The sequence below is a fragment of the Gouania willdenowi genome, chromosome 14, assembly GCF_900634775.1.
Source record: "Gouania willdenowi chromosome 14, fGouWil2.1, whole genome shotgun sequence".
In the NCBI taxonomy this organism is placed as follows: Eukaryota; Metazoa; Chordata; class Actinopteri; order Blenniiformes; family Gobiesocidae; genus Gouania; species Gouania willdenowi.
The window spans coordinates 13,834,466-14,122,823 of record NC_041057.1 but is presented as its reverse complement, the minus strand read 5'-3'; the positions used below and the strand labels follow the sequence as shown (position 1 = coordinate 14,122,823).

Sequence of the window (288,358 nt, the reverse complement as noted above, 5' to 3'; positions counted from 1 at the left end):
TTTTGGGAATCCAAGGACGTGCTTGAGAGACGAGGTGGCAGCAGACATGGTTAGTGTGTGGTGATGATGAGGATCAGGGGTCAAAGGGCAGATGGCCTCCAGCGTCCTTTTGCCTGGGCCCGAGTAGCGTCCACTCATGCTGGAACCACACGTTCCTGTTCCTGAAAGACAAAACCATTGATGATGGATCAAAAAGATGAGTTTGGATGACACTTCAGTGGACTTAATGTACATTTTGACATAGTATGTGGTGTTGTTGAAATATGCTTTACCTTCATAAAAGGTGTTTACGATCTACCTTCATACTATTTGTATACATTTAAGTGTGAGTGAGTTTTTTAGGCTCATGGTGCAATATGGAAATGTTGGGTTTTTAATGCAAATATGACAATTTAAATGTAATATAATGGTGACAATGGATTACTCTGATAGAACTGGTGCTGTATAAATAACAATGAATTAAAAAAAAACTAAAAACAACAACAGTAGACTGAAAAATCTAAATATAATTTGGCCTCTTTCCTCTCCGTCCTGTCAAAATAAGACGTAAATATTCACACTAACCGGTCACCCTGCGTGACATGTTTGCTAACAAAAAAAAACGATTGTTATCGCGATATGATGAAAATGACATCAAGCACGCTAAGGTCAGTCTGTAGAGCCTACAGACTCTAGTGCGCGAGGTCCATAAATCCTAACCAATCATCGCTCTTTAATGAGGAATCAAACGTGCACGTTTGACGCTGCAATAAAATGGACCCGCTTGTGCCTAAATGTGCGTATTCGTGTGCGTGTAGGTGTGTCAAGCTGCTTGTGTGTGTGTGTGTGTGTGTGTGTGAGTGTGTGTGATAAAAGGTATGCACAAGGGTAAGGCAGAAACGCAAAACATCACCTTAACACGCCAAAGCCACAAGTTCACATAAACACACACGGTGACACATACACACACAGTGACACACACAAGGGCTACCTTTCCCACAGATGCAGTCTAGTGTGCATCAAATCATCAAATCACGGAGAAAAACACCGAGTGACACGGGATTTATCGCGATAATCTTACCATTCCGGTGTGGGCCACCGCTAACCCGAGCCTCCAGGCGCACATTGTGACCTCCAAATGCGATAATTTGCAGTTTTTTGAAAGCGGATGAGGAGAGTCACTACTAGGCCTGGATCCTTTGCTCTCTCTGCCCCCCCCATCCCCCTCCTCTTCCTCCCTCCTTCCTCTCTCACTCTCTCTCTCCGTGCGCTAAAACCGTGCTCGTGCGGCCCCTGGAATAAAAATGCCCTCGTGTCGCGCTTCTACAGACACGCCACCTCTGTCACCCACTACTTTATAATTATAACCCCACCCTGTCTGTAGATGCTGTGTCTGTCCCTCTGCCCCCCCTGTGACAGTCTGATGTGTCTCTGCTGTGCGTCACCACCGCCTCCCTCCACAGAGGGGGCCGCAAATCCCACTTTACTCGAAATCCTTGGTTCCCAAAGTGAGGTACGGGTACCCCCAGGGGTACGCCAATAAATAGTAAAAACCACGTGACAACATTGGAAACTAGAATATAAATCGACCAGCAGTCAGGAGCCTCCATGCATTGCCACTAAGTAACTCTAGGGCGACATTTTTTATGACATTACGATTATTATGTGTGTAAAGTGTGCAGTATAGGGGTATACGGCTTCAGCTTAAATGCCACCCCCCCCCCCAAAAAAATAAAAATAAAAATAAAAAACTAAAATAAAATTTAAAAAAAATCCTACAATCATTTATCAGATAATGCTATTATTATTATTATTGGTTTCATTCAGGGTTGGGCTCAATTCCATTTTTCAATTACAAAAACGTCTTCAATTACCCATGTTCAATTACGACTCAATTCTGATTACGGTGACCTGTATTTCTCTCAATTACAACTAAAATTACAATTATTATTTTCCCCCTAAAAGTCAATTACAATTACGTTTTGAATTGCTATAGTTCAATTACAATTAATCACAATTACCAAGTCTAAAATAAGCAAACTCATGAAACGTATCCTTCCTCTTGTGTTCGCTTTCTGTTAGCATGTCTAATGGTAACGGGTTGACTCATGTCTTCAGTCAGCCTTGTTAGGCTTCCTTATCCATGAAAATATTGGTAATGATATATTTTTTTTTGGGGGGGGGGGGGGGGGGGGGGGGGGGGGGGGGGGGGGGGGGGGAGAGAGGAATTTACTCTTGATTTAAATTTATGTAAAAATGATTAAAAAAAAATTATCTTCAAGATAAGTGACGGGTAGTGGGAAAAGTTGATATGACCATTTTTACATAATTTCCATGCCAATTACTATTACAAAGTCAATTATGATTACAACAGCAACATAATAATTGTTATTAATGATCAATTGTGTGATTATAATTAGAATTTACCCCACCTTTGGTGTCATTACAGCAGCCACAAATAATAAGAATTAAGAAGAGCAAAAGCATTAGAAACAAAGGCTACAAAACAAGATACATTTACATAGTGTTCTTTAATAATGGCCATTTAAGTTTAACAGGATCTCACATTACATTTTTATTCCAGTTTCATAAAGGTTACATGTGACGACAAACACAAGAAATCCTCATTGTGTCATTGGATCTGCAGACAGTGAAATGTCACATACTTGTAGCATCTCCGGGGCGCGCACACGCACACACACGCGCACAGAGGCTCAAAGTCGTGGTAGAAATAAGAGAGACGCACTCATACGTATGGTAAAGGCAGGGGATGGTTCAGCTGTGAACCCGGAAGGAAAGAGGTCTTTTCCCTCCTCTCCGTAGTCACTCAATGGCTTCATACACACTCGCGTTCCTTCAAAATGGAGTCCTCCTCCAGTCCTTCACCAGGAGGGAGACGCAGAGCAAACACAGGCCACAAAGTGTTAATGCGCGGTCCAAGTCAAGTTCACACACACACACACACACACACACACAAAATACACACACGGAGACACAAGAGAACAGCTCACATGGAAAATGTCTCCTCAAGTCATCAAGTGTCAGTGTAAAAACGTCTGGCTGCTTTAAACTGTATTCTCTCTCTCTCTCTGTGTGTGTGTGTGTGTGTGTGTGTGTGTGTGTGTGTGTGTGTGTGTGAGAGAGGAAACATTTGCAGTCTGATGATGTATCTACATTTTTCATTACGGTGTTACATACGCATCCAGTGGCCACGTGGACGACACACCACACCATGACCCCTTAACGACACTCAGTCAAAAGATAGGATTTATTAGAAAGTAGAACGCTACATTGCACGTGAACTCAGGAGTGTTTTTGAACCTGTAGAAGAAAAGGGGAAAAAACGGAGCGTCAGCAGCGTTTCTTCGGCCGCGCGCGCACGCACACGCACACACACACACACACACACACACACAGACAGAACCAGTTGCTGCAGTGTGGGAGCGCATTTTAGATTTAAAGCAATGATGTCGCATTAGGGTTATTAGACATCAGACAGACAGACACGGGTGCTGAGAGGGACGGACAGAACGGACAAACTGGGCCTATCGTGGGATTCGTGTATCAGAGAAACAGCGCCACTGACGGACGTCAAGGCGCATTACAGGTTCAACCTATTATTATTATTATTATTTTTTTTTTTTATACACCCAGGTTGCCAAGTTTAACTTCCTTTTGTCAGACCAAAACCATTCAAGTACTCATCCTTCATAATAGTACACCTAGTACAACATTAGGAGGAAATTATATGATAATGCACATGTGTCAAACTCATGGCCCGGAAAACAAATCTAGCCCTTTGGAGCATAAAAAAAATTAAAAAAAAAATCATTGAATCATTGTGTAAATAAAACTCAACACTCCTGGTGCTTATATCGCATGATTGCAGTTATTTTTTAATGTTAACCTGTTGAAAAACTCCAAATTCTTAAAAAATCCTTAAATACATTTAAAGGACATTGAAAGATTGAAGATCCTGTTGGGACTGATATCTGTCACTTGTTGCTTGGATATTGTTGGTTTCTTATATATTTTGTATTTAATGTGTATGTAGAAGTGCAAAGTTTAACTAGGGTCTAATAATGTTGAAATTACTCGTTTTCCCACTTAAAATCAGTGGCCCATTTGGCCCCTGAACTAAAATGTTTGACACCCCTGTGATAATGATTCTAAACGCAAAAAAAAAGGCATTTGACTTGTTTAATATCCCTACAAAGTTTTGAATGAATTTGATTTTAACAATGAAATAATAAACAAGTTAAAGGCTGTTAATGGCACCCCCTTCCTGTTTGTGTTAGTTCTTGAACCCCTCGCCAAATATCAGAATAACAAAATAAAAGAAATCGAAATGAATAGGACTGAGCTAGAATAGCGTGTTATGATATTCATATACAAATGATTGTACCTGATCAAAACCTTCAAAAGTTTATTGAAAAAAAAAAATTGAGAATCCCGCAGAGCAAAATTGGGTCTAAAAGTATCAAAATCTACTTGAAGCAAATAAGAATTGAAAGAGGTTGTTAAAAATCTGAGCTAGTGTTCATCCATCTCTATAGCTTTCAATGGGCATTATGCGGGGGTGCACCCTGGGCAGGGCACCAGTCCATCGCAGGGCAACACAGACAGATAACCACTCATAGTCACATTTACTCCTATGGGCAATTGAGAGACTTCAATCTATTTAACAGTCATGTTTTTGGATTGTAGGAGGAAAACAGAGTACCCGGAGAAAAACCATGCAGCACAGGGATTTAATACAGGACCTTCTTGCTGTGAGGTGAACATGCTAACCACTAAGCCACTGTGAGTCCAATAGTGAAACCTCTGAAATTCAGAGGTGTTTTAAGAGTACTAATATAGTCTACTCAAGAAGAGATACTGTTACTTGATTGAAATTGTACTCAAGTACAAGTCATTTTTATTTAATATGTTTTTATTCATCTTTTTAGATGGTAGGAGAAAACCAGAGTCCCTAGAGAAAACCCATACAAGCAGGGGAGAACATGTAAACTCCACATAGAAAATACCTAAATGTCTGCTTCAAACCTTTTCCATATTGTTATTAAACAGGATTGTGTTCCTATCCCAGCCCTCTTCACACATGATTTGTACTACTCCTATCAGGAAAGCGGTACAGGACACTAAAAACCAGCACAAGGCTCAGGGACAGCTTGGCCCCCCCTGTTGTGACACCTGTAAAGTATTCCAATGTCCACACAAAGCTTCGTGGTAAGAGAAAGGCTTTTTACTTCTGCTCCGAACTACCACATGGAAAAACGTGGCAGAATTAAACAGGAACTACCCAGAATGCCCTGCTCGTAACCAAGACCATTGTTATTTACAGCACGTGAGACTACTGTCGTAAAGTCCAGTATACCTTATATGACAACACCAACAACCCATCTACCTCTAAAACACTCATTCATGCGCCCCATTTAATTCTTCACATATGCCACTTTATTTTTGTTGTTATTTTGTGTAAATAGTAGCTACTGGATAGCTCATGACACAGTAGCATGATTCACGCTTTACTATGAAAATGCGTTTACACCGAACGTAACTTTAGCGACTGTAGCATACCTGTCAAGTATCCCCGTATTTTACCCCTCTTTCCCGCCATCGTCCCGTATTTTCCCGTATTTTAATGTAATAATAATTAAAAGATGCCTTACTAAACTGAACACAGTCACTAGCCTCGCGAGAACTGCGACCTGAAATGGCCTGAGTGGCAGTTCTCGTGAGATTAGTGCCAACAGTGGCAACAAACTCGGAAACAACTCAGAAGAGAGATGGGTAAATGAAGACGTTCTGGCAAGAAAAAAAATATATAACTCATGGAAATACTTTGGAAAATGGGACAGAGAGTTTACCTCCCTAAAGAGCAGCAGGATGGGACACAGTTAAAAGTCCTGTCATAAAAATGAGCCAATCACAAATATACAGTCCTTTCAAAAAGTGTTAAAAGATGTAAAGTCTGCAACAAATGTGTCTAATAAGTCATTAGTGAGTACCAGAGAACCACATGAGTGAGCATAAGAAATTATCAGAAAATATGTAATGAAAATAAAATGGCAAACTCGACGTAAACAAATGGAGCAAGTCGGGCGGAGTAATACCAACCACAGAAACAAACTAGTGCGGGCATTTAGGAACCAAAAAAATTAATCGAAATACAAAATTTTTGTAACAGTTCCGGAACCGGACTTTGGGAACTGGTTCCTGTTTTGGAACCAGATCTCGGTGCCCAACCTTACTGCTCAATCTGGTACACCACCTTATATAATGCTAACAGTGCTCGCTGGTTAACGGAAGTAGCATTCACAAAGCGGGATGATTGTCGGCAATATTCGGTACGTTTTCGTTGAAAAACTCAAGCGGCTTATCAGCATGATTGGGGTGTATTGTCTTTAAGTAACACCTTTTCTTATTTGGCTTCATGCTGTCCACTGCCAACATTTTTAGACAGTAAACACACCAGTCTTTCCTCGTCTCCTACTGTAGTCACAGTGAAGCCAAGTGCTACATAAGCGTTTGTCATATTTCCCCGTCTTAACTTTTGAGTGACTTTCATTTGTCTCATTATCTCTGTCTCTCTATGCCTTTCTTTTCATCCCTGTTGAATAATTTTCCATGGTGTATCTTGAGGGTTTGTCCACTGCACCTCATGTCTCCTGCTCTGTGCTGTGTGCGCATGCTCAGTGCAAAAACCATAGAGCTAATACTCTATGGTCTCTAATAGAGCGCACACTCACACACATGTCGCCTACTGTAGTGGCTGTGCAATTGTACTTTACTCTTATACAGCCAAAAAAAAACATGTTTGTATGGCATTGTTCCCCTGGGGGGGGGGGCGCTGCCCACTATTTGAGAAGGGCTATCTAGAGGTAGGTTCAGATTACCAGTAACCTCTGATAAATGTTGAACTCATAGGCAGCAGATTGCTTGATCCTGCTGATTGTTCCTTGAGTTGCTTCTGAAGAGCAGCTACCAGTTCCTGAGCCTTCTTGAGCTCAGCCTGCTGCTTTGTGGATTTGATCCTCCCATCTTCAAGAGCAGATTTCTGCAGGGAAAACTTGTCCTCGATGTCCCAGATTTGCCTTCGGAAAGCGTCTGCCTCTGCTCTTTTCTCCCTCCGGAGTTGGGTGCAGCAGTCTTGAGATTTTTGAAAAGCCACTGTCAGTTTTTGATATCGGTCGTTGGCATTCTTGTTCCTGGTTGAAGATATTTCCAGTTCACATCGGAGATTCCAATTGGTCTCTTTTTCCTTTTCCAGAGTTTGTGTTACTCTGTTAAGTTCCTCCAGTTGCTCAGACTCTCTGAAAGTATTATTTTTTAGCATGGTAACTGTTTGCTGGAGCTGTGCAATAGTCTTTTCTTTTCGAGAGATGATCTCCTGATTTGTTGAATCCAATTTGTCATAACGCTCTAATAAATATGTGAACTTTGATTGGCCTTCTATCAGGTTTTCAGTCAGTGTTTCAATCATTTCCTTAAAATCTGAGTTCTGTTTCCTCAGAGTCTGCAGCTTCAGAATCAGATTCTCACTGCATCGCTTTTCCTCCTGAAGATGAAAGTTCAAGGCTCTTTCAGTGGCAAAGCTTTTTTCCAGAGCCTGTGACTTCTCATGGACTTCAACTTCAATGTCACTGATTTGCCTGAATGCTCTTGAGGACTTAGCTTTTTCCAACTCAATGGCCTCCTCGAGTCGAATTCGAGCCTCCCGTTCTTCAGTCTGCTGCCTTTGAGCCAGCTGCAAATGAAGTTTGAAAGACTTAAGCTTATCTTCTTGGGCATGATTGTCCTCACTGAGAAGTTCGTTGCTCTGGAGAAGGCTTTCTATGAAGTCTTTTAATTCCTGGTTCTCCTTTTGCCATACTGCACACTGATCCGTCAGAGTCTCATTTTCAGCTAAAGTGACTTCAGAATGTGCAACCATTTCACCAGGGCGGCCTGTCTTTGCATTTTCATCGGCCATGCTATTTTCAAGAACATCAGTGTTCTTGAAGAGCATATTTTCTAGTGTTTGTATGATTTTTTTCAACTCATGGTTGTGTTTTTGCACCACAAAGAGCTCTTCTGTCAATCTCTTTACTTTGTTTTGAAGCAATGACTCAGCACTGGTCTTAGCTATAATCGGACTCTGTAAAAGATCATCGGACAAATCTTTGTCCTCAAGCATTTCCGGAAGTTTTATGATTTCATCCTTGTCTTGAACAATTTCAGCTGAAAGTGTTTTGATGTTACCATCATCCTTATTTGCTGACTTTTTGAGGTTCTCCTGTTCATACTTCAGAAATTCCACTTGCGCACGAAGCTCCTCTTTTTCTTGTTGCTCAGTTTTTAGAGCCTCTTCCAGTTTGACATTCTGTATCTTCAACTCTATATAGGCTTTTTCACAAGCGTCATTTACACAAGTGTCTGTTACATTAGATGCAAAGTTGTCCTCTGCACAATTTCCTTCATTCTGAGTAACACCCTTAAAACCAACATTCAAATTATCATGCTCCTTATCATTATCTTCCTCTTCCTCAGGATCACAAATCTCATCCTCAATTTCTGGCTTTACTTCTTCAACAGCGTCAACCAAAATCCTGTCATAAGACACAGGATCCATGTCCTTAATGGAATTATCAAAGGATAAAGAGCTAACATCCTCAGCGGTGCCACAGCCACTTGAAAAATTGTCATCCTCCATATTGTTAAAACTTATTGTTCCTTTAAGTTGGCTATAGATTCTAAATCTTTTTTCTGTGAAGACAAAAACTTCTGGATGAGAAACCTTTAATTTCTTTCTTTCTAATTTTAGCTTTAGATGTCAGTATGACTCTGACTTTTGAATTGTTCTATTTTTCTGGATAAATACAACCCAGTGACATCATCATAGCAAAGTGACATCATCATGGTTCTTTTGGAATGCAAATATTATTTAGGTTTCTTCTCTATACTACCAACCAGTTCTTATCTCTCAAGGTCTGTTTTATTTTAGCTACATGTCAGCATAAAAACTCAGAAATTACAGAAATTACAGGCCTGCGATGTGACTGGCATCCATCCAGAAAATGTTTTCACCAACTAACCAAACTATTGTTTGAGGCACACTCAGCCTAAGAAGATAAAATTAACACATCCATTGTGGCCTTCTGTTTTGTAAGAAAGAAAAAACAAAAACATCGAGCAAACAAACAAAAACCCAGCACATTTTGATGACAAACAATATAGCAAAGACATGCATCTGCATCATCCTATCATTCAAATCAACACTATAACAAAGCTGCTCGTACGGTCCTCATTACTACATAAAATGTGCTTCCTTTTACAGCAAAGTCAATGTTTAATGTTTCATCAACAACAAAAACTGTTCCCAGACTTTTCCGAAAAGACTCTTTGTAAATATGCAATCAGTCACTGTACACTGTTCTGGTCTGGCGTTCCCAGTATATTTAAGTCTTAAATCAGCTGATACTAAACTTGCCATGGCCAGGGTCCATTTTACTTGATTAAAATGTGCATTTTTTATTAATAAGTTGGTAACAAATAAAGAGGCACTACTCACATTTCATATTTGAATATCCCTTTGAATATCATATGCATGGCTTTACAGCATTATTAAAATTATTCATTGTCCTTACCCACTTTATTATTATTTCTATAATAATAATAATAATAATAATAATAATAATAATATATTGTTAAACTTCGTATTTAAGAACATAACTGTTGTACAAATCTGGTTTCACCAATAGGGGGTAGCATCACTGCACAAAGTGTTAGGTCACTGCTGATTGAGTATAAAAGCAACTAGTAAAGAGTTTCCAAAATTGTCACTTTATACATTGGGTTCCACAATATTAATATATGTTTGTACACCATAAATTATTATAATAATAATAATAATAATAATAATAATAATAATAATAATAATAATAATAATAATAATAATAATAATAATAATAATAATAATAATAATAATAATAAATGTGTCTTAATTTTTTTCCCGGGTATTTATTAATTGTATTTGTAATTTGAAATATCATAGTTGATGTGATTGTCTGTTCTGTATTTGTATTCTGTTGTTGTATCTGTGGACCCCGGGGAGACTAGCTGGTTACTATGGTACCAGCTAATGCGCATCCTTAATAAAAACATAGAAAAACAGTGTATTTTCAAAATGTAGGATATTTGTTCAGATATGTTACCCTAACAATAAAATATTTTCCAAATCTCTTTTGTGGATCTCTTTGTGTCTTTCTCTCTTTCATGTTTATTGACACCAAACTATTGCACATACTGTATATTGGCCACAGTAGGACTGCAGAGGACTGTAAGTGTCAAAGACACTGAATTCACTGTTTGCCAAAACAGAATGCTAAAACAACAACATACCTTGCTGTTATACAAGAGAAAATCCAGCTTTTGTTGGTTTTAAACATGTGAACATAATGTTTCTGTGCATACACGTTCAGTATCTTTCTAAGGGGTTTCAGCTCTTACTACAAAAATGTGTAATCTAAAAGCATGTTTGATAGGTCCAATGGGCCCCTAAAATGAGGGCTGTGTTCGTAAATAGACTGGGATTGGATCCTGTAGCCTTAAATTATGATCGACAGGAACAGATTTTTTCCATTCATTTTTATTGTAGGTTTTTATTTAATTTAATATTGCAAAAAAAAAAACAGTGAAAACTTGTTCAAAAGATGTCAGGGTTGGGGAAGAGTAAGGTGTGTCTAGAACTCAGGTGCAGGTGTTAGGGTTGACCCGATGAGAGCACTGAACTAGCTTTACTTTACACTTTAAGAGTCCGTCAACTGTCTGTCACCAGAGACAAACAGAAATCTGGAGGCCCACACTCTTCTTCCGGAAATGTGTGTGTGCTTGTGTGTGTGTGTGTCTGTCTTCCTGTTATTTCAGATTCCTCTTCACTCCCCCACGGCTGTTTGTGCTCGACCTCTGACCCCTGCTGAACTCAGCTGTCAGCTGTCTTGGCCTTTGTTGGACATTTGTCTTCATCTCATGGATCCAGTGAGGTACTGCAGAAGAAAAGGAAACTGCCGGTATATGTCTGTGTCAAATCAGTGTTTCCACAGAAGGAACAAATCCTGCAACTTTCACATCAGAAAGTCTCAAAATGTGGTTCGGGGACCCAAAAGTGATAGAACTGGGTTTTTTGGGTCATCTGCATTTGCCTTAAAAAATATGTTTTTCAAAATTTCATTTTGAATTTAATTTTTTATTATTATCAGTGAGATAAAACAAGTCACCTACGTTGTGTTTCATTGATGCAAGGTTTTAAATCAAGAGATTGCTGAAAAGTCCCATTTCATGCTATTTTTTACCCATCTCTATTTGTTCTAAGAACCCCAAAACATAGTATTTGAGGTTTATTTTCCCAAACTTACCTGTTTTCCAGAGTAGTAGCCCTCTGAAAAGTCACTGCCTGAGCAACTCTACACAAACAGGCTGATGTGGCCTACTTATGCATATTCATGAGTGGGCGTGTCTATATACACAACACTTGACTTCCTCCTCCCTGCACGGTGAAATAGGGCCAGAGGATGGCCCGCCCTCCTCCCACCCACTCCGGAGCCGAGCTCATGCTGCTTTATAAACATGAGCCGGAGCGTGGGGGCGGGGCATTCGCCGTTACATACATAGACTGTAGAAAATACATACATGGCACTGGGTCGAAGGACGCTGAAATGCTCACCTACGTGGGAGTGTCTGTTTACATGTCAATCACTGCAGAGAGCTTCCTGGAGGACGCGTTGGGCCACATCCTCAAAAGGACTGCACTGCGTTTGCAACCCTAAAATGGCACAAACGAGAGAAAAAAATGACAGTGTGCGATTCACAAAGTATTCACAAACCATGATAGGGACGCAAATTGCGCCCACACCATCAGTAGCATCGGTCTCATTTGGATGCATGAGAACAAGGGAATACCCATTACTGCTGCGCAATTTTGCCACCCTCGTATGGAATTAAGCTTCAGAGCAAATAGCACCTGAAATACCAGCGCTATTTGCCACTTGCAGTTAGAGCAGCGTAGCTACCGCCGGTGAGACCTGTGTATCTCTCACTCGCTCACTCTCTCCCTTACATAAATGCAGTACTTTAAGTGGGTCAGTATGAAACAGTATGCAGTACCAGCACTTTAAAATTTCATCCCACTGCGTACCGTGAGTTTTTCCAGCATATGCTGCTTTCCGGAACTTTTTCTTGCTCACCTAACGTCCTAATTGCTGTCAATGACGTTATTTCTAATAAGAAATACTAACACATTCATCGATGATGCAAGACCGTCAGTGATGGGAATGTTTAGTCCTACTTCTAGACCATGATGTCTCCGAACATTTAATACCTATAGGAAATATCTTCATAGTTTGGAAGTGATTTAGACCAACTAATACATAAAAGTAGAAGTCTGATTTATATACTGTCACAAAATTTGATGCAAAAGTTTGTCAAAGACAGGCGCTGTGCACCATTCATTAACTAAGAATAATCATTTCCCTCGAAAATTCTGGCTGAGAAGGTGAAGATGAATCAGAAGAAGTCATGAGTTAATGCAAGTGTTTTGAAATCGTAAAACTAAATATCCTCTTAATGGCCATCAAAACTCATTACCTCTCCACATATACATAATCCTCATGAATCCTTTTTGGTCACATGGACGTGTGAAAAAAACACTTTGGGATGAGAGTCCCCATCTCTTCAGATTCGGTGCCTTCTCACAAAAATATCTCAGGAGACCATTAAAAATACCCAATTCAATTATGCCTTTCTCTCTTTTGGGACACCATACACATGCACACCCCAAAACTCCGTCTCTCACACACACACCCTCGTGTACAAAGTGAAAGAAAGGAAGAGGAAGTCCTGAGGGCTTTGAAAGGGGTGAATTTTGAGAAAGCTCTTGTACTGTGCAGAATGGAAAAGGTGAACAACAAGCTCTGATAGCCGGCAGGCTGCACAAAGTGGAGTGGAGGGCTCCATTCTCGCTGCCAGAGAGGGAGACCCCTCACAGGGGGCGAGTGGGGACCCAAAGGGCCCTCTGCAGACCGGGACCTGCGCTTAATGAGAAATTCCTGGGGATTTAGTGGGGCGCAGAGGTCTTCGTTTTCTCACTGCACCCACAGGCCCCTGGTAGCAGGGTGGTGCGGGTTTGTCTTTCAGCCCTCAAACATCTCCAGAGGAAGGGCAAATCCCCCTTTATTCAACAAGAGCCGGGATCGGCCTGCCTGCTGGATTATGTATATGAGACGAGGGTTGCAGGATCACAACCTGCCACTTTCTGCACGCTGTCTAAAAATGTCGGCAGCACATTTGAAGCTGCACCTGCTCTCTTCACCACACTAATTAAGACTGCACATTTGGAAAAACAAGAAATGAACACCAGAACATGAAAAACATCCACAGAAACCAGACTACAGACAGAAATCCTAGTTCACAGTTACGAATGGAACCAGTGTAGAACAGTGCAACCTTTAAATTGTGTAAATTTGGAGAAACTTTTGTGGGACACGAAGGTTTAACTGTGATTGTAACTCAGACAGGAGAAAGATCAATAAGTATTTTAAGGAAAACAGTACATCAAGGGTCACAATTACAGGTTTGAAATAAAAACAGATTTTTCTTTCTTTTTCAGGGGCTTTTCATTTGAAGATTAGGTTTAGTTGGCAGACTAGGTTGTCCTAGTTAATGCTAGCCTAGGTCTTGCAACACAGCTATGTTGCCATCGGAGTAACACTGTGTGTGTGTGTGCATGGTGAGTAGATCATTTTGATGAATGAGCACGAGGCAGTTAAAACCTCTAATCCTAATCCTGTGTTTAAAGTGTGCTAAACACGTTCCTGCTCTGACACTGTTGGTAACACTATAGGTATGTAATGCAATACTAAACATACATTTAAAAAACGTGTGACATTTGTTCCAGTTTTCATTCTACCTCACCTGTAATACTAAACAATAAAACAGAGTATTAACCAAGCCTTTCTCTATGCGTGTGGCTTTTGAAGCTCACTGATGGGCGTCTTTTTTTAGGATACTTTCATCCATTCAAAAAGACTTAAAGCATTCTACTTATCTAAATTAAGCAAAAAATCTTTTGATGAATGATATTATGAAGTTTAAATAAATTGAAGAGTTAATCAAGGGCTGTATTTGTGACCTGATTTGGCCTTAGCAAGAGTCTGGAAGTGTCCCATCAGCAGGATAGGGGGTGTTGGGGGACCACTGTGATGCAGCTGAATCTGTCAGAGCTTCCCAGCATCAGGCCTTTGGACCTGTGCTGGCCTCCAGGCCCCCGGCTGAGTCGCTTTCACAGTCGGCCCTCTCAGTGTGAGGTATCTGAAGCAGGAGGGCCGGGGCGCTGGACATTGTGTTGAGAAAACTCTCGCTGAGGTGTGTGACAAACAAACCCTAATCGGCTGCTTGACAGCTTTACAGGTACAAGAAGGGCGTCCTCTCTCTGAGCCCCTCAGGGAGCGATGGCTCTTCATATGGTAGCAGCATTAGAATCTTTGACATCTTTGGCATCACCGACACACACACACACGGTTGCTAGATGGACTTGATAGCCTTGCAGTTTGTGAACAGCCTAGCAAAGGGTTAAAATTTGAAAAACAAGGATTTGGGTAAATATAAGAACAGCAGAAGCATTAAAAATATCTAACTAAAAAGGTTCAAAGCATCTCCAGAAGTCCTGCACATCTGTGGGACAAGATCTCTAAAAGTTGTCCAAGAACTAGAAGCAGTAAACCAATAACAAATATAAGGTGCTTCCCAGTTTGCTGCATGTAAAGCTGCGTAGTCACAAACTAATATGCATCATTGCATGCTGCAAAAGTTGACTTCTGGCTCGTCTGCAGTGTAGAAAGGTTTAAAATGAACATCCTGATGCAGCTTCTTTTTTTTCTTTTCTTTTTTTTAGCTTTACAAGGCATCTGTTTTTTTTCTTAGTTTCTGGCTTCTTGTGTTGTGTATCTGGTTTGTTTGTGTCTAAGTTCTGACAGATTTTGTAGCTTTCACTATTGTCTCCACACAGTTGAAGCTCATCTCTTTGATTACCTTCCCTCACTAACTAAAGAGCGCTTGTACTGTGAGTATTGGCTTTAGGATCTTCTTTGAAGTCTTGCACATTCCATGTCCTCATTGCCATTTTAAGTTTAATTCTTCTCGTTTTAATTGTACTTTTGTTCCTGGACTCTGTTAGTTTTGAGACTTTGAGATTTTGAGTATAAGGCAACATAAAACAATAGTAAAGATTGAGAAATCAATAATCTATTAAGGATAGACAGTTGTATGTTTATTTTCTTAAAGCTTTACACACCTGATACCACAACACACCTTCAGAGGACAAAGGAGTCTTTGAATTTACAGATCAGGTGTGTTTTTGATGTAACGAGCATACCAAAATGTTATCAGGCAGTAGTTGTAATGTAATGTAATTGCTGAGAGTGTACAAACACCCTGCTTGGCTTTGAGCTTGATTGTGTTGGTCACCATCAGCTTTGGATCCAAAGCACAACCAGAGGCTTTGACAGTTAAATATGATCCCATTCTGCCTCACAGCATGAGCTGGAGCTTCCTGTGGACAGATTTATTTCTTTGTGCTTCTACTGGGACTAAAAACACTCCCAAATTCCGTTTTATCAAATCATCTCAAGTATTACACTGAAACTCATGTGTTCCTGGTAAAGGAAGAGAATTACAGTGTGATGACAAAGTGTCTTTTTTCCTTTTTCGGGGAAATCCACATTTTTTGGTGATCTTTTTTGAATGCAATAAACTTTAAAAGGATGAAATTAGACATCCTGTACGCTGCTTTTTCATCGTCTAGCTGGAGCTTACAGAGTCGTCCATGCAGAAGAGATGTACTGCTAATTGGTTTGTTAAGGAGGAGTGTGAGTGGAGAGATTTCCTCTTTCTTTATTTGTAGACAGGTTAAATGTGCAGTTGGGCCTGGACAATGGAGCCATCCTTTCACATGCAAAGTGGAGGTGCATGAAGCAAGCTGCTTTTAGCTGCTGCTGTTTAGGATTTAATGGAGAAGCACAAAAGCGTAACATTATTCCCCTCCCACTTTCTGTTCTTTTTCCTTTCCCTTTTTTTTTTGCGTGCTTCACCTTAAATGCATCCCTCCATCCTTAGTGTCTAAAACCTCCATTGAGCACATATTTGAATTGCACAGAACGGTGTAGATGTAGACGCGATTAAAATGAGGTAAAACAAACACGTGCAAACAACCTTCTTTCTCTAACCTTAAATAGAGGTGACAGATGTCAACGCAGAAATAAAAACATTTTGAGGGGTCCCTAAAGTCAACATCACTTAAGGCATACACATTGCTGCCACTAGATGGCAGCATTATGCTCGTTCTTTCCTTTTTAGTAGAAGAAATTGGAGACTATCTCATTTTAACATCATATTTAACTCTGATGACAAAGAGGTAGATGTAAAAACTTTAAACTGCGAGGAAAATGTAATCTAATATATGTGAAATGGTAGGAATGTGATGAACTTATTGCCTTAAACACACAGCAATTCAAATTTCTATTAAACTTAGTAATGACACCGATCTCTTAGAAGGAATAAAGTGTTATTATTGTAATCATACGTTTTCTTTGATCAGTGTAGTTTGGCTTTTATGATCTTCCAGGTTTTAGGACAAACACCTTGTGTAACACATTTTATTACACTGACTGGAAAAACACCATTAGTTTGTCACAAGTACTAGCTGATAGTTGCTCTGGATAGTTCCACATCAAAGGATCTACACGGTATATATTATAATGCTGTATTGCTGATCATTTAGTTACTACAAAGACAGAGACAACCGTCTGTAACCATCGTCTCAGGTTGTATTGAATAAATCAAGTCATTATTGCAACTAAGAAAGCATATCTCATTTGTCCTCTGTGTGACTCTTATTTAAGATACGCCTTAAAAATTCGTGTAACAAAGGCAAATTACTTGAGGCTTGTGGATTTTAATGGGATATTAGGCACCAATTAATCACCACTATTATTTAAGGATCATTTCAAAAATAGTAAAACATGATAATCTATTAGATAAAAACTCTAATCAGTTGCTGCCATTGGAATTAAATGATTTGTTAAACTGTGTAACATTATCGATTTAATATGGGGTGCACATAAGCGGTACGCAGGTGTGCATGGATTACCCAAAATCACAATGCACACAAAATCAAATGTTGTAACGCGCGTTTGTGTGCCTATTTGGGGATAGATAGGTTGTTTTGTGCAGAGTATGAGACCTTGTTTTGAGAGCTATGCCTATAAAATCAGAAAAGCTCCATCAAGCAGTGCTTTGCATAGAAACCTGGGACTGAGTCTCAACCACAACTGGACAGAAGGAGATCAGCTGACTTAAAAACAACGTTGCTCCTGTGAGGTGGTTATAGAAAACATTGATTTAAAAAAATAAATAAATACCATCAACAAACCATAGGTGCCCCCTTGAGCACCAGACTAAAAAAGTTATGTCGTCCCCTGACTATAGAAAAAATATACCGGAACTAGAAAGCTATGAAATAATATAACTTTCTTAAAGTAAGAATAGAAAAATGAAAGGCTGTAGAGCTTAAAGAACTCAGTGGAAATAAGCATTACTAATGTATTTTTCCTAATATTTACCAATAGATTTAAGCTGTTACATTGTCTTAAAATGTTTAATAATTCTGAATGCATGAGTTTCTACGTTAAATCCACGTAGTGAGAAGGCAATGAGCTTTTTGGACAAAAGGGAAAGGAAAAAAGGGGGAAAGAAAGAAGGAGGGTGGGGTTGTTGGCGGAGGGTATATTGGGTGGTGTTGGGCGATTCTCACACAAAGGCCAAAGCCGTGAAATGGTGCTTGTAAAAGCCCGACGTTGGTCGCCTCATTGAGTTGTCAATCTGCCTGGCAGGTCTCTTCTATGATGAGAGCTGTCAGAGGGAGAGCAGGAGGGGTGCAGATGACCTAATGCTACATCAGCCTCCTTCCTTTTCTCTGTTAGAGCTTTGAGTGACGCCCCCACCATCTCATAATGCCACCCCCTGTGGAGCCAAGGCAGCAGACAGACTGGTATAGGAATAAGTGGACAGTGGAACGTCGGCCTGTGGAGACGACTAAACACTAAAGACAGTAAAAAAGAAGAAGAAGAAGAAGAAGTAAAAAAACACTCATAAATGACCAAAACTAGATTCCACTAGCTTATTATCAAAAGAGAAAGGTGCCCTCTGTTTGGTTTTGGAAGGCGAAAAAAAAACGCTGAAAAAGACATAATTAAGTGACCAATTAGTGTCGAAACAGATTACAAATAAGAACAAATTATTTTTGTTACAAAACAATAGACTCCACAATGTATTTGAAGCTCTAAAACATAGATTTAATGTATCCAGAAAATTAAAATGAGACTTCTTTTTTATTTTGCTGAAAATAAATGATTAATAAATGAAGAAATGAAATAAAAATATCTCATCAACACATCCATTTGCATTTGCAAAAACATCACTTCAATCTATTTTTAAGTCTTTGAGAAGATACCTTTTTCAGACTGCAGTTCTCTGTTCGAGAGGAGTAGTAACTGTAGTGATTCAGTGGAGGAAGAGATAGCTCCAGAGATCCAAAACTAATGATTTTGTGTCAATACCCTTGAAGAAGGTGGCGTCTACTGTGCTGTCATGACAAGGAGGTATATTCTTTAGGACAGATATAAATACAAATACACATTTCAAAACCAATTTTTATAGATATTGAAGTACTTGTGGAAAAGGCCTTGGGAATGAGGCTGATGCGCCAAAATAGGTGGTCTTAACAAATCACAACAATTATCTATTTTGTAACCTTTTATACACCTTTTGAAATGGGAATGTAAAATGGATAATGGATTAAACAGTTCAGTATTGGGAGCAAAAAAAAAAATTTCAACAATATATTTCAATGTGTTTTTGAAGACTCTTAATATATTGTCATATAGCCTATAGATATATAACATAAACATATCCCGAACATTGAAACTTTTTTCATTTGGTTAGATGTGACGTATTTTATTGATAACTTGAAATAAGACATTAAGAAACAACAATATAATTTCCATCCTAAAATATGTCTGTTAAATCTTTGAAGTGTAGCAGTTTAAACTTCATCATCAGCAAAAAGCAGAAATCTCCAGGTTTGGTCTGTGTTGGTGTGTTTCTCAAGCTCGAGCCAAAGACAAAGTAGCTTCATCCTTGACTGAGTTACTAAGTGAAGCTTTGCTCACTTCATTTGCAGACTTTCAGACAGCACGGGGGCAGGTGGAGAAATAGAGCTTTACCCTTTGGCCTTTGGCTCCCCGTCACCTCCTTTCCACCTATCACACCATCCCTTTGTCCACCTCTTGGAGCTCAGCCTTGGACCAGACGCATGGTACGTCCCACCCTTATTTGATGACTTGACATCTCTTTCCATCACAGAGACAAACAAAGTCTCTCACACGCACGTATAAACGCACGCAGTGGTCACATGTTGGACTGGTGACAGGTTTGTCTTTCATTCTTTACGTGTCAATCTGATGTGACAGCCTTGATAAAGACTTTTAAACACGACAAACTCAATACGGCTTTGGGTGAAAGGTTGACTCAAGCTTTGATTGTTTGTTTTTTAACCCAATGACGATGTTCTACAAAATATGTGTTGAATATGTCCGATTTATACTGTTTTATTTTCGTTTTGAGCACTTCCAATGGTGTGATACATGGCAGGAGCTATCCAATTCAATTTGCTTTTGTTGCAATTTGAAGAACAAATGAACACAACAGGTGATGATAAAGTCCCTTATTGTGTGTTGGTGTCAAATTTACTAAAAAGCAAATAAAATGCGAGACATATGACCCCTAATGACAAAGAGCTAAACAGATGACATTGGTCTTCAAACCCTTCCCTCAGCTTGAACCTGTTTGCATGTAAATACCAAAATTTGTTTAAAATGTAAAAATCAACCATCAGGATCAACATTTGGGATTCAAAGCTGGCCACAGAGTGAGGTGACATAGACAGGAAGAGAAATTTACATGAAGGCAGGATGCAGGTTACACTGTGAAATGTAAATACAACCAAAATCAGAGTAATTGTGAGTATTAAATAGCCTTATATTAAATATCCATATATTAAATAGCGTCATATCAAATATCCTTATTTTGAATAGTTTAAAGCTGGACTGGGTGTCACTTCAACTCTTACTGTATTTTCCTCTTATTTAAGGGACAAGGATGAGAAGTTACAAAACATCTGATTTTGACCAAATCTAGTCGACAACAAAGAACGTAAGCAACAAGACAAGTCAGATACTATGTCAAATATAAGGCAAAACCAGGGCTTTCAGATGCTCATGAAGGCCAGAGAACAAGACCAAAATTCAAACTCTCAGGAATCCAAATTTGAGCTAAAAGGATAAATGTGAAAAAATCTTCTACTTTCGTTCCAATAGCTTAATGTAAATTGACCCTGCAAAATGATGTAATGATTATATAAAACAGTTTATGGTATGACAGTATTAGAGCTGTGTTTTACTCCAGAGGTTTTTGTGTCAAAGACATGTGTTTAGGTTCCATGGAGATGCATCACTGTGCTAATCGTTGCATGCGGTACATTTTACCAACACACAATCCCCGCTGACAGCTTGTTGACGTATGAACGTATAAAACTAAAACAACAGCAGACACCAAGCACAAGAAACCGCTTTGTTTTCAAGTGAAAATGCTTCTCGTAACTGGAATTAAAAATGGACAGTTTATATTTTTGGAGCGACAGAGGTGGGTGGTGTGTCCCAGCTTTGCTTGGCTTGGTTTAGCTTGGCTTACCATGGCTCAATGAAGCCCTCTGAGGCTTGGCTTGTTTGTTTGGACTGCTGGCAGTAATGTGGTGAGCAGCAGCCCGGGAGACTGATGAGGAATTTGACTGAAGGTCTCATCTGGCCTCATCAAAAGATGACCACGAGCATCTCTGCTGTCTTTTCTGTTAAAAATGCAATCATCAGAGAAATGAAGAGAAAACTTCTGGATCTCTCAGGCCTCCCACACCACATGAGATAGTCCACTTATAGAGGAAACTGCTGCAATCCTTAGTAATACTTTTTGTTGTATTTTTATTTTTTATGTTCATTTGTGCTTTGTTTCTGGTTCAGGGATGTTTGTGCTTCGTGCCTGTTTGGGGTTTGTTTGTGCTTTGAGGTTTGTTTGTGCATTGTTTCTGTTTTGGGGTTCATTTGTGCTTCGGGAGTGGTTTTGTGCTTCGTTTGTGCTTCGGGGTTTGTATATGCATCGTTTCTGTTTCGGGGTTCATTTGTACTTCGGGGTGCGTTTGTGCTTTGTTTCTGGTTCAGGGTTCGTTTGTGCTTGTTTTCTGCTTTGGGGTTTGTTTGTGCTTCATGTTTTGTTTGTGATTCGGGGTTCATTTGTGCTTCATGTTTTATTTATGCTTGGGCTTGCTATGGGTTTGTTTATACTTTGTTTGTGCTTTGGCCTTTGTTTGTGCTTTTTGATTCATTTCTCCTTGTGCTTCATGTTTACTTCGGGGTTCGTTAGTGCTTCATTCTTTGTTTGTGCTTCATTCTTTGTTTGTGCTTCAAGGTTCGTTTGTGCTTCGAGGTTTGTTTATGCTTAATTTGTACTTTGTGCTTCTGACAAAAGCACATCATCCCAGCCCTACCTTTCACGACAGCTTACATAGAAAGGTGAATAAAGGAAACATTTCACTTTTCCTAATATTGGGGTACAAACTAGAAAATTAATTTTAAAGGTTCAGTATTATGAAAAAATCACTTTATAATGGTTTTGCTATAGTGATATACTCTCCTTTAGCCTCATTCAGAGGGTCAAAGTTGAAAAAGAGCTGTTTCCTCCCTCCCTTGTCATTCCACATTTTGTAAAAAGTCTGCTCCAAAAGGGCAAGTTGGATTTTTCTCGCTACTTGATGTCACCTAGCAGAAACTCCTCCTCCTGCCAATCCTGGCTCCTCCTACCCTATAAGAATGTGAGCTCCTCCCTCTCAAACTACCTCACAGCTAAAGCAAACACTGTGGTTTATATATAATATATATTACACTTTATTGCCATATATGTAAAGCTACATACACAAAATATGTTCTCTGCATTAAACCCCTCCCTGAGGAGCACTGGGCAGCAACGGTGTCGCACCAGGAGCAGTACCATTTTTAGTACCCGTTATATCGCCTCGTATCTCCCTTGACATGATCTGACGTGTTTGTGACCAAATGCGATGCAGTGGTTGGTCAAAACAGTGGACTATCATCTTGAATGGACTATTCCTGTAATAAGTAGTGGATAGGATGACAAGAAAGCAACGTAGCAGCTCCGGTGGGTGCAGCTGACCCAGCTGATGGACTCCACTGCTGCTCCCGCACACACACCCTGAAATTGTGTTTGTCTGACTCACAATCACAATAGCCGCTTAAATAGCCATGTGTTTTATTGTAATGTGCAGTTTTTTGGCTGAAAACAATAACAAGAGGGTTGTTGCATAGCAAAAGAACATCGCTAGTGATCAGCTGTTGTGTGAAGTCAGCATCTTCAGACATGCCTCCACATGAATATGCACAAATAGACCCCAAAGCAGCCTGTCTTAAGAACTGCTCAGAAAGTCACTATTCAGAGGGCTAAAACTCTAGAAAACAGGCGAGTTTGGGAAAATAAATCTCAAATACTATGTTGTTGGGGTTCTTAGAACAAATGGAGATGGGTGAAAAATAGCATATGACTGGACCTTTAAGGTGAAATCATTCAAGAGATTTTTGAAATGAAGGGTTAGAAATCACCTAGGACACACAAAAACAATAAGGGGATTTAACTTAAGCTCAGGGACAAGAGAGAAAGTTAGCTTACTTTCTTTCCTCACATTCACCCTTTGTTGTCAATAGGGCCCATGGAGTTTCATGGGTAAAGAAGCATTGATTTGAACCTCTAATGTCAATAGGAGTTACATTTAGTTGCTCAAAGTTCAGACTAAATTTAACGTTTTAAGAAATCAAACCAACCTAGTAAGTACAGTAACCCCAGTGTTTTAGGGGAGCCCAAGCAGTTCTCCACTCGGCTCCTGACTTCCTGTTCTTCCTGTCCTCTCACCTTTTAATTGGTCGGAGTGGTCGTCCGCCTGTCGGGACGTTGTGTGTGACGCCTGTGTTTCCTCCGTTACAGCTCACACAGAAAGGCCTCTGTCTGCTGCACTTTCCATCCTGGGCGATGGGGAGCAGGACTCTACCTGTTCTCCTCATTACTATTGTGAGTTATGAGTTTACAACTGTGGTTCATGGCCAGAAATGTATAAATTTAGCTACAGTGTGAAGGAGTTTACCTGTATGCAAGGTATTCCCAAATTAACAAATGTGTTTTTTATGTTAGCTAACTAGGATATGTTTGTTCCTAAAAGGCACGTTTTTTTTTCCAGTAAGTGTATGTGGTGCTGCTTTTTTCCCTACTAAGTCTTTGTTTGGTTTTTTTGGTAAGCAGCAAAAACACATCATTTTGAAGCATTTTTTTGTATTCATAGGGAATTGAATGTGTTATATTCCAGGAACAACAGATGAACTGATGGTGTTTCCTGGGAATAAATTCACTTTTTTAATGCAGAAGTTGCTGTAATGTTTTTTCTTTCGACCCCGTTCCTTTGTCCCTGCGTCATTAACGTCAGGCGCAGACCTCGGTTGTCCTCATGTCCCAGTCTGTCTGTGTGTAGACTGACCCATAGCTGTGTAGTCAGACATGGTTCCAGTGTGAGCCTCACGGTCATCGGGGCTCTCGCCAGACTGTCTCCCACCCCATGGCGCTCGCCACAGCTTGGAGACAGACGGGGTCCTGCAGCTTTGAGACTCATGTTTGGTGAAACTGAAGATAAAATCCCTTTGTTTTGCGTCGTGTTCATGATTTTCTAGGTGCTCCAGTAATTGCATAGCGGGTACACAGAGTCTCCTTGTTTGGGGGCACATTTGCAAACCTTTGTCCCAAGTCTGAACTGTTGAAGTTTTGTTGGAATTAGGAGGAAGATACCATCTGTTGTTCTTCTACAATAAGAGGAATTCAATAGAATATTCCAACCATTTAAAAATCAATTAACCATGCGAGATTATAAAACTCAGATCAGAACTCAGACTAACTAGTGACAGTGCACGCAAAGGGCAGCATTGTTAGATACAGCTGACATATTCCAGTAAATAACACAAACTTTCCCAGAAAAAAAAGGTATCACGTGTGAAACTCAACAGATGTCCTCAAATTCTCTTATATGTCCAGAGTTTAATTGGAAGAATTTAACACATTTTTTTATTACGCCAAATTTGAAAAGCAAGCAATTATTTAAAGAACAAATAAATGCAAACTGTACAGATATCTTCAGGTGTTGCCCCAAAATAGAACCTTTTTGGGACAAGGTGAGCCTTGTGATTAATGAGGTACTTGGATATAACATGACCAAGACATTCTCCATCTTCTATCTGGGGAATATTGGCAAAGTTGTGCAAAAGGAAGATAACTATCTGGTTAAGGTTCTTCTTATGGCTGGCAGGAAGGCCATAACAGCAAATTGGCTTGCTTTACACCTACCGAGACATAAACAATGGTTAGATATAGTAAGTACAGCCTTTTGTTTATTTGGAAAAAAATCACCTAGTGTTTAAGACTTAAAAAGGAGGATTTTAATTTCTACAAAGACACCAGCATTTAAAGCATAATGTAAACTTTTCTTTTTTTTTCTTTTTCTTTTCATGTATAATTAAGAAAATTAATGTAAATTGAAAACTGTAAACCTTTTTGCACGCTAAGACTTGATGCCATGCTTGGTGTTTGTTGTTCTATGAGCATCTACTGTATATATACCTATATGTCGAAAATATGATAAAAAAACTAAAGTGGAAAAAAAACCCCACAAACTTTCCGAGTTAACTGCATTGACTTTTACGTGCCTAAATAACTAACTTCTGCCCCGCCGCTAGCCCTTAACAAAAGTAGTGAAACTCAAGCTACTATTGTGCCCTGAAGATTGAAATGTGGATTTATTTAAAAAAACAAAAACAAATGCAATCTAAATTCCATCCAACCTACTGGCTGACCTCTGAGTGAGACCCCGAGGTCACTTTTTTCACCCTTCCCGCTCTGGTCAGTACAGCTGCTCCTTGTCTTTCTCTGGAGGTTTGTTTCCTCAAAGCTAAACAAACAGTGGGAGGAGCTCCAATTTGTCATGACTGGTACAAACATGCCAATCACTGACATACATACCAAACACATGTACCACGCTTTTGATTAAGGTCACTTTCTCTGCATGTGTGACTTCTTTCTTAAACATATCAGATGCTTTATAATGAACTTCATAAACCCATCAAACCAGGACACATACAAGTCAGCATAATAGTATATCATTAAATAAGTTAAAACATCACTTAATTTGTGGAATTACTTTAAGTGATGCACAACCTGTGACACTACACTCCTCAAAGAACACATCACACTTTGATAAATACAGTCTGGAACTCTAACATCATTACAGGGCAATAGAAGGGACCTGTTTTTTGGAGAGAGAATCAGGCTCATTGTCCAAGATTTATTACCCATTTCGGCACACTTATCCAAAACTTAACCTGTCTCGGACCAGGTGTGCGGTTCAACATAAGTGACATGGTGATTTACCCTGGTAAGAAGTTACCCAGCTTCATAGAACAAAAAACCCTGAGTCAACCATGAAGTTGCGTTGTCCTTAGGTCTGTTATTCTAACCTTACAGTTAGTGGCCTATAATTCTGTCGTCTTGTTCAAATATATCCTTCCTATACTCCAAATCCTGTTTTTAAGTTATATGAGCCATGATACAATTAAACGTAAACTATTTTCAAAATACCTCATTATTGCTGCCTACTGCCACCTACTGGCGTAGAGGAGGATTCAATTCTGCAAAACTAAAGATCAACATTACAGACTTTCTGGCTTAAAATAGTCCAAAACTGGAAAAGCCCAGAACATTGTGGGTCAATAAAGGGAAGCTGAACAGGTTTACACAACACGTGACTCGTTGTTGTGCAGCATAGCCAGGTGGTTAAAAAAAAAAAAAATCACTATTCTAATAGGTTTTTCTTATACTTTCTACAAAACTCTGAGAAAACTGTACTTGGAAACAAAATCATCAAAAAAGCAGTAAAGTGAATGAGTAAAGGTCTAGTAAGTCAGTGACTGCTTTATGTACGTTTGTGCATTCCCTGGACCGGTAAAGCCAAAGCTGTCTTTTGTTTTTCAAATTTTTACATTCTTTCATGTGCAGGTTTCCTGCAAGTCAATTGTGTTGCAGTGTCATCTGTCAGTCAGCTCTATGTCAGCTGTGAAACGAGTCAAGTTTGCCTGGTGCTGCTAAGTGCGTCAAAGACACGGCATTGCTTGAGTATAATGCCGTGTTGTGTGGCCAAATGTTTGGACATATTGGTTGCGTTACCACCTTTGGAGCAGAGATCCCTCTTGCAGGAATTACAGGCGACGATCCCCAGGTGTCGTTCCTTCTTTATGAATTGCAGCCAGACTTGAGATCGTTATTGCCAGGATGACAATTTTCCACAGAAGCTCAACTCACCTCTGCTCTGCAGCAGCTTGTGTGTGTAATGTGACGTCATCGCAAATTTGTGAGTGGGGTACGTTTGTTTACAGTGGCGGCGTAGCCCGGGAACAATCGAGTGCAGAATCGTAAAGGGTTTTTGTTAGTGATTCCAAAGAATCGTTTGACTAAGAACCGGTTCCCAAACAAAACAGGTTAACAATGCGCATCCCTAGTCCCTTTACTAAGCATGGATGAAGGGTTGATGGGGCAGAGCACTCAACACTCATACTAATGTGATGAATGAACCCCCCCTTCCTTTTCCCCTCACCTATCCTTCTGTTGTTTTTCCCATTTTTCTGTCCCACATCCATGGTGACTCACAGTTTCTTCCGTTTTTGTCGTCCCATGTTATATGTGATTGTCTTTCCATGTTTCATTGGACGGGATATAACTGAAATGTTTGTACGGCACTTTGTGGTTTTTACCTGTGAAAAGTGCTTTATAAATAAACCTTACTTACTATGAACAGCTTCAATACTTTCTTTTCTCTTTTTTCTCTCCTTCCACTATTTATTTTTTTTCCTTTTTTGGTTCATTCCTGGGGTCCTCGGGGTGGGGTGGGAGGGCATGGGTTGGATGGAGTATATTTTACTTAACTTTTCTTTAATGCATACTTAGGTTGTAATGACTGAACACAGGGACAGACTTATCTTAATCTTACATGTTTTTCTTAAATTTTACCTGTCACCTATTTTTTCAATATTACTGTATGTATTAGCAAGTAATCTTCCCTCTCTGTATACTACCTTCTAACAACACACAACACTATGTACTGTTCTAAAAATAATAATAATATTAATAATAATAAAATTGATCAAAAAACCCCCCCTTCACGAAGACAGACAAAACCACCGCTTAAACAAACAAACCAAAAATAATAATTACAAAAACAAAAAATAACAACACATTACAGAATAGCTCCAAAGACAAACAAACTGTAAACAAAATTACAGGAAAATACAGAAATCAACAACAAAAAGGCAGAAAATGACAGAAAAAGACCCAGAATTACAACAAGAAAACCCTTTTTCAACAATGTATTAATGCTCAGAACAGTCATTATTCTAATGCTGACCTGAATGTTGATAATACAATTAATATGTTTTGGCACCCGCTGTAATAGAGTTGACAGTCCCTTGTTTAAAAGATGCATGTTTCTATACAATGGTGCGAGCGTAACCTTATTAGTGGCAGCAGTCTGGGTTTTGATGGAGAGACTTGGAGACTCCAGTTGTTTCACCTCCATCTGTGTGTTCGCCAGCGCAGTCGGTTTGTTTTAATTAACCTCATGCTGGGATCCTCCCAGGTCTCCATTGTTGGAACTATTGCTGCACATTGTTACTCAGGAGGAGAGGACATGGAAAACATGCATACGACACAATGTCTGATGATGATTTGACCATTTCTTTTTTGTCATGTTAGAGCATCAAACACTAAAAGGCGCACATTTTTTACCCCTATGGTTTAAATAAACACTCAATGACCCCGATGCTGCCCAGCAGGAGTCAGGAGTCTCGGGATAATCCTTATCTCCTGGATCCTGGAGCACTGGTGACTGTGTTGCCGCATGTTTGACTTGCTGAGGGCATGTAAACAAGTCTTTTTTTTCCATTTAACAATGATGCCTGTTGGCTTTGTTTATTTGCCTGTTTGCCAAACAAAGTTTTCATAGACCACCAGGCAGGTAGGCAACCTTGGGGAACCCGGGAAAACAAGGAATAGGCTTTAAACTGGAGTCAAAGCAATTCCCATCCTATGCCACAAACACTGCATCAAAACTCAGAACCAATAGAATTCATGGATTTTGTTACAGTGAAATAAAAGTCTGCCTGGTTTGATATTTGGTGGTAAAACATGAGTTGTTCCAAGTCACACACACATAAATGTGTCTTCATCTGTTTCTGCAATTACAGTGATGAAAAAGGCCATTTTTGTTTTCAAAGTGAACCTAATTAATGTAGGAGACAGAGGGAGGATGTGGTCGTGGCTGTGAGAATTATATAGACGCTGTTTGATTAGTGCTATTGTTTGGCTGTCTAGCAAAAAGAAGACAATAAATCCGATCATACATTCATTCGCGTCAGTGTATTAATTACTGACATAACGGGGTGTCACGCAGCTACACATGTGGTTACAAAAAAGAACAAAACAATACATCAAAAAAGACAGATGGCGATTAGTTAGTGGCTGGTCTTTGTTAAGTCAATAAAACACGTTGTATGCAGTCTGTGTTCTAATGTTATGTTTCAACCGTCAATAGAAGTGGGTTGTCTTTGAACAAGAGTGATAACCCACAAACAAACAAAACCACAAAGCTTTTATTCACCAGTTCGTCAGAGTTTGAGTTGATTGAAGGAGATTTGCCTGAACCATGTCAACATATTCTACCAGTGAATACACAAAGTTACACATTTAATCTGATTCCTAACAATTAACAACCCTTTGTGAGGTGTAGAAAGCAATACAACAGTTTTATTTGGCTTTAATGTCACATTGTCACCATCTTTGGCATAAAATCATGCCACGGTTCAGTAAACATCTCATGTATAAAATTGAAAAAGGAATAGACCAAATCTTGCACAATTGGAACTTAATTTATTTTCCACAAAAAACATCTGTATAAAATGAAAGGTTTGTCAAAATGTACAATTATTTTTTAAAATAAATAATACCAATAACAATGAATTTAATTCAAAATAAAATATAATTCCCAGGCTCTAAGTATGGCTACATTTAATAACTCTAAAACTAAGAAAATAACCAACATTCAATGCTGTTTTGGTGCCGTGCATTACATTTAATCTGGTTGGTCGGCTATGATGTGATGCATTTGATTGTTGTCTGGTTATTTCATTTTTTGATAATTTTAAAACAGGTAATAATAATTTACTCAGTAATGATTGGGTCTAGAAATGTATCAAAATATTTTACTTCTTTTAAATCGTACTTAAGTAAGTAAAATTACTGATTTAGAAATATACTCAAAAAAGTACAAGTACCCATAAAAGCAACTCAATCAGAGTAATGTGAGTACTGTTACTTTCACCTCTGGTTAATATATTCAGGCTTCTCCCAGTTTCTGTGTTTGTGTGGGTCGTATACCCTTCTTGTTTATGGCACCCCCTGTCTTGTTAGTGTGTAAGTGCAGAGAACACGTTCATGTTCATAGGTGGTGCAATAATGATGAAATTGTTCTTTCTTTCTTAAAAAATAATCAGTATTTTTCCAGTTTTGGCCCACTTATTTTCTAACTGGGTGGTTATGGCCGCCGTACCAAAGTGAGTTTGACACCCATGGACAACTTGAAGTAGTGTGTCATTGCGTGCGCATCACCTATATACTTCTAGTAAAACATCTTGGTATATTTCAGACCACGGAGCCTTGAGCTCTGTTTTATGATGCTGCGTGTGTGTATTTAGGCTATACAGTAGGAAGCATTTAAAGCTTAAGAGGCCTAAATTGCACCCAGGATTTTGAGGGTCATTAGTTGCTTCTGAGGACAAAGTGGAGGTTTTAAGGAGAAACAGGGTGAGTGTAACATGCAGGCCTCACAGCTGTTGACGTACATTCAACTTAATGATATCCATTCAATCACATCCTTAAGGCTCTTTACATGAACGATTACAGGCCTGCTGATGGTAATAGTCCACATAAGTAATGACTGAAAAGCCTGGATGACCTGTTGCTTTATGAAATGAAACTGAAAAACAAATTAGCCATTTCTTCCTCACACTATACATACATACATACTCGTGTTGTTCCGATGCCCTTTTTTGACCCCGATACTCAATTGTCTAGTATCGGCCGATACGTGCCGATTCCGCAGTGTTTAAAAAAAATATGTGACCTGTTTTTCTTCCAATTCTCAAGAGCTGCATACTCACTTGGATGTAAAAATAATTGCTATGGCTTGGTCTGGCACTGGTTAAACCTTTTTGAAACAGGAAAAAAATACCAACACAGAGTAATTGCAGGCTAACATTTTTCCATTGTCTACCTGGTATGGGTGACAAATGAATAAACTTTTCTGAAGCCTGAATTTTGGCTCTCAATTGCCAACCCGTAACCATATGTGTTTCTGTGGTCAGGGTAGGGTTGGACATTGTTTGAATTTGAACCATTCCCGATTCTTTTAAGAGACATGGTCAAATTAGCTGAGCTAACCATGAACCTCTCCATGAATTTTAACCCTATGAACGTTTTACTTTTTATGAACTTTACTAGGAATTTCTCAAAGAGCTGTTTTGAACGAGTATATGAATTTGAATATAAACATTATACATTTTCTGTGTGTGATGCTGCAGCTACTTAAACATGTTACTGTGCTCTGAGTGATATGTTCACATCACAGTGAAATTATTTCCTCTGCATTTCACCTATTTGTAGCAGTAGTCTGACAACATTGCGGGTCCGCCTTGGCCCTCGGGGCCGGCCGAGTCGCTTGACGGGGGAGGCCGGCTGCCCGAGGGGAGCAGAGCAGCCCCGCAGAGGGGACCGTAGCCATCTGAAGGGTGGTGTAGTGAGACCTGTAATGCTCCGGAGGGAGCAGGGTGGACATAGACCCCTTGGTATGGAGGTGGGGACCACCAAGTTATGAGGTAAAGGTGGATTCTTCTTTGTTGGTGTTCGGCGGCTTCTTATTTCGTTCAGCAGACTGGGTGTTGAAAGTTGTTTGAAGAAGAGTTTGATGCTGTAAATCAGTGGTATCGAAGTGTTGATAGTTAATACTTGCCGATACTGATCCAGCCTTTTAATGCTGTATCGAGACTCCTCCCGATACTAGTATCGGCATCGGCACAACATTAATACATAGATACATACATACATACTGTACATACATAATAAAAATATAAATTAAATTCGACATAGAGGGGAGTATAGTTACTCAAAAAAGTATTGACAAACAAATTGTGTAATTATTCCAATTTTATTCAATTTTACCCAACCATTATTTAAGCAGAAAAACCATTAAACCATTAAAAGACTCATTTTCAAGAGAGTCCTGGCTATAGGTAGGAGCAAAATACAAAGCACACATAGCATTAGTTTAAACACCAAAAATGGGCAAAACACATAGTTAACCATTAACAACAAACAAATAAATAGTAAGTTACTCATAGCAACAAATTATCTGCATCTTTGTTCACCAAATGCAGTATAAGTAATTACCGTATTTTTCAGACTATAAGGCGCACCGGATTATAAGGCACACTATCAATGAATGGGTCTGACCGGGTCTATTTTCATACATAAGGCGCACCGGACTATAAGGCACACCGGTTTGTTATTATTATTATTATTATCATTGTTATTATTAAGGCTCATTAAGCGAAACAAAATAGTCAGATAAGTCAAACTTTATTCAACTCATTAACAATAACTCTCAACATTGTTCAGGTTTAACACATAAAATATAGAACATTACACTCACTTTTTCAGTTCAGTATGTTGAAGCACAGTACTGGTACATATCACTCCATGAGACATCTGACTATGGTAGCCCTGAAGCGCCAAAAATCCATCAAGTGGTGCAGCTTCATAGTTTACCAAAGTTGTAGTAAAACATTTTGACATATTAATTTCATACATAAGGCACACCTGATTATAAGGCTCACTGTCGATTTTTGAGAACATTAAAGGATTTTAAGTGCGCCTTATAGTCCGAAAAATACGGTAATCCTTACAGTTGCTGTAGCGAGATATTTCTGCATAGCACAAAGTAATTCCACGAATGAACTGAACTACAAATACTACAGCTCAAATCACCCTTTACTATGGTAGTACCCAAACATAATTGCCTACATAGATACATAGAAAACATACTTGGTCATCAAGATACTCTGGACATCGGACAGTGATTGTTCCGTGCTCCGTCTAATGAGAAAAACTTGTCTATGTTCTGTCTGTGTCTGCTTGCAGTGGCCTTGGTTACATAGACATGTGGTTTCCCAGTAAGAAGTGTTTCTGTCATTGTTGAAAGAGGGTGTGAGAGCTGCATTAGAACAGTGATTTATGAGACCTCTTGGTTCCTTTTTGTCTTTATGATGTTGGTTTTCTCTTGTCTGAGCGTCAGACACCACGCTCTTAAATGTCCACATCCTTCCTGTTTTGTCCTTAAAAGTCGAGGACTCAGTCCTGCTGACCCAAGACTAGGTGGTGAGGAGACGGACTTTGAAGTACTACTGCATCCACAGACAACCAATCAATGTGCACCGAGTCACAGAGGAGTTTCCTCTGTATAAGAATACAAGCTGAAGATATTTTAGCAAACTCTGGCCCTGTGTTTCTTCATGGAGCAACACGTCCTCTGCAGTGGACCGAGTGTTTTTACTGGATCCAGTGAAAAGCATGTAAACTACTGAGTGTTTTTATTGGTTCCCCATGGAGAGCTCAGTGTCTGAAATGAGTTATCACCAAAGCAGAGCCACATAAATCTACTCTGACATGACCATTTTGCCAGCCAACCAGGAAACCAGCCGGCCAGGCCATCGTGATGCAGGACATTGGCTGGTCAGTCAGTTCCTAAAGAAAGACTATGTTCATAAAGAAAGAATGTCACAATCAGAGGGCTTTAGTAATCAGGATAGTACGAAAGGTAAACCTTTAACTACAGTTGTTTGAAACCCATTCAGTCAGAAAAAAGTCCTGTGAACAAAATGTATCTTCCGACCCACTTATCCTCGTCCAGGGTTTGTGCCTATCTCCAGGTCTTAATGGGACACCCTAGACAGGGCACTAGTCCATCTCTGTGCAAGCTCAAACTAACAGAAAACCACTCATGCTCCCATTCACTCCTACCACCAATTTAAAGACAAGTAACCTAACATGCATGTTCTTGTGGGGAAAAACTGGAGTACCTGGGGAAAACCAACTCCAGCACAGAGAGAACATGCAAGCACCACACGGATTGACCCCAAGTGTTCACCCCAGGCTGGAACCCAGAACCTTCTGGCTTCTTGTTGTGAACAGAAATCACCAACCTGATCACTTTGCTGATCTAACCTATAATCTATTTAGTCTATTTAAAGTCAGTGTATTTGGCCTACAATGCGCACTGCTGATTCAATCAAGACATCTTTTCATTATCATTTATCATATACATTATTGACAGTCCACTAATTAATTTTCCATCCAAGGTGGTGGGGATTAAAAGCCCAGAGCTGAGTTGGGATTTGCCTTGTTGTTGAATATCCATAATCTCTAAGCTAACACTGCAAGAAAATCAGTTTTTACTTGATTTTGTTGGAATGTACCAAAAAGGGGTAAAAACTATACTATTTCAAAACACATCCACAAATCACTGAATAAGCGAGTGTCACACTGAGTAACCGTCTGGCCAAGGGGCCGGTCAGGTGATTACAAGGACGCCATTTGAGTTAACAGATGAATAACATGGCCACTGTTCGCTCTCTTTCCTTTCTCTCCCCCCATGAGAATATAGAAGGAACCAGCAAGGGAGTGATTAGGATTTTTGGGAGAGGCCTTGCTGGTTCAGGGGTTAGAGGCTAAAGAGTGGGGATTTATTAAAGCCATAAATTAGACCCAGACGTATTACCTTCAACTCTACTTTCCTCCATGTCCAACTTCTTTCCTACCTGAAAATAGGAATATTAGATCCTAGACACTAGATAGATAAAACATCGGTACAAGTTTTGAGATAGATAGATAGATAGATAGATAGATAGATAGATAGATAGATAGATAGATATATAGATAGATATATAGATGTGAAGGCCACACAGACAGCGGTGTGTTAAGGTCTGACCTGTGATGTTTGTGAACATGTCAGCTTCAAAAAGGCTAAACTGTACTCAGTACACACTCTGTGACACCGCTAGTTCACAGAGTTCCCTCAATGCACAGATTCTCCTTAGCTGAATAGAAGCTGTGTCAACAGCAAAACTGGTGCTTAGTAATGGTGATATTTTACACATTCAAAACAATAAATGCTAAACCTTTATTAAAAATAAACTTTATGCCTGTTTGCATTTACTTAAATTTCACTTGTGCTTTAGTTTTCACTCTACTGTTTTCCATGAGAATGAATATGTTTCCCTTATTTGTTTTCTTTAAAGCTTAAGCAACATTTTACAATGTAGATTTGTTTAAAAACTGAACATTACATGTTTTTCTTTTCATGACACTGACGATTTGCTGTTTTTGTTTGGTTTCAGTGTGGAAAAATAAAGTTACCATAATTTCATCATTAGATAGCCCAGGATTTAATCTTTAAAGACCAACAGAAATGAGAGCTGTAGTCAAACCAAGGTTCTCAGTAGGATGTTAAAAATGTAGCAGTAACTCTTTGCTGTTCTTTAATGACCTAATAATACTCATCATTTACACTTCAAGTCACTATTTCACTGTGTGTAGATGTTCTTGGACAGTATGTGAAAACCGGAGAAAGCACAGCAACCCCAATTATTTCACGGATACGCTAGCTCCACATAAGAACTCATCTACTGTTCTTCGAACAGAACGGCTCACTTCCTAAAGCACTGAGCAGTGAATACTTTACCTAGCCCGACATCTCCCAAAAAACCATATTCGATCACCTCAGGTGAAATTATTTCAACATGTCATTCTCCGTCTTGTCGAAGCCGTACGTGGGACCTCTTGCAGTCAAATAGCACACATCAAAAAGCCAGTGTTAGTTTTTTGGTCTGGGACCATGTGGTGACACATGTTACAAAATAAAACCCTCTTAAACAGCTTGTAAATTCTCTATTGCTCATTTGACTTCAGCTGTTTTATATTTTTGTCCTTGCAAATTCAGACTTCAGAGACTTGTGTTTTTAATTGAAAGCCTTTTTATTCTTCAGCAACACTTGCTTTTTGCAGTAAAAAAAAAGAAAAAAGAATCTCAACGCTGAGATGTTCATTTTTCAGTCTTCAGAAAGTTAATGTGACACTGCTGCTTTTATCAGAGATATCCTTAGTCGTTCTACCTTGTGTTTACAGACAGTGCATACTCCAGTTTCCCCCTCTCTCGTTGTGAGTGGTTCATTGATGCACCGAGGGCCTCTTTCGACACGTCTTCAGGTCTGTGGCGCACTCAGCGTCTCCGGCGAGTGTAACCTGACAGAGGACGTTTTCAAACCAGCCCTGACATTGATGAAATGCCTCCGGTAGAGTAGTTAAACACACAGTAGTGAGAGTGTTGACTGGGAGCAGGAGTCTCTTTCTCTGTGTGTGTGTGCGTGTGTGTGTGTTATGGACGAAGGCGTTTTCCACAGTTTGATTCATGGGGCTTTGACTGAGCTCCAACAGTTGGAAAAAATGCACTTCCTGTAAAAGTTTGATATTTAGTGTTCAGGGAGCATTTAGCAACATTGTTAGAAAGGCTCTAGATGTTTTATTTACATTTAAAGGTATAGAGGACAATTTTCACGGAGTTTAGAAAAGAAATGCCCTCTGCACATGTACAACACTCTACCTGCTCAGGAGGGAACGCCAACATGCACAAAGCCAAAACAGCTGTGATGTTTCATACGGAACACAGTGGACTTCCTCATTCGCTGTCAATCAATGCTCACTGAGGGCTGCGATTGGAGGAAACTCTCCTCCATCCTCTCAACTTTTATAGGAGGGGCAGGGCCAATAGTGAGGGGAATCCAGAAGAATCCATTTTAGCCAATAGCAAAGTTCACTTGCAATAGCTGGCGTTCAACCCTTAGTGGCCAGTATATCGGACAATTTACAACTAAATACGCAAAATTAAAATACTTTTACTAAAATGTGAAGATTAGGACTATGATCAATCAACAGCACTACTTAATACCCAAATACACATGTATTCAGCAGAAAAAAGTTAGTTTGGGGTTCAGTTACAAGAGATGACCCTCCAGCATTGTTTGAGTGGCAGGTTTTACCATTCGGCACCACCTGCAGCCCATGCTGGGCCACGTTTGCTTTACAGCGCCATGTAGTCAACCATAGCCAACCAGGAGACAACGCGATGTTCTCCATCGAGAGGTGTGTGTAGACAATCTCTTGCAGAGCCTGAAGATGCCAGACAGCTGGTCAACAGACTTCGCAAGCTCCTAGCATCCGGTGGTTTTGACTGGGTAGAAGAACTACAGTTTTTGCCACAGGTCACTCTGCCACGACCGTATTTGCCTGCTGAAGTAGGTCAATTCAGTCTCACCCATGATGTTCATAAGTTCACTGACACATCGGAACAAGCTTATCGCTTGGTGGCATACTTGAAAATGGTCAAGTTCACCTGTCTTTCCTCCTGGCCAGGTCCAGAGTTGCACCCAAGCGACTTCTCTCCATGCCCTGACTAGAACTGTGTGATGAGGTCACAGGAGCCCAACTGGCTAAGCTCCTAGAGATATAGTTAACACTGAAGATAAATCAGACTATCATGTGGACAGACTCCACAATGGTATTGACGTGGCTACAGTCACAGTCTTGCTGCTTCGAGATCTTCGTCGGCACCAGAGTAGCAGAAATCCAGGAACTGACCAACCCATATTCCTGGCATTACGTGGACTCAGCAAGGAACCCCTTTGATGACATCACCAGGGGAAAGCCCCTGCAAGACCTTGTGAAGCCCAACAGGTGGAGTCAAGGGCCTCCATTCCTCCTTCAACCCCCAGAGGAATGGCCTGTCAAGCCCAACATCAAACCAGCTGATGATGTCTTTGAGGACCGGAAGTCTACCTTCCCTGGAGTCACTTCCACCATATCTAGCACAGTAGACGTGGCGGTGATGCAGTTTGTCACCTGAAAGGAGCTGCTAGAATCTACAGCACAGGAGATCCATGGGGCGGCAGAGCAGACAGCCAGTTGTACTGCTGAAAATTATTGCAAAGTGGATGTCTTCATAATTCAACAAGCCCAATACAAGAGTTTCCCTGACAAGCTGCGGCTCCTGAAAGCAGGCAAACCTGTCACACCCAGTAGCAGGTAGCTCACCTTGTCACCTGAGATGGATGAGAGAGTGGGTCTCATTTATGTTGGCGGCAGACTTGATCGTGCTGTAGAGCTCGAGCAGACAGCAGTGCACCCAATTGCACCATCCTCGACCAAAAAGGGTGTTCGTGGATATCCAGTGCTTGTTCTGGATTTTGAGGGGCTGCAAAGCAGTACGCTGCTTCCAATACAACTGTGCTCATCGTCTGCAATGAAAAGCCAGACCTTCATTTCCCAAAATGGCAGACCTGCCCCCTGCCCGCCTGTGTCTCTTCAAGCCAGCCTTCTACTTGACGGGGATGGACTTTTTCGAGCTATTCCTTGTCAAAGTGAGGAGACGCACAGAGAAGAGATGGGGAATTATATTTAAGTGCCTCACCAATAGAGGTGTCCACTTAGACTGGCCCTCAAGCGATTCATTGCCCGCCGAGCTATACTCCGACTAGGGAACAAATTTCCGTGGTGGAGAACGGGAGATACGAGAGACGTTTGCTGCACTGTCCCTAGAACCGCAACAGCGACTCGCCAAACAAAAAATCAGTTTCCGCTTTTCACTTTGGAGGAGTCTGGGAATGGGAGATCCACTCCGTGAAGACAGCCCTGTACACTACTGTGGAGTCCCAGCCAGTCCCAGGGGAAGTGCTACGAACTGCGCTACTTGAAGTGGAAGGGATACTCAATTCCAAGCCTTTGGGGTACGTCTCGTCTAATCTCGCCAACCTTGACCCTGTGGAGCCCAATGTTTTGTTGATGTATCCAGAGACCAAGCTTCTGAGCTGCCGTTGCTGGAGGCACTTTTAAGATTTGGCAGATCGCTTCTGGTCCAGCTTCCTGCGGAACTATCTGGCCAACCTACAGAGTCGCCAGAAGTGGCAGTCTTCACCAGCCAACCTTGTGGAGAGCTCCATCGTGATGCTGGTAGACCCCCAGCTTCCACAGTGAACGTACACTGTAGTGTAAGCACTATTTGTTAATGCGGAGGTGTACTCCGCTCCTGTGGTTTGGCTCATTGGCGAACCTGTTATAACGCCTAGTATCGCTAATCTAACATGTTTGTGACACCTGTGAGACCCTAAGCGCTGAGACGGACTCACTTACAATGTTTTTCTGTAATGTGCAGTTTCTTGACTGAAAACAATGACAACAGCGTGTGGATAGCAAAAATAAAATTGCTTTGGTGAAGTGAGTGAGCGTCTATAGACATGACCACTCATGAATATGCAAAAGTAGGCCCCAAAACAACTTTATTTCAGAACTGCTCAACAAGTGACTTTTCAAAGGGCTAGAACTCTGGAAAACTGGCGAGTTTGAAAAAATAAACCTCAAATACTATGTTTTTAGGGTTCTTAGAACAAATGGAGATGGGTGAAAAATTGCATAATATGTCCTTTTCAAGTCTGCTGTCTGTTTGGACATGCCCAACACACGTGTTTGTTAGCACTGCCATTTTGTTGTGTTGTTTGACAGGTGCATCGCGGCCTGCCTGAAATACCTATTTAAGCTATCTTGATGCCATTTAAGGCTGTAGAGACCTCTATTTTTGTTATGGGTTTATTGTTTACATTATTTGTAATGCTACAGTAAATTGTGTGTCAAAGTTATTGTCTTATTTGAGATTGATGTTTATTTAGATTAAATGCTATGATAACACGTGTATTATAATTATACAGTATTGCTGTTATGTGATATTGTGTATATTTTATTGTGGTATAATTCTCTTTATTATTTCTTGTCTGTATTGTCCAGAACCACACACAGACACACAAAGTGATATCTAACTCTTTCTATAATTATTTGGATCCAAATTGTTCTTTTCCTTGCGGCCATGATGAATTCATGTTGGGTGTGGGATACATATGTATGTGTATATACGTATATATGCATATGTGTGTATCCATAAAATGAAGAGTCCGTCCTTAATACTGCTCTACTGTAAAGTGTCTTGAGATACCATTGGTTATGATTTGGCGCTATACAAATAAAAGATTGATTGATTGATTGATTGATTGATAAACTCTTATTGCAATGACTAAATAAGAGTGAAATACAGTTAATAAAAAAATGAATAAACAACTGCCTCACTTAGAGGATGGACTGAAAGTCGGCAAGTTTGTGCTTTACAGCAAGAGCTCAGGAAGAAGAATGGGAACAGGAAGTCCATTACTCTGTGTCCTGCTCTGCCTTTTACAGCTCTGTTAGCTCTGTGCTGTCTCACGGTGTGTGTCTGTAAGAGACACTCTAAGTGTGATTTTAAAATGTGCCCATACATTAGCTGCATTTTCATTACCCTTGGAAATGTGCAAAATCTAAAAAGCGCATTAAAAACGTTATGGAAACATGAGAAAACATGGCTCGGTGCGTGTAATGCGTGTAAACAGAAGAGGAGCCGGGACATTTCTTAGCATTATATTTCAAAATAATTTCTGCCACATTAGACATGAAAAAACAAAGGAATGAGAAGTGTTATAAGGAGATTTGGAGAGTGTTATAAGGAGATTTGGAGCATCCATCTTAGTGCAGCAAAGTCTCACGGGTTGAGATTTCACGGTAGTTATGAGGCTCCTGTCCAAAACAATATTCAATGGAAACACGTTCAAAGCGCAATTATACCTTATTGACATTTATAAACGTCACTTTTATTTTGCAAAAATCTGTCATGGAAACCCAGCTAGTCATTGTCGGCACATCAACATGCTTTTGCTGTCATTTTGTGTACTTTTTTAAAATTTTGTTTGCTTATTGTTTTGGAATCATTTAGTGTGTTTTTTACTCATTGTGTTTGTTTTGTGAGAAATTTTGTGCATTTTTGTTGTCATGTTGTGTTTTTGGAGTAATTTATGTTGTCGTTTGTATAGTTTTCAATCATTGTGTGTATGTGCCAACATATGTCAATGTGTGTTTTGTGTATTTTTGCTTTTGTTTCGTGTATTTTTTGTTATTTTGTGTCTTCTGGAGTCATTTTCTGTGTTTACCTTGGGGGCCGCACAAAGTTAGACAGAGGGCCGCATGTGGCCCCTGGCCCTCTGTTTTAGATTGTTTCTATAAGAAAAAAGGCGTGCACATTGGGACCATGGTACTCTAATTGTATGTGATTCATCAAAGCAACAATAATGGTCTCCTAGTCTATCACAACTGAGAGCCCAAACCCAAAGCTTTGGTAAATATGACCTTCAAAAAAAAGCTGTGTCCCTCAGTTTCTGTTGTGGCTTGTGGACGCGTGTGTGTAAAGTGGCTGCAGAGCGACACTTTCCTGGTTGTGGAAGTGAATGTGACTATTACTGGGGGCTTTAATGCCCCCTGATCGCAAGCCCTGTTCCTACTCCTGCATCCGCAAGCACTCCTCCATCCACAACCGTGAAATTAAGACCATGTGTTACAGCTGCACCACTCCCCCTGTGTCCTTCTCCTCCGCCTTCTTTTACACGTCGACCCTGCACCTGTGAAATTACAAGATTTAAACACTTGGAGTTGATCTTCACTATTCAACAGCACCAGCAACAATATGAAATATACGCAGTTCTAGTGTTGATATGGACCAGTTTATATGCACAGCTTTTCCCTGCGTTTTGATTACTATTTTAGGATCTTTTTGTAGTCGAAACGATAAATCTACCAGTTAAAACAGATGAGTTCACATCAAAGGAGACTTTAACATTTCTGTGAACTACGCAGAATGTAGAAAGGATTGCCGTCTTCAGATTGGAGCAGTGGATTAATTTGACAAAAAGAGAAAGGGCGGTGGAGGAATCACTGTCGTGTTTGGTGCTATGAGTGTGTGTGTGATTGGGGGCGGTGGAGGCGGAGAGGTCACATCTCGCCAGGATGCAGGGGTCAAGTTTATTTTTCCTGCCAGGGGAGATGGCGACGGAGAGGAAAGAAAGAAGTGATGAATGGACAGAAGGCTCAGAGTCGTTCTCTAGTGCAGTGGTTCTCAACTGGTCTCACCCTGCGACCCAATTTTGCCACTGTCATTAAATCGCGACCCACTTTTTTTTTTTCTGAATTCAACCAACCAAATTTAATCCTATTAATCCATATAATCTATTTTTAAAAACATAAATCTATATATTTACCCATGCAACAAGCATTTCACAACAGGCCTGTCAAAAGAAAAGTTTCTTTCAAAATAAAAGACAAGTCCAACCCAACATGAGAGACATTAAGTATTTATTTATTTTTGACCAGCTGTTCGTGACCCACCCAGTACAGGTCCGCGACCCACTTTTGGGTCCCGACCCACCAGTTGAGAATCCCTGCTCTGGTGTGTTCGCACACTGTGATTATTTGTGTATTAGTTTAACTTATTCTGATCGATTATGATATTAATTATCTTTAAAATGCTATGCCTTATTTTTTTAAATTAGCAACAATAACTGTTTGTTTTCAGAGCACCTGCTTTACATAAACCATCCTCACTAATGACAAAATCCCAATGGACAAAATCCCAATTTTCATCTTTTCTGTTTAGCAAATACAACTTTAACTGTAATGTGTTAGAAAATATATATATATATATATATATATATATATATATATATATATATATATATATCACTATTATACATTATATTTTTTGTCTTGTGACCAAGATACATCTATTGCAGGGGTACCCAAGTCTGGTCCTAGAGATGCCCTGTCCTGCATGTTTTAGATGCTAAATGGTTCATTTAAGGTTTTCTGTAGAGCTGCATGATGACACCATCATTAGATTCAGATGATGTTGGAGCAGAGAAACATCTGAAACATGCAGGACTGAGGCTCTCCAGGACCTATAGCCTCAGCTGCACTGCATGGAAATGTACGGTGACCAATTGTCCAATGTGACTCGACGTGCAAAACTGTTATTACCACCTTCCGTAGACATTAGTCGTAATACATGGAGCATCGTACATTGGGAAAAGTTTTGCTTGTAAAGCTTGGGTCCAACAATCTGTGTAGAAACAAACCCAAATTCATGAGCACTTCAACTTGTGTTGAACTAGAAAAACATTTGTAAATAGGACATTCTGGATTCCGTGCCCTATTTTCAGCCTAATTTAGTCATAATAATGATTAAATTAGGCTGAGAAAAGGAGGTTGCTTTCACATCGGTATCATTTCGGACTCGCTCATGTTATCACTTTGATTTGGCTCAGTTTGTGTTCACAATGCTCATTGGAATCACTTCAAATTGACAAAAAACAACAACAAAAACACCTGTCAGTAACTGACCTGCTTGTTTTTGAGGCTGTAACCATGAGATTTGCTCGTGATATTTTTTTTTTTGTGTGTGTGTGTGTGTGTGAGCGCGTACATGCTTGCGTGAGTGTTTGTGTGTGTTTGACTCGTGTGACAAAAACAACATCCCTGAAGCTGTTCCTGTAATCTCTTTCCCTTCCATTTAATCACCTCTTTTTTTTTTTTCAATCTCTGTCTTCCCTGCATGAGTCACATCAAAGACTGAAGTGCTATCAACTGTGTGTGTGTGTGTGTGTGTGTGTGTGTGTGTGTGGGGGGGGGAGGTTCTGAACATACCACAGTTTATCTATGTGGCGAGCAGACCACTTGCTTTCCTGCTTTATCTCTTAGGCTGAAGTTTATCACACAGCTGAAAATAACCAAACTTTGTTCGAATCTGTGATTGTTCTCAACGTCATTATCGTCTTCCTGTGGTGTGTTTACATTCAGAGAGCGGACCAGTTATTTTGCAACAGCTTCAGACTTTAAAATGATCATTAACAGCATTGAGAACAACAGAATGTGTCTAGATAATAATAATAAAAATAATAATAATAATAATAATAATAATAATAATAATAATAATAATAATAATACAAAAAGAAATTAATAAGTTAAAGCTACAGAGTTGAAACTGGAGTACAGGTAAATCTTAGGTCAACAAGCTGCCCATTTAGGGCAGAACAGTTTTGGTTTTTAGGCTCTCAGTGAACATTTATAAATAAAAATGCACCATTTTTATTTCCTAATCATGTCCTGTTTACTACCTATACCTAATGAATGATCTAATTTGACTGTTTCAGGTAAAATCATCTCCACTAGCCTAACTTTTCCTTTGGTGATTGTTTTTACATTTTGAAGACTTGTTTGTGGAGGTGTTTTTTGCAGGATGCATTTGCTTACAATTCAGAGATGTTACGCACAAAAGTCTGGAGTCTCGAAGCGAATTAAGAAGCTAAAAATCTTCCCACAGGCCCCATCCTCTGCTTGATAACCCTAATCACCCAGAGGGCATCTTTGCTGATGAATGGGTGGGGGGTGGGTTCAGTTCTCGTCCCCTGATAGCGGCCTGAAGGGCCACATCACAGGAACACGAGACTCTCTTTGATAAGTGAGCCTGTTCAAGCCATTCAGCAGATCTCTGACCACCACAGGCAGGACTAATAGCTGATAACATGCAGATAGAAACAACATAAGACAGCAGGAGACATCCCAAACATTGGAATTGTCCATCTTTTAAGCAAGAACCTGGACAAGCCCCCAGTGCGTGCCTGTAATTGTCCACGTCTGGGATAGACTAGAAAGGGCCAATAAAGTAAATAATAATAAAATACAACATATTATCAGGTGTTTGGGACTTGAACCTCCAACCTGTCACCTACTTTTAAAGGTTCAAAATGCCAATAGATGCTTTCATGCACCATGAAAGTAAGATTTTTGGACTTTTCAGCAGAGAATGAGGCACATTTGCTCCACGGTTTTTATCTGTCTGCAACAGTTTTTCTCCTCTCCTCATAAGTACCAGTCGACAGACATCGTTCATCAGGGTTTAAGACATTTAAGTCTTCACACTTTCTCTGTGCAAACATATCAATTCCTCATACTGCCTTCCTGCAGCTTCCTCCAAGGCAGACAAATGGAGGACGGTTGAGTGAACAACCCTCCTCCAATGCCACACAGACACATACAGTACATGCTGAACATGAAATCTAGAGTTGAGACAGAAGAAAGATGTACACAACAAACCTAGGCGGTGGTCACTTATGCTCATAGCAAAATCCTTATTTTTTCAACAAAATCCGCACCAACATGGCAGAAAATTCATGGTTTAATCTTATTATTGCTAATACATATATGGATGGATTAAATGCTATAGGAAGTATGTAATTAACTGTGATTAGGCTGTGTTCAGACTAGCAGGCAAATGTGACCCAAGTCTGATTTTTTTTGCAAATATGTGACCTGTATCTGATCGGTTAAAAATAGTTTGAACAGGACAAATCAGATTTTTTCAAATCCGACTCAGGCCACTTTGATATGTAATCCTAAATCTGATACGTATCAATATTTGCAGTGTGACAGCTGTATGAACAAGCAGGTCACATTTATCTGACCTTCACATCATCAAAATGGAATTAACATGTAAGGAGAGTAAGGGCTTAGAATTAAGAACATTTTATATACTATTCTACATATATGTATTTTTTAAATCTGTAATTTATGTGTTCCTAAGGTCATTTTGTTTTCTTGTGTATTCTCGTTGACTTTTTTGTGTTTTTGGAATTACGTGGAAACTTTGATTTATTTCTGTGGCCATTTTGTGTATGTTGTTGTTGTTTTTATGTATTTCTGGAGTCTTGGGAGTTTGTTTTGGGCTGCCACAAGTTGCCTTTGTCTTTTTGCTGCTCCGCCTCCTGAGCTACTGCAGTATCAGGACTAATAGAATCTCCATTTCCTGCTGAATGAATAATGTGATGTCACACTTTAGTTTTAACTTTCTTCCTATGGGAAACATCCCGTTTAGATAAAACGGTGAGAGGAGATCCATCTCTTTTACTAACGCTCAGCTTGTATGACATGCAAAGGTACAAACATAAAAGAGTGTATCAAAGTTGAACAATTAGAGAGGAAACCGTCGTATAATACAGACGTCTTCATCCCTCAGACAGCAGTCGGAGGACAGGGGAAATGAGTGTGAAACATGTAAAGAGAGGATGCAGATGCCTTCAGTGAAGCGTAACTAATGTCTTCGTCCTGTTGTGGTGAGAGAAAGTGGTGAGAGGCTGAGGGAGGAGATAAACACAGAGGTGAATGAAACAGAGGGACAGAAACTCCTGAAGGCGGGAACAAAAAGCACATTGATCAGACACGTCAGTCAGCGGAGGAGAAAGAAAGACGCGGGAGGAGGAAGGAGGGAGAGCGGCGTCTGGACGGCAGGGAGGGAAGCAGCGAGAGGAAGTGGGATTCAATCAAACTCTGTCAAGGTCAGTTTGCAGTGATTGGGCCCCTCCACCTGGCTGCTCATTCACTGAGAGGAGGTATGCTGGTGGGGCCTCACTGCACTGCATGCTGGGAGATATCTGTCCCCTCTGAAGATGGCCACAAAGACAAAAAGCGTTGTCCTTAAAGATCCAATGGAGACGTAGCACAAATCCTCCACTTGTCTGTGAAAAAGAAAAAAAATCTTTTGGAAGTTCTTTGAGATCCATTTTTCCTTTTGGAATCTATGGACGATCCAATCTTCTATACTTTAGTTTTTCAACTATAGTCAAAAATAAGTGTAATAAGTACCATTAAATATGTAAAGATCAGTCTTCGTAATCATTGATTTAAACAATCCCATGGTCAAAATTCATATGAGTTCTGAATATAATGGTGAGCTGTTTAATGTAGTTTATTCCATTCTTTACATTATTTAGCATTCATCCATTTTAAATGTTTAAACATTTCCATTGTATTTATTTTTATTATAAGACACCTGGTGTAAAATAGGTTATTTGTGCTAAATATCAGCTTTTAGAACAATCGGAATATTAATACAGCACCAGGCATTTGTCTCTTTCTTTTGTGTATTTTTGTCATTTTGTTTGTTTTTGGTGTTACGTCGTGTTTTTCGGGGTCATTTTGTGTGTTTATAAAATTATTTTTCTTCTTGTAATTTTGTGTATTTTTCTGTCATTTCAAGTATTTTTAAGCAATTTTGTGTGGTTTTCTTGTTGCTCTGTGTGTATAAATGTAGCAACGGCAATCACCGGAACCATGACCGGCCTCACTGCACAACAGGTTGATGTGTGACCTTAGTGCAAACCAGATTAATGTTATTTCATTTCTGTTTTTATGTCATGTGCAAAATGTACTGCTTAAATAACAATTTTTGGCGCATTTATTTTGAAGGTGGCTTTAAGAATTGCTTTGTGTAAGAAAACCACAAACGTATTTTTGTTGCACTCCTAATTTGAGCCAAGTCGTCCGAATTATCCTGTGTGAAAGCACGTGTCTGTTGTGGATAGAGGGTCCTCACACACCATTTTTTCCTTTTGTGTTTTTACCAGAAGCAATTAGACTACACATGTAGACCTCTATTGTTGTCATCTTACAGCAGCACTGGATTATTACTATAATACTGAGGAACTTTTGTTCTTAAGAAGACATGCTGGCCACGGACCTGCATGCACGACTACAGTACGTACCGTACTATGTATCCTTTGCCGTGTTGCTTTTACATTTTAGTGGCAGTGGCTCAATGCCAACCTGCTGGCAGCCCAAATGCTGAGGCCTGCGTCTGCTTGAGAGTCATTTCACAGGTATTTAAAGGAAAAAATGGCTGCAATTTCAGGAGAAAACAAAGAAGTTGTGGGTTTGCTGCTCTGAAAGCACAAACATTGTGATTCGTGCTCAAAAGCAATTAAGCAGCAGCAAGGAGGAGATGCGTATCCTGTAATAATTTCCTCATTGAATGGTCGTGTTCCATGAAAAATGATGAAATTCTATTTATTTTTTTTTAACCTTTAATCAAATAAAAAAATCTTATCTGATCAGGCGTAAGTGTTGGTACAAACCAATCCTTCTACTTTTACCAATTTTACGAGGACACACATATACACACTCATTCATCTGCAGGATTTTCGTTGGTTGGATGTGCGTCACAGCACCACCTCACACGCCTGGTATTACTTATGTCGCCACACAACCATAAACCGACACAGGAAAGACGCGTGGCCCCACGAAACTATATGGTTCACCACTCAGATCCCAAAGTGCTTCCATACTGAAGTGTGCTCACGTGCGCGTGTGTGTGTGTGTGTTTGTCAGGTGTCAGATCATTTATCTTGTGGCTGTGCACGAGTGCGTAGTACCAGCATTTTAATTTTAATAATTTGGTTTTTTACTACGGTATTGTTGCAAGTACAAAGTGGTTTCTTCACATCCAAACAAGGATTTTGATGCCTGTGTGTGTGTGTGTGTTTAGGAACAGATAGTCACTATATTGTTCTCCCTGAGGACCAACTGGACACCCTGCAGCTGTGTCTCTGCACACACTGATGATAGCGGTTCACTGACACACTCACACGAACACACACACACACACACAAACAAACCTGCTGACATCTACCTACTCGCTAGGACAAGATTGAATACGTGTGGACGTGCACATGTGCAAACAAGTGCATGCTGACCTCTGACCTTTTGGACCAGGAGTCGTCTCAGGAGAGTTCAGCTGGACGGCCTGACCACCTGCCAACCATCTCTACTCCATCAACACACACACTGACAAAGTTCAACTAAACTCTCGTACTTTACTGTCCAATTCCTCTATATAACGTATCTAATGGTGAAACAGACTAAACCCTCGCTTACAGATTAGGGTATAACATCATGCATTTCTGTGCGTTTTTCCCCATAAAACAAATGAATGTCTAGCGAGTGTAGCAAATAGATTGACATGTAAAGGATGCAAAATCTAGCACTGCGTAATCTTGTGTGATTTCCACATTCGCTTATCCGAAGCAGAGAAATTAATTTAATAGCAATAACAATACTGATTATTCAAAATAAAAGTGATGTTTCTAAATGTCGACAACGTATAATTGCGGTTTGAACGTGTTTCCATTGAAGTTTGTTTTGGGCAGGAGCCTTGTAACTCGCGTGAAATCTCATAATGCGAGACTTTGCTGCAAGAAGATGAACGCTCAGAACCTCCTTATAATACTCTCCTTTGTGGCAGTAAGGATTTTTAAGTATAACGCTAATAAACTTCCCAATCTCCTCTTCTATCTACACGTACCGCGCCATATATTCTCGGAGCGAAGTGATCATGTGACCAGGTACATCACGCTTTGTGACGTGTATTTGTGGAAAAAAGTGTTTCCATAGCGCTTTTGCGATAAATTTCCATATCGAAACGTTTGTTAAGTTTCTTGCGATATTTGTTTTTCTTCCAAATTCAGGTGTTTCCATGACCAGTTTTTATTGCACCATTTAGAGTTTGTGGATTTCCAAGGGTGAAAACACAGCTATTTACGGAAACATGTTGAATTGAGGATGCAAAAGAATTGTGTAAACTGAAATGGAAAATTTAAACACACACACACACAGGTACTGGTCATTTTAAGCATTGGGTGACAGTCGAGTGCGGTGTCGCCCGGGGCCTGAGGAGCTGCAGGTTTAGGCGCGCAAGAGAACTTTGACTAGTTTTGGAGGTCAGAAAATGAGATTTACTCCTCGAGGATCTGCATTTTTAACATACCTGAATTCAACAAGCTGATTTATGAGGTGATTATGAACTCATCTACTTTTGTTCATTAAGTTTAGTTTTTTTCTTACAGTTTAGTTTTTTACACATTTTACAGATATGACACGAGTCCACCATGTCAACCCGTAGAGACTGAGTTAAGCATCCCAAGATTTCTTACCTTTAATCTTTCAAAATGTCAACCAAATTGTGAATTTTTTGCACCTGCTTTGCGGTTTTCTCAAGGTTTGAGGTTTATTCAATAACACAGCGCAGTGTGATGATAGTTGTTCAGAGGCTCTGTTAAAAAAATATTTCTTAATCAATACCGAGGAAACCTTACGCTCTGAGTCTGATATTTCAGATTGTAAAAATCTGTTTGAAGAAGGAAGGGAGAAACTTGTTACATTACATCTTTGAGTAAATAATGTATTCTGTATATTTTTCACCTTCTGTTGTTTCTTTTTTCTCTCACTGTTAGAGGAAGGTAGTACTTGCACCTCCCTATAGGAGGCAGTGTTATACACATACGTTTGTTTTTTCTGCTTTTTTAATAATCAGAAACTGTGTAATAGGTTAATATGTTTTAAATTGTGTATTGTGAAATTTGAAGATAATAGATAAGAAATCATTGCAAATGAAAAAAGTTTTTTTTTATTTTATTTGTTTCTATTTCAAAATAAAAGCTTTTTTAATGGCTGACTTAACTATTTTTTCCTCAGACGTGACACATTTCTGACAACCACACCTTTATTATAGATATTTCACTAAAGGGCGGTTACTCCAGTTAGATTCACACTGACATTCATGAAATTACACTTTAACCTTCCAGAAATCACAAAACCATCCCAGAACAAACTATTTTGCAGACTTGATATCGTTGATGCTTTTGAACATCAACCTACTCCCCTCTGCTGATTGGGCGGCTAACTCACCTCTCGCAATAAACCCAGCGACCAAATAGCAGCTCCTAATTGTTGAGTTTAACGCCTGGTGATTACAGTGGCTCATAAAACTTGTTCTGACGGAGGAAAACCCTCCCTCGCCACCCCTCGCTCTTCCTTGGGCCACACAGGGCGCTAGTACCAATCACCAAGTCTCTCCTTTTAACACCGTTTTTTTTTTTTACACTTTACAGCCTGAAATGGGAGGAGAAGTCTGCCCTCATTTCACTAACGGGGACCAGTAAACACTGAGAAATTTAGATTAATTGACTATTTACAATGACAGACAGAGGCAGGTCGGCCTGCTCATAGAAATGGGATGGGTTGGCTTTGAGCTTTGAGCAACAGAAGAATATCTTCCAGTAATTAACAAATGTGGTCATTTTTGTAAACTGATTTTAAAGCAACTAAGTGTAAACTTTAGATAATGAAATTGTTAATTGGTTTTCCCCTTTAGTCTTTCTACAGCTATTATACCTCAAAGGAGGACTAGAGAAGTGTCAGCCTTCTTGGGATCATAAATATGTACCTCACACATCGTCCTACCCTTTGGGACAGCACAAATTAATGAAGACCACAGAAGACCACATGAGAACTGTGTTCTCTTTTATTTTTATTGTAGACAACACACGGTTTCACTTCGCTACGTGGAGTAGAAGAGAGATAGAGCAGCGGAGAAGCAAGATAGAAGTCCGTACTTAAGTCAATCAAAGCCAGCAGTTAATGCTACAGCTGTTCTACCTCCACAATACAGGACGTTGAGTGAAAAAATAACTTAATAATGATCCGCGCATCATTAGTGAAATTCTGGTGTGTAAATTAAGTCTATGTGTCCTTGTGTGTGTGTAATAAGTCTGTGTGAATGTACCGGAATTAACTTGAAGCGGAATTAAGTGTTCATAAGAAAGAGGAATTAATTTGGATTTAAGTTTAATTCAGAATTACATTTGCATTTGGAATTAGGTGTTTACAAGATCAGTTTAAAGAGGAAGTTACTTTTTTTCTGAATTAAAGAGGAATTAAAGCTCCCTTGTAAACGTGGCCATTCACTTTGTGCAAAATAGTACCACAGACCGCTTTGGATTCTCTGACAGGCAGGATTTTGCCCATGGGCCTCAAATTTGACACCCTTGCTTTACACCCACAGACAACGGGGACGCATTTATTAGTTACCGAAATACACATTGTAACTTTTGACATGTTTTGTCATTTGTTTCTATGAGCAATCTTTACATTTTCTCTGAAAATATTGTTCAGTGGGCGGGGGATTCTCTGACGGGCCAAATTTGGTCCCCGCACCTAGGGTTTGACATATTTGGGAGGTGCACCAAAGATCTTATTAAAGGTGACCCTGTACATGGTATTGGGTATTGAATAAGGCAGACAGTGTGTGTACTCTTACGCACGCACGCACACACACACACACACACGCACACAGAGATCCATTGTGGTGTAAGACGCTGAGACAGGCTGAGCAGAAACTCCAGGAATTTAAATACACACACACTATGAGTTTATTTGTGAGTCTCTGCTGTGTAATTTTACTTCACATAAAAGGCCTTCTCATTGGATCCAAACAAAAGGCCACACAGATGGGAAAGTTTTCGAGTGATTTGAAGGAAATTGTGCTTCACAGTGTAAATGAAAAGGTCACTGTAGAGCCAGGTTGCCAGGTCTACCCATTCATTTTAGCTGAGGTAGAACTTTTCTGTTTTGATGCCACGTCAGCTCTTGTATAATTTTCCATTTTTATTGCTTATTGTTTATTCCAACTAGAGACTTTCATAAAGATTCACAACCTTGGTTGCCATTCTGACCTGAGTTGCTAAGGAGATAAACCTAGTGTAGTTGCTGCATGGCATCTTTGTTACAGGGTTCCTCTGTCCCAGGCTGAAGATGCCTTCTCATTAAGTCTGGGGTGCCGCGGCCTATTGTTGTGCTAATCAGGCACAGATGTGGACACAGCGACTCCGGAAAATCACCCGAGCAGTTCTGACAGCGAACGCCTCTAAGGAGGGAGGAGGGTGGCTCAGTCCTGAAGGGAAAACTATTATTGTCTTTGACAGGCCTCCAGTCCAAATATGTACATGCGTGAAAATGAATCAAGCTTGAGCTGTCAACCTCTGAACTGAGATATTTATGAACTGTGGCATTGAGTGGAGAGACAGATTTCTTTTGTGGTCGATATGAAATAATGGAGCGTTTTAAAGTTGCCTCAGACAAACTTAGGGGAAAAAGAGATATTGGACTATCCTTTTTCCCAATAAGTACAAATAACAGGCCTTTAGGCATGTCACCTCCTAAATTTAGATAACATTGGTACCAGGGGTGGACAGGTTATCTGGCATAACAGGCATCGTCTTAGTGGGCCATCAACCTGAAGTGGGCTGGTCCAGTCTGCTACGTTTTTTTTAATTTTGAATTTTAAGAAGAAGAAGAAAAAAAAAAAAAAAAAGAAAGGACAAAATTTGGATGAAAGTGTTAAAAAAAAATGGGATATTTAATGGCAAAGGGTATAGTTTAAGTCTAAAAAAAATGTCAGAACTTTTTGGGAAGGGGCGGAAAAGAGACGACGAAGTTGCAAAATGTAAATACAGTAGGTAAAAAGGGGTTAAAAATTGTCCTCCTTTTAAAGGTTTTCTGGGGGAATAATAATTAAAATGAAGACATAAAAAGCCACATGTTGAGCATCACTGACTTAATAACGGCTACTACGTGGTGTCCTCTGATAATGCAGTGGGCTGGTCTGGATAGAAAATGCCAGGGCTGAATTTGTGTCCCAGTTCACCCTCGATTGGTACCAAGGCAATGCTCAGCCACTGTTTGGTTTTGAATATTTGTTTTTAAAAAACCTCTTTTATTTATACATCACTGCTTTTGAGCCTCAATGGCATGAATTTTAGAGGATGCAAAAAATACGACGAGTCCACCTTTCTTTGTTTGAGCTCCTCCCAGGTGATGTCGTCAGTGGTGCCTAACTGACATCTTTAGAAGCCCCACTTCACGTTCATCACTCAAGCTGTTTGTGTTCTGGGTGTACACACACACACACACACACACACACACACACACACACACGGATGGGCTTCCTCCTCCATCACCACTCGCTCACTTTGTCAGTCATGTATGTAAATCTGTCCGTAATCTACCTGTGCGGGCATCACATGGGTCAGTTTAAGCTGCTTTTAACTTCAGCTGTGGCAAGATGATGTGTTAGTAGTTTTCCTATAGCAACAGATAAAGATCACGTATCACTAGAGCTGGGTGATATATTGAGATTTCAGAAATATCGAGTTACAAAGAAAGTTACAACATTGCCTATATCAGTATATATATATATATTTATAGATTATTTTGTTTTAAATTACTTGTTTTAGGAGTTGCTGCTTTCTCCAATTCTCAGAACAGCATGAAAAGCACAGTTAGATGAATTTCTGAGTGCGTCCTAACCCAGACCTTCCCCTAAACATCCACATTACAGAACTCACTCGCACGTGCTGGTTCAGAACGCTGCAGCTCGGGTCTGAACCAGAACAAAGTGGCCAGAACACATTACTCCAGTTTTAAAGTCCTTACACTGGCTCCCAGTCAGCCTCAGAATAGACTTTAAAGTTCTGCTGCTGGTGTATAAATCTGTGAATGGGTTTGGTCCAGAATACATCAGTGAGATGTTAGTCAGGTATGAACCCAGCAGGTCTCTCAGATCTATGGACACAGATCAGATAGTGGAGCCCAGAGCTCACAGTAAACATGGTGATGCTGCTTTTAGTTGTTATGCTGCAAAGAAGTGGAACAAACTGTCAGCAGAGCTGAAGTCAGCATCCAATGTGAACATCTTTAAATCAAAGTTAAAGGCACTTCTCTACTGCGTATGATTGAGAGAGAGATTTTTGGTCCTGTTGTTGTTGATGTAATGTGTTTGTTGATGATTTTAATTGATTTTACTGATGATTTTAAATGTTCTTATTGATTTTAAACAGTTGAATGTTTTATCATGTGAAGCACATTGAGTTGCCTTGTGTATGAAATGCGCTATACAAATACATTTGCCTTGCCTTGCTGCTTATAATAGCCTCGTCTGTTAGGGTAAGGACTGTGCAAATTTGTCTTAAAGCATGAAATTTGGCATACTTGCTGTTTTTGATCTCCTGAATTCAAATCTGGGTCGCCATATTGGACAATTCAAAAAGGCGGCCACCCAGAAACCAAAAGTCACATAATTAAAATTAAAAACACATTTAAAAGGTTGTGGACCTTAGGGATTATAAATATGATGCCTATTTGACTGGCATTTGTGAATATTTAACATTGAACATTTACGACCAAAAATGTCTCTATTTTCAACATAGAAGCCCAACAACCCAGTTCTAGGTATCCTAAATTGATCATCCAACTCAATGATTTGTTAATAAATGTGTCTGTGTTGCATTTAGCATCAGTAAATGTAACCCTGAATTGTCTTTCTATCGTATTTTGGCATTTTGAGAAAATATATTGAGATATGAGTTTTGGTTCATATCCCCCACTAATCACATATAATTTGATTAGTGAATGCTGTCAGATACCTGATCCGTCAGCTACCCAAAAATATCAACTGTCAAAGATTCGATTCAATGGTAATAGAGGTAGAATCAATCATGCACAAACCATAACCCGATGTTTTTTTGATTGATTCCTACACATTTCACATTTAATGGCTCAAATCGTTTTTGGCAACTCCAATCAGTGTTTCTGATCAACACGACCATTCCAAGCTCACATTCTACCCTAATCAGCTTTAATTAACCCTTTTGGTGAAGGGTTATGTGAGGGTATGGTGAAGTAGGCTCTGAAGTGATTGGAGAGGCTGTGGGATTAAGAATATCCCCCCTAGAGGACGGTGGGACATGTCCGGATCGGAGTCATCCTCCTAAGCTTAACACCTCTGTTTGATTTTCCCACATGGCCTCTCAATCCCAATGGAATGCCGCATCATGTGTCTGCTCAAACTAACGTCTTTCTTTTCACTCCAGGCTAATCTGAATATGAAGCCTGTCCCGTGAATGGGATCCCAGCTTTGCCTTTGTCAAAAGGAGGCTGTTGTTGACTGGTGGAGACCCACAGCAGAGCGTCTCAACACTGGGAGATTTTTGTTGACTGTATGGGTCGGATTGTAACGTTAAGATGTTAAATGTGTATTTCACAATATACCAACTTAACTAACAAAACATGGAGAAGAAGGACTGGGGATCATTTAGACTGTCATAAGCCTACTGATTGTCTTGTTGAACTACAGTACAATATTATTTCCTGTTGATTTTCCTTACTGTACATCAATAAACTCAATAATTCAGTTCCAAAAAAAACCAAACAAAAATAACCAAACAGAATTACAGTCCATGCAAATTGTTTTAGCAGAATCGCGCTTTCATAACCTAATGCGCATTTATACTGAATCAAATACTTGTGTAAATTTTCAATAGTCATTTGGTCATTGATATTGGTGCTATATAAATGTGTCCACTAAAATGGTGGTCAACTAAGGGCCACGGGATGGTATAGTCCAAGGACCATTTGGTACTGGACCGAAAAAAGGGATAAAGCTTTCAAAAAGGAATATTTGTTTTATTTCTGGGATTTATTTATTTTTTTTTTAATGATATCACATTTGCAGTTGATCCTAAAGACACAAAAGTCAATGCAGTGCTAGCAGCACTACGCAGTACACAACTACCACATGCATACACACATTCGCACAGAGAGACTTACACACACTTGAGTACTGTCCTGATTGCAGTGAGTGCATGTTTGTCTTTTTGTGTGTGTGTGTCAGGTGTGCGGCGCTACTCATGACCCCCAAACCCACCAGTCTGTAGAAACATTTAATGTTCCACCTGCTTTTTTATTTTTTGGATCATTTGAGCCACACTGCCCCCAGAGGTTACTGGTGGTACTAATCCATTTTACCGCATTAGCTTTCCAAAAACGTGTATTTATCAATGAGCCTGAATGCATTTCACCTTCTATTGATGGTTTTAATTTTCTGCTTTAACTCAATCATCAGTCTTCATCATCTGCTTTTTTCTTATTTACATCTAATATGATCAGACCTAATATTGAGACGTTATTCTGAGTTTCTGTCACAGCAGCTGCCTTCGCATCTGATTATGAACTGGGACATTGACAAGTGTAAGGCCACAGGCTCTAAAAGTTTGAGCTTAAAGTTTAAATCCCTCATCGTCTAACATCCCATTGTCCTGCAAATCCAGGCTACCTTTAACAGAGGCCTTTCCTGAGCCCTGCAACAATGTGACCCATAAGACCCCTGTCCCTCGACAAAAAGAAAAAAAGATCCTCTCTCTTTCTTACCCTCAGCTCCTTCTCCATCACCCTGAGTAAAAGCCTGATCCAGTGTGAGAAGCTCTTAATCAGGGGCCAAACAATGAGGCCCCCGATCCCCACTTTTGACAGAGGGCCTGATCTAATAAGCAGTTCAGGACTGCGATAGGATAGGGGGGTGGGGGGGGTTGCACTGATCCACAGGATTACTGAGAGGGATCTACACTGAAGAGAGGGGGAGCGGTGGGTGGGTGGGGGGTCCGCATGTGTGAGGGGGTGGCTCAAAAGAAAGACGAAGGTGGAGGAAGAGGAGGAGTGTGTGGAAAAGGAGGGAAAGATAAATGGACTACATACATGACGAGAGTGGAGAAGCATAATGAGCAAGAGGGCCAAAAACTCCTGAGGTGTCGGATGAGAGTGGGTAAAAACAAAAGTGCTGCGACATGTTGTAAATCATGACTTTCAGCCTCACAATGACTGCATGTTGCTTTGCAGTTAATCATTTATTCAGCATGGATAGAAAGACAATGATTACTGTATATAGGCAATGTTTTGCTAAAACAATGACACGAGACTGAATGAAATTATTATTTTAGCATCCTGCAAAATATAGTTACCAAAAATGAAGCATATTTGGGAATGAAATGTGACAACAAATACTTTCAAACTGTCATCCTCACACTTTACTCAAAGTTTGCAAATTTTGTTGACCGCGCCATAAATTTTTGAAAAACGTCCATACGCAAAGTTTGCTGGGGCAGGAGGAGCAGAGCCAACCCTTGTGGTCAAAAGTTTGCATTACATTTTTCCCAAATTCATTTGAAAAAAATTTAAAATTGTTTTCTGCTGCTTGATTCTAACATATTACCGTTAAGTTTCATGTCACAGATGTTAGTTCTATCTCAGGTGTTTTGTATAGGTTTTTAGTGAAATGGTCCCAAGCTTTTGAGACTTTAGGTTGGTTCTTCTTCTGTTGTTCAATTCTTCTTCATAATGTAAATGGTGAAGCCACACTGTGCCCAGCAGTACATGTATGGTACCGCAGCAAAAATGAAGCGTGAGGCGGCCGCCGACCTGATTTTATCACGAATTTACCAAATTTAACGACGCATCGCCGCACATTTTTGTGGTCAACATTATCAATTATGTTACTAATCATTTTTGCATTATTGTATATGTTACACACATTGTGGTTGGCACGAATCTTGAGATAGTCCATATTTATTAATTCTGTTTTTTTTTTTGCCCCCCTGGCAAGAATCTCAAACCCCCCCTATGAAAACGTCTCTGAAATATTTTCAGATACACGTACAATCACTTTATTAGGTACACATTCATTTTTCTTTGATTCTTTTTTAACCTTTAGAAATGTGAACTTAGTCCCAAATCCTTAAAGAAGGATAACGAGTATATAAAGATAAGAATGGTTGGAAGTTTTCATATTCTTGTATTTGAATGTTCCATTTAGCAAATAAAGTATAAACATGTTTACCATCTCTGTATTTCAACACCAGAAAGACTGCTGTAAATCATTTATCAAATGTCATCAAAGATCTATTGTAAAACAGATCTTTTTTATTACTTCTTATCTGGTTCTTAGAGAACAGTTGTTGTGTAAAAATGGTCTTTCAGGCACAAGTCAGATCGGGTTATGTCAGAGTCTTCTGCTACTGTTGTGTCATTCCGGGAGGGTTGATAGCAGTGAGGTAATGTTGGGGCTCATGAACACCTGTCTCACAACAGCAGGAGGTCTTTAAGCTGCGCACGAGGACAGAGAGATACGAGTTTGGTGAGAGCTAACTGAGAGATTTTATTGTTTCGAGGATGCAATTAGGGTAAATGTTCATAGTCATTTTCCTTTTCCTCACGAGGGCAAGCATTACGCTCTATTCATCTCACTGATGTCATTTTAATGTGCCTCAAAAGATATAAAGTATTTCACCCACGTGTATTACGCCAATGCGTGAAATATGATGGGCGGCACCTGGAGAGTCTTGACCCCTTTTTCTTTCATTTACTGAGCGGCTCCATTCCAAACCCTTTTTGTAACCCCACCATCACCCCCAGTGACCCTTTATCTTTATCTACAGCCAACCTCCCCCATTCATCACTCCTCCACTGTGTCAGCCATGAGACTTTAGCTGAGTTACAGGTTAATTTGGATTCGTAACCTAATTAATCATTATTCAAAGAGTAATTAAGGATGGTAGCAGTACGTGTCGGTAGACTGCTGCGAATGCTCTGTTTGTATGTTATGACTATGATATTCCATAGTGATTTTTTTTTTTTTTTTTTTTTTTTTTATGGTGGAAATGGGCTTCCAGTAATAACAGATCAACTTCATAGTGAAAAATTAGCCCAAATGTTACATAAACACAATGCAGTAAAATGTGCATCACATTGAAGGCAATAGCTCCATGTTACACCGTGTGACCTAGTATGATATTTTTGATTATTGCACAAATAAATCTCATAATGTATGTTGCAAAAGAAAATGCTACTAATGTTTGAATAGTTGTGCAGCTTTAAAGTTTTTAGAGAGATATGTGCACAGAGACTTGAAATGAAACGGCCCACAAACTAATAAGGCCCATTTGGTGTGTTTGTTTGTGAGTGTGTGCGACTCATTCTGTGCAGTGTGTGTCTAAACCTAAAGCTTGGGGGCGACTCTATTCCAGCCTTTTAATGGAGAGGGAGGATCCATTAACGAAGCCACTGTGACACCAGCCACCCGACACCTTTGATGTCTTCATTGCAGTGGAGGGGCTAATGCTTGAGGACTTCGCAAAGAGGAGAAGCTTGCTTAGTTCGTCACTTTTACATCAAAACAGAAGGCAAGATGTGATAATTGCATAACTTTGTTTTGTCTTCTGACATTTTGACAAATCACAACGTTTGACACAAATTCTCACTGAGTCAATATTAACACACTATTAAAGGAAATGAGTCATCCGACACATGTAAACAAAATGGAAAATAAAAGCTTCCATCTCAAAGGGAGAAAAGCCATTTGATTCCTAGTGAAGTGAAACCGGGAGGAAGAGTCAAGCCGCAGAACTGTTATCATTCCATCTCACTGTTTATTGAACTGTAATCATGAATAATACCTCCCATGTGTAACACGTTACCGGATTTCCTCCAGAATACAGCAGCCGGGGCGTCTGCCTTCACTCAAGTCGGAGTGTGAGGTTTAACCAAACATGTCTCAGCGTGTACATCCTGGGTCTATCACACTGTGTGTTTAGACGACCGTAATCCCTGTCCGGTTGGCTGATTACGCCTATGAACGCGTGTATATTCATTCAATTAAAAACACACATTTGGAGGTAAGCTATGCAAATTGTATGAATGAAAGTGTCACAGAGGTTTTTGTGCAGAAGGACATGTAGTTAAACCCAGGAGGGGACTGGCCATCTGACATACTGGGCATCGTCCTGATGGGCCATTGACCCAGGAATATTTTTGACATGACCCATCAGACGAATTATGTGGAGGCAGTGCAAGTTTCTTCATTTTTTGGAGTTCCTCCAATGCTAGTCACAAAAATTAAATAACAGGCAGAAAAAAAAAAAGAGTGAAAAGCAACCAAAATGGGCAGAAAGCAGCCAAGAGTGACAAACAATTGGGCAAAAAAAAAAAAGAGGAAACAGGTGGTATGTAATGGCAAAAGATAGCTTAAATGGGCAAAATGTGGTAAAAAATAGTGAAAGACATATGAAACAAAAGGGCAAAATGTAAGGAAAAAAGGAAAAAAGTGGGATTTATTGGGAAAAGGTAGTATTTTTGGATGAACGGTTGCAAAAATTATTAAAGAAACGACAAAATTGGATAAAAGTGTCAAAAAGAATGAAAATAGGGAAAAAAAGGGAAGCTAAAATCAACTATATATGATATATATATATGAATGTGCACTTATTTTGTTTATTGGAAACATAAAACATGCCTGATGTTGTAAACATGACAGAAAGTGGACTTTCCAGTCAATGAATCCCAGAGCATTTTAACCACACTGGGATTCACTGGTGTAAACAAACCAACAGTGTCAAAACTTGCCCTGCAGCAAACACAAATCATTGCAAAACGACCAAAACTGTTCCAACTGTTATTTACATCCCAATGGCCACGTAAGCCTCGAAAAGTGGTGAGGAATTGACACAGGTCTCGACGCGAGGACAACGCCGCGCTGCTTTAATGATCACTTTTGTCACCTGAATGACTTGTAGTGTGCCAAAATTAAACAACCCAAGATGGCCAAACATGCTGAGAGAGAAAAAGACCCCAGAGGTGAGACTTTAAGGTGGCACCCTGCTCACTAGAGTCTTTATAGGAAGGCGTAGTGATTTATGGGTCGACTCATCACATGAAGCAACAAGCCTGACCGGGCTTTGTCACATCTCCTGCTCCCAGCTTCATTCTCCTCTCATCAGTCTCACTGATTTCACCTGTGTCTCCAGCTGCAGCTAATCAGCTGATTTTCTCAGGCGCACGTGTCCCTCCGTGTGGACTAACTTATCAAAGGATTTAATAATATACATTATGTACACTACTGATCAAAGGTTTTTTCCCACTTTTTTTCAAGTTGTTCAAGTCCAAGGAATAGCTTGAAACAGTAAAAAGGTATGTGTGAAGAGCCAAAAGTTTGAAAAATAGGAAGGTTACTCAAAACTGAGAAATAATGGACAGAATTTTTTCAAAAAGGCCTTCATCAGGGAACAAGAAATGGGTAACAACTGCTGTCTTTCAGTAATGGAGGTTGATCAAGTTCTGATTGGCGCTACGAATTTTAAACTTAAAGCTAGGGTAGGCGATTTTCTCTAGATACACTTTTTACAGATTTGGTTGAAATTGTCTTTATGTATTGACATAAATTAAGATCTTATGTGCTCTGAAAAAGGAACGAAGAAAATCTGTCACCTGTTGCAGCTGTACATCTGTAATAACTTTGACCAATCACATCTCCCTCACACTGAAAGTGTGTCACCCGCTGACAGAGTTAAAACGGAGTTTTTGGTCACGTTTTAAACATATATAATGGTGAAGTTTATTGTTACTTACCTGCTGAATGAGAACAAAGTTTTACACAATACAAGCGATGAGCTGAGGTCTGCTTCTTGCAGCAGCTGTGCGCATGCATGTGAGTGTGACGGAGCACAGAGGGGAGGAGCGAGGGGGGGGTAAAGGTGGAGCCATCGGGGAGGCTACATTCAAAATCGTGCTAGCTTTTGAAAATCGCCTACCCTACCTTTAAATGGATTACCACATACATGGAACGTACTGTGGTCAGACATCCGTGAGCATCAGCTGAACTCTATTGTACTACAGAAAGTTGAATAATGCTATAAATGGTGAAAAAAGGCAATTAACAATAGAAGAGAGACAGACCATCATAACAACATCTGTGCAACAGCTATGCCATCATACAACATAAGGAAAAAAGAATATGATGGCTAGCTGTGGCTAGCACAGGCTGACCTAAACCCAACAAAGCTGAGGTGGATATAAAACTGTGTGTCATAAACGTACATTTATGACACACTTTGCACAAAGTAAACATTAGACAGGCAGCGCTCCGGCTGACCGGGTTATGTTCAAACTCTGACTATGTTCGGGTTCAAATTCTAGAAAGCGAGGTAAGTTCTATTCTGAGTTTGTCCCGATGGTAACATTCTCTGTGAACTGAACCTGCTCGCTGGCAGGTTTTGGGTTTCTACGTAGCTCCACCCACCTCAACACTGCTTCTCAAGGAGCACTTTGATTGACCTTGACACTCTTTTTCTGACCACACATTTGTAAATTCACACACCGCAGAGTGTGTGTTCAGATCTTCACAAATGTTGTGTGCTGCTTTACGTCTTTTGTAAAGTTCCCTGGATGCAAACCTGTGGCAAATGTAAAGGGGGATATGTCTATTTTAAGGAATACAAATTTAAGGCTGGACATTTACATTATATCTTAAAAAGATCAATGTTAAGAAGAAATAAGAAATACAAAAAAAAAAACAAAATGAACAAATTATTTATTGATACTAAGCTTGAGAGCTCCGAGCTCTGAGTCCTAATGCAGTCAGAACTTGAGTCCATGGCCTGCGTCCGAATAGTGCCTCCCTATCTCCTTCCTATCCACTGTTCCTTAACCCCCCTGTTTAAGTGGTAGCCATGATAAGGAGCGTTCAAATTTTCGTTAAGCTGAGGAAAGGAGGCTCGGTGTTTCCTTTATAACCTCCTTTAGCCTAGGAAACACTGATGCATCCTTAACCAAAGGGGACGAGATAATGCTGACCCATAATTCCTTGTGGCAACAACATTAAAGGGACGGAGATCATGTGAGTTCCGATGCAAATAATATGCCTTGAACAACTTTAAAATAACCTAAAACCCATATCTGATTATGTGTAAGCCATATTATCAGATTATAACTGACATAAAAGGGATTAGAAACATTTTAGCCACATTATGCTTCATTCAACACAATTCATATTTCTGAGTGGAAGGTGAGTGTGAGCAATCATTCTCAATGTGACGTTCTTTTATTTTGTTCCTCGTAGCCTTTTTTCATTTGATTACATTCAAATTTTGTGATTTTTGAGATTATGTCAGTGGAAAGTTATAAATGCGCTTTCAGTAGTCCATTTTCAGAAATGTGTAGTTTTTTTTCACTACGGCAGACGTTTCTAACCCTCGGGGTGGTCGGATTATTACGTCACATAGTGGAAGTGCGTCTGATTGTCAAAACAACGTGATCAACTTTCCTAACACATCTCCTAACACTGTTCCTTAACTCCCTTCAATAAAAAAGTGGATAGAAAAGGAGATAGGTGGGGACTATTCGGAAGCAGCCCATGTCAGAGTCATCAGCAAACAAATCCGAGTGGAGTCACGATTCTTACATATCGGGATTCGAGTTGAACTCTTAATATTACTAATGCGATAAATAATGGCAAAATCTGTCAGAGTCAGTGTGAGGCAGCACTAGCCGAATTGTGTGTGCATTTCATCTGTTTGCAGTATGTAGTCTGGTGTTCAGTGATGCTCATCAGTTCACGGGAAACTAGTTTAATTATGAAACCACAAAACAGAGTCAACAAACAGAGGGACGGGAGGGTGAATCCTCCTCCGCTTCGCATTATCAGTGCCCAGTCGGCTGCTGGAGTGGTGGCACACAACCCACTTACTTCAAAGGGTGATCGGCACACACACACACACACTCACACACGCACACACGCACACACCCACACACACACACACACACACACAGTCAGCCAGCCAAACAAATAATTAACAAAGTCAGTGAGATTAATTAAAGCAGCAGGGGTTCAGTGAAGGTTTCAGCCTCTGTGTGACTGGAGGGGGGAGCTGGAGTCCCTGCTGGATGTGATTAGGTAACCAAAGAAGAAAGGGAGGAGAGGCAAAGAGAAAACAGGGCCTGTCATTGATATCCATCTTCATGTAAGCAGCTGTGTGTGTGTGTGTGTGTGTGTGTGTGTGGTTTGTGTGTTTGCATTAATCTAAACAATGCAGGGTTTCCCTTTTTCCTCAGTTTTTTTTTTTATTTTTATTTTTTAAATAGTTAACGTAGATGTTTACATATATGTGGATATCATGCTTTGCATTGAAGTCATCCCTTAGGAGCCGTGAGCAGCTGCAGCAAAGCGTCTATAATGTTTGGGAGTAAAGGTCCTCGCTTGGGTCAACAGTGATGGGAATGTTACTGCTAATCGTTGGGCTTCTCTCTAACTGTCAGGCCTCCCTGTCCACAAAAATTATTCTCAACGTTCCAAAAAATTATTCATACTGCTATATAACAGTTGTATTATTATTATTATTATTATTATTATTATTATTATTATTATTATTATTATTATTATTATTATTTATTTTTTTATTTTTTAATATTTTTCATTTAACTTGATTTTAATCTGTTTACAAATTCTCAATTACATTTTAAGGAATCACTACAATAAAGGAAGCATAAATTGGATCCAAAATGTACTTTGATTTCTCTGTAAAATGTAAAACATACTTTAAGAAAATTTGACCAAATACAGTATACTCCTGAGAAACCAGCCTAATAATTTCTGTCCATTATAATGGATGTTAGTTTATTTTGAGCGAACACACTCATTCCTAATGAGCTTTAGAGAGAAAATCCTATCTTTGTTTAATCACATTTCATGTGTTAGAATGGGATACTGGGAATTATTTTATAAGCTGAGACAATTTATTTTCTTTAAAAACGTCAAAATGTTAGGAAATAATATTAAAATATTTTTGGGATACATGCAGGTTGTTGAGGTTTTTTTTTTAATTTTATTTATTTTTTTAACAAATTGTAATCAGATTTTTTAAATTATGAACACACTGGGTGTTATAATCTGGTGACAAAGGGAAAGTTGACCTTTTAGGAAAGGTTTAAAAATAATTAAATAGGGTTGGCTAATGAATAACTAGCTTGCAACCTCTTGGGTTAGATTATGTTCTTCATTTGTACCAGGAGGTACTTTTTTTTTTTTTTTACAGTTTTTCTATAAAAGGTATATTACGTAAAAAATGCACAACTCCACACAGATTTGATTAATTGCATTGCGCCCACTGCATTAATTTATTTGCATTTCTCCTCCCATTTTTTTTTGCGCCCCTTATAGATTTTCCTACTTTACATATTCATCGAAGGGAAACGTGCTAAATGGATTGTGGGCACATTGTGACGCATGTACCCCTTATTAGCGTGTGGAGTGACGTGTGCATATGTTTTAATACCACTAAACCTTTAGTGAATCCGCTCCTTAGAAGGGGAAAAACTATGACGACCGTGGATACTAAAGGTCAAGGTGGGAAGAGGAGAGCAAAGCAATGAGGGGACTGTGGATAAATAACAAGACAAAAAGAAAATGTAGAACCATATTACACCATGGACAGGGCGCTAGTCCATCACAGTGCAAGCACCCATGCAAGCACTCCAAATAACCTGTCATACCTATCAAAAACTCATGCAATCACATGAGGGAGAACATGCAAACTCCACACAACATAGAACCCAAATGTCCAAACCAGTACCTTCTTTCTTCTGCAGACCTGCAAACCACTACATATAGTATAAATCAAACAAATACCTGATCTCATGAAAAGGGCTGTTATAAATTCAGAATTATATTATGTTGTATTGTTATGTTATAAATCTTTTCAGCACATTATGACTATTCCTTATATATATATATATGGAACCCAAAGAATTATTAAAATTACACTACAGTGCAGTTAATGTATAAACATATCTGTCAGCTGTTACAGTAGAATGAATGAAAACTAATGTGCACACGTGTGGGTCTTTTGTAGCCTTTATCACATCATACAGTTATTTAATTCACTGCTAAAAGGCTTTGAAAAATAAATTGCCATAGCACAATAATTACAAAGGTGAGCATGTTAATGTCCACGAGGAGACCAGAAACGAAACCGTAAATTGTCCAATAAATCCTTAAAAACAACGCACAACCGAAAACACTAGACTGTATAGACTATTTGAGATCCAATCGACAGTTTTTGATGATATTTACTGTTAAATATTTACAAATTAGTAGTTTTAATAGATCTAAGGCTCACTAATGCTCCCCCATGGATCTTTAGAAAGGTTGGGATCTTCACCCTAGTTCAGCATTAAGTTCAGAGGTTGCACAGCATGCGTTTGAGCTGTCAGAGTTGACCAGCATGTCAGATGGCAAATTTAAATGGGAGGCGTGCGTCTTGCTGTGGGACCCTCCTTAACCCATCCCCCCTCCCTGTCCGAGCCTAGCTGCCATGCTTCTTCTTCTTATTCTTGCATCACAAAGCTTGTACTCTTGGTTCAAACCATTGTGATTTGAGCATCACAGGTAATGATTAACACACACAAATACACAACAATGAGGTTTTCATCAACCGGTAGGAATGAGAGCTTAGACAATATCTCCAATCTGCACTGAAACCTCGACACAGGTTTAACGCAGGATATCAATTTTGTACCAATTGGTTTTATGTTTGAATACCAAAAACATGTAAAAGCTGTACAACGATTGTTTTATATTTTAATGCCACCTTCAGTCAGGAGGTTTACTGGATGTGATAGCATTCTGAAAGATCAATAGATACATATAAGTTGAATAAGTGAAACAGTTTTGATGTTTAAACCTCAAAAAATTCCTTTTTGTCTTGTTATCATTTTGCAAAAAACTTTTCCCCTGAAACTGCTAAGTAGCTCAGTAAAAAAAACTCATAGTTTTTCACGTTTGCAGCTCTTTGTACGAAGCTCTTTGATGTGTTAGTGGAAAGGAGCATCCGACATTTCCTTTTCAATAGAAGCTGATGTTTCCTGATGTTTCCCTGTAGTGAGCCGGCCTAATGAACGACCGACCACACCTCACACATTCCACTGACCTCTCATCACCTCCACTTTCCCTTCAAACACAATCACCCAAATGTATATCTGACCCCATCCACACTCCTCCCCCACCCTCCTCCTGCTTCATCTGTTATCAGCTGTCAGGCACCAAGCAGCCCTGGTATTCTGCATTAGCATGACCATCAGCATGCAACAAGCTATCATCTATCAGGACCCGGAGGCACCGGTAGGGTCAGCCCCGCTGGCATCTGCAAAGATCACTGATGCCATCAGATAAAGTGGGGAGTGTTGCCATGTGTGAAGTGAAGGAAAGGTCTTATAATGCGGTATCTACAGAAACACTAGAAAATTAAAACAAATCAATGTTTGGAAGGTAAATAGACACATTTATTAGTTTCTTCCTGTGTTTAATAACCCTGGATCATTAAAATATATATATTTTTTAAACGTGATGGAATGTTTTTGTGTATAAAACCTTCTTAAGATTATAAAATACAGAAAACTCTGCATCTCGTAACAAATAAAAATACATGTAAAGATGTGCTAATGTTTATATAATACATTCATACACTCTTATGGGGTGCCAATTGTAAAGTTGCGCATGCTAAAATAAACAGCAACTTTTTGCCAGTAACAAACCACATTAAAAACATGTGTAAATTTTTTTTATGTTACTTTTGACAAGATTACAGCAATATCTGTGATTTTTCTTGTCTCGTAAAAATATAATGTTAGTGTTAACTCTAAATCTAAATGTTAAATCTAAAGCTAAATGTTAAATATAAATCTAAATGTTAAATGTTAAATCTAAATATCACGGGTGAAACTAAATATTTAGCTAATGTGCAAATTCACCAGAAGTACCAACATAAATGCTCATTCCGGTGAATTTGCGTATTAGCTAAATATTTAGTTTTATCATGAAATTTAGATTTTGATTAAACATTTAGATTTAATGTTTAAGATTTGCATTTAAAATTAGATTTCACATTTACATTTATCATTGACATCAAAAAATTTCACAAGTATTGCTGTAGATCTGGTCAAAATAACGTAAAAAAAAAATTCACATACGTTTTTTAAACATGGTTTGTTGCTAAATGTTGCTGTATATTTTAGCTTAACAATCGTGGCCCCATACCCCCTAATGTTGTGCTCCGTATACATGCAGGCCTGGGAAGTTTTAGTTGTTTTTGATGTCTATGTGTGGATCCATGAAGGGTTTCAAACATTGATGTGATTCTATGCAGAACTTAGGAGACCTAACATGTTTTTATCTCTGGACCTTCAGTAAGTGAGGTTAAGCCCTGCTGACCCTGAACTTGATAAGCGGCAAATGATGGATGAGTTGTCATTTCTCTGAGTCTGTCTGCAGAGATCAAAGTGTGCCACTAGAACCACTAGAACCAATTTCTGGATTTGTGCCTGCAATGCATCCTAGATATCATATGTGTCTTAATCAAAGTAGTTACTTATTCTGAATAGTGTTTTGTTTTTACTGGTTTGAATGTCTAATCATAAAGTCATCTGTAATGGCTTCCAGATACATGTCCTCTGGCTTCTTTAGCAGTCAGATATGTAGTTAATACTTCATCAAAACGGTGCCAATGAGGTTTAACTGTGATAATAGTGATTTACAGCGACTGCGATCACATCTGCATACAATTAGCACAACAAAAGGCCTGTGTCATTAACACTGCAGTGCCCACCCAACAGTTATTCTCATAATCTGATGGTTTTAAACACACTTTACACATTTACTTAATAATAATGCTCATGAAGTCTGGGTTAATACACTTTTTCATCAGAAATCAGTCTGCTGTGATTTACTTTGGAAAGACTCATTTATATATTTTCTGTCTGCAAACAGGAGCTGAAGCTTCACAACAGTGAGTGAGTTATGCCCCCCTAACACATGTGACACACACAGACAGACACATACAGAGCCAGCCGCCCCTGCAGTTGTCCACATAGCGCCGCTTGGCATTACCGCAGCTCTTCCCTACTTTATGACTTCCACTCGAACTTGTTTATTTGTGTACTTTGACTCTTGCTGTAAAGCTGCGTCTGACCCGAAGTAGCACCGTGTAGTGTCAAAGATCCAATCTGGATTTTATTTCTGCACATAAATTTCAGGCAAACACTCACACTCGGGCATCTCGAGGAGTTTGACCCACAAATAAATAGAACTGTAGTGTTCCACGCCTATAGTTGTATGATTTATATGCAGCTTTTAATTCCGATGCTGCAGAGTCCCATGTGTCATGTGTCTGTTGGGCATCCCCGGGGCTCTCATGGGCTAAAGCAGGTATCACGTATCTGTGTTTGTATCCGGACCAAGACCTTTGTGGCTCCCGAGCGCCCCTTCGCTCCAGCGAACTTCCTGCCCCTTTCCACAATTAAAACTTTCCTACGGAGGCAAAACAATCATCCTGACAGATTTTTCAAAGGAGGAAATGAATTCATTGGTGGATTTTAACTGCAGAGAGTATTTATGGAGTCACGGGTTACAAAGTTGACTGTGCAAAAGCTACTCTGGCCAGTGGATGAGCCAGTTGACTCACTTCATGGTCTATAAGTCAAGATGTGTGTCACATCTGGAGGCATTTTCAGAGTTTTTGTCCTAATTTTTATGTTTAAAGTGGGGAAAAATCTGCCAAATTACATAAAAGCATCATATGTCATATTAAATATCATATTGTTAGTGAAGAAATGCTACTTTTATGCAAGGGGTGGGCAGAGGGTGGGCATGGCTTATCTTCCAAACATCCCCACCAAGGAGTAATATTCCCAACTGCAGTTTACTTAAACACATTTCTTTTAACAAAAGATATACTATATATAGACCTTTAGATACATTTAAAGATACATAATGGTGTAATGTATTACATTTAGTATGAAATTGCTGTGTTGGTGGTGGTTGGAGGGGCTGATGGTGCACTATGGCGGCCTCGATTTTGTCAGTCTGCCCCAGAGAAGCTGTGGCTACAATCGTTAGCTTACCACCACTGTGTGTGGAGTGAAAGAATAATGTAATGTTACGAGTTGTTACGGCAATTATCATATTAATCATGATATCATCAAATGTGTGTTCATGTGTACAGTTTTTCATGTGTTTAAGCATGATGAGTCTGACTGCATTATTAGGCCCCAGCACCACAAGATATCTAATAGCAGTACATAAAGAAAGGTAAAAACTCAAAGTTTAAACTATTGTTTACAGTGTCCTTTGCTGGCTATTGTACTAACACTGTACGTTTGAGTTTCAGCAAATCCAAAATGAACAGCTTTTTTAAATGACTGGGATTACTCTGAGGTTGCAAACTGAGCCAAATCAAGGGACGACAATGCTGTGAGGTGAGAAAAGTATCAGGAGTGAAAAGTAATTTAAAATCCTTATCTGGGGTTTGATTGCGAGGAGACTTAATTATTTTACAGTAAATCCCACAGAAGCATTGGATCACAACAGCTGGAACTAACAGAAGCAAACACAAGAAAGCCTCTTGTGTCAGGAAATAAAGCTTATGGAAATAAAACACAATCGCTAATCCTTACTTCTTCTCTTTCTCTGTATTTTTGCTGATTGAAAGTTATTTTACTGATTACTTGGCTCAGAGGGTTTCAACATTTCCTCTCAAAGATGATAAAGACAAGAATCTGCAGCAGAATGTGTGAAAGCTTTAAAGCAAGTTGCGTGAAAGGGAAAAGTGTGTGCATTGATCTGATCTCACAGTTTACTCATGGCTTGATCCATTTATTGTCTTTATCAGTTGTTTACTTTCTCTCCAGACCATATCATGATCCCCTGTGATGTGCTGCTGATCCGTCTGAAGCTTTGAGGAAACTGAACGAGAATCAATTTAGAAGATCCATAAAATGTATTTCATGCTTTCATTTTATTAATGCGTGCAGGAAAGAACAATGCAGGATGATGCTGATATGGAACCTGGTTTATCTTGAGTCTCTTAATGGGATTACCAGCTCGTTCTTTCATTGATGCAATTAAAAAGTGGAGGCAAACCCTATAAGCCATGACAAAGGCTCACTTAATTGGATGTGTCTTTTGAAGGGCAATTAGTGCGCATAATAAATAAACTCGTCTGCTGACGTGATTTATGGTTTATTTGGCACACCACAGGCCGTGAGGGAGAAGAAGAAGCTGTGATGAAAAACGAGGAATTGAGCGCTTGCTTTTTGGCGGAGAAAGGCTCAGTGGCGGGGAAGCAGCGGTGCCACCCCTCCTCCTCGTTCTTACCCCCCTCCCCCCCCCCCCCCCCCCCCCCCCCCCCCCCCCCCCCCCCCCCCCTCCCCCCCCCCCCCCCCCCCCCCCCCCCCCCCCCCACCCGCCCCCCCCTCCCCCCCCCCCCCCCCCCCACCCTCCCCCCCCCCCCCCCCCCCCCCCCGCCTTCTGCTGCGCCCCTTCAGCCTACCTCACACCCTGTTGTTGTGTACGTGTTACAGTTGGAGGGCTGGAGTAGGAGGACCACAGTCCCTCTGCCCTCTCTGTGCAGTTAAACGTAGGACGTCAGTGTATTTCACAGCACAGCTCACACTGCGCACATATCTCCTCACCGAGCAGAGTGAACAATGTTGGGAGGCGCTGCGTAAAGACGCGCGTCAAAAGATTATCCACGCGTACAGGACACTGAACTACGGGACACGCTCTCCGCCGCTTTTCCTTTACATTTTTAACATTTTCAGAAGGAAGGGAACACTTTCTTGCTTTTTTTTTTTTTAATTTTTTTTTTTTTTTTTTACACCTTATCAACCCCTGGTGTTTTGCTTCCACACTCTCCATGGATTTAACCTCCTGAATCAGCGGCTGCGGTGGGACTTTGCCCGGTGGAATCGCAGCTCTCTGGTGGCAGCTGTTGTCCGTAGTGCGCGGCTGTATTTTTCGGATGTATTAATAAAGATTCTCTGGGGTTTCTCTTGGATACGCTACATTCGGGAACGTTGCTTGAACTCCAAATGAGGATTTCACTGTCCTCACGCATCTCCCGGGACCAGGACTGAGCTTCCCCGCTGGTGCCAGGCTTCAGTCCGCAGACGGACCGGGAGGGAAGGTGGGTGGACACCCCCACCACCACCACCACCACCCCCCAGGATAACTGGAGACCAGATTCATTCATTTTCTGCCTCACAGAGAAAGGCAACTTTACATTACAGTTAAACGTCAGACCTCACAATTCACCATTAAGCTGAAACAATCAAGGTTGCAATAGTTTCTAAGTACGAATAGACACTTTCTGGTTTCTAAAAGTCATAATTTAACGAACTTTTTCCTTCAACAAATATACTCCCACATATTATTAGTAAAAGTGTGAACATTACAACCTGTTGTTGTTGTTATGCAGTGTGTGGTGCCACTTTGTGTGTAGACATTGAACCTATCAGGCTATTTGTCAGGAGAAGAAAAAACAAAAACTTAAAGTGGAGTTTGACCTAAGATAGAGCACAACTGATACACTTTAAAAGGCGACGTGCTTTTGAACAAGTAATTCATACATTAACATTAGAAAAACGGGCCAACATTAAAAAAAAAAATCAAATACAAAAACAATACATCATTAAAAAAAAACAATGCTATTAAATTATATGTTTATGAACTTTTAAGCTTTTCTTTTAGTTTATTGCAAGACTCAAAGGAGTTCTGCTTCATTATCCAAAATTACAGAGTTTCGTGGTAAAATTTTGATCAAAATCTGATCCATGGTTAACATGAGCTGACAGCAATGTCTTTAAGTCATGTTAAAGTAAATCCTCTACTGTGGTCTCACAGTAGCCAGGCTGTGAGACCACAGCAGGAGGAAAACACGTTTTTTTTTTTGCACTGCTTAATTGAGAAAGAATACGTTTCATTCAGAAGCTTGTTGCTTTAAATAATCTCTCCCTCTCTCTCTCTGGTTGTGTGTGTGTGTGTGGTGTGTGTGTGTGTGTGTGTGTGTGGGCGCGCCCTGCCTGCATGGAGCGCACCCACCAGGGTCTGGCGCCTGGTGCCTCAGCTCTGGAAAAAAAAAACAAAATCGGGGTATTATTACTTTAACCTGTCAATGAAAAGTTTATTCAAAAATTGAGTGTACAACCTCAGAGTGGGACCAGAATTTCTCTGTAAGAGTCAGACTGTTAAGTCCAATATAGAACCAGTTTTGGAACTTTTCTTATAGATAAATGTGGTCAGGTTTCTATATGTAGACAAAAAAAAGTCTAGATTATCCAGATTTGCTTCTGTTTTACATATTAAGCAGGGCGTTCGTGATTGACAGACTCAGCATTTTAATGATTATAAATTATAACCAAATTCCATATTCAAATGTTAAAAACAGAACAAGATCTTTAAAAAAGGGTATATATTTTAGTGTTTCTTTTCCACAATCCCATAGACTTAACTGTAAAATTACGTTTTATCCTATAAAACTTCATGTGCATCAAAGTTTAAACAAAGGCCCGTCAGCACATGCTGTCAGTTTACCAACAATCACCTGTTTTGGTGTTTTTACCAGTCCAAGAGTCTCATCAGCTGCTCCATCAGACTCTCTAGCTTCCTGGCAAGTTTCAAGTGTTTTCCCAGTAAAAGCCCATTATCCCAGCAAGCTGAGCACCATCCACTGACAAACAAAGGCAGCAACAGCCTTGCTCCTCATTCACGACACACTAGGGTCTGCACAATATAAGGCAGACAAGCGACAAAATGAGCAGGACATCTGGTTACGAGTACAGCTGCTCACGGTCAAACGGACTCTCTTCTAAACTATTTGGCTCGACAATTGTTTTTGTTTCTGCCGCCTGGTTTGAAACTCCACAGGAAGGTCTTTACTTAAAAGAGTTAGGTTTTTGATCCACATAAAACTGAGTGCCATGTGTTTGCTTGTGTCATTCAGGAGTATTGACTTGGAGTTTCAAATGCCCGGAGCTGGAGTTTGAGGCCCTATTCAGGCTTCAGGCTTAAGATTCATCCTTTAAACGAGAAGAAGCAGAAGAAGATGGTGAAGATTTGCCTGTTCTGTGTTTTCCTCATCTGCTTGATTGAGAGATGCTCATCAAGGGTTTTCAACCCCAACACAAAAGGTAAGCTTTTATTTTGGATCGGGTTTGATGATCTAACAGACTCCAGTTTATGAAATACCATTTGCAAAAACAAGCAAAGGGTGGTGTTGCTGGTTGGTGCCCATAAACTATATTTGGTTCCTCTCTGAAGTAAAAAAAAAAAGTGTCCTTTTAAGCTGTAATGCATCATCTGCAGATGTTTGGGTTGGTCCACTTTTCCTCTCTCCTTAGTGAGATGAATTTTCTTGGCAGCCACAAGCCCAGAGGAAGTAAAGGTGACAGGAAAAACGAGATGAGAGGCTGCAGCCGAAGTTCGCAGTGAGTGCGGGAGTCGGAAGCTCCGAGTGTTTTTGCTGCCGTAAACCGCGCTACCTGATCTGTCCGAGGCCCTGGGGCTCGGAAGTGTAAATCTGCCTGGCTGCGTGCCAGGAGGGAGGGTTGGCTGGGGCTTTTTTCTCCACTGATGCCTTACAATCTTGCCCCAGTGCAATATTAGATACCCCCTTCAAAGTATCTTAACTGCTCCCAAACGATTTGTAAAGTCTTTGAAAAACACTTATAAACTACATTTACTTTTAAGGCAGATCAAAGTACTCCCCAGGGTGGCATTTGGAAAGAATTTATGCAGATTGATGAAAGATAAATTGCTGTCTTGGAGGCATTTATCCCTCATACCTGTCTTCTTTCTATGTTTCTGTGGCCCCACTTTGTACCTCAGGGCCACAGAGGCCAGCTGGGACTTGTTCAGATGACAGAGTGCAGAAGGGGGAACCCAAAAAACCTCTCAGGATTATCCACAAGACAAATGAGTAAAGTCTCCACACGTGACAGTAGAGACAAAGATATTAATTTACAGTCTAATTATTGCACACAAGATGTCTATCCGCACGGGGTCACCAGTGGTTAGGAAGAAGTCACCTTATTCTATTGTCTAGCTATGAAAACTGACAGAATTAAATTAAAGATAAAGTTAAAGCAGGTACTTTTTTGTAAACATGATACCAGCTCAGCAACAGCTTTCAGAGTCAGTGACAACAATTTATGTTACAATAGGAGAGTTAAACCTGAGCCTGAGTCACATATTTACCCATGACATAATCTTCAAGTGTCTTTTCTTGTGCTGCTAATGTAAAAAGTGCTCATTATGGTGGATAAGTGGCCGTAGATGTTCAGTCAACAACTTGCATCTCTCGGAGATAGGGTATCGTGACAGATTTGTGACAAAAAGACATACAAATTTCTTTAATCGCGATGCTGCTGTGAGCATCTGTGACAAGGCAATGAGGCGTCCTGATTGTTGGAGTCGGTCGGCTGGTTTGACTGACCGTCTGGCTGATTGGCTGATTGGCTCGCACCAGCTGAGCAGTTTGTTTGTGTTGTGTTGTGTTTGCCCCCTCGCCTCTGGGTGACAATTCACACTCTGCTGTGAGTTCAACTCTAGGGCAGCGTCTCTGTGTCTGCAAGTTCATTAGCAGGGTTGAAGTTTGATCAGCAAACTGAGGACGATGCATGTTTAGGGTCGAAGAATATATCTTGTGTGTTGCTTTTATACAAATGTGCCTTTTTCTGCACTTTAAAACAATCACGATATCTATTATTCAACGTTGCAACAATGCATTTCCCTTATCAAGCTTGTTTTTGTCTGACAAGGAAAAAAAAGCAGCACTTCACTCCCGACATGAGAACAGATTGCCTTTTCACTAAGTGCTCACAGGAAGCAATCAGACAGAAAATTGCCCTGGCCTGGAAAATTGTTTGTTCTGAGTGACTGAGCAGTAAGCGAGGTCCCTGGCCAGGTTGCACATATGCTCCAACAAGCGAGCAAGCGGCCACACGAATGTGGGAGTGACCAATGAATGGATGTCACTGTAATAAAGGTGGACACGAAGGTGGACGGGCTATTGTGCTATTATCACAGAGCCCTTGTTTGGGAACATGGTGTGCTGCGGCGAGTAAACCAGCATGGTGTGTTTAAGTAAACTAATGTGTATTTTGTTGGATGTGGCAATTAATCAGGCAGTGTGCACGGTGAGAAAACAACACTGTGACACCTAAAATCTAAAGTGCAACTCTTGAAAGGACAAAAAAGTAATTACTATAAATAATGCATTCCTACAACATTTGACTTCCTCCTCAGTATGGAAATAATTAATACAACTGTTTTGATTCTGTTCTGTGCTTGCTTATACAGATCTCAGTGTTGCAAGGCCTCTAATAGTTCCAGGTTACCCAGAAAACTCCACAGCTGTAGTGGGTGGAGAGGTTAAGCTGATATGTAAAGTCCACCGTCCTGCATCCACTAAGGTACAGTGGTTGAAGACGGTAACCATCCAATCAGAGCAAAGCAAGGACGCATCAACTCACCTCAAGCCTCTAATGGTGAGAGCAGATCAACTTAAACTGATTACCGTTTTAAAGCATTGCAGCTTCTTTCCAGAAAGCACTACAGTATCTTTCGTTTATTCAGTTTTTGTTATCTTACTAAGAGTTTATAGTCAAGCTATTTTTGTTTCTCCCAGGCGTTGCAGGCTAATGGATCTAAGCTGAGCACCCTTCATTTATCAATATCACTTGGCAGATGAAGGAGAATATATCTGCATGGCTGAAAGCACCCACGGGGGACAGATGGTGCAGGCCATGCAGTCAGCATGGCTCAAGGTTCTGCCTGGTGAGAAACGCTTAAATGTGCCCAAATTCACAAGATATATACATATCTATTCATATTTATAGAAATCATATTTAAAAATTGTAGTTTTATAATTTTACCTTTGTTACGCAGTCATAATTTTTCTATCCCTGCCTTTTTCCATGCAGGTGCCATCATTACCAAAACTGTGGATTTGACAGACACTGAAATCACACCAGGTAACTAATATTATGTAGCTTTAGATTAATGTGTTTAATATTAGAAGGTTTTGAAACCAAAGCTTTAATGGCGCTAAAGTATTTTTGCTGGAAATTCTCTTCTCATTCATTAGCTTTAGTGTTCAATCCTTTTCTCTTGATCTTTATGGAGTCAGTGAAGGGTCTGCTCTGTCAGCCAGATTGATTCACAAATGAACAAAAAGATGTGGAGGAGGAGGAAGGGAGGTGTGGTCACGTGGAGGAGGGTGGGGTCTGTAAGGTCGACGACTGGTCTCCATGCTAACCTTAATTTTGCTGCTGCGTATGTGGGAATGGGAGATAATGGGTGGTAGAGGTGAATGGGAAGGTCACAGCTAAGAGAATGAATGCCAGGGTTAACTGTCTGGTCTCCTGAGTGGGGCAATAAAACCACAAAAGCAAAGAAAGAGAATGTTGGAATCTCTTTTAACTTAAGAAAAATCCCAATGAAGTTGGCTTATATCCTGTCTGACTTCCACAGAAACCTCTTGAGGATCTGACCGAAGATTACCACAGAGCATCTCTGTTAGAACCTGGTTAACATTCTAAAACTGCGAGCGACCTGACTACTGGGCCTGGCCTGGCAGGGGTTAGACGGTACAAAGAAGGCGTGCCGATCCTGTCACTCTCGCATCCAGACCAGAGGGCCACCATGGAGGTCCACAGATGTCACATTTGAAGACTCGGCATATATGTTTGTGTACTGGGGGATCCAAAGAGCCAGTGAGGAACTTCACCATACACAGTTGCAGGTATGTGTGACTTAGGTGTCAATTTAAGACCAAAGCTTGATATTACTAAATCTAAAAATGGTAATTAATTCATCTTTCCATTGTTTCTTATCTGCAACATAGACTCTTTAGGATCTTGGTGATGATGATGAGGACAACGGTTGGAGGACACATCTGCAGAAATCGAAAACGACCAAGTTTATTCTTTAGAGGTGCTTTTTACCAGCTGTCCAATGGACCATGCGATTTGAGAAGTTAGTTGTAGGATTATCCGACTGGTAATCTGATGCTCTTTCTCTGTTAAAGGGTCCTTACTGGACACACACTCAGCATATGGAGAAGAAGCTGTATGCCGTCCTTGCAGGTGATACAGTGAAGTTTCGCTGCCCTGCGATGGGCAGCCCCCATGCCGAGCATCCGCTGGCTGAAAAATGGCGAGAGTTCAGAGGAGAGCATCGAAACGGGAGGCATAAAGGTAAGGAAGATGGAGTGTCATTGTGAGAGGACAAAATTAGCAATTTGTTGTTATTTTCCAATTGATCTTCTGGTTTGTGTTGCTTCCTGCTATGTGTGTTTTTTTGTGTAGCTGAGACACCAGCACTGGAGCCTTGTAATGGAGAGTGTTGTGCCTTCAGATAGAGGACTACACCTGTGTGGTAGAGAACAAATATGGCTCCATTACCCACAGCTATGTCCTGGATGTGGCTTGGTAAGACATACATATACTGAATGTATTCATTTATTTGAAAAAGCTGTAAGAATATACAGCAACTTTAATATATAGGCAAGTTATTATGTTAAGGTTTTGTTTATTCAGACATTTTTTTCCCAGAAATTTGATATCCTGACAAGACAAAATGAATTTTCTGGAATTGTTATAGCAAAGTTAGGAGACAGAAATGCGTCAAATCTGTAGCTTTAAAACAAAACTGCAGTGCTTTGTAGTCAATCTGACAGGATTCATTGCAGCTGTAGTCACAACAGAATTAGTCAGCACTTGTCAAAAAGCCCGGTGTCCTTCTTTCTGATGGAGAGGGCTGAATTGAGGGGGGTGAGCTGGAGGTGATGGGGGGTGCCTGGCGTCGTCCATAGCCGGCGGGATGTGGACGGTCAACCGTCCACTTAGTTTTCTACCTGACTTGTGACAAGACAGAGGGACTGTTTGTTCATTGTTTGCTGTGTGTCCACCAAGGGGTCAGTTTCCGTCTCCGCTGACGGGGGTAGAGGACTAACAAGTTGACGAACGAGATCAGAGCATGAGGGTGAAACTAAATCAAAGGCAGCAGTGTGCCGCTGTTGCCTTTGATTTATTTTCACGTGCTAATGGAACAGATTTTTATCTGAAAGTGATGTTTTCTGGTCTTTTACCAGCACCTAAACACATTAAGATGACAGGGTTAATTTATAGCCTTTTCAAGACATTTGATTATGAAACTGGTAAATTAAGTATTATGATTTTTTCATATTAACATTCCTTGTACATTAGCCAACGAGGACTCCTGCAGTTCAATTAAAACAGTCTCTCCATGTCCTTTGATTGCATTTGAATGGCTACACTGAGAACTGAGAGGAGCGTAGTGTAATAAGCAAAGTATAAGGCTAGTTTTTCTGGAGCTCTGTGTAGAACTTCATAACCTAGCAGTATTTTACCAAACCATTCCTCAGGTACCCTTTAGCTGTTTACATTTATTGCACAGAGGGCTGGGTTAGCTCAACCTCTATGCTTACGTGGTCGCAGTCAGACACTAACGTTAACTGCAGATATGTTTAGGTAGAGGTAGAAGCAATAACACATACAAGTGAATTTCAAATATTTATAGCTTAACTCTTCTGCGATTTTGTCCACTTACAGAACGATCCCCTCAAAGACCCATCCTGCAGGCCGGGCTACCATCCAACACCACAGCGGTGGTTGGCAGTGATGTCCAGTTTCACTGTAAAGTCTACAGTGATGCTCAGTTCTATATTCAGTGGCTAAAACACATTGAGATAAACGGTAGTCGCTATGGTCCTGATGGAACTCCTTACGTTCAAGTCCTTAAGGTTTGTAACAACAGCAGCATTAGGTATTAGTATTAGTTTTTCAATAGTTTTAATCAGCAAAGCAGTGTGTTCAGTACAATTTCTGTATTACTTGCAAATGTGATTTAAAACTGATTTGTTGTTTAACATTTTATTTTGGCATTTTCTTCCTCACAGTCTGGCAGTCTGAACATGTCTGAGGTGGAGGTGCTCTACTTGTCCAAGGTTACGATGGAGGATGCTGGAGAGTACACTTGTCTGGCTGGGAATTCATTTGGATTTGCTCACCAGTCTGCATGGCTCACAGTCCTATCAGGTAAATTTTATTTTTTCTTCTTTTGTCTGCACATGCTGTCAAAGGTCAACACTACAAGAAGTGCAATCTTTTTAAGATAGCAATGCATGTTTTGTTATTGCAATTAAATAAATGAATTTATTTTATTGCATAATTGTGACCATCACCAGCCCTCCCTAAGAAAGGGTAAGAAACACTTTAATAAAGGGAAAATATGAAAAGAGAGGGCAGTGTTACTCCTGGGTGAAGGGGTGGGGGGGAGGGGGAGGAGGAAGGGAACAGGGAGGAGAGACTCAAGGTAGGAAATGAAAAGGGTGGGTAAGAGTTGATTATTTTAAATTGAGAGTGAGATGTGAAGTTGTAGTTGTGCATATTGTGCTTATTGTGTTGCGTAATCAAGCCAGTCTGGTGACACTGAAGTGTGAAGCTTAGGTATAATGGTGGTGGCTGTGGACAGTGGGAAAGAGTGAGTGGTAATACCTAGAACAGGTGTTTGGGATCAACGTGTCAGGTTAAGCCCAGTACGAGTCTCATCCTACAGCCAAAGGCATGCCCGTGCATCTTAGACCAATGTATGTGCAAGAACCGCTACTGCAAACCCAAGCGCTGCCCCAGACCCGAAGATGCATCCAGGCCAGCAGAAAGAGCGGTGGCCAGGGAGCCCCAGGCCAGCCCCCCATGGCCGAGCAGCCCGCCAGACGCCCCCAAGATCCCAAACCGAGAGGCAGCCACCGCCCCCCACATACACACTCGAGAAAGCCCCATGGAGCCAAGGACTCAGCGCACCCCGCCATCGACCCCAACCCCAAGGTCGCCCCCGCGCCACTACTTAGTAGCACAGGCGGCAGCCCCACCATCCAGCTCCCCAAGGGTTGGGTATGGGTGTGTGGTGCACCAAGTGAGTGAGCCAGACCAGATGGGAGTGAAGTGGTGTCCATGTAGGAGGCCTGTCTGGTGTAAACCCAGCCCGTCCACATGGCGGGCCACCGGAGAGGGTAGATGGCGCAGACGGGCATGCGGCACAGCACAGGCCCGCACAGCGCCACGATACAAACCCTGCACAGGGAGGCTGCCCCGGCCTCTCGACGAATGAGGATGCCATCAACTGCCCAAGCAGGGCCACCCCGCAAGCCATGGACCGATTAGCAGGCAAACCCAAGCACCCCCAGCCAGGCACTGCCACCCCACACCAATGCCGCCAGCAGAGCCCCTCCCCATTTTTACCTTTTCAATTCACTAATATTGTTTTTTTTGCTATGGTGAGTGCCGCAATGATGTATTGCGATTGGTTTGCTGGAAGATCAAGCAACATCAGGTCTCCTATCAGACATAGCTATGGAGGGCAGTTTTTCAGTAATTGGAAACCAAAACGGTTGAACTGGGGAACAAAGCCATAACCAGTTTTTTTTTTTGGGTGCACTGAGAGCAGATGTCTGTTGGGGAGAAGCCCATTTTATACATTTTCTGTTGGTAATGTGGGATCTGTGGAGGTCCTTGTATTGAATTAGCTGAAGGTTTGTGTTTTTGTCATCTTAAAAGTATTACAACAAATTTCTGTCCAGAAATTGGTGTTCGTGGTGATTGAGAGTTTAGCCTCCCATTTAGTGATTGGTAAGTTTTTTTCATACATATGAGTTCTGGAGGTTGTATGGTAATTAGATCTACTGGAGTATTTTTCTTGATTGTCTTTGTTACTTGTAAGTACTGTAGCAAATTACTGTTATTTATATTGAATGTTTGGGTTAGATTGTTATATGTCCTGAGCTTGTCATTTTCGAAGAGGTCTTGGAGACGAGTGATTCCGCTCTCTTCCCATGTCTTCAGATAGAGCGGTGTTTTTTTCTATTTCTAAAGTCAGGGCTGTGTCAGAATGGAGACATCATGCTAGTTTTTCCTCTGTCGGTTTTTCTTAAAAATAGGATATAGGGTTTTTTGACGTTCGTTTATTTCCCGAGGGAATTGATCATTCATGCCGAATTGCGTACCTTTAAGTTCCCAACCTTTACTTTTAACTTGGATTTTCTGTTGAAAGTGTTCAAATTTGGCAATGATGGGGTGTGGCTGATTACCTCTACGTGGTCCGAGACAATAGACACAGTGAAAGGTGATGTTTTTTCACGGCTTTTTGCCAGAATTTTAAGCGCAGACAACATGAAGTTTTTCAGCGGAGCCTCTGGGTCATCGTTGGGGGTTTCTGGAATACCTGAGAATATCACGCCTCACATACTGCGAGATTGGATATCCAGGACTGTCTCTTTGAGAAGCTTGTTATCATTTATTAGCTCTCTTTTAACTTGAAGGTCACTGCAGATAAAGCCAAATGGATATCATGATTGTCTTTTTGTAAGTCCTGAATTTGTTGATAGGCAAATTACAGGCTGGCCTTCATTTCTTGAAGTCTTGGTGCAGTAAATCGACCACACTCAGCCTCTTATTGATTGATTTTAGAATCTCTGGTGTGAGGACCTCTACCTCCAGATCTGACATATCCGTGGAGGAGTCATTCTTCGGCGTTTTTGCAGCCATACCTGATGTGCTCGCGGCTTTAGGTCCAGTTTCCATTATGTACTTGGCATATTATCGGTCGATGAACTCTTCGAGGTCCTCCTCTCTGGCTGGTGAGAGGCGCCTGGTCGGCTCTCGTTTGTGCCGTGGATTAACGGTAAGAAAGCATTAACGTGTGCAAGTAAACAGAGTTGGTAAGCTAGTCAAGGCAGCGGGCCGCCATGTTGAATTTTCACAGACTGTCACGTGACTCTCAGAAGATTTCGCGTGACTTACCTCTCCTCTCTGACTTACCTGTGTAGGAGGAAGAAGGGAGGTGTGGTCACGTGGAGGAGGGTGGGGTCTGTAAGGTCGACGACTGGTCTCCATGCTAACCTTAATTTTGCTGCTGCGTATGTGGGAATGGGAGATAATGGGGTGGTAGAGGTGAAGGTCACAGCTTAGAGAATGAATGCCAGGGTTAACTGTCTGGTCTCCTGAGTGGGGCAATAAAACCACAAAAGCAAAAGAAAGAGAATGTTGGAAATCTCTTTTAACTTAGAAAAATCTCAATGAAGTTGGCTTTATATCCTGTCTGACTTCCACAGAACCCTCTTGAGGATCTGACCGAAGATACCACAGAGCATCTCCAGTTAGAACCTGGTAACATACTAAAACTGCGATGCGATCTGAGTACTCGGCCTGGCATGGCGGTAAACTGGTACAAAGAAGGCGTGCGGATCCTGTCCACTCCTCGCATCCAGACCAGAGGCGCCACCATGGAGGTCACAGATGTCACATTTGAAGACTCAGGCGTATATTTTTGTGTACTGCGGGGATCCAAAGAGCCAGTGAGGAACTTCACCATAACAGTTGCAGGTATGTGTGACTTAGGTGTCAATTTAAGACCAAAGCTTGATATTACTAAATCTAAAAAATGGTAATTAATTCATCTTTCCATTGTTCTTATCTGCAACATAGACTCTTTAGGATCTGGTGATGATGATGAGGACAACGGCTTGGAGGACACATCTGCAGAAATCGAAAACGACCAAGTTTACTTCTTAGAGGTGCTTTTTACCAGCTGTCCAATAGACCATGCTATTTGAGAAGTTAGTTGTAGGATTTATCCGACTGGTAATCTGATGCTCTTTCTCTGTAAAGGTCCTTACTGGACACACACTCAGCATATGGAGAAGAAGCTGTATGCCGTCCCTGCAGGTAACACAGTGAAATTTCGCTGCCCGGCGATGGGCAGCCCCATGCCGAGCATCCGCTGGCTGAAAAAATGGGCGAGAGTTCAGAGGAGAGCATCGAATCGGAGGCATAAAGTAAGGAGGATGGAGAGTGTTCATGTGAGGAGGACGAAATTAGCAATTTGTTGTTATTTTCCAATTGATCTTCTGGTTTGTGTTGCTTCCTGCTTATGTGTGTTTTTTTGTGTAGCTGAGACACCAGCACTGGAGCCTTGAATGGAGAGTGTTGTGCCTTCAGATAGAGGAAACTACACCTGTGTGGTAGAGAACAAATATGGCTCCATTACCCACAGCTATGTCCTGGATGTGCTTGGTAAGACCATAAATATACTGAATGTATTCATTTATTTGAAAAAAGCTGTAAGACAAAATGACAAGACCAAAATGAATTTTCTGGAATTGTTATAGCAAAGTTTAGGAGACAGAAATGCATCAAATCTGTAGCTTTAAAAGAAACTGCAGTGCTTTGTAGTCAATCTGACAGGATTCATTGCAGCGGTAGTCACAACAGAATTAGTCAGCACTTGTCACAAAAGCCCGGTGTCCTTCTTTCTGATGGAGAGGGCTGAGTTGAGGGGGGTGAGCTGGAGGTGATGGGGGTGCCTGGCGTCGTCCATAGCCGGCGGGATGTGGACGGTCAACCGTCCACTTTAGTTTTCTACCTGACTTGTGACAAGAGGCGGAGGGACTGTTTGTTCATTTGTTTGCTGTGTGTCCACCAAGGGGTCATTTTCCGTCTCCGCTGACGGGGGTAGAGGACTAACAAGTTGACTAATGAGATCAGAGCATGAGGGTGAAAATAAATCAAAGGCAGCAGCGGCACACAGGCGTGCTAATGGAACAGATTTTTATCTGAAAGTAATGTTTTTCTGGTCTTTTACCAGCACCTAAACACATAAAGATGACAGTGTTAATTTATAGCCTTTCCAAGACATCTGATTATGAAACTGGTAAATTAAGTATTATGATTTTTTCATATTAACATTCCTTGTACATTAGCCAACGAGGGACTCCTGCAGTTCAATCAAAACAGACTCTCCATGTCCTTTGATTGCATTTGAACGGCTACACTGAGAACTGAGAGGAACATAGTGTAATAAGCAAAGTATAAGGCTAGTTTTTCTGGAGCTCTGTGTAGAACTTCATAACCTAGCAGTATTTTACCAAACCATTCCTCAGTACCCTTTAGCTGTTTACATTTATTGCACAGAGGGCTGGGTTAGCTCAACCTCTATGCTTACATGGTCGCAGTCAGACACTAACGTTAACTGCAGATATGTTTAGGTAGAGGTAGAAGCAATAACACGCATAAGTGAATTTCAAATATTTATAGCTAAACTCTTCTGCTATTTTGTCCACTTACAGAACGATCCCCTCATAGACCCATCCTGCAGGCCGGGCTACCATCCAACACCACAGCGGTGGTTGGCAGTGATGTCCAGTTTCACTGTAAAGTCTACAGTGATGCTCAACCCCATATTCAGTGGCTAAAAACACATTGAGAGAAACGGTAGTCGCTATGGTCCTGATGGAACTCCTTACGTTCAAGTCCTTAAGGTTTGTAACAACAGCAGCCATTAAGTATTAGTATTAGTTTTTCAATAGTTTTAATCAGCAAAGCAGTGTGTTCAGTACAATTTCTGGATTATTTGCAAATGTGAATTTGAACTTCTTTGTTATTTAACATTTTTTTTTTGGCATTTTCTTCCTCACAGACTGGCAGTCTGAACATGTCTGAGGTGGAGGTGCTCTACTTGTCCAAGGTTACAATGGAGGATGCTGGAGAGTACACTTGTCTGGCTGGGAATTCAATTGGATTTGCTCACCAGTCTGCATGGCTCACAGTCCTGTCTGGTAAATTATTCATGGAATAAGGATTGGCCTGACAGATGTTGATCTTCCTGTTAATGTGTTGCTAAAACCAACAAGCTTTAGTTGTTTAATTGTTGCCTAATACAAAAAAATTCTCAAATATCTTATGAATCTAAGACATCACATGTTTCGTCCTATCTTCCCTGTTGTTCTCACAGAGGAAGAAGCAGCAGATGCCATGGACACAATGGAGACGAAGTACACTGATATCATCATCTATGCCTCTGGGTTTTTGGCTTTTGTCATGGCCGGCATCATTGTGGTGTTGTGCCGAATGCAGTCCCACCCTCGAAGGGAGCCATTTGACGCTCTCCCTGTCCAAAAGCTTTCCAAGTTTCCTCTTCGCAGACAAGTAGGTGTGGATTCTTGAAGAACTCCCACACAGCTTGAGAAAATCTAACCAAAATCATATTATGTTGTAGTTTTCCGTAGAGTCCAACTCCTCAGGAAAGTCGAGTGCATCTCTGATGAGGGTGGCCCGCCTCTCTTCCAGCTGTTCTCCCATGCTGGCTGGAGTGCTGGAGTTTGAGCTGCCTTATGATCCGGAGTGGGAGTTCCCGAGAGAGAAGTAAGTTCTTCACGTCTGAGGACATTTTGATAAAAGCCTAGTTTTTTAGAATTATAATCATTTTTTTAAAAAATGTTGAGTCTCAAATAGAGAGATAGTTAAAAAGTCCCTCATTCTCATTCACTTTGTTTTATTTGGCTGCTACAGTCCAGGGATGTAGAAATAAACTTACCCGCAGACAATTTTCAGCTTGAGTTGAAAGAAATCTGAAGCTCAAATTACGGTTTAGTGCACTTTTCATTAAGACAAACTCTTGTTTTTCTTTTTTCTTTTTCTAGTCTAACCTTGGGAAAGCCTCTTGGAGAAGGCTGCTTTGGTCAGGTGGTCAGAGCGGACGCCTACGGGATCAATAAGGATTCACCAGATCAGGCGACCACTGTTGCTGTCAAGATGCTTAAAGGTGAGACATAATTATAGCTTGAGAAATTATTAGTAAGATTTGTCATCCCTTTTTGAAAATCTGGGTTTTTTTTTCAGATGATGCCACCGATAAAGATCTTGCAGATCTTATCTCAGAGATGGAGCTGATGAAAGTGATGGACAAACATAAGAACATCATCAACCTGCTGAGTGTTTGCACCCAGGATGGTGAGTTCAATTCTATCATGCTTTTATTTTGAAGACATTTAAAAATTTGATTACATCTGACTTGAAAAAGCAGTTGTATTCAGCAGAACTAACCAAAATAACATATTTTTTTGAGAACCACTAAACTAAAACTAAAGCAAGACTTTAAAAAAAAGCCCATAATTTACCCTCTTTGTGCTTTAACCCTCTCAGGTCCTCTTTATGTGCTGGTAGAGTACGCATCTAAAGGTAGTCTGAGAGAGTACCTAAGGGCGCGGCGACCTCCAGGCATGGATTATAACTTTGATGTGACCAAGGTGCCTGAGGAGCAGCTCACCTTCAAAGACCTGCTCTCCTGTGCCTACCAGGTGGCTCGAGGCATGGAGTACCTGGCCTCTAAAAGGGTAAATACACTTTGAAATGTGGTAAGAGCTGCAATACAGATAAGTTAAATAGAGAAATTGGAAATATTTTCTGGAAATGAAACATGTTGGAAATTTTTGCAAATTTTAGATTGGGTTGGGCCCAATGTAAAACATGGGTTTCAACTGCACATAAAGTGCAAAGACATCTGAATTCTTTGTGTGTTGGCACTTGGCCTCTAGATGGATTATCTGACCCTGTCCCTGGTTGCTGGACCAGCTGTTGGTCCCCTTCCTCTTCTCTTGTCTATCCCTTTCTTTCTTCTCTCCCACCCCCATGCTGCTGTTTCTACTCTTTTCATTTTCCCAGCATGCATTCTGTTGTGTGCTCCACACATCAACACTACTTTTTGTCTGTCAGCCTGTGTCCCAGACAGGCATTCCTTTGCAGAGAGTGGCTGCAGCCTTGTCCCTGTTTACTCTTCCCCATCCATCTGTCCATCGCTCTCTGTTGCGGGGCTTTGTCCTTTTTAGCACGGCCATAAATCTGTTAGCAAACAGGCAGCCGAGCCATCGTCTGGGCGTAGGGGTCAGGTTTCTGGCTCTAAGGGCTTTTGAGAATGCAGGAGACTGAATCAAACCCTCCATTATGGGGAGACCCACAAACCAAAATGGTTTGTTTTGCATGTCCCCAAAAATCCCACATCTATTTCCAATGAAAACTAAAATAAACTTAATGACATCTATTCAGTGTGGGCAAACAGAGCTCGGTTGTTTTTTCCTTTGAGGGCCCCATAAAAATGTTATTTTGGTAACATTCAATAAAAACAGGGACAGCATGTTGACTTTAGCCTATTTTGATGTCTGTAGAGTAGCTGTACTGAACCAATACTTTTCTCTGACCTCCATGTTTTTAAATATTTTGTGTGAAGCGCCGTGGTACGTCCAAATTCAAGATAATAGTAATGTAGTAATTATAATGAAACACTGAAAAGGAGTCAGCTTTGATTTCTTTGGAGAAATACATGTTTCAGAAAAGCTTTGGCGTTCCATAAAAGGAAAACGATTGCATGCAAACCTTCTAATATGGATATGGTTTTAGTTTTGACCTGCGGCTTATGTTAAAGTTCATGTCAGCCTTTAATTTCCACTCCTCTTTCTCTGCAGTGCATCCATAGAGACTTGGCAGCCAGGAACGTTCTGGTGACAGATGACAACGTGATGAAAATTGCAGACTTTGGGCTGGCCAGGGGAGTGCACCAGATTGATTACTACAAGAAAACAACCAACGTGAGTTTCTAACAGTGAACTTTCAGGAGTTGAAAACCGTACGGTATCTTTGAGAGGGAACTACGGGTGAAAATGATTCTGCTTTCACTAGAAACTAATGAAAACATGTTAATATCAGCATTTTGTTATGCATATATTCAACATATACATAACATTATCTTAAAGAAAATAAGTAGAAACTAATTAGAATCTCAGTGAGCCTCATTTAAACAATGTTACACTGTTAAAAGAAGGTGATTATGTCAGGTCAAGTGCAAACTTAGAGTATGTGTTTATTACTTTGACTTGTTTCAATCAAAGTGACCATTGAGACAGATGATTTCTAACATGTAACATCTTTTTTCACTGCTCTGTGAGACAAATGTCGGATGTTTTCCTGTGATTGGCAGCAGCCTTAATAGAACTTAATTTCAACAAAGGATAGAAAAGAGGATGATTTAAGGGGGGGGACAGATAGACAGAGAATGAGGTTTTCAGTGTTTTCACATTGTAATGGAAAGATGAATAACTTTTGTAGCCTAGTTAGCATTAACATGTTTGTGCTCATTCTGTAGGGACGGCTTCCAGTAAAGTGGATGGCACCAGAAGCCTTATTTGACAGAGTCTACACTCACCAGAGCGACGTGTAAGTCAAACCTCTCATGTGGGTCATTGTACAATTTATAAATCATGTTTTTTTCTCTGATGTGGCCCTATCGTCTTTGTTCAGGTGGTCGTTTGGTGTACTCATGTGGGAGATTTTTACGCTGGGTGGTTCGCCGTACCCGGGTATCCCTGTTGAAGAACTCTTTAAGCTACTGAAAGAAGGGCACCGTATGGACAAACCCTCCAACTGCACTCATGAACTGTAAGCAGATACCTCTCACTCGCTTGAGAAAAGTGAAATCAAGTCCTACAAATCCTTGTAGTTCAACTGTGGTAACTGTTTCTGTTTTTACTCTGTAGCTACACGAAGATGCGTGAATGCTGGCATGCTGTCCCCACCCAGAGACCGACCTTCACTCAGCTGGTGGAAGAGCTGGACAGAGAGCTGCTGTCCATCTCTGATGAGGTGAGCTGCACTATGTTTACAGGCACACAGCTGTCAAGGCAATGCCAAAAGTCCATTAAGGACCTCTTGTTTTGTCTTAGTACAAATGCAAGAGGGAAAACTCAATAGATGGTGCTATGTTCTTTCCAAAACAGTGTGTATTGACGTAGTTCTAGTTGACTCAAATAGTTTCACATTTTTCTCCAAACTATGTAATTTAGGATTTGGTATCCTTATCCATCCAAAAGGGAATCTTCTGCATCTTGCCTGTCGGGTCTCTGTTTATGTAGGAGTTACGTAATCCCCCTCTTCTTCCAAGGACAAAAAGTTTTGCATGCACAGAACACTGTGTCTGATTCCTATCAAGCTAACTTGCCTACATCCATCATTAGCCATTCATTCAATTTTCTCGAACTGCAAGTAAACCTACTAACTGCTTCACTCTGACACCAATCAGATCATTGCTCCGGCAGATCAGGTGGTCAATAAAAATATAATTTAAATATAATATTATCAACGTTATCTCAGAAACTAATGCAATATGTATTATGATATTTTTCTAACACTTTATTGAAGGAAGTTGTGTGTAGTAAAATCTAAATGTTTAGAAGTCTAAGATTAGGAATTAGGATTATGGGTCCTCATGTGAAATACAAGGATGTTGGCAGAGTTCTTCTGTCTTCCCTGAAGTTCATGCTTCATTTTGTCTGATTTGAAGAATTCTACATCAGTGCCATATGCTTTGTCCATATTCTTAACCCCAAAGACTTTTTGCCAATTTTATCTTTATATACCAGGAAAATAGTGAAGTTAGTGATAGATGTTACACTAGGTCAGGACATTTAATACTGCAAGGTTTCATTGACTTACAGAAAGAAAGACAAACTCAAAAGTCAGGATTGATCGCAGTATCCGACTCAAACAAACTCCACGACTGATAAAAAGAATAAAAATAATAAAGATGGCAGATTAATTTCACTGTTTTGTGCGTCTCTTTGGGCACAAACTTTATGTCTGTTTTTGTCTTCCTTTGGTTATAAAAGAAAACTTAATTTTCTCATCAATTTTTTCCCCTCCTCAGTACTTGGACCTGTCAACACCTTTTGAACAGTACTCGCCGTCATGTGAGGACACATCCAGCTCCTGTTCTTCCGACAACGACTCTGTTTTTACCCATGATGCCTTGTCCACAGACCCCTGTCTTCTCGGCTACCAGGAAGTGCGATCTCAGAATGACCTGAAGTCAAGTCTCCGATAAGCTCATAGACACAATAATTAGGTTAAAGTGTGGTCCCAGAAACTATGATGCTCTTCTTGTGGTGTTTTACATCTGACCTTCATGGAACCAGACAAAGCTCTTAGATATAGACTGGACTCACAGACTCATGTTAACAAGTGGAGCTTTTGGAGGTTTGATGAAAGCATTTTCTTGGCCAGAACCAGCAGAACATTGAAGGACAAGCGCAACATGCTGCAGCACAAAGGGGAACATTATACATGTGCAACACTAAACACAACAGGAAAGACTGGTTCTCTAAGCGTCGTACAGGGACGGACAATGATCTCCAACCTGGCCATGAAACCATGACCATAAAGACCTTTAATTATAAAAACAACAAAAACATACACAAAAAAAAGAAGATTTATTTTGCTATTATATCAGATAAGAAAATGATTTTTAAATACAAATTATTCTATATAATATTATTTTACATTTTGTGATGCTATTTAAAAAAAAAAAGGTCTTAAGTCTCAGGATCTGTCAGGCTGAGAAGTGGCTTTTGTATCAGCAAAGTGCCTGTGAATAAATTAGAGTATTAAGATATTGTTTGTACATATCGACAACAGAGAGACATTTGCCTTCTTTATTAATTATTCTGAATGACACAAATATGAAGGTCTTTGGAGGAAGAGAGGAGTTCAACCTGCAAGTGCCAAAACTATTGTCACCTCCATCAAGATTTCTGTCAAAAATGGAAACCAATCATAATCTGTGAAACATAATGCGACCATGAGCCAAGCCCAAATACACACTTTGGGTCGCATGTGATGAATGATTTGAATGATGATTGGGAAACCTCTTGGGCCTAATTCCACTTTCTTAAGGCCAATTATGCGTCTGTACACCAGGAGCTTCCTTCACCACCAGCTTTCACTCATTCATTTGTTTACATGTCAAGGACAGAGTGTCCAGGGTGGGATTGGTCCTGAAAGAGGGACCAATGGGGAGAGCATGAGGACGGTGGGGAGCTGGCCCAAGCCCACTGTCATTGCTGATAAGGAGAGTAAGGCGGGGGGGGGGTTAGGGGATGTGAAAGCCTCTGTGTGATTGATTTCAAATAGAGAAAAAGGGGGAGGGTTCCTGCTTTGTTTGGCTGTAACCCTTCACCCAGCTCAATCTGCTGGTGAGGGGTCCTCAGGTCTGCAACCCGGCTGGACAATGAAGGCTCTGCAGACTTAATGGGTGTGACTATGGACCAGAGGGAATTCTGGGGGTGGCTATGTGGGGATAGCTTGGGCTTGTGTGCAAATGAAGAGTCTCTTATTATGGTAATGCCAGGATCCTTCTCTCCCAAACATCCCTGTCTTTATCCCCAAAGCCTCCATCTTTTAAATTACAAATCTTAAATCAGATTCCCGGGACCAGCTGTGTGGACAAATCCCTCTGGGGAAGAGATTCCAACTGATTTTCCAGCTGCTTTCTGAATTTGACCTGAAGAAAAATACCCATTGTCAAAAGAAAGAGAGATTTCAATATAGAACGATCCACCTGTGTGACCAAATGTATCTTACTTTCAGCACAAACTCAACTCCAACCATTTGTCTCTCATCATTCTGATAAAAAAAACTGCCTGAACTGAATCTTCAGCTGGGAATTCTAATGTTTGAGTCATGGAGAGGATTAAAGATGGACGGTTTTAAACTGACCAACCATTCATCTCAGTGTGTTTGTAAAGAATCTGCTCGCATCTGTTGTAGTCGCTCATCTCTGTGTCACTGCCTCAGTACTCAACCCTTTTACATTCCAGTTCTCTGCTCCTTCTCTTGGGTGTAAACTGTAAAACAATCCCAACGTTCTTAAGCAATTCCTCCAGAGAACTATTTTAGAAATATCTAATTTATTTGTTTGTTTCTTTTTGTTTTTATATGAAATAAAGTATAATTTAAAATAAAGCAGTATTTGTGATTGTATCTTATGTTTGTATTTCTGTTGATGAGGATTTCATGGCTTTCAGATGGAAAATACTAAATACTAAACTCACAAACACTATATTGACAAATCAAAACCCTGGCTAGCAGTTGTAGCGTAGCAACATGTGAGAGACAAGCTGAGATTTCATCTCTGCTTTCAATAAAAGTGAGATAAAAAAGGCACAAATTGACTCTGAAGACATTAAAAAATGAAAAAAACACAAAACTACTAAGAAATACACAAAAGACAAATAAAATAACCAAAATTACTACAAAACATACAAAATAATGCTATAAAAACATACACAAAAAGACTCGAAAAACACACAAAACAACAAAAAATACTCAATATGGGAAATAATATACATACTATATGTATTACTCTCCGTGGTTGACCATACCTACAACCAATGGCTGATCGTTAAGGTGCACAGGAAAAAGTCACTATATACACTGGAAAAATCTGCCTGGTTTATCACGAATCGCTCATTTAAAAGAAAACCAAAAAAAAAACAATGTTCCTATTTGGGCTACTGGTCAAATGTGGTGATTGGGAATGAACAGTGCAAGCATTAACAATAAATCTGGACATTTGTCAGTGTTGACTATTCTTAAAATGGATTAAAATAAACAACATTAAATCATCATTAAATGCATTTATTGCTCTGCTGTAAACAGAGGTGTATAGTATAAAAGTACTGAAAAGTCATAGTTAAGTAAAAGCCAGTTAGGGTCAAAAACGACAACAGATTTTTAAACGACAAACAAAAATCTCCAATTTAAAATCAGCAAATATTCAAGATTCTACAAGTTTGTTTTTATATGCACGGCACTGGGTTACAATATGTGATGAAAAATACAATGATGTAACATTAAAAAAAAAAAAGGGCCATGTAAACACAACAAATTAAAACAATGCAAACACCATCCCTGCTAACTACATATTATTTCACCCAACCAGCCTAATTCTTTCAGAATAATTAACATCATAAGCTGCTAAATCAAAACAAAAGGTAGCATGTGCTTCATTGGTTGTGAGAAATGTCGTGTCACAAAGGTAGACTTTCTTTTGAAAATGTAGTAAAATAAAAGTTGAAAATACATTTTATAAAAGCCAGCTAAGTACTTATTACTACCTCTGGCTGCAGCCACATACAAAGTAAAAGCCTAATGATGATGTTGCACCATGAGTATCTCCATGCATCCATCCATCCATCCATCCATCCATCCATCCATCCATCCATCCTACATGTCTTAGGCTCAGAGGCCCATGCTGTCGACATGGAAAGGTCTTGGCCCGGAAACAAACCCAGCACTTCTTGCTGTGAGGTGGTGTGTTGCCGTCTTACTTGATCTCATTGCGCCCAATTTATTCATGGGTATGCTTGGAATTTGCACAAATCTTGGGGTTTAAGACGCTCAAGCACATTTTTAGTACTTTGATTAAGACCTTTAATGAGGAGGCAACTGTGCTGCAATGTTAAACCCCACAGCTCCTGGTAATTATCGCCCCTGTGCACCGCACACACAGGTCAGAGGTTGGTCACCCTGGTTGAATGAGAACACTCATTAGTTTCTCTTTGTTTTTAAGTCTAGAAAATATAAGTGAAATATATGAAAATTTATGAATCAACTGTGTGAATAATCCATTAAACGTGTTTATAGAATAAATATAATTTTAAATGTTCTGTCATTGCTCTTTAACCTGAAAGATTTATGTGTGTTTTAGTCAAAGCTGTGGCTTGTGATTTTGGAACATGACATGTTTCATGTTTTCATGTTCATTCATTTATTCATTCAGCCATGTTTATACATCCTGAAGCTCACGTCACATGTTGCAGGTTTTGTGCATCTGTGGTTATTTTATGATGCACATCTTCCCATGTGTACATAGTACGTACTATATATTCTACTATCCTGTTGCTTTATTGCCTGTTTTTAATGAAATTGATTGTGTATTGCCCCTTTAAAGCTTTGATGATTTAATGCAAACAGATGAACATTCAGGGTAAATAACAAAGAGATTAAAGCAGATTAAACACAAATTCAAACTTGGCCAAATACGTGTTGAACTTGACATCCGCACATGGCTAAAATGGTAAACAGGTGATTTAAAACTACAATGTAAAACCAAGGCAAATACCGTAAAAAGAAACACACTCAAACAAGCTCAAGGGAGATAAAACCCAGAGACGACCAGACGCAAGTATGAAGAGATGAAGGTCGAAGGTCAAGAAGAGGGAGGAGAGGGCAGCAGTCTCGTCTTTTGAAGTGTGTCTGTGTGTGTCTGTGTGTTTTATCCCTGGATGTGTGTGCGAACATGATGATGTGTCAGTGTATGCGTTATCTCCTGTCTGCATGGTGTGTGGTCTCTGCATGTATAGCAAGCATGTTAGTCTGAGACTCTTATCTCAGTCTCTCTCACTCCCTCAGTGCTCGTCCTGCTTTGGCTGATAAAAGTCCAGCCTCTGACTGTCTGCGTGTCACTTTTCATCTCATTCTTACCTCTGCTAAGGTGCTAATATTTTCTTCAGCTTTTTTTTTTTTTTTAACTTGTTCGTTTTATTGGTTGATAGCAGGATAACTTCAAAAGTACTTCACAGAATTTGATCAAATGTTAACCAAAGATAGACCCAGGGGCCAAATCCGGCCCTTTAGAGCATCCAATTCGGGCCACAGGAGAAAGTAAAGATGACAGAGACAACATGTAAAATTGTGTAAATGAAACTCAACAATATTTGCAGGGGTTTCACAGTTTTCCCAGCACTTATATTGCACGATTGCAGTCATTTTCATTGTTAAACTCTTCCAAAATATTTACATAATATTTCCCTTAATTGAATATAAATTGGTCACATATCTAGAAAATTTAAAGTGAAGACCCTGTTGCGATTGATATCTATCACTTATTGTTTAGATATTGTCAGTTTTTTACATATTTTGTATTTTATGTATACATAGAAGTGCAAACTAGGGCAAAATAATGTTGAAATTACTCGTTTTCCAGCATAAGATCTGTGGCCCACTGGAGATCAAACTGCTCCGTGTTTGATCCCTGAACTAAAATGAGTTTGACACCCCAGTTTCAGGCCATTAAAGATTTCATTACATTTTGTGGAATATCCGAATCAACATACTGATTCTGGAGCAGGTTAAAAAATCAAAAAGTCCCTAAATTTTATGAATTTTGACTCAGCTTCATCCGAATTGGATCCAGATTGCACAATTCATTGATATTTTTTGCAAAAAAGTTGGGGTGCCCATATTTGGACCTACTGTATCGTTATTAATGATGAAAAAAAAATCTTCCAAGCTTTTAAAATGTGAATGATCATAGCTATGATCAGGATCACTGATCCAGAAATGTGCCAATATCTGGCAAAAAGGATATTTAATGCTAGGTGGAGGTTTGCGCTCTGAGTGCTTTTCTTTTAATCCTTTATTTGTCAAGTTAAATGGATTTTATATACAGAAAATGCAAAACACAACATTGATGACTTAAAATATGCTGCCAAGAAAATAAAAAAAAAAACATCATCAGCAGTGCTTTTTGTAAGAGACTATTTTTTTCTTCAAAGAGGTCAAAGTGTGTTTTAATGGTTACCAATGTAGCTTCAGAGATGAAAGTTATATATAACGGCTAATGTGAACTTTACAAGAACCTTTTCCCCACATCTCAATCAGTGAGAACAAGCTCTAGATTAGAGTTGGTTTTGGCCAGGTTGCTACATCAGTGAGAACTGCCATGAAGTCACGTACAGTGCACGCTCTCTCCGAGACAAATCACAACAACAGAGGGTATTTTTGAGACGATGGAGGAGAACAACATGTTTGGATTGGGGGTGGATGAATGAATGGTGCAATTGCAATACAGAGAAGAATTAACTTTACATGCCTGTTTTCAATCACTGACATCTGATTTGGAACAACGATAACAGCAACTGGTCAATAGTTGGCAGTGGGCAAGCAAGTTCCATTTATATTTTGTTTGTTTTCATGTTTGTTTGTTGATAGCTATCTGTGTTGTTTTTGACACGCAATTATTAAATAGAAGAAAAAGAAAAAAACTGCATACTGGAGAAATTCTTTGCTACTTTTTCAGAGCAAAAAACTGTGCAAATGTTGGTCTGAGAAAGTTGCTGTGAGGACCCTCCAAAAATCATTTATTTCACTGATCTCCAAGAGAAAACAAAGCTCCCTGTTTTCTGTTTTATTAAGTGATGTTTGCATGTTTTCTGTTGGTGTAAAAAATGTTTGTGAAATCTATATGTTGTTGTCTATTTCTCACAGTAAAATACCACTAACAAAATAAAATGCATAACCATAGTGTGTCTGGTAATGACTGTGTGTGTGTTTAGCCTGTAGTAGCATGGGAAACTGCCCGTTTTGTTCCTCAAGTAAGCCAAGCTGGCCCTTTCATCCTGATCAAGATAAGCGTGTATAGAATTTTTTTTATGAAAACGCAGGGTTCATTGAAATCGTAATGCGTGTTTCATACCCACTCACACATGTGGACCGCAAACACAGACTCCGTTATCACTGCAGTTCTGTTGGTTCAATCAGTTGTGGTTGCTTAACTCCAGATTTTATGGGTCTGTGTGCGAGTACGCATGACCTCTAATGATCAAGGAGAAGAAAACAGCTGGCGATATTCAGTGTTTGTTCAGGACATTAGCACAAAATGGAGAAAGCATTTTTAACAGCGGGAAAATGTTTGATACTTACTCATTCATTCAGTGTCTATTCAGCAAACCTACTGATTATGCTCAGGATCTGTTTTTATAACATGACTTTGTGGGTAAGATTTGTACTTAATATTGGAATAACTATGGGGCAGCGATTGTAAAGTTGCCCATGCTACAATAAACAGCACATTTGCCACTTTAGCAACAAACCATGTTTTTTTTTTTTACTATTGACCAGATTTACAACAAATAACATTTAGATCTATATTTAACATTCAATATTTATATTCAACATTTGGATTTAGATTTAAGATTTATGATTAAATGTGACATTTAGATTAAACATTTACATTTAGATTTAACATTTAGATTTAGATTTAACATTTAGATTTAGATTTAACATTTCAGAAATCAGAAAGGATTTTATTTGCCAAGTACAGTTTAAAAACGGCAAAAGGAATTTAACTTGGTAGTAGAAGCGAAGGACACGCAACACACCGAGACGGCCATTTGCGGAGCCAACATAAGATTTAGATTTAACATTTAGCATTTAGATTTACATTTAGATTCAAGCTTTACATTTAACATGTAGATTAAACATATATATATAAATTTAACATTTAGATTTGAATTTAACATTTAGATTTAACATTGACATATTTTCATGAGAGAAAAAAAAAAAAATCGCAAAATTCTCATACGTTTTTTAAACGTATGTAAGGATTTATCATACAGCAGTGGTTCTTAACCTTATTTGAGCTACTGAACGCTGCAAGCTTCATCAGTGCATTCACTAAAAATGCACTGATGATGTCTTGCAAACATACCTATATATTTTATTAGGGCACACAAACTTAAATGGGTATCGAAACCATGTTAAGCAACAACTGTCATAGAGGTTCAGTTTGGGTAAATACTTTACTACGTGCACACCTCCTATGAGTAATGCATACATCTTTCTGCTTGCTTTTGATAAAGAGTCTGCTTTACGTCAGTCACTGTTTCCAAATCCTGTATAGGAACAATCCGATCAGCCTGTAAACACAGTTTAGGTGAGTTTAGCTGATGGAATGGAGGAACTCTCATTTTTATCACTGTTGCATTGAACCCTGGACCGCACATACTCCAATAGTACAGATTAATCAAACAGTGTGAGTCTGCGCGTGCATGTGCTCCAGTTTATTGTTTGTTTACGTACTTTATCTATTGACCCCCGGAAGTATTTGTGATTTTGTCTATACACGCGCCGTGTGATAAGGCCAGGAAGAGCGTGTGGACACAGGATGTTGAGTTAACACTGGGACAACATGAGAGCAGCTTATCGCAGCCAGAACACAACAGTCAGCCGAGTGAATACACTGCTGCTGAAAACCATGTATTGCACACTGACCTGAATACCTACAACATGAAAAACTACTAAAAATCCTGCTACTTTATGGACAAATATTCTCTTTAATCCCTCCTAAAAATGCTTAACACATGTTCATTGAAACACAATGAGTAGCAGATAATCTCTGTTTGGTTAGATCACCTGTGTTTTTAATGGCATTAAGCACTTGAGAATGAGCAGCCCTTTTACATTTTTACAGCTGTTTTTGGAGGAGTATTTTGGCCAAGAATATGCAGAATCCCCACAATTACAAGTTACTGTGGAAAAACATCTTTATACAAATGTAAAGATAAAAAATATCCTTTCTTAAACACAAACATGTCATCTTTATAATGAGCGTTAGTCACTCATAAAATATGATACAAGAAGGCAGCAGGTGAAGTGAAATTCTTTGAATTTTGTGTGTACATAAACTTTATCCCACATTTTACAAAAGTGCTACTAGCTTGAACAGAATCATTAAACACGGGACATGATGTTAAACTTTCCTTAGTGCCAAAAGATGTGGGAGCTGTGTCTCAGATATTGGGAAGGATGTCATTTGAGACGCATCATCAGTAGTGTTTCTTTGAAACTTTCTGCTGGTTTTACTGGGGAATAATAGCAATACCCTAAAATGTCGGAGCTGGCGGTTCCTGATCGATGGTTTGCGGCTCAACTTCTCTCCTATTCTGTTTGGATGGCTGCTACCTCTGAACCTGGTTCCGTTGGAGATTTCTTCCTATGAAAAAAAAAAATAGGGAGTTTTTTCTTCCCACTGTCAATAAAAGCTTGTTCATGTGGATCTTGTGGGGTTCTTTCTTTCTTACAACAGACTTTATATTTTGTTAAGTGCTCTGAGGTGACTTTGTTGTAATTTGTGCTAAATAAATTAAGTTGAGTTGAATCAGTGAGTGTTTGGGCCTTTTTTTGGTTTCTTTTTCAGTGTTTCGGCCTTTTTAACACTACATCCTCATCAAAGGTGGCCAGCTACAGGGTGATCAAGCTTGCGTCCCATAACTTCTTTCCACTCTCCAATTCACTCTTGCCCTTTGATCTCTTCCTTTGGAGTTCTCTTTACTTTTAATCTGCACCCCTAAGTGATGTCATTCCCTCAGCCATGGGTGCACACCTGTCTCATGCCCAATCATGAGAATCCTGGTTGTTGCATTGGTGCAGCCCATGGGACTATGCAAGGCAGGGGCGTCCTCTTCCCTGAGTCGAGCCTGAAGCTGACCGCATACCTTGACCTGGGAGCAAAATCTCCGGCTTTAGTTACTCTTTTAAGTGCAAAGATGCAAAAAGGGCACAATAGATAGTGGTAAATACTGAGAAGATCATGCACTATTTACAGTTTTATTCAGCATCAACATGAAAAATGGTGGCAAAAGGACTTTAATGTGCACACGCACACACGCACACATGCTCACATAATTTGAGGGTTACGGTCTGCAACATATTGGATCAGGTAACATCGGGAGAGCCTTAAGGTCACACACTGCCCCTCCTCCTTCTGTCTTTTGTCTAGAGTTACAATGAGCCCCAACAGTTAAATATCTATTAAAAACTACATATGCAGGGTTTATAAAGTTAATTTATCACCTTTATGTGTATCACACTAGGCATGCATTTTTATATGAACTTTAAGAGCAAACTGATCCGAAAATGCAGAGCCGCTATGAAATCGGTGCATTACTCAGACAAACTCTGGTCTCATTAAACCTAAAACTCCTTGCCACTTTTGGTCATCCTGGAAACATCATGCAGTGAAACACATACTGCGATATTGTTAGACCTAGCAGGGCCCCAGCATCCTGAGCGGCACAAGCAGACAGGAGGGGCCATACTGTGGTTTCCCCTACGCCCATCTCTGCTGCTGCTGACTGGCCCAAGTTATTTATTGCTCTGTAATTTCTACACTCTAATTGATTTGGCTCGGCTTTCAGGCTGCAGGGAGACAGGAAGCCCGGCATTCAAGAGGTTAAGTGGGAGGAAAGGGTTAGAGAGAGACAGTGTTGGAAACAGAAAGAAAGATGCATTATGGGAGCAGAGAGAGCGACAAATATTTAGAAAAGTCTATTATAAAGGAGAAACAGCTGTGTCCCTGTTTACTGTTGATGCTCTGTTTGAGAAACTCACACTGTTCTTGTGATGGACAGGATTACGTCATCTCTTAAAGCCTATCGTCCTGATTTCCATCACTTCTTATACTTTTGAGCGTTTTCTGGTGCATTGTCCTAGATTGTCGTCCCATTGTGTTCCCGTCCGTATTTTCACAGTTTCTTTACTCTTACTGTGTGTATTTTTCTGGACTTGCTTTTTACTTTTAAGATGCATTTGGGGTTTTGAATTGTTATTAAATGCACTTTGTTTGAGCACCTTCTTATCACCTCACCCTTCACAGTCCTGACTGTTCTCTTCTCTTTTATAGAAACCTTGTAATACTTTCAGTGACTATTTGGATAACCCATGGTTTAACACATGCAGGATCCTTAAAGCCAGATATTGTCAAATTGGTGCACAGGAATCTTAAAGAAGAATATTAATGAAATGTGTACAAAATGTGTCGAAAATCATTCACTTTTAATCATTTCTCTGTACTTTTGTGAACAGAATATTCATCAGTTGGCTCATACCCCTACACAAAAAATTTAACAAAGCAGGATAAAGATAAATATTATTTAAATGTTAAATACAACCACATTTATTTATTTTTTCATTTACTGATTTGTCAGAGAAGTGATCAAATAACCACAAATGTACTTTATTAATTGCTAAAGACAACATGTATGTAAACAGAACTTTTGTTTTTTTTTCTTAGTTTACAAGAAAATGTCAAGTCATCTTTTAAACAGGATCAAAATCTGTAACAATCGTACACCTTTTTTCCATATGTTTTTATTAACTCATAGGCTTCACTCTGATTGGCTGAGGAGTACTTGGTTGAATATTTTGCATCCCCGAAAAGAGGGTACAACCACTGCCTGAAGGGTTTGATGTTCAGTAACACCACTTAGTGAAGGTCAGCTGCTCTCTGAGCTCAGACTGGCTCAATGTCAAACACACTGCTGTGCATCCCACGGCCAAGAGACACTCTGCTCACTCCCAGTACAACCAGCAGAAGGTTTCAGAGGAGGGCTCTCACTCCCTACAGACACTACCCAGTCACCACCACCACCTCTTCTTTGACTCAGACTGAGGACGGCAGATGGAAGAGGACAGTTTGAACCACAAATCTACTTAAAATGCAACTTTATCTCAGGAAAAACAGCCAGAAATCCACCTCAACTAGTTAATGACTGAGAATTAACTGATTATAATATTAAGTTTCTTTATGGAATTAGTAAATATGCAGTTGTAGCCACCATTCAAAAACAACTTCAGTAAATAATACAGCCCAAACTGACTACTTTTTTTATTTAATGGGAAAATTATCTGGCACTCAAAGAAAACACATTGGTGCTGGGAGAAAAGAATATTAGATTTATTATACATTATATTATTGGGCTAGCTCTATTGTCAGGGCACTTTAAAGTCAACCAATGCTACTTTTTATTTTATCTGGATCATCATGGATATATAACTGTTTTGCTCCTTTGAATCATGTGAATTCAAGCACCATTAATGCTTCATGCCCGTGATCTTATGTGCTGTTACTTTTTCAGTTTGGAATCTCAATAATTCTCAATGAAACCAAAGTTTATTACATAAAAATCCTCAAACCTCAGATTTGGTTGGAATTGTGTTCCAACATAAACCTCATGATCAGTTTGTCTTCTGTAGTTTGAAGAGCTTAAAACCTCTCCCTATACAAAAACCTTCCTAAAACTGAGTAACAGCCCCAAAGTTGTCCAGATTTCCAGCCAACTGCCTCGTACGATGTAGCTGCGGAGGTGTGAAAGATATACAGACAGCAGATGTCGTGTGTACAGGGGGTCAGTCTGATTCCCCCTCGCTGAAGATGACTCCTGACCTCACAGTGACTGGATCTCTGTCTCAGCTGCTCCAGGCTGGAGCTGCTATGACAGAGCGGCAGAGGATGTTGAGGGAAGGCCAAGTGTGCAAATCTCCCATAGCAGACATAATACTTTTGATATGCATGGTTCACTTTGAAAAGTGCAGTTACAAATTAGATTTAAGGAAACTAGTGCAGTGCCCGCAGGAAGTATGTATTGCTATAGAAAAGTGGGAAGTTCAATAGCTTTTTCATGGATGGCCAAATTAGGTTGTATTTGAAAGTGGGACATCAGGGACATTTAGGTTTGCTGTGAAATGTGTAGAGTGATAACTATTGTGTTTTCATATCTTTTAGCAAAAACACTGTAGGGAGTTGAGCTCCATCTATTCCGATTCCAGTTTGTTCCAGTCCTCACAGATCCAGATCTCCTCAGACCGGAACAGACTTGGTCCGGACTCATTTAGTGTCAGTGGCCACGGTTACATGGTATTTTTTAATAATTTATTATCTATTCCAAATTCAATCATTCAGAATTAATGTATTCTGCTTGGTTTTTACATGAAAATAGTAATTCCCAACTTGAGGTATACATGGAAAACCTGTTTATTTGGCTCTATTCAATTCCGCTTTAGGTCTGGGGGTTGGGAAGGCTCTGATTGGACAGGGGGCGAATGTGACGTATCACGTCATTCGGGAAAAACACACAACAAACCTTTTATTGTCGGCTATAAAACTCAGAACACAATGAGAACTGTTTTCACCTTTATTTTGATTGTTTTTTTTGAAGCAACAGCTTGACGATAACACACGGTTTCAGTTTGGTCCGCGAAGCGGAACGGAGATACTGTAGGAGCTAATCACCGGTAAATAAAGCTCAGTAAAACTCCGGAAAACAATCACCAGGATTAAATATGTGCTCCCTGGTAAAGATAGTAGCTCTAACAACTGATACAATGATAAACTTGGTGATTTTTCACTGTAGAGGTAGGACCACTGTTCTAACTGATGACATCATCACTCTAGAGCTAGGTCTGATGTCACAGCAGAGCTAGGACTGATGACATCATCACTGAATTCATCCATTCAGGAGGTGGGGTGTGGGGGTGGGGCGTCCAAACAAATCAGAGGTTGCACACCCTTGAACCAAGCAGCAGCCATGTTGAAAGTCTCAGGTCAATCTGAGCCTGATGTCCAGATATATTTGATGGAACACACGCACACGCACACAGAGATTCCTTTCTTTTACAGTGAGATATTAGACCCACACACTTGAGATGGTTTTTACAGTAAAAAAAAAAAAAAGAAAGAAAAACGGACATTATCTTTATTGATCTATATGGTGAAGTGTTAATCAAATGGACATTTTGTCTAGTTTCAAATATTTTTTTCACTATTGTCTTTTGCTGATGCTTAACTTTCAAAAAACAATTTCTACAAAGTTGAAAAATATTTAATAATAATAATACTATGTTTTATTGTCAGGTTGTGTTGAGGAAAGGCTAAGAAGGAGGTAGAATCGGAATCAGAATTGAATATATAAACAATAAATATACAACAAATATAATCAAATACACAAGAATGTAAGTATTGTCAGCCGTCTACAAACAACACTGCCCAATCCAAAAAGGCTGTTAAAGCCAGGCAGGCAGCGGTAAGAATTGTAAATAATTTACTAAATAAAACAAAATACAAATATCAAACTGGTAAAGTAGCAAGCAAATCCTGACATAAATGTACCTACTGAAAAAGAGTAAATAAGAAACCAATTGGGTAAAGGAAACCACAACACATGATTTATGATCCAACAAGCACACCTTTAAATAGTGAGGGAAGACAATAAAGCATAGACCAGGATAGATGACACCAACATGAGACTGCACTGTAACTAAATTAATAATTCAATACCACAGGCATGATCATAACATGAACAGAAAAAAAATAACAAAAGCAAAAAACAGAGCCACACTGGTGTTTGAACTCACAATCTGGAACTTGTAATTAACAGTAACAGTAATTAACATAAATACAAATGTTGTTGAATTATACAAATACATACTTTCTTCTTTTTGGAGCACCTTACCAAACATGAATTACATAATACACTTATTGAATAAGATAATTTGGACATAGACAACAGCTTACTATAATGATGCAACTTCTCCTATTAAAGATCCTACTGTAAGCAGTGGTTTAACCTTTACATGTGTTTGAATAGATTATATTGTTATCTAAAGGTTTTATGATTTAGACACTGGCTGTTTATACAAATCAGCTCTTTGCGTTCGTTTGCACATGGCTCATCAATCTGCTGAGCCACTACGACGCCTGCACTCAACGTTTTTTTGTGGTTTTTTTTCAGGAACCTCAAGTCTGTCACGGCAGCAGCAACCACATCACTGTCCGACCCACACATGCTTGAGCGGTTTCAGCGTCATGACCATGTGTGAGCTGAAGAACTTGGCGGTGGGTGGTAATTTCCCTGGCGTCACCAGAAAACAGGGTGTGCTTGTGTGAGTATGTGTGTGTGTGTGTGTGTGTGTGTGTGTGTGTGTGTGTGTGTACTATGTCTCCTGAAGGTCTCTGAACTGCTGACAAGTTTTCATTAGACACTTCACTACTGTCAGAGCTACAAAGTCCACCACGCTTCCTCACTCGAACGAAAACTGAGCACTTTAAAATAGAAAAAACACATTTATTACAGGAACAAGGATCCTAGCACTTTACTTTCTCGCTCCAGTTTACTCAGTTTGGACAAAGCGGTGATTTATCTTCATGCAGTCGTGGAACATCAATCTTTTGTTTTACTATTCATTTGTAATAAAATCTGTCAGTGTTCAAGTGTTGCACATATAAAGTATTTATTTTAGGTCAAACACTCTTTAGATTTACAGGGTCACTGAATGAGCTTTTTAAACGTTCCATACATGTTCATCCAGTTCACTTAACTTCTTGGAATTGGCCCTATGTGAACATGCAACTGGACTCTGGTGTGGACTGAAGAAACAGACTCTATTGTAGTGTTTCTCAAATGGTGTACGTGTACCCTGAGGAGTACGCAATGGCACTACAGGGAGCACTTGAGACAGAGAGAGAGAGAGAGAGAGAGAGAGTGGAAAATTAACAAATTTATGCTGCGTTCACACCAAATGCATTTTGGGTGTCGTACGCTCGTAGTTGGACGCTTGTGCTCATTGAATCAGTACGCTTGTCACCAGCGTGGAAAATACTCGAGATGCGCGTCCAAACAAGTTGGGAAGGGAGAGCGTCGAGTGGAGGGGCTTCTCTGTTGCTGGTGGTGTTCATACCGTGGATGATATTGTGGCGATCAGTTACGTTCATAATTCACCCAGTGACTGTGAAGTGGTGGGAAACATTGTGTTGAGAAGGCGGTGTTTCCGGTCAGATGTATGTATTTTGGTGTGACTCAGTGTGTGCACTGTGACGTTAGAGGGCTATAGTCTCAAAACGCACAGCATCCACTGAGCGAAAAGCTTCAAAACGCGTCGCACAGGAGGTGCGGGATGTGCAGCAGCACCTCTCGATGCTCCTAGAAGCGCGTCCACCATATACTGCCTATGTAAAATGATAGAAATAAGTCTATTCAGGAGCCACTAAAACAGTGTTTTTCAACCTTGGGGTCAGGAAATTTATGAAAACTGTAAATAGATTTATGAAATTTTGAATTCTTCTTTTTTTTAATTAAAACTCAAAATCTTAAACAACTGTATCTTTATACTTTCACTTTGAGATATTTAAATGCAGTTCAACTAAAATTCAAACTCTGCTGAAACATGATCAAAAACTAATTTTAGAAAAAAATATTTGCAGAATGACATTTTTTAAAATGTGTGTTATCACTTGTTCATTCCATCATTATACTCTATAGTTGTTTTTAAATATTCAATTCAACTTTATTTGTACAGCGCAAAATACAACAAAAATCATCTCAAAGCGTTGAACAAAATATGAAGTTTTCTAAGCAAAAAGTTGTAGTCGGACAAAAGGGGTACTAGGATTCAAAAATAAAAGAAAGGGGCTACTTGAGCCAAAAAAGTTTGACAAACACTGCTTTAGTGATAAAAAATGGTGGTCTCAAAGTGTTAAACTCTATACTAAGCTCTGACATAGAGCTGACTGACAAACAGCAGCAATGCACCAAGATTAAACAAAATTTTTTTTTTTTTAAAAATAGACGGCTTATACACAGACCGGAGTCACTGACTTACTTCACTTTCACTTGTTCACTGTCCTGCTTTGTGCTGCTGTAAGAACACTGTACAGTCTGAGTTACAGCATCACAAACAAGCAGCTTATTCAGTCTGAAGCATTTCAAAAAGCACATGTTCAACGCAAACTAGGCCATATCAAAGTGCTAATACTTTCAGCAGTTTTCCATCCATTTGAACCGAGTCTGAAACTATCCTGATGGGAAAGCAGCCTAATGTAAGAAGAAATATGATGTGTTTGTTGAAAACTTTGTTCTTGTAGCTTTCCATTGTATTTTCCTTCTATAGATTATCTTTAACCTCACCAAGTCTTCCAAGGCTTGTATATCTTTCACAATCACATTATTTCCTTTTTCACTGTTAGCTGGTGTCGACCACATCTCCTACTTGCAGCCAAAGCAGTAATCAGAGAAGTACACTTGGCGACACTTAAAATCCTCCCTCAGTAGTGATTTGACCACAGCAAGAACTTTGTGCATGAGAATTACAGCAAGTGAGCAGTTTGTGGCCGATGGATATTTAAGCTTCCCGGAAACCTCAGACTTCAGGACTGTTTTATGATTAAACCAAATGACCAAATTCATTTATTTAGGAAAGAAAAATGCTTTTCTAGTGTTTCCTTTTCTCCCCGCAGGCCAGTTGGATGACTTTGGGAATCTGCATATTGTTTACTGGCATTTCCGTTCCTTTCTAAATTCAATAGACAATCACTTGTGTTTAAAGCTGAAGCAGTGACATGCCAAAATATCAGAGGAAGGAAATACAAAGGAATTTGAACAATAAGTCATTTTCAATCCAAAAGAATTGGCCACTGCTGTTAAATGACCTTTGATTCACTCATTCCCATATTCCACACACGCTTTTACTGTGCAGACATTTTAGATTTACTCCATATACTACATTATTTTCATTAACATTTTAACAAGGTAATTACTGTCAGTGCTAATTTATGTTTGAAATGTTCTGTGTATAATGTATGTTGAAAAAAGTGGGAACAAGTTTGCGGCCAAACATCTCCTGCAAGCCATTGATAGTTTTGATATATTATATATAATGTGATAGTCTTTGCTGTCACTTTTCTAACAAACAAAAAGTCCAATATTTTTACAAATAAATGAAAATAAACTCGATTTTGATTGCCACAATGTTGCATATCCATCGTAAATCACAAAAAAAAACTCTAATTTTTAAGTTTTATGCTGTGATTTGACAGAAGAAACAGAAAAATTGACATAGACAATAATAAAGGCACCTCTCTGTGCAAAAGTAAAGTCATTTTCTTTTTCTTCCTTGCAGATTTCAGCTCATACCAGCATAGATTCCATTCCTGTGTTGTTTTGGACGTGGGCCTTGGTTCGTCATCGATGATCCTGAACTCAAACGAGTCCAGAGTGGCACGTTTTGCCCTAAAACCTCTCGATTGTCATCTGATTCTATTGTTTCTCTGGAACCAGATGTTGCACAGCAGCCCCACAACATTATGGATCCTTTACCGTGCTTAGCTGTTCGTAAAGAATCTTTTTCCTTGTAAGCTTCATTTCACCGTCTGCCAACAAATTGTTGACGTGCATTAGTGCCACAGGAGTCTATTTTGGTTTTGGCTGTTCCACAGAACATTTTTCAAATTGCACAATCGGAGCATTCATAGTGGTAAAGGTTAGCTACATCTGTAACTCGACCACATCCAAATTCACTTATACTTCTACACTCGTACAAGCCAGATTTAGTGTTTTGGTTAATAATTTGATTACTGAGACCATAATCTTGATTACTTCATGTTGTTATTTTGCTCTTGTTTGCATGCAGACTCACTTTTATAAGCACTCTAAAGTGTTCCTGCTCATGTTAAGCACTCTTCAGGATCCTTGGCTAAATCCGGATAATAAACACCACTCTATGAACAGCTGGGATACATTTAAAACTGGTACTTAGTGTGACTTATAGCATGTCCTGCACTTTCTCTCCTCTCTCTTCCAGGTAAATGACCTGTGACTCTTATCAGGCCAATTATCAGAGCTGCTCTTTCTCTCTGCATCACTTCTCCTGCAGGGAAACAGGAAGACGGGATTAGAAAACGCACTGTGCAGAGATCCGGAGAGGCCGGACGAGTCGCAGTGAGGAATGCTTGCACCAGCACACACACACACACACGTAGTACACAGTCTGCACATTCAGAGTTAAACACACCTTTTTGCATCTTCTTTCCATCAGCACTAGCACACACACATATCATTAAACCCATTAAGTGATCATGAGCAAACAAATGGGACAAACAGCTTGGGGGAAAAAATCCCAGGATCGTGGATCTAATAAAGAAATCACGGGGTGAGAAGGACAAGGAGGGAGCCAAGAAACAATAAAGATCTCCAACTTTAGCCAGAAATGCCACAGTAATGTTTATGACCAGCATTAGGCTTCAGACCCCGTCATTACAAGGAAAAGCTGCTCATTATAGACATTTATGGGAGGAAACCAAACTCTCCTTCGACTCACAATTACAGATTCGAAACAAGTGTCAAGAAAAAGAGTAGCCAGGGCTGCATTTGGCAGAGGAAACACGCAAAGTTATCTTGGACAGATATCTGTGACCTTGAGAGGCGGTAATTGAGCGGAAAGGGGATGTAAAACATCCGCTGGTGGGGTTTAGTGCGACTGTACGCGCACACACACACACACACACACACAGAGCAGCAGGAACAGTGGCAGGGATGTTTGTCCCCGACTAGCATTATCTCATAGCCTGAGCACTCTGAGGTCGTCCTGCTCCAACACAGAAGCATTACGCACATCTGCCTTTCATTGATCGTCAAATTAACCAAAATCTGCACATCGAAACACATTACAGAAGTTTGATAAGAAAAAGATTATAGAAATGTAATCATATTTTGGTGCTACATGCATATCACATGACTACAGTTCTCCTTCCCTACAGATACATGTTGAGGAATAACAGGCACTGTACAATCGGGGGCCACTGGGCCTCACTTCAATGTCTGCAGCCCCCCGACCCCCTTCATCATGACGCTTGTCACCATGGTTACCATTGAAATCTATGACGGCCGCATCGGCGGGCTGCAAAAAAACAAATTCACATGACCTCATCTGGGTGCAGGTGGTTGCTGGTCCAAACAATCAGCAGGAAGCTGCAGATTAGTGCTGCATGGATAATAAACCACAAATAATATAACGTTAGGGGATTAACTCATCAAACAATGTGTGGATGAAAACTGTGAAGATAAACTTTTTAATGTATGGCACATACAGCCTGCAGCCACTAGAGGATCCCCATGCAAGTTACACATGGTTACCCACAATTACAATTATTACTATTATTACTACTGATGTGTTGAATTCATCACCTCTTTCCCGCTCTGCACAAAAATCTTTTGGTCAACTCTCACCTACTGTATCAGATATTTCAGTCGTGAGTAAACACTAATGCTTACAACATTCACTTCCTATGAGTGCATAGTGCTGGTATTTGTCAGCACTCACAGTTTAGCTCTGGTTCCTGACTCACTGTCTGACTCAGGGTTTAGAATCAGAGGTGTCACACTGTGGTCACATTTTTTACACTGACCGACCCAGGAAGTGCTTTACATACTTGGTTCATTTTGTTTTTGTTTTGATTGACTCAGTGGAGCATCATGTGTTCAATTAGTCCCATGGTTTGGGATCTGAGGTGGTGTTTGGGGTTATTGATTTATTTATTGCTCTATGTGTTTAAGGATTAGTTGTCTGTTCTGGTAATGGACCCCCCTCTGTTTCTTCACCCCTTGTGTTTTAAGTATGTAAGTACATGCAGGTTTAAATTGTCCCTTTTTTCCTCATGTTTCCACTCAGGTGTGCCTACTCAGTTAACGCCTTATCCCTCTAACTTAAAAGGATTGCCTAAACTTGGGGTTCTCAAACTTTTTTGTATTGAGGGACCACTTACAGTTGAAGATCTTTGGCCGAAACCAGGGTCTGGCCTATCATTTTAATTTGATCATTTCAGTATCCATATACTGTTTGTGCAAAGTACGTTTGTTTTATTGGTGCATTGGTCCCCATATGTAGTCATACACGTTTGTAATGACATGATGTGAATAACAGTTTTTTAGAAAAATTATTCCATGGACCCTAGTTTGAAAACCACTGATCTAAACATTGAGCTCTGTTGAATTGTATTCATGTCATCTAGATTTGTACAATTGCACATACATTTGCTGTATTACTTTGGTACTTTGTTGGTGGTTTAATTATGGTTTTTAGTTTATAATAAAACATGGACTTATTAAGAGAAAGATACTCCTGTAATTTGCCTCACTTTATTGCCTCTGGGTCCTTCTTGCACCTCATTCGCCTGAAACTTGATGATTAGTATGAAATAATATCCTGATTTTGTGTTGAATACAGAGATATTGGCTCAAACTGTAACTTCAGGTGGAGTCAGTGGATGTTATTATAGATTTAGTTGAAGCTGATCATTCATTATAAGCTTTACTGATCCACGCAAACAGCATTCACGACTGCATTATCATAAAAACTCATCGTATGAGCCTTCATTACATTGAGTGCATGGTATTTGATTGTTTTGTAGCTGCTCTTTCAGGAAAGTAAATATCTTCACCCTCAGCTGATGCTCAAATCTGCAAACCCTAGAGTGATAAAAAAAAAAAGAAAAAAAGTATTTTCCCAGCTCACGTTTCATAATTTGTGGAAGAAAATAAATCATTTTTTCAAGGCCGCACAATAATCTGGCATTAAAAATGCAAAATCTCAATTTTCTCAACACATTAGATGCGATTATACAAACCATTTTAAACTCTTTCCAAGGATCTCTGAAAGTCATTAAATTTTAAGTCATTTGGCTTTGCCGCACAAACTCACTTACTCCAAACAATTCTTACTCATTTCCTGAAAGCTCAAAAACACTCTTTAATTTGCCTTGTTAGGGCTTAACATGGAATGTATGTGGTGTTTGTGTTTGTGTGTGCGTGTGCGCACCTACATGTGTTTTTGCTCTGGATGGATTGTTTTCATGCCATTTGAGAACCACAATAAGCACAAGCAGCAATAACCAGATGGAGAGAGGAAGTTTGGGGCTAAAGGGAAAGCGAAGCAACGATGGACAGACAGATGTGGAGTAACGTGCAAAGCAACCACAGTTTACAAGCCAGCATTTAACTTCACACTCTGTAACCTCTGCTGGTGGTGCTCTGCAGGTGGGCCAATACCCAAAGTTAATATCACTTCCTCATGATTCATTGTGTAAATTAAACTCAATGCTCACGGTGCTTGTAACGCATGATGCCAGTCATTTTTAATGTTAAAATGTTGAAAAAAACTCAACATTCTTACAAAATCCTTCAATTTTCCTCTCATTATGACATAATATTTTCCTCAGTTAAATAGAAATTGGTCACAAAATCTGCTAAATTTAAAGTGAAGATCCTGTTGGGACTGATATCTATCCTTTATTGCTTGTTTCTTACATATTTTGTATTTCATATATATATATATACAAACAAGTGCAAATTATGGCACAATAATGTTGAAATTACTCGTTTTCCCGCATAAAATCTGTGGCCCACTTTAGATCAAACTGCTCCATTTTTGACAACTGAACTAAAATGAGTTTGACACCCCTGACTAGATCAATTTGATTTGATTTACTTATAAGTTAAGTTTGCATATGTTTTTCAAGTAAAGTCTAACTTAAAGCTGCTATCTGGAGTTTCTGAGAAACGTCTCGATGTCCCGCCCTCAACTGCTCAAATTCCTCCCCCTGCAATCTACCAGAAGCCACGTCTCTACTTTTCTGCACGCGCATCGCGGAAAATAACAAGGTTTCATTGGGTCGCATTGATATAGGTCTATGGATCAGGTAAGAGCCCAAATCATATTTACCTGTTTGCTGTTGTGACGCACGGCCTTGTTTCCGCGCACAATTCCACATTCACTTTGATTGACAGTCTCAAAAACAGGAAGTCCAAGCCTATTGGCTGGACGCAGTCGGCGATCGTTTCCATTTGGATAGGGGTTTTATAGGACAAAGGAGGGACTTATATACATTAATGTATATGAATAACCACCGGCAGTAGACCATAGTAAAAGACTAGTTAGGTATTTTTTCACCTTTCAAAAGAATCATACATAAACATTTCTTAGAAACTCTGGATATCAGCTTTAAAATAACTTAATAATGACTTAACCTCAACGTTTTTGGCACTGATTCTTGATAAATACAATGTTTAAGTCCAAGTGTTCTACTTAAAGGTCAGGACATCACAAGTGAGACACAAGCTAATTTTCATTGGCCACAATGATTTGCCTGATCATATTTTCATTCCAAAATATGTGAGGAGCTCCACCCACTTTCCCCTCCACAGGAAGTTTACTTTGTTGTTTTATTTTGAAAATTCAAACCTCGTTCATTTCTGTAACTTTACATCCAGGTCTGCTTCCTCGAGGTGCAAGTGTGAGAAAAGTTGGAAGCACCTGATGCCAATCATCTTGATTGGACAATAGCAAGTTGGCTGGAAGTGAGAGGGGTCAGAGTTCATGTGAATAATATATTTAGTTTAGTGTCTTGATTAACTGGTGATGTGAGTTATTTCAGAGGTGTTTGGTTGGTCACATATTTTAGGGTGAATGAGTGCAGGTTATTACCATTTAGAAAGTGTGCACATCTGGCTACTACTGCTTGTTTTTACACAACAACCCTCAAAACAGCAAATATTCACTCCCAAGTAACAGCTTGATTACCCATAGAATTCCCAACCTTTTCTCTTCACTTCACTGTGTTACAATAGTGCCCAGCTCTTAGATGTGTGTACGTAGGGATACATGGTGTGAATGAATAAAAGTGTGCACAGTCAAAAGTGCATCGTGGTTGCAAGAGCTGCCTGAGTGATAGTACATGTAACTAACAGATGTAACGGATGAGCGGAGTGCTGCTGTGAGAGTTACCAGCACTTCATTTTGCAGCTTCAGGTTGGAGCAGGAAGAGTTAACAGCTGCATTCAAAACAAGTACCAATACAATAGTCTTTACAGGCCAACAAAAAAAAAAAAAAAAAAGATGGTGAAGAAAGAATTGGAATTTTTTTTCCCACAATGCCAAGCAGCACTAGAAAATGTAAGAAATTGTTAGTTTCTGATATTTGAAAGTATGCATTGTTTTGCTGAGTTTTTCTTCATTTTTAATTTAATGGGCCTGTACTACGTTTACGAAGCTCAGTTTCTTCTAAATCATACAAAATTGTAATTTAATATTATGTCGTAATGATTTTTAAATCCTAATTAAACAGTCCACAAACAGGTGTCTTTTATACAGATAACAAGTTCAAACAGGGGCCATAAATACAGGTAACGAGTGGAGGATAGAAGAGCTTCTTAAAGAAAAAGTATCAGGTCTGTGAGAGCTAAAATTCTTGCATGTTTGTAGGTGCCAAATACTTATTTTACGCAAAAATTTACAAATAAATGATTTAAGAATCAAACAATGTAATTTCCTGGATTGTTTTTCACATTCTTTCTCTCACAGTTAAAGTGTACCTATGATGAAAATTGCAGACCTGACATCTTTTTAAGTGGGCCAACTTGCACAATTGGTAGCTGCCAAATACTTATTTGCCCCACTGTATACGCAGAGGCCCAAACAACACTGTTTGATAAGGTGAACTCTATTAAAGTTCTTTCAAGAGCACATTGACAAATGTTAACTCCAAATGGTTCTGTAGATGACGTGTGACCATCAGATGATGGTGACCACCATCCTTGTGGCCAGGGTCCGTCCATGACTCGTGGATCTTCATGGAGTCTGCACAGTTGCATAAACTTGAGCAGGGTAGGACAACTGTACATTTAACATCTTGTTCAGAAACTGTACTTCATGGTACTTATCAAGGCTATTCCATTTTATATTTAGGTCTATACAGTGGGGCATTATTTGGTGACAGGGGCCATGCCTATGGATATGGATATGGCAACAAGTGGCTGCAGTCTCAAGCCAGGAATGGCAGACACTGAGCTGATGGTCTTCACCAGCTTTATAGAGGTAACTCCGCCCCTCACACCTGAGAGCAATGCTCAATCAACAAGTCAAAAAAAAAAGAAAGTGAGATTTGAGGTCAATTGTCTTTTAAAAATGTTTAAAATGCACTAAAGTTTCAGGCTAAACCTACAAAAAAAAAGTGTATCTATTGATTTTTATCTGTGTCAGTTCAACAGGCAAGTATTTTAATAAATACATTATTCAGTATCTGTAAGAGTGTGTTGCACACTTGTACTCAATAAACCAAGCGTGCGTGGGTTTTAATTATCCTTTTACTTCGTCTGAAACACAGAGACACAAGCACATAAACTCAGCGTGGCTGCACACTCTCGGACATCTGGGTCGACTGAGCTACGCATGGCATCATGGACCCCTGTGCTGCCCCAAAAGTGCCTGTGTTACCTTATTCAGCTTAATCCACAAATAAACCAACTAAAATATCACAGTGCCCTTGTACAGAAATATCTAACAAGAATGATAAATTAAAATGTCAAAAATATCAAACAAAATAATATGTGAGACAAATAAAACATCAGAATAATATTGAAAAATACAACTCAACTGGGGGGTGCCTGATATTATGGCCCTAACACATCCATCACCATATATATATATATATCCAACGTTAGGGACGGCCGATATTATCGGAAGTGCCTGATGACCATATGGCCCTCACAAGTGTCTACTTTTTTCTTCTTTTTTTTATATAACTTAATAGCATGTTATTTTCATTCACAGATGTATGTTTAAATTCAATTCAAATAACTTTATTTTTCCTTTAGGAACTTCAGTTTCATTTACATCCCAACCAAGAAACATGAAATACAAAAAAATATCACATGGGGGACAGGTACGGGAGTACTTGGATGAGAAATATGAAACAATGAGTAAGAAGATGAGGTAAAAAAGCAAAAACCAAACTGGGCCCTTGTAGAGAGGGGCGGAGTTTGGGATCATGAAAAAAGCATATCATCTTCATGTTCAGTCTCTCCTGCACCAATAACATCTTTCTTTCCTGAGTCATCTCAGTGTTTAGATTGATTCCATCAGTGATATACTGTAATCGTATATATGATGTAAAATAAACATGAGTAAGAATTCTGTGCTACTGCTACAACATGTCAGATTGGGCTTGAATGTAAAATGCATTCAGAAGACCAGGTGATGATTTATGAAGAGCTGCATCCAGATGTCCAATGAGATATCTTGAAGAGCTGTTTTGTCTTCACAGCGCTGAATACAAATGCTCCCTTCTCCTACCGATTCTCTAGGATCTGAGCTGGAATGAAATAAGCTTGACTCAACTTGCTTTTAAAGTTTTAATTATGCTTTGACTGCTTTATTACCTCCCGAGCTCCAGGTACTTGGCTCCCCTTAATTCTCTCAAGTGGTGTGTTGACAGTGAAAACAAGCCGGCGAACAAACGCCAGGAGGGATCCAAGGATCTAATTGCACCGACTTAAACCCCCGTACTTGGCTTCAACGACAATGGAGCTATGGAGGGAGAGATGTACTGTCGACGTTCATAAGATTTGGAGTTTTGCCAACACGTAAGTGTGCGAGAAAGTTTCTTTAAATACTGGAATGCCACTTTGCAGAAAGAAAGCGTTTTACATTTTTCAGAAGGCACGATGAAACTTTCTTTAAGGGAGGAACGGGAAGGATAAATTAGAATTTAAGGAGTCAGGAGGGATGATGGGGCTATTTATGCTTTTCACTAACAAACACCATGACATGAGGAAAGTGCATTAATATGTTTGTTCAATACATGATCCTAAACTTGTTCCCTATGTGCTGAAAGATTGTGCTATGGTACATTTTTTACATTAAAAATTACTAAATGACACATGACATGTAGCCTAATAAAGCACTTGAACCAGCTATTTATTTCGTATTTACGTATGTCCCAAACCCACTTATTTATCGATCTGGAGGCTTTAGCAGCTTTACTTAGCAGCATGGATTGGAAACGCTGCAGTGTCACTCTCTCTAACACTTGAAAGACACTGCACTCGTCAACATAAAAGATAAGCCCTTTTATATGCAATAATATTTACAAGTATATAGCTGTTTATTCATGTAAACAACTTTTTTTTTTTTTGGATTCAAGCAGCAAAATTGGTCTCTATGGGCAGGTATCACTTGACCTTGAACAATATGAGCAGTTGTAGAAGATGGATGGGTGGGTGGAGGGATGGATGGCAGCTAACAACTTTTATAATAATGTTCATATGCTGTTATCACTTACTATAGTCAATAGCACAAGTTGTCGTGTTTTGAACTGAAATGAAACTGAATGACCACTGGGTTGTTCTTTGACTGTGAAAGCTGGTGAATTAAGGAATAAGATCGATGGTTGTAGCAGAGAAAGTAATGGTGGGGGTGATTGTGAGGAGGGGGTGCTCAAAGAGAGACACACACATTGAGCAGCAACAGCTGAAAACGTCTTTCTTTGCAGGCTAGCTGACAGTCAGTGAGTCTGCGTAAGACCATGAGAAATATTCAGGCTGTTCACCATGTGGTGATTGTACAATACAGCTCATCTTTGTCTGAAACCAAAAACTTAGTCAGTAAAGAAAAGAAGTTTGATTCATAGGAAGCTGGAAGGTTTGGGCATTTGACGGAAATCACTTAGTTAATGTCCTTTTCTTTGTGGTGGAGTGGAACGTTTTAGTGTACCCTAAGAAATCACCCGCAGAAGAGCATAATTAGTTTTAGTAAAAAGTAGAGGTGGGAAGGACAATATATCAACAAGATATTGCGATTTTAAAAAGTCATAAGATAAATCATCGATGGTTCGAGTTTCTGTTTAGACTGCTCTCGTTTGATCTTTAAAAAAACAAAAAAATAACAACTTGTTATGCAAAGTTTATTCACAATTTTTTATTTATTCAAAGAATGTCCTGATAATGACATGATTTGTTTTTAATTTATGACGTGCATGAATTGTCTATCTCTGTTTTTTCGTTGTATTTGCACAGTGACACTTTAAATAGGGAAATATTTAGTTTATTTTATATTCTATATTCACTTAAGTTGAAAAGGTCAGAGCCAGAGCAAGTATGATGATATGCCCTGAGTTAGTCAAATGAAAGCATGGTTATTTTTCAAACTGCATTTTTCATTGTCCACAATATCCTCCCATATCGGTATCAAGAGTACAGTAAATTGTCCCACCCCTAGTAAAAAGTCATAACTTATACAGTTTGTGTCAGGATCTTGGATCTGTTTGGTTCATTTCAATGTTAATGTTTACCTGTTATTTATTTTTCAACTCTTATTCACTGTCTTTGCTTCCAGGTTTATTTTCTTTATATAAATTCTAAGTACATGTGTTGATCTCACTCTGTGCTGTCACAGGTGACTCATTCCCCTGATTACATTCCCATAATTTAAGGAACCAAATTGTGACGTATCTGTTGTGTTCAAACCATTACAAGGATGTCACCAATGACCTCAAAATGTGCCAAGAAGATGAACAAGCTAATTGGCTTGTAGAAGGTAAGATGGGCCATGCTTTTGTGATGTTTGTTTGAGACCCTTCTCCGTAATCTCCATTGTTGTGAAATCTCATTTTAAAGTTTTTTTTAAATGAAAACAGCCGTTCAATAGGACCAACTATCGTGGAATGTTTGAAGAAACCTTAAGCATTTTTCCAAGGAATTCAGATTTCTCTTTTGAACTTTAGCGCGTCGATTTTGACCACTTGGCCTCGATTTTTTGATCTCCATGCTTTCAGGTTGTTATCAAGCCCACCTCTCCCATCCTCCCATGGATCTCTATCCTTCCTCTGCTCCTTTTCTCCTATCTGCTCCCTTCCTTCGCCTCGCTACACTCCCTTTCTTGCCTCGCATCGTGCTCTCCTTTATCTTCCACCCACCTTCGTGCCAGCTGTTGTTTTGAAGGCAATAAGTAAGGTCTGCAGGTCAAGATGAGGGCAGGACCTTGACACTCGTCAGCCGGAATGAAAGCAGCCAATGTAAAATAGATTAATTTGTAAGGAAATGTGTACAACTGATACAAATTATTGTTTTCCTTACTCTAGTAAAAAATCCACACAAACAGAAGGCAATATAAATCATCATTCCTAATCTTTCTACCTGTTTAACATTGTATAAGCCTTGCATTGTACAGGCTTACACAACACACGTGAGTCTGGGTATTCTTCATTGATAAAAGCTTACTTCATTCACTACATTTTAAATGTTGAAGCTTGATTATGGTGAATGAACAGCAGCTCTTTGTCCTGCAGTTGCTTACACTGTTTTTCCAAGCAGAGGCAGAAGCGTAAATCAACACAAGATCCTGGGAATAAGCTGTCAGAACCCTTAAGCTTTCAGGACCTTGACTCAATGATAGCTTTGTCCTAAAGAAGGTGAGTCCGGACTATCTGAAGCACTGATCTTTGAACTTTAAGGTCACATGTCCCTGGATGCCATTTTTGAAGCCTTAGTTCACAGGAGGCCACTGGGAGGTCTTCAGCAAGTACAACAGTAGACTTACAGATAGGGTGCAAGGGCTTCTCCGTGGAGGTCTGAAACTAAAATAGAGAATGATTTGTTCTCATTTAAAAGTTGGTGAGTTTGACATCACTATTTCCAAACCAAAGGACCAAAAGGTTTTGTTTAATGGGTTGGCTTTGTGGTGACTCTATGCAAGATACGGTTCAGTTTGTATGGATTGAAGGAGAGATTCCTAATCATGTAAATGGCCTATGAATTACTGAATAATAGGGGCGTGTCAATCAATCCCATAATACCAGTTGGCTGACATCACAAACTGAATAATGTTATCTCATTTTCTACATTTATTTTCAAGGATATAAGATTTTATTTATTTATTTAATCACAGATTATCCTAAGGACTTAGCTTTGGGGTCCCCAATGGCTCATTGGACCCTATCCAGTTGCATAGTCTGCATATAGAAAGAAACGCCTGTCATTTACTTACTTTTTCTACTCCAGGGCTTTACAAACAGATGTTGTACAAATTGCTTTACATTATTAAATCATAATTCTCACAATCACCACTAAGCCCCAACTAGACCATTAGGCCAGGCAGCACCTCAATAAGTGGGAAATTAATTAAGAATGGAAACCATAACACATTTTAAAAGGTAGAGAAACACATTCTAATCATTACATTATCTGAAGACCACATTTAAAAGTAACATTTTACACTTCTACGCTATTACGTCTTGCTGAGACAGAGGCCTGTCCTTGTCAGGCAAAGTTTGATAATTGATTCACATCAGATGAACCCAAAGGCCTCATACTCGGCCTATGGCACGCTCACACGCACACAATCCTCAATTGATCCTATCATAGTAGGGCAAGAAGTTTGAGCTGCTTAGACAACAAGGTCAAGCATTTTGAGCTGATCTTTGACCTTTAACCTCAGGGTTTTGGTCCAAATCACATGTCCTCAAAAGCTCAAGTCTCCTGAAAAGGATTTCCTTGTCTGGTGGCACTTGTTTTTTTTTTTTTGTTTCTTTGAAACTAAAGGCATATTTTGTTTGAAAGAGTGACATTAGATGTGACCGTCATCGTCAAACCATGGATCCTGCATACTGATGCTAATGTGGTTAGTCATCTCAAAGACATTATATTTATTTGTGCATGGAAAGAAATAATTGTATCAATAATCCATGGTCAGTACAAAGTTTTAGAAGAGAAGACTTTATTTCCTTGATCCAAAGAACAATTGATTGCTACTTTCTTACTTGTATAATGGTTTAATTCAGTAGCTCTACTCTAAAATATGGATGGCCGAGTTTAACTCAAGTCTTTACACTGGATGTAAACAATGGAAAAAAAACTGAATCCCTCAGATCAATTCACATTGTGCGTTAGCTCTGTAAAGCCACTTTCCTTTCTGACTAACACTTCCATCAGGATGTGGTCAATTCAAGCAGCAAAGTTTCACCACTGTGCCCAGTGAGTTACATCTATGCCACTTTCACAATCCCAGCCAGTATTTCACTGATCATCTACAGAAGCCTCCTCTCTCCCTGCACTGTGCTGTTTATCTCCTCCGTCATCATGAAGGGTCGACCGTCACGCTAAAAGAAGGGACGAGGAAACACCAAGCTGTTGTTGTTTATCTTTTCACTGTATTCTTCTAATTTTCTATCCAACTATATTCCAGCTTAGGTACCAGCCAGGATACTCTATGGACCATTGTGGGATAATCAAACCTTTCTTAGCCAAGAGCAGAACTCTCCGTGGAGTTCCTGTACTGGGGTACGTCACCCCTTTTTGCCCACAGCCTTTTGGTTTGTGATCCAGGTTTGAAAAGGTTTGTTTTTAGAGATTTAATAGCCTTCATCTGTGACTCTTCTCTTTTGAGTTCCTCCAAAACATTCATCAACACGTTTGGTTCCTGTTTTCATTTATACGAGTCAACACCTCACTCTCCCACATGCTGATGTCATTAGTGGCCTGCCCAATTACCATGTTTATCCTTCATTCTAAAACAGTACCCAAGGTTTTCCCCAATCAAAGTACTTGTTTTGGTCTTTAACTGTTGCCCATCAGCATTGATACAAACACCAGGAAGGCCTCAGAGGCCATTGGTTTCTTCCCAATGACCATGAAACCGTATAGATGTCAAGGCTCATGCTGAAACACGAGGCTGACATCCTGCTGTGAATAATGTGCTAATTAGATTTGGCCTGTGGTTGTTGCTGTAATCAAATCTATCCGGTACTGCAGGCTGAGAGGCTGAAACCTGATCTGTAATCCAAAATATGCACTTGGACCTTTTCTCCAATCTGTTTCCTTTCAAATGTTGCCCCACTGTCAACCTGCAACATGTGCAAGAAAACTTAGGAAGTGCACGTATCTCCCTAGGATCACATGATATAAGAGGAAAATAGGTCAAAATACTTGTAAAGTGATTTAAGATACCAGTTCACGTTCACTTTACTAATCGGGTTGAAATCGGGCGGTTGCAAGGAATTTGTAACTTGCATAAAGACTATTTTGTTCCAAGTCTGTTGTTTCATTTGAGTCGCACTGGATCACATTTATGTCAAAGGCCACCATGTTTCACCAAGAACTACTGAGTGAGGCATGTAGATAGATAGTGAACATGAGATTTAAAGAGAGAGAAGAGGAAGGGGTGCTGCTTTCTGTGCTGGGGGGTTGGGATGTTGGGAGGAACAGATTATGCAGAAACTACTTCCAGAGGAAGTGTGTTTTAACGCTGACAGGGTTCCCGCGGAGGCTGTTATGCTAATCTGCTCCTCTTGTTAAACGCAGCAGAACGCACACAGTGGAAGTGAGGAAATGCACCATGAAAACCTGGAGCTTCATCCTACAGAAAGAGCGAGAGGGAGAGGACACAGTTCACTGGGAGCACACAGGAAGCAAACACAGGATGTTTTGTTATACGTCCAGCGCCAAAGCTTGAAAACTAATACCCACTCTGATCAGTCTGTGTTGGCTCCTGGTGCTGCGGGGGTGTGTGGAGTGTGAGGGTGACATCTTGTTTTGAGTGGGTTGCATACGCCCCTTCAAAAACACCCACCCCTACTACCGCCACATGGTCATAAACACACTTTACTACCACAACAGATTTCACAGCTGGATGAACAGAATCAATAGGAGCAGTGAGCAAGTGCACTGACAATGGGCACATCATACAGACCTGCAGGATTTCCTGGCTTAAACCATTTAATAAAAGGGAATCGTCCACTTTTCCGGCTTCACAACAAAGACAGAAACTCAATAGTACCCAAATACAGAAAAGTTGTGTTAATATCAGCAGTTATAGAGTGACTTTCACTGACTTACTGGAACGTCGCTCTATTGCAGTGCTCGGGAACAAGGCCCAGCTAACACAACACGGCTTAAGATGAGCAAACAGCGGCAAACTAAGCGGTGGTTTCAAACACGATCACCGCCTCAACATCAAACACTCTCGAGTCTGACCCGATCTTCCCTTTCACTGTCTTGTGAGCCTGCATGGAAGCTGTCAGGCTTTGTTAACCGAGAGACGGTGACCGCCAGCCAGTCTGCCGTCCCCAACCGTCTGAATGTCTGCTGCTCTGCGCCGCTTTCTGTCTGACGGGTCGCTGCCAGTTTTCTGTTTGTCTGAGCCTAAACACACATCTTGTCCCTGTGGTTTCTGAGCAGAGAGATTGGAAAATGTAATTAAAGAGACCGGATGTAGGTGATAGCAGAAGGTCTCAGGACCAGATCAATTAAGGATTTGATGATTAAAATGACTGCAGATATTTAAAGCAATTACTTCTGTCTAAGAAACAGTGGGACAACCTTCCTTCCAAAAATGCTGAGCTTTTACTTTAAATGCATTACAAATAATTAGCTTTCTTTCTGATTCAATGAATCGTCCTGTCTATATTAATCCAGCCTTCTTTCCCTGACTGGTATTCATAAATTTAGATGTCAGTCGTACTCCTGTTAGATATTGGACTTGTGAAAGCACTTTTTAAGTTGTAGTTAGCAGCCCTGGAGGACCTGGATTGCCCACTCTGATTCATATAATGTATTGGATTTTATATAGTGCTTTTCATAGACACTCAAAACACTTTACATTATTCTTTCACTCCACACACAGCGGTGGAAAGCTACTGTTATAGCCACAGCTGCCCTGGGGCCAACAGAGAGAAGCGAGGCTGCCATAGTGCCATCGGTCTCTCCGACCACCACCAACACTCACTCACACACCACATTCATATGAGGCAATGTGGGTGAAGTGCCTTGCCAAAGGACACAATGACAGATACATTAGAGCGACTGCCACCCCACTGTGGCTCCTTGAATTCCTTGTGGTCTCCCATCCAACTACTAACCAAGCCCAGCCTTGCTTAGCTTCCGAGATCGGGCAATGACAGCCAGGTACTATATGGTTATTTCTTCGTGCAACCTTTGGAATACAACATTTTCTCCCACGTCACTGAAATACATTTCATTGACCTAAGATATATCTTTAGCTTGATTTCTATAGGTGAGATGGGATCAATGAATGCCCATGCGGCCCTTGGAAACTCTTTAAACTGTACTTGTTCACTGCAGCCGGGACCATTGAATCATCTACCGAATGATTCTCCTGCATTTTCCTGTGAAACCGCTTTGATTTATTTACTCTCTGAACGAGCAGAACATTGGTATCCCCTCATCCTTCCTGCTCTCTCATCTCATCTTTATAGTTACCACGCCTGTCTTTGAATCAGGGTGAAACACTTTTTCAAAGTAGATAAGGCCTGATATTATGGTAGTAACACTGAGGACCTAATAGTAAAAACACAAATCAAAGTCACTAACGGTGGTTGAGGAAAGCAGCCTCTTTCTCCCGGAGTATAATCCAGGCTTACATGTGGCTCTGTCTCACCCCAGGGAGGTGAAAACTCTCCCTCAGAGAATAAGGAGTCAGACAGAGGAGGTTTTTGTGCTCACGGAAACGAGAGAAGCGGCCGTTTATCAGCAGCAAAAGGCAAAAGATCCTCTCATTCCTAAAACCCTGGAGCAAGGCTCTGAAGCCTGACGTGCTTTTTAGCCCAAAACACAAAAGCTCATCATGATGGAGCCTCCGAGAGAGAGAGAGATGAAGTGGAGTCTGGAAAAACAAATCCCAATACCCGCAATGGATACCCAAGGGGGTGTTCTGTGTTCAGACTCCTGCTGTCAAGCCAAAGTTTTAAAGAGCGTTTGTTATTGGGGAGTATCCTTGAAAACACTGCTGCTTAAAGCTTTGGGACGTGTAAACTTCCCTTAACACCAAACTGCAACCCAAATCATTAGATTTGGTCAAAGTTTCACATTTTTAGGCAAAATAATGGAGCAGTTTAATACAAATGGAGTACACTATAACTGTAAGGCAACCAAATGTCTTACACAAAAGATGATTGGGAGAAAATGATTCCCTTTTCAAATTTAACACAAAAGTTGAGGCAGGTTGTCAAATATTCTAAAAACAGTGGTTTAAAAGAAGATGTTGTATTAACTTAAGGGATGCTTCCATTATTTATTTTGTTGAATCTGTCTAATTCACATCCAATCCAGGTGGTGATCCCACAGTTCATTTTAGTAATTCTGGCTTTGACCATCTTTGAGCCCTTAACGTTGCTACAGATCTCTATTCTATTTTCTATATCATATATTTGATTCTTCCTACACTCAGGTTTGCAGGGGTCTGTTGGTGCCTATCACATTGGGTGTAAGGCAGAACACTGGTCTGTTCCATGTAGACAAACATCCACTCAAACACTACTTCAGCAACTCTAATCAACCTAACAGAAATGTTTTTGGATTGTGGGAGGATGCCGTAGTGCCCAGAGAGAACCCACACAAACAAGCACAGGGAGAGCATGCAAACTCCTCACAAAAAGGTCCCAAGAATGCTTCCCAGGCCCTCTGAGGCAGAAGTGCTGACCTTTTTTGTAAATGCAGTTATAGAGAGAGGTTTGCTGTTTAAAAAAAAGGCAGCGAGCATCCTTAACAACAATGTCAATAAATATTTGGACCAAAGTTCACATACTGCAGCTAAAAAAAAGACACATTTTGTGTGTAGATCTGATAGTTTGGGTCTTTCTTCAAAAAAAAACAAAAAAACCCCAAAACAAAACAAGTGCCTTTATTCCCTCCTTAAATGATTGAGGGAATGCATTGCGAGTGGACATCCGCAGCCCCTCATTCATTGAAGGTAGAAGGAAGTGACCCGTGTTCCCTTAATTACACAGAGGTCAGTCATGATAGAAGTGTCGGAGTCAAACGTGGGTTTATTTCACTGCTCGAGGCCCCCAAAAGAGCCTCCACCAAAAACAACCTCATTGGTTGGATGCTAGGCAGCAACTATCCCATTTCAGTGTCTCACAAGCTCACTCTTATGAGAGAAGTAATATTCTTGAAAGTCATATCAGTGTCTGTACCTTCTACAAGCATGCTGTCATTCCAAATGTCTGTTCTGAAACAAACTAATCACACATTAACTGTGTCAGCCTCACAGTGAGAGGATCAAAGCCTAAAATGAGGCATTGGAGGTGGGGGGTGGTTGTAAGGTGGCACCATGTTTCCACAGGGGAGTCTTTTCTATGGGAAAGTGCAATAGGTTAGAATATCAATGAGACGTGCTGAGAGCGTAAGCGCTCACCTGTTGTCTGACCAGGCTTTTTGCACTGGTTCTTTGTGGTCTGAAGGCTGATTTGGGCTCTTTAACTGTGATGGTTTTATTTCCAGCAGTGAGACATAATAAATCACAATGAGGTGACAGGGGAGCAGAGTTAGTGACTTGTTTACGCACAATGAAACAGATCTGAGTTTAGGTTCATTTTTGTTTGTATGGAGGAATTAATTGATGTGTATCATTTTATGAAAGCTACTGTTTCCAAGGTAAAAGATTTTTTTTTAATTTTATTTTTCATTTTAAGTGTGTTTGTCAGAAGTAAAAGTGTCAAAGTGACATTTTCAACATCTGTTAAAATAAGGTAATCACTGCATGTCATTTCTATTAACCAACAGCCCTGCAGTGAACACACACTAAACTCTCAGGGCACGAAACAGTCCTGACAAATCTGTGACGGGAAACAGAAAACGGAAACGCTCAGTTGATCCAGCTGTTTTCTCCCTTTCCCCCCCTTCCTCCTCCTCCCCTCTATCTGTTTCTGTCTCCCCCACTTCTCCCCTCCATTCATCCCACCCCTCACCCTTAACCCTCCAACCTCCAGCTCCCACGTATGTATCGAGTGTCCGAGAGGAGGGAGAGGGTTCAAACAGGTGTCTGCTGCAGGTTTCACACACACACACACACACACACACACACACACACACACACACACACACACACACACTTTTTCCATCTGTCTCGGGAATTAAATCTAATCCACAGGCATTTTCAGATGTCATAGAAGGAGTGTATGTGTATGTGTGGCTGTGTGTGTGTGTGTGTGTGTGTGTGTGTGTGTGTTATAGTTGTATGTGTCATTTTGACCGATGCCTGCAGGTCTGTTGTAACAAATCTCTTTATATAATACTAGTACAACTTAAGTAGAGTTGTCAATTATGGCCAAATGAGTATGTGTTTAAAGGTTGGATGTACTAAGAGGTGTACATACTCTGTACTCTGTAGTGTTATAAAGAGGTATATTTGCAAGTGCAAAATAAAATAGTCTGTGCGATTTCCCTGATTTAGTTCTATGGGACATACGCGTGATATATAGATCAATAAAGTTTGCATCAATGTTTGCTGGACTTAAGCAAATGGATAATAAATGTCCTGGAGCATCCCCTGTCCTTAGACCCTTCTACGGCAAGGAAAAACTCAAAAAACCCAGTGGGACAATTAATTACACACAAACATGTCATGTACATTCAAGGTGCGCATTAAATTATAAACACGTGGTGAAAACATCAGAGTTTATATTGCCGTGTTCGCGGAGAAATGTACATACTTCGTTGTTCGCTTTGAGCCCAGCCGCTGCCATCGCCCACCAATAACTTCCCGGAACTATTCGAGTCTATTTCAAACTTCTGTTGTCGCAACTCTCTCTCTAAACGGCTCTGTGTGCGTGCGGCTCAGACACCCCTCCCCCCTCATGTCCCGCCCGTAAATCAATGCGGTTATTGACGACAAATGACCCCAAATCACAGTTATGTCACTTGGAATCAATGGATTCGAATTGCCCTCCAACAACTGCCGGCAACTATTTGAGTCTATTACGAACTTCCGTTGTCGCAACTCTCTCTCTAAACGGCTGTGTGCGTGCTTCCACACATGTAGGTAGTCTGAAGAAGCTGATAATAAATGTACCTGGTCGGGCCGGAGCGTGTGGCCGTCCGTGGGCTGGAGGAGGGTCTTTTTCTACTGATTATTAGAGGTTGTAAATGAACAGATTGGTGCACTAGCGCCCCCTCACACTGAGGTCAAAAGCTGAATAGGTTTCATTTCTGGTAAACATGACTGTGCCATTTTCATTCCGTCCGGTCTCACCTATGTTGATTCCACGTTGATTTCAAATTAAAAGGAAAATAAACGTTTTGCAAGATTTCAAAAATAAAATGAAAATAAACATTTTGCAACGTAATCACCAAATAAGTCCAAAATAATGCGCAAGCTGTTAAAAAAGTTTCAGATCGATCAGACACTGAATCGGGGAGATATGCGCTCCACAGACAGACACACACACACACACCTTCTTTGATTTATAGATAGATATAAATATATAACACTATATAACTTTGAAATAATGGATAAATATGAATAATGTTTGTTAATGCAATGTTCTGCAGTTTGTGTGTGTGTGTGTAGACTTTCGCTGAGGTTGTAATGCGACCTCCTCACCACCTGCAGCAGATGGCTGAGACAAATCCCTGAGAAAATACGGAGCAGCTCTCTCTCTCTCTCTCTCCTTCATTCCCACTGCATTATTGACATGTCTGTCATACAAATGTCATTAAAGTTTTTGTTTTTCTTCTTTTCCACATGCTGCTCATCTCGTACTTTACACCTGTTTTTCTTTTGCAGTAGAGAGGATTGTCTAATCACTAGGGTTGGTAATCCTCCATCTGAAGCATCTGAGAGGTTAGTGCACATTCAGGGTTTGTTTCCCTGTAAGGTTCCAAAAAGTGGTTTCTGGTCTGTAGTCCAACGGAGGTCTCGGTGTGGTTCCAAACAGACTTAAAGCTGCAGTATGTACGTTTTTATTGTTTGTCAAAAATTCATAATCACCTATTAGCATATTGTAATCCAAAGTGTTCTGATAGGAAATGGGACTTCTGCAACTTATCTTGGCCCTGTATAAGAGCTTTAGAAATCCAGGAACGTGACGTGACTTTTCAGCCAATCATAGATCGTTTTACAACAGAGTGCTCCATGAGCTGTTTTGCGGTGTTACTATTGGCTGGCTGGATGAATAAAGTCGATGCACGGTAGTAAAGTACAATGGTAGACATTCGAGCAGAAGTCCCTATCGCGGCATTAGGCACAACAGTTACACGACAAAGCAAGCTGAAAAGACCTACATGGTGAAGCAACAGTCTAAAATCTCAAATATACTCATGCCAGCACGCAGTCAGCCCCGTATACTGGTTTCAGATGGAGAGTGAGAACAGATGGGATACATTCCGTGTAAACCTAAGGGAAGCTTATATAAGCTGGAGAGATTAGGCGCAATTAATTTGCAGTCTGGATGCAGAGTGGCTGCTGCTTTGGAAGACATGAACTACAGAGTGATACGTGTATTCATGTCAGAGTCTCAAAAACATCAGAAAACTCTCCAATAACGCACGATAAAGTCCCTACAATTGTCACTAGTCTCTCCTGAGAAAAAAATTACTAAGGTCCCCTGTTTATTCTACATACTGCAGCTTTAAGAAGTCATTTGTTTACAGTCTGAACCCAAACAGCTCTAAACAAATATAGCAAGCGAACCAAATGTGAAGTATAGTGTTGCAGCTTTGCGGGTAGGAAGAAGAAACGCCCACCTTGCAGAAAAATAAACTATTGTTGGCAAATGGCGTTTGGACAGACGTGGAGCAACAAAGAGGTGTGGGTACAGTAGATAAACAGTCAAACGATCATATTACAGATCGATGGACTGAGTTTTTGTCCTCCTTGAGAACACTGCCACACATTGCATATTTTACACAATCCTTATTTTGATTATTTTACATGTCAGTGCTCTCTGTGTTTAATCTCATGTGAAAGGTGACAACTGCTTAGCAGGACTGCATACGCCAGCGTAGCAATAAAACTGTTAAATAAATATGTAAAACTTGCATTTATCAACTTCAAGTGACACAAAACATTTTTATGTGTGGATAAAAATCCCATTTTTAAAACTGAAATCTAGTACAAGCACCGTTATAAGTATTTTAACTACTAGAACTTGTTCTCTTAGCAGTTTTATTTACTTCTGCAGACTTATTAAAACCCAGAAATGTATCAACTTGCATACTTCACTTGCATATTTAAAAAGAGAGAGAGAAAAAGTGTTGGAATTCGATGACCATGTGGTCCAAAACTCTGATACAGCTGCAGCGTCACGGTCATTATCGGCCCTGCAGTATCAGCCTCAGTCTGAGAAAGACCAACTCACTGCACCTGCAGCCGTTCATGAGTCAGAAAGAACAGCTGTTAGTGTTTCCTTCCTTTTGTTTCTGCATTTATAGTCTGTTATTGAACCATGATTGGTGTATTAGTGAAGATAGCATACAGTATTACTGCAGAGGAGCATATCTTATCACTAAAATGTACAATGTGAGCCAAATGACTGCCTTAATGACTGCAGTAAGACACACTGAACGCATAGCCCCTCTAACGTCAACATATTTAATTTAATAAACAACTTACATTTTGTGAGAAAAAAGTACAACGCAAGCACGCTTTAACTTCAGTAAATATGAAAAGTTAGGATGTGCAAAATAGCAAAATTTCAATTTTTGCTTATTGAAAGTAAACACATTATTGTTCATTTTATTTTAAAATAAGTAAGATTTATTATTTGACATGAAGCTTGTAGGAAACGCTTGGTCTTAAGACTTTACAAGTGGATGCAGGGCATCAGATCATTGAAAATGAGACAGTGGGGAATTTGAGGGCTTAGTTTGATGATTTACTGAGTTCTAGCATGTGAAAGAATGATCCTCTGCATCTGTTTCCTTCTGAACATCCTAGAAGCTAAAGGGTTACATCATTGATTTCCATGGAATTTGAGTAAATATGTACAATTCTGGACGTCAGAGTAGTGAAAAGGAAGACAAATTACATCAGAAACCCATAGTTCACTGTTGTTAGTTATTAAGTATCCGTGTTCACCAGTGGTAAAATAGTAGTTGACACCCAAAAGTGGGTCACAGGCATTTGCAAGGACAGAAGTTTAAAAGACCACATGCTTTTACTTTGAAGGAATCTTTATGTTTAATAGAGGTTTTCAGTATCTAACCACTAAAAATGTATGTTTTCTCTCTGAATTGATGTGTTTAATTCAATTTTTTTGAGTTTATGAATGAAAATATGTTTTAAATAATTAATTTTATCTATAGAAAATGTATTTCCACAGCTGTTAATATGATTACCAGTGATACAATGATGCACACATTTATCGGCACGCTATTATCATGTATTTGTATTTGTTTTCATGGGTTAATGTTATGACCTGAAGCCATCAGTGAAGAACCACCGACCAGGAAGAAGCATTTACTGGATTTACTGGTTTACTGGACAACCAAAGTGTCTCACAAAATCAGACTGGCCGTCACATTGCTTTCTTTGTGCGATTCAGAGATAAATTCAACTGACTATGAAAAAATACATACAAAACTAATTGGGAATGTTTTGAGTCCGTGAATCATTCGTTCATTTGTTTTTCATTATGTAACAAAAACATGAAAAATGAAAAAGAAAAACCACTCATTATTTGATATTTGTTTCCAAAACCAAAATGAAAAAACGGAAAACGCCTTGTTTTTCAAATTCAAGCCCTTTTGCTTCGGTACAGAAAACGAAAAACGACCACCTTTATTCGTTTTCCCCATTACCGATTTGACAAAGTACGTGACCCGGAAGTGTACTCTCATCCGACGCTAACGGCTATGCTAACGGCAGTACGGCATGACAAGATCGCTGCTTCCAACTGTGCATAGAAACATGTCCTTTTCGCTTTAGCTGGTGTTGGGCACAGAACCTCCTCACGGACATTTCGGAGGATTTAGAGACTCCTAATTGTTGCAGAGCTAAAGATATCTCGGAATGTGTAACGCTTCACTTTCGGGTCACGTACTTTGGCAAATCGGTAATGCAGAAAACGAATAAAGGTGTTCGTTTCCATTTTACTGTACCGAAGCAAAAGAGCTTGAAATTGAAAAACAGGGCATTTTCCGTTTTTTTTCATTTCGGTTTTGGAAACGAATATCAAATGAGTGTTTTTTTTTTTTGTTTTTCATGTTTTTGTTACATAATGAAAAACGAATGAACAAATGATGTTTATCTCCGACATGCTTCTCCTGGTTGAAATAGCTGCTCTGGAGAACCATGAATACAGAGCCGTTTCTGGCTATATGTGGATTATGCAATTTATATTCCACATAAACCACTAGGGACCCTAAAAAATAAATCCTAGGCCTAACCTGAGGAGAATTACATGTAGTCTTTATACTTGATGTCGTTTAAAGTAAATGTTGAATCAAAGTTGTGATCTTGCTCTCAAAATATTAAAAATAAACATTTTTAGAAACTCACTGTCTGTTTATCTTTGGAGACGATTCAGTTTTCTTCTTGTAGTTGTGTAAACTGTTTTTCTTTAGCTGTAACTAACAAAATGGGTCTTGGTTTACCCATTTTTAAACTAATTAAATTCGTTTCACCGTCTTCAGTTAATGGAAACCCTAAATGATTTACTATCAACCTAAGGACTCCTAGTGGATACTAAAAGATACTGCAGAAGAACATGAAGGACGCTTACAGGGTTGTGTTCCACTCATAATTGTTTGCTTATGGCGCCCTCTTGTGGGACAAAACAAAGCTAAAGAATATACTCTCGAACTTTAAAAGAACTTTATTCTTTAACGTTTGTTTGAAGTATCTGTTTTGTGTACTGATGCACAATGAAGCGTAAAATCCGAAAAATCATCAACAACCCCAAAAAAATTATCTGAACACTTTGCTGTGAACTAGAAACTTGCTGAAAACACAAATCTGTAGAGCGTCTGCTCCAGCAAAGCAGTTTGTATTCACTCATCCTACAGTCTCAGATCCACAATCAGATTCTGGAATTCTAGATTTTTATACAAGATTAACTGCATGAAGTTTGACACAGGTATGAAATCATTTACTGTGAGGACAAACATAAGTTTTTCAACACCTGTTCAGAATGATCACATGTTTAATGATATTACTTTGCTCGTGTATATAATTATTGGTAATCATTGAATTTCACAAAGAGAAGATGCATGAGATTGGTGCCCATAGATTTTATATTACTATTCAGTTCAGCTCAAAGCAAGCAGACGCTGATCCAGAGTCAGTATCGTATGGGGGTAAAAACAGCGTCCAACAGCCACTGGTTTCACTGGCTGAGCTCCTTGAGGCTGCGCAGTGAGTTGGCACAGCTGGTGATGAGGCTGCACAGCTGGATGCTGGCCTCCAGTGAGGCTGAGCTCTGTAATTGTGTGGTGGCCCAGCGCAGCTTGGTGAGAACGGCATCCTCTGCTTCTTGGAGCATGGATTGGAGGGCGGGGCGCTGGGGGGACACTGGTGGTCGGGCTGGGGCTAGGGGGGCTGAGGTGGGAGAGGAGGTAGAGATGGGAGGCGACACTGCAACGGGTGGAAGCAGAGCAGCTCTTCCCCCCGCAGCAGCCCCCTCACAGTGCTCCGGTCTGGGCTGAGGAACCAGTGGCCCTGCCTGGATGCTGCTGCTGCTGCTGGGGGTCACATTAAGTTCATTGGCCGGGGTCTGCAGAGGAGCCTGAGCTGCAAGCTGCCGCTCTCTGACCTGAGACAAAGCAGCCTGTGCATTCAGAGCTGAAACAAGTCAAGCAATAGGAGAAAAGTGTTCAAAACCAGAAATAGATTTCATTAGAAAGAGCTCGACATTCGCACCATTTACAAATTCCTACTGGACAGAAAATACATATCATTGTTTGAGATCAAGGATTGAATTCCGTTGGTGCAAAGAAACAGTGCTGGGATCTATGGGAGAGTATAGGCAAACATGTTGCAGTACGATACTTATCACAATACAATATTATTGCGATATATCGCGATATTCTCCCCAGTTGATAGCAAAATTAAACGTAGAGATGAAAAATCAAGTTGCTGTATATGTTCATCAGAAGATATTGATCATTCAGAGGACAAACTGAGTTAAAACTATTTGCTTCAAAACATCCTACTTATTATTTATTTACAGTGTTTTTGCACATTTTCACTGAAAAAAAGAAAATGCAGTGTTACAGACTTCCATCATGAAATAAAGTGCAACAAATTTCTTTTCACTGAAACTACTGTGTAGAAGTCTTAAAGTCACCATGACAACATAATGACGGCATTGTAACAACTGTAAGTGAGAACATTAAGGATAAAGCACCCTGAAACAATGTACAAAAATAAGAAAAAATAATCATTTATCCTAATGTATCAGTTTGAACACTGATCTGAACAGATTATATGAAAATATAATGCCTGTGCATACATAAATATTGCAGGCATTACACATTGCATTGTTACCACTGAAATATTGCACAAATACACAAAAATATTGATTAAATATAAATCCTTTTTTTAAAATATATCGTAAAATCGATTTTTTTTTTTTTTTCACACCCCTACTGGGATCTGATCCCGTCTGCTGCAAGACAGAGAGCGAGTATGAAAAATGCATGTTTGCGTGGCCTGTTCTAACAGAAAAATTGAAAAATGTTTCATATTGTACTTGTATGATGGTGAGCTTATTTAGTAAAGATGTGAGGTGAACGTACCAGGGTTGTCTTTGTCGACATCAGAGTCTAACTCCTGACAGGAGACACAGTAGTTTTTCTGCTGTCTGTCCTGAAGAAGAATCGTCTGTAGACACAAACCACAGTGGCCCCCAACATTATTTACTAATGTACCTTTGTCATTAAGTACCGCTGTGCTTTTGGGTTATGTTGTTCACAAATGCGAACAACACTAACTCAGGATCTAAACTTTATGAATATTTTGCTGATGTTTTGTCGATTATAGATTTTGAACTTCACCTTTTCATCTATTATTAAAGAGTTGTGTGCCGTGTTTTTTATTAATAAGTGGGAAGATTTTTAGGTGCACGTGCAATTTGTGAAAAACAAAGATCCTAAAATGACTGCAAATTTCTTTGAAAATAATTGATGAATATTTCCACGAATGCTAGAGATACTTGTACACTTTGTTTGACCCATTATTCAGTGCGGCCAATTAATTGATCGCTTCATTCTGAAATCACAAGTACAAACTACAACAAAACTGATGTCAAGTGAATCACCGTCCTTGTCTAGCAAAAAGAAAAAAAATAAATCAGTTAAAATGAAGTTATGCATCCATTTACAGAACTCCACATCCCACGTTACAATGCGTAAAAATGTCAACAAACAGTGTTTAGGGTGAAGATTAGGCTGAACGATTAATTGCATTTGCGATATCATAAAATGCGATTTTCTAATTGCAAAGGCGGCAATTTTTTATTTTATTTCTACTATTTATTTATTTTTCTTGTCCTGTCTTGTACTGTCCTGTTAAGTTCAGAGAGTGTTTAAAAAGTCCACATGTTTACATGTTTCATGAAACGTGAAGTTAGTTAGATATGTTGAAGAGGTAGAGATTTGTTTGTTTTATTGCTGTAATCTGTGCTTTAAAATGTATATCATGTATGTATTTAAAGTTTAAATAAATCTGAAATTGTTTAATATGAAACAGATTGAGTTATTGCTTGTGTTCATTGAAAAACACATGACAGAAGGCCCTTGAAAAAAATAATCGCATATTAAATCGCAATTGCAAAATTGAGGGGAAAAAAAAAAAAATCACAATTAGATTTTCCAAAATCGTTCAGCCCTAGTAGAGATGAAAACAAACTTTCAAGCAGAAGTTTTCACCTTTTTGCCTTTTACAATTTACTCATGTTCACCATTTGCAATTTCAGCAACTTTATATTATTTATTTTTTTACATTGTATTCCAGAAAAACTGTTTGCTCTTTCTTATTTACCAGCCTTTATGTTGGCTGTGTTACTAATTAAAATTCTTTATTTCCACTTAGTGGTGTCGTGCTTCTTGAATCATATTTTGGTACTATAACAACTAGAGATCATGTATAGTAAATATTCTGAGTATATTAATGTTATTACTGCATATAGTGACCGATATATCAGTTATTGGCAGAAACATCTGATATCAGCTTTTTCAAACAATCCCACATGGTTCGGGCTCTACTGTGTACAACTGGTTTGTAATGACTAGTCCACTTCTGCTACATGCCACCATGAACAGCACTCACCCCGCATACATCACAGCAGTCCCCCAGCATCTTGTATCCTTTCAGCAGGTAGTCTCCCATCAGTTTGCTGATCTTGTCCTGGCGCTCCCTGCGAGCCTGGATAACCTTCATCTCTGCCTCGCTCGGAGGTTCCCACTGAAAGTCTTCTTCATCTGAAGGTTAATGACAACTCACTCATTTACACACACCGTGTTCACACCAACCCACGTGTTTTTGGCTAATGACTAATAACGCATTAACGCTGATGGCGGGATGCGTCATCAACCCTACTGTTAATGCTATTAAAGTTAACGTGGACGTTTTACTGACATTGGCGTCGTTTTAAAAATAATACAAGGCAGCAATAGCTGTGCTAGACGTCCTGTTAAAGAATGACAAGCTAGCTAGCAAATCAAACAGGCTGATAATATACAAATAATGAAAGCTAACCGCATACAGCAAATATACAGCAAGTGACAAACCAAACCACACATGTTATCTACCGTCCATATTCGTCCAAATAGCCACAAAAAGAAAAAAATGCCACCGTTATTACGATGATAAGTTCACGAACCTCCATTCAAATCCATGTTCTTCTTCTTCTTCTAATGGTTTCCGGCAGGCTGTACACTAAAAGAAGCGTAATGCTGCCCTCTTCTGTTCACTTAGAGTCACTCCATTTTAGATTCTCAAATAGAGGTTGGAAGATTGGAGATACCTCACGACTGCCTTATCTATTAAAATCGACTCTGTTCTTGATGCAAATATTGACTTTATTGAAAACACTGTCAGCCCAAGAGTTGAAAGTTCTTTAAATAACGTTCACAGGCCAATAGAACGTGGGAAATAGTCTCAAGTTGACCACACTGACATAATCCATCCGGATGTTTGCCTATTCGATTTAAATATGCAGCTAGTCCACAATGCCCCAGTCTTAATCTGGTTATCTTAACTTGATTTGATCGGCAAGTTTCCCACAGGAGTCTAGTGCCCTGCACACAAGGTTGACACTTAAAATAATGCCTCCCTCTAGACTCATTCTCCCACTCCCTTTGCCATTGCTGATACACAGTAGCTTTGAAAACACTGACACACTCAGCCTTCCCCAATCGGACCACATATTCAATTTCCGTCTCGAGAAGAGCCTTCTTTGCCAGCCTACCAGCAGCTTCATTCCCCACAATACCTGCATGAGATGGGATCCAGGAAAAAACAATACTAGACCCCATCAACTCTATCCGGTGAAGGCAACACAAAATCTACATTTACAACTTTTTCACACTTACCAACAGTCTTTTCAATATGCGTATTTCATGTTAGCCTCTCATCCATCCACATTCCGAGAAATTTAAACACTTTTACCTTTTCTAACTGGTTTCCATATAAATACAAAGTCATTTGTGGAATTTTCTTTTTCAGGCCAAAGATCATGTACTTACTTTTAGATGCTGAAATCGTAGAACCCCACATTTTTGTCCAGTGTACTACTTGATCCAGGGCTAGCTGAGTTTGCTTGATTAAGTGTTCTGTATTTTTACCCCTATGCCAAATAGCGCCATCGTCCAAATCCATGTTGCTGTAATGTCGTGCGTGATGACGTCGGACGCGTTCAATTGACGTCATTTTCTTCTTCATGTAACAAAATGTTGTAGTGCTGCCACCTTATGGTGGTCCAGCGGTAAGTGCAACAATTACAAAGAAAACAAGCGCAAATAGAAATAATACAAAAATAATAGAAAATAAAACGTTTCAAATAGGGAAGTTATAATAATTCAAATGGTACAGTATATGCAGAGGTGAAAGTAATGGATTACAAGTACTCACGTTACTGTAATTGAGTTGCTTTTATGGGTACTTTTACTTTATATTTATTTCAAAATTAGTCATTTTACTTGTACTTAAAAATAAGTAAAGTAATTCGTTACATTTCTACACACAACTAAATGAGTATATTTTATTTTTTTATTTTTGTTGTTTTAAAATGACTGACATTGTGTAACAACAAAAAATGAAATGACCAGACAATAATCAAATGTCACATCATAGCCGACCAATCAGATTAAATGTAATACACAGCAACAAACAGCATTGCTTGCCGGTTATTTTCTCAGTTTTAGAGTTCATAAATGTAGCTACACTTAGAGCCTGATCATTTTTATTTATTTATTTATTTTATGAATTCCTTTGTGGAATTCATTTGCGTTATTTTATTTAAAAAATAATTTTATACAGATCACGATGCCTTTGCGTAAAATAAATGAAGTTACTACTGTGCAAGATTTCATCTCTTCCTTCTTCCTTTTTAAGTTTATACATGAGATGTTTACTGTATGCAATGAATTGTGGCAGGATTTATTACCAAAAATAAACGTAGGAGGTTAAGTAACTAGTAACTTTTACTTTGAGTACTATTTAATTGAGCTACTTTTTACTTGTACTTGGGGTTCATTTTTTTTTATTTATTTTACTTGTACTTGAGTGTAATTTCAATCAAGAAACAGTACTTCTACTTGAGTAGGATAAATCAGTACTCTTTACACCTTTGAGTATATGGTACATAGTGCAAATGATAAAAAAAATATATACACAAAACATAGTTCAAGTTGAATAAATACAGTGATATAAGGTACAAATGGGATCAGGTAAAAAAAAAAAAACGTTTTGAAAAATTAGGAATTTTGACGGAAGCCACTAACTATTGAAAAAGAGCTTGTGAAGGGTCTCACACAATTGACTATAACAAGTGCGTTGTCTATGTTCACACATGACAGACAGAGTGTTTCAATGATTTTAGAGCAGACCGTGCTTGTTGTTTGCAGGCAATTTTTATTCTGGAGAGCACTGGTGGAGAACCAGTAGGTTATGGAGAATGTGATGAAGCTCTCCTTTAAGCAGTACTAGAATTTCCACAGGTTGCTCTTTTTATTGCAAAAGGAATTAAGCTTCCTTAGAAGGTAGGCTTTTGTCTCTGATGGCATTACCTGAGAATCTCCTCTGTATTAGAGGAGAATGTCTATAAGTGCCTCAACCAGCTGTCCCCCCTCCTCTTCATTTAATTAATTAACTTAAGTCATTTTAGGAAACACTCTAAACCAGGGACTTAATATAACTAACAACAGAAACAAAACCAATAAAACAGTGAGACGTCTATTGATCATGATCTAAATGCATTGTTTGTTTTGTTTGTTCCTTGGAGCTTCAGTGTTTTAGTCAATGTTAGACATGGTAATGGCTTAAAATGATAATGCTTGTATAAAAACCTCAATGCTTGCACCTGACATTGCATCTTCTAAAGTTTTACAGAAGGGGCTAAAAGTAAACGCATGTACTCCTCGGCTTTTACATGATGAATTTGCATTTGTTTACATCACTTTGTTGAAAATAGTTAGCGTTTCCATTTGAGCTTTTGTCTTACTAGACAACCAAAAAATCTGTTTAGTTCTGAAACAATTAATTAAGTCATTATTACAACTATATATATATATATATATATATATATATATATATATATATTTATCTATTAATAAATAAATGTAACCTGCTGGATTAGCTGATTTAAAAACAGTCACCACATTTACAACCTGTTATGTATCCTTATAATAAAGGTCAGAGTAAAACCGTGTCAGAAAAATTAAAACAAAGTGTAAAAATGTTTTTGATCAATATTTTATTATTTTTGGGGGTAATTATTTGATGTGTACAGTCAATGGTTTACATTTCACAGAAAAGAAAAAAGAAAAAAAAAACCTCATAGTTCAATTTAATAGATCGGTTTATCAGTAATTAAAGCACAGTAGTTATTTTCCTCACAAACCAAAAATAGGTGAAATTATTATTAGTGTGCATGCTTTTCTACCAAGTCTGTGGTACAGTATCTACCAGTTTTAATCGCTCTACAACTAAATGACATTAGATCAACAGAAGTAAGCAGAAAAAGGCTGCCAGGGGACAGATGTTACATCTTATTGTTCTCTTTTCCTGTGCTGACGCATCATCAGTCACATTCTACGTTGCTATCACACTTTTCTTTAGTTTTCCTCCTCTTTTCTTTTTGTCCACGTCTTCCCAGCCTCCAGTGTTACGTCTGGGGGGAAAAAACAACAAACATACAGTGACAGACACACACAATAAAAACCCCAAAAACTTTTTATCCAATATCAAATAATTCAATATCAGTGTAGGCTATATACAGTACATTTAATTTTAATTCCAATTTCAGTTTTCCCAAATGTGGTGTAATTATTACTGGCATACTAAAAACCCTAAAATCATCCCACAAATGCTTAATAGAGATTAAGTTCAATCTTGCACTTTCCTCTGCTTCAGACGTGCAAGACAAAGATTTGACAAGTCTGACTGTAAATCTCTTCCAAACATTTGCTACACATCTAACAACCATTTTAAAGAGGAACTATGGGTAAAAAATTGCAATATTCTCCAACAAATCATGTAGATGTGAGCAATATCCATGTTATATAGCAATTTCTATTTCAGGAAATTAATCATTTCCATCCATTTTTCATTATCACAAAATAAATGGAGGCCCTAAAGTATATACAACAATAAACAAATACAGAATTTACATTAGAAGGAAAATAATATGAATACAAATATGACACTTCAGTCAATGAACTGTTTAAAGACTGTGCGTTTTCACCAAAAATACAGAACTATTTAAATGAATTAAATATCAAGTTCTTTCTTGATTTAAAATAATAAAACATCATTGAATTCATCAGTTAGAAGACAGATGTGGACAGGAAATATGTCTAATGATGTGATTTCTTTAGTGACAGGAGAATGAAGCAGCACTTACACTGATGGGATGTTTTTACTCTGCAGGAAGGAAACAAAACATATATATTAGATCCAGGGTGAAACCACATGGATAAGAATAAAATACTAAACAAATGTTTTATCAATGTACCTTCAGGCTTGGGGTGCATGAGTGACACAGGCAGCTCCACTGTGACATCACTAAGGAAGAAAATAAACCCACCAATCAGAACGGATTAAAAAAGCATTATTGGTTCCTGGTTAAACTATAAAAAGGATCCAATCTGCTCACCTGGCAGTAAGGCCTCCCAGAAGGCTGTGAAATTTTTAAAAAAATGAGGTTATTTTCAGGTTTTGGATCAATTTTAACTAACTTGATAAACAGGGACACGCTCACCCTCCTCCAGCCACCATCAGGTTGATTTTAATCTTGTAGGAAACCAGGATTCCCAAAACCTCCTTTTCAATTCCTGGCCGCAGCCTGTGGAAGAAGAATTCCAAGGATGGGAAGATTAGACATTTTCATTTCCTCTAATACCCTCAGTGTAGCTCAGGGACATGTGGACACAGCAAAAGCTTCATTGGTGGAGACTCCAGTTCATAGCACAGGTACAAAATCATCAAAATAGATTTGAATTCAGATTTTCAAAGTACGGTTGCATAATCATTAAAAAGACATTTTTCTGCCTTTAAATCAGCTAACATTGTATTGATCAATTCTCCAGACTAATAGCAGAATTTGATGGTTTTCTTCCAATCAACAATGTTTCTGATGCTAAAGTTTGATTTCAGCCCTGTAATTATTATGTAACTTGCTCCCAACTTGCATATTTAAAACAAATAAAGAAAAAAGACTGTAAAGGAATACTAGTCTTTTTGCTAATTGGAATCAATTTTCACCGGTGGTTCCCAATTCTTTTGTTCTGCACCCCCTTTGCATTTTTTGTCAAATCATGTGTACCCCCTCCTTATATCATAAATACCCTCTTCTTCATTTAGCTCTCCTAAACCCCTAACTGTGTCTCAAACATTGGTTCCCTAATGCTTAATCTACAAATTAAAAACAATGAGTGGAATTTAAAGTGGAATTTATTCAAAAATATATACCATTACTTCAACAGTAAGTAAATACGATCTCCTTTGTAAAATGTAGTTATTTGTTGTCTCCTATTGTCAGTAGAGTGATAAAATGGCCTTGAAAGCATTAAAAAAAAAAATCCTATTTCAATAAATTACAAGAAAATATAGTACTGTATATTATTAAGCAAAGGTACTGTTAGTTTGGGGTGAATTTGTCCAAAAAGTAGCCTATAAAGGAACTACGAACATTTCCGAATTATCTTTAAATTAATTGTTAAATCTTTCCGAGTACCCCCTGCAATGTGCTCCTGTACCCCTGTTTGAGAACCACTGATTTACACTGACTTAATGTATAAATTCATTAATATGGGAATAAATAAATAAATAAACATCACAGGTTAGAAACCTTTTTAAAGTAAACATTTTTTTCCAAGACCCACTTTGTGTGAGTTATACTGGGGCTTAGTAAGAAATAGTAAGAGCAAACTTTTCATGTGGATTAAGTGTTGTTTTTTTTTAGTTTATGGACCCACATTGTGGTGGAGGCCAAGTTAGTGTCCTCGTCCTTGAGTCGTCCATCCAGAGCCAAACCTCTCTTCTCTTTGTTGTCGGACAGCAGAGGTGTGATGCTCAGTGTGTTTTCAAAGGTGCTGTTTGATTCCACTGTCTCTCTGTTGGGGAAAAAGGAGAAGATGGTAAACTTTACACCTGCGTGTCCTTTCCATTACTGGTCACATCATTTGTAGTTCTTGCCAACGCACCCAAACTCCTGGCTGAGAACAGCCTTGGTGTATTTGTCTGCAGAGTAGAGGACGATATCTGTGGCTTGCTCCACTGTTTGGGGACAAAAACACAGATTAAAGATTGCATTGTGTAAGTAGAGTTAGTAAGGTCATCATAGGGACTCACCAGTGATTTTGAGCTTCTTCACAGTCTTGTTGCTTTCATTATTGATCTTGATCTTGATTGGAATGGTTTCACCGTGAAAGTAAAGCTGTGGAAACAAACTTGGATACATGTACTGTCCACGTGAGGTGTGATCCATATACGATCAGCTAATGACACTTAGAAATGAGTACTGTACATCTTTTTCCAGTGAGGCTTCTAGATGGACCGGCTTGTCAGACATCATGAAGCTTTTGCAGATATCAGCCTTGGGTCCAGTGCCCACACTAGATGGAGCGTACTGGATTTTACGAATGACAAGGCGGGCGGTATCCCTGTTCAGGAAGATAGCAACACGTCTCTGTTTAGAACCCTCACGTGCCGCAAACAACAACTGATAGCACTCACTTCTTCTCAATCTTCTCATCTGGTTGCATTTCTCTTTGGCAAGGAATGTTTTAACCTCAAAGTCAACACCACATGCCTGCACACCAAAGATCAAGTGTTAATAGATATGAATCAACATTTGTAGGACAGTACCACTGAAATGTTAGAAAGTTTACCTTTCCCTTGTCGTCAGGGCCAGGCTGCAGAGAGACTGAGCACGGCAGATTGTTGGGAATCTACAGAAACAAGGAGGAACATCAGCTCAAAACACAGTATTTCATTAATTTGCCAAAACATTTAAGCATATTCCACATAATAAGGGGAATTTTAGGTTTATGTCCAGCCCAAGTCAAAGCTCTGCAAGGTGACTAAATAAACGTTAACACTTTACTTGAAGTTTTATGCATAAGGCTGATATTACGCTGTCATTATCTGTCATTAGCATGAATAAGGTGTCATGAAGGCTGCCATTAAGTGTTGTTCACTAAATTATGACACATTTGGAGCTATGTTGGCATTTTTTGGGTTAGGTAGAGGGATCTAGTGGGGATTGGTAGGGTTAGGGGTTAGAGTTACAAAGGGTTTTTTGGTTAGTGTTATGGTTAGGGTGGTTAGAGTAACAAAGGGTTATGGCTAGGTTAGGGTTATGGTTATGTTATGGTTAGGGGTTAGAGTAACAAAGGGTTATGGCTAGGGTTATGGTTAGTGTTATGGTTAGGAGTTAGAGTAACAAAGGGTTATGGTTAGGGTTATGGTTAGGGTTATGGTTAGGGGTTAGAGTAACAAAGGGTTATGGTTAGGGTTATGGTTTGGGTTATGGTTAGGAGTTAGAGTAACAAAGAGTTATGGTTAGGGTAACGAACGACACATAATGACAGCCTTTGACACCTAATCCATGCTAATGACAGGTTTCATGTCATAATAATGTCAGCCTTTATGTAATAAAACTTCAAGTAAGTGTTACCAAATAAACTCTAATATCCAATGTGCATATTAAATTAAAACACACCTCTGTTATCAATTCTCAAAATGGTACTATTGAATCATTAATAGTTGTACATTTCTAGTCAATTTTATTTAAGAAAATGTTTACATTACTATTTATTAAATTGTTATTTTATTTTAACTTGAACTGAAAATACAAAAGTCAGTCTTCATCCCACATCAGGTTAGATACAGTATGATTAGAATGATCAAGAAATAAATTTATTCAGGAAGCACTAAATACTGTTTCATTCTACTTATTACGACGTTTGATTCTTTAAAATGAATGTTAACACTTGTTCATTCATCATTATGCTCTATAGTTGTTTTTATAGTATTCTGCACAAAATATTGTAACAGGACAACGGGGGGTTCAGATTCAGAAATAAGAGAACGGGGGTACTTGAGCCAAAAATATTTGAGAACTACTGGTTTAAATCAAGTATTTCTAATTTTATATTTAAATTTAATGAGTAAAGGATGTGTTTAAGTGTCACTGAGAAACTGAGTCCCGTACTTCAAAGGTAAAGGGGTACGAGTTGTCCCCAGCCTTCTTCAGAAGGGTTTCATGCATGGCGGTCAGAGCGGGCTTGCTGGTCTCGGGGTAGATCTGGACGTGTGTGATCCAGATGTCCTTCCTAAAGCACAGGCCCATCACGTCCAGGTCGTCACTACCGTAGCGGAAGGCACATGCCAGCTGCACGAAGACTGCCAACAGAACAATAAGTGAGTCTTTGTGACATCCAGAACCTTCAAACAGCACAGCCAAGAATTTATTTACCTTTTCTGTCTCCAAAATCTGTTGTGTCCAACTTAACAACACCATCTGTAAATTCCAACATTATGTCAATTATTCAATGCAGCGTAATCAAAAACATATTCGCACACAGTGACGAATGCTCAGAACGTACCAACTTTTTCCACTTTGGACACATCGTCGACATAGTCTCTCTTCCCCAGGTAGAGGGTGAGCTGTGAGACACAAGGTTAGACACTCTAAACGCGAATAAGTTACCAGAACAAGTTGATCATCTTAAAAGTATAATATTAAGAGAACTTAAAAGTTTGGATGACTGGCTACTTGAATTTAAGTGCTAGATGAAATTCAAACATCAAAAATAACAGGACTTAATCATTCTTAGCATGTAATTACTTAATTCTATTAAGTCGTACTTAAGTAAGTTGCGTTTTTAAGAGGCTTACTTATAAACAAATATAGTTCCATTTATTTAAAAAATGTTAGTTAAATATACTCAAAAAGGAAGAACATGTTACACCAACTTGACATAATTAAGTTAGTAGAACTTTTTCTTTAACTTTGAGCATAAACTACTTCATCTATTACAGATGTAGAATGTTCGTGCTTCAGTTTCCTGGAGCACACTTACCCCTCCGTTTCCACTGGTCTTCTTGAATACCCTGCACAGAAAGCAAACAAGAAACCTCATGAATTCACATTAATGCTGATGAAAGTCAACGCAATAAAAAAAAAAATCAGGTAACAATCCCATAATTAAAATGCTTTCAAATGTATTATGAGGATCATTATCTCTAATAACTTATGTCTCTCAAATGTTTAAAGACAATCTAATGTTTGCATCCTAAACTTGTAATATTATTCCTAAAGTTAACTTACATATACTTCATTGTCATTGTAAAACAGCAGTGACGTATTAGGGATTCTACAGAAAACATTGTGGTCTGTTTCATGTATAAAAACCTTTCAGCATTAAAATTTGCAGTAGAAATTGTAACTATTTGGGCAGAAAAATACAGACAATAATTTTCTCTAAAATCTGATGTTATTGTGAGAGAGTTTTGTCCTGAAGTTGGTTTCCTTTTGGATGTTAGCGGCACCCACCACCGAGCTTTCGACAACAAGCCAGCAGATTTCTCACGTATAAAGTTATTTTTTTTGTGTTGGATTGTTACACATTTTGTGGTGGATTTAGGCCTTGTGCATTTGTGAGTGACTAGCTGGAGAAACCAATGGATGTTAATAAAGTTTAGTTGAAATAACTGACAGGGTTAGTGTCAGAGTTCAGCACATGAAACATTGATCAGGTTTAGTTTCTCCAGGTGAAGCCTTTTAGTTGGCGAGCAGCAGAAGGGCCACTAATCCCTTATTTGACTTCATCCATTTAGGAATAGCTAAGTGTGGTGCAGATTTGCCTCATCTCGCCTGGATTGAAAGGCTGGCTCAGGTGAGCGAGCCACAAATGGTGTGACAGGGTTCCCAAATAGCTGATTATCAACGTGATGGAAAAAGCTCCTTATGTGTTGGTCAGTCTGCGAACACATTAAGCCCACACGGACCTTAAATAAATAAGTTTAAACTCCTTGTCACCGCATACATTTGACTGACCTTGTGACGGTGTCTAAAATCTTAGGTTACTACAATTACTCAAACACATTGTAAAGGTTTTTTTTTTGTCATTTTTTAAACAAAATAATAGTTTCATTTTGGGCTATTTATCACAGCCATTTGAATTTGGATGATTTGTCATGAGAAATTACTTGTATAATGTCTTTTAATAGTCATGTTAGAGGTCTATTCTGGTTATTTCTATGTTAATTGTGGTTTTTGGTGACATTACTCACTTTGCCATGTCTGGACGATGTTTGGTAAGTATCTGTTAAAACAAGAAGACATATTGTATATAGGTTAATGTATTGTTCAGGTAATAATTTAACTTGTATAGCACATCTCACACACAGGTCAACTCCTTGTGCTTTACATTTAAGACACTGATCATTTAACCAGCTGTCAGTCCTCTGCTCGCTGCTGGGAGGTTTGGTTTTGAGGGTACACCAGGTTAATCCAGGGCGATACGATTACACCGTCAGTGTTAGGGCTCCTAGTGTTAAGGTTGTTATTCTCTGTCTGCTAATTGGCCTCCGTCCAACAGACGTGGACTTCCCAACAAAACACCACGAGATTTAATTTGCCCACGTGATTATGTCACAGTTTGATCTCTCAGACAACTCATCTGATAGTTTCGTACACATGTAGAGGCAGTGGGTCCTAAAGTTGATCCTCTGTGGATGAGAGGAGTTGATCAAGGTGTTAGAAAATAGAAAAGTTACACAGAAACCTTCTTTTTGACTCCTTCAGTTTAATTTCTTCCACAGTTCTCCAATAATTTTCTCTGTAAAATTATGCAAGTCTCACTGTGAAGCAAAACTCAGATTACCAGATGGGTTCATCAATAACATTTCACATAATAACCAGTTGGGAAGCAACTGCACTTTAGCTTTTCTTTGCAAAAACACTGAAATTGGCAGTGAACAATGTTTGACCTCCATTTTCTCAATTTCATTGAACCAAAAAAAATAAAATAAAAAATGTGATCTACAAAGATTGCGTCATTAAATAAATAAGCCTAAAAGTTTGGATGCATTGAAAAGCCCCCTGTATGTTCTTCTTCTCTGCAGCGTTAAGCACATGGGATACCCGTGCATTGTCTAATGATAGAAATATAACATTAATTTAAAACAGAACAATCTGATTTAACTTATTTTGGAACATCTAAAGCTTTCACAGCCCCATTGCAGCATATAGATAAAGCAAACTATAGTAAAAACATCAAACCTAAATTATCAACATTCACATACTTTTTTAATGTATTTTTATTATCATTATTATTTATTGTTCGGTTGGATGCTGAATGATGATGATCACATATTCCACATCACCTAAAAACCCTTGCATTGTTTATTTAAAGCTTTACTCTCTGCAAACAGACAAATAACAAAAGTGTGCATCACATCTCATTATCATCCAGAGTAACTATAATAATACTCCCACAAATGCCCAACTCATGCACACACCTGCTAGGTTTTACTCCACATGTGCATTCTAGAGCAGAATAATGAGTCGCAAAGGTACTTCAACATCAACATCAGTATCCCATCATGTGAAATCATCTCATACCTGCTCTCAGTCGTCTGAGCCCGGGGCCGAGGGTGTCAGGATAAGTGGAGAGTGCGATCTCCAACTGTTGATCTCCCTTTTTATAGTGGCAGCCTCCATCTGTGCATCATTCAGGCTTAGCTGCTTCACTATTGCTCTCGTAGCTTGCTTCATAATCTCATTAAGCAATCAGTGGATAACTTTTTTGGACTACAAAAGGTTTAAAAATACAGTGCCAGTCTGAAAACAGATACACAGTCTGCACAAAGTTGTGGTAGTAGGAGTCTGATTATCTCCTTATAGAGCGATCAAGACTGATTTCAGTGAATGGCAAGGGATAAACCAGGATCACAAAATGTTGGGTCTCCCTAATCCAAAATTAGCTCAGTGAAGATAATCCTGCAGGGTTCTTCGAATTAAATCAGCATGAGGTTTATTCTTAACTTTGTATTTATTATTAGACTTTATTCGCTATAATTAACCTGATCTTTGTACTGCATTTTTCCCCCCTGGTTTTATTTATTGGCTTTTAAATGAATGTTTAGCAGTAGAAAAGAGGGTTTTTTGGAGGTTCTCCCATTGGCCTGATCTCAGCAGATTAACATAAACAGGAGCGCTGATGGCAACGTCAAAGTAAGCTGCCTCAGTCAACAACTTTGCACCAATGTGCCAGAATCACCTGAGTTCACTTTGACCTTTGGATCACCAGGGATCCTCCGGCTGCATGGTTCACTATAACAAGCACATGCTGTAGATGGAGGTGAAAAAGAGTTGAGATAAAGTCAGAGCTTGTGGATTTATCTTTTTTTTTTTTACAAAATAAATCAATTGTTTAATCTTTTGTTCCCACTTTATGCTGAAAAAAGTGCCAGTGGGGGGGGGGGGTCAATATTTTAATGGTCTATGCTTTAATTGCATTTCTGATTGATCAGTCCTGCAGAAAATAAAAGATATTCATGAGGAAATACAATAACTCTTCTTGTTTGACTTTAAACATTTACTTCCTGAGCTTGATCACAGGTAATTTTGTAATCATAACATAGTAAAGAAGGAATTGTGGTCAGTGTATAATGGATTAGTAGCTCGGACACTCCACAAAGCAAATGTTACTGCTTCACTAAGCTCAAATCAAAGTATGCAGATGGAACAGGTGGGATTTCTGTGAAGGCCTAATCCGCTTTGCTCTTCCTCGGGTTGTTTAAATTTGTCTGATGCAATGGGAAAACAAAGCTTGTATTAACTCCATTACATTGAAGACAAGCATATACTTCTTATGAACAGGGCCAATTGAAATGCAACAGGAATACTGGCCTTCACTCATCATTGTTTGGGTTGCAGCGTTTCCAGGGATGTGTGTGTGTGAGGCACCCTGCTGAGCATCAGCCCAAACACAGGCTGACGATGGGTGGGGAATGTTCTTAGAGGAGAAAATGGCTTTAGAGTAATCAGTAGCAATCATCAACCCTGATAGTCATGGGTTATTTTGCATTTTATTTTATATTTATATTTCAAATATTATTGAACTATTTATTGTAACTGAATTGTACATTTTTAGTAAGGTCACTTACAAAGATTTATGATTGTTTTATGCTGTTTTAGAATGTGACATTTTATATTATATTAATGTTGATGATTTAGTTTTCAGGGTTAATTTTAACAGCTGTCCAAAACAGCAGATGAAAAATAGCCATTTGGCAAACTCTGTTACATTTACTGTAATGTGAATGAATATACTTTGTCCCTGTCAAATAAACATAAGGAAACAAAACAAGTCATACATGTGGTTTGGTTATTAACAAGCAATATTCAAGATGTAAATACATCACCAAGCTATAAAACTAGGCAATGGTTAGCAACATTGCCTCAGTGGGAGTTTCAGTCTAAAAACAGGTTAGATTAACTAGACCAGGGGTCTGCAACCTTTATTCTCAAACAAGCCCTTTTGCCTCATCTCACCTGGATTAAAATCCTTCCGGAGCCCAACAAAAAAATACGTTCTCAATGTGTTTTTAGTTGATGTTTTTGTAGGGCGACATAAAATATCTTTAATTTGATAACACATGTCGGTCAACACATAATTGCTAATTTCTTGCAACATATCAAGCATGCATGCTAAGCCGGCACATTGGCAGTTAATGAAATATTTCCCCCACACTAATAAAATCTCTATTTTCTTCCAGACTTGTCTTCTTATTGGTTCAGTTACCAGGGTTTTAAAACTTAAGGTCAGCCACAGGTGCAAGGAGTACATTTCAATAAATGCGAACAAAGGCGACTAAAACTAAGACCAAAATGATTGTGATCGTCATAACAATAATAATGTAATACTTGACAGAAATGGTCTTAAAGACTAGAATTACACAATTACTTTTGTCCAATCATTGGCTAATTTTAAGGTCAGGGCATGTTGGTGTGATATGATATATATATAAGATAAAAGAAGTTGACAGACGATCCCAAGTAGCCAAATCTTGAGTTCAGGTATACTGAGATATTAAAGTCCTATTTTAGTGACACTGGGCCATATCCTAAACACCCCAAAAAGCCCTGTGAGAGTTAATGTTACACCCTCAAACAATTACTAGGCCCAAAACGTATACATTGCACTGGTGATAAATTTAAATTAAATATAAAATCACATTATGATACATTAGATTGAAAAGCTTCTTAGTAAAAAACCAGCCACTGATTGGTCGACTGTCAGGATTATAGGCCAATCACAGACTTGCATTCACATACGCAAAAATACTCAGTCTCAGTTTGCATGTTCTCCCTGGGATTGAGTGGGATCTGTGCATCTTTTTACAATAATAGTGTCTTATTTTGAACTAAACCGTTTTTGAAGAAAAGTGGTGACATAATTTATTATCAGTACCGAGAGTAATTCAACTTGAACTCACTGCATTGGTAGATTCCTGAAAACATCGTGTTTTTTAAAGACACTAAACTAAATGAGATGTTCCTGAGATTAATGAATGGACCAAAAAAAATAAATAATAAAATAAAAGGTATAAATAGGGAGGGTGAAACAAATCTATTTGGGCTCCATGGTGAGTACAGTTGGCTCAGCTACTGAGAGGTTTAATTTAGGACCATTAGAATAAAAGCACCACATGAAGACTGAAGGGCCAAAGCAGCTTAATCCAGTTCTAATGGAGAGAGACAGACTGCAGTGATAGAGGAGTGTAAGGATGAGTGACCGCCATCAACATGAACCCTTACGTTTGTCAAATGAGGACACGGCTAGCTCCACTATACACACATCAGAGGATTACTGTAGTTTAGTTTAACTAATCTTAACTCAGAATACTTTATTTTTCCTTCACAATAATTTAGTTGATTCAATTTAAGTGGTTTATTCTAACCAAACTTCAATTAGTTTAGTTTAATTTAGTGACTGAGTAATTTAGTTTATCTTAACTAAGCGTCACTTAGTTTAGATTGTTTTAGTTTATTTATTTATTTATTTATTTATTTATTTTCATTGTTTGTTTGCTTTAGAATAAAGTTCTTTCTTAGTTCAGTCAGGCTTACTTTAGCTTCACTTTGTATATTTTATTCTATTTTAGTTCAGTTCACTTTAATTTAGTGAACCTTCACTGGGCATATTATCTCCTTTTTTATTTTCATCTCAGTATGTTTTGTTTAGTTTGCTTTATTTGGTTACTGATTTGTTAACTTCTATTTTAATAAAATGGCATTTATTTACTCTGGTTATTTAATTTACATTAATCAAAATTAGTTTCTGCAAAGTTCTATTTATTGTATTTTAAGTTAGTTTATTTGTTACATAAGATTGTTACTCATGGCGAGATTGGAACTTGGATTTAAGTTTTGTTGTCATAACAACATAAGATTTTTTAGTTTAATAGCATAAAGAACATGTAAATATTGTAGTGTGGATGAGCCGTGAAATAAGGGTTATTGAAGTCTTGTCAGAATTCGCCTTTTATTGCCGAACATGGGAAGCAGGACAATCGCACACAGTGCTCTTAAACACCATCCACACTGTCAGCACGTGAACTAACACACTCCTTTTCCTCCCGCCCACACTTATATATCCCCGTTCTACTCCCGCCAACCACGAACTAACGCGAGAGTGAGGACACAACAGAAGGAAACGTCACAATCACATACATTAATTCAGGGCGGCAAACACACACGGAAACACCCAACGTGGCAACCCAGACATGGCAACATAGAACACATTAAGGCTGGATTCACCGGCATCACAATATAAAGCTTGTGACACGGTGGAAGAATTAAGAGTAATGTGGCCAAAAATGTCAACACGTCAGTTAGCGTGAAACTTAATAAAATAAATCAAGTTTTATACAAATATTATTTGAAAACTTAATTGGAATATTTTTTTTTTCAGTGACACGGTGATGATGACCATTCCATAAGGTCCATGGCTCACTTCCTCACATCAACCTGTCCTTATAATAATAATAATAATAATAATAAAGATTTGAAAAAACTTCCCTTCAATACATTTGTGTTTTCTTTGCTCTTTGATAAGATTCATCTTCATGTTTATGCTGAAAGGTGCACTGTGACAAGGTGAATGATGGGGTTAAAGCGCCATCTAGTGGATGGTACCAGTATATTACTTTTAACCAGAGAATTTCCATTTACAGATTAATCACTGGTTTTTACGAACTTCAACAAAAATCTCTTCATGTAAATATTGAGCATTTATCACAGAATGTCGGTTTCATTACAACATTATGAAAATAAAATGTGTTATCATCTTGATACCGTTTTTTATTTTTATATATATTTTTTTAATGATAACATGATGGATGTGTGTAGTTTATTTGTTAACTTGTGAGGTTTGTGGTCAGGTGGGCGAGCGTCAGCCCTGCACAGACACACAGACACACACAGACACACTGAAGTGCGTCTGTGGAGGTGCGCACTGAGCGGCCCGCCCGGTTCTGCAGAGGACGGAGACGGAGCCTCACAGCCCCAACCACCGCCACGTCCTGCCGCAGACTACCCTGGACCGGGAGGCAGGCTGAGAGCCATGGCTGAGTCCAACCCGTTCCGGGGCTTCCCTCGCCTGCGCCGGGCCGCGGTAAGCATCACATTCCACTGGGAGAGGAGAGGAGATGAGAAGAGGAGAGGAGAGGAGAGGAGAGGAGAAGAGGAGAGGAGAAGAGGAGATGAGGAGAGGAGACTGCAGCAGAGATGCTCTGATCTCAGCACTGGTTCCCACTGCGACACTGGGACAGGGGTGTGTGCAAACTGCACTGGAGGTCCAAACACAGTGCAGACAGCGGTCATAGATAGAGATATAAAGACATAGATATAGACAGACAGAGGCTGAGCAAAGTCAACCAGGGACGAACCAATGACAAACGTGTCAGTGCGTGTTTCTGACTGACTGGAAGATGCTGTGTCAGCTCTAGCCCTGCACATTACTCACTGTAACTTCTGATGCTTTATGTAACAGATTTGGAACGTCAATGTGTGATTAATGTTCATTCAAATATACTAAGGTGTAAATAACGCAGTTAGTATTAAAGGCCTATGAAGGGAAGCTGCTTTTAAAGGGCACTGCAAGGTTCATTATTTCGTCTCATAAGTGGAAGAGATGTTAGCATGCACATGGTCCCAGTTTGGAATCATTGAAACCATGGTTTTTCAACCTTGGGCTCGGGACCCCATGTGGGGTTGCCTGGGTTTAAATGGGCTCTCCTTAAATTCATGAAAAATTCAAATAGATTTTTGGAAATTTTTAAATTATCATTCTATTATTATAATTTTTTTTGTATTGAAACAACACAGGGATGCACAGTGACTCACAACAACAAAAGCTCCTGGGTTCAAGCCTTGTGGTGGACACTTAATGGGTCTTTTCTGTGGGAAGTTTGCATGTTCTCCCCATGCTGCGTGGGTTTCCTCTGAGCACTCAGGCTTCCTACCACAATCCAAAAACATGACTGATTGGAGTTTCGAAATGGCCTATAGGTGTGAATGTGAGTGTGAGTAGTTGTGTGTCTGTTTGTGCGTTGCCATGCAATGGACTGGCGCCCTGTCCAGGGTGTACCCCCGCCTATAACTGGAGATAGGCACCAGTAGACCCCCGTGACCCTGAAAACAAGAAGAAGCGGGTCAGAAAATATATAACAAACAACTGTATTCTATACTTTCACTTTGTCAAATATAAATCTAGTTCAGAGCTAATGGCCACAGAGTCCCTTCATGGCCTGTTGAGATCCTTAATGAGCCTCAGCGACTGATAAAACATGACATTTGTTTACATCTATAAATAAAGACACTGGATTAACCATAATTCCAGAGTTACTGACAAGTGAATCAAATAACACAGGTCATCTCACAGGAAAGTAAGTGTATAAAATAAAAATCCATATTGTTATTCTGCTGTGTAAAAACAACTTTCCAAACTGCAGCTGTTGTTAAGTGTTTCTGGTGTTTAGTGGTTTAGATCCCTGGGCAAGGAAAGAAAGCCAAGTACTGTTGGAAACAATAGTTCATTAGCAGAAAATGGTTGCTTGTGTGGTCAGATCGAACTGAAAAGCTTCTGTTAGTCCAAACTGCTGGAGACCATAATGATATGAAAACGTGTTTTTCTGTGAAAAGGACTGTGTAATAAAGTATCAGGTAGATTGTTGCTGAGTCATCTGGAAAGTGAAGACATCATGGAATTGTAGATATTGGATAGATTGTGTCTCCATCCTGTGCAATATAGGTTTTGGTTGCTGAATATTCATATTCCCCGACACAGTTTATTGTATTTTCTCTACTTTCTTTCATTCTCCATACATATATAATTCATTGTGGATGTCATTGACTCAATGGATGCTTTTGAATCTGTGTTGGTTATTGTTGTTCAAACCCCAACACATAACGAAATGATCATTTCATCCTAATTATGTGACTATGTCCACTTGAGTCCACTGACCAATTTAATTGTTTACTTCCTATTTTGTTTATTTTCCACCAAAAGAAGTTGAAATTAGACCATTTTATTCATTTTCCAGACTTCATTTCCGGGCAATCTGCATCTGGTTTTGGTGCTTCGCCCCAACAGCTTGTTTAGCCCCGCCCCCAGCCCATCCTCCAGCACTGACCTAGGCTTTCGCTTTAGCCAGGATGACTTTCTGTTGAAGATGCCGGTAAGACAGACAATGCCAAATTCTTCTTCTTCTATAATAAAAACCTATATAAGGTTTAATTCAGGCTTTTTGTTTATTTATTTATTAAGGTGGTGATGCTGCGTTCGGTTGGTGACCTTCTGCGTTACATTGACGAACACCACCTGACCTCGGATTTTGCCGCCAAAGTGGAATACTGCCACAGTGACTGGGTCGTCCTCCGCGCAGTATGGACTTCTTCTCATTAGATGGACTTTCTCCATAAAACCTAAACCAGTTTGCATATCAGTCATATTCTCTTCTTCGCAGTCCATTGAGACATTTGCTGTAACAGTGAAGGAGATCGCCCAGCTGCTGCAGGCCTTTGGATCTGAGCTGTCTGAGACTGAACTTCCAGATGAAGCAAATGCCATTGAATTCCTGCTGCATTCACACACACACCGATACAGGCAGATGAAGGTTGTCGTTGCCTCTGCATTGGTTTGTCACGTAGTTTCTAAGCTTTGTCTCTTATGATTCTGTGGACTTTTTTTCAGGATGACATCAGGAGTGTGCTAAAGGAAGGACGTCTGCTGATGTCCAACCTGGAGACGGTCAAAGCCTCCAAAAAAGAGACGGAGGAGGAGAGCGAAATACAAGCAGACATGAAAACTGTCCATAGGTACAGTTTGAAACAGCATGACATTTGTAGACCTTCTGCATAAAGAGAGTGCTTGCTTTTTTATTGTCATGTGTGCATGTGCTGTTAGGCTTTTGGCTCAGCTTAGAGACATGGAGGAAGCCTTTGATGGATTCTTTGAAAAACACCATCTGAAGCTCCAGCAGTACCTCCAACTTCTCCACTACGAAATCAATTTTCAGCAGGTCGGACAATCCTCGCCTCTCCCTGCATTCAACACTAACTGGTTTCTTTGTCGACCTTCATTTGCATTGTGTCTCTGTGTGTGTGTCTCTGTGTGTGTGTGTGTGTGTGTGTGTGTGCTCGCAGATGGAGGAGGTGCTGGAGCAGCTGTCTGTCCAGGAGAAGGCCATCGACTCTTTGGGAACCACAGTGGTTCAAACAGAGCAGCGGCTGAAAGACTTGGAAACGCTGGACAAACGTGCCGAGGTCACAGACACACACAAGCATTAACAAAACACTCATCAGAACACTTAAACAAGGGGATCGTCTGCTGTTTTTGTTCCACAGATTCTGGGAACCTGAGGATACTGGGTTACATAAAGATTAGTGATTATCAGATCACAAATGTGATTTCCTTTACCAGCTAAATAGATAAAACTAATAACCCTACTATAATCTGATGAATATATTGTGTATTTTATGAGGTCTATGAATAGACTATTAAAATGATCTTATCGACCAAGTATAATAAATAATTAAGAGATAAATGAAAGACTATCTTTTATTGACATGTTGTGTACGTGTTGGCCTCTAAACTCTATTCTGCAGCTAGAGCAACAGTAGTTTATACACTTCAACCTTTAGGGTAATCAAGAGTTAGGGTTAGGGTAATGCACGACACTTAATGACAGCCTTCATGACACCTTAATCATGCTAACGACAGGTGTCACGTCATAATAATGACAGCGTAATGTCAGCCTTTATCTATAAAACTTCAACTAAAGTGTCACCCAGTTTTTCTCTTTTTTTGAGAACCTGTGCAGTTGGATACGTGTTGTTTATATGTCAACAGGTTTGGCACCATAAAGGCTAAATCTTTATTTGGGCCAGTTATTGAGGAATAAAACATTTTTCCACTCTATACAGATAATTATGCCTTAATATTTGTGTATGTGTGTGTGTGTGCAACAGGATGAGATGGCTCGTGCCCAGGTGTTGATCCTGCACGGTCACCAGTTAGCAACCAACCACCACTACGCGCTGGCCCTCATTGTGCAGCGCTGTAACGAGCTGCGACATCTCTGTGATGTCATCACCACCTCCATACGAAGCAAGAGAGCCTCTCTCACTCGAGCACGAGACCTTCTGCTTCGCCTCGAGGAGGTCGGAAACATGTTATTTACATTTTATATTGTTTTAAATATCTGTGATAAATAACGGTGAAATAGTGAGTGAGTTATGAAGGTAGTTAGGTTGTTTTAATGTAATGCACTGTTCATTTGAGGACATCTTCAGGCATACAGGAAGACCTCGGTTATTTGTCAGACCAAACGAACTCATGTCTTAGCAAATCTTCCATTGGATGAAAAGGCCTCACACAAACCAAACGCCATAAAGTGAAACAGCCTCAGGCTTCAAAATAAATGTCATCAGACTCGACGGCCTCAGGCTACAAAACACGACATTACATTTTATTTTGAAGGAACCAGAAGCACACATGACGAAGTAAGTTAAATAGCCGTTCTTTCCTTTTATTTTTTAAAAGTTAAGATATATCAACTAGGAGTGTGACGATATCTCGATACGGCGATATATCGCAATTTTTTTCTTCGCACGATCAATTATCGATATGCTCGCGCTAAGTATCAATTTTTTAAATTTTAATTTATTTTTTTTTATTTTTTTCAAATCCTTTTCTGCTTTTTCACTAAAATGTGCAGGTAGGTCTTCACAGAAACTTTGTCACCATTTGTTGAAGGAACCAATATCTTGTTTACTGTAATATTGCACTATAATGGTGTCACTGGTAAGAAAGCACTATTGGAGATACTCTTTGTCTTGTTATGTCATAGATTATCGTAGATTGATTTCTGACCAATATATCGATAATTATAGTATTGTCATATCGTGAGATAATTGTTATCGCAAGCTTTGTATTGTGTATCGTATCGTATCGTGAGGTACCCAGAGGTTCCAACCCCTAATATCAACGTATTGTTTGATTAATAAATACATGGTTAAATGAAACGTTGATATATCTTAGCCTTTAAAAATAAATAGAAAACAACAGCTTTCAACTTACTGTCATATCCGAAACAGCACATATTGATGACGTCATGTTTATTTCTGATTTTTTCAAAATACGTCATGTTGTGTTTTACGGTTTTATTTGAGGCCATTTAGTCTCTTGACTTTTATTTTGAAGCCTGAGGCCGTTTCATTTGGAAGGCGTTTTGTATGACAAGTGAGGCTGTTTGGTCTGACAAATGACAGAGGTTTTCCTGATACGTGATATCTCGATCTGAGACCTGAGGATGTCCTAAAATATACACCGTAATACGGTGTTTTGTTATGTCTCTTGTTTTTTTGAGCAGGCCCTTCACTGGTGTGATGAGGGAGCTTATCTGCTCGCCAGTCAGATGGTAGACAAGTTCCAAACCAGAGAAGGGGCTCAGGAGGCGTTGCAGTACCTGTGTCTCCACCAGGAGAGGGCGCCATCTGCACTGAAAAACAACCAAGACACTCTGAGTCTTGAGTTTCATGCCATCCTCACTCCACAGATGCAGGTACTGTAGCCTCACACTAACAGAGAAGGGAGATCCCCCCCCTCCCCCCCTGCCTAAAGTTCCACTTTGTGCCCTTTGCAGTCTCAGATCGCCACGGTAACAGAGAAACTGAACTCAATGCAGTCCATGATCAAAAACAGGGAGCAATGCCTGAGGAAACTGGCCGATGTTCAGGTGCGACCGATACAGTTAGTGGCCCCCAGGCCGGAGCAGGATCAGACCTTGCTGCGGTGCAAATCCCCCCTCTTCTCCCCTAAACATGGTACGACCTCTACTAACAGCCTTACTCACATGGTCTTCTGTCAAAACATTTCGTTTTTTACTACTTTTTACTGCAGTTTTTGCTACAATGTTTCTATTTGAGATGATTTAAAGTGTCATATTAAGTCTAAATCATGAATAACAATATATACAGTAATATACAGTAAGTGTTTGTTCCCATCCTTATTTTGTACTTTTGCATGTTTTCCACACTTAAATGTTTCTGATCATCAAACAAATGTAAACATTAGTCAAAGATAACACAAGTAAACACAAAATGCAGTTTTTAAATAAAGGGTTTTATTAATGAGGGAGAAAAAAATCCAAAGCTACATGGCCCTGTGTGAAGAAGTGTTTGCCCCCTAAACCTAATAACTGGTTGGACCACCCTTAGCAGCAACTACTGCAATCAAGCGTTTGTGATAACTTGCAATGAGTCTTTTACAACGCTGTGGAAGAATTTTGGCCCACTCATCTTTGCAGAATTGTTGTAATTCAGCCACATTGGAGGGTTTTCAAGCATGAACCGCCTTTTTGAGGTCATGTCACAGCATCTCAATAGGATTGAGGTCAGGACTTTGACTAGGCCATTCCAAAGTCTTCATTTTGTTTTTCTTCAGCCATTCAGAAGTGGACTTGCTGGTGTGTTTTGGATCATTGTCCTGCTGTAGAACCCAAGTTTGCTTCAGCATGAGGTCACAAACAGATGGCCGGACATTCTCCTTCAGATCTTTGGGTAGAAAGCATAATTTATGCTTCCATTTATCACAGCAAATCTTCCAGGTCCTGAAGCAACAAAACAGCCCCAGACCATCACACTGCCACCACCATATTTTACTGATGGTATGATGTTCTTTTTCTGAAATGTGGTGTTACTTTTAGATCTAATGGGACACAGACTTTCCAAAAAGTTAAACTTTTGTCTTGTCAGTCCACAAAATAATCATCATTTGACTAATGGTTAAATTTGTTTGATGAACTGAAACATTTAAGTGTGGAAAACATGCAAAAACGTAAGAAATCAGGAAGGGGGCAAAAACTTTCACACCACTTTATATATATATATATATATATATATATATATATATATACTGTATATATAAGTTGGACTGACAACATCTGTTTTTTCCTAAAATAGATTTTAGTGCTCTGTCAACATTATTGCATTCATTACTGGAAAATTGATTGTACAAGTGGGTAGAAAGACATTTTGAAGTGCACTTTAAACACCTCTGGTTGTAGTATCTGCAGTACCTCTTTAAAGCAGCAATACTTTTAACACAATCCAATCAATACTGGATGACAAGTCACGAAGCAATAAAATGTAATGTAATCTAATAAAGTGGAAATACAAAGAGTAATCAACATGTGAACGTTGAATGGCTGAAATCTCTAAAATGGTGACGTGATGTGTTTGAGGGCATATAAATGACCCCAAAAACATTTCTTCTGCAGATTAGTAACGTTGTTATATGTCCACGACAAATTTCAGCTTTAGACTGATCATGCATTCATGTGATGGGTTGTGTATTGTTTAAACCTTCAATGTGAGCCCCTCATGACCACGAACCACTAATTGAAACTTTCTGCATGTCCGTTCTGCTTTCAGAAACCTTTAATGGGGCGCTGATTTTCAAAAAGAAACATTTAAGCCATTAAAAACATAGTTTTAATGGCCTAATTCCATTAAATCCATTAAAGCATAATTTGTATGCTTAATTCACAGTTTTTAATGAGTTACTGTTGTAACATTAGTGTGTTCACTCCAATAAACCTTTTTTTGTTTTTGTTTTTGCTCAAAATCACTTTGATTTGTCTGTGCTGATTTGAAGTCCAATAAGGTGATGGTAACAGAAAACATTGACATTTTACTGGCTTTGTAGCTGCCATCAGCATTAGTTTAAGTGCCACAGTCCAAAGGGTTAAAGCCAATATGAAAACACAACCAAAATAATAATAATAATAATAATGATAAAGTGTATACTTGTTCACTTCATGTGTGTGTATGGTCTTTGCATGCGTGATGCTCTCTGCAGGGGTTGACTTTAATGTCTTGAACTCAAAGTTCTCCTTTGACCTGCTTCCTGGCAAAAGACCTGGAAGAAAGAGCAACAGTCAGCCCAAGGTTTGTGTTTCTATGTTTGTATTTATTTATCAATGCAACAAGCTATCCATCATAAAAGACAGACAGTCTTAAATTGTTTATTTTCACCTACTGAAGTAATTCTTCCGACATGCCATCGATGATCCAAGCCACAAAACATCTGCTCACAGTGAATGGTCTGTGATGACAGGTTTGTTTTATGGCCATTTTGTCAGATAGAGGTGATGCACGATTACCAAGGCAACCGCAGCTGCCTGTATGGCACCAACCCTGAAACAGACTCCGAGGCGGAGGACAATCCAGAGCAGGTCACTCGGTATGAAATCTTTTGAGTCCACAAACCTTCATCTTGACCCCAGACTCTAATCTTGTAGTTTGTGCACAAAAGAGTGTGTTTGACCCACATAGACACTGATGCTCCAATTCACGTTAGTAACACAGAGTAATATTTTATATATTTGTATTTTTCATATTTCTAGCCATATAATGAAGGAGCTGATAGCGACAGAGAGGATTTACGTGGATGAACTTCTGTCAGTTCTTCTGGTGAGTTCCTTGTGTTTGTTGGTTTTCTCTTACAGAAAAAAACTGCTTTTCACATCTTTTTCTGATCTTTTTGTGTCGTCCAACACACTCCGCACATCAGGGCTACAGGGCAGAAATGGAGGACCCCTCAGTGTGTAACCTCCTTCCTTCAGCTCTGTGCAGCCAGAAAGACATTCTGTTTGGCAACATGCCCGAGATTTACCAGTTTCACAGCAGGCGAGACATATTCTGAGCTCACAAGCTGTCACTTTCAAACCCTCCTGCGTATTTTCCTGCTGATTTTCCATTTCCTCTCCAGAGTTTTCCTCCAAGATCTGCAGAGCTGCCTGGAAACACCAGAGAATGTTGGGTCTTGCTTCCTGCAACGGGTGAGGGACGAATGAGAGATGTGATAACATTATTATGCGTTCATGTAGCTCATTAGATTGGGTTTGTTTCATGTGCAAACAGAAGGAAAGGTTCCAGGTTTATGAACGTTACTGCCAAAACAAACCTCGCTCCGACTCACTCTGGAGGCAATTCTCGGATTTGCCCTTTTTTCAGGTAAATGCTTTTATCAATACTACTTGCACGTGTAACTCATGTGTTAAATAATGGGGTTTTTTTCCCCACATTTGAATCATTTCAGGAGTGTCAGAAGAAGCTGGACCACAAGTTGGGTTTGGACTCTTATCTCCTGAAACCAGTGCAGCGCCTCACAAAGTATCAGCTGCTCCTCAAGGTATTGCACACAGTGATGAATCAGGACACACAAAGAAGGCTTATCATGGTAGTGCAGATAGTTTCCTGAATTGATGTAATTTGTTTGCAGGTCTGCTTTCATTCAAAAGCCTAACACAACTTAGAGAGCTACACGCTAATGTGGGAAGAAAAAAAAACATAGGACAGACATGTGCAACTGGTGGCCACATCCTCAAATCAAATACACAAAAGGACTCAAAAAATGCACAAAAGTACAATAGAAACAGATGAAACATTTCCAAAAACACATATAAATGAGCAAAAAAAATACACTATAACAAAAAATTCAGACATGGGTGAGTCTAATTCTGTTTTTTTTTTTTAAATGATAATAATAATTTTAAAAAAAAACACTAAATAACTGAAAAGTTACAGAATAGGACGCCAAAATATAAAACAGACTACTGAAACCCCTAAACTGAGAACAGAAACACACAAAACCAGAACAAAAACACACAAATTGACAAAAAAAAACCCACAAGATATACTCCAAAACGAATCACTTACTCACACACAGATAATAGTTATGATTGACTAGAACTAAAGTCAAATACAACTAAAAGAAAACCTTACAGACAAAAACAACACCCACTGCGACAGTACATGACTAAATGTTAATGAAATAAACAAATGATTTCATATCCTTAAACCTATACCACGAGAAACCATTTTGGCATTTTAACTATGAAGAAAGATGGACGTTACTATCATCCGAAAAGTTTAATTACCTTGTCACACTATAGTGTAACAGAGTTCTGCTCATTATAATCAGAATAAAAAGGTTAAGGGAATTGTGCAGGAATTACATTTACATTCATTTCCACATTGGGTTTTTTTTTTTTTTATCTCATATCTCATTTATCTCATTTATAATAGTAGAAGTATAGAAGTATGGACATAGGAAGAGGAAAACTACAGTCTCCAGCTGCACAAACAACAGATACATTTCATTTATTGTACAGCAGACCGACTGGTTGGAATATAGATTTCCATAAATGCAGACAGATGTCAGGTTTGACTGGATTAGATCAGCTGTTATTGTGTGCGTCTGTTCTGGTTCAGGAGTTTTTAAAGCACTGTGCTGAGGAGCGATACCGATGTGAGCTTCAGGAAGCTTTGGACTGCATGCTGGAGCTGCTCAAGGCCGTCAACGACTCCATGCATCAGATCGCCATCACCGGATACCAGGTAGCCTCCAGAGGAAGCATTTACACAGAGGCTTTGATGTAGTAAAACTTTAACTGTTAAAGTGGTCAGACACTCAGGAGTTTCTACAAGAGTCCCTAATAAAGTGTTTGCTGACATTGCATTTTTCTCCATCTCTGTGATTCAGGGGGAGCTCGGTCAGCTGGGTCGGATGGTGATTCAGGGAGGCTTCAGTGTGTGGATCAGCCACAAAAGGGCCGCAGTGCGAATGAAGGAGCTGGCCAGGTTCAAACCTATGCAGAGGCACCTGTTCCTCTACGAACACGCACTGCTTTTCTGCAAACGGAGAGACGAGGATTGTCAAGACAGGACGTCCATCTACAGCTTTAAATCCTGCCTCAGGGTAACAAGACTTCACATAGAAACCAGTGGCAACTTTGACAGCACAATTGGATTTAGTTTTACTAATGTTCTTTTGACTAAAATGCAACAAAATATAATCTTCAAGATTATTTCAGTTATAATTCCCTGCTATGCCAATAGCATAAGCTGGCAACTACAGTAGGTAACACTAAATAAGCATTACAATCAACCAGTTAGTTTCACCACAGTGGGCCATTCATAGTGCCTCCACTTCAATATAACAGAAGAGTTTATCCATTTTTTTTTTTTTTTAATTGCATTTACCAACCTGATATTGATGTTTTTAAATACACACTGACGGATTTGATGTAATCAATGTGAGTCGACAAAAGCAAAAATATATTTTAATACAGTTTTTAATCAACAAGTGATTTTAAATTAGTCCTAGCCTAGTTAGTGTCACTCGGGAAAAAAAAAAAAAAAAAATAGCAATGATGTTAGTCAACAAAATGAACACTGGTAGAAATGTGTGGAAACTCCAGCTGAAGGTTTAATAATTGTGGTGTAAAGTCTGCATTTATTAACCCTTCATTGGTTCATCAGTGAGAGAGTTTTTAAACAATACTGTACACTTCATCAATACATTAACATGCCATGATGTGTCCATGTCTGACATATATTCAAACAACTTTAAACGTAACATAGTGGACTTTTACATATTTCTAAAGTTCTGCTGACATGTTCAATTCCTGATGCTCTCTCTCTCCTCATTAGATGAGTTCAGTTGGATTCACTGAAAATGTGAAAGGAGACGTGAAGAAGTTTGAAATCTGGTACAGTGGCAGGGAGGTGGTGTACATTGTGCAGGTGAATAACTCATTTACATGTGAGCCCTCACATACAGTAGATGCTCAGACTGTTGTGATGTCTGCAGTGCTCTATGTGTCTGTGTTCAGGCTCCCACGGTGGAGGTGAAAGTTTCCTGGCTCACCGAGATCCGGAAAATCCTCAGCAACCAGAAAAGGCTACAACAAGGTTTACTTTTTTTTTTTTTTTTAGCTATGGTTTAGCTTCTGTTAAATGTTTTAATCCAGATTTATAATATTGTCCCTCACTGTCTATCAGTGTTTTCCTGTATTTTAGGCCTCTTGAATGATGCTTTAAAGGTTCTGCTTCCATATGTTTAGTTTGCACATTCACTTTTCACAGACGACCCTCCGAGCCTCCAGCTTTCCGACAATCTGCTCTCCAACAGGTGATTCTCTATGCACGATGCCATTATGGATCGCAAGAAATTGAACTGCATGAAAATAACGTGTTTAAAGAAAACATCTTAAGTCAGCCCTAACAATGTATTTATTTGTTTTCTATTGAGTAGGTGTCTGTAGAAAGATGAGGGCTCTCAGGACAGATACTGTATAGAAGAACATGTGAGGGACCCATAGCATGCATGCACGAAGGTCCTGGAAGAGAAAAGACACTTTCTGATGTTTCTGTGAGTTAAAGTGAGTTATGTGAGAATTCACATTACCAGGACAAATCACATGTTTGCTCAGGAAGAACATGCAGACAGAAAGATGACACTAGGAAGCTAACTCAGTCGGATTTATAAAGTTAGTCTGAGAAATGTGGTGCCAACATTACACTTTCAGCCATCACTAACTTTTTAAATGTATTTACATTTATATGTGGCTGAGCGACCTATCTATGGCTTTTTCAGCCAGTTAGTAGCACCGTCTCGGGAGTAAAAATTAGATTTTGTCATAAAAGACATTGTTGAGCCAATGTTTGTATTAATATTTATAAATTTGCATTTGTTTTAGAAGGGAATTTAGGGTTTGTGCTTTTTGTGGTGGGTAGATAAGCTTCAAACATACCCATATATAATTTCAATAAAAACAATTCATTTTTAAAGCTTTCCTATTGATAAATCCAAGTAAATCTACCCACTGTGTAAAGCAGAAGCCTCCTATAATGACATGTCAGTAGAGATTGCTGCAGATTTCCATATATTTCAGTGTATTGCCACACGCTGGAATACATGCATCGTATGAAATCTCTACTCAGTGAATGGGGATGAGCTTGTTTTGTGACATGGTGGATGTTGTTGTTGTTTTGTTTGTTTGTGGTGGTGGTTGTGTCTCGTTGCCATGGTGATGCGTTCTCAGTGCATCCCAGGTGTGTGTGTCTTGGGGCGACACGCCGGTGGGAGGCTGCTCAGCGTGTTTCCCTGTTCCTCACAGCTCGTCCGCCACAAGCCACTCCCATAAGCTGCGAGGGGAGGAGTCCACTCACAGTAGCCCCGCCCACTCTTACCCTGTGGTTCATTCGCCGCGACGAAGTGAGTTTCCTTCACAATTTCAAAGTAAAATGCAGAGTGAATGCCCCTGAACCTGTTTTTCAACCATGGTGTCAGGACCTGAAATGTCTACTAATTGGTAAAAAAAAAAATTAAAAAAAAATGCTCATAATTATATATTTACTTTTTTTGTAAATAAATATCAAACTGTTTTCTATACTTAAACTCTCCCCAATAAAAATATCTGAGGTGGTGCATCTTGTTGTTTTGTGACTTTGTGCACTAATCCTGGCTACTCTGTACACTTCAATAAACATGATCAATGACTAATTCTAGAAAAAAAATGTGTTTATCTCTTGAAAAAACAATAATTGTGGAAATAAATCACTGTGGCATATTTGCATGGCACCACTAATGTGTTTTTGTGTATTAAATAATCTCAGTGACAGGTTTGTTTCTCCTGTCCTCTTTAGGTTGGCCTGTCCCTACTCACTCAGTGGCGATTTGTGACGGTCTAGAAGACTGGGGTGCAACAGACTTGTCCACCCTGTCAGACTCAGAGGAAGAGGAGGATCAGCCTGCACCGCTGGTGCGAGCATGTTTTTTTATACACACGCACAGAACATCATCAGATTTCCTCCCATATTAAAGGGAGCGTTACATTTTTAGCTGTATATTGATCAACTTTTCAAGGGAAAACAATGTGAGATCAGATAGAAAATTGTCCAAATAATTTGTGAGGCACAGTTTGTTGCATGTGTCCATCAGACACATGAACATTTTGTCAAACAATGACAGAGATTCTAAACTAGTGGGTCACACAGTGGGTTTCCAGCTTGTGCTTTTATTTTGAAGGGGATTACTGAGTGCACACTTGTAGCAAAAATTTGACACTTGGTTTAAACACAAGCAAAAACATTGTTTAGCTACTGATAAGGTAAGCAAAAATAAATTACACAATTTTAATACATTCTGGAATTGCACCTTTTTATTTTTAATGTTTGTTGAATGCAATTGTTTTCTTTACATTTTATGGCTTGTTCCTTAAAAACTTTTTTTTTTTGCACAGATGCAATACTTTCTTTTCAAGCATCATCACCTGTTACATTAATCTGGTCATTAAACCTTTAAATGTGTTTTTTTTTTATTTTGCAAAATGGTCATGAAGTGTTTCCTTGCATTTTGTCTTCTGCTGCAGGTGGCAGGCAGGTACAGAGTCATGGTGGACAGCAGCATGGCAAGCAACGATGACATCATCTTTAATAGTGGTGATGTCATCCAGCTTCTGCATGAGGAGTCTTCAGGAATATGGTAAAAACAGCTACACATTAATATAATAATGCACTGATTAAGAAACATAGAGAAGACATGGAAGCAATTCCAGCCGAACAAAGCTGTTCACATGCATTAAAAGCTACATTTACAATCAGTCTAAGCCATTTATTTGGGTTTGCTCAAGCTGGATGTAACCGCACTGACTAGTTTGTGCATCTGTGCGTGTTCACAGGATGGTAAGGAATGTAAGTCGTGGTGAACAGGGTCGCGTTTTGCCTGAAGACCTGCACAGGATTCTGGGAGAGACCTGCTGAGAGCCAATGGGACAGTTTTCTATCACTTTCCTTGGCTCATTTTATGGAAATCACACAGTCACAGGCACTCACACAACCACACGACAAACATGGACGTCTGAAGAAAAGCTACTGTAGCATCTAGCTGTGCACGACGATGTGAGATCAAGAAGAATGTGAAGGTGAAAGCACAAAAAAGCCATTTTGGATTTATAAGCTCTGGAAGACACACTGTGACTGATGGGAGGGACTACGCTAATCCATTTGTATTTTCCAACACACTCTCACAGAAGGCTGCCGTGGTTCTATTGTGCCAAAATATAGCGCTAAACATCTCTGCTTCCTGTGGGTGAAAAGCTTTATCGTGTAGCCTTAAATACGTGTTTCTTTCTGCTTAAGCCACAAGCTTTGCACCTGATGCAACATTTCTTCTTATTGTGTCTTCCATGTGTTTTTAGAGCGCACAAAGAAGTGAAGCTGAATGTTCTGCAGTGAGGAATGTAGTTATTCTGCCTTTCCTGATCTGGGTTGTTGGGTGCTAGAGTCTTTCCCAGCATATTCAGGGTGAACTGGTCTGCACTGGTCCATCCCAAGTCATGTAGGAGTTAGCATTAGTATGATTTCTTTGTTAAAATCCATGCCATAATAGCAGAGGCTCAGGTAAGATAACTGGACGTCTGATGTTGTATCGTGTACTTTTACAGCAGGGTTGGGGTCAATTACTTTTTAAAATTACAATTACGTCTTTAATTATCCATGTTCAATTACAACTCAATTATGATAATGGTAACCGGCATTTTTTCCAACTACTATCAAAAATACATTTATTTCTCCCTGAAAGTCAATTACAATTAATCACAATTACTGAGCCTTTCATAAACCCCATTAAACGTGACCTTCCTCTTGTGTTAGCTTCCTGTTAGCATCTCTTATTACTCTTATTATAATGGGTCAGCTTTACCCATGTCTTAAATCAGCTGTAAAATACACTAAAACATATTATCTATCATATAAATTGTTTCTTATCTGTTGGGTACCTTGTTAGGCTTCCTAATCAATGAAAAATCTTGGTATTAATATTTCTACCCCTAAATTTAAATGTATTAATTATAATTACAACAGCAACTGATATTTTCAAATACGATAACAATTATAATTACGTTGTAATTGTAGTTGATTATCAATCACGTGATTGCGATTATAATTGACTCCAACCCTGTTTTACAGCACAATCAAATCGATTAGCCTTCACTTTATACGGACACACAGATGGAGTCAACACAGCTAGGATGGAAGTCTGTTTTCCTGTGTAAATAATGCCGTTATAGACAAATGAAACTCATTTTTAGATGGTGTATAAAAACTTCACTGATGCAAACTATTTATTTTAGTTTTTTGAATAATAACACTTAGTTAGTGGATTATTCACTTTCTGAAAGTAAGCTTATTCCATTTTCATCATGTTCACTGCTGCCTTTTGTCGTCATGTGTTATTTTTTTCTGTTTAATTGGTGGTAATTCTGCTATTACCCATATAATGAATGCTATTTGTCTGCCAGTCTGTGCGATCAAAGCCCACGACTGCATTTCTGCCTCAGTGAGGTTAGACATACAGGTACATAATGGTGAAGCCATTTTTAGCAGCACTGCTCTGTAAACAACACAACAGGTTTACAATGAAGCTAATAAGGTGTGCTTTAAGTACAGACATTTAGCTTTAATAACAGGGCGTTTACATCTAATCTTGTGAAAAGTGGAGGAAATTCAACATTTAGTGCAAAGGTAATGAGGCAAACTAGAGTCATGATTTATGATTACAAAGCTTCCCTTTCATTATTTGATCACAAATGCCACTGAAGGCCATAAACATCACCAGACAGTCAGATCCTGGGTGATGTTATGCTGCAGTTTTTAGGAATTCAGGCATGTTACTGACTTTCCATTTCAGTGTTAGTTTGCATTGGTGCATAACACAGGTTTTTATCACGTTGAGACGTTAAATGTCATGTTTGTGTCAAAATTTTTTTGCAAACCTTTAGATTAATGTGACTACAGGGGACAATTGTTTGTAGTTTTCTTGTTAAACAAGTTGAAGTGTACAAAATAAGAGCAATATCTCCTCAGTGGCAGCCACAAAGTGCAGACAGATACAGAGGAATTGTCAACTCTTATTCAGTGTGTACATGCAAATGACAAAACCTAATATTTCAGATATAGTTGTCTGAAGATGTGTCTTGTTCACGATTAGCTGTTGATTCCCTGTAGTATTTATTGTCCTCAGTAACAGTAGAAATCTCTGCCAGTTTAGATCAATAAAAGCACCGTTAGCACTGTTTCACAGAGCGGTAAAGATTGTCCTGTAAATCTTTTGTGGTAATTAGATTTTATTAATGCATCCCAACACTTGTCGCAGTCATTAGAGCTTTGCTCAGTGTCTTCCAACAGTCTCCTAAAGGTGTTTGCTGCTTTTGCTCGTTTTGCACTTTTTTGATATTATCAATGATTCTGAACGCTTGTACATGAATGCACAATGTAAAATGTTATTTTATCAAATATATGAACAGGACTGATTGATCCAACTTGACTGCTGTTTTACTGTCTGACACCCAAACAGATACTACTGTTTTTTACGCTAATGTCACACTCAGTTAATCCTGGTTGCAGTTTTTTAAAATAATTAAGTGGCATTTACTTTTTACAATAAAAAGCAAAAATTAAGTTATTTGTTTTATTTTGGCTCGGTAAAGTAAAAAAGTGGATTTCAACAACACATTATGAAAGTTGTGCTGGTTGGAGGACTATTTCATGGGTTTGTTAACTTCTAATTCATTCTCTGTAACACTTTAGGTCAGAGGCCCCTGTTTGATCTCACGTGTGCCAAAAATTAAAATACACCAGCCTTTTAAAAAGATTTGTGCAATCAATCACAGATAACTAGAACTAATGAACTATACTTCTACTGAATAATTAATAATGTTGCCTTATACTTTAGTCTTCCCGAGAGCCAAATTTCACTTGACATACCTTTATTGGCCTGTGGGCTTTGGGTTTGACAGATCATTTCTCACAAATCAAAATGGTCTGGACATGACTGGATAAATTAAAAATCATGGGAATGAAAAATAAAACTAAAACAAGTTAGGGTGTTGGTATTTCTTATTTTAACACACAGTGATGGCCAATGATTGGCTTGTTCAGCAGGTTTTCTCTCGTTTTAATGTCATGTGTGCATCAGCATTAAAGAAAGGGACATTTTTACATGTTTTATTTAAATATTGTGTTTTCTTTACTTCATTAGAGATGTGCTGAAGCTAAAACTGTTCAGGTGCTCATTCGGATCCCTGCGGTGCGAGTGATCCATGCGTAGTACCGAGACACCCGGGTATAGACACCATACCTGCCATCCTTGGCACACTCCTCCCCCCAACTGACGATGCCAGTTAGAAACCATGTGCCTTTGTAGTTGGTGGCGTGCGGTCCACCGCTGTCCCCCTGGCACGCGTCCTTCTGAATGTCACGATATCCTGCACAGAACATGAAGCGTGTGATGTGCTCCCGGCTGCTCTGTTTGCAGGTTGTACGATCTACATAGGGCACCTGCAGCTTCTGGAGCTTGGCGGCCTCAGGACCCAGAAACTTTATCCGTCCCCAGCCACTGACCAGGGAGCCGCTGGAGTCCCTCAGGAGGTTCTCGGTGAAGTCTTTAGGGCCCAGGCAGATGGGGCGACGCTGAGTGGAAAGTTCAACAGCTTTGGAAAGCTTCAACAGAGCAATGTCGTGGTTATATTGTGACTTCTTGAAGTCGTACAGGGGGTGAGGAAGTTCTTCTGCTACTTCATGGTCTCGCTCAGGACCTTCATCCACGTCGATATCGTGCTCACCTGCAAGAAGTGACATCACGTTAATATAAACCTAAGCATCTGTTAGAGATCTCAATTTAAAAGTCATTAAATACATGGTTAAATGTTGGTTAAACTACAGTAAATTGGGAATAAATCCAAGGTTTGGAAAAAGTTTCCATCAGGAAACAATCAGGAAAACAATACAGGGAAGGAGGCAGCCATTATAAACATTCATTTAATGAAACTTTGAATTCAAAAATCTTAATAGCAAAGGACAAAGTAAATTAACAAAAGTACAAACTGAAAGTAACTAATGAAACATAAAGTGCTGCGTGTGGCAAACTAGGAGATAATGACATTAAGGGCAATGCACAAACATTCGCTCAGTTTCAAAATACTCCTTGAGTGGTGAGGGAAGGCAATTAGGAGACACGACACACCTGAGTGAAAACAGTAGGAAGGAGAAGGACGACTACTTTCTCTATACTCACACACTGTCAACACAGGGGGCGTAGTCAACAATAAAGAACAATGATCCACACACAAACACAGAGATCACACAATTAACTAAAGCAAATAAGCATCTAACTGAAGAAGAACTCCACAATATTCAACTAACCAGAGAGAAACCAAACCAACACACAGAGTATGTCAGTTAAATTTAAATATGAAAATAAAACACAACAAACCCACAGACCCCATATTGTGAAAGTTTCTGATCACTTTTGTTCTTCTCACCTGCTCTGATGAAGAATTTACGTTGAGCCATTTTGGCCTGGACCAAACAATGTGCTGCTGTGATGACCCATGATTCACTGAGCAGGGATCCTCCACAGAAAGGCTGTGCTCTAAGATTGTCTGAGTGGGACATCAGGGTCACCTGTAGGTAAGATACTAATCAGGCACAGAATCAAAGAGCAAAGTCACCTTTAGGGCGAAGGTTCATGTGCCTCACAGCTGTACCTGCCAGGGTATCTCTCCGGGTGTGGCTTCGTCACCTCCCACAATCCTTTGGTCGCTCTTTTTCTCTGCTGTGATGGTGGGCAGTGTGGGAAACGCCCATGAGAACATCTTCTTAGTCTCTTCCTGTGTTTCAGTGACACTCCTGGATTTCCTGCTTCTGTTACTACTACTAGTATCATTTTCTGCTGGACTTTCAGAAGGCCTTAACGGTACTTCATTTATGTCACCGGTAGCTTTCTGAGGATTATCATTATAATCTAAGTCTATGTAATCTAAGTCTAAGAGATCAACTTCATAGTCATCCAGCGTCGAGTTAGTGAAGTTTTCGTACGTGGAGTTTGATGAACGTGGCTTTACAAAAGAGCCGGTGGCAGAGCTGGAGGACGAGTTCAAGAGACCACAGCTGAACTGCACTGAGACAAAAAAAGACCAAAGGATGACAGGAAGCTGGCTGTCATTGAAAAAAAATAATAATAACTGAATGAAAAGGAAGAGGAGGCAGCTGGAAGCTAGCAGGAAGAAGATTGAGATGAATAATCAAGGCTTGGCACAGACATTTCCCAACCCTTAAATGTTTTACCCATATCATTAACAGAATTATTCCAACTGTACAAGTGTGTGCCCAACTACACTGATTTCTTTTTTACATTTTACACTGAATTGCACAGATATACTTTTATGAAAGTATACAATATCTGTATTTTTAGTTTTATTTTCAAAACAAGTAGATCAGAGGTGACAATTAACAAAGTACAATTACTTACTGTACTTAAGTAGTTTTTTCTGGTATCTGTACCAGAGTATTTATTTTACTCCTTACATTTTCAAATAGAGCTTGTTACTTTTAAGACCTTTGAGACCGAAGATGGCGTCACAACGTAAAAAGATGCCAACCAACAACCGCAAAGCTGGAGTAGACGCTAGTGTTGTACCAAATTTTAAAGGTCTTGATCTCGTCTCGGACTCTGAAGCATTTTGACTCGGTCTTGTCTCGGACTCGGGCTGCCCGGATTTTCTCTGAAGATCGTTCGAGACCAGCACTAATTCCTGCTATTTTTAAACTTTTTTTTATAATGTGATAACAACAAGGCAAGGCACGGCAAGGCAAGGCAAATTTATTTGTATAGCGCATTTCATACTCAAGGCAACTCAATGTGCTTTACATGATAAAACATTCAATTGTTTAAAATCAATAAGAACATTTAAAATCATCAGTAAAATCATCATGACATCAACAACATGACAAAAAGTCTCTCTCTCAATCATATGCAGTAGAGAAAAAAAGTGCCTTTAACTTTGATTTAAAAATGTTCACATTAGATGCTGACTTCAGCTCTGCTGGCAGTTTGTTCCACTTCTTTGCAGCATAACAACTAAAAGCAGCATCACCATGTTTACTGTGAACTCTGGTCCCCACTATCTGACCTGTGTCCACAGACCTGAGAGACCTGCTGGGTTCATACCTGACTAACATCTCACTGATATATTCTGGAACAAACCCATTCACAGATTTATACACCAGCAGCAGAACTTTAAAGTCTATTCTGAGGCTGACTGGTAGCCAGTGTAAGGACTTTAAAACTGGAGTAATGTGTTCTGGCCACTTTGTTCTGGTTAAGACCCGAGCTGCAGCGTTATGAACCAGCTGTAGCTGTTTGATGGTCTTTTGGGGGATTCCTGTCAGAAGACCATTACAATAGTCCAGTCTGCTGGAGATAAAAGCATGGACCAGTTTCTCCTGATCTTTCTGATTCATTTAAACCTTTCACTCTGGAGATGTTCTTTAGGTGGTAGAAGGCTGTTTTTGTGATAGATTTGATCTGACTGCTGAATGTAAGATCTGAGTCAATCAGAACACCAAGGTTTTTTATTTGGTCTTTAGCTTTTAAAGATCGAGACTCAAGATAATTGCTGACAGCAGTCCTCTTTTCCTTGTTACCAAAGACAATCACCTCCATCTTGTCATGATTTAGTTGAAGGAAGTTTTCACTCATCCAGCAGTTTACTTTTTCTAAACAGTCACACAACACCTCAATGGGACCATAGTCATCTGGGTTCAGTGATAGATATAGTTGTGTGTCATCTGCGTAGCTCTGATAATCAACCTTACAGTTCTGTAAAATTTGTCCTAAAGGAAGCATATAAAGGCTAAACAGAAGAGGTCCAAGAACAGATCCCTGAGGAACCCCACAGGACATTGGTAATCTGTCAGATTCAAAGTTTTCAATGCTTACAAAATAGCTTCGCTCCTCCAAGTATGACTTATACCATTGCATTACTTTTCCATTTAGTCCAACCCATGTTTGCAATCTGTGCAACAAAATTGTATGGTCTAAAGTGTCAAATGCAGCACTTAGATCCAACAGAATGAGAACAGATACTTTTCCTGAATCAGTGTTCAACCTTATGTCATTGATCACTTTGATAAGAGCAAGGAGAAGAACGGGATAAAACAATCCTTTATTCATTATTTAATCCACCCCGTATAATGACCGCAACCTTCCTTAATGTAACTGAGTGACGTGTGTGACACACTTGTGTGTGTGTGTCTGGCTACGGTTTCAGCTTGGACCGCGGAGCGCAAGGGAGATATGAACTAATCACTGGTAAAAATCCCAGCTAAACTCCAGAAAACAATCACCAGTAATAAATATTATCTCATTGGTAAAGACAGTAGATCTAACAACAGGTAAAATGATAAACTGATGATATTACAGCCTGTGCAGCAGTATGGGGGACGCACGTACTCCGCCTCTGGGCCCCAGTGCCAGCCGACTGGTGAAGCCTGTTCCGTTTACTGAGGTCCGTGTGTGTTTAATAAATCCGTGTGAAAGTCTGCATGTTTATGACTCTGTCCATCCACTCTTTTCATTATATCCATGTCTTTTAAGGCGTTTTTTACATAGTGTCGGCTGTAGTCCGGGCCGCCGCCATATTGGATTATGTCATTGCCTGGACTCAAATAACTGTAAAGAGGTCTTATATTAGTGGTGTTTTTTTTCACAATATAATTATTTTTTATAGTTTCTGTTTCCACTGTATTCAGAATAATACTAATATTTCTCAACAATAACTATTGATTAATTTGTCACATGACTGTTCCAGGGTTTGAGTTTGTTCTATTTAGTTTCACATCTACATGTAGCTCTTTGTTTTTTAGACTACAGACAACTTGTTTGTAGTTTTATCTCAGAAAGTTTCACTTTTACAGATACAGCTGGAAACCTTTGTTAATTGAATATCCTAGTTACATTACAGCAACCAAATTAAACTATATCAACTAAGTGAATTAATAAACATGGCCTGTATAAAGGCTTTTTCAAACTAAAAAATTATCTTGTGAACTCTGTGACCTGTTGACCTGCACAACTCAAAGAATCAGAATCAAGAATCATTATTTCTTGGTAGAAATGCTTTTAAACACTTGCTGTACATTCAGCTGACATAAAAAATCTTGTTTTTTCAAATATGTAGAATAATTGTGAATTTATCAGTAGCAGTAGTAGTTTTAATACTTTAGTAAATTTTTTGCAGGTACCTTTTTTGTCCGTCAAATGTATTTAAAATAAACTAAAATTAAAGAGAGACCAACCAACCACCAGCCCCACCAGCCCCAGGCTCTCAGTGTTTACGCCCCTTGCCTCTTGAAGTCCCTGGTGTCCTCATGTCTGGGGCCATGGTCCTATATTGGGGTAGCGGCTGGGTCATTCCACGCCCTGTTGAACCCGGAGTGCAGGTCCGGAGTGGCCTGACAGGTGGGCACAGACAATGCCCATTGTTTGGGGAGGTCTCTGACTGGTCATCTAGCCTCTGTTGCCTGGACGCTACGTTCTAGCGTCTGCTGTACTGCAGGCCCGAACACCTACCCTGGGACCACCGGGAGAGCCCGGAGGGTGACCCTACTTGGCTCAGCTAAAGGAGACTGGGCCAGTCACACCTGACGATGAGTCAATGTCAGAGTAGACATGACTGCCAAGCTCCCTATTCATAACGACGAAAGCCTGCAGTGAGGCCTCACTGAGGCCTTGAACATTTGCGAGGTCCCTATTGGGGTCTTGTAGTGATTTTGAAAGAGACAACATGAGGTGGGAGAGTGTATTACCCAGATGACCCATGCGGGTTGCAGTATTGGAGCATCTTACTAAATAATCATCAGTTGCCCGAGGTCTGGGCATCAATGCCTCTTCAGGGGATAAAATAATGGCTGCCACTGAAGGCTCCATCGGCAAAATGCAGTCCAGGCCATAGTTAGCAGAGTTCTGCATGGCCGCCATAACTCTGCCATCACTTGTGTGGTGGGAAAGAGACCTGGGGATGGCCCAGCATCTTTGAAGTTCCTCAATGAGCAGGGCAGGTGGAGGCACAGCAAATGTGTTGGCCTGACGGGCCCCTCTGAAAAAGGCGTTCACCTGGGCCTGCAGCACTTGTGGCTCATCTAGCTCCAAGTGTGAAAGGGCCATGCGGGATCACTGGCTTCACAGTGTATTGATATGTCTCTGGTCCTTCGGTGGAGCCATGACCACTGAGCTGGGAATCAGCTCTTGGGGACCTAACAGTCATGTCTAAACCAGCCTCAACCTCCTCAAACTGGCTACTGTCAGTTTTATTTTTTTTAACATGTTTTATTTTTTTTAACATGTTATTTTATTTATTTATTTATGGCATGTGAGTGGGGCAAGGACACACCCACTGACAAAATTCAACCAATCTCTGATTAAGGCAAGGCGCAAAATAGTCAGACTAGTATCTGGTTATGCCATAGCCAAACCCAGATTTAAACAATAACTTTGTATCCTTTAAAACAAACGGTACAGATTTGTTTTGTCACTAATGAACAGTACCAACTGCCATTTAAGGTTATGTGATCAATTATCCTTACTGAAACGGTAGAGAGTTCACTCCATATAAGTACCAGAAAAAAGGGCTGGGAGCCAAACAAACCCCTACCACTAATCGAAACCAACCTTAATAAAAAACAAACTGCTACGGGATCACTCAATTGTGTTTTTATTACCGTTCAAAGACTACTTCGTGCACGATAGTTTCTCGTCCCGAGGCAAACCTTTGTTTTAGGCAGCCGACCAGAGATGGAAGCTCCGCATATACGCTGCTCCAACCGGACATTCCTGATCACTATCAGCCTTGATTGACAACCAGCCGCAGCCTCTGGAGGACAGTGCCTTGGCACGCAGCTCCAACAATGGTTACGGGACTCAAAACGCGGTGTGTCATAGGCTGCTCAAAGCATTGCGTGCCCGAAGATAACATAATCTCTAGACCTGTAACGTGAACTAACCTTGCAAGAAGATAAAAAAGGAATGATGACAGGATGACACCGGTCCTTTATAGTAGATGAGGGGTTATCCTGGGTCACACATGACTTTGTTTGAATACACACTCAATCTATGCATCCGCGGAGGATATAATCCATAATTATGCACTGCCTCTTGCGGTCAGGAAGAATGAAATAAAACCGCAGGTGTTTCCATGTAGCAGTTTTCTACAAGTTCTTAAAAAAATAATAGATTATGGAATTTTCTGGTTTAAAAAAAGGAACATTTATTTTACTTTTTTACTCTAGTACATTTAGTAGCATGTACTTTTACTCAAGTAAGGGAGCAACTTCAATACTTTACCAGAGTCAAGTATCTATACTTTTACTTGAGTACTGAAGACTAGTACTTTTGCCACCTCTGAGGTATATCAAAATTAATGTAGGGCCACAGCCAACAATACACATGCACAGAAAAGGAAAACCATGATATCTGTTAAAAAAAACAAACAAAAAAAAACATCCGAGGCAATTATTCTTTGCTGTTTGTATATTGTTGTGTTTTCATTTACCTATTGGCTCGCAGCTTCTTCTATCAATCAGTCTGTAACCGTCTGCACATCGACACACAGCTCGGTTCCCTTGCATCAAACAGAAATGGGAACAACCACCGTTGTTGACCGAGCACTGCTTAGTCACCTCTGGAAAGAGATGGAAACCAGAACTATTTTTCTCATTTTTAAACATGGCCTTATTTTTGTTAGAAGAAATCATTGCCTTACCAATCTCACAGGTCTTTCCACTAAAGTTTGGTTTGCACCAGCAAATGTAAGAACTGATCCCATCCTCACACTGTCCACCATTCTGACAGGGGTCAGGGTCACACTGATCTCCATCTATTCACAGTGACACAAGGGGTGCGAACTCTGATGATTTAGGGGGATTTCCTTTTTAACTCATTCGATGTGATCTTATTTGTTATTGCATTCTGTATATTTGTCTTTATCTTGTTCATACTGTATGTTAAAGACATTTTGGCCCAGGGCTGCCTTGAAAAAGAGGCTCTCGATCTTAATGAGCCCTACATAAAAGGTTGAATTAAGATTAAAAGTGTTTATATCAGAGTTTAGTTTATGGTCTCTTACCAATGTATGTTGCCCAAAACTCCATCTGTAAGAGGAGAGAAGAGATTAACACTATAACTCTGGATTAAAACAAACTAAGAGCATATGAGGTTGTATTTAAAAGTTCCTGTGCAGCACATTGCAAAACAAATTTCTCAGAAATAGAAACCCAGATTTTCCCAATCTTCCGGCCCCCACTCTTATATATTCACTCCTAAAACCCTTGCATTGTGTAAAGGGTTCTATTTCTGTATTATATGGCCTCATCTCCTCATTGCGCCCTTCCTCTGTAGAAAATAAGATTAAATGGGAGGAAGACTTGGGTGAAGAGGTTTCCGATGACCTGTGGGAGGCAACCTTACGTAGAATCTACTTCTCTTGATTTTGCGCTAGAGACGGACTGATTTAATGTAAAATTGTCCATCGTACTCATTTCACTAAGGTCAGATTAGCAAAAATCAATGGAAATACTGATCTTACTTGTGACAGGTGTCATCTAGCACCAGCATCATACAGCCATATATTATGGTTTCTTCCTTTCTCAAATTTTAGACTGGAGTATTCCAAACAAGTTCTAAAAGTTTAGAGGTCCCTGTCAGGCCATCCACTTTAACAGTTTGTATTGGCATTACCTGTCTTGATCTACAGCTTCCAAAATACAAAACAGATCTAGTGACATTTGTGACACTTCTTGCAGGACGACAGATTTTACTGGGTTGGAAATCGCCAACTCTTCCCTCTCCCTTTGCATGTCTCAAAGACATTCTGTACTTTATTTTTTTCCAAATATGTTAGGAGTCTCCATTTACAGGATGGCTCTTAATGTCTGTGGAAACATATGCTATGGTAGTGATATGTGTATTCCTTCCTTTTTGTGTTTATCTCGTGTTTGCAGGTGCAGGTTACATGCATTCATTCTTGCTTGGTTTTCGTTCTCTTGTGCTTTAAAACCCTATGTATACTGTATACTACTTTGTCTATTTATTTTTGCAAGTCGTTGAATGGCCATGCTTAGTTTGTGTTATCTTCAAGCAATCTTTTTCCTTTTTTGCTTAAAACTACCGATATATTGTTGAAGATTCAATCGAACATATATGTATATGTTTCAAAACTCAATAAAAAAAGTTCCTGTGTGGGACTGAGAGGTGTATTCCCATAAATACAGGCAGAAATGTCTATATTTGACTGTTGTTTGCTTAAAATGGCCATCTAACTGATCAGTAGTTTCATCAGTACACTTTACATTTTTACTGTTATTGACAAGAGTCAAAGTATAATGGCTACTATAGCTGACAACAAATAATTGAGTGGTGTTTTAATGGAACAGATGGACATTTTTATGGTGGACTGTGTACGCGTTCAACCTACCGTTTTCTCATCGTTCTCAAACACCTCTCTGGCTTCCTCCATGGAGCAAAGCTCCTCTCGACACTCCCGCTCCAGATTGTCTTTGTGGAGAATCTCCTCGAGGCCATGGTTGAACCTGCGCTGACGATGCAACACTGTGTCAGCATTCTGCTGTGACATGAAGACACCTCCTTTAGAAAAATACAAAAGTGGGGATTATTTAAACTCCTTTGTCATCGTTTTTCAGGCTCTTATCCAAGAGACTTGCAGCAAAACTTCAGCGATTTTTGAAGACTGCATACCTAATGATTGACTGTAGCTATAAAACATAAAGGGGCATTGCTTGCTTTTCAATCTTGATTTGTTTTCACGGTTTGCACTTTAAATTCATGCTAATTTGTTTGCGAGTCACAACAGTCCTAAACAGTTGCAGGAATTCATGTTAGAGAGATAGGCTTTTGTACATACCATGGATGCACTTTGATGATGGGTCAAAAGCAGAATAATAAAACGTTACTAATTAGTGTAGGATATATCAACTTTTAGCCTCAAACATATCCCCTATATAGTCATTGAAATCCATTATTATTGGAGCAATTGTAGCCCTATTTAGTCGTTGAAATTGGGGGCGGGGTCTGTGGTTGTTCCCGTGGGGGTTGGCGACAAAATTGGTCCAACTTTAGCCCCAATATAGTTGTAGAAATTGGGTTGTTAGTGGACTGTCCAACTTGGTTCAGATTTAGCACATTTTGTCTAAGTGTGGCCCAAAAGTAGTGATTGGAGATAGTACTTCTCATTTGGGGTCATTTTAACCCTTTCATTTGGGCTAATTTGAATTAAAATAGCCAAAAAAAATCAGAAGTAAAGGTATTGTAACAACTTCAAACATAACAGCCCACAAACAAAAACCAAAAATACAAATCTGATCCTGGCACAAGTGGACTACAAACACACAATTAGGTATTACATTTTGGGAAGGTAAAATATAACACTTTTAATTCATTTGTTAACTAAATTCATAGTAGTGCATAGCACTATGATCAGAAAAAGACGACTTTTCACCTTTCACTTTTCAACCAAATATTGAAGTTGTTCAGATGCGCAGCAAAAAAAAGTCTTTTCAATGTCTTTGGAACCATATTTTTCTGGGTGGTGAAGTGTCTAAGTCACCACTCATTTTTACTACTAAAGGTTACTTATAATAGTCTTTCAGTTGAGCTGTCTTTGTCATTTACCTGAAGCTTTGGTTTCATCTTTACTATTTTGGTTCGCGCAAGTTGTTTTTGTCTTCTTGTTTTTCCTTTTTTCATGTATTACTGCTTGTATTACAATCTTTGATACTCTGACGAGGCCTGTGTTGGTGCTTTGTCTCTCCTGGTTCTCTCCTGCAGGTAATGGGTGTCTGTCTGTGTTAATCAAGAGCAGGTCCAGCCCTCTCACCTCCGCTGGATGATTCATTAGAACTTAATGACACATTTCACAACACCTGAAACAAAAACTACCACTCATCTGCATTTCCACTGCTGATAATGCTGATATTATATTTGTTTGGCTCCTTGTGAATTTTATTTTGGAGGGGGAAAAAAGGTGACATCAACCAAAACTACACAAATTTGGGCAATTAAGCTGCTGTCAAATTAAATATGTTCAGGATGTTTTTCTTTTGCCCTGCTGTAGATATCAACCCGGCCTCTGACAGATCGCACCATCCTCTGACCTAACTTTCATTTAATCTGCCTTAAATTACTGCTCTCGCCCAGCAAAGAGCTCAACAGTCTCTTTATCTCTGCAAAGCCCCAACTGGGTGCTTTCTCTGGCTGTAACACATTTATATCACATGGCTTTGTGGTACAGACTACAGCTCATATCAGATGCCTTTAATATGTACTTTATCTTTCATTGAAATTCTTTGTGGGGCAAATCGTTGTAGACACAAACGGTTAAGTTTAATTATGTTCCTTAGCCTTGAGGTGCAAAATAACAAAGAAATAACTGGAATTCAGACTGAATAAAACATGACTGACAGACTTAACTAACTTGTCACCAATAGGAGAAAACTGGGAGGGTAATCACAAGAATCTACAGACATTCGATGACATGATAACTTTCACCAAAACGCGCACGCAGCAAGACAAAGAAACCTCCACCCAACCAACAAAGACAATGAAAGGAAATGAAGAAACTAAAAAGTTCAGCTCAAAATAACAGTGATAAAACATTACCGAATAAAAAACCAACCAAAACCTGACTGAAAACTGATATCTTCTCATCCAACCAGGAACTGACCAAAGCAGAGACTAAAGGGTGTGATCAACCCACTGTTAAACTGCTACAAGCATGACCTCACTGAAACCTAATGTTAGCAACACAATACATATATATATATATATATATATATATATATATATATATAAAGGACCAAAACGCCAACCTAAAAAATGGAAATATGTTAAACCAGTCATCATATTATGGCACTATAGGTCTACTGTTGTGCGCATTGTGTCATTTTTGGCACAACTGCTCCAATCCAACATGTTTTAGATTTAGACGTCAACCTGCCCCATCTTTTATTAATCTAATGAAGTGACATCAAGCAGCTCAACAGAAAGTATGCTAACTTTCCGGGTTTGAACACCTGTGCTATAGACCATATTTATTCATGATGTCCCGTTTACAAAACTACACAAATTAACGTTTCCACACATTCAAATCAAAACTTACCAGAGCATTTCAAGTTTTCTTGTTAAACATGCATAATGCTACCTTTCGGTTTCATGGCTCCATCATATATACTGACAATAATCAACCTGCTGTACCAAGATTAGCTTAGGATCCCAAAAATGTTGGATTCTGCTTTAGTGATACACCGATCACGTGAAAGGAATAATCACACGACAATGTTTTCAAAAACAGCGGTGTCAATCTTATTTTTGAACTGATCAATGAAGTCATTTCAAAAAGGTTTCCTAACGAAAATATGTTTTAAAAGAAGTTGGATTTTTGAGTAAAATATCACTTCATGGTCAATGCTGGGGCCTTTAATGCCTGTGCACTTAAGTAATTATCAGCTCTGAACTTTGGCTGCCTCCCACAGCCTGAATCCATAACCACTCCAATCTTGTTTACCTGCATTTTCGTCTGCGGTTTTAGCAACCAGCCCATAAATCTCCGACAGCAAAGCGGCTATAAAAAGAAGTAAACCCGCTCTGTCCATCATGTTGTTGGATTTGACGGAGCAGCCGAAGCTTTGAGGCAAAAACTAAAAGTATAATCCTAAGCTCCAAAGTGCAGCAACACACTGTTTGTTCACCTGTGTGTCACTAGTGTTTGTTTGCATTCGTGTGTGCTTTCATGGGCATGGAGAAAGACAACATCACAGGTTGGAGAGGAACTAATAACAGAAATAATAAGAAAAACACGTATAAAATGACAGCAGAGGTTTTGGATGATCATGTGTCTTTGTGTTTTATGAGTTTTGAATCAAGCAGCTGTTATTCATGTTGTTTGTGATGATGACTTCTCCGATAAGCAGCTTTTGGGACAGAGCTTACAGAGGAAGGCTTCAAACGGGGGGAAGTCATACATGGACAAGTAACGCAGTGTAGCCGACACCAAAGGGACACTTTGTAGCCAAATCAAGACTGATAATTGCATTTAAAGGGTTTTTAACAGAACAGACTGTGCACCACCTCAACTGATTAAGCACGCTTGTGCACATTCCCTTCTTTTGTTTTCTTAGTGTTTGTCCCCTCTGAGCAATAAGATCTGCCCAACAAATGAAAAGAATCAGCAATTTACAAGCAGCCAAAACCAATGCTTCTCCTTCTGTGCTGCTGCTCACACGTAAATGGAAAGAGAAGCCAATTCCTGCAGTCAGTGTACAGTGTGGGCTATTGACGGTGGTCTGATTAGAGTGTGAGTTACTCAGGGTGTGGCTGTGAACAAATCATTGAGAGTGACAGACGGTTGAGCTGGCCTTCAGCCAGCAGCTCCTTAGCAGCAGCATGGTGACGATTTCATTGGCTGGAGATGATTTAAACGGGGGGTGAAAGAGAATCGTTGCCCTGCACTCTTTCTGCCAAAAAGAAATTGAAATCACAACTTGACTTTAATGAAGCTTGTGCAGCTTCTCCTAGAGGGGGATTGGTCTTGGCCAGATTTCCTCCCTCAGTGACTGAAGGCTTCTGCAGTCCTGTAGGATGTGGCCTGTGTTCTGCTTCTCACACATTGGAGAGGGCACAACTTTCTGTTTCCTATAGACATGTTCATTTGTTGTGTCCAGTCCTTAGATGAAAGTTGATCACAGCTGCTGATAACTGTCTTGTGGCTGGGGCATGTTCTGCAAAGAGGGTATGTTGTTCTTTATTCTGTGGGTTTTCTTTTTTGCCATCTTTTAGTCCCAGCTTTGCCATTCCGTTCCTTCACAGTATAGAGGGTTTTCACCGACATCACTTTCTGGGCAGTGACTCAGATGCGCGGCCATGTTGGAGGTAAGCGGATGTTGACACTACATGTTGGAGGCCCACAGAGGTGTACTCTGTGATGGATAAATCACCGAAAAGCTCCTCAAACAGCGTTATAGATGCATAGGCATACATGGAATAACTTGGTCCGCAGGAAAGGGCATGATAATTGGAAAAAATACAGTTTATTAGTGGTGCAGATCTATACGAGTTGGCTCCCTCGTCTTGGATCAATGACAAACCGAAGAGTTTGACGTTTATTATGCATCATGATATCGTCAACTACCTGGGTTTCACCAAGCCCATACACAACGGATAGCAACGGATATACATCGGCAGATAACTCAGTCAGTTCTAATAATTTCTCAGTGAACCTGCAGCATACTTACTCTAAAATAGTATACGACTGCCAGGCAACCTTAGATTCAGGCAAATCAAGCGGTTATAGTCCGTTAGACGCGATTAGCCTAGACCTCCTACAGAGCTTCGGATTGCTACGCCGGCTACATCCAGCGGCCTGTGTAACAGCGGTGTCCGCCAGCGGAGGAGACGTAAGCGGTGTGATCGGAAGCAGGAGCGGGGCTAGCAACCAAGCTAAAAGCTAATCCTCAGAGAATGCCACTTCCTAATATCCTGCGTTCTAATGTCCGCTCCCTGGAGAACAAACTGGACTACCTGACGCTGGATTTAAATGCAAGACGGGAGATGAGGGTGGCGGTGTTTGCATATACACCAATATCAACTGGTGCAACAACGGTGAGCTAGTCTCACGTTACTGCTCTCCTGATGTAGAACTACTGGCTATAAAATGCAGACATTGTTCTGCCTGATTTGTTACAACTTTTGGCAGTCTATAAAACTCCACCTGTTTTTCACGGTCTGACCGATTAGTACAGCCAAAAACATGGCAATAGTTCACCATTTCCGCTCAAAATTTGGGATTTGCTTGTGTGTGCTGTTTGTAAACCTGCTGCTTTTCTCCAAATTGGCGACTTCTGGGTTGATGGCGCGGTTGATAACGCACCGTGAAAACCTTCTATGAAGGAATCCACTGCAGTCCTGATTATACAGAGGTAGAATCTAATAAATGAAAAAAAAAATAGGACGGTAGAAAATGGAGAGACTTGCTAAAAAAGGTCTAAAACCGTTACCTTACAACTCATGTCTTTTGTCTAATTACTAAAGTCTTTTGGCAGGATCTTTCTACCAAAGTCAAACATTTTGATTTTCTTTTTTCATAAACACGCTTTCAAAGTGATACAATTTTCAATTCTACTCATACTCACAGGCAATTCAGTATCACTTGTTTTATACAAATATAGAAAACAAATATAAAAAGAAAAAGCAATAACCAAATTAAAATAACCCAAAAATAATGTTTTTGAATATATATTGCTTTGACTTATGGATGTATGTCATCTTTTCCAAAACAAGACATTTGTTTTAACCATTGGTAGAAACTAGGTCCATTCATATTTTTCCAATTTAAAGCAATACGTATTCTGCAATACAACATTCTGCTTTACTAAATTTATGTTTTTCCAGATATAGAGCCCTTATTAATAATTTGGAATCCGTCGTAATATGTTTTACACTGATCTTTTCAATTACTTTTCTCACTTCTACCCAAAAAATTTTTTATTTGACTGAATTCCCACATACAACATATTAACGTGTCACGGTGTGGTGGTGGTGGTGGTGGTGTGGACACAAATGCAGAGAAACAGGTTGGCAGCAGGCAGGCGTAGTGTTCATAAGAGTCTATTTAATTCAAAGGTGACAAAATCGAAAAGGAAAAACCAGGGAACAAAACGCAGCGGGACACAAGGAGGCTGACAATATACAATGATCCAGCAAACACAGCAGACACTCAGCTAAATAGTGAGGGAGGCTTGACTGGCAATGGGCCACACCTGGATGCAACACATGAGGCAGCTCATCAATCACAACCCAAACACACTGACATCACTGGGAGGTGGAGCCACGAGCAGGAATACCTGGAACACAGAGACAAGAGTTAAAACAGAAGATCATATTGGAAAACAGACTCAGAATAACTAAAAGAGAACCACAAGGGCTAAACACAAACTAAACAGAACCTGGAATAGCGTACCTTTTAAGCCACAATTTATACACATGTCTGGTATGTTTCATTTGCACTTATTAAATTTCACTGGTGTTGTATATATACGCATTAGCCATTTGTATCGTAATAAAACATTTTGATCTTAGGTTGTGTCATGTGTGGGAGTGGAAGATACATTATACATACAGTATGTTGTCAGTACAACAGAATAGCTCATCTTAATACGGCACAGGCAGAGAAACAACAAAAAAACACAAAATAATGTCAGAAAAGTTTGAAATCCGACAGTGCTATGAAAGATATCATTTTTGTATTTCTTGTAGGCCCTGACAATCTCTTGCTTTGATTGGAACACACACAACTGTGAACTGTTTTCATGACCTTAAGGTCAGCGTGTGAGCTAAGAACTGTCTTGTAACATATGGCTAGATCACAGTCTGTAGAAGAATCTCATGAGTACGGTGCAAGGAGAGGTTTGCTTGCTTTTGTGCTTTCGAACAGGCAGACGTAGAGAACAGAGATGCACACAGACGTCTTCCTCTGGCCACCTGCATGTGGGCTTCGTCTACTAAACTATGCTTGTGCATAAACCACATTGAAATTATACTTCTCTTGTCATCTGTTCTCGGAGCTGTTTAATTAAAATATCCGAGAAGAAGGTAGAGAAAAACCTTACAGCGTTGATACCAAAATCCATAATCCATTCTTCATCCATTCTTCAACTACTGTTCTTAGTGTTTGACCAGGAAAAACCCAAAATAGTGCGATCACAATTCAAGATACCACACTTGAATTATTATTTTCAGCTTTTATAAAAGCTCAGAGGATAGCAGTAAAGTTTATTTGACTGTAACTTTGGTAGTGGCATTAAACTGCTACTGGCACTTTTTCATCACTTATAATTGAATGATCTGGACAACTACCCTATATGAAAAAAATATATATAATTCTATTAGTTGTTGCTCTAACACTGTAATCATATTGAAATAACATAGCAAGAGCTTTGTTTTGATCATATTTTATTCCGCAAAATCGCATCACAAAAAACAATAATAATAATAATATATACTGTTTTCATTTTGAACAAATGCAATAATACAAAAACAATATTACAATAAACAAAACATTTGATGCAGATGGCTTTCCTCCAGAAAAACAAAAACAAAACAATTACATACAGTATATTACTGCATGCCTTTTTTGTTTGAAACGTAGTGGGTGGAAGGATAAACATATTAGTCCCACTCCTTTTCCTACATCACAATTACAAATAATAATTTTTCCGCATCCTGTTTTCCAGCCATTGCTGCTGTTAATAGATTCATTTTGTCATATCTTTATATAATTTTGATTTAATACTCACAAAAAACATGTTATACACTTTCAAAATAGTCATACAACTTAAAGATGTTTTCTTAAAATTTTCTTTTAAATTGCTTGATATCTGTACAGTCTATAATTTCCAGTGCTGTTACAGAATCATATTAAAAATCTTATAATAATGATAATAATAATAATAAAACATTTGATTTGGAACAGAGCTTTTCAGGTCACTTTACGGTACATAGTATAAAAACCACAATGAAACTTAAGCTAAAGCATGGTCAGGTGGGAAATGCTATTGGTCAAATAGGTGAGTTTGAATTGGGGAAAATCACAGGCTGTTCTTCGTAGTGAGTGTTTGTTTTGGTTGGTTTTTCTTTTTCTTTCAACCTTTGTTAGCACGAGTCCCAACATTTCATGTGTCCTTTTTACAAAGCGGGCTGTGCAGTGGTGGACAACAGCAGACTTATGTGGCTCTTTTAGCTTTAACAGAGCAGCTGGCTGTGGTTCACTAATGCCCTGGAGGAGGATGTAACAGAGGGCCAGATGTGTAGCAGTCTGCTCGCTCTTAGCAGCTGGAGTCAAATACTGATGCAGCCAACCTGTTATATAAGAGTCCAACAAACTTGTGGACTGAGAGCATGTGAAAGAGGCTGAGAGAGTTAATAGCGATGAGAACGCGCTGCAGTGAGAGGTCACTAATCTTCTGGTGAAACATAGAGGCAGGTTTTACTCTGCTGCACAACAGTTTACTGAAGCAAAGAACTGCTGATGATGTGTGTAATGCTGGGGATGGAGCACAGATCTGAAGCGTAAACAGACTTTAACTAAACTCAATTGATCAGTAAGGGGATTCTTGTAAATTGATTATATTTAGTTTTATATGAATAAATGAATAAGTAACTCACATATGGTAATTTTTTTAGTCTTTTTAATTTTATTTCAGTCATAATTAGGTGATCCAAATTCTTTTTGGGTTCAGTTTAATACAGTGGTTCTCAACTGGTCCCACCCTGGGACCCACATTTTGCCACGGACATTAAATTGCGACCCATTTTTTTTTCTTTTTTTTTTTTTTAGAATTCAGCCAACAAAATTAGGTTTTTCCAAAATAGCTGTTTTCCCAACATAAATCTACATATTTTCCAGTGTAACATGCATTTCACAGCATGCCTATCAAAAGAAAATTTTATTTCAAAATAAAATACAACATGAGAGACATTAAGCATTTATTTAATTTTGACCAGCTGTCCGCAACCCACCCAATACAGGTCCGCGACCCACTTTTGGGTCCCGACCCACCAGTTGAGAATCACTGGTTTAATACATTTAAATACATTGTAGTCAACTAAAAATAACTCTGTTTGTATATTTGTTGTTGTTTTTTATACATACAACCAAAACCAAACCCTAAAAGGTTTTACTGCAATAAAATAACCCCATTTACATATTTTAACCTGTTATCCTCTTGCATTAAGGGAGATCCACTTTGCTAAATCCCTACAAAGATTATATCTGGTTATCTTTTTCAACAATGCCCCACAAGAACAAGTATTCTAACTTTCCCCTACCTCAAAACAAACTCACCAAAATTTAGGTCAATCAGATTGACAATTTTTGTACGCCTTTAACTTGTTCACAAAAAAGACAACTATATTTATATTAACATGTATCTTTAGATGTTTTAATGGTGCACTAGGTTACATACAGACTGTTCCCGCCCTCTGGCCACGCCACTGCAACTGGTGTTTAATTAATTTATTTATTTCATCTAAAAACATGCACACAGAGTTCATCAATCAACAGTAATTAACAAACTCAAGTCGACCTCCTTTATCTCTGACCCATCTTTACCTCAACAAGCTGAAGCATTTATTGCAGCCCTGTTATTGCATGTTTTATTCCTTTAAAAACGATTGATGTCTCTACGTCACCGTTTATTGAGTTACTCTTATGTAAGTAAGGGTCTTGGCTTAGATGCTGCTTTGACGTGACAGAAATGTAAGGCTGCTGTGGGAATAAACTTGAGTGAATCCCACGTGTGCCATTAAATAACTCATTTTTTCAGGAAGAAATTGATTCAATGATCAATAAACTGATTCATTTGCATGATGTTGGGCCGCTGAGTTTGCAGATGGATCACTGTTTATTGGACGCCCTTGTGAAGGTGGTCACCTTCGTTGTGTCAGTGAAGGCTGGAGTGGGCCTCTTAAATGTTCCAATGCATTAACATACAGGGACACATGGCCTGTATGTTACATGTTTGTTTCAGTTATTCATAATAACATTAAAGGTGTGAAGCTGTAAGCTTAATCATGAATTCCCTTCTTCCAATTTGATGACCTTTTTTTGTGCAGGTCATTTTATGAAGACCACTTAAAACACATATCACTTGAGCACCATTTGAATCAGAATGCTTTGAACACCGTTACATTTATATACAGCTAAATTTAAGAAATCATAACTGGTGTTCTCTTGAAAGTATACAAAAAACGACTTTTCTTACACTTGTGGTAACGCAGTGTGTTAAAATGTCTTTATGGTTATTGCTTTCTCTACAGTTCACGCCTAACATGTATTTTCCCGTTAAACCAGCATCAAACCTCTAGTTTCTAGTAGAGCTTTGGAGAAACAGGGAAGCTTCCCTTTATTAATGGCTTTAATAACATTTGCAACTGTGGTTGGCTTTGCAGCTCAATCTGTGACCAAGGTGCGTGTCCAAGAAAAAGAGGAGAGAAATGAAAAGCACTGAGGGGCGGATTCATTAAAGGTTAATCGGTATTAAAACGTGTGCAAACGTCACTCCACGCGCTAACAAGGAGTACAAAGCCCAGGGAATCAGGAGTGCGCTGCCACTGCGCTTCCCAATGCGCCCTCAATCCATTTAGCGTGTCACCCCCTAATGAATATGTATAGTAGGTGGATCTCCCAGGGGAATTAAAAATATGGGAGGAGGAAATGTAAATAAATGTATGCAGGGGGACCAATGCGATTCATGAAATCTGGAACTGTTTGCGGTGATAGTGTCAGTACCAGAAAATAGTACGAGTTGAGTTGCTGAGTTGCTGAAAGTCACTCAAAGTTGAAAATTTTGAACTTTTAAGTGACTTTGAGTGATTGATTGATTCAATTGGCAATGACTTTCTCCCTATGTCACAGGGGTAGATGAAGCGGTGAAGCGAGCAAAAAGCACTCTTCACGGGCCATTTAAACAAATATAGTCACTGAAGTTGCTTTCGGTGTGTACTAGATATGTTTTTTTCAACTTGAAAAATTAAAAGAAAAAAAAAACCCCCAAAAAATAAAGGTCATATGTGCTATATGTGTTCCCTCCACCACGGAGGTATGTTTTTGCCATTATAATTTTATCTATTTATTATTTGTTTGTCTGTGAACAATCTCAAAAACTAAGGGACAGATTTTGATGACATTTTCAGGAAACATCCAAAATGATATAAGGACGAAGATTTAATATCTTTATTTGTTTAAATTCAGTATTGTACATCACCTCCCTTTAATTAATATTGTTTAAAAGAAAAACATTGTAGAAACACTTTATTGTATTCCATTCTCTTATCTAAAGCAGCAGTAGCTTTTAGCTTGTTTTGTTTTCTTTTGTTTATTTAAAATTCAAGATAGGGGACAAATAATAATTTAATTAATAAACAAATATGTATAAATAATTAATTTATTACAAGTAATGATCATCATTATTTACAGTTTAACGGGGTGTTTTTTCCTCCTACATTTGCTAACTTAATCGCTTTTTTTAAAAAATTATTATTATTACACTTTTTTTTAGTAAAAAGTGCGACACTATTTATCGCTGAGAGGGCGGGGCCAGTGGAAGTGTGGGACCGCGCGTGATTCCTCAGAGAAACACGCACGCGCCGCTGCCGTGGCTCAGTAGTACAAAATCCAGCCGCGGAGGATGAAAAAGTAACAAGTCATCTATTTTTTATTTATTTCTTTTTGAAAGCTGAAGTTTGATTCAACAAACGGCAGTAGCTGAGCAAAGCTCCATGAGCGGGAAAACGAAAAGCAAAGAGGACAAGGAGCATGGATGTAAAGGTGAGGAGCGGCTCATCTTTTTCTCTGTTTGTCAGAAAAGACGGGGCGAGCCCTTTGTGAAAATGCTGAGATCAGCAGTGTTTATGTGTCCCATTGTCCACAGCTCAGCCTCCAGTGTGGAATTAAAACATCAGAAAAAGGACAATAGTCTCTTTCTACAGTGATTTGACAGTAATTATGGGTTGCGGTGTTTGCGTAGAATAGAAAAAAAACCAAAAAAAACAAAACAATTTGGATAGAATTCATTAATTTCCTATAATAATGTTTTTTTTTTTGTTTTTTTTAAAGAGAGAGAAACACTTAATAATAATAATAATAATAATAATAATAATAATAATAATAATAATATGTGCGCTTGTGTCAAAAAAGCTAAAACAAGTGATTACACTCTCTCCTTATATTTAGATCTAATATTCAGCATATTCATAAACTATCATTGCCATGGCGACAAAAAGGGTGTCGCCCTCAAGATGAGCTCCATCATGCATGAATGTAACTGATTCCATTCATAAAACAAAGGTGAGCCCAGAAAAACAAACAAACAAAAAAAAGGACTGACTGATTGATTGATTTGTATATTATGATAGATAATCATTGTAGTTAATAACATTCTTTATACTTTATACTAGGGGTGGGAGAAATAATCGATGCATCGCGTCATTCTGACATAGCAATCGATAATCAATTCACACATTTGAATAGTCAGTTACAAAAAAAAAAATACTGTAGAAGAATATTTTATTTGACTAACTGATATTTTAAAAGCAGTTTATTTTATATACAATTAACTATGTCATATAAATCATTTAGAACAGCTCTTTATGTTTATTGTACAAGTTATAGTAAGGATTCTGCTACTTTGGCACTTTGCCATACAGTTCAGTTTCTAGATGTTTATCTCCTAGTTTATTAAAGGTAAAAAGGTGAATTTATCTGAATGCAATTGCTATGTTTTTAAAAACAGCAATTCATCACTGGTCATGGAGAGAAACTAAGAAATGCTGCAAAAAAAAGTGCATCGAGATACATCGATTCATATTCGAACCGCAGTGAGGTGCATCAATATTCTAATTCTTACCCTGTTAAAACTACATTTTTACATATCATAAATACTCAATTATATAATTTGGAGCAGCCTGTCAAATGTAATTATATTTATTGTGGTGGTGGTAGGCCTGCTGACTCTTAATGATTCTTGTTTATTTGTTTTAAAACAATTATTGCAAGTTTTTGGATTAAAAATGCTGCTTCACGCTTAGAATTGCTAAACAAATGGTTCCATTTTCTGACCCGCTTTTGACTGTTTTAAGGGTCGCGGGGCTTCGGACGACTGTTGTCAAATAATCATTTAAGCTTGAGAAAGTAATTGTTGTTAGCTGTACTCTGTGCAAAAATCACATTTCCATATTTTTGCCAAACAACTGTATTACCAGATTTATCAGAAATATGATTCCAGGTCAAAATCACTGCTGCAGAATGTCACTCAGACACTTTTTTTCTAAAATTCAGTTGCACTATGTCAACATGTTTTGGCTTTTTCTCTCATAAGGGACAGCACGTGTGAGTGAGTTCTGTATTGTGGCTCGTTTCAGGGCAGCTCCTAGTTGCAGCGCTATTTTTACCCCATCAAACATGTGACTGAAAGTCTAGCAATATGGAGCAAACAGACAATTGTTGTCAAATGTTGCTCACAATCCAGTTGAAAATCTAGTGGCCTGTGATCACACAGCTGTGTGGGATCTCATACAGAACGCCAGGGTGAAAGTACAGTAACTGATTACAAATACTCACATTACTGTAATTGAGTTGCTTTTATGGATATTTCTAAATCAGTCATTTCAGTTGTACTTAAGAAATAAAGCAATCCATTACATTTCTACACCCAACTGTTCCACTTTCTATGGTTCAGGTTGTGGTTTCTGCTCATTATGTTGTTACCTAAATGGAAAATTTGGCATGGCACTGATTTAGAGTTCATACATGTATTTTATTTTGAATTGAATTCATTGGTTTTATTTTACTTTAAAAAAAAATAAAAAATTTACATTTTGACAAACCTTTTATTTTATACATATGATATTGTGGAAAATAAATTAAGTTCTATATGTGGTAGATTTGCTCTCTCCTTTTTTAAGTTTATACATGAGATGTTTACTGTATGTAAGGGAACCGTGGCAAGATTTATTACCAAAAATAAACATGGGGGCTGAAAGTAACTCGTAACTTCTACTTAGAGTACGATTTAATTGAGCTACTTGAGTGTTTTATGTATGACTTACTTGTACTTGAGTAGAATATATCAGCACTGTTTACATCTCTGGCATTTCTATAGTATTTTTCCCATAAAATGGGTGGCTGAGTGTAAATCATCTGAAGCACATAAAATAATAGGGGTGTGCATTACCTGGCATCTGGCAATACGATTCATATCCTGATACATAGGTAACGATACGATATGATACATCTCGATATTAAAATATAACGCGATTATTGCATTTTTTTTTTTTTTTTTTAATATATATGACTTAAGAAACAACTAATCTGTAAATTTGTACACATTCATGAGAAACTTATGTATGAAATATATTTTATTGGCATATTTTAAATTCAAAACATAGGCTTTAACATGCCATGTGCCAACAACTTCAAATAAAAAAATAACACAATCTGCCTGTGGCTTTTAAACCAACTTTGACTTTAGTGCAACATGACTTTAGTATAATTTAACTGAGGTATATGTCTAGAATAACAAACAAATGCAGAAAGTTAGTACTTTATTTGTAGATTTTATTGAAAAAACACAAGCTGGTCAACATGCCCAGGTTTAAGCGCACTTCTTTGTGCAGTTACAATGTCTCCTGCAGTGGAAAATACTTTCCTGGTTAAATAACGGTTAAAAATATAAAAATAATAATCATAATATTACTTTTATTTTTTAATTGACATGGATGCATTTTGAATCGATCCGAGAATCGCGTGACGTAACATCGCGATATATCGCCTAATGGCATTTTTTCAACACCCTTATTAAATAATAACAATAGTTGACCCTATTTAATGTGTCTGGTGTGATTTTGGAAAGGTTTCATAGTCAGTAAAGTCAAATGGAAATGGGTAAACTGACGTGAAAATAGGTATATTATTAGTATGTTGTATAATTGCCTCGTGCTCGTAGGACGCATCGATCTCAGATTCATTAGTGTCTAGTCATGGTTCACTGCTCTATACCTATTCATATTACACACATACATAATTTGTTTCCTAAAATGCACAAATTAACTGCAAAAACACACAAAAAAAACCCAGCAACAAACACATACAGTATTTCCCCTCTAATAATCATCAGATAAGTCTTTATTCTTAATGTTGACATGAATGTGGCCCTCGGATCTGACAATCACACTCTTGTGGCCCCCCCCCACAGTGATAAAAGTTGCCCCTCTCTGTGCGACAATGTTTGGAAAAACAAACTCTAGTGTTAACATAGTAAATCTTGTTTACGTGAGCCTTTACCCCAGGGTAAGAAAATAATGCTACGCAAACACATCGGCAACCACACACACAAGACAATAAAACCAAGCCAATAAAAGCAGAGCAGTGATTTATGAGATGATGGGTCCACTGCGGTAACACCCCCCACCACACTGTACAGTAATGGATTCCATCACAGCTGGGCTCAGCCCCCCCCGCCCTCCCCCATGTTTGCTGAGACAGATGTGCTCATTTTTGAAGATGCTTTGTGTTGCTTACAGTGGACAGAGGAAGCTTCCAGTTCAGTACAATTACACAACAGGACAGACATTAACATAATACCTACTGCAGCTTTAATTCAACTGGATATTATCTGCTTTAGCGTTGTGCTGCACTTAACTGTGTATCTTTATTAGTGTGTAGATCTATGCCTGGAACTAAATGATAATAAATGAGATTAAGAAACATCTCTTAGAGTAGTGTTTCTCAAATAGGGGTACGTGGCACTACAGGGGGTACCTGAAAGAGAGAGAGAGAGAAATGGAAAATCAACAATGAGAAGAGATGACTGGAAATGATAAAAAAAAATTAAAAAAAACTATATAAATAAATCTATTCAGAAGCCACTACATCAGTGTTTTTCAACCTTGGGTTCACTTGGAGTTTAAATGACTTAGACGGATGTAAAAAAAAATAAAAAACAAGCAGTAAAATGTGGACTGTCATTGCAAAATTAAATGAAAGTACAGCCAGAGTCATATGCCTGTACTGTACCCTGTAAAGCCATTAAGGATTAAGTATTTTTTTTGTTTTTAAGGGAACTCATTAACATCTTGTTCTGAAAGGGATTTGATTAATGAATTAAGTGAGGTTAGAACAGTCATTCCAAGTCTGTGGAAGTGATTCCCTGCAGATTGGACGGATTCAAACCAACATGTTGATGTGTGGCGCCCTCTAGTGGTCAGATGCTCTAATTACTGCAAAAAAAAAAAAAAACAGAATCTGAGAACACTACAGAAAGTAACATAGTGATAATTTCCATATGCATACTCATTGCCTAAGAGTTATCTATGGTTTGTGTTAGTTTTAGTGCAGGGTCATAAAGTGTTCTAGTCCTGAAAGTCCAGAAATTAGCAACAAAAATAAAGATGACAGAAAGTAAATAAGAATTAATTGTTAAAATATGCAAAGAAAAGTTAAATATGACACTGGGAAAAAAAAAAATAAATCATCTTAAAGACAAACAAGCAAGGGGACTACACTAATTCATATTTAGAAATAAGTAAACAGAAATCTTCATCTTTTTCATTATTTTTAACAGCAGACAAAGTTTGTTTTGTTGTCATTATGGGGGAGAATTTTCTACGCACAATTTATGTGTATAAAATTTGGATGTAATGATAATGTTATTTACCAGAAATGTAAAACTTCATTCCACTTGATTGAATATTTCAACATGTATTTCTTTATATTTTGGAGGGATCTGAAATTTAAGGTACTGAATTATACACAGCTGATATTTAAATTGGGTAACTTTAATAATAGGTTTTGACTAGATTGCTACTAACTAAATAATAATAAACTATCACCTTCATATATCTTCCATGTCAGTGTTTCTCAAATGGTGGTGCGTGTACCCCTTGGGGTACGCTATGGCACTACAGGGGGTACTTGAGACAGAGTGTGTGGAAAATTAACAAATGAAAGCATTCAAAATATGAGGTTTAATAATGTTGAATAATGCAATACAATTATTAAATTATTAGTTATTATGTAAAGTTATTAAATAATGTACAGTTTATTTCTTGTTAAAAATGATAATCATAATAATGAGGATGGAAATGACCTTGATTAAAATATGAACTGAAAATACAAGGTAGGAGATGACCGGAAATGATCAAAACTACATAAAAAAACCTATTCAGGAGCCGCTAAACACTGTTTTATTCCATTCATTAACAAAATTGGAGTCTTCAAATGTGTGTTAATGCTCATTCATTCCATCATTGTACTCTATAGTTGTTATTTCACAGTATTCTTTGCAAAATGTTGTCGTCGGACAAAAGGGGTATACTTGGATTTAGAAATAAGATTAAGGGGGTACTTGAGAACCACTCTTCTATTTGGACAATTTAGATATAAATGTATCCAATTTGGGTATGTCACCTCTGAATAAAACAACTATTGTTCCTGAAAGAATGAAGAATGTATCTCTAGGGTTTTTTTCTTCTTTTATCCAATAGCAGCTCAGTTATTGGCAACCTGCCGAGGCTGAAGAAGGAAAGACACAAAGTTGCGTTTCCTGTGCCTGCAGCAGCTTTTTTCTCTCAAGTTGCTGAGTTGAGACGTTATTTAATGACAGCATCTTTCCTCGCTGCATTCAAAGGCTGGATGTGTTGTTTTACAGGCCGCTTCACAGGAAATGCAGCAGCCAGGACAGCGATGTAAGAGCCGGATGGTTGTATGGATTCAGTGCATGATGCTCGACTTGGCACGGAATGTTTTCCACAATACATGCACTGATGACATCCAGGAGGCTCTCTGTAGGATCTGCAGAGCAAATCACTTCAATTAGAGCTTCTTTAGCAACATACCGTATACTCGGATGTCTTCATGCAATCCACCACAAACCAGAAGCCCTACTGATCAAAATGAGTTTTTGACTGAGGCATAAAATCATCTAAGATATGAGCATCTGACTGACATCAGAGCAGCTCCAAAAGTTCAGCCTGTGTTTAATCTGCAGAGGTCGATGTGTGCTATAAAAGGGGCCAAAGAAAGGAAACACTAAATCATGGTCTGATTGAAGAGATGAGCTCACGTAGCTAAAAATTACCGTTAATCGTTTTTTCTACTTTTAATCTGCTCCAGATGGAAAAATGTCAGAATACATGCTTTAAATAACAAACAGGTCAAGATCGACGGAGGGTAAAGCTCACAACCCTCTGATCTGATGATGGGCTGCTCTAAGCACCCCGACTGGAAATGACTGGTCACCACACAGTCACCACTCACTTTTGTACAAACTTTAAAACATTCAATAATACACACTGTTATATATATAACATATATATATTAAAAGCCACCAGGGGGCAAGTGACATTACTGTTTTAAACTACAGCACAACTATTATTTTTATGCCTTTTTTTCATTCACTCTGCTTTAATATAAACTTTTTGGAATTTTTTTTAATTTAATTTTAAAGTTTTTGCTGAGCTCCATTTATATTAAAATGTCAGATGTGTGTAACATACCACAATAGACACATCAAGGTTCATGACAATAAATTCATATTTGATTATCTGTGTGTGTGATTAAAACATCACTTCGAGGGGCGGGGGAAACAAATTGATAATCACTTTTATTATTGACGATTATAAATCCATTAAATTTCCAAAGATTGATTGTTTAAATTTTCAAATTGTGATACAAACCAGGCGAGTCCTCCTAATTTTGGATATTTCATTGACACTATACAATATTGAAGGTGCTGTGAATTGTGAAGGAAGTCATATAATTCAGCAGCTGACTGATGTTAAATGGAAGATCAATAATCAGGAATAATCAAAAATGTAATTGATTATTGTTAATAATAATAATAATAATAATAAAAATCAGTTTGTAATTGAATGGAGACTTCAATAATCAGCCCTATGACGATGAGCACATTTGATCACAGTGGGGGCCACAAAAATGTGATTGTCTGATCCGAGGGTCACATGATCAACATTCATGTCAACATTTAGAATAATGACCAATCGGAGCATTAACAGGAAACAACAAAAGATTTCAGTTTTGGTCTTTTTTGTGTCATTTTCTGTAGTTTTGTAGTCATTTTGGTTGTTTTTGTAGTACTGATGTGTATTTTTTTTGTCATCTTTTTAGTCATTTTGTGTGTTTTTGTTATTGTTTTGTGTCTTTATGTGTGTGTGTTTTTTTGTGAGTCATTTTGTGTATTTTTTTAGATGATAATTTCTTCTTATTTTTTTTTGGTTTGTAAACAGTTCACAATCTCCGTTTTTTAGTTGTTTTTTTTTTTTTCTTCCTTAAATGTGTGTATTACCAACCTTAGTTTAGATTTATTATTTAATGCCTGAAACGTTAACGTTGTCTCCCAATAATCAAACTGATCATAACACCAGAACACGTTAGTGTAGTTCATATTCTAGCCTGACATCTTGTGGTATTAAAGCTCTCAGGGGAAATAGATAAATAAAATATTAGGATTACATAACTATGCAGTGTCATAAACAAATGGGAAGTTTTAGCTGCTTTTTAAATGAGAAAATACAGTTTTTTAACTAATAGTGGTTAAGTGTGTTTTTTTTTTTTTTTCAGAAGCAACAAATTAAGATGGTAGACTGTATCATGCCTCTTCCTTTTCTGGGACTCACTTGATATTAGATATTATTAGTAGAGCACTGGTGCATGTGTGCTCTAGTTTGTCTCCAATTTGCCTGATGAATACTATCACAAACCCACACACTGTCCTGTATAGACCAGTGTGTTTGGGAAAGGCCTGCTGGCTCCCTCCCTGTCTTATTGTGCCAGATCAGCGGGGCCCCGAGATGAATCATTAATGACCAGTTTCAACGGCTTAATGGCCTCTAATGTTCTGTAATGATCCACCATCAACACCATGTGCACAGGCCTAATGGATCCAATGCCCTGGAGTATTCTCTAGCTTGAACTTCGGTAATTTTTCCGCTTTTGGTCGGGCAGCACACAACAGGAAGTGCACATAGCCATGAGCACAAGGCTGCAGAGCTCCACGGGCACAGCATGAGTTTCCCTATCCGTCGCTCCACCTCAGGTAGGATCCCAAAGGTCAAACTCCAATAACAGGCGATTTATGTCACTGTTGCAACGCAGATGTTATTAGCGTTAAAGAAGGTGAGCATTAATGGAAATTCATTGATAATTTGTGATGCACTTTAGGAACGAGAGGCTACCCAAGCTTAGAAGAGGGAAAATAATGGTGCATAATAACAAACTTGTGATGCTCTCGAGAGTCGCAAAGTGGCCTGAGAAAGTTGTTGTGATTTTGCTGCCGCGTCCTGAAATCTACCCAGTCGGATGTTCTCCTTTAGTGATGTCATACTTCTATGGAGCTCAGCTTGTTTGTATTTGTTTTAACTAACATTTTGTATAACTGGAGTAAATTACGTATGGGTAAGTTAACAGGTTGAGATCTCTCCATGGTGCTGAAGGACGCGCCCTTCTAGAAAGGACAGCTCTGTCTTGTTAGCACACTTCATGCTGCTTCTTCTTTTTTAAACCACACACTCGATAAGCTCAGAGTGATAGTGGGTACTTTGCAAATTAAGGAATGAGAATGACTTGGTTTTAGGAACATAATCTGTTACTTTTGAATCCGTGTGTGCTTAGAACTCCTTCACTATGGATTACATTTTAAAAAGTGTGAGATTTGAGGTCTCATCTTGTTAGCTTTCACTTGTTTTGAGCTAATGCGACAAATCACCCCAAATCCAGAGTCACAGTTTGTGACTAAATATTTACCACGTGTCTTATTATTTCTATTTTATTATTAGTATCACTATTACAGACTATTTGTGTTCACTATCTCTGGGCTACTATTACGTTATTCGACTTGTGTAATGCTACTGCAATGAATAGATCCTTCTGAACTATTTTGTTGTTGTTGTTTTTATAGAGCATGCTCACGTTGATGTATTTGTTGCTATTTCTTGTGTTTACTTGGCACAAAAAAGGATTGTTCCACCCAAAAGTAATGCCACTCTGCTCGGTGAAAATATAGATATTATCTTAAAAGCATGTCAGACTGCAGGACGTGTGTGAATGAAGATGTTTTCTTGTTCAAAAGGAAAGTCATGGCTGTGATTGTTCTCTCTGACTGAGCTGCTGATTTCGTTGCTCGACTCTAATGGAGGATTGTGGTCAGTTACAGCACTGGGCTCCAGTATGAATGTGGTTCGTTAAGCATCTCCTCTCTATTCTCACTAGAAGAAGGAAAACCAAACCACTAGAGAGCACCATTTCTCCAACCAAATAAACCAATACATTTGATACCACAGAGGAAATATGGCTTAAACTACTTTCTATCCCAACATGTGTCTGCCACACCCACTAATCCTACTCAGAATCAAGTGTTGAAGTCTATAAGATACTTTGATGTTGTTTAATTCATCCTGCAATGACAAACTAAACCTTCACAACCAAAGAATAGCAGAAATGGTTTCACTGAGACACATTAAAGGGATCCTCCACTGTTTTTACAAATGTGGCCCTAAAACCTTTGAAATGTCTTTATTAGAAGATCTATGCCTAACAAAACGCACTATTTTGCACCATATTAGTTTAACTTTTAAAACTGGGACTATTTTACCCTGTGCGCCGCCACGTTGAAATGACATCATTGGTGGCGTGATTAGCCCCTTTTAGTCCATTAAGTTCTATGGAGTTGAAGCATTCAGGATCATTTTAGCAGATTTTTCAGTCAAAATGACAACTTGTGCTGCTTCACGTTGCTCTAAAAATCAGTAAAACTTAAAAAAATTCAATCTAAACCTCTTTTGTTTACTGAGCTCTTCTTCTCTCCTTAATGGCGTACTGATAGGGTTTACTGATGTTTAGAGCAACCCAAAGCAGCACAAGTTGACATTTTGCCTGAAAAAGCTGCTAAATTATCCTAAATGCTTCAACTATAGAACTCAATGGACTAAAAGGGGCTCATTATGCCTTGGGATGTGGGATAAAACTCATACTGGGCTTAACTTTAGACACGTTAATCCCAAATACCTGCTTTAGGTATTACCACGCACTCATTCCCCCTGTCCACAGCCACCACCATTATAGCTAAGCTTCACACTTGATTACACAACATAATAAGCACAATATATTCTACAACTTCACATCTCACCCTCACGGTAAAATAATTTATTCTTCCCCACCCGTTCTATTTCCTACCTTGAGTCTCTACTCCCTGCTCCCTCCCCCTCCCCCCTCCACCTAGGTGTAACACTGCTCTCCCTTTTTATATCCTCCCTATAATAAAAGATCTCTTACTCTTCCTTAGGGAGGGCTGGTGATGGTCACAATTAAGCAATAAAATAAATCAATTTATTTTATTGCAATAACAAAACATGCATTGCTGTGTCATAATGATTGCACTTCTTGTAGTGTTGACCTTTGACAGCATGTGCAGACAAGTAAAAATAAAAAAAAAATTTAAAAAAAGGGGGGGGGCTCATTACGTCATTTCAACACGGCGGCGCACAGGGTGAAGTAGTCCCACTTTTAAAAGTGGATAAAACAAATATGGTGCAAAATAATGTGTTTTGTTTGGAATAGATCTTCTAATAAGGACATTTCAAAGGTTTTAGGCCACATTTATAAAAACAGTGGAGGATCCCTTTAAACCCCACAACATAACAATGGACACAGACTGGTCTACACTATTGAGCTAAATTAGCACTGAAATATTGATCTATTTTAAAAAGCCTTTTACACAGCCTGTGTTTACCACAACTGGGTATTTCATTTTAAATAGCAGCACTGACCATCATCCTACTGCATAATCCGTCTGTTACAGATTCAATGCAAAGTGTGGTTTTAAACTTTTTAGCTTATACTCATCCCAGGAGGAGATCCACTCATATATAATATCTAAGTTCAGACACTGATTATCTTATTTATTATCATCTACTTTAATGAAGCCATGTATAATATCTGGGGTCCTAGAGGGCACCCGTCCTGCATGTTTTAAACGTCTCCCTGCTCCAACACACCTGAGTCTAATGATGGTGTCATCATGTAGCTTCAGAGAAAGCCTAATATTATTAGGGTATTATTATAATGAGCTACCTTTTACAATCACATTTTGCAGTCTTTATGCCTCTTGATCTTATTCGATAACGTGACGCAAAAATCCGCTTGAGATCTTTTTATTGCACAAAACAAATAAACGTACAACAATGTAACAAAATAATTTCAGACAACGTTTTAATTTAGTAATACTTAAATAAAGGCCTAATAATTAACCACAACCCCAGTGCTAAATGTTGGTAAAATAAATGTTCAATGATAAAAAATGAAATTTAACATTGTTGTGTTTAACTTCAAAAATAAAACACAACTACTTAAATTGGACATTTTTGTCCTCTGATCATGTGCCACCTTTGCACCTATGTTTTAACATCAGTATCTGTGAGGGGCGTGTCCAACAACAAATTAATTCAATAACAAATACAGCTCCCGCTATACATTAAGCAAAATAACAGAACATCATTTATTTTTAACTAATCATTGTTATTGATTATGCTTAGTCAGTAATTATGTTTTAAATGTCTCCCTGCTCTAAAATACCTGAGTCTAATGATGGTCTAATAACGAGCCTTTACTATCAGCTGTGGTGAACCAGGGGAGCATCTAAAACATGCAGGACAGGGGTTCTCCAGGACTATGGAGTAACAGCATTTTTGTCTAGTTTTTATTTTGTTTAGGATTGTTAGTTGTTGTTCTTACTTACCTCATCAGATGGACTGCATCTAAAATCTCTGCTATATTATATATTGTTGTTTTTTTTTAAATTTATTTATTTAATATCTTCTATTTTATTTATTTATTTATTTTATTCAATCATAGCACATTATTGTTCCAAAAGGTTAATTATATGTAATCCATTGGTTTATAATAAATGGGTCTGTTTTTTTTTAATAATCAAGCCTTTTCTAACATTCCACACTACACAATAAGTAATAAAAGTATGTATGATTCATGCTGATATCGTATCGGATCGATATCGGTACCGGTCAATACCCAAGGCTGCAGTATTGGTATCGTATCGAAAGTGAAAAACTTGTGTCGGGACATCCCTAAATATCAAGAAGCATAGATTGCCAAATGTTTGAAAATCTTCTCAACGATTAATCAAATAAAAAAGTTGATGAATTAATCAAATACTAAAATAATCAGCCCTAGTTTCACTATCAACTTCTTCTTTAAATGTGTTCCATAGTTATAGTATAAAGTACTCCATCTTTTCACCATATACTGTATTATATATATATATATATACAGTATGTATATATATATATATATCGCACCACTGCCAATTTTCCAAAATTCAGACTGCGTCAATATTCTTCCACATTTAGCCTGAGTATTAGAGGCCAATTAGTTAAATAAATCCAGTATAGTGTTTATTGAAATGCCATTTGTTTTCATCCCAGTAACAGATCCATCACCACTCCTCTCCGTGTTGTTTGTCGGATTGCGTTTCTATTGATTAGGTTATTGATCTACTTGCCCTCGCTAACATATAAATTTGTCTGTAGGCTGGACCGACTGCTTAATGTTCCTCAGGAACACGTCGTGTTGGATCTGTTTACGCTGCTTGTGCTTTTTCTGTCCCAATGAGCTGCTGTTCACTGCACGTGGTGTGAAGCAGGATCTCATAGAAATTAGATGAAGGACCAGACTTCGCTCTCTGGCTGCACCCACATGTTTGGATATTTGGATGTTCCCAGTGACACAATGGGTTGGTTATTGAAGCTTTAAGGCAAAAGTTGGGTCTGTGTGGAATGCACACTCACATGTGAAGTTATATTTGGCCGCTGCACATTATAGGGCGGCCTTTTCTAAAACACCAAAAGGGTGGTGAGAAAAAAAGAGAATTGAGTCGCCTTTTTTTTTTCTTTTTTTTTTAAATTACAACAAATGATGTTTTTTTTCTTCATGGTTTTCTACACATCAGTTACAGTCAGTGTCTCAGTATTTAATGTTTTTGACACACAAAGCAGTTGTTTTCCTAAACAAACAGCTGTTTTCAGGCAGATAACCCTCAAAATTAACATCTTCCATTTGCACACATTAAAAATAGATTTTTTTTTATTATTATTTTTTACGAGAGCTTATTGACTTTAGCATGTGCTATTAAAGCTATCCAAAAAGAGTTCTCATTTAGCCAGATTCAACTGGTAATTCTACTAAGGAACTGTCAAAACTCCACAAAGTGTAGCCTGCAAAGCATTGTTAGAAAACTCTAAACCTAATCTGGCAACCCAACTCCTGCAGCAGTTCACTCTCCTGTCTCTCATTTACAGTCACATCTTATTTACAAAAGAACATCCATCCATCCATCCATCCATCCATCCATCCATCCATTTTCTGACCCACTTGTTCCTGTTTTCAGGGTTCTGGTGGTGCCCATCTCCACCTCTTATTGGGTGCTGGGCGGGGGCTACACCCTTGACAGGGCGCCAGTCATTCACAGGGCAACACTTTTTTTGAGCAGACTCAAAGCGCATTACAGAAACCATTATTCAATCACACCAGTCACTCACATCAGTCATACCGGTGGTGGTAAGCTACATTGTAGCCACAGCTGCCCTGGGGCAGACTGACAGAAGCGTGGCTGCCATTTCGCACCAACTCCGACCACCACCAACATTCATGCACAATTCATACAAGACAATGTCGTGCCTTGCCCAAGGACACAACGACAATGACTTTGATAGAGCAGGATTCGAATCCCCAACCCTTCGGTTACTGGAAGACCCACTCTACCCAATGATCCACGGTCGCACCAATGAACTCCAATGCACCTAAATTTTTTTGGATTGTGGGAAAAAACTGGTGTACCCGGAGAAAACCCGTGCAAGCACAGGGAGAACATGCAAACCACACAGAAACAACCCATGTGTTCACCCTAGGGATTGAACCAAGGACCTTCTTGCTGTGAGGTGGACGTGCTTCGATTATTGATTTTTATTTCGGGCCCTTTATTTACAAGATAAAATAGAAACTAGGACTGAAACATATTATTTAGGTTTCTTCTCTATACTATCAGTTTTTATCTTTGAAGGCCTGTTGCATGGTAGCAAGTCACTATGAACTAACACCCACATTTTGTTGATCCCACATAAAAGCTCAGAATTCACAGTTGCAGGGGTTTTGCCTGTCGTGTGAGTGATAACTGACCCCAAATGGCTTGCATTAACCAAACTATTGTAAAGGGGTATGCCCAGCCCAACAAGATTAAATGTCTACTCCCAATTCTCTGGACACACTCTTGCTTCTGATGCTTGTCATCGTTCCTCAAAGCTATTCAATTAGAAGATCCGGGAAGAAAAAAAACTTTACAGGACTCTCTCAAAAAGAGGACAAATGTCAGTGTGTGTGCAGAAAGATAGACTGGCCTTTAAAAAACTGGACAGTGAGTAGGGTGCTATGCTGGAAGCAGGGGTGGACTGGTCATCTAGCGTACCGGGCATCGTCCTAGTGGGCCTGTCGACCCAAAGTGGACCGGTCCAGTCCGCTATGTTTGTTTGGGGTTTTTTTGACGAGCGAGTGGAGGCAGACGTGCCAACAGGTGGCCAAAAATGGTGCAAAAGTGGAAAATATGTGACAAGAAAAGAGTGAAAAGGGACTAAAATGGGCCAAAAGCAGTCAAGAGTGGCCAAAAAATGGGCAAATAAAGAGGAACGGAGTGGTATGTAATGGTAAAGGGTTGCTTAAATGGACCAAATGTGGTAAACAATAGTGAAAAAGGGCAAAAATGTGGAACAACAAGTGGCAAAATGTAGGGCAAAAAGAAAACAAGTGCTGCGGTATTTATTGGGCAAAAGTTAGCTTATCTGGATGAAAAGTGGCCAAAAAAAATCAAAGAAAGAACAAAAGTTGGATAACAATGTCATGCAAAAGGACTTGCAAAAATGGACAAAAAAATGGGGAATATGGCCAAAGGAAATAGGTTAAAAAAAGGGAGGGGGGGTTCTGGGGGAATAATAATTAAAGACTCTTTAAGACATAAAGAGCCATATGTTGAGCATTACTGACTTAATAACTGGTTTTTCATGGTGTCCTCTCATAACGTAGTGGGCTGGTCTGGATAGAAAATGCCAGGGCTGAATTTTTGTCCCAGTCCACCCAATGTTCATAAGGAGCTTACCTAACCACAGGGCCCATAGGTGTCTTCAGTGATAAGTTCTCACCTCCACATCAAAAGTCCATCACTTTTCGTTCCTCCTCCTCCTCAGTCTTGAAACTGCTCACCACATCCTCCATCTATTGATTTGTCCTGCTTCTTCCACAGGAGGACAGTAGGCACCACTCATGTGCCAAGAGCCACACGTAGGTCGACCCTCGCCTGCGTGTGTGCAACCTCTCTGCATGCTGCTGCCTCCGCTTTTTCATCATCTTCTTCTTCTTCTTCTTCTCTAACCAGTTGCTATGCACCACTGCAGCAGCTGTTCAGCACAAGGACCATCGAGAAAATGACACCTATAGAGTGAAGCTCTGCAGCACGAGCATCAGAGAAGAAGCAGAAGAAGAAACTGCACCAAAAAGCAGCAGCTGATAGCACCGCCTCTTCTCATTGTGTTCTACATCCTGCTTTGTCTCATTCATCATCATCATCATCATCATCATCATCATCATCATCATCCCCTTATGCAATACATTTTCTACAAGCGTTTTCACACACAAACACAATCTTCCTCTTCTCCACCTCATTTACATCATCATCTCTCACCTGCCCTTCTTCTTTTTCGTCTTCGTCTTCTCTCCCTCTTCTTCCCCTCTCCTCTTCCTCTGAGGATGTAAATCCTATGTTATATTGATTCATATTGATTCAAAGGACAATAAACTAGAAATAATTAAAAGTTTTTTTTTGTTGTTGTTGTTGTTTTAATCACCATTAAAACCAACGTCCCTGCAGCATTTGATGGCTCTGCTGATCGTTTTTGTGCCTCTTTTTCTTTCTGCACTGGAACATGTAAATAACATGACACGTGGGGCTCAGGGCTACAGGTGCCCCTATGATGAGGAGTGAGACCCCTCCTCTTCTCCATCACGTCCATCCACCTCCTCTTCCTCTCTCCTCTTCCTCGGGGCGGGCAGGGCTGCAGCAGCTTTATGAACGGACACCGCTCTCCCCCCGCCAGTCTTCCATTGACAAAACATCCCCAGCTGCTGCTGCTGCATTTCTGCACGGACGGCGTCGAGGAGCAAAGCAACATCTGCAGCATCTGCATCAACACCAGTCCAGGAGATTGTGAGAAACGCTTTGGACCAGGACCTGCTTCTTTCTGCTCTTCATCCTCAGTCCCCCAGGACCAGCACCACCTGAGGGGGGGGGGGCAGGTTAGTGGCAGACAGCTGTTGGAAACTGGGAATCAGAAGCGTTGAGTTCCATCCATGACGCGCACGCACGCAGTGATGGATTCTGGATCCGTGGCGGAACCACGGAGATCTAGTCCGAGCCTGCAGCGGACTGAGCTGTGGTTGTTGTAGAGCCCCATCCACGCACACCCTAAACACCGACCCCCCCACAGCCCGGTTGGGGTCTGCCGGGGGAACATGTCCCGGGCTGCGGCCATCGCCAGCTCTCTGATCCGCCAGAAGCGGCAGGCGAGGGAGCGGGAGCGGGAGAAGGCGAACGCCTGCAGGGACAGAGGCAGCCCGAGCAACAGCAAAGGAAACAACGAGAAGCCCAGCAAACTGAACGTCTTCTCCAGGGTCAAGTTGTTTGGATCGAGAAAGAAACGGAAGAGAAAGCGACCACCAGGTGTGAGGATGAGGGCAACAACATCATCATCATCATCATCATCATCATCATCATCATCATCATCATCATCATCATCACATTTGTTCTTCATCTCCTCGTGTCTCCATCTGTCTCCTCTGCGTCAGCATCAAACTTTGTGGCCTGATAGAAAGTGTTGGAGCTGCTGTGTGTGGGATCGATTCCTGGATCGGTTGTTTCTGTCTGCGAGTCAAAAAGTTGGTTCCTTGTGTCTAACTCGAAGTTGCTCCATTTTTTGTTACATTTGATCTTGGGCTGAAACCTGAGACAGTTTTTTTTCAATCTTGTTTTTAATTTTATTTATTATTTTTATTCTATTTACTGCACACTGATGCGATTTTTTAAACTGTAGGCAGTTTATGGAGGCAGATTTGTGTTTTTATTTAAAAAAAAAAATCCAAAAAAAAAAAATCACTTCAATCAAAAAACCTTTTTGAATCAAAAATAAATATTTTCAATCAAATAAAAAAGTGTTCAAATGCAAAAAAAAATTTGAGACCCAAAAATTGGCATTGGAACACTTTTTTCTTTGATTGAAAATGTTTTTTTGTGTGTGTTTTTTTTTTCCTTTTTTAATTGAAAAGTTATTTTTCAAAAAATTAATAATAGAGACACAAATCTACAAAAGCATCCACAAAAAGGGAAAACTGCATTTTTCAAATTTACATTATTGGGAAAATTTCCCAGGAAAAAAACGGTTTAATGGTCTGTAGGAGCTGTTCAAACTTAATTTACCTAACAAAAATGAATTGTTTTTGGTATTACCCATTACATTTTGCACATTCCTCAGTAGGGAATAATACCATACATACTGTACTCCTAAAGAAGTTGTAATAATATGCAATAGAAAGATAAGTTTATTGTAATTTGCACTGAACAATGACAATTACATTTTTAGTTTGCAGGTCATTGGGCATCCAACTTTTTTGAGGACACAAAAATTTAAAAAAAAGAAATAGCGTTATTTATACAGCAAAATAAGCAGGAAAAGAGTTATCTTGTGCTTTTATTTTCAAGGTGAATTATTTATAAACAATGTTTGTTTGTTTTTTTCATTTTAAATGTTACCAACTTAAAAGTTATACTTTTTAAAAACTGTTTTTGGTCATAAAACATTTGTTTTTATTACAATCAATATTTCATTTCGCATATTTGTGCAGTAGCTTCCTGTCAAGTAATGGCAGTTGATCCTAAAGCCAAACCAGTTGAGAACTACTGACCTAGATTCTAAATGTTCCTGATCTGCTCTGACAGCATGTCCTCAAAAAAGTTCTGCCGTAATGTATTTTCCTCGTCTGGAGAACTACGAATAGTGAGACTAAAGTGTCCCACCCTTTAATGGAGCACATGCCTAAACCGTTATGTAATATAATAATGTGTGATATCCAAAAACTGCTCATGTTGCTCATGGGAACACAGTAGTTTGTTCATGTACTTGTTATTATTGGACTTAGTCTTGAATTTTGTCCATTTAGTTTTAATTTAAGACATTTTTCAATTATTTGAGTCTTTTTTGTGATTATGTGGATCTGAAATGGATTGTTGGAAAAATATGCTGAAATATGTTGTTATAAAATCAACACTCATGGCTACAGCCATTGGTGTGTATGAACGTGTGAATGTGAGCACTTTGAGATAACGTGGGTTTTCATTTGTAACTAGGTTGGGGTGTCCCACTGGGATAACTTCCTAAACCAGTTTACACTCAAATTACAAGGATATTGCCTATGCAAACACAGGGAGAACATGCAAACTCCACACACAAACATACATACACATACATTTCGGACAAAAAATACCAAAAAAAATCTTGAAGTAGTGTAAGAAAATCATACAGTATCAAAATGATCATTATGTTGGAGTTTATAAGCCTAAAGTTAATACACATGGGATGGTGTTTGGCTGCTTTGAAATTGCAATTGTAACATTTTTATTCATAATCCACAAATGTGTAAATATGGACTAAATTATTTGCCAAGAACCCAATATGTCACTTGTGGTTCCTGAACCCCAGTTTTAGTGATGCGCCATTTAACCACTGTTGTGTTTAAATCCACTTTAGTGGATCCAATTAACAACGGCGCACTTTAGGCTGCCTGACAGGAGCCAGAGGTCAAAGCTTAAATGAAATCACATTTCATGTTTGGTTTGGTACAAAAGGTCAGGGATCAATGTGTCTCGTGTCCTCTGCTTCCCTCTCAGAGCCCCAGCTAAAGGGCATCATCACCAGGCTTTCCAGTCGCCAAGGCTTCCAGCTGCAGATGCAGCCTGATGGCACCATCGATGGAACCAAGGATGAAGATAGCACCTACGGTACGTCCCAAGTTAACTTCAGCCTTTAACTGCTGCAGATATTTGGAATCTTATCAAATCTTTTCAGTTCAGGGTTTTAAACTATCTCAGTTTGGCCTCTGAAAAGATGATGGACTGGTAACCTGTACCTCAGAGCTCCCATTAAGCTAACATGAATGGTTCTAGACAGAGAGAACATGCAAAGTGCACAGATTAAAGCTGCAGGGCCCACAATTTTCTTTTAGAGTAATTTTACTTTATTACCACTCAACAACAGGTGTAAACACTATGGCTGTGTTTGAAATTGCATACTAACACACTACACACTCAAAAAGTACATACACTGTCTACTATATATGACTAGGATGGCCACTGAAGTATACTTCCAGGTTTCCCAAGATGCATTTCAAACCTACAACAACAAAACCCGGAAGCACACAGAGGCTAAAGATCTCCGTTGATTCACCACCTTTGACATTTCTGAAAACGTTTTTAAGCGAGAAAGTGAGGTCATTGTGCTTTTTTGGGGGTGGGGGACAAACATGCAGGAAAAATGAATCACACTTTTATTTTGAATATGGTTATTTATACAGAAAAAGATTTATCTTTTGTGTGACCAAGTAGAATATCAACATCTGGTCATTTGATCCAAAAAAAACGCAGAAATACATTTCATGCCGACATTTCGGAGATTTTCGGAGACTCGTCATTGTGCGACTGACTAAACTTGCGGGTAACTTCAAAATAAGAGCCCAATTTACAAAATAAAATGGGAATGTTTCATTTTTAACTTGAAGCCGGTAACAGGACGATTTTACATTCCGCTCGCAATGCATTGTGGGGCGGTAGAGTATGACTAGCGTGCCCACCGTGCATACTTAAAAAATGTCCGATATAGTATATATCTGAGTATTTCTCGCGTACTCACTCCTTCCATACTATCGAATTGGAACACACTACATACTAGGAGTGTGACGATATCTCGATACGGCGATATATCGCAATATTTTTTCGCACAATCTATTATCGATATGTTCGCGCTAAATATTGATTTTTTTTTTGGGGGGGGGGGGATTTTTGGGATTTAAAATAGTGTCACCGTTCATAGGACACTTTTTCAATTTATTGTCTTTCAGAGATATAAAATGTGTATTTTTTCACTTAATCTTTGTTTTTCTTCTTATGTCATAGATAATCGGAGATTGATTTCTGACCAATGTATTAATAATTGCTGCATCGTCATATCGTGAGATAATCGTTATTGTGAGCTTTGTATCGTGAGGTACCCAGAGGTTCCCAACCCTACTACATACTCATTGTGACGTCAGACTTAGTATGAGTAGTATGTAACGTAAGTACGCGACAGCCCATGAGTTGATCTGTTACATTCTGACATACCTAACCAGTCTGTAAGTTTAATACACTCACTGCTGCATTTAAATCCTGACCTATTGAAGGTGTGCAGTTTAACACTGGGAGCTTTGATCGAATTCCTACATTTCCACCTTGGAGTTAGCACACAATGTCAATTTAATCTAGTTTAATGAGAAAATGTCTCCTCTGTGGGAATTCATTTGATGTTTGGATGTTAATCCTGCCTGTCGTGTTACAACATGTCAAGGAGTTATTTAATTAGTGAGATCATGCAGGCTTTTACCTACAAAGGCCATCGGGCTACAACGAAATCTGCCAGTGTTTAATGAAATTCCTGCGTCTCAGCAAATTGCGAGTGCACGACAGAACAATAACCTGGATTCCCATGGTGAACGGTTGATCCGATGACAGATTTGTTCCTTTCTGCTCTGTTGTCCGTCCTTGTTGTTAACGTGTCCTATACGTGTGACACCAGCACACAGCGTGTTAAATGAAGGGATGAGACGAAGACGGGCTAACATGATGGAAAGCGTTCCACACGTTGACCCAGCAGATGGATTATCTATGTCATTCTCCTCCGCTTATAACCGCAGTCATTAAGAAGGACGTGGTTGAGTAAATCACGATAATTAAACAAGTGCATGAATCATCTGACTGTCGTTAATGGATCACGCTCCAGCTGCAGATGTTTGCACTGCAGGGACGTCAAAGCAACACGTGTTTGTGCACAAAGAGCCAAACAATAGGAACACATGTGGAGGAGGAGAGCATGTAAAGGAAGTATAGACTTTCACGCATGGACCTTTATTCTGAAAGGGCTGAAAAGGCTTCGACTGTAGCGACTCGGGCCCCTAATTTCGTGACATAAAGTTCAGCTTTGTGCTGCATTTTTCTCACAGCGCCTGATTTCTTTCTTTGTTTAGAATGTCTGTTCTCATTTTTGGATGTTGGTTCTGGTTTTATTCCCGTCCAGGGACGTGATCCAAACCTATCTCTCACCACACGTCTGCAGCATGACCTACTTCATTATCACTTTTAGTAACCAGTGCTATTTTTAATACGTACCCTTTGCTCACCCCTAAGAGTTTCCTGCTGTGGCACGTCTGATTTTATAATTGAGGCAATAATAGAGAAGTCACATGTAAATGACAATGACGTGATCAGAACGCTGCTGTAAAAAAAAAAAACTGAAGCCACAATGAACCTCTAGACTATAGAATATCAATTGCTATAACAATAATCATATCAAAATCTGTGTGTGTGTGTGTGTGTGTGTGTGTGTGTGTGTGTGTGTGTGTGTGTGTGTGTGTGTGTGTGTGTGTGTGTGTGTCTTGTATGTACATAGAATTAAATAACACCCAACTGAAAAATTAGTCAGGAAAAATATGTTTGTCATGTTTTGTTAGTTTTTTAGTTGTTAATGCTTTATGGGGCGCCGATTGTAAAGTTTGCGAATGCTAAAATAAACAGCACCTGTTTTCAACATTTAGAATTTTTTTTTATGTTACTTTGACCAGATTTACAGCAATATTTGGGAAATGTGTGATGTTTTTTTCTCGTAAAAATGTCAATGTTAAATCTAAATGTTACAATTAAATCTAAATGTTACAATTAAATCTAAATGTTACAATTAAATCTAAATGTTACAATTAAATGTTAAATCTAAATGTTACAATTAAATGTGTCACGGCAAATTTGCGGTTGACCTCATTTGGAGACATGATTTATTGCTCTGGTTGAATGATGGAGTCCAGGCGAGGCATTGATGATTTTATAAAAAAGGTTTATTATAAAATTAAATAAAAAAAGGAGTAAAAAAGAAGCTTCCATCCTGAAAGAATGAAAGGCAAAAGGCTCGTGGCAGAGGAAAAAGGCAAGACCCACTCTAACTAACAGTTTCACAGCTTTAGCTTTTATACAGATAACAGAAAAGGTTCCACCCTGAGGTGAGGAAAAGGAGGGAGTCAGATGCCCAACAGTGGAAACATTTGAGGATGATGAAGACGTGTATATTATGAGGAAGATTGGGCGCCACTCTTATCTATCCTTGATAGTGTGTGTGTTCGTGTGTATGGCCTTCAGCAGAGACTCTGTGTTGCACTGAGTACAATACGATCTGTACTGTTTAATCTAACATGATTCAGCTGTTCAAAAGTGCGAAGAGTAATGGAGTCATCATGTATTAAAACATGACAAATTGTACACATGAACACACATTTGACGATATTATGATGAATATAAAAATTGCCATAACAAATGTTAAATCTAAATGTCATGGGTGAAACTAAATATTTAGCTAATGTGCAAATTCACCGTTTAGATTCAGCATTGAATATTTAGATTTAGATTTAACATTTAGATTGAAAATTGTTCTTTTTCCCACCTTAAAACTGTGGCTTACTTGAGATCAAACTGGTCCTCATTTAACATTTCGATTTAACATTTATTGCTGTAAATCTGGTACATTTTGTAAACGTGGTTTGTTGCTAAATATTGCAAAAAAATTGCTGTTTATTTAGCTTGCGTAACTTTACAATCGGTGTTCCAGAATACTTTCTGATTGTTTGTAGCGCTTAGGTTTGTCTTGCTCTGTTGGTAATGGGTTCCTGTCTGTGACATCACACCCTACCTTGTTATCATGTACAGTGCACTGTGGGAGTGATTAGACTCCCTCCTGTTTTCACTCAGGTGTGCCCCATCTCTTAATTGTGCTCCCTCACTATTTAAAGATTATTTTGTGGCTACATCTCTAGTTCCTGCCTGTCAGTTGTTAATAATAGATAAATACATAAATATGTAATATTGGTGACAGTGTTTCAGTTAAAGTTGAGAAGAATTTTGAAAAAAGAAAGTTGCATTTAAAAAATACTTAATAGTATAGCCTGATAGACAATTTTGCGCTCTTTATAAATTATTTTCTTTTTTAAACATTAACCATATTTGACCAAGCTAATTTAATAAATAGGTTTGTCATTTATTGTGGTTATTAATCATATGTCTATATAATCTTCTTCTGGCATGGTTGTAATAAGACTTAAATCAAGTGGATGAATACACATTCAGTATTGGTGAGTCAGTTGGAGTTCAATTATTTAATTTATGTGAAAGTAAAATAGAAAACAAACCAACTTGTGACATTTTTCAAATCAAACCTTTGAGTGAACAGAAAAACTGACATTTTGCTGGATCAAGAATGAGCTCATTAATTGTAGATTTGGTAGAAACATAACCATTGTAACTCTGAATCCTTTAGTTAAATGTTAACCAAACCAGGGCTAAGATGGATATATTACGTCATACCTGCTGTTGTAAATGAACGGCCTGAGCACCTGAACCAACCTTTGGAAAGCTTCTCTATGTGGTGAAACCGTGTCATTCGTACTGGTAACGACTTGTTTGGGTGTGAATCCTAATACTTGTGCTTATTTCTGCTCAGCTGTGTTCAACCTGATCCCAGTGGGACTCCGTGTGGTGGCCATCCAGGGTGTCCAGACCAAGCTCTACCTGGCAATGAACAACGAAGGCTTCCTCTACACTTCCGTACGTCACCACAGACACATCACACACCGCATCCCACATCCTCATCCTCATCCTTCAACAGAGGCTAAAAGCTCCTCTTTGGATCAGGTTGAGTAATAAAGCAACAGCTTTCAGTGTGAGCGGGCTTATTATCATCCTATAATGGCATCAATACTTTAACTGTGGTGCTGTGTTGTGATTCAGCTGCCACAGGGTGTAATAACCCAGTGGCTGAGGATTCTTTATCTAGCTTCTAATAATGTGGCTTATCAGGATGGATTTCTGATTATTCCTGAGCCTCTCTTTCTGTTTATCTCCCTTCAGTCCATCTTTGATAGGGAAAATATTTGGTTGTCCATTTACAAACTGTTTCTGGAATTGGTTTCCATGTCATAATGATGAGTCATGTGGAAGCAATAAACCAAAAGAAACAACAAAAGTACCCCGCATGTCCATCGCTCCGATCAAAACCTGAGAAAATGAAAACCGAGGATATAAAAATACGTTGCACGCTTCAGTTTAATAACAACAGGCTGCTACGCTTGTGCCGGCACGTACACCAGCACAATATCTACTTGATCACGTCCAATTCTGATTCTCAGTGTTGATGTTATTCTGACGATGCTGGCTTTAGCCATAACGTTCACGTTTTGTTGAGGGGATAAAGCAAGCATTCACTGATCAAAATGAAGAGGTGATGGAGGGAATCAGCATTGTTTCTGCATCTTTCCGCTGGGCACCATCGTTCTCTCAGTGGGCTGGTTGGTATTCAGGGGGGTAGCCAGTTGCCATGGAGATGCAGGAGTAAGAAAATGCAAATGTCAGCTATCTTAAGTTTGTAGAATAAAGCCTGGCTGAGATAATGAATCAAATATGGGACCAAACTGATGGTTGTAGGCGCTGATGTCCAGAGGTGACAAGTAACAAAGTACAAATACTTTGTTGCTCTACTTAAAGCTGGGGTACTCAAATTATTTTCTTTAATTAAAAATAAGATTCTTATTAGCGTCATATAGTATATCATAAGAGTAATCATTTCTGAAAAAATTGTACATCTGCATGCTGTCTGTGCCTTATAATTAAGTATTTTAGTTAATAAAACCCCAGAAGACAAAGTCTTGGTGGTCATCTCCTCCACCTCCAAGCACAGGATTTAGAGAAAGGAGGAGTGAGCAGAGCCCACAAAGGAGCCTCCTCATTGGCTGCCACGATGTATAGTGAAGCGCGTGCACGGTGTGAACTTGTTTTTAGTCTTAGACTAACTTTGGACGTGTAAGTGGCTGTTTTCCTTCTAGACAAGTAATCTAATGTTCCATTTTCCTATATTTTGTGTGCATCCTTTTGCGTGGCGACATGTTTTACCGCACGTTCAGCTCTCGTGCGTGATTTTTTTGAGAGGAGGAGACTGGGAGGGGTTATCATAGTGGGCGGGATTTACAGTTTGAATTCAGCCATGCCCCTCTGTCATGGTTCAAGTTTCAAGTAGTGCAGCTTTAAGTCGTTTTTTTTTTTTTTTGGTATCTGTACTTAACGCAAGTATTTATTTATTTTTTGCCGACTTTTTACTTTTACTCGTTACTTTTTTAAACAAATATCAGCACTACTACTCCTTATGTTTTTGAAATGAACTCGTTACTTTCAAGACCTTCGAAGATGACGTCACGGCGTAAAAAGACGCAAACCAACAACCACGACTCATGGCGGATGCGGTGCGTTATTTGCAAGCCCAAAAATCATGAGATTCTGGCCATTCAGAAGATTTTATTTCCAAATGTTATCGATGATGACCGCTAACTTCTCCAGGTGTTCATAAAGGGTAACAGATTTCATTTATCATTTTTTCTACAAGTTCTTACAAATGTTAAACGCAAAGGTTTTGAGTTTTATTGAGCATTTGCGCATAGATTATTTTTCTTGACCCATTTTATTTACAAATTGTGTTTATTATGAGTGCGACACTCTCCAGGTGTTCAAAAAGGTAACAGATTTAACATGTTTCCATGTAGTATTCTACAAGAAAATAGAAGATATGGAATTTGCTGGTTTAAAAACCCCGTCTTATCATTGAAGGGACATTTGTTTTACTTTTACTCAAGTAAGGAAGCAACTTCAATACTTTTACTTTTACCCGAGTCATATTTTATTCAAGTATCTATACTTTTACTTGACTACTGGTGACGAGAACTTTTACTACCTCCACCGATGTCATAAGGGAGGAACGATGGAGCGCTTGTAGCTCGCTCCTCGCTCTTTTCACTTCATCACCTCTGTGTCCTCTATCAGTTGTAACCTCTGCTAATATCCGTCACGCTCTGCCTCTTCAGGAGCACTTCACCCCGGAGTGTAAATTTAAGGAGTCGGTGTTCGAGAACTACTACGTCACCTACTCCTCCATGCTGTACCGGCAGCAGGCCTCAGGTCGGGCCTGGTATCTGGGACTTAACAAGGAGGGAGGAATCATGAAGGGGAACCACGTCAAGAAGAACAAGGCTGCTGCACACTTTATACCCAAACCACTCAAAGGTGAGGCTCCGTGGAAATATCGGCACATGGCACTGCAGGGTTTAGTGAAATAGACTAAAAGTAAAGTCAAATAGGGAGTTCTTCTCTCCGAATTCAGCTAAAGGCAGGAGTGGATTGGCCATCTGGCAGTGTGGGGCCGGTCCGTCCGTTACCTTTTTTTTTTTTTTTTTTTTTTTTTTTGAAGTGGAGGCAGACATGGACACAGGTGGCCAAAAATGGTCCAAATGTGGCAAGAAAACAGTGAAAAATGAAATGAGCCAGGAGTGGCCAAAAAATTGGCAAATAACGAGGAACCAGGTGGTATGTAATGGCAAATGGTAGCTTAAATAAGCATAATGTGGCAAATAATAGTGAAAAAGGGCAAAAATGTGGAACAAAAAGAGGCAAAATGTCGGAGAAAAAGGAAACAAGTGGTATTTATAGGGCAAAAGTTAGCTTATTTGGATGAAAAGTGGCCAAAAAATTAAAGAAAAATTGGATAAAAGTGTCAAAAAGAACAAAATATAGGAATAAAGGGATATTTTTTAAGAAGAAAAAAGTGTCAGAACTTTTTGAAAAGGGGCAGGAATAAGACACAGGATATAGGTAAAAAGGGGTTAAAAAGTTTCCCCCTTTTAAGGTTTTCTGGGGAAATAATTAAAATGAAGGCATAAAGAGCCACATGTTGAGCACTACTGACTTAATAACAGCTTCTCCATGGTGTCCTCTGATTATGTAGTGGACTGGTCTGGACAGAAAATGCCAGGGCTGAATTTTAGTCCCAGTCCACCCCTGTCTAAAGGATGTTTTTACTGAAAGAAAGGATTCATGAATCATTCACACACCGCCCAACCAGCACCCAATGATGACTACAATATCTAAAAAGCTCGATGTTCCCCAAGGGGTGGAGAGGGTAAACAAAGCTAAGATCGACACAAACAGGGCTCAGAATAAATGCTAATGTGGTTCCATTATGTCACAGTGTGGAACAGCCACTGTTTCCAAAAAGGTTTGCAATCGAAGGTGATGTTAGTGTCATGTTACAGCTGCTTTCTGCAGGCAGAGGAAATAACAAAACCAACACATTATCATTATGTGTTCGTATATACAATCTGTCTGAAAAAAAGGTAGTTAAACCTAAAACTAGAAATAAGAAAAGAACTTTTATGGATGGGATTCTTTCCCATTAGCAGCATCATGAAATGTATGTTTTAGGTTGTTTTAGTTTCAGTCAACATAGTGAGATTTTATTTTTTACCTTGAAAAGAAGATGATCCTCTAAATACCTTCAGTTTAATTATATTTTCATTCAAGTTTGAATCATTTATGTATGCCCTATCCTCTGTGCAGATTAAAAAATCATGTATTCATAGTATATACTGTGTCTGTAACCAAAAACACAGATTTAAACAGGGTTTACAGGGTGTTTTATACCATGCAGAATAATGTTTGGGTTTTTTTTTTTTTTTTTAAACCATTCTGAAGAAAATTAAAAATTGCCAATACTTATAATAATGAATGTGTAATAATCTATTGTTTCCAGGGTTATGTTTTTTTTTTAGTTTCTTGAGATGCTTTCAGTTTAAAATGCGAAATGTCTTGTTCTTCTACAAACCTGATATTTTGATAAAACTGAAGTGTTAGAATAGGACAACATGAGTCGATGTGGGGGTCGCACTGATTTAGGGCCATTGGTCACAAACAACTGTGTATTGCACTTTATTTTGCTCATTGCACACTTGGTTCTTTCCCTATAGACAAATATATTTGTGTATGAATTAGTGCTGTTCATTGATTCTTGTCCATCTCTTGACATTTTAGTCCAAGTTTTTGAATTTGGCATATTTTGTTGTAAAAATGTACGAGTGACTGCCCTCTGTGGAATAAACCCTGGATGTTACATTTGAGTTTTGCTATTGGCTGAGATGTTTTGGTGGCTTCTTACATCACAAACCACCACTGTTGGCCCCGCCCCTCTTATAAATACTAAAACCTGTGGACTCTGCAATGTGGCGAGTCGATTGGATTGAGAGATTTGTGACTAGAGAGGCATAGTAAGTATTGAGTAGGTACTTAGCATAGCGTAGATTGTTCTAGGGAGATTTTATAGAATAGACTGGGTGTGTCTTAAATGCTCCAGGAGCCCCACCCATAATAAAGACATTTTTTTAATTCTCAACCAAAACCGTTTATTGCTCAGACCATTATACCAAATATGGTCATGTGACCGTATTTTACTGAAGCTAAAGGATTCAGTAACACTTTACTTGAAGTGTGATACATAAAGGCTGACATTACACTGTCATTATTATGACATGACACCTGTCATTAGCATGAATAAGGTGTCATGAAGGCTAATAGTCATTAAGTGTCGTTGGTTACCCTAACCCCACCCTTAACCTGAACCTGAACCCTTCTTAAACGCATGTGGGCCCAACTGTATGTATATACTGTATGTCTATATCACAATGATGCGAACACTTTATCCCTACCTTTAATTACCCAGGTTCCTACACCTAACCCATTCTTCCTAAACACTTACCCTAACCTACTTTCCCTCACCCTAACCCTAACCTCACATACCCCAAACCCCTCCTGCACATCCCGGGATAAGCACTTTATTTTTTATATCCATTTTTTAAGTATTTATTTTTTATGACATTTTTGAATTGGGTGGTGTTATAATCTGGTTTTTATTCTCACAGGAAGCTGTAGACCCTCTCCTCCTTTATTGAGTCCTGGACCTGTTTTATTGGGGATTTTTTTCCTTTAATTCCTGGCTTTAATTTTTAATTTTTTTGATTTTGATTTTACTCTTTTAAATGTACTGTTATAGGGAGGGGAAGGGGTTCCTGTAGCCTGTACCTTTAAACATGTCTATCCCTACCTAACCCTAACCCCACTAGATCCCTCCACCTAACCCAAAAAATGCTAACATAGCTCCAAAGGTGTCATGATTTAGCGACAGCCTTCATGACACCTTATTCATGATAACGACAGCGTAATGTCAGCCGTACGTATGAAACGTAAAGTAAAGTGTGATTCCGATTTCCCTGTGGTTCCCATACGTTACCTGATGGTGTGCGCTCCACTCGTTTGTGACCTCAAAGTATAAACTCCTTTTCCTGCTCTAGTGATGATATTTTTTTTTTTAACCCTTTGTGTGTTTGCAGTGGCCATGTACAGGGAGCCCTCCCTTCACGACCTGACAGAACTCTCTCGTTCAAGCAGCGGCACGCCGACCAAGAGTCGCAGTGCATCTGCCTTGCTCAACGGTGGAGGGAAGTCACCCAGCAACAATGACTTATCCTAGCCCCTAGCACACCCCAACCCCTCACATGCACACACATTAAAACACACACACACACACACGCACGCACACACACATATATACAGATCTCAGGAGGACACACCCACACTTTAGAGTGGTGAGGGGTAGGACAAGGTGAGGAGCAGACAAAGGAGGACGGGGAGTGTGTTCCTCCACCTAACGGAGCTCACTGTGTCTGACTGTATGTACATATGTATCAAGGACAATCAGTCTCTGCTGCTCTGGTCCTGCAGAGGGACAGGACACCAGGATCTCTGCCCTTGACTCCTCCTGCTGTGTTATTGTAAGCAGTCAGAGCAAAGAGAGTGAGAGAAAGTCAGTCACACAGTCAGAAAAACAGACTGTTACCGAGAACCAAAGAGTCCAAGTATTAACCACTGCTATCTAAAGGCACACGGTAGAAAGTACAAAGGGAGGAGGAAAAGTCTTTATCTACTCTACGATACGCTATGTTTACACAAAGCTCATGGGGTTAAGTCATATTTTTAAATAACGTATCCCTCGTACATGGGTGAGGACTGGTTTGTTTGCATGCTGGCGTGTGTGTGTGTGTGTGTGTGTGTGTGTGTGTGTGTGTGTGTAAGAGGTTGAGTACATGCTGTGCTGCGTGGGCGAGTGAGAGCGATGTGTGCGCACGCCTGAGTCTGGGAGGGGTTTCACCTTTTTAAGAGCTGTTGTATATCCCACAAACCTCCTGAGGGCTTTAGCAGGTCATATAAGGTTTACTGTATATGCTTCCATGCTCACTTCTTAAAGGCAAAGCTGTTGTTTATCTCTCCCTCTGTTGTTGTTGATGTCCTAATGCTATTTGTTTGTTTGTTTGTTTGTTTGTTGTTGCATGGAAGCTTGTGGACCTCTGCTCGGTAGCAGCATGCCCGAAGGTCCTTTTTTTTTATTTTTTTTTTGGTCTAACCTGTTCCTGACCTTAAGAGAACACTAGTGAGCCAATAGTGTCGTACCAGAACACTAGTGAAGCATTGTAAGGGCGGGCACTACTGGACCAATAGTAATGCACCAGACCACGGGTGGACCAATGGTGTTGGACTGGAACTTTGGTGAACCAATGGGAGCACAGTTTAACTTCATATTTTGGTTCCTGCAGTGGACAAACTAGAAATGCACTAAATAAACTCTTTCTAATAAATACGATGTTTCTGTTCATGTTCTTTATCAGCATTTGGTTCAGACTTTTGAAAAGTAAACCATTCAAAATGTTTGAAATATGAAGATGTTTATTTTTATTTTTTTTAATTATTATTACCAAAGTTGAGTCTATGCCTGTTATTGACAATATCCCATTAGCCTATAATACGCTTTTACAATTATTACCTCCACCAAACGTGAAGCGTAAAGCAGGAAGTTATGTTTTACCCTGTTTGTTTGTCTGTCTGTCTGTCTGTTTGTCTGTCTGTTAGCAAGATAACATGAAAAGTTAATCATGGATTTGAATGAGATTTTCAGGAAATGTTGATAATGGGACAAGGAACATGTGATTAAAATTTGGTGATGTTCTGGATTACCAAAAATGAGAAAATACCAACAAATAGGAAAATAGAAGCTGTGCCTGGGCCTGCTCCTTTAAGCGCGGTGGCTTATGGGTAATGTAGTGCCGCCCGGTACTCGTGCTGGACTTGGCGGAGGTCTGCGCTCTCCGAGTGCTCTAGTTTAAGCCTTAATTCTAAATGAATTTCAAATGATTTCATTGTTTTTAGCTTTATCGTATTGTATATTACTCATAGGTAATCATATTTTACTTTGAACTGAATCTCTTGAGTAATATTATGGTGAAAAATAGTAGCCAGGATATGGATTTAAATTTACGTTCAATCCAACACTAGTTTAGAGAAAAATTGGGATTTTCGTGTTTTGTTTTTCTTTTTTTCATTAAAAAAAAAAAAAAAAAGTCTCAAATGTCAAATCTTCAAAAGACTGTAGAAATGGTTTGTATCCTGTAACTTTGGTAAGCTAATCTTTCGTAGCATTCTAAGATGAACCTTAAAGTCAAAACTTTTTGATAGTTGTGTAAAAATCTGGAAAACTTGATAAACCATCCTCACTGTTCTCCGAGTGAATTCTCACGATTTGCTGCAGAAACGAACACCCAGTGTAGTAACTAAGTATCACCACTAGAGGGTGCTTGTAGCTCTTCTATTGGATTTGTCCTTTGATCCCAGCATCATTGCTGACTCCATAATATGGTAAAAATGCCTACATCATAGGTAGGTTGTTTTCATTGGTATAATATACACTACCTTTGTAAATGTCTTTCCTTCAACTGTGTTTTTCAGTTTATCAACAAGTTTTTAGTGACTTCATATAAAATGTTTGAATTATTTAAGTTAAGTTTAAGTTGAATTATTTGCCACTTTTCTGCCCTTTTCCCCTTACATCCCTTTTAGGGTATTTAACAGAATTTTACTAATTTTAGACTTACTATATATAGCGTTACTTGGAAAAAAGAAGGAAAATATATATATATATATATATATATATATATATATAAAATAAAAAATAAACAAAAGGATATATATATATATATATATATCATTTTGTTTATTTTTTTCATTTATTAGCCTCTCGCCAGTTTTACCCCTAGAATTATTAATATGCAGGCTTGAGTATAAGGTGTTGCAAAATGTAATATTTTTAAATGTTGTCGGTATTTTCCTGTATCAAACTATCAGGGGCTTCTACTCTAAAAAGTTTTAATTTTATTCATCGACTGATAATCAATACATCAACCTCACAGATATTTGTCATGATCTGGGATTTTGCACTTCTTGTAGTGTTGACCTTTGTCAGCATGCGCCAACAAAGAGAAAAATAAATTAATTTATTTAAAAAAATGATTTGGGATCAAAGCAAGACATCATACAGTGCAGTTAGTGATTTAGCTTTGCTCGGCCAGGGTTGTGAGCTTGATTTTACTTACTTACTATAGCCCCACCTAAATTATTATCATTATTTTTTGTGCCATTTTTATGCCTTTCTATACCTTTGTTTTTAGTTTTTATGGACTTACTACAGCCTTAGCCTTAGCCCAAAAGTAAAAAAATAAATCTGATTTAGGGTGTCTCACCCATTTTAGGGTATTATTAAAATGGTACTAGTTTGAAGGGACTTACTATAGCCTTAATTAAAAAATAAATAAAATAATAATAATAATTATATATATATATATATATATATAATTATAGTCGTTTCTTAATGCATTACTGCATTCTCACCCCCATTTTAGGATGTTTTTCATAATTGTATTAGTTTTAAGTGACTTACTATAGCCTTTATTTATATTATTCCTTACTACCTTGCGTTAAATTTGTGTTTTTAGACTTTTGTCATTTTTTATGCCTTACCTCTGTTTAATGGTGTTTATCATCATTGCATTTTTTTTTTCCTCCAGGATTTACTATAGCCTTAACTAAAAAAGAATAAACAAATTACAATAAATTATTACCATTTTGCCATTTTTCTGCCCTACTGTAGCCCATTGGCAGCAGAGGTTTAGGTTTAGGAAGACCAACACCTGAACAGAAGTATAGTGGTGGGATATCAGATGGTTTATCCCCTTATTTCAGTTACTTTAACTATCATTACTCATATTTTAATATATTAATTAATATTTTTGGAGAGGTAAAAATGCAAAAGACATGAGTAAGGTAACATAAGTTGGTATATATAATATACACACACATTTCTTCATTAATAAAACACTCCTAATCCCCACCAATGACTTTAAGCTGCTTCAGTGTTGATATTTCACGTCCCTCACAGTCCACACTGATGTAGTCAAACAATGCACATCTGTATTCAAACACAGCAGCACACAAAGACTCTGGACAAGAAATAATTTACACGACTGTTTGTACATCTGATGAAAGCGGACGCAACGTGTGTGATCACAAAGCACGACAAAATAAAGTGCAATAGTCAAATACCAGAAACAGATGCCCATCACAAAACAACCAACACAAACCCACCAGAACAGTGTTGAACTTTTTAAATACAAGATATCATTTTTTCTTCTAAATATAGTATAATTTAAGATAAAAGACAACTTTCAGTTTGTTTTGTTTATAAAAAGCTATAAAAGCTAAACGTTGACCGTAACTGAACTCACAGTGTAAAAGATCCACGCGCTCCCTTTACTTTACATTTCTATCAAACAGTCACACGCCTACTCACTGTAATGTGTGCAGCTGTAAACCCACATGCACACATACCCATGCGTGTTCACATTAATACTGTCTGTCACACTGGTATGATTTACAGTGGTCGGATGTATCAGTTTGTCTTCTTTTCCTCTTCCTTTCAGTGCTTCTTCATCTACCCGTCCTACATTCTTCTTTTCCACATCCTTCACATCCAACATTCTCCTTGTTCAGTGCACCCCCTTCTTTGACTCCCATTCCTTGAAAACAACAACAAACACTGCAAATTAAGCAAAGAGTCTTACTGCTACTTACAGAAAACTCATATTTTGCACTGTCACCTTTGCCTTCTGCATAACGTTCCCCTTGGAGGAGGCGTAAAGCGAGGGCGGCCGTTTTCTGAGCTCAGCCGCTGAGTTGACTGGAACAGACTCACTGTAAACCTTTTCCACCTGCACACCCAAATAAACAAACACACATTGTGGATTATTTCCTCGACAGCAGAAAACTCTGAGTTTTACTGATGTTGCCAGGCAACCACAGGTCCAACTCCCTAAATGCAAAGCTTTTGAAAAGAAATAAGAAGCTCCGCTGATGCAGTGAACACAGGGATGAAGAATAATTCTGACTTCTGTGGGCGAAACATCTTCAACTTCCCAGTTTCCAAAACGGAAAAAGGCTTTAGCTTTAATTCAGGAAGTTACAAGGTTGATGTTGCTGTTTATGTTGTTTTTTTTATTAAAGGTGTTAATTATCACAGTGTGTGTGATACTATGCAATTTAATTACAGTTTAGAGCTGAGTGTTAATACCAGTTGCATTTGATTCCCTTTGTGTGTGTTACACAGCTACGTATGTCCTGATTTTAAACTTTCCCAAATATTTTCAAGTCACATCATGGATCTCCAATACAGGCATAAATTTATTATTATAATAATAATACACTTTATTTATATAGCACTTTTCAAAACACCTGTCACATAGTGCTTTCTAAAGGCAGCCATGCATTAGAAAAATATATAAAGTTTTGGTCAGAGATTAAAACAGAGACATAAAAACAAGTTAGAAGTTATTAAAAAATCAAGGAAGGCTCTCCGATAAATTGTCACAAAAATGATCAGTTATCATTATCAGCAGAAAACCTGATATCGATATGATATTATCAGGCTAACAAAGCTGGTGTTTTTATTTTCTTAAGGTAGAAGAAGAAAGAAGATGAAAAAACACCACAAGAACACACAATAAAAATCAACGAAAGAACTAAGATTTGTGTATTTTCCTTTTGGGACAAAGAAATATGTGACCATGATGGGTCCTCTCAGGCTTTTGTTTGAAGTCATGACAAAAGAAGAAAAAGGGAAGAAGAAGAACAAAGATGAAAACAAAGGAGCAAAACATGATTAATAATGAAAATGAAAACAATAATAGTGGGTGCAGTCGTACTTTGGGGCTGATCTTGGTGTCAGGAGGAGAAACTGACGCTCCTCGATCCAACGACTTCTTCAGGTTTGCTTTGACTTCAGTCAGTTTGAGCTCCAGCTCCACTCTCTCCTCCTCCTTCTGTTTACACAGCAGCTCCAAGTCAGCCAGTGTCTTCTCAGAACTGGGATCTACACACACACACGCACACACACGCGCACACACACGCACGCACACACGCACGAGCCAGATACAACACATTAGGAAAACATTCACAATGACTTTGATTAATTGAGTTTTTAACTTCTTTACTTGCCCATAATCAATTACAGTTATACTTAATGATAGTGGACATGTGAAAAACATCATCATAAAGAACCATGTGATTTCTAACAGCCAATCAAAGGAGACTAAAGTGCCAGTTTGAGTTTATGCAGCTTATAGATCCAGGGAATGAAATGTCCTTTACCACAACAATAACAAATAGTGTGTGTGTGTGTGTGTGTGTGTGTGCGTGTGCGTGTGCGTGTGCGTGTGTGTAGCCTCTCTGACCTGTGCTGCTCTTCATCTCCTCCTTCACCTCCTTCCTCTCCCTGCGAAGCGTTATCAACACGTTTCTCAGCTCCTTCTTCTGCTCCTCTAGCTCCTCCTTCTCTCTCAGGTACCGCCTGGCGTCCTCCTCAGCACGAGTCTTCCCATATCGCCCGTATTGATTTACGTCTAAGGGGGAAAAAAGCAAACGAAAGCACGGTCACAGTGATCTGGGCTGTGATCCGTCTCTGTGGGCTTTTGATGGATAAATGAAACACTCACTGGAGGCGTGTCTCTTAATGGCAGCCTGTTGTTCAGTCTTTTCAGAGCCTCTGCTGGAGAAGGAGGCGTGTCTCCTCACCTGGCCTGCTCTGGTCTCCATGTCGTACTCCTGCAGCACCACAAGAGGGAGAAAGAAGACATTAAAGTCTGTCTAAAACCCCTATTTTATCTCTTACACAGTGTTAAAGTCTGTGGAAAAAACAACAGAAAATAAAAGTTGGGGCTCTCTGCTGTAAAGCAGGGTTGGGGTCATGTACATGTTTAATTTACAATTACGTCTTCAATTATCCACTTTCAATTACAACTCAACTACGATTACGTTGACTGACATTTTTCCAAATTACAATTGACGTTACAATTACTATTTTTCTTCTGACAGTCAATTACAATTACATTCTCACTTTCTCTCAGTTTGATCCACGTCTTAAATCAAGTGTAAAATACCCAAAAAAATATTGTCTATCATCTAATTTATTTTTCATTTCTTGTTACCATGTTTAGGCTTCATTACCCATGAACATATAGGTATTAATATGTTTGGCGTGGGCGTCTGTCTGAGCCTTTTTTCTGTCTGTATCCCTCGATTTCAAATTATTTTTAAATGGTAAAAAAAAAATATCAAAAGAACTGACGGGAGAACTTGATGTGAAACATATTTTAAAATTACCGTAAACTATGCACGTGTCAAGTTATAGAACTGTAACAAGGTTCCACAGGTAGGCAATGAATTAAATTGTAAATTACAGTTTTATAGAATTTGCATGATAATTAGAAAGTCAATTATCTGAACTCAATCACCGTATTTTTTCAATTATGATTACAAATTGCGCAATTACAATTATAATTGACCCAAACCCTGCTTTAAAGTACAAAAATGTACAGAAAAAGCAAAAATAGGTGCCAGCAAACCCTGAACAGTAGAAATCAGGTCAGAAGATGAATTCATATTTTTCTTATTACAAAGTAATGAATTAACTCCTAACCTTCCCCTGGTTCTGACGCCCTGGTATTATGTAAATGTTACTCCTGTTATAATTTCTTTCACTGAACTAATGCACTTGTAAAAAAAAAAAATGATTAGCATTTGCTTATTTTGTGCTTTAGACGCTATTTTTTAATTACTTTCATGTAAACCTCAGTGTGAAATGAAAGCCAACTCACCGAAACACTTTCATAGACTTCGTCATAAGTTCTGGAGTCGATGGAGCCACTCCTGGACGACGTGGCCCACCTGAATTTGAAATAACAGACAGGTTATTGTTTGTATTTCAGTCGAAAAACATAAAATGTCACTGACTACATTTTACAAACACACACAGGAAGGAGTTTCTGGCAGCGTGTCGGATGTCAGTCAGAGTGTCCACATCGATGTAGTCGTAGTGTAACTCATCGGGAAGTGTTGTGCTGCCGGTCTCAGCGAATAAAACACCCAGCCAGCGGCCGAGGTCCTCAGAGCAGCTGGCCTGGTGGATAAACACACACACACACACACACACACACAGAATAATTCAAACCCGGCCATGTGTGTGTGCACATGCTCAGTGACAGACTAAGAACAAAGGGAACCTCTAAAGCTGCCAACTCGTGGCCTCCCTGCAGGATTTGGAAGGAGAAAGGGTGTTTGGGTCCGAGACCTCCTGGCACAACCTCGGCCCCTTTCAGAGGCACCACGATGACTGGGGGCCGCTGGTCCCCAGGGCCTCTCTTCAGGTACAGGGTCCCACTTCGCAGCACGCACCAGCGCTCCTTCCAAGAGCCACTCAGACACACAGTGAGGGAACCTGCAGCCAGGATGACGAGGGACTTTAGTGAAGCTGCTCCTGCTTTTAATTCACTTCATCACTTTTCTGACAGTGAAATATTTTCATTGTTCTTCAGTTAGATGCAAAACTATGAATAAACCAATAAAAAGCAAACATGTAGACCCTTTTAAACCCTAACTAAAAAACAATGTCAATTATAGACCCCTAAATGGCCCACAACACGAGTGACGTGGCTGGAGGCAAAAACAGGAAACGCCACTGGCTAAAACATAGGTATATATAAACACTATGACGCAAGCGGGATTCGCCAGCGTAGCTTAACGGCGGCCATCTTACCTCAGACAACTACAGTTCTGACATTCTGACGCGCTCTACGTAGCTGTTGGAAGGTGTTTGATCAGCTTAAATAAAAATATCTTTAACTCAATGAAATATTGACAGATTACAAACGGTTTGCCATATTAAAAACCTTATTATACGTAGGTATGACATAGGATGCTTGTACATGTTGAAATTGCCGCTTGCCGTTAGAAAATTGAGCAAGTTAGGGTTATTTAAATAGTACATGCACCACTGACATCAATGTAATGAGCGGGACTTGCTGTCTGAGGTAAGATGGCCGCCACGTTGCTACGTCGCTCCTCATTGTCTAACAGCGCAGGTAAGTCATCTATGGTGGTTTGCCTCCAGGCTAAGCCCCGCCCAACAAAATAAGTCACAATGTTTACAAACAATCAAAGGGTCTATAAGATGATCCTTCTACTGTCATTTTAAAAGGATTATAATGGCCTCACCACAGCAAGGGTTGTCATGGTCACCCGATGATGACAGAGGATCTCCTGGTAAAGGAGGCTTCCGTTTAGAGAAGGTGATGATCCGGTTGATTTTCTTGCCCGCCACTCGACTCATGGACCCCGTCAGGTCCGAGAAGGGCCCACGCTTTGCCCTGTCTGAATTACAAACACTTTATTATAGCCCTAAACATCTCAATATTTTTTCTCAAAATGGCAAAATACATACATATAAATGTGAATATGTTCAACTCAAAGTCTTACAGGGTTAAATTTGCTGATGCAAAATGCTAGACAGGCACATTTATTAACAAACAGCTGCATAATGTGTGTCACGTTTGGCTTCTCCTCCTATAAGGGACAGCACGTGTGAGTGTGGCATGTTTAGGGGAAGGTCTGGGTTAGGACACACTCAGAAATCCATCTAACTGAGCCTTTCATGCTGCTCTGAGAAGCAGCGAAAGCAGCGACTACTAAATTGAGTATTTTAATACAAAATAAGCTATAAAATAAAAACATATTGTTAAGGCAATATTGTAATTTTCTGCATCGACAAAATCTAAATCTCGCTGGAATGCATGTTTTTACTGTGGAAAACACCACATGCAAAGGTCCTAAAGTCCATAAACAACATAATGCTGCATAAAAAGGATGAAGATTACAACAGCGGGGTCAAAAATGCTTTAAATTGACAACCCCTGCCCCAGTAAAATGCTCTGTGGGTCATTATGAATGTACCAGATGTTGCACCGGTCCATATATCCAACTTCCTGTGATGTCATTGCAGGACAATCACAGGAAGTTGGAGGACAGGAGGATGTCAAATGTGCTTGTGTTTCACTTCCTGTGTCCTTCTCACCAGTATCTTCAGAGCAGTTTAGTGGGTAAACAGGTTGTCAATTCCTCTTTAAGCTTTCAGATTTTAAAGTAACAAACATTTGTGTGTTTTGTTGTTATTGATTAAATAGAAGAGGTCACAGTCCCTGAACCTGAGAACACAACAGGATACTTTCTTTACAACACAGCCTCCCACTATTATTATTAAAAAAAGGGGTTTATATTAGATTGTAATGGGAAAAACACATTCAAGTTTACACCTACTGAGTGTGTCTGTGGACTCTCGCCCTGGTCCCAGTGCAGTGGATGCGCTCTCTGCCGTTTGCCCACTGTCTGAGTCAGACGCCGGTCGGTCGGCCTGCAGCACCTGGCAGATCGATCACAATAAAGAAACTAAAAACACACATTTATAGTTCACGAGGCCTGAATTGACTTTATCTGTCAGTGGCTGCGATCCAGTCGTTTCACGTTCAGTTTGCTCAGGACATGGAGTCCAAGCTACCGACCGCAATCATATCTGTCACCTCATTCACTGCTTGTAAACCAGGAGCGTCATGTCATGCGTGGCCGTAGAGTAGTGATGTCAGCACCAATGTAAGAATAAAACGAGTCCCATGTGGCGATTATTAAAAACAAAACTCAGACGGTGGTGAGCTGTTAAAATACCAACTCGAACAAGGGATTAAAGAACTTTACGAGCACTATAGGAATCTATATTTTTCCCCCACATACACAGACCGACACCCAGCTCCATGTGCAGGACTGTCACGCACCTTGTCCAGCTCCAACTTCCTTTGTAAAATGGGGGAAGTAGATCCCTCCGGTCCTTCGCTTTTGCTGCACTGACTGCCAACATCGTGGACTACCTTGACCCAGAAACAGAATTAGTTCACACGCAGGCTGGCTTTTCCCTATTAAAGCAGAATAACACCCTGTTAGGATACCTTAAGCCAACGCTGGGCCTGTTCTTTACTCTGCACAGCAAGGATTAGAGCGTTGCCTCCAGGCAGCGAAAAGCGCAGCTCATGACGCTTTTTCCGACCTTCTTTTGGGACATAAATGACGTTACAGAGGTTCAGTGGGAGCTCTGTCTGAGGAGTGTTCTCCTTGATGCTCTTGAAACACTGGAACACAGAGACAAACATAAAAACAACCTTGAATGTTTTCTTAAATCAAAGAAAACACTCCAAAACTTCCAAAAAAAAAAGTCAAAATATAAACTTATTTATATATATATATATATATACACACACACACACATACTTTCTTTTATATAAAACATTTAACAAAGACGTATTCTTACTATTTAACATAACTCTAAAATATATTGTGACATTTTCTTTTTTAAATTGAATAGTGTGTCACTCATTTTTCTTTATCAACATTATTCCACAAATTAAACCCTAGAACAGACAGACATCTATTATAATAATAATCATCATCATCAATCAAGGTTTATTTATGATATATAATTGTCATTTCATTCACTATAAAAGCATGTGAAACATTCGAGTGTTATGATAGTAGTAGAAGAGCTCACTTGTAGAGAAAAATATGAGCTCTTATTGTGAAAAGCTGAGAACTGTTTGTGATGTTGTAAGGATATAATAACTGCTTGTGTTCCCTCTACTTTCCTTTGAATTTAAAATTTTACATCATAATTTAAACTTTTTTTTTCTCTCTAGAACAACATCCAATTGCAACACCTTGGTTTTTATTAAATGCAACTGAAATGGGGTCTGTTCTCCACATAAACAGTTGGAGCATCTCTGGTTTGGAAAGTAAACGGAGGAAAAGTGAATAAAGAGTCTGTTTCACTAAAATGTTCTTCTTTTTTTTGCGATTTGTAAAAACACAGCAGCTGTAAAAGATGCTTTAATACCTGCAGCTTATTGTCCCGGACTACAATGAGCTGTTTGGTCCACTGGCCAAAGCGTTTCTTGCGCAGCAGGAAGGCACAGATATGACAGTCCCTGACAGGCCCGTCTGTGCTTTCCTCTGCCGGTGGATCCCGTCCTTTGGCCTCTTCCTCTTCCTCCTCGTACGACTCATACGAGCTGCTCAGAGCGTCCGAGTCATTGTCTGAACACCACAAGGAACGTTAGTGAGTAATGGGCAAAATATGAATGATGAATCTTTTTGCATTAACGGAAATAAACCATGTTTCAACAGATAACACTGGACGTAGAGCTCGACTGCTGCATTGTCATGTCTTTAAAGTTTCTTTAGATATCTTTAAGGACCTTTATGCACCTTAGAGGTGCCCATTATTGTGGCTGGAGATCATTCCACTGTTTGCTGCTACAAACAAGCTGCTCCATGCTTGGCTTGTGAAACAAGCACTAAGGCTAAATCACCAGAAGCAGAAACTCCACCCTAACAAGATTATGCAATAACTTTAATAACCCACAATGAGCTTTATACACTATTTACACTGCACCAAATATTCATAACAACAAAAACTTGATTTCTACTATATTAATCAATGCACAAATCCTGTCTCATTCAATGCTAATTTTAACAACACATTTTGACTAAAATGCAACTTACTTTCAGACAAAATGTAGTCATCAGAACTATTTCAGTTACATTTTCTAGTTTTAGTCAACTAAAGCAATTATAGTCGACTAAAATATTAAGCTAAGAAATGTATGCTTTTTTTTTTTTTTCATTGATCAACCTGATGTGAGATATTACCGTAATGTTTGTAAATACACACACACACTGATTTGATGTGATCACTGTGTGCAATACAACATGAGTCGTCTTGTGTCCATAAACACAATCAGCTTACTTCCTATTGGATCACTGACTGGCTTGTCCCGCCTTCCATGCAATGAAAGTAGTTTTGATTGGATATCTTTCAAAAAAGAAACTTAATTCAGATTTCATCCCATCTGAACTATATAGTTTAGTTTTTATCATCCATCTATTTTCTGACCCGCTAACTCCTTCTTTCAGGGTCAAACAGGTCGTTTTTATTAGTTGATATATAATATAATATAATGACAATATATTTTTGATGTTTTTTTTCTTTTCTTTTTTTAGTTCTTTTTTTTCTCTCTTACATTGTTTTTGTTAACTTTTTTCTTTTTTAAATTTGTCTAATCATAGTCTAGTTATTGTCACTTAATAATATAATAACCATTGATGCTCTATGACCTTGATCAGAATGATCAGTGCATACAGTCTGACTCCTAATAAAGTAACATTTTCTATTTGTCTTGGAGGTCAAATGGAAGGCAAGGCTCACAGGAGTTTTTGGGAGGTCCGTTGATTCTAGTGGAGGGGTAGTTACTGTCAGCATCTTCATAGTAAGCATCCTCTGAAGAGTTCCTGGAAGCTACAAAGAGGAGAAAGCATGTTTGTGTGTGTGTGTGTGTGTGTGTGTGGGTGTGTGTGGGTGTGGGTGCGTGTTGGACTGACTCGTGGTGAAATACTGTGAGCTCGATCCAGGACCAAGAGGAACAGCCTCCTCGTAGTAATCATCAGGTAGAGGAGTGGTTGGAATGGGAGGGGGGGTGTCGGTCGGAGTCTGAAAAGACAAGGCCCAGATTGAAGCAGAACTTTGGGACAATATTGTTGATCCACATGATTTATATTCCCAGTGACTGACAGATTTATTGGGGCGGGTCTTCTCCTCTTCCTCGTTCAGCTCTTTCGGGTCAACTGGAGACGCACTGAGCATGTGCAGGTCACAGTCTGGTTGGAGAACAAAGGATCAATTAGATCAGAAGGTCAATACTTTTCAATCTGAACATATTTAAAGGAAGTTCACTCGCCAAAGTCCTCAAACAGAGACTCGACAAAGCTGGTCCCATTCCCATAGAGGCAGCTGTTCACGTAAACATCAGATCCATTAACTGTGGACAAAAACAAATGACTGATTAGAACATTGAAAACAAAGTGCATTTTTTGCTTTTTTTTTTTTTTTACATTGTTTTGTACATTTCAAATAAAATCAAACTTTATCTATAGAGAGCGTTTCATGTATAAAATATAATTACATAGATTAAATAATACCCCACGCAAACAATCCACAAGAAACCCCAACAACATCACATAAACCCACACACACGGACACATAGAATTAAGACGTTTAAACTCATTGTCTGCCTTAAAGCACAAATGTTGTTACAGAATAACAATAAGAACGACTTATAAAAGGTGGAAATATATCATCATCACAGTAAAAAAAAATCTAAATCTCAAAAATATATTTGAATCAAAACATGGTAATGTTAATTCCCCTAATTTAATTAATTTCTATACTTTTTTAATGGATAAGACACAGGTAAAAGGAATAATGTGATCTAAAAATAACAAAAACAAACTGTATCACACCCTGAAGGCAGCTTTGGACTATTCTTACATTTGTCGTCATCTGACCTTGTCTCGTTGTCCTTTTTAAACTTTGTGTGTCATTATCCTCTTACTACATTATCCTTTTATCCTTCTCGACATCCTGAAATCCTCCAGACAAACAAGGATCAGCCATGTAGGCTGACATTAAATCTGACGTTGCGTAGGGTTGGATGTTGTTGTTTGTTGTTGCGTCTCACTTGCAAAAACAGGTCAGGCCAAATGTCTCACAGTAGCTTTAACATCTCATTGTGAACTTGGAGTGGGATGCCTCGTGGTTCATTATTAGAATGGAAAGACACTGAACATTTTCTCAGTACACTGACGTGTTTTTTATATAAAGAACAGAACATTCTACCTTAGGAAAGATTGTATTCACTCATCAGGACTAAATATTTCTCATAATATTGCAGAATGATATGAGAAAGGATGCAGATGTGGCTCTTTTTGTTTACCTGAGCGCGGCAGTGAGTCCAGGATGTTGCGTACAGACGCCATTTTATCCGCAGTGGCAGGACTGACCGTCTCGTGGTCGAGCATCTTCAGCAGGGAGCTGAGCTCAGTCACAAGTCGCTCCATCATAACTGCAAACACACAATTATATAGGCATCAATCATTGAATTCAGCCAAGGTTGGGGTCAATTATAAGCGTAATCGTGTAATTTATAATCAATTACAATTATGACGTAATTAGAATTGTTTTAAATGAATAAATAATTAAATCTGTCATTTACATTTTAATTCAACGTAAACCTGTGGAACCATGTTACATGTCTATGGCACAGTAGTTAATTATTAAAATATGTTTCATATTAACTTTTCCCACTACCTTAGAGAATCTTAAGGATTATATTACGGTAAAAAATAAATAAATAAATAAATCTAAGGGTATACTGACAGAAAAAAGGCTCACCAAAAATACTAATGTCAATATTTTCATGGATAAGGAAGCAAAAGATGTTGATTTAAATTAAAACATGGGTCAAAATCAGCCAATTATCATAACTATCAATGCTAACAGAAAGCTAACACAAGAGGAAGGAAACGTTTTATGGGGTAATTATATTTTAGGCTCGGTAATTGTAATTGAACTTTAGTAGGAATTGTAACTGATTTTTCAGGGGAAAATAATAATTGTAATTGGGAAAAATGATGGACATTGTAATCTTAATTGAGTTGTAATTAAACAGGGATCATTTAAGATGTAATTGTAATTGAAAAATGTAATTGACGTCCCCGACCCCGATTTCAGCAAAGCGCCACCATGACCCCAAGAGGATAAAAACAAGCAGAGTCAAGTCCAAAAATGCTTGTGCTATTACACCAAGTGCATCAAATGTCAATTGAACACATGCAAACTGCTGAAAGCCTGCAGCAACAGCTGACAGGAAGGACACGTGCACCCTCCCGTCCATAATACTGCATGTGTTTCATTCACCTCACATCACTGCACCACCACTGAGCAAAATGCTACTTTCTGCGTAGAAAACCTCAGCGGGGCTTCCCTCAAAAAAACGCACCGCTTTCAAATTCCTCTCCGACATCCTTAGTGAGTGTGTGTGAGTTTATTGTTGACCTTGACAATGGTCCAAATGCCCTGACACACTCTCACACATCCTGTCTGCTCAGAGCCAACAATGACAGGAGACGAGGAGGAGAGTAAAGGGCAGGAAGTGTGTTTCCATCAAGGAAATACAGCCAAAGAAAAGAAGAAAATCTGGAGCGTCATATTAAAGAAATGTTAAATGAAAGTGTAATTCTTTGCTTTTTTTTTTTTTTTTTTTAAATCTTATTTGTGTGCACTGTCAAAAGATTTCCAGTTTGTTGGATTGTATTGCTTCATATATTCTTACATGACTTGTGAACAAACTTCTAGTTTGAAACATTTGTGGGTAAAGCATAAACATACGTAGGTACAGTATTTATCACAGTAACATGAAGTAGAGGAAGCTGTGCTCATTAGATTATTAAGGCGACATCATACAACTCCCCAAAATCCCCAAAAATGATATTTCAAGAAGTTGGAAGGAATATAAAGCCCAACATAACACACAAAATAACTCCCAAAACACAGAAATCGAGAGCAAAATGCACAAAGTACACAAAAACAATTCCAAAAATACACAGAATGACTCATAAAACACAAAATGACAACAAAGACAGACATAACCACTTAAACAAAATAACTATGAAAACACACAAAAAACAACAACATATTAACAGAATAGCTCCAAAAACACAAAAACCTTCAACAAAGTTACACAAAAAGACAGTAGAAAACAGAAAACAACAACAAAAATACAGAAAGTGAGCCCAAAAACGCACAAACCGACAACATAACTGGCAGAAAAAAACACACAATGAAGTGTTGTTCGCTGAATTATGGCACCTTTGGAGCTATGTTGGCATTTTTTAGTTAGGTGGAGGGATCTAGTGGGGTTAGGTAGGGTCAGGGTCACTTAATGACAGCCTTCATAACACGTTATTCATGCTAATGACAGGTGTCAAGTCATAATAATGACAGTGTAATGTCAGCCTTATGTATAAAACTTCAAGTAGTGTTGCCCAACTGAGCAACTTGTGACAAATTGACAAAGTTATGAATGAAGCGCTGTGTTAATATAGGAAACCATTCTACAAATCACGGGAAGGAAACAGGGGTTAGGGTTTACCTAAAATAAGATCAAAATGGGTTTTTCCACTTAAAGTGAAACAGAGCGAGAGAGTCAAAAGCCCTTTCCCTCCCAACAGCCGCCCCACCCCACCCCACCCCACCCCACCCCTCACTACAAACAATACTCCATTGTCTAAAAAAAGAGCCAAAATTAGAGAGCCATAAGCCTTTGAAAGACCAGAGCAAACAATTGTTTTATCAGTCAGAAAAAAGAAAAACTAAACAGGATCCTACACAAACATACACACAGAGAATGGAAGAGGGGCGTGGTGCAGCACAGCTGCAACTAGTCCGCCTGCAGGCATGCAAGACTTTAGGATATAATACAAGCAGCTGTGTGTGTGTGCGTGTGTGTGCGTGCGTGCCCTGGTTGTTGTGGCTCCGTCCCCCCCAAAAAATGACATATGTTTAAGTGATTTGGAAAAATAAGAAACGTATTAAAAACAGGATATTTTTCTATTGTTGCTATGTTTGTATATTTTTTTTGTGTATATACGTACAATTATTAGCCAATGTCAGGATAGAAAGAATATTTTTTCATTTTTTTGCAAATGTAATTATTGTTTAGATCTCACCTAGGGTGGGAAATAATCTGTTCATGACGTTTTTGTCTGCATTTATTAAATAATAACAATAATTTAATACATTTTTTAAAAAAGTACAGTTGCTTCTTTAAGATATAAAAAATGTAAAAGGGCTTCAGTGCGGTAAAAAACTCAAGGTTGGGGATAGTTTTTTTTTTCAATGTGCAATGTGTTTAATTAGAAGAAAAACATGGAACATATGGACATATGGAGATTATAAATGCTACAGTTTTAGGGCATTCATCATACCCCATTCCATATACACTACCAATCAAAAGTTTGGACACACGTTCCCATTGAATAGGAAGGCGTGTCCAAACTTTGAACTGGTATTGTAGAGTTTGTAATGTATTACAGTTAGTGACTCACTTAGGATAATGGATGTCTTGACAGGCCTGCTGTCTTCATACATTTATTCATTCTTGACCTGTTTATTCAGCACAAGGTCATGAGGAGTGCTCAAGCCCATCCCAGAACTCAAAGCACAATGTGTGTATTATCACTGTCCCACTATTCATAAAAACTATTTAGTGTATGCTTTTGTTGCTAAGATGGGAAATATAATTGCAAAATGTAAAAATATGATATTACACACACTTCATAAGCAATTTATTAATGTATTCAGCTCTTGATTTTCTCGTTTATTCCCTTTGTTGCATGAAGTGATGCATTCACTGTGAAGTGAGGTTTAGCTGCAGGGATTGTGGATATCAAACAATGAGAAAACAAAAAAGAGGAAAAACCTGAGTCAAAAATCTTCAATGATTTTTTTTTTTACTGATCAGTGGCGGAAACTTAAATATGAAGTACAGTATCGTGCAAGTATCATAGGCTGTGTTTGAAATGTCATACTAACGTACTGCTCATTTGATGTCAAAATGACTATGTTGTGCAATTACATTAGATAGTAGGGATGTAACGATTCAGTCAACTCCCGATACGATTCGATTCACGATACTGGGTTCACGATACGATTCTCTCACTATTTATTTTACAAAATGGGACTGTAGACAGTAGACTGTAGAAAATACTGTATTATTTTCCTTTTATTTTTCATTGTCAAAAGAATTCCTTGATAAACAATTCAAAACAATGCAATTTAACTAAAAATAAATCTTGAATGAAATAAAGGAATAATACAAATGAAGAAGAAGCCTATTAATTTAAATTCTGGTTCTATAATAAACAATGCAAAACTGCATAATAGTTCTTTTTCTTTTAAAAGTGCAACTGAAAATGTATTTTGTGCCTTAACAATTGGACTTAAAAAAAAAAAAAAAAAAAACGTGATTGCACTGATTTACGTCATATTTGTTTGGACCAGCAGAGGGCGCTGGTAACACAGTGGTCGGTTGGCATGCAGATATCTTGCAGTGAAGAAGAGAAGCTATGCTAGCAGACAGAGCTAATAGAAAAACGTGACTTTTACAGATATTCAAGTAATATTACAGATATTCTTTCGGTGCTAAAGGGGTAATGAATCATTCATTAACATATTTAAGAGTAGAAGGCAGCCAGAAAGAAAGTATTAGCAGACTCCGCCCGCCGCCTACACTTGTGGATAGCGCTCTCTGCTGGTTAAAAAAAGTACTGCGATTCAATTTTGAGAAAATTGATATCAACCGTGATACCTATGAATCGATTTTTAACTGCCTTACGATTAATCGTTACATCCCTATTAGATAGTATGAAAAGATTGAGTACGCGATAAATACCTGGATGTATACTATATCGTAACATTTTTTGAAGTATGCACGATAGGTACAATAGTCATGCATTATGAGCTGAACGTAAAATCGTCCTGGGACCAGCTTCAAGTTAAAAATCAAACATTCCCTTTTCAAAACAAAAGTATTTCTTTTAGTCTTCCATTCGTTTTTTTCTTTTTTTTTTAAACGCTTTTATAAATAGGGCTCTTGTTTTGAAGTTAACTGGAAGTTTTGTCAGTAGCACAATGATGAGTCTCCAAATATCTCCAAAACGTTTGCACATAATGTGTTTCAACGAGTTTTATGGATCAAATGACCCCATGTTGACATGATTCTAATTGGCCACTTTTTCACTTAAAATGCTTTCAGAAATTTCAAAGTTGGCGAATAAACGGAGATATTTAGCCTCAATTTGCATCCGCTTTTTGTCTTTATATAGGTTCAAAATGCATGTTGGGAAACTTAAAAGTATACTGCAGTGGGAATGCTCATCATTGGTCATCTAATCTTATAGTATATACTGTATTAAGTAGACAGTATATACTCATAAAATTTGTAGTGTATAGTACAGAGTGTGCCTTTTCGAACACAGACTTATTCTGCAAATTGTAACGTGGAGGTCATTGTTTTGGACCTATTGAGACAGAGCAACAATTGTGTGTGCGTGCATACGCGCGTGTGTGTGTTTGTGTGCAGCTGTGGTTTCCTGTCTCAGTTGTGGACAGAAGCCTCTCTCCACTCCTTCCTGATGTCGACTCTCTCCATCGTCCCACTGCGAGCCTCGCCCCTCTCCTCTCCTCCCCTCTCTCCACCCCCGGGTTTCCCCTTTCCCACTCCACCACATCCTGCTGTTTGCTCCACTCCTCTCAATCCCTTCCATCAGCACTATTTCCCATTTCTCTGTTTTAGTTTCCACATCTGGTTGTCAACTCATTGGTCCGAGGGGTCTAACTTGTGACATCCACGGCCACAAACAAACAAACAAACAACTAAAATGTAGTCTAAGGAGTGGGCTGATTAGAGTTTGAAATGGGGCCAATTGTCTATTTTTGAATTCTTACAGTCTAATTTAACACAGTCCAGACTGACAATGTATTATCTGTGTCTCAATCCCTCCCTCGGGGAGTGCCGGGTTCAAGGGCTGAGGATCAGCTGTTGGTGGCTTGTGTTGGTCTCGCCCACAGAGAGATCTTTGTGAGTCCCCCACGCACAAAAACACATACACACTGTGTAGAGACTTGTTACCCACTTCCATGCACAATGCGGTACGGAGGAAGTCGTAACAGCATTAAAATGTGCGTGCCTGTTTGAGGATCGCAGATAGTTGTCTAGAAGAAGCTCTGTCATGAGACCAGAGCCACGCGAATCCCATTTGAGCCACTTTACTTTAGCGTGTTTTATTGTGTAGCGAGAAAACCAACAACAACTGCTCGCTGCTTATCTTAATCACTGAATGTTCCTGAGCTGCATCCTTTCTGATGTTTCATTTCCTTCCGGTCATGCCTGACCCATCAATCTACACCGATCCAAGGCCGTCTTCCTCTCTCACTTGCCACCATAATCCAAGAATGCATTCAACACTTTAAGAACAAATAACAGCTGGAAGTCAAGAGTCTATGGCTGACATAGACAGATTACATTCCCAAAAATGTAATATCTCAACATGCATTTTAGTTTCATGACAACCTAAATCTTGGGCTCAGGAACAAGAATGTGTCTTAATGTGTTACCAAAGCTGTGACTTTATCAACCTCATCAACTTCAGTCCAAATTTGAAGGAAATGCACACGTACGAACTAAGAACATTTAAAAATACTAGATTATAACGCACAACCTTTTCCTAAATGTCCTAAATCTCAGAACTTAGATGTATACATAAGAAAATATTATCACATCAGAATATAAAATTACTAACTATCTTAAACGGTTTCTAAGAAAAGCTGTCCCCTTTGAAGATACCTCGAACAGAGTAAAAATAACGGAACAAGGACTATAACGTCGACAAAATTTATTGAGCGTTTCTCTTTTTCGAACTCCATCAAGGTATTGATACCCTGAAGCCACAGACCAAAATTGGTTATCCTATCTTAAACAATTTCTGAGAAAAGCTGTCCCCTTTAACTCGGAAGGACGGACGGAGCTCAAACCTATATCTTCCTTCCACACTTTGTGGAGGAGGATAACAAATACATTTGCAACCACTGGTTTTGCTTATCAATGGTTATTGTCTTATAAAAGCTATCTGGTTCATTTATAACCATATAGAATTACATGTCATTCTGCATTTCCAGAGGATGAAGGGATAAATGATAAAAACATTATACAGGCACTTTAGTAAATGAAAAGGTTTGAAATATCACTTAACAGTATCACTAAATGTAACAAACTTTGCACAATAATTTTTTCATAATTCGTAGAATATTCTTATGTTTAAGACACTCTGTATGACTCCAGCGGCCTATATCCAATTGGATTAATATTAGTATCTGCCATTACTCACGACTGCAATATCAGTATTGTACCGGGTCTGCAAATTAGCCATGAATATGGCGTCGGTTGCTTTTTTTTTTTTTTTTTTTTTAAATGTAACAATGCTCTTTGTTCTGTCCCTCTTAAATAAACTAATAAAAAATAAATAAATTAAAATAAGTGAAAAAGTTCAATTGGGACACCCATGAGTCCAATACTACTGACATGATTCCTTTATCTGTTAAACAGTTTAATATTAAAGAACAATGATGGCTGTGTTGGAAATACTTGGAGTTAGTTAGTTACAATTCTATGATGGACTGCATATTATGTAATGTAAACCTTAAGATGGTCCATGGGAAGTTAAAAAAAATTGTTAATTTAATACTTGTATCAGTGAGTACTTATACTTGCCCTCTCGTTGTAAAAGTCTACAATACAGTGTCAACATTTTAGCATTTTCCTGTTCAGTGCCACATCCTCTGTGACATGCCCATTGCCCATTGCATTTATAATAGTCATACTGGTAATAGTGGGAGAGTCAAGACTCAACAGAGAATTCCAGTAACTGACAGCTGATTATTTTTTTCCCTGCCTCCCTCCATGTTTCTAAAGCCACTGATCTTATATTCTCCCTTTGACACAGTGTTCTCTCTTCTCTTCTTCTCCACACACTCATCCTCTTCAGACGGGGTCAGAGTTCGACGCTCAGCAGCCTCGGCCCCTCCAACTGAGACAAAAGTGCTTTAGAGACTTAGCGTCCTGTAATTGAATTTTTGATTATTTTTTTTTTCCCTGACAGCAGCGGCTGGTGGCACTGTTCATCCTGGGGTTGGTAGTGTTCAGTCTGATGCTTTACAAAGCCTACATCCAAGCTGGCCCCATCTTTAAAAAGAAACAGCTGAGGCAGAAATCAGTCCAGGAATTCTATCTTCTCACATTCTTTTAGCATCTAATCACTTTTCACAGATAGTAAACAGCGAGCAGGGACAAGACATTTGAAGGCATACAATATCAGCACCGCATCAGCTGGTTACTCATGTTCTGTCGGACTCAAAAACATCCTATTGGAGCGTTTCTGCAAAAACGTAGAGTTATAACAATCCAACTCTTCAGAAAGCCTGATAATAATTTATTTTTTGCGCAATCCAGTTTTCTTGTAGCAGTAAGACAAAGACATGCTGCAGGACTGTGGGCCTTCAGGAATAGACCTGGTCACCCCTTCCCCAGGTAATGTAGCCACAGGTAAGCAGCCTCTCACCCACTAGGCCTAAAGAAAAGCAACATGTGGAAGCCACATGTCCTACTGATGCAGCTTAAAGAGGGAAAACCCTGCTGGAAACACATCAGTTAAAAGTGTAACGCTTTCACAAAAAGACTCCTTTGTGTTCCTGAAAGCTGCTTGGAGAAGACGAATGACACGATTATGGTCATAAAGGCCAGAGTGTTAAAAACAACTTTATGTGAACAGGTTTGCACAAATGCATCAATCAACTGAAATGTATCATTATGCTTTCTATTATTATGGCTTTTTTTTAAAGCGTGATACTGTAAGAGGCAATTAAACTCATATTGGATTATGTCCATAATTCATTTATTAAAACATGAAATCAAAAACATTCAGAGCTGATTGTGTGCCAGACGTCACATGCCTGTGGTTGATGCTTTAGATCAGTGGTTACCAATGTTTTTTTGTCCTGTGTACCCCCTCTTCATATCAGTACCCTCTCCATCATTTTATATGCTTGTTCATTTGTGGAACAGCGGGCTCTCCTAAACCCCTCACTGTGTCTCAAAAATTGGTTCTCTACGGCTTAATCTACTATTACAAAACAATGAGTGGAATTTCAAATGGAATTCTTTCATTTTTTAATTACCATGCAACTTTTATGTGATCAATAGTGAGTAAATATGGTTTTTTCATTGTTAGTTTGAGGGGAATTTGTCCAAAAAAAAAAAAAAAAGCCTCAAAAGGAACTAGGAATATTTATTTATTTTTAAATTAATTGTTAAATCTTTCCAAGTACCTCCTGCAATGTGCTCCTGTACCCCTGTTTGAGAACCATTGCTTTAGATGATGGACAGACTGGTCTGTGCCTTTGCAGTAGTGCTGCACAATTAATTGAATTTGAATCATGATCACGATTAAATGAACCTGATTGTTGGCTCTGCACTCTGTAATGGTTTTTTATTCAGTTAACCTTTGGTCCATTTTAGATTCTTGGGTTATTATTTTTTAATTATAATTCTCATTTAAAGTGTCATATTTGCACTGTAAACTGTACACTTATTGTTTAAAAGTTGTATAATAAACAGGCAGGTTTTGTTCCTAACATGATAAATAATTGTGAATATAATCATGATTCCAAATTGATCAAAAATAATTGTGATTATAATTTTGGCCACAATCGTGCAGCCCTACTTTGCAGCTATATGTTGTACAGTACAGTTGTCTCTGTTGCTGGCCGATAACACTGCATCGGAGCTTCAATTGCAATTTATCCTGCTTTTTACATTTAAACAACTTGTTAGGTGGTTATTAATGCTATTAAGTAGAGCTGTTATAATAATCGATTCAGCGATATATCGCGATATTACGTTGTGCAATTCTCAAATCAATTCAAAATGCATCCATATTTATTTTTTTTAATTTATTTAACTTTATTTAACCAGGAAAGTCTTTTCCACTGAAAGAGACATTGTAACTGCACAAAGAAGTGCAAGTGAAACCTGGGCATGTTGACCAGCTTGTGTTTTTTCAATAAAAACTAAAAAGAAAGTACTAACTTTCTGCATTTATTTGTTGTTCTAGGCCTATACCTCAGTTAAGTTGTACTAAAGTCATGTTGCACTAAAGTCAAAGTTGGTTTAAAAGCCACAGGCAGATTGTATGTTATTTTTTTATTTTAAGTTGTTGGCACATGGCATGTTAAAGCCAATGTTTTTGAGTGTAAAATATGCCAATAAAATATATTTCATACATAATGTTCTCATGAAGGTGTCAGATTAGTTGTTTATGAAGTCATATATATATATATATATATATATATATATATATATATATATATATGATTTATTTATTATTATTTTTTATCGCACTAATGGCCTTATACTTTAATATCGGGATATATCGTATCGTATCGCCAGTAGCCAGGTAATACACACCCCTACTATTAAGTGTGACAGGTACAGTGAATCTATTACTTTGTTATCTTATGTATTTTAGATATTATATTGGTTTTACCTGCTTTTGAAAACTGATTATTATTGCAGAACACAAGTTTTCTGTAAAAAAAAAAAAAAAAAAAGGGGAGGTATTTTAGAGAGACAATGTTTACTATCATTCGTCCCCAGGCCAATACTCCAGAGCCTGCTGTGGCACATTGTCCACCTAAAGCCTCCTCTTTATCACCTGCTGCTGCTGCTGCTGCTCTGACCACAGAGCAGCCATTCAAGCTTCACCTCCAACCACACAGACACGTCTGTGTCCATCCACACAGACACGTCTGTGTCCATCCGCTCCAACGCGGCACCGCTGCGTCACTTTACCTGACGGTACCCCACGTCAGTGACGTCACTTTACGTTATTGTTTCAAGAGGAGCTGGGTTTGTTTCACGAACGCAATTGAATTTTTATATTATCTTTGAAAATGTTTCTGAAGTAGGTTATTCGTTATGCACGATGTAGAGCTAATTAACGCCTGTTTTAAATTTAAAATATATTGAATTAAAAATGTTGAATTATTTTTTTTTTTTTTTAAAAACGTGTTTCCGTTTTCATTTACAGTAGTTTCCTTTTCTGTGTGCGGTTCATACAGCTCATAAATCAAAACAATGTGAAGGAATACAGACTGTAACTCACCACTCTTACGGTTAGAGTCCATGTTGCTATGTATTGTGGTATTCCTCCCGTTTCTTATGATATTCCTTCAGTTTTCGCCACATTAAAAAGATGTGAACATGTGAGCTTGGCTGTCCACAGACACAGTCTAGGTCTGTGTGTCTGTTACTAGTGTGTGTCTGTGTGTGTGTCAGTGAGTCAGAGCCGCCGCTCTCTGGTCAACGGTCCGACCCCGTTTACTCATCAGGTCTGCTGGGTCCTCGTGCCTGTACTGTACACACAATTAAGTCGATATTTACCGGTGACGTCAGTATTTTATTTTTTACCGCCTTGTCTGTATGATGTATTCAGAATTCTGACTAAAGCTACGTAAAGCCTGTGTTAATTTTATGGACCTAAATTTTCGTCAGTTTTCGTCGACTACATTTTTTAATTGAAAAAAAAAAGAAAAAAAAATGTTGGACAAATTAAAAAAATATATAAATCTACTGAATATATTTAATTTATGAATCACTAAATTAAAAATAAGTCAAATGACAAATTATAATCAGAACTCATGTGGAAATGGTGACTGAATATTTTTAAAAATGCATAAACTGTATATTTTATTCCACATTATCTGTAACGATAAAAAAAATCGAATAAAATCTTAATGCCATATATAGTTGAATAAAACTAGACTATAACTGAAATTGTCCCAACAACTAAATTTGGACAATAACTACATAGCTTATTTAAAAGTCTATGATTAAAATTAAAGTAAAATTTTCTGTCAAAATCAGAACTGCACAGGTGTCCAATACGACCCAGTTTAATCTCAAGTGGGTCACAGCACACACACACACTTGCTGATTTTTTTTATGACATTACATTTTTTGTAACAGAAATTTGAGCACTTTTGTACATAAAGTTAGATTTTGGTGTAATAAACATCTATAATTCATGTGGAATGTGTAAAACATGAAGTCACAGATAATAGTAACTCCAGGATTTTGTATTTTTTTTACAATTATTGGACAATTTGTGTACATTTATTGTAATTCTTACAATACTATACCTTAAATGCCAAATATACATAAAATAGTTTCTTATTTGGAAAATGTGATTTAAACTAAAATTAGAATGTTTATAAAGACACTTAAAATCCAATGTTTGTTTGAATTTGACTTTTATTAATCCATCCTGATTAAATCAGACATAGCTTTCCAATCAGTACACATGATTTTAACTTTAGTGGTTTTGTGGAAACTCTTTATTCTCTGTAACATTTATCAAACCCAGCACCAGACCTTTCTACACATTACTTCCTTTTCTTCCCATTTCTCTTCTGCATATTCATCCAATGAAGTGATTTTCTTGTTGATCAGATGCTACGACAGCTTCACCTACAATTAGATGTTTCACACTCTTGTTCATTTTGCTAATTTGATTATCCACGTGAAAGGAAAGATCGTTTCCACTTCAGATTACTCTGAGCATAATGTGGGTGCACCCTGGACAGCAGCATAACTCTCACACTTTTTTGAAACCAAGATAAAAGAATCTCACTTATTCATGTTTAACTCAAATTAAGCATTAATTCCTCAGCAGAAAAAAAAAAAAAAAAGTGCATTATATGGCCTTTTCAACATCAAAGTCAAAACTTAAAATGCAGACGTAAACCTTTGGTTTCCGGTGTTTGAAATTGCACAGTATAAAACCAACATGTGTGCATCTCTAATGCTGCGTTTGTTCACTTCTTATTGAATCTAAATCCATATGTTTCGTCACAAAGTAGTAAAGTCTGATCTGCTTGTCAAATGTTCACTGTGAGGCTCGTTTTAAATCAAAGCCATCGGCTGCTTATGGAGGCAGAAGCAGCTCAACCTCAGTGTCTCCGTGTCAGTAACAGTCTGACTTCATGTATCGCTAGAAAGAAACAGGAGGAGCTTTGATCATATCATCTCATATGCCATCAGTGGAACAGAACATGTTTCATTCTGATCCTCGTTGGGAACCAGCACTGTCCTGGGCATCGTGTATCAGCTGTGGGAGCTGAGCGCGCCGATGTTAGTAGAACTTTGGAAGGTCAGACGATTCAGAAAAGTCGGACACGTTTCTTCATTTCATTCTTTTTCCACTGAGCGAGACGGTCAAACGTTGACATGGACATGCCGAAGACTCTGTGAAATTCTTCAGGGGAAAGATGACGCTGTAACGAGAGAAATAATCTAGTAATATAAACCAACATCACCAGGGAAACGTGACAGGCAGTACTTTTTAATGGAGAGCTTCTAAAAGACAGCTTTCAATGGGAGAAATCAGCATGTGTAGAGTCAGTCATGTCTGTCAAGTAAACCTTCAGCCTGTTTGCACTTTAAAGCAGCGGTCACTACTCAACCATCAGTGCAGCAAAAGGAGAATAAGGTTTTTTTTAAGTATTTTCTTTTCATAAGTGCATTGGGTATTTTATTTTTGAAAAATCACAGCTTCCGTTTGTGCAAACATCTGCTTCCTATCCATATGTGTCCCTGCGAGTCCCGTTATTCTTTGTCATTTAGTTTACGATGAGGTTTCACTCAATTTAACCATCAAAGAAAGAAAAAAAAAAAATCAAAGACTGAAAAGATTTCTGGTGCTTTCCTGAAATGAAAAAGGTACCAGTACTTGTGAGCAGAAACAAAAGGAAGAACCATAAACTAACCATGGTTTCCACTTTGTGATGAATCTGCTTTGTTTAGGCTAGCTGGGAACATTTTAATTGTAAAGCCAGGATGATTCATTCAGGGTTTGCCAAATGAAAACATGGAAAGTATATTTTTTAACATTCAGTCTATAAATAAATATTCAGCCCACATCGGGTTTATTTTAAGCTCCTTTTATTCACATAATTTTTTAATGTATTTTTCAGCATTACATCTTCACTTTATAAATATTCATCCATTTCTCTCTTCCAACTTTTCTCATCAAGAGTTTGACATTTCTTTTTTGTGTTTGTCGTGGTTTATGACGCGTAAATTCCGTGTGGCGTTTGTCAAAGTGAGTCGAGTATTATTTTACCTCCAGTCTGGCTCGGTCCACATCAGTGGGGAGGCGCTGCTGGCCTCTGACAGAAACCACCAGAGCATCATACGGGTAGATCTGACCGACACAGAGAAAGAAGATTATCCTTTTAATATTATTATTTCAGTCAAACGGAATAAACCTTGCCAGGATTGCAGCAGAAATATATGTTGGTGTACTTCTAAGTGGATATTGTATCTTAAGGATACACCTGGCTTTATACGGCCAATGTCCTCAAATAAGATTGATTTAGTTGAATAGGAAAACAAAACGTCATTCCTATTGATCATGTATTGATCCTCTTGCTGTGAAAAGGATTTACATACATCTTACCTTGTACTCTGAAGCAAAGCAGAGGGGAAAATAGGGAGAAAATGACACATTTAATAGCAATGCATTCAAATTGCTGCATGATGCATAGATTAAGTATCTTGCCTTCAAAAGTGGGAACTAAAACAAGGTATTCAGGAAGTGTTTGTAAAAAAAAAAAAAAAAAAAAACACAAAAAAACTTGCCTTTGATCTGCCAGTTCACAGCATTACTGCTATCATATTGGTAATAATCTGTACATGCGCTCCCAGTCTGCAAATAAAGAACAAATTAGGAGAACTTCGAGGAAAAAGAAGAAATACAGTATAGTCTGAATAATCCCACTATAGTAACAACAGTGACTTTCTATTGCTTGGTCATCAAAGCACAACTTATACCAATGAGTTTTCGGTTCAGTAGCGGATGAAGGACTTTGTCATATGTTGCAATGAAAGGAAAGACTACATATTGTCACATCAGCAAAAACCAACCAACGTCCTTCTCAATTACATTTTACAACTTCCAAGGACATCACACCCAGACTCTGACCCCAGAAGCTCCTTCTACACTCATGACTGTATGTGCTACTCACCACTTTGTCATTTTAGAGTGAACAATACAAAGGAAAAAAACAGGTCGTCATAAACAAACATGCTCACCCTGTTGGGTCCAGTTCTGCCGTATCCTGGCAACGATGCAGATTTGGTGACGTACGAGTCTGAAGAAGCCAACGGTACATAAAAGATATGCAGAGGGTCATTAATGATCTTGTGCATTTACTAAAAGCAACAAATCATTTGATATTTTGGTTAACTTATTTAACAGTAAGGAGCTTTTTTTATTATGTAAAACACCTTTGATAAGTTACAGATTCACTTTAGAGAAAATCAGCTGATGTCGTCAGCTCCAGCTGTCTTAGAGGTATCATGGTATAGCTCAGAAAATTGTCAACACTAATTTGACAGCAAACCAATGCATAGGCCAAAGATAGACATTATCCATGATGTATGTCTGCAGTGGAGCAGCTGCAGCAGCAGAGAGCAGCAGAGCTTCACTCAGCTTCATTCTTTCTCTCTACTTCTCCATGTTCAATTCTTCCTCCATCCTTTCCCTCCTTCATCTCTCACCTGCTTATCTTTCATCCTGTTCACTCACTCGGAGGTTGGATGGAAATCAATCACAACCATGATTCAGCAGAATACTGGCTTGTGTGTAGCGCAAATGCAGATTTTGTGTGGTATTGAACTTTAATTGGTTTTTTTATCTACTATTCTCAGGCAAATAGATGGGTCATAGTCCCACAGATGAATAGTGCTCAACAGTGTCAAACAGTTGGTCTATGCAACACATTTATCACTTCTTTACACTTGTGCCACTCACTATAATTAACTGATGTGATTATGGTGTTTTCAGTGCAACATGCTTCAATTACAACATACATTTTAGTGGGATTTAAGAGTGTTAGATGATAATACTCTTGCGTCATGTACTGGATCTTACATGACTGTATTTAAAAAAGATGACTGATTGGTTCAGTGTCAAAGACCTAAAGTCAGACCTTTCTACACCTTGGAAAGATGAGAGAGGCCTGTAATTTTCATCATAGGTATATTTCAACTATGAGAGACAAAATAAGAAGAAAAAAAAAATCCAGAAGAAGTTACAGATCTGTGAGAGCCAGAAATGTTGCTTGTTTGTAGGTGACCAAATATTTATTTTATCCAGGGATTTAGCCATTAATTCATTAATTCCCACTTTTTAAGTGGGAGAACTTGCACAATTGGTGGCCGACTAAATACATTTTTGCCCCACTGTAGCTTCCAAAGCAAGGAAGATTATTTCAGCATTAGGCCAGACTCATTGATCGGCTTGCCTGTCAGGTGTGTATGGATAACAGTGGGCGTTTAAGTGTGAGATATCGAAATTCTAATTGGACACTCACCGCTGTCTGCACTGTAGATGGAACCTGCAGCAGCTGAAAAACACAAAGAAACACATAAGATATTATCTTAACCCGACCAGTTTTACACAGAGTAAAAAAAAAAAAACCCTTTCATTCAGTTTCTTAACCACAAATTCATCAGGCTGATATGTTCAACATTAAGTATGCATTAATTAAGTAATATTACACTGATAATGTTCATCAAAATTTGCCAAAAAAATACAATTTCATAATCTAGCTGTATCCCAGGTTGAGGATTGTAGGTTTGACCCATTTCCTTACACAGTTTAAAACACATTTAATTCATTTAAGACTCTAAATTAGAGATATGGCACTGTCTGTCTCAACATATAATCCGTCTGTCAGACTGGAGAACTTTTCCTGTGGAGCTACCCCAAATGCCCTGGGCCTTAAGTTACCCAAAGTAGGACTATGAAAAAGAATAATGGTTTGAACGGAGAAAATACAAAATACCAGAACAATGCATGTTCAAAAATATCAAATGAAATACGACCAAGTCAACTTTAGAGCACTATAAACACACCTATGAACAGTTCACCAACTTCTTAAACCCAGCTGCTCTTTACAACTTTATCAGATCAGTTTGATTATCACTGTATCAGCTTTATATTTATTGTTTAATCGTAATAATTAGGCTTTATCGCATCTGATTGTTCAAACTAACAGTATGATAGACTGTTAATTTGATCTACCGCTCAGTAAAACTGGGCCATTCAAAGGGAGGGCAATAAAACAGCCATTTGTTGTGGGACATTCATAAAACATCAGCAGGAGGAAGTACATCCCCTGCAATATCCACATGAAGAAATAATCTCAGTCACGACCTAGACATAATATAAAATATGGAGTACCATTGGCACAGTCAGGCTCCATCAGGACGTGTAGCTGAACAGCTAATGTTAAAATTGTATGTTTATGGCAGAGCCTGGATACACGTTGTACTATTGATGGATTCTATGCCTTTTTTTTTTTTTTTTTTTTTAATGCAATATTACGCCAAAGCCAGAACCACAATATAAAGCAGGGAAGAGAAGCTGCACAGAATAAATTCAGCAATATTGACAGAAGGAAAACTAAGTGACCACTGAGGTCAATAATGATAAAAGAAATGTCTGGTTAGCTGTCAGACTTTTCTGCAGTGTGCCTATGCAGTGTCCAGGATCTAGTTTTACATCAGTGCACATAACAAAGTACCCACACAATTAATTTGCCAAGCGGTCCTTAACCCTTCACTCTCCAAGTGCCACTCTCAGTTCTGCACCATGAGTTGAGCAGCAGCCAAGCCGGCAGCATTGTTTTATGCAGTTTGAAAATCAGGAAATGTTGGGAAAAATTAGGATGACCAGTGGAATCAGAAGTTTTATTATTAATAATAATAATAATAATAATAATAATAATAATAATAATAATAATAATAATAAAGACAGCTTTTCACCTTAAATTCTTTGTTGTCTAAATAATAATTTGTAGTAGAAATTGGGATTAAACACAGCACTCTCCCTCCGTGTCAACTCACTCACACATAATAAACAAGACTCGACACCATTCAGCACGATGGGAGAAAGATTTTAAAAAAGGCAAAAAACTAAAAACTTTTCTATTCAGCAAAATATTTTGTTCTTCCCCTCAGATTGTTTGTAGATGTATTTTATTCTTTTTTTTCTAACATTTTTGAAAATTTGATTTTATGCTTTTGACCTGTTACACTGACATTTTATCAATGCATTATAAATAAAATGCATGAATAATATGATCATTGCAACTGTTTTCTATTCATGTTCACACGTGATGAGGCATGTGTGGCTTTTGAATGCAAAAATAATGCTGTTTTTAAAACAAGTATATTTGAAGATTAAATTCAATGATTTAAATATTCTTTGCAGTGGCCCATCAATTTTCAATTCAGTTCAAATCTTGTCACAGGAAAGGTAATTCAAGTCCATATGATTATTTTGTCCTCTGGGGACAATAAAGGCATCTTGTGGTCATTTTTTTCCTTTTCTTTCCTTCCATGAGATATTTTCATTTCAGACCCAAAATTGTGCTTGAATAATTAATAGAAGGCAGGCAAGAAGGGTTTCCTTTTAGCATAGCTAAAATTAACTTTGTACATCAGGGATGGATGAACTTTACTGCAAGTATTCTTCTTTTTTTTTTGACCACTTAGTGAGATGAAAATGTTGTGTTAGGATTTCAATTGTTGAATAAATGAATGCTGTCAGGAGTTTTAAAGGAGAACTAAGTAACTTGCGCTTAGCGCTCCCCCTAAAGGCCCTCTTTGGTTATGTCACTGTCGTAAAAACTCTGCACCTCCCACCGCCTGCCCCACCCCACAGCTACATGCGCACCTTTGCTCTCCCGAGACGGTAGCAACCGATCACAGAAAAATCCTAATACAACAGTGACACTAAGGGTGCTTTCACACATGACCATGTGAACAGTATGAGGAAGAGAGATAAGTAAAATAAATGAATGATGGGGGAGTAATACGAAAGGGAGTGTGGAAATGTGTGTGATGTGTTTGTTTTAGTGTTTAGATTTTTGGCCTCATTTTCCCGTTCAGCTGTCGGCCCGGGCTTCATTTTTAACTTTTTTTTTTTTTTTTTACTTTTTTTAACAAAAATCTTAATTTAACTTATTATTTTTTAATAAACTCAAAAACACTTCTATATTGTTGTGGCATCATTTCTAAAGTGACTTCTGCTAGTAGTGACGGGATATTGACGGCTTTGTGTTGCGTTTAGTTGTTCAGCGTTCACATTCACTGAATATTATTTGCTGATTTTGCTCATTCCTCACTTGCTAATGGAGCGCAAGGAACAAATATGATTGCGTGCTTCAGTCAGGTCTGCGCTCAATGCACGGGCCGCCCGGTGTTTGATTGTTTATTTGTGGCGTGTTACTACGACCTCCATTAAAGCCTGTAAAACTGTAATAACGGCTCGAGTCACGTCATTACAATACCTTTTGGGCTGCGATGAGTGTGTGCGCCACCCCCTCCCCCCTCACTGCGCGAGGCACCGCGCTACTAATCTACCAGCTACAATACGCTCAATGAAAGAATTTACGTGTGGTTTGCTTCGGTCCTACAATTTAAGTTAATGGGTCGTGCTCTAGTCGGGTCGGGCTTTATTTTTTTGGGCCCGGTCTAAACTGTCGTTTGTTTGTGTGCTGACAAAGCAGCTCTGAAAATGGACAGATGGATAGATGGATATTTGTGTGTGTGCTGCCTGATGGAGCGCTGAGTTGTGAGTGTGCGTGCCTGTTGCCACGACGACAGTGTGTGATCGTTGCTGAGCTGTCACTGCATGGAGTTGCTCCGTTCCTCGGACAAAAGTCTTCTCTGCCTTTTTTTTGCTGGCTCCGCCATGATATAAGTTTGAGAAAAGTGAATTTGTAAACAACCGTGTAATCTAGCATTAGTTTGTATTGGGCTGCCGTAAAGCAGTACGTCTTGCCACCAGGTGGGAGGCAGGAAAGTTGCAAGTGCGGTTTTCTGGCCAAAGACAGAAGGGGGAGATGAAAGACCCCCCCAATCACCCCATAAACACTTGTATTACCCTCACAAGGACTATGAGAAGGATTTATAAAGGTGAAAAATGTACCTAGTTCTGCTTTACTAGCTGATACCTATTAGTCTCACTTTCTATGCAGAGGATCCAGCAGTCTAACAGTTAACCCGGTTTCAGTGAAAGCCGGTGAGGATGGGGGTGAGGGTGGGGGGGGGGGTGGGGGGGGGGGGGGTGAAGTCCCTCGCTGACCCAGATTAACTTTAAGGCTTCATGTCATACATCTTCCCTTTAAATGCCCCAAATTGCCTTTGCACCCACTCACTCTTTTTTTGTATTGAATTCACTTTCTATTACATTCCCCCTCTCTCTCATTCCCCACTGACCTCCACCCAAACACACTGGCTCTCAATCACTCCGTCTTTGTACACGTGTTGAATGCAATGAGGGATGGGATCAATAGGAGGCTTAATACAGTTTACTGAACTCCTCCCACTGAGTCTTGGTCAGCAAAACAACCAAAGCAGCAGATTTATTCTATAATAAAGGTGTCGGGTAACATATATCTAACCTACATACGGCATTGATCCTCATCACCCTCTGAATTCTGACCTTTTCTTAAAGCTTTGAAACAACAAAAAAGTCAAAGATTTAAAGAGCTCCAAAGAAACTCCAAAGCACCCAACCTAATTGAACTGTATTTTTTATCAAGCTTTGCAGAAACCTGATAAGGACTCAGGTGAATCAGGCGTGAAAGGAATGTGACGCATTTATTACCAGCTAGGAAGCTAATTCTCATATACGCCTATTATAAAGTTGGATGAAAGATGTGTACATTGTATTCAATCACTATTTTAAATCATTGAGATATTGGACTCAGTAAAATAGGTGTTAGTGAGACAGAATCATGCACTGACCTTCATAGATGCCATGCTGATAATCTAATAGAGTAAAATACCTTAAGGACCTTTACAAGCTGGGACACAAGATGACAAAGAATTTCATCGTGTTGTGACTTCAATCACAAATCGTCAAGCGAGAATGCCAACAATTTGTAGATTATGTATTTCTATGTCAGATTTGAGCACTCGTGAAAAGGCTGAGGATCTTACAGCCATTTAGAGAAGTATATGCCAGGTTGTTCAGCACATCCTTGCTGCTACAGCAGGAAGTCTGTCGACTTCCCCAAGTGTCGTTGTGCAAACCCGATCGTGCTTTCATCTCCTCCTTTAGGATTAACCTCCCGATCCCCTGTAAGGAGGGAGAGACAGGAGGGATAGACGGCTGTAAGCATGGAACGTGGAAGAATTAAAAGTACAGTTAATGTCTCAAACTGGAGAGCAGCATTTAAATCACTTGTCCCATTAATTATTAAGACAAACCTACAGCATAACAATGAAGTTAAGGAGAGCATGTCATTCTTTCCTACCCTGTTATTGTTACAGTTCCATCCATCCTCTTCTCCTCCTGATGAAAACCTCCTCACTCTGGATACTGGAAAAACACATCACAAGAAAAGAATGAATACATTTGTCACTCTGCAGATTTATTTTCATTACTTTGTTCTCTGGAATATTTAGCGTACAATTAGACAGATTATAACCAATAAAAGCTAAAAGTAAACACTGATTACCCTAAAACATCTGCATCATAGAGTTGGGCGGTATCAAAATTTTGATACTGTCAAACCTCCTCCCTATTTTACCGTGGTATACGGTATTACCATGACTAATTAAAAGTAATGACGTAAGGCTCAGGGTGCGTTCACACCGAACGCGACGGTAGCGACTGCAGTCACCGTGATAAGTCGCTTGAACATAGTGGTGCTTCTCATTCCATCCCTCCAGTTACGTCATGACCAGGGATAGATAGATAGATAGATAGATAGATAGATAGATAGATAGATAGATAGATAGATAGATAGATAGATAGATAGATAGATAGATAGATAGATAGATAGATAGATAGATAGATAGATAGATAGATATAAGGTATTACTACCCAAGCCCACTGCATCAGTTACTAGTTCCCAGTCAAAACGCTTCAAATGTGCGTGCACTGATAATGAAGTGTGGTTGGGTGTGTCTGTTGCTGCAAGTGACAATAGATGTTTGTACCTGCTGAGATATAATCCATGTGCAAAGTCCATGCCAGGCTTCAGGAGGCGCCAAGGCTTGTTGCTACCTCAACCAATGCATGAGTTAAAACTTTCTTAATATTCAAAGGAGTACAGTTGAATAAAGAGTGGGAATTAAATTGTTTAGGACATATGATGCCCTGAACTTATTCAAAAGCCATTCTATTCCCAGGATCTCACTGGTGTGTGAAAATGATGTCTGTCTTGAAGTGTCGGTATAAAAAACGCTTTTTTAAATAATAATAAAATAAATAATAAAAAAAGGTGAGCAAACAGAATCAGGTCATAATGTTATGGCTATTTACAGATTTAAAAGAGGGTGGTGTACCTTTAGGAGAGCCTGAATATGGAAAGTAGTTGGACTCCGGGTGAAAGACACCGTTACAGTTGGAAGAAGAAAGACGGCTGGAATTATCCAGTAGATTCTTGTTGATCTTACTTCTACCGACTGTTGGGGAAACGTGGACGTCTAAAATTCAGAAAGGAAAATTAGACAAGGGACCAAGGCTTGCTTTTATTCAATTACGTGGAGAATAAAGTGTTGTCAGCAAAAGAACAAAGATCTGATGAGAAACAGAGGAGTGTTACAACATATGGTTTACTTAACAATAAAAAAATTACTTACAACCTGTGATGCACAATATTGTGTGTGACGAGATGTTGACAGAAAAAGAATATAATGTGAAATTAAAGTTGTGGGTAAAAGCTGCATCTGCAGAATGGTTTTAGTAGACGGAACAAAAAGAGATAGACAACAAACGAGAGAGTACCTTCAATGAAAGGTCATTTGTCCAATATTACTTCAGGTTCACGGACATGACTTTTGTTCTTTGGAAAAATCTAATTTGAACTGAACCCAAATCCTATTAAATTTTTGATGATTATTAAGGACTGCCCAGTAACAATGTATCAATTGATGGGCCTTTTTTATTTTAACCATTATGTTTGATTTGGTGTATAATGAACGGCTTTTCGTTCCCTGCCTTGTTGATATATTTTGTTAAGCGTAACATTAAGTAAGTGTAGTTTTATTCATCTTTCTAAAGCAGAAAGCAACAATTTTATCCTCAACATTTAGTATTATCTGCTGCTTTCACACTCTTCCTCCTGTATCTCTGTTGTCTGCTCTGGTAATATAACCAAACCGCTCCATAAGGACCTATTAATAGCTTATGTTCTCAAACTGGAGCAAAGCGTCTCTCACACACTATATCTGGTGTTCAAACCTCGATGATGGCCTTTTACAATGAAACGCTCAGCACATGATTCATGTTTTGCATTGATATTCAATGCTCAGGCCAGCGCTCGCTGGCTCCGACTGAAGAGGAAGGCTTGTCAGCATTTTGGGAAAGCAACGTAAATCATGCAAAAGTCTTCCAGAGGAACTGTAACTCTGGGCCACCAGCTGTCAGAGCCCTGATGGATCACCTACAAGCTCACCGTTTGGCAACGCTTTGCTCACTTTTAATTACCCTTTCCAAGCATCAGCTGCATTCTCCTTTTTAATCCGACTACCAATCCTCCAACTCAGATTTATATTAATAATAGTTATATTATCACAGGACATTCAGAGACCTTTGTGTTCTTTCACATTCTCCTCAAGCAGACGACCAAATGTCATCTGAAACTATGTGAAGATGATTCAAGATCAGAAGAGAATAGTAGAGATTTCTTTCCGGAGTTGGTATCAAAACAAGATACCAGACAGACTTCACTCCAGCGTGCGCATGAATCAAACTGATGGACAGGTAGATGGCTCAACAGAAAGCCAATAAAAGCATGAACGAGTGAGAAATCAACCAACCTTGTCCTCTGTAGAGGGAGGTTTTCCTGTAAATGTTCGTCTCCTCAGCAGCTGTGAACAGAAACCAGAATCTAGTTAGAAACTAAAAGCAAAGGCAGGAGGAGAGGAGAGATGAGTAATCTGGATCTCTTTTATCATCCAATCTCTACAATGGCTGTGCACAGTCTTTCGCAATAAAGCTGGCAGCACAGGTAAAGTAAAGCAGTGGGGGTGCAGTGCATTCTGACACCCTGACTGGCATACAGAGGGTCTTAATATGACATGTTCACTGGTTCAATATGGTGATGGGAAAGCAGATGGTCCAGGAATAACAAGGAGAGGAGGAAGCTGCAGAAACCTGAAAATAATGGAGACATTTAGCTGCACATCCACTGAAAACAGTGCTGGAAAAACATAACCAACATCGGTAATTAATAAGAAATGTCAAAGCTGCTACCCATGATCATTTTTTGTGAAAGAAAGGAAAAAGGTTTAAATTGTCACTTGAAATTTAGTTTTGGTCTCCACTGTAAACACTCTTACTGACATTTTTTGTATTGCATTGTGGGATTTATTTTATTTTTTCAAACTTAATTCTCACCGCAATTTCAATTATCTTCAATTTCCTCATAAATGAGGCCTATTCTATGGCGTTATCTGCTAAAAGAATTTGTGTCCAGCAGCTTTTTGTAGAGAGGCATCCTCTGCAGGGTGAACTTTCCACCACGTGGATCAGATCAGAGAAGATTCATGACCAGCAAACAAAAATCACCATCAGCTCTAAATTTGTCTGCACTCATGATGGTGTGAGGCACTTTGGATGAAAGAGAAATTCTCCTTGGAGAAAAAAGGAGTTCAGAGTGGAAACATGCATCGAATGGATCGACGACAGACGGAGGGAAATATGGAGGGACATTAAATACAGACTGCAGAGTTTAACATTCAGGAAGACGAGACATTAAACTGATTTGTAAGTTCAACCATCAGCAAAGAAGGTCACAAGAATTTCAACAAAGCCTATTCTGAAAACTTTTCATTTAAAAAGTCAAACTTCAATGCTTAAGGGTTTAAAATTATGATTCAGTGTGTTGCTGAAGCATGTTTGTGTTCATCAGAAAATGCAAAACTATTAACACAGAATGCAAAACAACATCGCACAGACTTTCGACTTTAGTTTTGTTCTGGTAACTTATTCTCACAAATGCTCATCGCTTGTAAGAAGCTCATTCTGCAACCTTTGAGGTCTTATTTGGATATAGAAGGTGCATCACAGCACAGGGTGCAAAGAGATGATAATTCCCAGAGTGACGGGGGACATCCGTACATATGCACTGCACCACCCTTCTCATTTAATTAGCTGATCTTGTTCCTTCATTCTCAAACAATGGGTATTGGTTTAGCACTGCAGCACCTGTCAAAGACCGGGTTTTATCACTGAAGCCACTGACATGCTAATCTAATAACTCGGGCTGACATGCATGAGAGAACATGCAAGTGCATTTGGGTTCATATTTTCTGTGTGCGCGCGCACATTAATGAGTTGGTGTGACATTACCAGAGAGATACTGCAATGGGGAGCCTCCGTGGCGACTGTGTGCAGGAGAGTCAGTGAAGGCAGAGCTGTAGGAACTCCTTGTTCTCAAATCTAATGTGTCCAACAAATCCTGAGGAGAGACATGAACTGTTCACTTCAGCTCAGTATTGGCAGTAAATGAGGCCACAAGCACCTCCAAAACACTGTAATAATACTGGCAGTATAGTTTATTACTTCGGAGGGCGTCATGCAGAAAAGACACCATTCAAACAGCCTCATCATCTCATTGGTTGCAGCGTGCATGTTGATTATACCCGGTTCCTGAATCTGAGGTAAACAATAACGCCTGCAGTTTATGGGAAGAGCGTGTTGCTCATTGTAAATGTCACAAGTATAACATCAAGTAATTATTACAACCAGTGAAAGAAATTAAAATGTAAACTGGTTTAGAAAAACAGCAAATTCCCATGAGCCAATCTCAAAACAAAAGTCTGCAGAGATAACAAGCCTTGGACACTTAGCCCATACATTTGTACCTGCGTGTGTGTGTGTGTTTGTACCTGTCCACAGTTATATCTTTCCAGTGTGTCGATGGATAGCCGTGTGTGCCCGTGGTCGGCCTGATAAGGGATGATGTCCGGTCGCTGGATGTCATAAAGAGCTTTGAGTTTGGGTAGAGCTGCCAGCTGCTTGTAGTCCAAAACATCAGTGTCAGCCTTGGACTGACAGAGACAGACACACAGACATGCAGGGACTCCACTTTAGCTCCAATGCTCAAAGCAGTAAAGCATAATGTAGTAACACCCTGTACTGGTTTAAGTTTGACAGCAGTCAGTGATTTTAAAAGACATTTTGAACATAGACAATTTGATTCGTCTCACAAGCATATACACAATAAAGCCTCACCTAACTATTAAACCACACATAAAAAATAAGTATCTGCCTGGTGAAATTTGCATTTCATGGTAGCTGGCCTTCAATATTATTCATTAGTGGGTAATTGTGCATCATTACACAAGGTAAAAAAAAATGACAAGAAAGTATTTTAGGAAATGACTGCTTCCATTTACAGCTACATCTCCTTTTAAACCAGATGATGCACACAGTAACCTCCAGAATAAAACAGAAAAGAGTTAGAAGAGGTTGGGCTCCCCACAAACATTTCAACAAAATGTTAAAACACTCAAAGTTATTCGAGTACAAAGAAAAAATATTTCTCTATTTTTCATGCAAAATGTTGCAAAGCCATTCTCGCACCCCCCATTGTGGTGTCATGTTACACACCCCCCAGAGTTGGAACCACTGGTTTACAGAACTCCAAAGTGTTCCTGTGTGGCATTGGTTACTCACGCAGATGAGCTTGCGTGGTGAGCCGAAGAGCGGTGATGAACTGGGAGGAGATATGGACGCCGTGTCAGAGGTGCGTCGAAGCTGGGAGTATAAAACCCAAAAGTCAGTGCGGGAAGAACACTCACGACAACAGACAGCATGAAGGAGATGCTAACTCGGACAGAATCCAGGATTTAACCAACATGTTGCCTTCAAATGTAAAGTCTGAAGATCTGTTTGAAGCCAACGCTCAAAGGGGAGGGACTTAAGGTCTAATTCATCCCCATTTAGTAAGTTTTTGTGGTGTCAGCGAGGTAAACAACATCCTCAGACTGTACGTGCAATCACTGGTACCTTCACTCAGGGACCACCTGAACCACAACTACTACCATTGCTATTGCCAGCATCATGAACTTAGGTTAACCTTTTGTTTGAGGCGCACCATTGAATCATCCCCCTTCCCGTTGGAGCACCTGCAAACAAATGGATTTACCAAAATTCTGCATGCAAAGGAGCAAGAATGGGGGCCTAAGTTGAATCTTTAGATACTTTATCATTGGACACACACCGACTCCACAGTCATTTGTTGGAGTTTCCCCCAGAAACATGGTGGGGCTGAAAAGACGCCTGTATGAAATACAGATGAATGGGTGGATGGGTACAGAGTGAAAAGGAACAGTTCAAAGAAACATGCCACTGTTTGTGTTTTTGTTTTTATAGCAAATAGAAAGTCACTTACCCTAAGTTTTCTCTCTAGTCGAGCAGCTTCTTTACACATGGGATGCCAGACCTCAGAACCTACACACAAACACACACACACACACACAAAACACACACAGGGAGACAGTTTGCTTTGTTTATTGTGTGGGCAGCCGTTTGTACAGTTTTATCTGAGCCTACAAAGAATAGATCCGGCCATTTCAAATCCATCAACATCAATCACCAGCACCCACACACACAACACACACGAGCATGCAGCTCTTTAGGTCTCACACAGATGAACAGGAAGACTGAGCAGAGGAGCGTTTTTAGCTCTGCGGATGCATCTTCAGGTTTCATGAAGTATGGGCCATTGATCAGTCCAAGAAGAGCAATCTGAAAAACTTCTGACAGAAAAGCTTTTTTTTTTTTTTTGCAAACAAGGATGCCCAAACGGTTCCATCTATGTTCAGTGTAATCAGACTTGATTCATTTTTCCTTTGTCACACTGGTTGAGGACCAAAACATTTCCAGCTTCTTTTGTTGATCATCTTCTTCTTCTTAGTCATCTTAACCTCACTTCCTGCTGTGAATCAGGTGTACAGATCAGGTCTACAGTTTAAACTGAATTGTTTGGTCCTGTGATGGACTGCTGACTTGTCCAAGGTGTCCGCACATGGCTGAGACAAGCTGATGCTGTCTGGAAATCAAGTTTGAATAACCAGGCTATGGATGATAGATTTATGAATAAGCAGTGTCCGCACCCCCCATCATCTTCAACAGTTTTCCTGTATCATGCTCCACTACTATTGGCTTTTTCCACAGCTTGGACATCAGGTACTTGCTTCACTTTGCAGCAAAAAAGATCAATTTAAACGGTTGTGAATCTACATCCAAATCTTGGAATAATTTCTTTAATTATCCCAATCTTGTTAAGAAACAAGACACATTACCAACCTTTAGTGTTGTAGAGCAGTGAAACCCAACCACCAGTTTATGGATCATTTGGTACCAGCTCGCAAGTTAAGATTTTTTATTTATTTTTATTGAAAACCTTTTTGAACATTTTATTTAAAAATAAAAATCACACAATCCGCTTGTGTATGCATCACTCCCACACATTGACTCTGCTGTAGTCCTTCATTGCTTTGATTTATCTTTTCTTTGTGAGAAAGACAAAGAAAACAGTCTCATTTTTCAGAATGTAATGTTTCTGTTTCCTTTCAAATTCTTCAAATGTTTTTATAAGCAAAGGAAATAAAACGACACTTCGATCCATCGTTAGTAAAATTAACAGCCAGGTAAATGTTTTAGACATGTATTGTGGGAGAAACCACACACCTCTTCATTGCGGTTCCAGATTACAGTACTATTGCTGTAAACAAAATATAGATTAATAACCAATTGGACATTTATGATGCTTCTCATGGTTATAGGTATAATCTTCATTTTTTTTTTTTTTTTTAAATCAATGACTGCCTGAATGAAACAAAAGAAATGAATAAGGATGAACTTAAAAGGACAGTCTTATTTATAATAAACCACTAACATCAGGATGTTTTTCAGTAATCACAGTAATATATCTGCTCTGACACACACAGACTGAATCCAAGTCATTGAGCTGGGCCTTGGGGCAATGCAGGCCAGCAGAACGTACTCGGTTAACTGATCACGACTATAATATACAACTACCACCAACACCAGAAAACTGACCTGCGTGCACACACACGCACACACACTCTGATGTGCTTGCACGCGCAAACAAAATCAATATCCCTGACAGGAACCATGCGTGGTGATTCACTGCACCCCCATCCCACCTACGCTCCCAGGCTCTGCTGCGGTTGAGAACTCAGACATGAGCGCCGCCTTCTTTTGGATTAAAGAAACTCAAACTGTGCTGAGGAAAGGATTCAAGCCCAAAGAACCACTGCAATGACTCAGAGTATGGGGAAAGGAATGTCCCAATCTGATACATGAAGACAAATTCATAATATATGGTAATTGTTTCACTCAAACAATACATTTAACATTCCTGCAACGCAAAACAATCAGCACTGAGTTTAAACTAAAATGCACAGTAAAGCAGTCAGAGTGAATCTAGACATGGAATACATAATGTCATTTAAAAACCATAGTGCATAAACAAACAAATAGCCTCAGAATCTGCTGAATCATGCAGTCACTGCAAACAGCCTCTACATCTGACTAATGGAGCCATTCAGACGTGCACTGCTTGTCCTTCAACCTATGGCAAAATATGTTAGTGTTGGAAATGTTGTTCATTTAAAAAATGCTGTTCTCCCCAAAACTACGCCCAGTCTTCTGTGTTATCTTTAACAGCTAGTTTGACCTTCTTGGTGTTGTTTAGGAGATTCAATGATTAAAGTAGGATCAAATCAGAATTATTAGCAATTTAAAGTGTACCTGCCCTAGTAATGTTTACAACATCAATTGTCTAAAAAAAAAAAATAAGACTTACACATTTAATAACAAAAGAAAAAGAAACACACACTGAAAGTAGTTTCCTACAGCTATTCTTTTAGACGAATGTGATGGTTTGTTATCTGCTGCTGGTTATCAAACAGTGTCTTTAAATCAACAATGTTTAAGTAAAAATATGACAAGTAACAGTGATAAAATGGGTGTGAATGACTATCTGTTGGAGCCAGAGAAGGATAATTCTTATGAGGACAGCCAGTCATCCCATTCTAGTGATTCTGAGGAGGAAAATGCAGTCACAGATTGCGTATGGCGGCAGATCCAATGTGGCTGCCATCACACGACTCTGATGAGTCTTACTGCCGTAAAGAGGATTAACTGAATGGATGTGTTCTCTGGACATGGAGCAGTGACTTGTGCCTGTGGCTGCCTCACAAGAACTAGCTTAGCAATAACTATTACACACAATCTTTTAAAAACTACCTTAAAGTTCACAACAGCCTTTAACAATTGATTAAACATACAGGAGCCTCGGCATAGTGTGGTTAAAAACCCTACAAAGCCACAACAGTCTAATAACTACTCCTGTTATGGTCCCTCAATTCAATTTAACTCAAATCATCTGCCAGTGGTATCTTATACCACTACAATCTGGAATAAATAGTTTATCAAAGACTGCTTCCTGAGGATGGGATGGCCTTGATCACATTGAACAAGTGTAGTTACAACTTGGCAGCGATGTTAGAAATTAATCGAAAGCACTCAATGAAATCATTTCAACCAGACATCACAGTTGCTAATCCTTGGGCCGGTTGCAGTTTCTGTTAAAACAATGACAGCTTCAATGAAGCAAACAGCATCATTTTAACAAAGACAATATCTCCATAGTAAACTTTCTCACTTTTTACTTCTAAATGAAAAATCAATCCTTTAATCTCAAATTGGCATCTTCAGATTGTTCATGCAATCATTTTTTAACAAATTAAGCAATCACAGTTACCGTAACAGTAGAAATAAAGTAAACATCTTGATGTGTTGAACCAAAAATGTTATACAAATATTTTAAAACAATCTCAGAACAGTTATTGTTTACGTAAATGTTCTTTTGAGAAAAAGCACAGATACAGTTACCGTTTGCTAACTCCCTCCACCCCAACCCCCCCCAAAAAAACACACAAACACACATTCTTATTCCAGACATGCATCATGAGATTGATTGCTGGGGCGTGTGTGTGTGTTAAGTTCAACAAGCATGTTGGTCTCAGTTGAGTACGTCTCAAGAGGGTGATTGTTCAGCCCTCCTACATGTCTGAAGTCATCAAAAGGAGAGAGTGTAACCTTGGGGCAGTTCACTGGTGCTCAGCGCACGCACACACACACACACACACACACACACACACGCAGGATTAGGCGAGAACAGACACATGCTTCCTCACATACATACGGAGGCTTTTAAGTACAATATGCAAATGGTGAGTTTTACTGTTCACTCATAGCGGGTGAGCAGGAGAATGTCAATGAGGTGAAACGAAGGCATCAACCTGTGTGGCCACTTTACCATTGTGTGTGTGTGTGTGTGTGTGTGTGTGTGTGTGTGTGTGTGTGTGTGTGTGTGTGTGTGTGTGTGTGTGTGTGTGTGTGTGTGTGTGTGTGTGTGTGTGTGTGTGTGTGTGTGTGTGTGTGTGTGTGTGTGTGTCCGTCCAAATTGGCCAACTCATCTTCACAATGAACACGAGGAGAGCACAACCAATTCTTAAAAGTAATCAACTAATACACATTATAATGATAATGGCTGAATCAATCACAACACTGAGTCGAAAGTGCAATTTTCAGCTTTTTCTGTCATTCTATAAAAACAAAGTATTTGTTTAGTATTTATTCTGAGGGGGGAGTGGCCTTGATATTTTACTTGGATGTTCTCCCTGCGCGTGCATGCTCCATTGCCCTCAACCTAAAACCAAAATGTAATCCATATCCAAACCATCCATGTCATTTTTGTAGGAATAACGCACGGGCCAACATTTGTGCTACATTATTTAAACCAAGGGTATCAGCCTCATTGTCAAACTCATTGTAGTACCTGAGTCTCACACGGCCCAGTGTGATCAGAACTGGACTGCATGGATGAAAGAAATCCTAGCAATATTCACTTCCATACCACACTATATAAATCCCTCAGATTTCCCTATGGTGAAAAGTATGTAGTATGATTAATGTTTTTCCACTTTAGGAATCAATGACCCACAGACCAAATTATACGCTCTGGAGAGATTTGGCCAGCAGGCCTCGACTTTAACATCCCTGCTCTAAAGGAGGCTCTTAAGAGTTTGGGTAAAAATAGTTAACTCAGTCATATTTAAACATTTCTTTAAAAAGAGACAGAAACAACCAACCAATGGCAAAGAGCGAATGTTCTTTTACAACCCCAAATAACGAGAATGTTGACTAATCAAACTGATCTCATTTCAATAGCAAAGGCTAATAGTTACAACAGTGACTGACGGACACAGACGATGGGATAAAGGCAACCTATCTGTGAGGTGGGGGAGGTTGTAGAGGTTTTGTGTCTCTACTACTGAGTCTAGTATAAGTTTGCAATCAACAACCAATAAAACTGTTAGAGCTGCAACTTATCAGACGACGATGCATGACAACGTTGTCAAAAATAATCAAGCACAAATCAACTATTGACGTTTCTGTAAGAAATTTAGTTCCAGCTGTAGATTTCCTCGCATGCAATGGCATGCACACATTACACACATCCTATTACTCACTGAATGTGATCACTCTAGACCATCTTAGCATCAGCACATACATGTTTAAGATTAAAAAAACATTCATTTACAGTAAAACAATAAAAAAGGGTAGGTTATACTATTTAATGCACACTATGGATAGTGAAAGCTTCAACTCTACGTTCTCATTTCCTCACCTGTGAGATACATTTCTTCTCCTTCCAGAAACATTGTGTGACAGCGGGAACACCGAGCACAACTGGGATGGTAGTGTTTTCCTCCAGCCTAACGAAAAGCAAAGGAGTCAGAGACTTGTGGAGAGCATTCCTTTTAAAAGCTGCTCCTTCCTCAGTCAACAATTCAGCTTTCCAAACGACAGCTGTCATTTTTCAGCTTTTTATAAAGAAGAAAAACAAAAAAAACAACACAACACACACACATCTGCCTGTGTGTGACAACACAGACGCACACTCACCTCCAGCACTCTGCCGCTGATGTACCTGTTACAGCTCTCACATCTGATGCCAAACTGTGCGTGGTAGTCAGTCTCACAGTAAGGTATTCCATCTCTGGCAAAACAAAGACACCAACGCCTTCATCCAGTGACGCAAAATGTAAAGTACAGTGGAAATTACAAATAAATGTTTTTTACAAGCCTAAAAACAAGCAATAATTTTATTGAGGTGAGATATTTGCAAAGTGTGCCCTTTATCAAACTGTTTCCATGAGACGTACATACTTGCTGATGTACTCCCCTGTCAGCGCACGGCCACACGTTCGACATTTAAAACAGGTGACGTGCCACTGTCTCTCCAGAGCCAGCAGAGACTGGCCCTGTTTGATTTCCTCGTCACACCCTGCGCAGTCTGGAGAAAAGGGAGACAGTGCAGATATAAGGAGAGCAGCTGGGAACACTTCCATGGCGCTCCCTCTTCTGTCCTTGCCTTTCTGCTTCGTCAACCCTTCATCACTTTCCTCCTTCCTCTCCCTCTGACCCAGTCTGTCCTGTTGTGACAGTCACTGTGGCTGCCAGATGGAGCTACAGAAAAACAGGCCACCGGAAAACCTGGAGCCTCTCTCTGAGAGTGGTTCAGTGTAGGTGGGACTCTGAGAGTGAACTGTGCAACTTTAATTAACTTAAAAACAAAGTGATTCAGATGCCTAATGATTCCTCAACCTGATGGAAATGCAAATTGCTCCTTCTATAGAGTAACAATAAAGCTGATTAAATACAATAGTACAAGATATATTGTGTTTCTCTAAGACAATGTGATTTTATAGACTAATAGACTGAAAAACAGCTTTTTCCCAACTGCTGTAAGAACCCTAAATAACGTGTGTCTGTGTGTGCAATATACTAATACAACTGATTCTACCTCTGTGTTATATCCATCCTGCAATGTATTTTTGAATTTTGAATTTGAATGACTTTATTAATCCCTGAAGGGAAATGACATTGCACTCTGTTATTTTTAGGGACATGCTTCTCATACACATAGGCCCGAATCTCACACATGCACAAACAAGACCTGTGGACATGCATTAATGGAGAGATGTCAGAGTGGGGCTGCTTTTACAATGAAGGGAGCGCAACAGAGTAGTGTTGGGGTTTGGTGCCTTGCTCAAGGGCACCTCTCCAGCTACCAGAACAACTTCTGTATTTTGGCTCGCATTGGGACTTCCAACCCATGTCTCTACGGACTGAGCTACTGCCGCTTCTCTGCACCTCATGTACTTACCTTTTTTCAATTTTGTGTTTTAGGCTGTGCATATTGTGTTTGAGAATGTGCTTATTTAACTTTATTTCATCTTGTCATATTGTGATGATATTATAACAAAGTTTTTATATATTTCTTATATACTGTATTTTGTTGTCTTTTTGCACTGAATGACCTGCACCTTACCTTTCGTTGTACTTGTTGCAATGACAATAAAGCAAATCTGAATTTTCCTGATGTTCAATGATTGCTTTTACCCAAAAGCCCAAGAGCAGGTTGCCTAATTTGAAATGGGTTACTCAGTTTGGTTTATTCAGGTGATATTTCAGTGCCTTTTTTAATTCGACCATACTACGTTAAAAAAGTGCTAACCAGGCAAAAGTAGCAGTAACTTTGCTCATATACATATTGTACTAAGGAATGTACACTTGAATGTCTGTTTCTATTAGCAACATACTGCTTCATTTTCCTGTCCAGGAACAAAGCAGATGTTGACTGTTTTATATTAACAGTAATAATGCACCAATGCAGACATACTGATAACTCCTTAGTCAACAATCTTTGCTGCATCTCCGGTTTGCATTCGCTAACAAACTTCAAACTTTATAAGAACCCAAGAATCTTTCTTGGTTATTGGCATGTTGCACCCAACTATCACCAGCTACTGTACGTGTTTTATTTCATTGCTTTCCAATAGGTTTTCCATCCATCTATTCATCTTTCATACCTGCAGGATACACCAGTACAGGATATCAGTCAGTCACAGAGCCACATGTAGACAGACCATTTGCATGCTCATTTACAATATAATCAACTCCAAAGAACCTAAGAAAATATTTTGGGATTGTGGGAGGAAGTAGAGATGGAAAACCCCTGCATGAAGCCGACAGGGAGAACATGTTAACTCAAACCTAAGCAAACAGGGCGAGTGAGATTACGCTCCAAATAAAAATAAAAAAAAGTAACAAGAGTACCTTGTTTAGGTCCAATAGACCAATAATATATTCAGATTTTACTATACATGCAATTGCAAATAGGAAACTGGGTTTGAAGTCAGGCCCATACAAAACAAATACATCAATAAATCAGGATGTACAAAATAAAAGATGAAAATTCATTTAGGTTGTACAACTAATATAGATATATTAGTACCTTCAGCATGAGAGGATCATTTTTTCAACCTCCCAAATTACAAGTGTGTATTTGGTTCATATGTTACAATGTGTAATTCTCTACAAATGTTCAAACAAGCCCAGTAGTGTCAGTGAATAATCAAAATAATTGTAGTAAAATCACTCAAATAGAAAACAAACATTTTGTCAGCTGAAAGTTGCACCACGGGATAAGATGCCCTCAAGCTACAGTATAAAATTTTGTGTGTTCATTTGGGAGATTCCCTCAAACAAACACACTTGAGCAGGAAACGTACAGATGAGAACATGACTAAGCCAAATATGACAGCTAAGAAGAAAAAAAACACTACAAACAAATTCATTCCAAAGCTGCTGGTCAGCCGTTATTAAAGCATTTCACGCTTACATAATGTGTGTGAGTGTGTTTACTTCTTACAGCTCGGTCCGTGGACCTTGACGGGCTTCTCGCTCCTGAATGAGTGCGAGCACTGCTGACACACACACTTTTTCCCGCAGAAGGTCACCCTGTCTCCAATTGGGAAAGGACTCCTGAGAACACACACAGCAGAGGAAAAATGCAAGTAATGCCACGCAGGCCGTCTGAGTTCACCCACATCTCGAATCCCCACAATTATCCACTTTCACTCAAATCACAGTCGACTTGACTTTGATTTCCTGTCCATTCCTCATCATCTTCTCACATTGACCGTCTGCTCTGTGGTTTCTTACTTGCAGATGCTGCAGACGAAGCAGTGGGGGTGGTACGTCCTGCCTAGCGCTGAGACAACCTCCCCTGTGATGTACTGGTCACAGCTGTCACACTGGGTCCCATGGAGACGCTGGTAGTCCTCTGTGCAAATGTACTCGCCTGAGTGGTGGAAGAAACCTGAGTGCACCAAGTCACAGCCGCACACTGGAAAGACAGACAGAAGCAACAAAATGTAAGATAACGTTACACAGCAAAACATAAGCGTTATAAAACCACCTGCAGACTGAAAACTTGCATTTTTTATTTTTTAGCCATGTTGCATTCCAGGATTTATCATGAGTGTACAGTTGGAACTAGACATGGCATTAATCTGAGATTAAAGAAAACCCGATTAAGAGCCCGGGCAAAGTTTATTTGATAATACACAGCAGGTGGCATTCACAGTAATTAGTGTTTACAACACTATAGGCCACTAACCATACATACCTGGAAGACATACCATACAGTAGTATGGTAGGCAATACGTCGATATTTAAGATATATCAAGTTTTCTCTTTTGGGAATATAGAAAATTACAATATTGCCTATATCAATATACTGTATATATAATTATGTTTGTTTTTTTACTTGTTTTTATGTATAAAATCACAGTACAAATCACATCATAGTATTAAATATTATTCATAGAGTACAGTCAAACAGTGTCCTTTACAACTTTCCAATAATTCTGAGATATATATATATATACTGTATATTCTAGCTTATGTTGTATTAAAATACTCATTTTAGGAGTCGATTTCTCTACTTCTCAAAACAGCATAAAAGCACAGTTTTGATGGATTTCTGAGTGTGTCCTAACCCAGACCTCCCCCTAAACAAGCCACACTACAGAACTTACTCAAACGTGCTGTCCCTTACAGGAAAACGAAAAAAAAAAAAACACTAAAGTGGACTGATCAGGACTGATCAGGACTTATCCTTCAACTCTCACATAAAACAAACTTCAAGAACTGCCTTCTTTCATCTCCGTAACATTGCTAAAATCAGATCTATCCTGTCTCAGGGCGACGCCGAAAAACTAGTCCATGCTTTTGTTACCTCTAGACTGGATTATTGTAACTCTCTTTTAGCAGGCTGCCCGAGCAAGTCGCTTAAGACACTTCAGCTGGTTCAAAATGCTGCAGCACGTGTACTGACTAAAACTAGGAGAAGAGATCACATTACTCCTGTATTAGCCTCTCTGCATTGGCTTCCCATAAAATATAGAATAGAATTCAAGATTCTTCTTCTCACTTATAAAGCCCTAAATGGACAGGCACCAGTCTATCTCAAGGAGCTTGTAGTGCCATACAATCCCCCCAGAACACTACGCTCTCAAAATGCTGGACTACTCGTTGTTCCATTCGTCTCTAAAAGTAGTATAGGAGGAAGAGCTTTCAGTTATCAGGCCCCACTTCTCTGGAACCATCTACCAACCACGGTTCGGGGGGCAGACACCCTCTCTACCTTTAAGGTTAGGCTCAAAACATTCCTCTTTGGTAAAGCTTTTAGTTAGGAACCAGCTCATAGCTCATAATTAAGATGCAATAGGCATAGACTGCCGGGGGGGGGTCTGGCATGCTCGGTTGGAGAGAGGTTGGAGAGGGCGTTAAGAGAGAGGTCATTTAGGTTAGAGAGGGACCGGAGAGGGTCCCATTCCTCTCTCAAACACTCCCTCTATGTCTGCTTCTTCCCTTGTGTGTTTGCTCCTGTACTCCTTCTGGCTTTTGTCTTGCAGGTCCGTGGGATCCTCAGTGTGGAGTTACAGAGTCTCAACAACTCTGTCTCCACCCTTTCCTCTGCACACTCCCAACACAGCATAACGTGGATGGCTGTTCATCATAGGAATGGGATCCACACAAGGTTCCTGCTGCTTAACAGAAGGTTTTCCTTGCCGCCATGATGAATTCATGTTGGGTGTGGGATACATATGTATGTGTATATACGTATATATGCATATGTGTGTATCCATAAAATGAAGAGTTCGTCCTTAAGACTGCTCTACTGTAAAGTGTCTTGAGATACCATTGGTTATGATTTGACGCTATACAAATAAAGATTGATTGATTGATTGATAAAGTGGTACAGCTGTTTGTTAATAAATCAGTGGCATTTTCTATTAGCAAATTAAACCCAGAATTATCTTTCTAGTAAGACTTAAAAATATTGAGATTTATATCGTATATCGCCATTTTGAGAAAAAATATGGAGCTACGAGTTTTGTTCATATCGAGTTTGATTCATATCGCCTAGCCCTACCATACAAGCAATATAATGCATTTTTTCCCTACTTATTGTCCCAGATCTATCATAATTCCCCTGCAGCAGTTTGTTAGCTGTTCTTTAATCATACTAAAGTCATATTTGAGCCAGCATTCATTTCTACAGCAGTAAGAAGTAACAAGAGCTAATGGATCAGACCTAACAGGTGCCATCATAGATGATCAGAGTCACTGTGTTGGGGCTGATCAGTGTACAGATAAAATACAGTATTATGTGACAATACTGGGATTAGTTGTAAATAAAAGCAAGATTGTATCAGTGTTGCACTTTATTCATGGCGCAAGGCTGAAAATAAGATTTTATTACAGTAATGTAGCGTGTGTAATGGATTTGTACATTACAATCTGTTGTCCTTTCTGACCTCTAAAGGGTTAATCTGGTGTTTAATCCAACAGGGATTAGAGCAGACACTCTCCAATCCAAACTCTGTGTTGTGCTCGTCAGGGCTGTGTCTATATATGACTCAAAAGGCTAAGATCTTTTATCAGTTAGTCAAACAAAATCAAGTATCTGATTGGACTCAATCATTCTGCTGCAAAATGATGTCCAACTAAATTCATGCAGAGACGCCTTCACCAGCCAATGAAACAAGAGGCCCCTTCACTGCTGGTAAAGGCTTAATATGAGCATCTGAACCCTCAATCTGAGATTACACAAAGCAGTGGACAACACAGTGGAGAGAGTTCTTAACTCAAAACAATTTAGACAAACAATAGTTAATCACTGGTTAAAAAACAGAAGAAATTCAATTTCAGTATTTTTGTATGCAATCTCATTTATGATTGTGCTTTTTTTTGTAACAAATGGGTGGATGTAGTTTTGTTCCATTGGCATATTACACTTTTATTTATTAATCCTATAGATTAATGAGACTCTTTCAGGTTTTACACAGCTGTCATAGGTGGATTTCTTTAGTCACAATATTTAAAACACTTTGAACAACCGTAATAAGGACTATCTTGAATTAGTTTATCAATATATGAAATAGAACATTAGGCCCTATATTCAGACAAAAGCAAACCCACAGGTAGACCATTTTGTACCTAATTAGTAGACTTTAAATTTGCCAAATACAGTGCTGTATATGAAATATTGTACATTTGTGCACCAATGAAGATGTGCTGTGCATGTACCATAGACTTGTGTATGGCTTTTATTCAGCATTCGGTGCAATAATTGCCTCTGGATCAGTAGTGCTAACAGGGAAGAAGTGGATAGAGGTATATAGAGATCTAATATAGAAATGTGATATAAACCAATATGTGTATCAAAATATGTTGCAATTTTGGAAACAGACGACTGTTAAAACTAAAACTGTTTTGTGAGCAATGGATCTTGAAATCAGGTTCTCGAGGGTCACAGTCCTGCATGTTTTAACATCAGCATGCACTTCAAACCAGGGAGCTTAAGGGATCTTACATTCAGCAGTCAGATCAAATCTATCACAAAAACAGCCTTGTACCACCTAAAGAACATCTCCAGAGTGAAAGGTTTAATGACTCAGAAAGATCAGGAGAAACTGGTCCATGCTTTTATCTCCAGCAGACTGGACTATTGTAATGGTCTTCTGACAGGAATCCCCCAAAAGACCATCAAACAGCTACAGCTGGTTCAGAACGCTGCAGCTCGGGTCTTAACCAGAACAAAGAGGTCAGAACACATTAGTCCAGTTTTAAAGTCTTTACACTGGCTCCCAGTCAGCCTCAGAATAGACTTTAAAGTTCTGTTGCTGGTGTATAAATCTGTGAATGGGTTTGGTCCTGAATACATCAGTGAGATGTTAGTCAGGTATGAACCCAGCAGGTCTCTCAGATCTATGGACACAGGTCAGATAGTGGAGCCCAGAGCTCACAGTAAACATGGTGATGCTGCTTTTAGTTGTTATGCTGCAAAGAAGTGGAACAAACTGCAGCAGAGCTGAAGTCAGCATCTAATGTGAACATTTTTAAATCAAAGTTAAAGGCACTTTTTTTCTCTACTGCATATGATTGAGAGAGAGATTTTTGATCATGTTGTTGATGTAATGTGTTTGTTGATGATTTGAATTGATTTTACTGATGATTTTAAATGTTCTTATTGATTTTACAATTGAATGTTTTATCATGCAAAGCACATTGAGTTGCCTTGTGTATGAAATGCGCTATACAAATAAATTTGCCTTGCCTAAAGTTTGCTAGTTATTAAAGCAACGGCTAGGATCCGTCTGACTCTGGGCTCTAAGCAGGTGGTGTCAGAAAAGGTAACAGACAAAACTGGCTGGTGGTGGCCAAGCGTTTATACCGCTTTTTGATCCTTCGATTACGCCAAATTCACCAAGCACTTGGAATGTGTGATGGTTAACAACAAAAGTTCTTAGACCAGTGAAAATGATAATAATTTAGGCATCTTCTGCAGCGCTGCGGGGCACCAAATTTACTCCTCGGATTATGTTGCAGAATAAATTGAACCTGTTGTATTCTGTTGGCCACACAACAACACTAACACTGGACAAAGATCAAGGTAGGCTACTTGGAGAAACTATAATCTGCAATGAAAGCCCAGACTATAGCAATGAGGTTACACTAACCCTAATAATGCAGTCACTACAACCAAAAACAATCATTCTTTTTATGTCCATCATTGGTTGATAATCCCCACGTCTTGTGGAAAAACAATGCAGAATACTAAGAGGCACCACAATGCAACCTGTTCATATCATGCCAACAGATCAAGAGTTTTGACAGCGAATTGGATGCCTGCTATCCAATTAAGCTAATGGCTGCACACCCAGTGCAGCGAATGGATCAGGTCGGATCCCGGCGGCCAGCGTGTTAAGTAGCTTAGACAGAAAGAGATATGCTATAAAGCTGAAGGGAAGATAAAAGCATCAACTGCTTTGTAAACTGTAATTTCTCTCAAAGACTTCTTCACAGCCTTGAGGAGAAGCTTTTAAAAGATAAATGACTTCAATCAAATCCAAAGAATTCCCAATCATGCCACGTTAAAGTTTGTTACCCTCCAGTTACTCTCTGATGATGATGCTCCATACTTTTTTAGGACTATTTTGCGGTGCACGTACTGCAGCCCACTTTGGTATTGTCACTCACTAACTCAAGTATTTCCACAAACATGTGACCATCCAACATTGTTCTTTCACAACCAAATTCCCTCATTGATCATTTAAATCTGATTGGCTAAAGCTACAATTACAACAGGAAACTTTAGGAATAAGACTATTTTAAGCACCTCTATTGTTTTACCAACTGTTGTGTAAAGTAGGGTCCAACTTTAATGTTGTTCATCTTTTTTCATTCATTGAACAAATCCTAGTCGATACATTTCAAGGAGATGTAACACCACACATGGTCTAAAACAGTTGTCTTACGTATCTCCTCCAGCTGATTATAATCACTGCTCAACGCATCACAACAGGGCCAATGACGGGGAACAAACAGAAAAACTAAAACTAAATGAAACAGTTGAACAGAAACGGCTCTTACAAGTGGAATGGAAGTACTGTGTCAATCTTTTTCTCTATTTAATTCATGTTTCTCATGTTTGTTTATCTGCAAAATCTTTTTAATGGTGCTACTTTTACAAGACGGTTTGGTGTACGTCTTGTGTTTCTGGTAGATTATTTTTTGCTTTGCTGATCCTATGACGAAAAAATGCCGTTGCTCAGCTTTAAAATGCCAACGTGACCGTTATCGGTATAGGATAGAGTTACAGCAGACATGTGCAACTAGAGGCCTTCAGTACAATTTTGCATGGCCCTTAAAGGAAAAGGCACAAAATGACTGAAAATACACAAAACGACAGAAAAATACTTAAACAAAAATACATAACTTTTAGACACAGGAAAAAAACTCTAAAAAAAACACAAATGACTCCAAACACAAACCCTTTGTTCTTTCCTGTATTAATGCTCAGATTGGTAATTATTCTAAATGTTGACATGAATAGTAATATTGTGGACCTCAGATCAAACAATAACATTTTTGTGGCTTCTGCTGTGATAAAAGTTGCCCATCTGCCTGTACACATACACAACCATTCTGTAGCAAATAAAGGATATTTATTGGTATTTTTAAACATGATTTGATCTGTCACAATTACAACTTCCCACACAGGGATCCAAGTGTATGTCCAATTGACTCATTTAACATCATGTCACGCCCCTTTAAAATTTGCCACAATCTACCAAAGTAGAAGAACAAAAATTCCTTTAGAAGCATTTTTCATTTATTTTTTGCTGTTTGAGAAAAATCTTGTGCATTGTTTGCATTTAGTCTTCATTAATAAATCAGTGAAACTACCTTTTCTACTGTAAACAGAAGCAATTTTAACGCTTGAAACATCCCAGTAATATATGCATGAAGCAAAGTGTACTGAAAACTTTTTTTTTAATCACACTAAATATTATAAACATTAAATTACCTCATTTCTGCTTTGCTCCATTCATTTACTTTATTTTCTTTGCAGTGACCTTTCGTCATTACTGCTCATTAGGGAGTGGGTTCAACTGCAGTTCAACAGACCCAGTTAAGGACTTGAACATCTGTTAACATTGATTCATATTAAGCTTGAAGTGCTATAAGACAACAAACAGATATACACAAACCCACAATATTGAAGAAAGGAGACAAAAGATAAAGGCTGCTTTGTTTGCTGCCAGGAGCTAAAGGTCAAAGCAAAAGAAAAGTGAATTAAATGAAGATGGAAACTACATCCTCCAGAAGGTTTGAGGCTACATGTGCTGGCTGTCTCATTTGTGTGCCGAGCTCGCAGATACACACAGACTTTATGGATTCACGGACGAAGCCACCAGCGTTTAAAGCACTGGTGAAATGCTCATGCAAAAAACGCACAGGCGTGCACGAACACAAAAGAGTGCTGCTACAGAGTGTAGCGATTCACAGTTTGTCCTTGAATTCTCTTGAAGTAAGATTGAAGTCATCCGTGGCTGTTTGTGCATGACTGAGGATGTGATGGTGATAAAATCCACTCTTCCTCCTGATGTCCTTTATAGAGGCAAAGCTGTTCTATCCTATCACAATGTACTGAGGGCTTACAAAAAAGATGAAAAACAGTTTTATAGGCTGAATTGTGTGCCAATGTTCAACTAGAAATATCAAAACCATCTGAAAACTATTGCTTACCCCTGCAGTATGCACATTAGTGTGTTCAAGGATAAGGAAGAAAAAGGAAGACAAGGGGATTTTTTTTTTTTTTTTTTTAGACAAGGTTGTAGAGAGCAAAAAGCAGAGAATAGAATGGTGGAAGCGTGGTAAGAAATCAGACTAACCAGAACACAGAAGCAGCATCATATGTGAGGAGAAAGGAAAACAGACAGCTAAGTAAAAGGATGAGGATGCACAAGATGAGACAGGGGGTCCCCAGGGACATATCAGAGAAGCTATTGATCCTTCAATCCAGCACACGTGCAGTCCCGTCACCATCTTCCCTCATCAAGGAAGAGCTTTGCTTGGTAAACTTCCTTTGTTTTTGTATAGATGTAATGGCAATGGATGGCTGCATCAAAGAGAAGGTTAAAAATGAATTCAAGAAGAATGAGGAAGCTTTGTGAGTCTTCTACATGAGCAAACTATCTCATTCCCTCACTCTGTTACCTCTACAGCCTACATGTTACAGCCTTGCAATGCCTTAAGACAGGCACCAGTTAAAATGGTCACCACCTTAACCATAACACAAGCTGGGATCTTAACGTTTTAAGACCGCGGGAAATTATCTATTCCAAACAACTATAGAGGATAATGATGGAATATACTGTATGTGTTAACACACATTTAAAAGAAGTTCATTTTGTAAATAAGTGGAATGAAACAGTATTTAGCGGTTCCTGAAGAGATTTATTTGTATAGTTTTTATCATTTTTGGTCATCTCCCTCCTGACGTAGGACCAAGACTGACCTTGTATATCAGTTCATGTTCTAATCAAGACCATTTCTATCATCATTTTATGTATTTTTGGTGTCATTTTGTATATTTTATTGTTGTTTGTCTGTGCTTTTTATTATTCAGTATTATTTTCTCTTATGTTGTGTGTTTTTGTTGTTATTATTTAAATTATTCTATCTCAGTGTGTGTGTTTTTAGTGTTTGGTTGTTTCTTGTGTAGTTTTGTATGTTTCTCTGTTCATTTTGTGTATTTTGTAGTGATCTTGTGTATTCTCTCATTTAGTGTGTCTTGTTTTTGTTTTGTGTGTTGCTGATAAGTATTTTTCTCTCTTAGTGTGTGTATTTTGTTGTCTGTTATTATTATACAGTATATTTTTATCTTATCTTGTGTGTTTTTGTTGTCATTTTGTGAGTTACTGGTAATACTGAGTGTGATTATCATTTTTTTTAACCAAAAAATAAACATTATAAAACCCCATATTTTTAATGCTTTCATTTGATAATTTTCCTCTCTCAAAGGGGTACTTGTACCCCAATTTGTGAAACCCTGTTCTAGACTATCTCACTGTTTGTGGGTTTTTTGTGTTGGCTCCTCCTAAGCTGCTTAGAATGCTTATACACATCAAACATTGCTCTTTTTTTTTCTCCAACTCTATGAAGAGCACAAAATAATTCCCAAAGCTATGTGGAAGTTGAAATCCAAGTGAGACAACTTATAAACTAAAATTACACATGAAACTAAAGCATCCCAAGAGTCCTTAAAGGAACCACAACTCATACCAAAACTTTGAACACTGAAAAAACAAGTTTCCATGTATATGGTGAATAACACCTACAATCAGGTCTGTAAAATAGAAAAAAAATAAAATAGAGAAACAGATCTCCACACCCCCCCATCTACTTCATTGGCTGATGTGTCCACACTCAGCCCACAGTCCATTAGCAAGCAGTCATTGAACTTACTCAGCAAGATCATCTGTGCACAGAAATAAATGCTTTAATGACAGACAAACTGCTTCTAATAACAAATGGGTTGATGTTCTGTCACAAGAAAAAGGCTTTTCTAATAAGCAAACCAGGGTTTACAGTTATATTTACAATATCTGTGAAATAAAAATTAAACTACATGAAATAAATCTGCTTTTCAATAATCCAAATGGAATTGGATTTTCTTTTGAGACTTTACCAAATATTCACATGCTGTAGATCTGTAGCTATAAGCTGCTACACAATAAGATAGAACACTATTTAAAGGTCCCATATCATGCTATTTTTTTATATTCCCAAACTCTCCTGTTTTCCAGAGTTTTAGCCTTTGAAAAGTCACTGTCTGACCAACTCTACACAAACAGGCTGATTTATGGCTTACTTATGCATATTCATGAGTGGGCATGTCTCTAGATGAGACACTGACTTCCTAAATACTGTTTTGTAAATTTGTAGGAGTGTTTGACTTTATTTCTCATTACAGTTTAATACAAGTGGCCGACATCACCACATTAGGGAGTTGTGTCTCAGAGGTCTGTGGAGCTCAAGCTGCTCCATCTATATCTCATCTCCTCATTCATTTAAAATGTAGACTTAGTTGATGAAAGTTAACCATTAAAAATACAAACTCAATTAATCTTTTAAATGCTCCCAAGACCTACTAAATTATTAAGTTCTGGCAGTTCAGTGGAAAGACTGTCAGGAAGTATCAGTGCTATGTCGAAGACAATGATGCAACACAATAAAATTGCTTTTTAACATTCTTCTGAACTAAAAGGGCGACCGTTGCTCAGGCGGTAGTGGGTCGTCTTCTGATCGAGAGGTTGGGGGTTCGAGCCCAGTACCTGACTATGTGTCGAAGTGTCCTTGGGCAAGACACTGAACCCTAAGTTGCTCCCAGTGGTCGACTAGCGCCTTGCATGGCAGTCCTGTACCACTGGTGTGTGAATGTGAGAGTGAATGGGTGAATGAGCTGATATGTAAAGCGCTTTGAGACTGCTTCAGTGTGGTGATAAAGCGCTATATAAAATCAAATCCATTTACCATTTAAAAAATAAATGGATAATTCCACATAACACAAATTCACTGACCGCAAGGTTGCCCAACCCTGGTTGAAATTATGATGGAAATGTTTAAGCAACAGGTTTCAGACACATTTGTGTTTTTTTAAAAAAACAAACTGAACAGATGCCAACTAATCCACCACACCTCCTTTATGTAAAACACTAACAAGCTTATAGCCTCCAAGCTCTTGGGGAATCAATTGCAGGACAATGGCCACATTTACATGCTTTAATTCCTCTTTAAAGCGGAATAACCAAACCTTGTAAACACCTAATACCTAATGCTAATTTAATTCAGAATTAAACTTAATTCCGATTTAGGTGGCTGGTTTATTCAGTTTAATAATTCCTCTTTCTCGTAAACAGTTAACACCACTTAAAGCTGCTTTAAGTGAATTCCGGTCGTCTTCCACATGCACGAGTTGCGGCGATGACACGTTTGGTAATGACTAGTAACTGACATCATAATAATAAGAGCTTTAAAAGACATGGATCTATTGAAAAGAGTGGATGGACGGAGGCATAAACGCGCTGAAATCAACACGGACACATGGACTTATTAAACACTAATGGAGATCAGCAAATGGAGCTGGCTTCACCGGACAGATGATACTAAAACCTGGAGATGGAGGAAATGCGTTTCCATACTGCTGCACAGGCTGTAATATCACCAAGTTTATCATTGTAACGGATGTTAGAGCTACTATCTTTACCAGAGAGCAAATATTTATTACTGGTTTTCTTGAGTTTCACTGGGCTTTATTGACCGGTGATTCGTTCCTATCTCCTTTCCGCTGCTGCTTCAAAACTACATTCAAAATAAAAGTGAAAACACTTCTCATGTGTGGTCTTCTGTGTTACAGCCGACAATAAAAGGTTTGTTGTGTGTTTTTCCCAATAGATGTGACACGTCACGTTCTCCCCTGTCCAATCAGAGCCTTCCCAACCCCCAGACCTAAAGTGGAATTAACTAAAGCCAAATAAACCGGCTTTCCATGTAAACCTCAGTTCAGGAATTACTATTTCCATGTAAACACAAAGCAGAACACTTTAATTCCGAATGATTTAATTCGGAATCACTCATTCCGAATTAAAAAAACATAATGTCACTGTGACCAATGCTAACTGGTAATAGTCATCCCACACATGGACACCAGTGGGTCATTACAAGATTATAAAGAATGGCAAACAATGCCTTAATGTGCATTTCAGCAGGCGTGTCCTCCTGAACGTGAAAGTGCAAAACAAAAAAAATTAAAAAGTGTTCTTTTTTTTACCTTGGCAGGTGAAGCAGTTGACATGAAAGTGTGTGTTCTTGACTCGTACGACTTCCCCACGACACACCTCCCTGCAGCGCTCACACACGATGCGTGAGTTTCCTCGGCTGTTGTTGTTGTTGGTCCCATAAATACCTGTTTGGTACTGGACTGCAGACAGAAAAGAAGGACAGAAAATGAACTTTAACCAAAGATGTAATTGAACACAATAAAAAGATAAAAGCTGAACAACTGTAAAGAACATGAGCAAATAGTCAGGTATGTTTCAGAATCCAGGTTCTGATTAAACTTCACAGATCTACATGTAATGACTAATCCTCCAGTATTTCAATACATTTACATTCATGATAAATGCAACTTTAAAGAAATAACTGTCACACAAAACAAACAAATGTTGTATGAAATAAGCTTTAGTATTTTGTGTTAAATCAGGATTACAACAATTAACACTTTGCTACAGTGACAGAGTCTGGCATCCCAATGAGAGGTAGGGACAGGCACCAGCATGCATCCATCATCCATCCATCCGACCCTTGGATCAGGATGAAGCAGGTGCAGAAAATGGATGGATGAAAAACTTGAAACTTTTTCCTTTTCACACGTCAGTAGTTATAAAATATACAACATTAAAGGTTTTTATGCATTTATCAGTTTTTCCAATGGGTGCTGCAGCCTATCCTAAATTATTGTATATACACACTAGCCGTCAGTCTATCACAATGCTCATAAACAGAAACTGACAGACTAACACAATCTCCTAATAGAACTCAGGACTTCCAGCTGCAAATACCCTTACAAGGACTGGAAACTAAAGTTAGAAGTTTAATCAATAAAAAAAAACTTTGATTTGTGATGGCTGTTTTGGGGCTGATCTGAAACAATCTGCAGGGTTCATGAAAGAAAGCCAAAGAGGACGAAAGGCGAAGAGCAGCATTTGCTGAAGAAGGGGCAGCATGGTGGTGTGGTGTAGTGGTTTGTTCCTCTGCCTAACAACAACAACAAGCCCTGCCCTCAATTCCAAAAAACTGGTATAGAAGTTGAATAAATGAACAGAGGTAACGGAAACACTAAAATAACTGCATGTTTAGCAAGCATGCAGTATTGCAGTTAGCTCTATTCCTGATTTGTGTTACTGTTTCCTCATTATTTAAGTCTTGTATGCCGTTTGCGGACATTGTGATCGAAAATGCAGTGAAAATGTTTGTAAATATTATGCATTTGGTTCAAATCCCTGCATGACTTTGAACAGACACCAAGAACTTGACGTTTACACAAACACTAAGGGTCTTGTTGAGATTACAACTCTTTCATCTTTTGCTCTAATGAGAGTCAAATCCTTCTTAGTGAAACCTGGGCTTTCCCTGTACCAGCACATGCACTGCTTCAGCTCTAACATAGAACAGCTATAGCAGCGCTCCGTAACATTTGATCATTTCCCAGCAGTCACTCGTACGCAGCAGCATTCTACTGTACTTCACAGAAATCAATCACCTTTTACAGTTAATTTAGCAGCATCTCTGAGTATTATGCAATCACAACAAGCACAGCAGGCCTGCAGGTTAAGCTGAGGGTGGCACGAGAAGAGACGAACAACATGGAGAGAGTTCTGTGGAGCTATAAATGTTTTAACGGCAAAAACTGGAACAAAAATGTTTCCTAACAAACAGTATCTTCAGTGTGTGCGAGTTTGAGTTTAAGAAACTGGCACAGTTATTTGTCCAGATGGCAGCACAAAGACTGGAACAGCAGACAGTCGGATCTCAGCCACCTGTGTGTGTGTGTGTGTGTGTGTGTGTGTGTGTGTGTGTGTGTGTGTGTGTGTGTGTGTGTGTGTGTGTGTGTGTGTGTGTGTGTGTGTGTGTTATTTTTGTGCGTGTGGGTGTTTAGTATGTAGGTGTGCTACTTTCTAAAATTTGCATTTATAACTTAACATGAACCATAAATATCAGTTTAACAAAACGATTTCAACATCTCACAAAGGATCATTGTGTAGCAATTATAAATATTAAACAATAATAACTGATTTCTAATGTTTCAAGCATTGGTGTAGACATGGTTCAAACAAATGAAAAATAGCTTCACCCGGTTTAACGTCCCATAACTTATTTTCATCATTAAAATAAAGGCTGTTTTTAGCAATCTTTGTCTGATAAGTACCTAAAGGTATAAACAAAAACTTCAGTCATACTGGTCAGGTAAGCTACATCTGTGGCCACAGCTGCCCTGCAGTAGTCTGGCAGCTACAGATAGTGCCCTCTGCACGGATATCTGAATATTTTGAAATAATTATGATACGAGACAAATCTTCAAGATTCACATTATTCAGACAATAATTGATTCAGGCAATAGATACCTCTAATCGAACTGGCCAGAAGAGAATCTGATGACCACTTTTCTATCTGTTAAGCAAGTATCAAACTTAAGGCCCACGGGCCAAGTCCAGCCCTTTAAGGCATTCAAATTGGCCCGTAAAAAGAAGTGAAAATGTGAAATTATTGATGACTGCGTAAATGACAAAATTATTTAGTTGTAGATATCACAGTCCTGTAAAATTCATTCATTCATTCATTGAACCTCCAGAAGATTTGCAGTGGCTCGCTGTCACATGACTGCAGAACTCAAGATTTTCCTAAAAACCTTGAATCGGTGACTGATATCTGGATATTATCGGTGCCTTACAAACTTTACAGTGGCTTTACAGTCCTTACGTTGACTAATTATAGTGCCTTTATTTTTAATTTTGTAGTGTTTCGCCTCTTTGTCCTGAGTCATTTTGAGTGTTAAAAGAATTTGATCACATATATATACATATATATACATATATATATAAGTCCTGTGTTTATGAATGTTCTGATATATCGGCCATCGACCGATATATTGGTTTTCGGCAGACACTAGGGGTGTCCCGATCCCATATTGATATTGGATATCGGTCCGATATCAGCCAGAAAAGGAATATTGGATTTTATCGGAATGCATCTAAAATCTCCGATATAATATATATTGTTTTTTGGATTTATTTTTTCAATATCTTCCATTTAATTTTTTATTTTATTTTATTCAATCATAGAATATTGTTATTCTGAAAGATTAATTACATGGAATCCATTGGTTTATAATAAATTTTTTATTTTTTTTTTTATTTATTTATTTTTTTTAAATAATTAAGCCTTTTCTAACATTCCACACTACAAAATAAGTACTAAATGTATGTATGATTTGTGCTGAGATCACATCGGATTGACATTGGCCAATACCCAAGGCGGGAATATCGGTATCGGAAGTGAAAAAGTTGTATCGGGACATCTCTAGCAGATAAATTTGATATCGGCTTTAAAAAAAAAAATCGCATAGTGGTCGGGCTCTACTATAGTATACAGATCAAACTGATTCATATTTGGTTCCTTAAATAAAATGAGTTTGACAGTGATCCTGCACCATTACTTCAACATATCTGCAGAGCTGCTTTAAAATGTTATAGTGAATGGATTTATCCTTGTTCAAGAATGGGTTGGGTTTTTTTTTTTGTTTTAAAGGCACAGACTTTCAGCTTTAAATAACATCGTAAAATATATATATATATATAAAGTGCATGTTCAGAAGTATTATAGTCACCTGATAATTATATCAAATAGACCATCAAATCCTTTGCAGTGATAAAAAGTAGAAAATGAAAAGTCCTGACAGATATCAATATCCTATTGGTGTAAAGCGTGTGCTGATTGGTCCAATGAAATGCAGTCAATAACTGAGTGAGGATCAATAAAGTCTTAACGTTAAACCCTCCTCGGACACTGACGGGAACAACCCCACACACTCACCGTTTGTCTGACCGCTCATGGTGCCAGGTTCAAGTCCAGCTCAGCCCGTCCGTGTGTGCGTTGGAGCCCAGGACCCAGGAGTCCCTCAGCGGGCAGCGGCTTTCCCAGCTCCGCCCGCCACTAAACGGATTACTGCACTTCACGGCTGTGCGTAAAGGCGCAAGTTTGCAAAAATAACGAAGCTTAAAATGCCATTCCCAGTAGGCACCACCCGCATTCCAACACCGACCAGTCCATCCTGGAGACACCGGTGACTCTGTGCGCTCTGCTGCCCAGGATGAGACGATCGCTGAAGGCGTTCAGAGACTCTGTGCGCGCGTCGCTGTGCAGGACGGTGCGATGGCGCCGCCGTGCGTCCACACGAGACCCGAGGAAGAACTGACACGCAGGTGTAATCAATGAGAATAATTAGTCTCGTCCTTTGTCCAACACTTTTCTAGGTAAACTAATGGCGCCTCCTTCAGGACAAACACAGGAAAGACAGGACAGTGAACCCACCATCCCATCATTAGAGAATAGTTTCCATTTTTAATCCAAATTTCAAAGAAAATAATTATCATCCTTTAACCCTAGGTCGCACAACATAAAGTGCTTCCAAATAAATTATTTAATTCATTAAAATATAGGCCCACATAGCTACATGTATTTTATTGGGTTATGTGAACAGGTTTTTTACATTAAAAACAAATCAGATGATGTAATTGATTTTGCTTCAAAGTAATCCAGAAAAGTCAAGTTTTTTGTTTCAAAACCAAATCAATAGTGTAATTTAGTTTTACTGATTTAAAACAAAAATGTGGCACATGTCTATGTTAGCGCAACACCAACTGCAGTATTGGGTTAGATGATTTATTTTGGATAGGCATAATTAAGTTATTTCTGCAATAATATGACACATGTTGATTTTATTTTTAAGTTTTGTTTTATTTTGTATTATGTCTTTTAAGTGATCGTTCTCTGCAATGCCTCCAC

At 39.0% G+C, this 288,358-nt stretch overlaps 9 protein-coding genes and 1 long non-coding RNA gene across 26 annotated transcripts in view; 4 read left to right on the top strand and 6 right to left on the bottom strand.

Annotated features, from left to right (window-relative positions):
• Nucleotides 1-1,420, bottom strand: part of nsd1b (nuclear receptor binding SET domain protein 1b) — a 22,555-nt gene extending 21,135 nt beyond the window's left edge. For all 3 annotated transcript variants that reach the window (XM_028466596.1, XM_028466597.1, XM_028466598.1), the window contains exons 1-2: nt 1,061-1,420; nt 1-161 (exon numbers count right to left, since the gene is read on the bottom strand). The exon at nt 1-161 is cut by the window's left edge and continues 657 nt beyond it. In XM_028466596.1, the coding sequence (XP_028322397.1) occupies nt 1-138 (138 nt within the window). In that variant the 5' untranslated portion in view covers nt 139-161; nt 1,061-1,420. The remainder of the gene's footprint in view (nt 162-1,060) is intronic.
• Nucleotides 1,421-71,356: 69,936 nt separating this feature from the next.
• fgfr4 (fibroblast growth factor receptor 4) lies at nt 71,357-92,203 on the top strand. The gene is given in 25 exon segments (XM_028465911.1): nt 71,357-71,675; nt 73,491-73,677; nt 75,848-76,035; nt 76,176-76,219; nt 76,221-76,324; nt 76,471-76,512; nt 82,672-82,950; nt 83,053-83,131; nt 83,225-83,354; nt 83,356-83,418; nt 83,518-83,539; nt 83,542-83,640; nt 84,693-84,817; nt 84,819-84,884; nt 85,043-85,181; nt 85,358-85,551; nt 85,622-85,767; nt 86,046-86,167; nt 86,245-86,355; nt 86,548-86,738; nt 87,864-87,986; nt 88,541-88,611; nt 88,696-88,833; nt 88,932-89,037; nt 90,098-92,203. Coding segments are annotated over 24 exon segments (2,844 nt in total). The 5' UTR covers nt 71,357-71,675; nt 73,491-73,592; the 3' UTR covers nt 90,275-92,203.
• On the top strand, nt 77,583-79,140 carry LOC114475245 (uncharacterized). The gene is made up of 3 exons (XR_003675451.1): nt 77,583-77,745; nt 77,857-77,979; nt 79,123-79,140. It is a non-coding gene; the product is annotated as an uncharacterized LOC114475245 (long non-coding RNA).
• A 40,107-nt stretch (nt 92,204-132,310) lies between the features above and the next one.
• On the bottom strand, nt 132,311-137,052 carry znrd2 (zinc ribbon domain containing 2). 2 transcript variants are annotated; one of them, XM_028467151.1, is made up of 4 exons: nt 136,872-137,052; nt 135,454-135,605; nt 133,923-134,007; nt 132,311-132,966 (listed from the first exon to the last, which is right to left on the bottom strand). In XM_028467151.1, the coding sequence occupies exons 1-4, from the start codon at nt 137,002-137,004 to the stop codon at nt 132,512-132,514; spliced, it is 825 nt and encodes a 274-aa protein (XP_028322952.1). In that variant the 5' UTR covers nt 137,005-137,052; the 3' UTR covers nt 132,311-132,511. The 2 variants fall into 2 exon arrangements, with proteins under 2 accessions (XP_028322952.1, XP_028322953.1); XM_028467152.1 differs by lacking the exon at nt 136,872-137,052 and adding an exon at nt 136,007-136,247.
• Nucleotides 137,053-139,460: 2,408 nt separating this feature from the next.
• LOC114476042 (arrestin-C-like) lies at nt 139,461-146,177 on the bottom strand. The gene is given in 16 exon segments (XM_028467287.1): nt 139,461-139,516; nt 140,360-140,409; nt 140,501-140,524; nt 140,606-140,689; nt 141,822-141,959; nt 142,050-142,122; nt 142,198-142,282; nt 142,373-142,508; nt 142,582-142,609; nt 142,612-142,657; nt 142,737-142,796; nt 144,062-144,252; nt 144,326-144,370; nt 144,456-144,516; nt 144,933-144,963; nt 146,146-146,177. Coding segments are annotated over 16 exon segments (1,116 nt in total). The 5' UTR covers nt 146,154-146,177.
• Nucleotides 146,178-152,330: 6,153 nt separating this feature from the next.
• mcf2b (MCF.2 cell line derived transforming sequence b) lies at nt 152,331-169,542 on the top strand. Of its 2 annotated transcripts, none has more exons than XM_028467456.1 (26): nt 152,331-152,537; nt 154,468-154,602; nt 154,692-154,808; nt 154,891-155,040; nt 155,118-155,242; nt 155,331-155,445; nt 155,570-155,689; nt 156,395-156,586; nt 157,798-157,989; nt 158,071-158,251; nt 160,287-160,375; nt 160,570-160,670; nt 160,834-160,900; nt 161,001-161,116; nt 161,199-161,268; nt 161,351-161,443; nt 161,529-161,621; nt 162,704-162,829; nt 162,975-163,190; nt 163,925-164,017; nt 164,107-164,185; nt 164,360-164,405; nt 165,394-165,491; nt 165,923-166,038; nt 166,648-166,760; nt 166,957-169,542. In XM_028467456.1, exons 1-26 carry the CDS (start codon nt 152,487-152,489, stop codon nt 167,036-167,038), a joined length of 2,976 nt encoding a protein of 991 aa, XP_028323257.1. In that variant the 5' UTR covers nt 152,331-152,486; the 3' UTR covers nt 167,039-169,542. The 2 variants fall into 2 exon arrangements, with proteins under 2 accessions (XP_028323257.1, XP_028323256.1); XM_028467455.1 differs by having other exon boundaries at nt 165,319-165,491.
• A 796-nt stretch (nt 169,543-170,338) lies between these two features.
• Nucleotides 170,339-208,157, bottom strand: f9b (coagulation factor IXb). 7 transcript variants are annotated; one of them, XM_028467462.1, is made up of 9 exons: nt 207,657-208,157; nt 207,494-207,552; nt 179,587-179,756; nt 178,240-178,264; nt 177,877-177,990; nt 177,667-177,795; nt 171,823-172,235; nt 171,598-171,739; nt 170,339-170,898 (listed from the first exon to the last, which is right to left on the bottom strand). In XM_028467462.1, exons 3-9 carry the CDS (start codon nt 179,743-179,745, stop codon nt 170,339-170,341), a joined length of 1,542 nt encoding a protein of 513 aa, XP_028323263.1. In that variant the 5' UTR covers nt 179,746-179,756; nt 207,494-207,552; nt 207,657-208,157. The 7 variants fall into 7 exon arrangements, with proteins under 7 accessions (XP_028323263.1, XP_028323262.1, XP_028323265.1 ...); XM_028467461.1 differs by lacking the exon at nt 207,657-208,157 and adding an exon at nt 185,942-186,025 and having other exon boundaries at nt 206,912-207,535; XM_028467464.1 differs by lacking the exon at nt 207,657-208,157 and adding an exon at nt 185,942-186,025 and having other exon boundaries at nt 179,587-179,701; nt 206,912-207,534.
• On the top strand, nt 191,366-222,708 carry LOC114476154 (fibroblast growth factor 13-like). Of its 6 annotated transcripts, none has more exons than XM_028467468.1 (5): nt 191,366-191,508; nt 210,749-210,859; nt 215,649-215,752; nt 218,056-218,254; nt 221,407-222,708. In XM_028467468.1, exons 1-5 carry the CDS (start codon nt 191,460-191,462, stop codon nt 221,544-221,546), a joined length of 603 nt encoding a protein of 200 aa, XP_028323269.1. In that variant the 5' UTR covers nt 191,366-191,459; the 3' UTR covers nt 221,547-222,708. The 6 variants fall into 6 exon arrangements, with proteins under 6 accessions (XP_028323269.1, XP_028323270.1, XP_028323271.1 ...); XM_028467469.1 differs by lacking the exon at nt 191,366-191,508 and adding an exon at nt 199,703-199,792; XM_028467470.1 differs by lacking the exon at nt 191,366-191,508 and adding an exon at nt 199,742-199,872.
• A 2,516-nt stretch (nt 222,709-225,224) lies between these two features.
• LOC114476152 (actin filament-associated protein 1-like 1) lies at nt 225,225-247,216 on the bottom strand. The gene is made up of 19 exons (XM_028467458.1): nt 246,998-247,216; nt 236,155-236,283; nt 235,120-235,200; nt 234,954-235,039; nt 234,764-234,872; nt 234,591-234,680; nt 233,220-233,419; nt 232,282-232,461; nt 232,111-232,203; nt 231,602-231,704; nt 230,504-230,659; nt 229,513-229,727; nt 229,264-229,409; nt 229,108-229,177; nt 227,947-228,055; nt 227,686-227,853; nt 227,158-227,324; nt 226,057-226,167; nt 225,225-225,975 (listed from the first exon to the last, which is right to left on the bottom strand). Exons 1-19 carry the CDS (start codon nt 247,017-247,019, stop codon nt 225,946-225,948), a joined length of 2,265 nt encoding a protein of 754 aa, XP_028323259.1. The 5' UTR covers nt 247,020-247,216; the 3' UTR covers nt 225,225-225,945.
• Nucleotides 247,217-248,597: 1,381 nt separating this feature from the next.
• On the bottom strand, nt 248,598-287,747 carry LOC114475854 (actin-binding LIM protein 3-like). Of its 2 annotated transcripts, XM_028466995.1 has the most exons (22): nt 287,387-287,747; nt 283,566-283,715; nt 272,039-272,222; nt 271,746-271,858; nt 269,198-269,324; nt 268,934-269,027; nt 268,656-268,743; nt 263,322-263,380; nt 262,604-262,684; nt 261,814-261,975; nt 261,488-261,580; nt 261,275-261,383; nt 259,741-259,791; nt 258,265-258,405; nt 257,229-257,293; nt 256,912-257,050; nt 252,270-252,302; nt 250,987-251,045; nt 250,534-250,600; nt 250,352-250,359; nt 250,016-250,096; nt 248,598-249,167 (listed from the first exon to the last, which is right to left on the bottom strand). In XM_028466995.1, the coding sequence occupies exons 1-22, from the start codon at nt 287,403-287,405 to the stop codon at nt 249,054-249,056; spliced, it is 2,037 nt and encodes a 678-aa protein (XP_028322796.1). In that variant the 5' UTR covers nt 287,406-287,747; the 3' UTR covers nt 248,598-249,053. The 2 variants fall into 2 exon arrangements, with proteins under 2 accessions (XP_028322796.1, XP_028322797.1); XM_028466996.1 differs by lacking the exon at nt 261,488-261,580.
• Nucleotides 287,748-288,358: the final 611 nt, after the last annotated feature.

Bases quoted from the DNA above. Each gene is read 5' to 3' on its own strand.
- LOC114476152 (XM_028467458.1), bottom strand. From the start codon at position 247,019: ATGGACTCTAACCGTAAGAGTG. The intron at 235,201-236,154 runs GTAAACAAAAAG...TTTTGTCCACAG, and splicing joins GGACTCACTGCCGCGCTCAG to TTAATGGATCTGATGTTTAC. The intron at 227,854-227,946 runs GTGAGTGTTTCA...TTTCCCCCTTAG, and splicing joins CATTAAGAGACACGCCTCCA to ACGTAAATCAATACGGGCGA.
- LOC114475854 (XM_028466995.1), bottom strand. The intron at 257,051-257,228 runs GTAGGAAAGAAT...CCCTCCTTACAG, and splicing joins GGAACTGTAACAATAACAGG to GGGATCGGGAGGTTAATCCT. The intron at 249,168-250,015 runs GTAAAATAATAC...CTCTCGTTACAG, and splicing joins TGGACCGAGCCAGACTGGAG to CGTCATCTTTCCCCTGAAGA.
- f9b (XM_028467465.1), bottom strand. From the start codon at position 182,782: ATGATGGACAGAGCGGGTTTACTTCTTTTTATAGCCGCTTTGCTGTCG. The intron at 179,754-182,691 runs GTAAACAAGATT...TTTCTAAAGGAG, and splicing joins AACCGCAGACGAAAATGCAG to GTGTCTTCATGTCACAGCAG. The intron at 177,796-177,876 runs GTAAGGCAATGA...ATCTCTTTCCAG, and splicing joins TGGAAAGACCTGTGAGATTG to AGGTGACTAAGCAGTGCTCG.
- mcf2b (XM_028467455.1), top strand. From the start codon at position 152,487: ATGGCTGAGTCCAACCCGTTCCGGGGCTTCCCTCGCCTGCGCCGGGCC. The intron at 154,809-154,890 runs GTATGGACTTCT...TCTTCTTCGCAG, and splicing joins ACTGGGTCGTCCTCCGCGCA to TCCATTGAGACATTTGCTGT. The intron at 164,186-164,359 runs GTTTACTTTTTT...CACTTTTCACAG, and splicing joins CCAGAAAAGGCTACAACAAG to ACGACCCTCCGAGCCTCCAG.
- znrd2 (XM_028467151.1), bottom strand. From the start codon at position 137,004: ATGGATTTGGACGATGGCGCTATTTGGCATAGGGGTAAAAATACAGAA. The intron at 135,606-136,871 runs GTAAGTACATGA...ATTAACCTTCAG, and splicing joins TACGATTTCAGCATCTAAAA to ATGAAGAAGACTTTCAGTGG. The intron at 132,967-133,922 runs GTACGTTCACCT...GACTTGTTTCAG, and splicing joins TGTCGACAAAGACAACCCTG to CTCTGAATGCACAGGCTGCT.
- LOC114476154 (XM_028467466.1), top strand. From the start codon at position 208,321: ATGTCCCGGGCTGCGGCCATCGCCAGCTCTCTGATCCGCCAGAAGCGG. The intron at 208,529-210,748 runs GTGTGAGGATGA...CTTCCCTCTCAG, and splicing joins GAAGAGAAAGCGACCACCAG to AGCCCCAGCTAAAGGGCATC. The intron at 215,753-218,055 runs GTACGTCACCAC...CTGCCTCTTCAG, and splicing joins AAGGCTTCCTCTACACTTCC to GAGCACTTCACCCCGGAGTG.